The following is a 279,539-nucleotide window of genomic DNA, read 5'->3' on the forward strand; positions in this document are numbered from 1 at the left end:
ATGTTGAAAATGAACCACTACTACATATTTCATATGTAGTTGTTCAGGCCAGGATATTACAGTATATGTCGACACGGATTCCAACGCCGGGTTTAACTTCCGGAATGATGTCACTTCGAGCAAATGTAACGAATTCACTCGGGGATATAAGTTACTATTGTTACGCATATGTGTCCAAGAGCGAATTCATGTTCCGTCGATATGGTGGATATGACGAGCAATAATACATCGAGGTGAAATAAGGTTTGGACAAATGCTCTTCCTTTTCTGTGTCTGCGGATTCATTTCCGGTGTGGTAAAACGTAGCCGTAAGCGAATAGAAAGTAAATGCAATTCCATGTAAATTGGCCGGAGATGTGTTTGACAGGATGTGGAGGACAGATAAGTCCATATTGACGTAATAATCAGTATAAAATCTAGTAAGGGAACGGTTATTGTCAAGCGGCCATTGATCCGTACAGATAACATCGAATAACTGTCAGCTCTGCTGGAAGATCGATCAGTGCCGTCATTTCGATATTTGTATTTCATTTTGATTCTCACAGAGCGTCACTGTAAAATCTTCATCAATATTTCTAAACTGATGCTGTCTTCTCTTATAGAATTATTTGCTTATAGAGACAGACGCGGGGTAAAAGGTACTTTGCAGATCACTGGTGGAAAAATCAATTATTACAAAGATTGCATATAGGAAAAAAGGATATACATATATTTGTTTATTTCAGGTAAATTATTGACTCCGGGATGGTGCGACTAATTGGATATTCCATTTTGCCATAAATATGGTAGCATATGTATTTAGTAGTTCAGCTCTACTCTTGCCATCAGCTATGACTGTCTAGTGAGAACATTGAGGCCTTTATACCTAACAGAAGTTTAAGTAAACACACACAAAAAAAATCTCAAAATGTATTTAACAAAGCAATTTATTAAAATTCAAATGCCAATTGATTATAGTATTACACAGGGTTTGTGTGGCTTTATGATATAATGTTTACAATGCACTTGAAAATGTAGAATTGTCAAAGGTAATAAAACGATATCTTCATGTTTCAATATTTACATTTGTAAAGCGGAACATTTGAAATCCAGATAATTAGTTTCAATCAACCGATACAAAGAGAAAACAATCTTTATAAATCGTGTTCTACATAACGAATGTCTGGAAGCCATAGATACAATATCGAATAATCCAGTTACCTAGATCATATAAACATCGGTTTATGTCGATTACCAGATTCAGATTCTTTATAACTATCTGGCCATAATTATATGTATTACAAGCGGCCACGAAACAATAAACACGGCAGACATGATAATAGAGTAGAAATACAATGAAGAATACCGAGAGCAAGGCTGGAATTCGGAAATATCAAAACCGTTTTAATGCCGAAATAAATCCGAACATACTGAAAAAGATAATTTGTGATCGCAATTTTTTTCCGGAACCGCATTCAGGACTTTCTAGCGATCCGTCCTGTTACAGGACACAATATACCTAGGTTTACCATCATGTCTTGGCCGGGACCACTTGGAAGGGGATGTCGTCAGGAATTTCAAGTACATTATTGATAAGCTCCTTAACTACATTCTCAGTGTCTTCCGCAGTGTTGTCCGGTATATCAATGTGCAACTATTGAGTTATTTGGATTACATAACAGCAACATTTTTTTATCTGTTTATAGATTATAAATCTTCAATACAATTGTGAATGTGTAGCAACATAACTAGCTGTTCCACGTATCTAAGGAAATGTATTCAAGGCACTTCCGGTAATGAAATTACAAAATATAGTTTGCATAAATGGTTACAAACAACACTGTATTCTCTCTACTTCCGGTATATTTTCAGGTGTTTATAGATATCTAAGTGCGTCTTTCCCTGTAGTGGAAGACACAGGAATAACCTGAAGCAACCACGACTAGTGCGAAAGATCGAGCCTTCTTAGACTCTCCAAGTTTAAAATTCACAGCAAACTTACAAGTTGTTGTATTCATATCACTTTCTGGAAAAGTTTCTGTCGTGCAATATCGAAGTTACATATTCGTTGTACTTCCGGTAAAGAGTCATTACTGTATAAATTGTGATACATATTCAACATACTTCCGGAAAAGCAAATATCATGTAATATCGGAGATATATATTCTCTGTACTTCCGGTAAAGCGTCGTCATTGTATAATGTGTGATGCCTATTCGGTGTACTTCCGGTAAAGTATCGATACTGTATAATTTGTGGTGTATTTTCAGTGTACATCCGACTAATTACCAATACTGTATATATGGCTGCACACAGAAAATACATGATAAATATCATAAAATAGTACAAGGTTTATTGTGGCAAGGGTTGGTAAAGATGATTATGGCTGGAAGATGGCATGCCATTTTCGTTTTTCAGCTCCTTACATTGTACGATATTAAGTGTATTCACATAAAAATGGGAAACACGTGATTTATTACCTGAACTTGCGGCATGAACCTTCCTTGTCGCAAAGGAGAATAATCCTTTTTGAAGGGCATATCTAAATAAAATATAGTAAAACATCTTGTTTATTGTCGTATAGCCTGATTTCACTTATATGTGTATAAAAATATAACGGTTAAATCATTTATTTTCACCATTTCATTAGATACTTTCTACAAATACCACAAACTCTATACTCATCTATATTTACGTTAATAACATATGAACAAAAAAGTTAATGATATTTATTGAAGTCCAGGTTAACTCAAAAGTAATGCAGTCAGAGACGAAACAGACGCATACGATTTGTATTGAATAAGATTTTTTTTAAATTATTGACGAGTATGCGCAAGGCTTATCTGGCTGTTGTTATCGATTAATGACCAGAGTGAATGCGGGATAACTCATCGTACTTCCGGTAAAGTAACAATACTGTTAAATCAGAGCGATAACGGGGTTTTCTGGTACTCGTACCCCTAACCACATTGAAGAAGGGGAATAGCACCTGGTCATATCAATGAATCTAACCTAAACCAGGCCACGTATTTCCGTGTGTTAACTGATACTTGAGGCAGAAGATTAGATCAACCAAAGTTCCTGAATGGAGGCAATATACTAACATGTGGCTAAAAAAATAAATGTCTTAATAACATACACACCAAGTTTACATGTATATGACAACTATGTCTATGTTTGCATATGATACCTTTCCTGCGATAATCATTGTTCCGACGAAATCGGACCAGAGGTCTGTGTAATAGTATATGTAATGGCCATGTTTGAAGGTATGCCAAAATCAAGCGACACGAATTGTGAAAAAACACCGCTTGAAAAACTATACTTAACTCGCAACTCTGTCTTGTAGGAGTCAAATACATGTACATGGCAGTTTAATTAACGTCTGTTAGTCTCAGGTGGGTGCGGATCAAGGATTTATAAATCAGGTGCGGATCAAGGATTTGCCTAGCTTGGATCCATGCTGGTTCTTTGGAATGGAGCGGGTGGCACCAATCCATTTGTCGACAAAAGAAAAAATGTGATATTCAGTTAAGGCTAAAGACACAACAGTATCATAGGGGCCCGAGACCATGTTACTCTATTTTGACCTATACAGACGAGTTTATATCATTTTCATTTTTTGGTGTTATTTACTGGGTTAATATTCCATAGATATAATACCTTTTTTTTTCTACTTTAGACCTTTGATGCGATCAGTATGGGGCAATATCAAACTGGAAGAAAAATATTAATTGGGTCAATGATTAAATTGATTGTATGAATGTAAGAAATAGTTTTATCTTGAAGTTTGCACATGCGCGCAATAATCAATACACGTGTTAATTTTCTGCAATAGAGTACAAAAAAATTAATTCAGAAAAATGCCTTGGTTGGAATATTTTACAATTATTGCACTATTATTGATTCTGGCCTCCGTCGATATTTCCTTTTGTACTCCATAAATTCTCATACTGAATCAACACTAGTGCAGTAATAGTTTTATTACATGTCGTTTGAATTTTTAACCGACCATCTCATATTTAACAAGCTTTACAGAAATCCGGCAGAATCCATTGAACCCTTGAATAGTTATTATGTGTATGACAAACAAAAACATGTGTATTTTACTGCATTTATTGATGGTTTTCTTAGGAGAGTGAAGCAAACCGCTTCATGTTAGCTTCTTCCTTGACATCTTGCCAGCCATCTGCCTCCATGTTTACAATCACAAATGATGGGCGCCGAAGAAATACTTCTTTGACTGGTTAGAATAGATGCGTGACGTAAATAGAAATTCCATTTTATTAAAATTAGAACAAAGCGGTACATATGATAAGTAATCCGGTTTATTGTGCAATATTAAGAAGAATCGTAGAACACGTGACCGTGTCTCGACAAATGGAAATGCAGAATAAAAACAAAAAAAAATGTAATAAAATCAATTATGGACATTTGACGAGGTCAGTTTTGTGTTATATCAACCTAGAAAAATATTAACTAAGGGCAAAATCTATTGACCAGGTGAATAGTTATCTACCTGGTCGATACAACACCATGTTGACCGATATCATAGGTTCAGAATTCTCATCTTACATAGATACCGGTAAGTTGACTATTACCTCGTAATCTTTTATGAAATAGTCGTATCTTTAAATTGAACTTCCATACAAATACATAATAGTCAACGAATTTGTTTATTAAAGAGAACAGAATTAAAAAAAGGGACAATGAAAATGTTTGAATTATAATGTAAATTACACACCTGTATCAAATTCTGGGGTTCATATGTCCCAACTGTCTTGAATTTAGAAACCTAGAGTTAGTATGTTACATATCAACCTGCACATCACGGTCTCTTATCCAAACAGAACAAGGGAAAATCTTGACATGTGATACCAAAAATTATCTTATCATTACACTACAAGAAAACTTATTTCAATTTGATATAAAAACATCACACATAAAGTTTGACACAAACACTCCGCCGGAAGTCTGTTTTATACATTCCATTACCTTCTGTTTTAGAGTCAAAATTCATAGCGTGCTTACAAAGTCGACAGAGTTGTGCCCCTTAGGAAGTCAAGCGTATACGGATAATTTCATTACTTGTTAAAACACTTGCTGAAGTGAATCTAACTGATACTCATTGTTCATCTCTCTCCCCTGGAATACAGTGTATCCAAACTGTTACTAATTTGAAAGTATTGGAACTTTATTTGGATATGTTGACTATTTTTTTTAAATACTCACAAATAAGACCATAACGAATATGTCGCATCATCATCCAAGACCATGAAATCTATATCGATATTGATAACATGTGTCACAGATAATGGGGTAACGTCTTCATACAATATCGCGATAAGCTACATCACATGATGACATGACAATCAAAAGATGTTTCCCTTTTCCTGTACTAATAGAATCTTTCACCCCCTCGGAGGTGAGATAGATGGATCACAGCCCAAAGGAAAAGATGGTTAAGATGGTAAACATCAGACTTGTCGAGTGTTTGCAACTTAGTCATCTTTTCCCGAGAAATGTGAGACATGGAAATTGTAAGAAATCGAGGCCTATTCATCCTGGATATTCCAAGGATTACAATCACTTTTGCCTTGTACAGAAGCGAAAGTAATCGCTATTCCTGGAATATAGAGGATGTGGCGTACTGTGTGTGAACAAAAACATCTGGACGGCATATGAACAGCGACGATCCCTGCGCCTCAGACGTTTTACGCATTGTGATTTAATCTCACACGTTATATAATTTTAGTGTATATGTCAATAAAACGTCCATTAAAATACACTCTTGATAATATACATTGAACTTCAAATAAGTATTATGATAATGGTTATACTAATCTCCTTTCATAACTCTGACGTCATATCTTTGGGTAACAACAACCCATACAAGTTTGTCAGCAGAGTTACAAAAAACAACTATTACCTATATGGATCTCAATTCTCGGAAAAAATCATTAAGTCCCAGAAACTCGGCGATCCTCATACTTGCGAACTTCATAATCTTCACCCTTCGGTCGACATAACCCTATCTCATCCCCAAGGAGTGATAGGTTCTATTAATATTTTCTTCGGCGAAAACAAGATTACCATGTGAAGATTATCGAAACCTTCACTTCTTCGGGTGAGATGGAAATCTTAAGTCAGATGGTAAGATTATCTAAGTTGCTAAACACGAGTTTTTGACGGGTATAGCTAATAATTTTTCTCTTTGGGTTCCGGTCCACTTTTTCAACTCTCATGAAATATATAGTTATTTTTCCCATCCTCTATTATAATTCATTTTTATATATTTATAGTTTGCAAGGTGATCTCAAACTTATTAAGTATTAATTTATACTGTATTCACCGGAGTATAAAGATTCAGTCTAGATTACAATAATTGCATGTGTTTTGGTGCCCTGCTGACCTGCCTTACGTCGAAATTTTGCACAAAGCCTCATATGACGCACTATTGCCGTTCATAAGTTAAATGAATACGATTTTCATGCAGCTTTTTACAATAGTATACTTGTTAAAAAATAACAGTCTGATAAAACCAGAGACGTATATATCACGTGATATATACGTCTCTGGATAAAACAAAATCGATAATATTAAAGAATAATAGCTGAAATGTAAATAACCCTGAAAGGCCTTCACATTATGTTTATTGATTTATGCCATTATGAATACAATTTTTGTGTAGATGAAATAAAGAATATTGATAATCTGACGACCTTTATATTGATGTTACCCCACGTGATCAAAGTATGACACGGTTGATGTGACGCCTTTTCAGCATCGTCGTAACTTCACACATATTATTGCAAGTGAGGTTCCCCGGGGTGATACGAGATAAGGAAATTTCTTACCCACCGGGTGAACTTTCATCTTTCTCCCCATCAAACCCTTAAGGATATGAAATGTCTATTTAGTCTTCACTGTCCCTAGTTTTCGCTAATACGTCGTTAAACTAACCTGTATCGTCTGTATCACTATCATATCACTGAAAGCTGTTCCTGGCATTGTATAACCCGCCAGAGCGATAGAGACAAGACGAGACTAAATCGTCCAAACTTACTGTCATGAAACTGGGCTGGTGAAGACAGTTCCTAATGCAGTGTTGAGTTCTTTAATCTACATCAAGACACTTTGTACTAATTTGTCTCGCGATTTCCTGAACAATTCAAGAAAAAGGCCGCTGTACACTTTAGCTGACGTTTAGATAGTAACAGCTTTTACTCTCATAGTATAATCATTTAATTATCTCCCTGACACAGAGGGCTTGTTATGAGTTACAGTTTTCGAACTTTACATTGTTATTGTAACTTTCCTAAGAAATGTTCATAACCATGACAACTGTTACGTATCTCTTTAGTCATCTCATCGGTATGTCGCCGCTGTGCCAAGAAGTCTGGGGCAGTTTTCTGGCGGGCTAGAAAGCCACGCGTGCGGAACAGTCACGTTTTTATTTATCTATAGGTCTATTTTTATTCATGACAATTCTACCTGAGGTAGACTTATTCATGTGTGTAACCTAGGTAATATATTCTCGGTACATGTGTACTGAGTGCGTAAAGAGTTCCTGGTACACACTAAAAGCCTGATAGCGTACTATAAGGAAACGCGGCGTGGTTCCTAGAATTGGGCAGTTATTCCAGACATAGCAATCGGATGCCATTAACAAATGCCTGCAGCTCAACTTAGATCCAACTAAAGCTTTCGTATTTGTTTAGAACCAGACAAATATCATGTACATATCAGTCATATCACTCATTCAACAACAATGTTACTTCAGCTTTCTTCCAATGCCAAGTTTAGAAAACATGATTATTGTCAGTTCAGAAACAACCGTTAAAAATGGCCAAAAAGTATATCTGAAGAGAGACTTGATCATTGATAAGATTTTCTCTCAATGTTTTTTAAGCACTTGATATTCGAGCGAACGAGAAAGAATAAAATAAATAGAAATATTTACAAAATTATAAATATAATTATATAAGTTATCAAAGATTAACATCAGATGCAGCATAAACATTTGGAAATTTGCTTATCAAAACTCGATGTAGTGAAACTAAAAGACGATGATAATGATATGAATTGGCGCGGACTTCCGGGGAATTGGGTCGTTTCGAATCTAATCGTTCTTTTAATTAATATTTTAAATAATGGTCGAATTTTGTAATACGATATACCGTCAGGAACCTAAAACCATATTTATTCATTCATTTATTATGATAGAAACCCAAGTGTTACATGTTATCGTCCTGATTACGTTACAGGTCACTTATTTATATTAAGTACATGTACTCGAACAACGGAAATTAATCTGGTTATATTTTCTATCTAACACCGGTGGTATGTTAATTAACCAATCTAGCGAAAGAAATAGTTCTACTTGAATTGTATCTAAAAACATAATTCTTGTTTAAGTTGTAATATTGAAACTTTACATCTTTGCAAAATATGACAATTGGGTATAGACCTCAAATAAACGAAACAATAGTAACGTAGCAGACAAACAGTTATATGTAAACATAACATGCCGTGTGCACGTGTTCATGACAGACGTTCCGTTTACACCGGAAGTGGATTGTATGTGTGTATATACCCCAACTCTGGGTTAAAATATAGAACGTTTACGGTAGTTACGCAAGATCTGCAGCCAATTTGACTGCTTTGTATTTGTGTATTTGGAATGGAGAGGAACACTTCTGTTGTTTGACAGTTGCACACACTTTTAAGGTAAGTTTGTTACTTATCTTCGGGTTTACTTTTCTTAACACAGAGGTCTTTCGATCGGTCATTAAAGGGATGAGAGAAATATCGACTGTCGATCTGGCACTATGTATCTGTAGGTATAACCCGGCTAGCTGGAACAATAATAAATTCTACATTGTCAGATCACACACCTTCATGTAAATGAAGAACACAGTACTTAAAATCCTATGTGGGAAGATGAGCAGAATTTTTCAGAAGATCGAATTCAAACACTAAATGTCATATCTGACAGTTGTATTTTCTGATCGGTAATAAGCCAATTGCAAATTTATTTTGATGCCTGTGACAATGCTGTTTTTGTTATCTAGTCTCACTTATACATAGAAGATCAATGGAGTAATTGCGACAGTATTAAAGTAAATTTTCAAGACAATCTCATTATCTGCCCCTCATCAGGACACAAAATATAAGAACATACATATATTCATATATTAAAAAGATAACATCAATAGTTTGCTAACATTTTCATGCCTAAAGGCCATTTCAGGTGAGTGTTCTAATGACATGATAACAACATGATAGCCACTTGGCTTGAAACCTTTAGTGAATGATTGTGTTCAATTTACATTGGCGTCTTGTAATACTAGAACTGATAAAAAAATGCTAGAGGATTACAGTATATTGTGAGATATAGAAAGAGCGGTGCCTTGTAACATCCATGACTTCCCATGGGTGATTAATCTTGTATTCTGTGCTGATTCCTCACATTTTCAAAGTTTGGAATTATTTATGACATATTTGGAATTGTTGAAGTCAGCACAATAACTTTAGATGATAAATTGGTCAACTGGCAGGCTCTTATGTTATAGGAGTATACCAGAACCAGCCCAACTCTTGTGTTAATTCCAGACCAATTTAAAAGGTCACGACAAGTCCTTTTAACATAAAGTGTAATAAGATATTGTAGGCACAAGGAATATATTTTTGGTATATGATTTGTTGTTTGAACAATATTAGAATAAAAAAGATTTTGTATTGAAAAAGTCTTCTTATCCATGCTGAATATTGAGTCCTTTTGAATATTTTGGAGAAATTATATATGTGTTCATTAAGTTTGCATGTGAAGTTAAAAAAAAAAACTGAAATCAAACCCAAATTCCATGATATGAATTAAAGGAAGATTGACATTAATACTCTGAAAAAAATATAAGGGTACCATGTCTTTTGTAAAGGTAAACATCTTCTGTTTCATCAAGGACACCGCCACATAAATCTTGTTCTTTCTAAGTAAGTGAATGTCACCTTCCAAAAGGAGCATGGTTCTCATATTCTGAGTCATGATAATGCAGGACTTTAGAATACTGCTAGTGAATTGTAAAATATGTTTCATGATTTGTTTATTTGTTCATTAGTGTTATTTTGTACAGTACACAAGATCAATAATATTTTGCATATAAATTGATCATGTGCTCATTTATTTTCTGAATACATTAATAAGCAACACCTCCTATAGTATAACTGAGTGTTAATTATGCCATTAAAGATTAGAAATGTTTGATATTTAGTAGTGAATAGATATTTTGTATAATTAAGACTTTAATAAGTTATGCTCTCTCTGAAGAACAACTAAGAGGTTATCTGTATATGTGTACATCCATAGAAACAGTGATGTGAACTTTTTAGTACATACAGCAGGTGGGGATAATAAAGTATTGATTATTCTTGTGTTATGTCTAATGTTGAAAAAGGTAGCAGTAAATTACTTAAATTATTTTACTGAAAAGTCACATGATAAGACAATAAGATCAAACAATTGTAGAACATCCTGTTAGGTGTGCCACACTGAAGAAGATGTGACTCAGCTGTAACAGTTAATATCCTTATACACAGTCAGGGGAATATAGATGCTAAAGGTAGGTCATTTTCTCTGTAGGTTATCTTAATATGTAATGTCCATAAGTGGGTATGTCATTTTATCAGAATCTCAGTAATTTTTGTGACTGGAAATCTTACATCTGTTGAGATCAATCACAACACAACTTACTGTATTATATTTTGTAGTTTGTTGACTGGTTTCGCTCTGTTTAAGATTTCTTTTACATAAAGTTTACATCAACATGATAACAGACTCTGGTAAGGGGTTAGGAGTCTGCATTTCATGATTATAAAAAAAGACTTGTTGTTATTTAGGAAAAAAAGACAGGTGTTTATTTAAACTGTAGGTTACATTTTTGTGGATTATATAGATCAGAATTACAAATAGAGAATATAAATTACACACGTTTTTTTTAAAGATCTTCTTTGCCAGTCAGTCATGACTTGAAAGGTTATATAACCTTGTCCCCACTAGAGAGGTTTTAATAACTATACAATCAGATACAGTATAGAGGTTTTAGGAGGTAAAGAAAGTTGTTCTTAATACAGAGGTTTTAACAAATTAATACAATCCAATCTAACAGAGAGGTATTGGGAGGTATAGAAACTTGTCCTTAATACAGGAGTTTTAATATCTTAATACAATATGATCCAATGAGGAGGTATCAAAACTAGTCCATAATAGAGAGGTTTTAATATCTTAATACCATCTGATGTAACGTGGTGGTTTAAGGAGGTATCAAAACTAGTCCATAATAGAGAGGTTTTAATATCTTAATACCATCTGATGTAACGTGGTGGTTTAAGGAGGTATCAAAACTAGTCCACAATAGAGAGGTTTTAATATCTTAATACCATCTGATGTAACAGGGTGGTTTAAGGAGGTATCAAAACTAGTCCATAATAGAGAGGTTTTAATATCTGAACACAATCTGATGTAACGTGGTGGTTTAAGGAGGTGTAGAGGTATAGAATGAAAGGACATGACTAGCTTTTACAGTTAGGGTAATTGTATAATAACTATGTCAAATGGCTGCCATTGGCTCTGATTGTTGGTGTTAATTAAACAAAATTGTATATCAATGTTGCCATGGTCACTACAGCTACATGTATATTTAAGACACGTTTATAATCCCTAATGGCAGGTAGATATGGAAAGCTGCTGATGATAGTGTCCTCAACAGAACCTTTCACCTATATGTCTTACATATTGTCATCAGTCTCATTAGTAAGAACAAATCTTTTTTTATTTACAGATGTCAGTTTGAGATATAATACAATGTACCATGGTTACAAAAATCTGACGATTTAACTTTCATTTATTACAATTAAAAGGAATTAGACAGAAAATGAGGCACACAGAACAGTTTAGTCCTCCATAACACCATTATATGTTAAACTTGTGAAATGTTTGGATATAATTGGGATAGTATTAGGTTTTGAACAGAGAATATACTGTATGATATCAAGGTATTGGTCATGGTTGATTGAATTGCTAACTTTGTCATGTGATTTCGCTGTACACGGAAGGTCGAAAAATGTACACGTGACATTGTGTAATGTATTTTTTAAGGCTATGTAAAAGTGCAGTATATTGTGTAATAGATTTTAGAGTTTATGTAAATCTATTTCTTTGTGTAATGAAATTTTGCTTTTCATGATTGTATCAATCTGTGGACATCAAATTTTCTCTGCTGGAAATAAAAGAGGAGTTTTATGAAAATTGCAATTTATGTATGTATAATTTATGGAGGGAATGTTAGCTTTTGATATACAACATTCACTTTAAACTTAATATAATCAGCTTATCAAAAGTGTGTGATTCATTCTGTGGTACAAAATAATGACAAAAGGATGACCTGGTTCTGCTTTGTTCCAGCACATTTAAGTGACTTTGTAATTACAAAGCTAAACAAGAATTAAATAAACATACTATGTACATAGGTGATTTGACGATTGCCCATTGAGGGGTAAGTTGCGGTATGATATTTGAAAATCTGTTTAAATTGTTGCAGTTATATTTTCTACTGTGATATGATCACCAAAAGAAATTATTTTGACTTTTCATATTATTTTTTTATTTCCATTTAATTTTGTTTGTAAATTTTCAAAATGTGAAAAAGTATACATACAAAATTTGTTATTATTAGTTTAATACAAATTAATTTGTATTAAACCTTTGCCTTTCTGTATCCACAAATGACAATTCTAAGATATGATAGATATAATAGATAATAACTTGGTAAAGTTAATCAACAGGAATTTGAATGTGCAATGATTCTTGATGCATACCATGAACTGTGGAAAAAAAGAATAATTGCTTGAAATTTTAATTCTTTAATGCTTTTCCGAGACGTCCTTAGTAAACTGGACAATCTGAAACATGGTCAGTTGATGGAAGCGAGCATGAATTGGTGCTGTAATGCGGAAACATGTTTTTGAATCCTTATGTAAAAGATGACAGAGTTGTCCATGGAACATGATTCTTAGATATAAAAGAAATAGAAGTCAATGATCTTAGGTATTTCAATATACACTGTATTTCTAAAGTACACTAATTTGACATGATTGGAATGAACTTTAAATTTAAATTGAAATCATTGGATATAAAAAGTGAATATTCATTAGAATATAAAAAAAACCAAATCGATTCTTAGTAAGGAAAACTTCACAATTTCATTGTAGGTAAATTTGTGGCAACAAATACACTCTCTGATACATGTACACATAAATCAGTGACTAGGCATGTAGAAATACTGACAATATTTGACATGTTGGCATAGTGCTCCATTGGAAATAGTAGAATCAGAATTCCATGAAGTTGATAAATTCTGAGGTAAAAAGGATTGCTATTAAATCAACTGGTGTCCCCTTGCCAGTATGGAAGTTTAAGCAAGACTGTCCTTTATTAAAACCAGCGTTTTTTTCATGGATATGAATAATATATTTATTGACAAACAATTAAGTAACCCAAGGAAACCTTGAGAGGTTTAGACTCGTTGTGATAACACACCATATGTACTTAACTACCTGGTTTATACATTCATTGTAAACTAAATGCGGAAAAAAAACCAGACAGGTTCTACCTACCGGGTACCTACCCACTCTGAACAATCCTTGGTTGGATTACGGCATACTAAGATAATTTAATGGCGGCCTTGTTCTGCAAGAGTCTGATATAATAAAAGATGTATGTATATAATCCCTGTAAAAATAACCTGTATACTATAAAGATATAGAATACAGGTTATTTTTTTATATATTCTTATCAACAGAATATCTTATTTCTGTGGTTATTAATCTTTTCTTTATAATTAGTCCAGACTGTTTTTTGTTCATCTGTCAGACCGGGCAAGTCAATTTATGAAATAATGACCTACCTACTGCTCTGATTTTACTTTCTGAAGAACTTTGACTAAGCCTTTTAAGGCCTAGATAATCAGTTGCAGGTCCATCATGATTTATACCTGAATTGATACATTAAAATGCCAACATAAATCTTTCCGTTTAAAATGGAGGCCGCGTTACACAATGCCAGGGCCATAATTTAGAACATACCTGCTAACATATGTAAGGTATACAGGTACAGGTATATTGATCATACAAGGATGTGTTGACTGATTCATCAAAAAGCTAATTGTGGTAACAGTGCTTGCCAGCTCTGGATCTATGTTTGATTTTGTTAAATAAAGCTTAAAACTTGTTCTTTATTTCACATCAATCAATATAATGCATACTTATTGATTTTAATATAATCGTGATCTGATACAATCAAATGTACCTTGTGGCCTTTTGTCATGGAATGAGTTCACAATAACCTAGCTGGCATGTGTATATAGTACAAGGGTAATAGGAAACAGTGGATAGACCCTTTGTCTTTGACATAAACTGTGCGACATTTTGATTTAGCAAAGTTATAATCTATGTCATTATTTAAGTGACTTCATGATCATGGAGGTTGACATATTTACAATATTTTTAAAACCAACCTATGAAGTTTTAAAGCAGAAGAAAGAACTGTTGGTCATATATCTGAATGGATATTTCACTAGCGAGTAAAGTGTTTATACAAGATGATTTTTTGGGTATCATTTTTTCACATTTTCCAGTATTAAGACCTATCAGGTATCAACTTGATAGTGTGCAAATATTAAAGTACCTGTATACCTTTTAACCACAAACCAACCTGGCAACATTTTTTTTTTTTTTTGTAACTCAACAAAATATAGAAGTGATAAGCACCGTTTCCTCTGACATTTCCTGAAGATTTTGATATTTACTTAAATATTTTAAACTTATGTATGTTTTTTTCTTTTTTTTTCTATTAAAAAAAGAAAATTACAAATGCATTTGTATCTGTAGTGTTTTTAATTGGTTAAAAAACCTGACAAATTGGGAAAGTGGAATAAATTTCAGGTAAGTGGTCAGATGATATGGGTGTCTTGGTAAATTTTTGTAATATAAATTCATAAGAATTTAATATGTTTGACTTACTTCCACAGACATAAAGAGTGAGCATATCAAAGCAGGATGGGGTTTGGGTCGCAGCTGCTGCTGTTGATGTGGAAGAACTATACTCTCCGCAAGAGGCAAAAAGTAAGTGTTTTAAGTTTTATACATAATATGTTTCATTTTCAGCATAAATTATATGAATAATAAATACATAGGGATGGAATCAATTTCTGATAGAGACAATCATCGAATGTAATTAGTGGATAGATAGAATTAATTTATATATTATTGATAACTTAAAGTTTAGCATGAATTATTAATGTTTGAACTCAAACATTTGAAAAGGATAGTCAGGTTCAGATTATCACAATGTTTTTATCTGTGATATAGGAAACTTTAAATGAATTTTAAAATTGAAAATATTTTTCATCAAGTAATTTAAAACAATCCTTCTTTTCCAGGTTCGACTGTTACTTGAAATAATATTTCCATTGACTTTGTTCTTCATCCTTGTAATTGTCCGACAGCGTCCTGATCTCAAAACCAATCATGGCAATTGTAAGTTGTACTACAAGACACACTTGTAAAATCTAACTTAGAAAAAAGAAAAGGTGTAAGATTTTTGGCTGCCCATGACACATCGTTAATATTGACCAATGATAAACTTACATTATGTGTATTATTGATGAAAACTATTGATATTGCACTCAAATACCTATATTACTGGTGTATGTTTATTTGATAATATATCTTGATGTTTCCTGAAATATTTTTTGAACTTGTGGATGTTGTTTTGTAAGTAGAACACTAGTAAGAATAATGCATGTCAAGACAACCATAGTAAATATTCATGAGAGATTTTATTCCACAATCTGTTCTCACACAGGGACAGTAATAACTCAGTAAGGGCAGTGTTGGCCCACACAACCTTTGATGAAGATCCAAGGTGTGTAGTTTGACATTCCTTACCAGTGATGATGTGGTTTCTCGGGAAGCTGAGAAGTGGACAGATTTGTGCTGTCATTGTTCTCCTTGGGCAAGACACTTCACCCAGATTGCTCTGGATGTCATGTAACAGTCCTCCTGATGATTGTTAATAAGGTAGCCTCCTCCTATGTAAAGGAGATCCTGCCTCAAAATGATTATGGGTGATCACTGGGCAGTAAACCATCTAAATCAATACTGTTCTCACATACATTTATATGGATAACATGGATATTTACATGGTCACTTAAATTTGTTGGATTTTATGACAGGTCACTTTGAGGGGAAGCCAATGCCTAGTTCTGGAAATTTACCTTGGCTGCAGGGACTGGTGTGTACTTACAACAACACATGTTATGACACTGTCACTGCTGATGAAATGGCAGGTCAACTGGAAACATTCAACACCTCCCTGTGAGTCTTACCATGCAAACCAAATCTCTTCATCATTTGTTGATATAACTAAAACACATACATACAAAATCTGTAAAGGTAGAAAAAAAATAAAACAAAATCTTTCAGGGTCAGGAAAAAAAAAAAAATTCTGTCAAGGTCAAAAAAAATAAAACAAAATCTGTCAAGGTCAAAAAAAATAAAACAAATTCTGTCAAGGTCAAAACAAATATATACAAAATCTGTCAAGGTCAAAAAAATAAAACAAAGTCTGTCAAGGTCAAAACAAATAAATGAAAATCTGTCAAGGTCAAAACAATAAAACAAAATTTGTCAAGGTCAAAACAAATAAATGAAAATCTGTCAAGGTCAAAACAAATAAATGAAAATCTGTCAAGGTCAAAACATATAAAACAAAATCTGTCAAGGTAAAAAAAAATAAAACAAAATTTGTCAAGGTCAAAACAAATAAAACAAAATCTGTCAAGGTCAAAACAAATAAATGAAAATCTGTCAAGGTCAAAACAAATGAAACAAAATCTATCAAGGCAAAAAAAAAAATTAAACAAAATCAGTCAAGGTCAAAACAAATAAATGAAAATCTGTCAAGGTCAAAACAAATAAATGAAAATCTGTCAAGGTCAAAACAAATAAATGAAAATCTGTCAAGGTCAAAACAAATAAATGAAAATCTGTCAAGGTCAAAACATATAAAACAAAATCTGTCAAGGTCAAAAAAAATAAAACAAAATCTGTCAAGGTAAAAAAAAATAAAACAAAATCTGTCAAGGTCAAAACAAATGCAAGCAAATTCTGTTAAGCCATCAAGCTCAGTCCCTTAAATTGAAACAGTTACAATATTCTTGTGGTTGTTGGAGTAAAAGTAAAAGAGAGAAATTATTCAAAATAATGGTAAGTGGGAGAAAATATCTTGTAAATGATATGTTGAGCTAAGTAATGCCCTCAAATCCAACTGCATTCTCAATATCATTTATATGTGTTGTTCAACTTTATGACACATTTCTGCATTTTTTTTTACTTAGAAGTTGATAACTGATTGTTAAAGTAGTCCAGTATTACTTACTCTAAGTGCCTTGTACAAAGCACTCTGTACTATAACTTCAATATCAAAAGTATAAAAGACATTTATAATATCATAATAAGTAATATGTGTGAAAAGTGAAACTTAAAGAGTTCCTTAGTAATACTGGGACAAAAGTGACAGTTTTTCACTATTCAGTTGTCAATATTGTAACTATTGTTTCCTGGTTTCAGATTAACTGAGATAGTAAGCGACTTGACTCGTATATTAGAAGATCAGAATGCGTTAAATGTGTATCAGGACATTGTATATGACTACTATATACTGAGAGAGGTGATCGGAGGTATACAGAATGGTACTACTACAGGTAGGTTATACAGAGGTAATCAGAGGGATACAGAATGGTATACTACAGGTAGGTTATACAGAGGTGATCTGAGGGATACAGAATGGTACTACTACAGGTAGGTTATACAGAGGTGATCAGAGGGATACAGAATGGTATACTACAGGTAGGTTATACAGAGGTGATCTGAGGGATACAGAATGGTACTACTACAGGTAGGTTATACAGAGGTGATCAGAGGGATACAGAATGGTATACTACAGGTAGGTTATACAGAGGTGATCAGAGGGATACAGAATGGTATACTACAGGTAGGTTATACAGAGGTGATCAGAGGGATACAGAATGGTATACTACAGGTAGGTTATACAGAGGTGATCAGAGGGATACAGAATGGTACTACTACAGGTAGGTTATACAGATGTGATCAGAGGGATACAGTATGGTACTACTACAGGTAGGTTATACAAAGGTGATAAGACTATACAGAATAATGACTAATTATATTAAATTGTAGACTTTAGACTGTAATGGGCCAAATAATGGTGATGATTCATTTATAAATTTTCCTGAAAATTTATCATGATGTTCAGTAATTTTGCTGTCATTGATATTTCTGATGTAAGCACAACTATGAGATGTAATTCATTACTGATTCAGATCAGAAGTGGTGGAAAAAGGAGTAGGCCACTTGCCTGGTGACCATTGATGATTTTTCATGTATATAATAATTTCCTGTAGGTTCGCTGAGTCTTGGGAATTTTGTGGGTAGCAGACAAAATTTGACCGATCAACTTCAACAGCAAAACATTTCCTTGTCACCAGATGTTATTGATATGGTTCTCAACTCCTCCATCAACCTCAACAGGGTAACATTTTCTCTTATAAACAATTTTATCTAGGCTTGTTCTTAATGACAATATCTAACTCCATTTTAATTGTTTCATCAAGTGTATTAGTATAGTTACCATTGTTCCTTTGATATCTTTATAATGGATCTTTAATAAAATGTTGCACATCTGGTAGTAAATTTTACAGCATTGTTGTGAATAGTTGACTAATACTGGTTCGTTAAACAATGTATAGACCATAAATTGAACTCTTCCTTCAACACATGAGAGACTTCGAAGAGGAGGCAACTTTAAAATGTACATTATATCTTTCTCATTGTTTATTGCAGTATGATCTCTCCACTGTCAATGAAATACTGACTGACTTCAGCACCTGTCAGCAGAGTCCTCTTGTGTCTTCAGCTGCTGATTTCCGTACCCTACTGTGTAATACAGGAAATCTCTCTCAGCTGTTGGACTTCCAGAACCCAGGTGATGCTGCATATGTTGCGAGCCAAATCTGTGGCCTGGATGCAAGTGATTTTACAATGGCTTTTGAAATTCTTAGGAACCAGACTGACCCAAATGGGGTGGTAAATGAGGTAAATGTTAAACCACTCCAGCCCTCTGTGTTGTATGTAGATGAGGTAAATGTTAAAACCACTCCAGCCCTCGGTGTTATATGAAGATGAGGTAAATGTTAAAACCACTCCAGCCCTCTGTGTTATATGAAGATGAGGTAAATGTTAAACCACTCCAGCCCTCTGTGTTGTATGAAGATGAGGTAAATGTTAAAACCACTCCAGTCCTCTGTGTTGTATGAAGATGAGGTAAATGTTAAAACCACTCCAGTCCTCTGTGTTGTATGAAGATGAGGTAAATGTTAAAACCACTCCAGCCCTCTGTGTTGTATGTAGATGAGGTAAATGTTAAACCACTCCAGCCCTCTGTGTTGTATGAAGATGAGGTAAATGTTAAAACCACTCCAGCCCTCGGTGTTGTATGTAGATGAGGTAAATGTTAAAACCACTCCAGTCCTCTGTGTTGTATGAAGATGAGGTAAATGTTAAAACCACTCCAGTCCTCTGTGTTGTATATAGATGAGGTAAATGTTAAAACCACTCCAGTCCTCTGTGTTGTATATAGATGAGGTAAATGTTAAACCACTCCAGTCCTCTGTGTTGTATGTAAGGAATGACATTTTATTGCCATGAAATATATCCTCACTGGCTATGTCCTATTATAACTACAAGCTTGAAAAGATTTATTTCTTTTTTTTTAATTTAGAAAATACAAGTACTATTTCTTTGAAAAATAGAAGAAAAAAGAAGATGAGGACCAAAGAAAAAAAGTTTCCTATTTTAAAAAGATTGTTTTTTACACTTGTAGCTGGTGCATTATTTAGTATTTATGGACTTAATGACATACTTCCTGTGTATTGTAGATTGACAACTTCATCACTAATACTACAGGAAGGACGCCAAGAACAAATCCGGCCCAACTAATCTCGATCTTTGAGCAGATTAGTAACACAATTTCTGATGTAAGTTTAGTATTCAGATGACAAAATGTTCTGTTGCTATATATGGGTATCAGGGAAAAGATATTTTTACAATTAAATCTTAAAATATTTACTTGAATTTTTTTCCTCTCATTAATTTTGTTTTTCTTCAAAACTTAAAATCTGAGACAAAGTCTCATGGTGAACTATTGCAATCACCTTTCCTAGTGCCATGTGTCATGCATCTGTAAACAATACAACATTTTCAAAAACCCTGCCCTAAGATAAACCAAGGTAGGGAATTATATAAGGTTCCCAACACACAGGGGCCTAAGGGGCAAGGCCAAAAGAGTCTAGTTGACTGAAATTTAAAAATCTTCTTCTCAACACCCAGATATGGTAGAATCATCAAATGTTTTTCATGGATAGAAACATCTTAAGGTGTTTTACCAAAATTGTGAATTTAAATGGCCCCAGGGTCTCACTATTCCCCTATGGGAAGGGGGTAAATGTTACTATAGTTTCTATAGGAAAAATAGATTTTTGAGCATAATTTGTTTAATTTCCATTGGAAACGTTTCAAACTTAGAATTATTAGCAATGGATGATTGCTTGATGGTATGCATACATTGATTCTGACTGACCCCAAGGGACTGATAGGCGGGGCCATTAGGATTCAAATTGACTCAGATTTCAAAAATCTTCTTCTCAATCCAGATACTGTGGAATCAAATGCTCTTCATGGATGGAAGTATCTTAAGGTGCTTTACCAAAATTGTGAATTTCATGGCTCTAGGGTCTCCTATTTCCTGGTGGGGAGGGGGTAAAATTTACTAGTTATATAGGAAAAACAGATTTTTGAGCAAAATTTGTTTAGTCCTTGTTGGAAATATTTCAAACTTGGTTAGAATTATGAGCAAAAATTAATGGGCTTATGGTATGCCCATATTGATCCTAGCTGACTTCATGGGGCTGATGGGCGGGGTCTAAAGGGGTCAAATTGACTCAGATTTCAAAAATCTTCTGCACAGCATCCAGATATGATAAAATCAAATGCTCTTCATGGATGGAAGTGTCTTATGTTGCTTTATGAAAATTGGAATCGCTTATTTTCATGGGAGGAGGTTAACTTTACTATAATTTTTCATAGAAAAAAATTGCATTTTTGAGCATCTTGTTTCTTTCCCAACGGAAATAACTTTGTAAGAATCATTAGTATAGGATGACAGTTTTGATGGTATGCATGTACTAACACTGGCTTACTATCATCAATGTCGCAATTTCTTTTTCGTGACACTTAAAAGCTACTTACCCATTAACCTTTATATTCAATATTGCTTATTTCAGGTGACTGTCAATATGGCTAGACCTCTTGTTCAAAATGTATTTTGTTTTGAATTGGTAATGCATCAAACCTCTATTAAACTGCTGAAAATTTCTTTCTTACACTTTAGAAAAGGTACAAAGAATAAAGAACTACACATTCTGTATGAAGGATTATCTTTTTCACAGGTTACAAATTTGAGGAACAATGCAGTTAGCCTTGCTCCAATCATGGACCTGTTTCGGGATATTAGCAGTGCGAATTTCTCCGTTTTATCGGTGTCCTCTCTTGGAAGTATGATATGTGGCAGGGAAGGCACATTTTTTGGTGAAGCATTAGATGATAACAGTCTGGGGAACCAAGAAAGACAGTCTAACCAGGGAGATAAGCCAGAAATAACCAGCAGGGCACCCACAGTCACTGCTAGTACTCCATCACCGAGTGATTCTGCCAGGAATACACAAAACAGGTCTTATACTTGTAAGTAGCCAGTGTAAATGCATGTGCAATGTCCACGATATAGTAAAACTTCCAGAAATTGAAGTGTCAGGATCAAGATTTATAAAAATACAAAGTCTCAGGGTGACCTATTCCGATCCCCTTCTGTCCAGTGGCGTGTGTTGTACATTATACACTGTGCATTCTAAAATTTCAGTATTTTCGACTTTTTCTGGAAAATTCCTGAACCAATTCCAAAGAAATTTTACAAAAACCTAATGGTGCACCAAAACTGTAAATGATATTGTTCCACAACCCCAAGGGGCCTGAGGCCCTTGGGCCTCTTGTTTTGTTTGCTTTTAATTTAAAGAACTGGTATGTACTGGAAATAAGAAAGAAAGCAATGTAGAGGCAATGTAAGAACAGTTCATTAGCTTTGTGCTTTATGAGTAGTATTTCTGAAAGTGTTTTGTTGAAACTTGAGGAATCATTTTCTGAGATTTTGTTGCATGTCACAAGGATTGATGGCTGTGTGCATATATATCGGTATACAGTCACTTGGAACAAGTGCCTTTAAATTGATAGAGGCTTCAATGTGTATATAAAGTGTATAGTTTATGATTTGAAGCCTAACTGATAAGAACAGTTAAGTAGTCTTTAAGTAGACAAGTTTGTATTTTGTCCCTCATTCAGATGTTACAGATATCTTGCAATGTTATATTTTCCAGCTGATTTATGTCAGAGCCTTGAGTCGAATATTCCGTCTCAGTACATCTGGAAACTGTTGAAGCCAATTTTACAGGGAGATATTTTATACTATCCTGACACGCCTGATATACAGATAATCATCAAAGAGGTTTGTTATCTCACTGGACACCTACTAACCTGTAGGCTAACATTTAGAAACTGATACACAGAAGATCTTACATAAGTTTCATAACACTTTGAAACTCGGATACATAGAAAATCTTACACAAGTTTCCATTTTACTCAGATCAATGAGGCTATGTAGAGGTAAAATGAAAAGTTCATGATGAGTCTTTTAAATCGATCTGAATTGCAAACAAATGACATATTCTGTTTATCTCTTTCTGTATCTCTTCCTGATGTCATAATTCCATTACCCCCATGAAGTAATGATATCACATGGGAAACAGTGAGAACCTTAAGCCAATCACAGCACTGTTAGGTCATATTACATGTATGTAATAGCAAGCATATATTACTGGGTGTTATTACACTGATAACAATGCACCAGGGTAGTTATGTGATAAAGATAGCTTATGATTGGTTATTGTCATTGAACTTTTAAAACCCATATTTTCATTAAGCTTTTGATATGAGAATATTTTTAGGCTGTAGAAATTTCATGTTCTCAGATGAAGAGTTTCACAATGGTTTTCGGTGAAACACAACAAGTTCAGATCTTATTCATGTGTCATCAGAGAATGAGTATTTAGACTTTGACCACATTTCTTTTCATGGTTCTGGAAAATAAACATCTTTCATTTACCATATTGACCAAAATGAAATTATTGTAATGAGTTCTTTCTGAAATATATTCATTGGAGATGATATTTTTTGTTCTTTTTAGATTGTAAAATAACCTAGTTTTGGACGCCTGATTTTCTTTTTATTTTTGGATATTGTGATTTTATGATTTTGTGTTTTTATTCACCTTTAAGCTGATTATTTCTTTTTTCACTACCTTTAGACCAACAAGACTTTTGAAGACTTGGCTAGATTCAGTGAAGCTGCGATGGTGCTTGATGCTGATACACTAATGCTGGAATCTTCCTTAGATATGCTGACTGTAAGTCACTAGCAGTTTAATATCTCTCAAATATTTTTCAGATATATTTTGTTTAACTTTGACCTTGTGAGGCAATTTCAAATTGACTTTAATGTAAAGCATTGGGTGAATTGGTGGCGCAGTGGTAATGCACTTGCTTTTCACCTAGCCGTCCAGAGTTTGATTCCCGAAACGGATGTGAAAAGGTAAGGGGTCACCTGCTCAACCATGTGGGTCTTCCCCGAGTAATCTGATTTCCTCCCACAAGAAGACCCCTCTCGTGCTTACATCGGGGTCAACAAGAGTGATCAGTATAAGTTTAAATAACTTGTTTTGCAATTGTTGTATAATAAAGAAAGTTTATATTATTGAAAATGAAAATGGAAAAGAGAACTGCTGTAATAATTTCATTTAATGATAAGTTTTAAAGCTACAACTAATGTTAGCAATGATGTATTTGTTGACATGTGCTTCATTTGGTGACAGAATTTCACAGGATCTTGCCTCTGTGAGTTACTGGAAAATGCCACTGCTGGTTTGGACTTGGCTCAACTCATCACATCCGAGCTATCCTTTGTGCCAAGCTTTCTGCGCAATTTTGGGGTACAGGAGGTGGAGAGTTATATCAACAGTAACCAATACTGGATGATGATCAAGAGTTCAAATGAGAGCTTTTGTAAATATCTAAACAATTATCTTGTCAACGGGCAATTAGAAACCAACTTTGACCTTCGAAACACTTTAGGGATGATAGAGCAAGTAGCAGGGATGATATCGGGATACACACAGGTAAGGTCTTTATTTGATGCATTATTACTTTTTTTACAAGGTTAATTGACATATTTTAATACGCCCGGTTTTGATTTTTTCACCTTATTCTGACCTTGAGGTGCCTTGTGAATGTCATTATTTTGATCTTGTTTATCTTGTTTCCACAGTGTATTAAGTTTGATAGATTTCGTGGATTCAACGACTACGAACAATTTGTACAAGCCAGTAAGGCAGGTATTGGAGCAGCCACATTTTTCGGAGGTAAGCGATCTGATGTTTCTAAGGTTTATTGACATAATGTAAAATCTGTGGAGGATCTGCATGACTATCCATTCAAATGATATTTATGAAACAAGTCTTTAAACATTTTTTTTGAAGGCCAAGTGAAATGAAAAAATTTGATACAACTTCCAAAAATCTCAGAAGAAATTCAATTGAATGCAAGATTCTGCTGATTGCATAACATTTATCGTTTTGCATTGTTTGTGAAAATAACATTTTATCAGTCAAAAGATTATGTAATGGGTGTTATAACATTGAAAATGGGGAAGGTATGCATTTACAAATGTTTGTGATAAATGTTTTTTTTTTAATTCTCAAACTTGTCATCTCTTAGTTTTCACTTTACTTAGTTATAACTTCTAACAAGAACAGTAATCAGAAGAAACTTGGCACCACAGTATTCTCCAGCTTCTATCCACTAGTATTTCCAAATAAAACATCATTATGACCATATCCAACATTGTTTTCAGCCCTACAGTTTGATGAAGTGAGGATGGACACTAACAAAAGGCCAACTTTCGTCAACTACAGGATACGTATGGACCCTGATAAAGTTGATAGCACCAAGAGAGTCCAAGACAGGTCAGCATCCGACTATCTTTCTGAGTCTTATGTTAGAAACTTGTACATGTCTCAGTGTCTGGCAGGTTCCACATATTAGAGATTTCTGGAATATTTTACTGCTGCTTGGTGTAGACAGATATATGTTTCTGTAGAAACCAAGGCTTGATGTGACCCTGTTGTGAGTGGTTATATATTAAGAATACAGATATGTTTTAGCTGTTTTCCTCAAGGTAGATAAAGGCAGATTTCTCTTGCACCAGTTAACACAGAGAAACACCTGTATAGTACTAGGGTCAATTTTTTAAAGATTTAATCTGTGTTTGTCATAATGTAATCCTTTATCACGTGAGCAGTCCATATAGGCTTGTGTGACTGTCTGAATACCAATTTCTTCTGGTTTACAGATACTGGCGTCCTGGTCCCAGACGTACACCAGGTATTGATACCAAGTACACGACGTTTGGTTTCTCTTATATCCAGGACATGGTAGACCATGCTATCATTCGTTTACAGACTGACACCAAGCAGGACACTGGCATTGAGCTTCAGATGTTTCCCTATCCATGTTACATAGAGGACAAGTTAGTATCGAATGATAATCTATGGGTCACATGAGCAGAAAATATTTGATTACAATATTTCAGGGATATACAAATGTATGCAGCTTTCATTTCAAATATATGTTTAATGCAAAGATATGCACATAAGGATAAAGTATAACAGGCCTTTTAATAGCCATATTCCTCTTTTATCACACGATATGCATGCTACAATAGAAGTTTTTTTATGATCTATAACATTATAGGTTTGTGTATGCCATCTCACGGTCGCTGCCACTGTTTCTGGTGCTAGCTTGGGTGCTAACTGTTGCCATGATTTGTAAGAATGTGGTGTATGAGAAGGAAAAGCGACTGAAGGAGGTGATGAAGATCATGGGACTGGGTAACCTGGTTCACTGGATTGCCTGGTTTATCAACGCCTTTGTTGTCATGTTTGTAACCATTCTTCTCCTAGTCATCCTTGTCAAGGTCAGTGTGAAGGTCATCACTTGGATTTTAAAAACTAGTTTGATATCAATTGCTATCACCATTAAATCTAATTTTAATTTTGACTGATAATACTGATATATCTTGTACTGGTTATGTAAAATACTGTTAAATATCTGAGATTGAAACAAATACTGCCATTTTGAATCTTGAAAAACAAAATTAAGACCAAAAACAGAGGAAAGGAGAGAAAAGAATGGACAAGATCCAACTTTTAAAGAGGAAATAAAAATCAAATGATGATGGGTGCCAATATCCCTGTTGGATCCCTTGTTAAATGTTACTGACTGGTTTTCACAAGAGGAACGATATTATCAGTAAATTTTCTGTGAGATTTCATTCAGTAATGCTTTAAATGTGATACATGTTCATTTCACAATTAAATTCAATGCAAAATGTGTCCTGATCATATCAAGTGTACTAGTATTTACTATCAGAGTATATTTTTTTCTTTAGGGAGGAAAAGTGCTGGAGTTCTCCGACCCATCTGTACTGATATTTTTCTTCACTGTGTTTGCCATTTCTACCATCATACAATGTTTCCTGATCAGTGTGTTCTTCAGCCGAGCCAATCTGGCTGCCTGTTGTGCAGGCTTCATCTATTTCTTGCTATACCTGCCCTATAACCTGTCTATTCAGTGGGAGGAACAGATGACTGGTGGTCACAAGTTCCTTGGGGTAAGTCATGAAAACAGGTATATACCGATTGTACACTAAGCTTATTGGTTATGTTCTGTTTTGCAATGCATTCACTGGGTATATTTCTCTGGGCATATCATGATTTAGCCTACTTTTACTTGCATGTCATGTTGAAATTTGTAATATTTGATGCAAACAAATGAGATTTATAGAAACGTTTCTTCATTTTTTCTGTTGCTCTGTTTATCAATTCAAGTTTGATATTTATACTACCTAAACCAATATTGACCTTTTTTATTGTAGAATAGACAGCCTGTTGTTCACACTTCGTTTTAACCCTTATTATAAATTAAATTACCAGGTATGACAAAAATGATAAAAATTAAACAAGACTTTCCCATTTTAATACAGAGTCTGTCATCAGGTGTAGCGTTTGGGTTTGGCTGTAGCTACATTGCCCGCTATGAAGAGCAGGCTATAGGCATCCAGTGGTACAATCTGGCAGAAACTCCCTCTGTAGATGATGACTTCAACATGCTTTACTGTATCATAATGATGTTGGTTGACTCTGTCCTGTATGCCATAGCTGTATGGTACATTGAAGCAGTGTTCCCGGGTAAGTTTGAGCCGAAGTTTTAGTGATTGTGTTGTGACAATAGTTGTTAGATTCCCTTTAATAACCACAGTGTCCATCCATCTCTGTGTATGTAGAAACCTATTTTTGATCTATAACTCAACTTGTCAACCAGTGCTGGCTTTTGTATTGAAACTGTCAGTCAGTTATTTCACCTCTGATGTGTTTTTGTAATTGAGATATTAGTTTGCACAGGACAGCTCTTGGTAACATTACAGATTGTGGAAAGGTTTTTAATTTTTTAAAAAACATTATTAAGTTATTAATGAAATTATAAATTGTAATTTAATATAAAGGTCATCTGTTTGAATTGAAATAAAAAAGAAATAACAGACGTGTGATTGTACTTTGGCCAGGTGACTTTGGAATTCCTCGCAAATGGTACTTCCCCTTCCAGAAGTCATACTGGTGTGGTACCCAGGGACATGTGGTTGATGGAATGGCCTACACTATTGGAGAATCTACATTGGAACTCAATGGTTCATGTAAGTAGAAAAACATGTGGACTTATTGTTGATGGGATGACTTATAAATACAGGTTAGAACTGATAGGTTGAAGTGAGTGGGACTATGTGTAGATGTGCTGTTGATGGAATGGTTGGAAACATGGTTCATGGGAAATATATTTACAAGGTGGCATACTTTGTATTTGCTCGGCTTGTTAAAATATACACTAAATCTTGTAAGACAGGTCAGATGTCTGAGAGATTCTTGTACAGAGAATAATTGATCAGTTTGATATCATATACTTCAAAAAGCCATTTGTTTAAAAAAACAAATCTGTTGGGGATGAAATTTGAACATTTAAAGTCTTACTTTACAGTAAATGCAAAGGGCTAACATAACCTTTGATTCAGATTTTTGAGTGGGCTTAGTTGATATTTGTGTCCAACTGAATTAGATATGGATGTTCTTATTGCTTGCTTATTATAAGTAAATATGGTATATGTTGTAAATTGTAATAAGTAAATCTGTTGTAGCTGTAAGAACCATGGAGAAAGAGCCTCAGCACAGACGTCTGGGCGTGGCCATAAGGAACCTCAAGAAAGTTTACAGCCGGGGAAAGAAGGTGGCAGTAGATGGACTGACATTGAATTTCTATGAGGGTCAGATTACCTCCTTCCTTGGCCATAATGGTGCAGGAAAAACCACTACCATGTAAGCCTTCATGTTGGTAGTGTGGTGGAATTGTACATTGTTGGTGCACTATACTGTATGAAGTGAGGTGTTCCTTAGTGGAATAAACATTTTTTTCTTATTTAACTCATAAGGGAAAGAATCAGCAGTGTTGAAATGTGGTAACAGTATACTCAGTTGTAAGGATGTAATGTTGTAATGAAACTTAGTTTTGTTAGAATGGAGACAAATTTTACTTGAAGTGAGAGATAAATTCTCAGTAAATATATCACAGTAAGCTGTGTATACTTGTTTTAAAACTCCTCTTTCGTTGCTCATAAATAGAAAATTTATCTCTTTATTGTTTCCACGATGTTATGACTGTACACAATTTGTTTCCTCAGGTCGATTTTGACCGGACTTTTCCCACCAACAGAAGGCACAGCCTTCATTTATGGGAAGGACATTAGAACAGAAATAGATGAAATCAGAAAGAGCATTGGCATGTGTCCCCAACACAATGTTCTGTTTGACCAGTAAGTGGTATACAATGTAGGTTAGAATATAGCTGACACCAACACGAACTTCAAGAGTCAGGTTACTGAGATACTGATATAAATAGGTTTCTGTGATTACTGTTAACTGTTTCTTGGAAGGAGATATAATTGTCAGTTAAAGTGAAAACAAAAATTATATCTCTCTACTTATGATCTGGAAATTCACTTTATTTTTCAATTTTTAAAATAGAGCATAATGTGTAAAGACTTAAAGTACTGATACAGATAAGCCTTAAAACAACTGACCTAGATTTGTAACCATAGTGGTAGGAATTTTGATACAGACCGAAGATAAACAGAAAAATATTTTCTCGTATCACTCCCAGTAGTGCAGTGCTGCATTGGAAAATGTGTCATCAGCCTAGAACATACATAGTGGCATACATCTTTAAAACTATGTCAATAAAGATAGAGGTTAAAAAGTCCGAACATTTATCTAAATCATTTCTTTAATGAATATTAATTTCCTTCAATAGTTTAACAGTTGAAGAACACTTGTGGTTCTTTGCACGAATGCGAGGATTAAGCCCTGAGAAGGTGAAGAAAGAAATGGAACAGATGATTAAAGATGTAGGCCTACCACACAAACGAAAAGAACTCTCCAACAGCTTATCAGGTGGGTATTTACTTTAATGTAAGTGTAGAATATCCCTTATAACAGAATCAATAAAATATAAAAATTCCCTAAGGTTTTGTTGACCCAGGCAAACTTAAATTGTAAGTTGGTCAGGAAAACATAACCAAAAATCCTCAAAATTCATTGTTTGTTTATGATGTAAGCGAAAAAACATCTTTTAAATTATGACGGTTTGACAATTAAAATATTGATGTTTTTATAATAGGTGGTATGAAGAGGAAGCTCTCAGTTGCCATAGCATTCTGTGGAAATGCCAAAACTGTTATCTTAGACGAACCAACAGCTGGAGTTGATCCTTATGCCAGACGGTCTATTTGGGAACTCCTCTTCAAAGTTAAGAAAAGTAAGTATGGATGCCACCCAGTGGTTATATTTCAGGACCTTTGTGAGATATCCCTCTGAAATAATTTTTATTGAACTATTTTAAGTTTTCAATGCATTAGTATTTATATAGTGGTTTACTTTAATCACTTGTCACTCTATCCTGGATATGGATGTTTATCAATTATCACATAAAAGCTACATATTAAAAGCAATAAAAGTCCTTTATACAGAAATAGGTATGACATTTCAATATGTTTTACCAGATCCTAAGTTAAAAGTCCAAGAAAAAAAGCAGGAAGTTGCATTGATGAGTATTGATACTTGAAGTTGAAATCAGGTCTTAAAAACAGTAATAACCTGCTGTTTCTAAAATCAGTAACCACGAATGAATATGTTTAATATTGACACACATGTGACCATATCTTGACCAATCACAGCTTTTGAAGTATAGCCTTTGTCTACAAAGCATACATATTTATACCACATGCTAAGTGAGATAGGGTGAAGGTGGAAACATCTATACCACATGCTAAGTGAGATAGGGTGATGGTGGAATTATGTCCTTTCTTTTTGTCACCCTTTACCTTTGTGACATGTTGGATAGTATATAACACGAATCAGTCTAATGTGGATGTATTTCAGGAGTGACTCTCAAATAAGTGCTATACCGTAGTTAATTTTGAATGATATTTCTTATGTGCCCAAACGTTCTTTGTAGACCGTACAATTCTGCTGTCCACCCATCACATGGATGAAGCTGATGTCCTTGGAGACAGAATAGCTATCATATCACAGGGCAAGCTCTGCTGCTGTGGCTCCAGTCTCTTTCTCAAGTCCGTTTATGGCAATGGCTATTATCTCACCATGGTGCAATCTAATGGAGATGATCAGGATGATGATTCTGATGATTTAGAGGACAGAAAGGATGCCATTAAACCTTCAGGGAAGTATGACAGATTAAATAGCTTCCAGATGGAAGAGAGACCAATGTCTGGTGGCAGTATCATCTCAGGCAACAGCACCAGGACTATCAAGCAAGTCGAGGTAGGGAAAAACTCTGAAAAACATATTTGATGTATAAATTTAACTTTTTGAGGTAAAGAAAGAGAGCTAACATTGAAGTCTGTACTTTGATTAATCTAGGTGTCCTTTTATCTTCACTGAATGTTTTGATATGAAAATGACTTATGTACTGGTAGCTATATATATTAAGTGTTGTGTTCTTTTAACAGCCTTCCATGTCAGAGACTGCAGATGAGGGTTATGCTGATAGTAACACAGAGAGAAGTGATAGTGACCCCCCTACACCACCTCCAGAATCAGCTACCATGATCCCAGGTCAGAACAACTAACAAAACTGTCCTTGAAATAAAATTTAAAAAAGAGAAGTTATTATTTCATAGTCTGTATCAGTTATATTTAATGCATTGTTTTTATTTGATTACAGGTTTTAGTGTAGAACGTGTGGCAGCATTTGTGAGGAAGTATGTAGCTAAGGCACGGCTTGTAGAAGATAACAATGCTGAGCTGACATTCCAGCTCCCTGAGCAGGCAGCACATGAAGGAAAGTTTCAGAAAATGTTCAAAGCTCTGGAACATTGTCACAAGGACCTTGGCATCTCAAGCTTTGGTATCTCTGACACAAGTCTTGAGGAGGTATGTTATCGAAGGAATAGAAAAAATTATGCTATTTATCACAGTTAGTTATTTGTCATCAAGTTTCCCTGGATGAAAACTAGTGAAGAGGCTTTCATTGAATTATGCAGGAAGCTTTCATGATCCAATGAATTTCAATATTTTATGGGTAAGCAATTTGTGATTTCTGAAAAATTAGGTGATATTGTAAAAATGTTTTATTTGAGGATTTTTATTTTTTGATAACCTATTGGCACTATGGGTAGACTGTAAAATCACCATGGTAACAAGTTGTCAATAAGAAAATTGCAATGTTAAACAATGAAATTAGTATTACTTAATTTTTGAAATATTTGTTCAGAAAAGTGTAATGGTATTCATTGAGAGTAGTGAATATAATATGTATATGTGGTACTTTTAAGACTTAATGAAGTCTGTGCTGGGTGATTTTGTGAAAGTCCATCTATGTAAAATTCTACTTGAAGGTTTTCCTGAAAGTCACAGAGGAACATTCAAAAGACGATGAACTGGATGATGAGTTACTGAGAAACAAACAGGAAGAGACAACAGACAGTAAGTAACAAGCAAGGACTGCCAATGTAAATGTTGATACAGAATGGAGGAAAATTTATTGAATTAATGTGCACACAATTTCCTTAACGAAATATCATAATGTGCTTGAAACTTCCTACTTATCCATCTTATTCAACAATTTTAGCAAAAAGATTTTTTTCTTCAGAGGGACGAATTGCCAAGTCTGTTACACGCCTGAGCTTTAGAAGGAAGAAGAAGAAATCCTTACTCAAGTCTTTAGCACAGGCATCAAAACGAGGAAAAGTTAAGGTGGACACTGATAATCTTTTGTCTGACACAGGTAAGCTGAGTTTTAATTCTGTGTTACTAAAATCTTAAACACAGGCATCAAAACGAGGAAAAGTTAAGGTGGACACTGATAATCTTTTGTCTGACACAGGTAAGCTGAGGTCTAATTCTGTGTTACTGAAATCTTAAACACAGGCATCAAAACGAGGAAAAGTTAAGGTGGACACTGATAATCTTTTGTCTGACACAGGTAAGCTGAGGATTAATTCTGTGTTACTAAAATTTTTAGCACAGGCATCAAAATGAAGGAAAGCTTAGGTGGACACTGATAATGTTTTGTCTGACACAGGTAAGCTGAGGTTTAATTCTGTGTTGTTTAGCTCTGATATTTGTTCATTTTAATAGGCTCTGATATCTGCCCAGTCTGATAGACTTGGGTGTCTCTTCCTTTTGATAGACTGTTATTTGATAAGGCACTGTGAGTTTAATCTTATTGTCCACACAAGATCAAAATAAACGTTCTCAGGACTTGGTTTAGATCTCTCCGTATTCTTAAATTTTTGAAATAAATAAAGACAAAAATTTTTAGATTAGATGATATTTTATCAATGTGAATCCATTTTTAAGTTGTCGGTCAAAATGGGTACGGGGAATTTTTACTGCTTAGAGAAAATTCTTTTGTGTTGTGGAAAAGGAAGTTAGAATGATGTTTGTACAATTCCTACGAATAATTTTTGAAACTAAAAAAAGGTTTTAACTTTATTGATGAACGTTTTCATAAATTTCAATAAATGATGACTTCTGAAAAAAATTCTTGTTCTAGTCACTTTTGCAGTTGGAAAATTGCGATCTGGAGGTAGTGTATAGTAAACAGTGTAAAAAATTGAGGCGATGTGGAATGCTTGTGAATGTTGCTAGTATTCATTTTTTGCAAGAATTACATAATTTGCGAATATGCTATATATTTTAGAGTGAATAGTTAAAACATTGGATTATCTCCAAAAATTATACAAGCATGATTTTGTTTTGAAAAATTTATTTTCAGGATTCTGTGTGTTTGTATAGTTTTAGCGTTAATGATATCTGTGGCTATAATTTTCCTCTGTTACTTTGCACTCCACTCATTGTTGTTGGTTTTTTGTCCATTTTGTTATTCTTTTATCCTGATCATGTGAATGAAGACGATAACACATATATAATTGTCCTGTTTTATATCACAAATCTATGATAATCCTACATTTGTTCTTTCTTCATATTACAACCTATTGTATTACTGACTTCAATGAGTTCTCTCTGTTTGGAATGATCAGGCCTCAAATTAAGTTCAGAATTACATTATTGTTTAATAGGTACATCAGTAAAATCAGACTTGCATAGACAAAATTAAACAAAAGGTTGCTGTTGTAAATATTTTGTGCTTCATAATTATATTTCTTGTATAAAAGAGTTCAACAAGGTGTGTAACAGTTGTAAAATAAAATTGATTCTCCCAACCTAATTGGGTAATAGTGTTCAAGCTATGACAAGAAGCTATAACATATAAGACATATATATATATATATATATATATCATGACAAGTTTTAAGATGATTATTCCTTTGGTCTTGAATTGATTTTATAAATAATTGATATCATCAAGAATTGTTATTGTTTATAATTAATAATATATATAATTGATGTTCTAGATAATTGATGTTATTAATAGTTGATCTTATTAATAATTAATGTTAGAGACTGCCTGGCAGTTTTGATTTGGTCCATACTGTGCTGTGTTATATAACCATAAAAGGCATGATTGCAACATAACAGAACAAACTGGTTATGTTTTAGAAATGTTAATATTTCATGTATAGATAGTAGAGTAATGTCAGTGAAATACTTGTCATACAGGTTTATATATAATTATTTGTTTATACATGTTTATATATAATTATTTGTTTATCATTACCAATAACCTCTTGTATTTGTTAGGCGTAGTGTTGTCTATAGCATATTAGATATTTGTTCAGGAAATATCTATCATTTATTTAAATCTGTATCCTTCACAGAGTCTGTAGTGTCTGAGGCAGTGTCGGAGAAAGGTGATGTTGGCTTTAACCATAAACAGATGTCAAAAATTACCGGGAAATGGCTGATAGTACGACAGTTTATAGCCCTCTTTATTAAGAGGTTCCATCGTGTGAGAAGGAGTAAGAAGGGTTTTCTGTGTGAGGTGAGTGTATATCTGGGGAATGGGTCATGTTTTACCTGGGGTTGATCATACAATGTATATCTGGGGAATGGGTAGTGATTCCCAGGGGTTACTTATACAATGTTTATCTGGGGAATGGGTAGTGATTCCCAGGGGGTTGATCATACAATGTATATCTGGGGAATGGGTAGTTTTTCTCAGGGGTTACTTATACAATGTTTATCTGGGGAATGGGTAGTGATTCCCAGGGGGTTGATTATACAATGTTTATCTAGGGAATGTACCTTATTTTCCAGGGTTGGTTACATGATGTATATCTGGGGAATGTACCTTATTTTCCAGGGTTGGTTACATGATGTCTATCTGGGGAATGTACCATATTTTCCAGGGTTGGTTACATGATGTCTATCTGGGGAATGTACCATATTTTCCAGGGTTGGTTACATGATGTATATCTTGGGAATGTACCTTATTTTCCAGGGTTGGTTACATAATGTATATCTGGGGAATGTACCTTATTTTCCAGGGTTGGTTACATGATGTCTATCTGGGGAATGTACCATATTTTCCAGGGTTGGTTACATGATGTCTATCTGGGGAATGTACCATATTTTCCAGGGTTGGTTACATAATGTATATCTGGGGAATGTACCTTATTTCCCAGGGTTGGTTACATGATGTCTATCTGGGGAATGTACCATATTTTCCAGGGTTGGTAACATGATGTATATCTGGGGAATGTACCATATTTTCCAGGGTTGGTTACATGAGGTATATCTGGGGAATGTACCTTATTTTCCAGGGTTGGTTACATGATGTCTATCTGGGGAATGTACCATATTTTCCAGGGTTGGTTACATGATGTCTATCTGGGGAATGTACCATATTTTCCAGGGTTGGTTACATGATGTATATCTGGGGAATGTACCTTATTTTCCAGGGTTGGTTACATGATGTCTATCTGGGGAATGTACCATATTTTCCAGGGTTGGTTACATAATGTATATCTGGGGAATGTACCTTATTTTCCAGGGTTGGTTACATGATGTCTATCTGGGGAATGTACCATATTTTCCAGGGTTGGTTACATGATGTCTATCTGGGGAATGTACCATATTTTCCAGGGTTGGTTACATGATGTCTATCTGGGGAATGTACCATATTTTCCAGGGTTGGTTACATGATGTCTATCTGGGGAATGTACCATATTTTCCAGGGTTGGTTACATAATGTATATCTGGGGAATGTACCTTATTTCCCAGGGTTGGTTACATGATGTCTATCTGGGGAATGTACCATATTTTCCAGGGTTGGTTACATGATGTATATCTGGGGAATGTACCATATTTTCCAGGGTTGGTTACATGATGTATATCTGGGGAATGTACCTTATTTTCCAGGGTTGGTTACATGATGTATATCTGGGGAATGTACCATATTTTCCAGGGTTGGTTACATGATGTATATCTGGGGAATGTACCTTATTTTCCAGGGTTGGTTACATGATATATATCTGGGGAATGTACCATATTTTCCAGGGTTGGTAACATGATGTATATCTGGGGAATGTACCATATTTTCCAGGGTTGGTAACATGATGTCTATCTGGGGAATGTACCATATTTTCCAGGGTTGGTTACATAATGTATATCTGGGGAATGTACCATATTTTCCAGGGTTGGTAACATGATGTATATCTGGGGAATGTGTCAAGGTTGATTGAAGTTCAATCATAACAATGAATGTTAAAAGACTTGTATCAAGGTTATAATTGTTATCATACCATATTATATAATGTATGTCTGCCTAGTAACATCATAGTATGAGGTGGTTCATGAATATTGTATAAAGTTGATGTTGATAATGTCAAAACCAGTACGTCGTCAACTTGACATAGTTTTTTACTGGTCAAGTATGTCCAGTCATGAGTAAAGTGATTTGGGGTTGAATTCAGATATCTGTGGATGATTGACTTATGGTGTTTTATGTTTCAAATGAAGAGTAATTTTGTTTGGTCACAGATTGTACTTCCTGCCATATTTGTACTGATGGCTATGGTATTTGCGGAGATAGCTCCCCCACTGACTGAGGAACCTCCCCTGGAGTTGCACCCATGGCACTATATCCCTAAACTGGGTGAAAAGAAGCTTTACATGTTTTACAGGTAGGCATTTATCTGTCTCCCTCCCCTTTTCCCCCGTCCCCCACTCTCAGTTAAACATAGGGCTAACATCATAAAACAACTAAGTAGTGTTTTTAGAACATTGTCTGCTGACAGGCTAGAAAAACTCAAAGGCAGTAATAGCGGGCCTGAAACCTCTTACGTGAAGGTTTTGGGCCTGATTTTATAAAGTGTTAAAAATTAGCATCCAAGTATTTTGTAAGTGTGAACAGTATGTAAACATGGATACCCCAATGAAAACCTCACCAGCATGATATTATGACTGACATTTGATTATTTTTTTTGTCCCAATGGTGTTTGATTACTAAGGTGTTTATTTCCTATTCTGCAGTATGGATGGCCTTGGTCCAAAAGGAGAGAGAAACCTGGAGATGCTTGTGAAGAATCCTTGTGTTGGTAATCGATGCATGAACCCCTCTATTCATACCATACCGTAAGTTTATTAAAATAATGCTTATGATGCACATCTCCCCAAACATCTATAAATTAATGATATCTAAAGCTCTTTTGTCTTTTAAAATATTATAATGTGTTACAACTGTACCAAGTGCTGATAGTGTAACAGTTTGATGATGCCTGATAAGAAGATTATGACTAGACATATATATATATATATATTGGTATGTGAGATTAATACTCTGGCACATGAATTTAGATGTTGGACCATAACATACATATTATGTTATAGAGAAATGTTAACATCGTAACATAGATCTTACCATTAATGATAGTTAAATGGTTACAGTGAGTTCCCATGTAGTGACGACTGGAGAAGCAAGGCTATTAGACAGTGGTCCTCACCTACCACGACCAAGGGTAACAACATTCAGTGTTCCTGTGACTCTGGCTGGCAGAGATGTCCTGATGGTCAGTACCTCTATCTCCCCTCAGCAAATATTACACACTCACAACCATGTATCTCCAGTATGATATCATGTCATTGTTTGTTGTAAAGTCTCTGTCATGTAAATGGTTAATTCCGGTCACATTAGTCCTATCTTTTCTTTCCCATTTGTCATTTTTCCTCATCATGATTAGTCTGAAGAGTCAAAATCGAATTTTTTTTTTATTTTTATTTTTTCATCCATGCCTAGTTTAGAGGTTATTGTATACATTTGAGCATAGGTGCTGGAGGTCCAGAACAACCTATTACAGTTATTCTGTACAACATAATAATGTGATATTGTAACTTTGTACACCTTTGACACAGGTGCTGGCGGTCCAGAACAACCTATTACAGTTATTCTGTACAATACAATAATGTGATATCATAACTTTGTACACCTTTAACACAGGTGCTGGCGGTCCAGAACAACCTATTACAGTTATTCTGTACAATACAATAATGTGATATCATAACTTTGTACACCTTTAACACAGGTGCTGGAGGTCCAGAACAACCTAGTACAGTTATTCTGTACAATACAATAATGTGATATTGTAACTTTGTACACCTTTAACACAGGTGCTGGAGGTCCAGAACAACCTAGTACAGTTATTCTGTACAATACAATAATGTGATATTGTAACTTTGTACACCTTTGACACAGGTGCTGGCGGTCCAGAACCACCCTATGTGAATCTACCAACTACAGATACTCTGTACAACATGACAGACCGTAGCATTAGTGATTGGCTCCTCAAAACTCACAAACGTTACATAAAGAGAAGGTAAAGTTTTACTCATCAGATCCAATAGCTTTAAAATGCGAAGTTGTGGAGTGAAGGTTTTCAAAGTTTTAGATGGAGAAAGAAATAATAATAAAACACCAGTAATACTGATGGCTACTCTGGCTAGACAGGTGTATATAGAATGTTAACTACTGTTAGTAGAACATGTAAATATATACAAGATGTAAATGGCAGATGGCCACCTTAGCTAGACAGGTGTAAATACAGAGTAGAAACGCCTAATCAGTCCTTATTTTTTGGTAACCAACATGAAGCAATCAACATGTTAGTACGTACATGACCATTAGAGATATATCTTATCACAGGTTCGGTGGGTTTTCCTTTGGAGATGTAGAGCCTATAGCTGTTGAGCTACAGAAAGCCCTACAGAACATGTCACAAGTTTTCAATACAACCTCAAATGACTGGAACTGGGTTCGCGACCTCTTCTCCGCGGACGTCAACAAGGTAAGTAGATCACTGTTAACAAGACTATCTTTACTCTTCAGATTTTATTAAGCGTTAGCAGATTTTTTAATGAAATTAAATTTAAAAGTTAAAAAGTTGAATAAAGGTGGAAACTCCATGCTTTCAGGATTTATTCAACAGAAAGGAAAATATGTTTTCATTATTGAAATCGTCACAAGGATAAATTAATCTTGTCTCTTGTCATATTCAAGTGAAGGCTGAGATTGAAGTTAATTCTTTTGTATTCTGTAATTAGGTATGGTACAACAACAAGGGCTGGGCAGCCATTGTAGCTTACACGAACGTAATGAACAACTTGATTCTACGGAGCATGGCCCCCAATACTTCAAATCCATCAGACTATGGCATTGTAACATTTAACCATCCTGTGGAATACACAAAGTCTCAACTCACCACCAAACTACTGTAAGTATCTGCAACAAATCCTGTAAAACACGCTCAATATCAGACTTGAATGTCAACAAGCCACCAAAAGTAGATATAACATGTTCCAAAATGTGACTCACCTGACAGCAAACTACCATAAGTCTCTATGACATATCCTCAATATGTGACTCACCTGACAGCAAACTACCATAAGTATCTACGACATCTCAATAGGTGACTCACCTGACAGCAAACTACCATAAGTATCTACGACATCTCCTCAATATGTGACTCACCAGACAGCAAACTACCATAAGTATCTACAACATCTCCTCAATAGGTGACTCACCAGACAGCAAACTACCATAAGTATCTACAACATCTCCTCAATAGGTGACTCACCTGACAGCAAACTACCATAAGTATCTACAACATCTCCTCAATATGTGACTCATGGGACAGCAAACTACCATAAGTATCTATGACATATCCTCAGTAGGTGACTCACCAGACAGCAAACTACCATAAGTATCTACAACATCTCCTCAATATGTGACTCATGGGACAGCAAACTACCATAAGTATCTATGACATATCCTCAATAGGTGACTCACCAGACAGCAAACTACCATAAGTATCTACGACATCTTAATAGGTGACTCACCTGACAGCAAACTACCATAAGTCTCTATGGCATATCCTCAATATGTGACTCACCAGACAGCAAACTACCATAAGTATCTACAACATCTCCTCAATAGGTGACTCACCAGACAGCAAACTACCATAAGTATCCTCAATATGTGACTCATGGGACAGCAAACTACCATAAGTATCTACGACATCTCAATAGGTGACTCACCAGACAGTAAAATGCTATAAGTATCTAAGACATGCTCTCTGTGTATGCCAACAGCCTGCCTTGTTGGTTACAGAAATTATTTTATCCTGACAGGCCTGACAACAGTAGTGAATACACAAACCAGTCTCTAATATTTCAATTTGATTTTACAATATTTTGATACTGTTTGTGACAGGCAAGACAATGGATTTGACATTTTTTGCAGTTTGTGACAGAAGAGTCAATGGAGTAGACATTGGGTAGTGTTGTGTGTGACAGGCAAGGCAATGCTGTAGATATTTGTATATTGTTGTGTGTGACAGGCAAGGCAATGCTGTAGATATTTGTATATTGTTGTGTGTGACAGGCAAGGCAATGCTGTAGATATTTGTATATTGTTGTTTGTGACAAGCAAGGCAGTGGTGTAGACTTTTATATATTGTTATTTATAAAAGGCAAGTCAACAGAGCAGACTTTTATATATACAGTGGTGTAGACTTTTATATATTTCTGTTATGTAACAGGCGAGCCAGTGGTGTAGACTTTTATATATTTCTGTTATATAACAGGCGAGCCAGTGGTGTAGACTTTTATATATTTCTGTTATGTAACAGGCGAGCCAGTGGTGTAGACTTTTATATATTTCTGTTATGTAACAGGCGAGCCAGTGGTGTAGACTTTTATATATTTCTGTTATGTAACAGGCGAGCCAGTGGTGTAGACTTTTATATATTTCTGTTATGTAACAGGCGAGCCAGTGGTGTAGACTTTTATATATTTCTGTTATGTGACAGGCGAGCCAGGGGTGTAGACTTTTATATATTTCTGTTATGTAACAGGCGAGCCAGTGGTGTAGACTTTTATATATTTCTGTTATATAACAGGCGAGCCAGTGGTGTAGACTTTTATATATTTCTGTTATGTAACAGGCGAGCCTGTGGTGTAGACTTTTATATATTTCTGTTATGTGACAGGCGAGCCAGGGGTGTAGACTTTTATATATTTCTGTTATGTGACAGGCGAGCCAGTGGTGTAGACATTTTTATATTTCTGTTATGTAACAGGCGAGCCAGTGGTGTAGACATTTGCATATTTCTGTTATGTGACAAGCGAGCCAGTGGTGTAGACTTTTATATATTTCTGTTATGTGACAAGCGAGCCAGTGGTGTAGACATTTGCATATTTCTGTTATGTGACAAGCGAGCCAGTGGTGTAGACTTTTATATATTTCTGTTATGTGACAAGCGAGCCAGTGGTGTAGACATTTGTATATTTCTGTTATGTGACAAGTGAGCCAGTGGTGTAGACATTTGTATATTTCTGTTAAGTAACAGGCGAGCCAGTGGTGTAGACATTTGCATATTTCTGTTATGTGACAAACGAGCCAGTGGTGTACTTTTATATATTTCTGTTATGTGACAGGTGAGCCAGTGGTGTAGACATTTGTATATTTCTGTTATGTAACAGGCGAGCCAGTGGTGTAGACATTTGCATATTTCTGTTATGTGACAGGCAAACCAGTGGTGTAGACATTTGCATATTTCTGTTATGTGACAGGCGAGCCAGTGGTGTAGATATTTGTATATTTCTGTTATGTAACAGGCGAGCCAGTGGCGTGGACCTAGTTATAGCCATCTGTATGATCTTCGCCATGTCCTTCATACCAGCAAGCTTTACTATGGTACTGATAGAGGAACGTGCATCCAACTCAAAGCACCTGCAATTTGTTAGTGGTGTGAACCCTACTGTGTATTGGATATCTAACAGTGCTTGGGACATGGTGAGTATTCCATGGTGTATGGATTTGTAGCTAAGGACACTGTAATTTGATTTTAAGTTCAAATAGAACATTATATTAAATAGAAATTATCAGGATAGTTGAGGAGTTATTTCCCTTCCTTGAATCTTGTGTAGCAGAGTTGAAATGTCTTAAATGTCTTCAAGACTGCAAGATTTAGGGGGGCAAATGACTTAGTGTTGCTGTAGAATATGTGTCAGAAAGTAGAAAAACACGGTATTTAAACTTCTAAAAACATTTTCATAAGGAAAAATGTATCTCAGTGCAGTTAGATGATGAATTATTTCCAAACTGAAGTAAATGAAACAGGTGATCAAATAGTCACTTTGTTGTTTTCCTTAACTTTTCATTAATGAGGGACAATCAGTTTAAATAAATATCTATGGAAACTTTTCTTATTATAGTTGGATACAAATGAAGACAATATGATCATATTAAGGTTGTTGAACAACATCAACCAGTAGTTTGATGATGACTTTGAGATCAGTGAAAAGCACTAACCAGCAGATTGATAACTACATCCGTGCTTGCTTGCATACAGAATTGACCCAATGATGTCTATATTTTCATTTCTGAAGAGTTCTTAATCATGTTGATGGCTACTGATGTACTTCGTTTTTTTATTAGTTTAATAATGAAGTGAAAATTTCATTAAAGTTGGAAAAAACAGCCATTCTGTTCTTATATTTTTTCTGAAATGTCATGTAGGTAAACTGAATATATAGTTGTGTGACTGAATATCACATTTCAGATGAGCTATTTTGTGTCCTGTGTGATGATGTTGTTTATTTTCCTGGCATTTGGACGAGAAGCATATGTTGGTCCAATGAATGGGCCCTGTCTGCTTGCTCTTCTTTTCTTCTATGGGTGAGTTGTTCTTTAGACAAGAATATTTTTGAATTATTAATTAATGTTTCATTATGGATGTTAACTTGTCTACCAGTGAGTGAGTTTGGTGTTCCCACTGAAGAAGGAGAGGAGAAAATCAGGAAAATAAATAATTTAATGAAAAGTATATCCTCTTCAAGATTGATTTTTGGTGATCAAAGCAAAAAAAAAAAAAAAAAAAAACAGAAAACAGAAAAAATAAACCCACACATTTGCAGTATATTGAGGAAAGTGTTCAATATGGCCATCCTGTTGTTTGTGTATAAGCATTGATTCTGACCCGAACACCTATTTTTATCGTGTATACTTTTAGGTGGGCAATGATCCCTTTGATGCATCCATTCAGTCGCCTCTTTAGTATTCCCAGTACTGCCATGGTAACGCTGCAGTCTATCAACATCTTTATTGGCACCACCACTACCATGGCAACCTTCATCCTGGAATTCCTGGAACAGTCTGATGAGGTTTGTAACGGTTGTGATGTGTTGTTGCAGACTTCTATGTATCTGACCAAATATAGACCTACAACAATATCTATTTATGGGTGTTATAATATAGTCAGGATAAACAACCACTTAATATTTCCAATGTCCTTTTACCATTTACTTGTTAAATGGAAATGAGATGGTATACTCTACTATACTTATGTCTGATTTTGCTATTGTACTTGTTAGGAGCTTAAAGACATCAACATCCTACTGAAGAAAGTGTTCCTGGTGTTCCCCCAGTATTGCCTGGGGCGTGGTCTCATGGATATGTCTACAAACCAACTGTATGCAGAGGCTAATGCAGAGTTTGGCAAGTGTCTTTTTGACAAATTTTGCTAAGTCACTTCTCAACTCTTTGAATTTGATTCTCTGATTCATGATCATGATCAAAGACATTTATCACTCTCTTCTTACTGGGAGTTCCCCCCGGGCTTATTGCAGGTGAAAATGGTTTATAACAGCAAAAGAGTAGATATAAATATGCTTCAAAATTGTATCCATTCAAAAGGAGTGTATTGTTTACAACTGACATTTCATTGTAGGTTTCTCATCTGGCGGGCCACCAAGTCCATTTGAGTTTGACCAGGTGGGCAAGAATCTTGTGGCTATGTTCATTGTTGGTGTAGTTTTCTTCACTTTTAATGTACTGCTGGAGTACAACTTCTGTATCAGTCGAGGGAAAAAGTGTTTCTGGCAGAGAAAGCCCACTCACGCCAGCTTGGAGGACGAAGATCCTGATGTAGCCAGAGAAAGGAAGCGTGTTATGGAGAAAAGAAATACTGACGATGATGTGTTGAGATTAGAAGGGCTTACAAAGGTAATTAAACATTGAAGTATCTTAATGGAAACCAATGATTAACCTGATATATAAATAAACTTCTTTATCGTTTGTCATTCTTGATGTTCTTGAAAACGAAGGTTTTGATATTCATCGATTATAGTTTTGTTGTTGTATTATCTAATGTAATACATATTTTCTATTGAAACACATGTAAAATACAGAAAATAATGGTATTCTCCAGGTGTATGGACTACGAGGTAAGAAAGGAAGAAATACTGCCGTTGATAACCTTTGTGTTGGAGTCCCAAAAGGACAGTGCTTTGGACTTTTGGGTGTCAATGGAGCTGGCAAGACCACCACATTTAAGATGCTGACTGGTGATGTCAGTGTTACCGAGGGAAACGCTTTTGTCAATGGCAAAAGGTTAGAAATACAATGAAATGAAATTTATATTTTGTCCGTTATCCTAAAGGACTCTGTAATTTCAAGGGATATCATATATATTCAGCATACTTAGGTGATGGTGGAAGCAGCAGATTCAATTTCAACATGTAGGGTTCTGCTTATTATGGGTTATTATGATGTTTCATTTATAGTTACATACCTGTTAGGTATATTTAATGTGTTAGAGTGCAAATACCAATCAATACACTGACAAGGAGTACATTTCACTCCAGACAAGTTTGGCAGTAATACACATCCATGCCCCACAAATGGAAAGGTTCAGATACTAAGAGGGACAACCCTGTGGTCTTATTTTTTTTTTGTTTTATTATAATTATTGAGTGGTTGGGTGGCAAAGTGGTACCGCACTTGCTTTTCACCTGGCCCTCCAGGGTTCGATTCCCGGAACGGACGTGAAAAGGTCACCTGCCTGATCACATAGGTTTTCCCCGGGTAATCTAGTTTCATCCCACAATAAGACCCTTTGGGCCATCCGGACTAACAGGTGTTTAGTATAAGTTGAAATAACTTGTGATTAGACAAAGAAAGTTTATATCATAACTATTGACTGGGTTTAAGTTATTAAATAATTCTTAAAGTGTATGACATAGAATTCAACTCTATTTTTGGTCAATGATACCGAAAGTGATGCTAAATTTATTTTATGTCTTCAGTATTCTTACTGACATGGTGAGTGTACACAGGAGCATCGGATACTGTCCACAATTTGATGCCTTCGACAATCTTCTCACTGGCAGAGAAATACTGTCATTCTATGCTAGACTCCGTGGTGTTCCTGAAAGGGACATCAAAGAGGTAAGGAGAATACTGAAACTTTCCACTATTGTCAGTACCAGTTGTATACTATCTGCACAGCATTTCAGATTTTCAGTGTAATCTGGATTAAAATATAGAATAGATTTTTAACCTGATAGAAGTCAAAGATTCTGTATTTAAAGAAATTTTCTGATGCTATCTTATATTTCTGATATGTTAGTTACAGAAAGAAATGATTTAATTCAATATATGTGAACTTTTCCTAATAGAATTAGGAAACAATTAATTGTGCATGTCAATGTTTGTATATTTCTGTATAACAGATTAGAGAGGAAAGCTGTAGAAAATTATTGAAAACTTTGCCATACTTCAGTTTGTATTGACTTTTGCACATCAGACTAATGGATGCCGGATAATTTATTACAGGTCGCTGAGTGGGCAGTGAGAAGACTGAACCTGTCACAGTATGCAGACAAAATATCAGAGGGTTACTCTGGAGGGAACAAGCGTAAACTGTCCACAGCTATCTCACTTATTGGGAACCCATCCATAATATTCCTTGTAAGTGTTTATGACAAGCTTTCTCATGGTCCCCCTTAATCATTTTCCTCATAAGTGTTTGTGACAAGCTTTCTCATTGGTCCCTCTCAATCATATTTCTCATAAGTGTTTGTGACAAGCTTCCTCATTGGTCCCTCTCAATCATATTTCTCATAAGTGTTTGTGACAAGCTTTCTCATTGGTCCCTCTCAATCCTATTCCTCATAAGCGTTTGTGACGAGCTTTCTCATTGGTCCCTCTCAATCATATTTCTCATAAGTGTTTATGGCAAGCTTTCTCATTGGTCCCTCTCAATCATATTCCTCATAAGTGTTTGTGACAAGCTTTCTCATTGGTCCCAGTTGTATTCCTTGTAAGCATTTATAACAGCCTTTCTCCCCCTAATCCCTAATATTCCTGTTTACGTTTTTCAACCTGATTCATATTTTATCAACTTCTCTCATTGTTAGTCTTTCCAGCATATTGCTGGTAAATGCTTCAGAAAAAACTACCTTTATATATAAAACCTTTCTGATTTGCTAAATATAACCCACTCCCTGCAACGAAGTTAAGGGAGTTGGTTGGAGGATATACTGGAATTATGTTGTCCGTCTGTCCATTCGTTTCTAGGTGCAACAATGTACTGGGTACTTTTCCTAAACAACTGAATTGATTTCAGTGATACCTGCTGGCTATAATTCTTATACATTGTAGATGTGTATAATATATTTAGGTTGAGCTACCTCCCATTTTTGGGAGGGGAGGGAGGGGGGTGGGGTATGTGTGGGTCCTGGAGGACAGTTCTTGTTTTTATCTACTACAATTAAATTTATGATGTCATGTTTATACAGGATGAACCAACGACTGGCATGGATCCTCGTGCTCGAAGGTTTTTGTGGAATTGTATCAACGCCATTGTGAAAGATGGCCGATCAGTTATACTTACTTCACACAGGTAACAAACTATTGATAATAACATGTACGCAGTCATAAGTGATCTCAGAAACAAGATTATATAATTTAGTCATGGCAATTAACAATCTGGCCATCAGGTCATTCTGTAATTTAGTGACATTGTTGCATACTTAGATAAGTTGATTCCATGCTGAGATGAAACTTTTTTCTGTTACTATGACTACAAGAATGCTCAATAAGTAAACATTCAATACATCTTTCCATAAGCCACCTTGTCTAAAGTCACTGCATTTTTTTTACATTTTGGGTGCAGGAATATTGTGTATTTCAATTTTGACATAAGCCTAAAGTGCAGAAATAAGCCCAGTTTTCATTTTGATATCTAAGGTCGGTTGGAGATAAGATCGCTTGCAGAATCCTTATCTGTGTATAATTCTTTAGCAGTTAGAAGTGATCCTTCCATTTATATCTGAGTTGATGTGGTCATGCATGTTAGTGCTGAAGTCAGATTGTTAAAATGGTCATTGAGTGGCCCAATCACCCCATGATACTGTCTTCCTAATACTTAAGCCGTTGAGAGGATGTAAACTTCACCAGTCCCAGAGGAATCATGGCACCCACCATTGTCACTATCCTTTCCCTTCTTTTTTCTTCTTTTCTTTGTTTTTGCTCTTAATTATATGAAGTTTGAAAATTCCTCTTATGAAATGGTGATATTAATCTTAAACTGCCAAATCCAAGATGATTGCCTGTTAGGTATTTTGTCTTTCTGACCCCAAATCAGAGGAACTTGCCTAAGAAATTTGAGAAAGCTCCCTCCAGTACTTTTTAAGTAGTACTATACTAAACTGTCATAGTGAATATTCAAGACAGCCAGCTGTCAGCCATTTTGTTTTTTGATCAGTGCAAAAAATAAAAAGGCACAACCATGGACAAAGGGGCACCTACATATAAAATTTGAGAAAACAAATTTCATTGTCAAAATCGAAGATTGTCGCCGTTCAGCCATTTTGTTTTTCTATTTCGTCCCAAATATACAAGAAAGATCCATTCAAGATTTTTGATGATGGTGAGCTTGAGATAACATGGAAACAGTGCTTAATAATTTGATAAGGCAGACAGATTTGTCAGGAGAAATTTCATTCAGAAAACAGTGTTACATTAAAGGTATAATGATTGAGCTGTTTATAAATGAATAGGCACAGTAGCTGTGTTATAAGATAAATATGAACCTTTGTTTTGTGTTTTACAGTATGGAGGAGTGTGAGGCCCTCTGTAGTCGCTTAGGCATTATGGTCAATGGAAGGTTTATGTGTATGGGCAGTACCCAGCATCTCAAAAACAGGTATGTCTCGTAGTATTGTAACTGTATCGGTAGATTTCATTTTGTCTTCTGTGGAAACTATCATTAGTTTTGTCATATATATATACAGCCAACTGTTTTAGATAAAAGTGTCAGATTTGAATATTTTTTCATATGAAATAGTTTAAGAATCTTTAATGGATACAATTAAGCTCTCAAAACCCTCTGTATACCTGATCTTTCATCGACGTTTCATTTTTATTGGAATTGAGTGAAGGTAAATAAGTAATAAATCATATACATGGAATTTAGACTAGACGTTTATGAGAGGGAAAACATGGTACAACACAGTGTCTCATTAACATCCCTGTTTATTCTGTAATTATAAAATGAAAAAATGTCTTTTACTTTTGGGTATTTTTTGACATAAACTTTCTGTTTGCATGCACAGGTTTGGCGAGGGATACACAGTGATATTCCGAGTAGCAGGAGAGCGTCCTAATCTTAAAGCAGTACACAGTTTCATCATGCACTCATTTGAAGGCACAGAACTTAAAGAAAAACACTACAACATGGTCCAATACCAGCTCAAGAGTGATGTCAAGCTTTCTGACTTGTTCAGACAAATTGAGGCAGTTAAGGAGGAACTCAATATAGAAGACTATTCTGTGTCCCAGACTACAATGGATCAGGTCAGTTATCCCCACCATGTCCCTTGTGTGTTATTTAACCAAAAGATATCATGTACACACCAATAAACTTATTAAATCTGTCTAGACAACATGTAATTTTACCCCGGCAACAAGGTTAGGTGGGATGATATACTGGAATCTGGTTGTCCATCCATCCATCCATTCCATCATCCACCCGTCCATCTGTTCATCTGTACATTTGTAGATGCTTCTCCTAAACTGTTGAATTGATTGCAACGATACTTGATGATTATAATTGTTATATATTGCAAATTGTGTAATCTTTATCAAGTTATCTCCCCTTTTCGGAAACTTATGCCCCTTTGGGAACTCAGTAATGTACCAGCTACTTCTAAACTACTGAATGGATTATATATATCCCACAATTATTCTCAGAATAATGTTGTTGGAGGCAGGGATATGGTATGAGTAGGCCCCCAGATGACAGTTCTAGTTTGATTTGCCACTTAATATCAATAGACAACTTGTGAGACAAGATGGTAATTAAGAGACCATAATTCTGGTGTGATGTTCAGGATCACATTGTAGTTGTGATGTCATTTTTCCTAGTGTTAAAGAGAAAGCTTAATGTTGATCATTCTTTTGGCTGTTTCTTTAATTGAAAATATGTCTTATCTTATAACCAACTTTTGGCAAAATAAGAAAAAATTGTAGTATGTATTTAACTGTGCTTCGTTCATTCTGTAACAGTGCTAGAATTCTGAACCATTTTGCATACCAATGAAGTGTGTTTATACGTGTTATTCAGTTGTCCTATATCAGGTTATAGTGTTATGCAATGAACAGGATGTGGTTAAATGCTCAAAGGACTTGTGCCATTAGGAATTAAATATTTTTCATAAGGTGCAGGTTCAGAAGATTGGGAATTAATTAAATATCTGGTGTAGATTTTGAGATAACTGCTTCAGGCAAAATTTCTCTTTTTATGATTTTACTCTTTTCACTTCAGTTGTAAACATTGTGTATTTCACTAGGTTTTCATCAACTTTGCCAAACTGCAGACAGACTTGTTGGATGATGTACCAGATCAAAACGCAATGCAAAAAGGTATGTCAAAACATAAGACACACTGGCTTGTGAAAATGTAATAAAGGTGTTTCAAAACATAAGACACAGGGGCTTGTATATGTTGAATAAAGGTGTGTCAAAACCACAGGGGCTTGCATATGTTGAATAAAGGTGTGTTAAAACATAGGACACATAAAGATGTGTTAAAACATAGGACATAGGGGCTGGTAGATATTGAATAAAGGTTTATTAAAATTTAGACATGTGTTTACAAATGACATATTTAATAGTGTTCCATCAAGTTATAAAGCATTATGTTGCTTCATTAATATGATACACATATCATTTAATTGACATTTTCTGTGATACCTGAAAACCTAATGTTAATGTCAGTTTTAAGATGTTCTGATTTCTGTGCAGATATTGAAGAAATCCCTATTGCTGGAGTATCTGGTGAGACCAACGTGGATGAGGAGAGCCTAGCGGGCAGTACTTTGGATCTAATCCCTGGCAGGAACAGAAGTGTATCAGGTGAAATATTAAAACATAAAGCCTTACCACTGGACTTTCAAGAACACTATCCCATGGCATAATTATATGCTATATTGGTGTCAACAGAATGAAAGTTTGATAGAAAATGGATGCTAAACAGTAAATTTTCGAATTGTTATTGGGTGTCAATAGCGTTTTTCTACTGGATTTAAATGTCACGAATCTTTCGAGCATGCAGTCTTAAGAATGTAGATTTATTCAACAGGGACCAAACAGTTAAAGGAAATTGACCGAGAGGAAACTTAAAATTTAAGTAAGAATTATTGAGTTAAAATTCTAGTAAACTAGGTTGTCAACTGTCAAAGTAGTTCCCAGTAACCTTGTGACCCTTTCATTTCAATACGATCTTTGTCTTTACAGATGCCGACTCGCGCCTTAACATGAAAGAGATTAACAGTCGGTTTGATTATACTGATGAGGAGAGTTTGGCTGGCAGTACTGTTGATCTCATTCGACCCGGCAGTGCTCGCAGCAGTCAACGCAGCACACACAACCCTGATTATTTCCCGAATGTGGAAATATTCTAGTTTTATCGTTGTTGATCGTGTTATGTATCCAAACAGACTGTATATTGGAGATCATGATGATATTGATTTAATGTATATTTGTATTTTAATGTATTGCTGATTTCAGAACTTTATATGTCAGATATTTTTTATCTCGGACCTCTTGTCACGGACTTTCGCTGTATTTTTAAGTGCTATAATTGTGGATCAATGATATTTTTACTGTGAACAACAAATATATAGTCTCAGTATTTACATATTTATCAAAGACATCCAGTAAATCCATCTATTACCTAGTATATGTGTTGTTGGCACAACATTCTGTAGGTCTTACTTTTCCTGATATTAAATAGAAAGATGATGCTGTGATTTAAATAATGCTCATTGTCCTGAGATTTTAACAAAGCAATTGCGATGACAACTTATGTATCTAACACAAACTACATACATCTTGTAAGCAATATTATTTTAATTTTCTTGTATCTCTATATTCATCTGTCTTGAAGAGACCCCATGAAAAGTGTTTGGTCATCTTCTTCACTTTTTCACATTTTAAAATGCTCCATAAAGTATTTTTTACCTTTTACCTCAACAGTGCATGTGCCTAGAGGCCATTGTTCTAAATATGAACAATATTCTGTGAATTACTCAAGACTTTATCTTTTTTGATATTAATATATTTATGACAGTCGAGGAGTGCACTTATTGATATTCTTATAATGTGTTTGTTGGCAAAACTAAATCAACATCTCAAGAATGCATACCTGTTGGCTATTGTTTAATGTACAGGTAAAAGGAAATAAGATAAAATCATGAAAATAAAAGAATAATTCTTGATTATGCAGAAAGAGTTTTCCGTCCTGATGATTGAATCAACTGCTGGACAGGTTATAATGATTTTTATCTACTGTTCATTAAATTGCATTATTTAAACATTCAATATGTGTTATTTGGTGGGTTGAACTAAGTAATCATGATATGAGTTATTTTAATACTTCTTTGTATGATGATTGATTAAACATGGCTCTATCGGGTGGTTATTGATTAAACATGACTCAATCGAGTGATTATTGATTAAACACGACTCAATCGAGTGATTATTGATTAAACATGACTCAATCGAGTGATTATTGATTAAACATGGCTCTATCGGGTGGTTATTGATTAAACATGGCTCTATCGGGTGGTTATTGATTAAACATGGCTCTATCGGGTGGTTATTGATTAAACATGGCTCTATCGGGTGGTTATTGATTAAACATGGCTCTATCGGGTGGTTATTGATTAAACATGGCTCTATCGGGTGGTTATTGATTAAACATGGCTCTATCGGGTGGTTATTGATTAAACATGGCTCTATCGGGTGGTTATTGATTAAACATGACTCAATCGAATGATTATTGATTAAACATGGCTCTATCGGGTGGTTATTGATTAAACATGGCTCTATCGGGTGGTTATTGATTAAACATGGCTCTATCGGGTGGTTATTGATTAAACATGACTCAATCGAGTGATTATTGATTAAACATGACTCACTCGAGTGATGATTGATTAAACATGACTCAATCGAGTGATTATTGATTAAACATGGCTGTTTCAAGTGATTATTGATTAAACATGGCTGTTTCAAGTGATTATTGATTAAACATGGCTGTTTCAAGTGATTATTGATTAAACATGGCTGTTTCAAGTGATTATTGATTAAACATGACTCAATTGAGTGATGATTGATTAAACATGACTCAATCGAGTGATTATTGATTAAACATGATTATTGATTAAACATGACTCAATCGAGTGATTATTGATTAAACATGACTCAATCGAGTGATTATTGATTAAACATGGCTTTATTGAGGCATTATTGACAAAACATGATTACATATTTCCTTGTGATTCAACTCGCCTTCATGATCTTCAGTGAGAACGAAATGTTTGTTGGAAACATGTTACGAAGGAGTATTATTATTACAATAAGTATTGTTTTCATTGTATACTCGGTAAAAAGATTTACTATGTTTGGAAGTTAATATCAATATAGGGGTGGTATATCATGTGATAAGTGATTGTGTATGATGTGACAGAATTGTATGTCAAATATTTAAGATATGATAAAAGATGGTGTCATGTGACAGGTGATGGTTTGTCATGTGATGTTGTCATGTGATTTTGTATTATGTGGCATTGGATGATGTAATTTCTGTCATCTGGTAGCGTAAGAAGTGAAGGTGTGATCTGATAGTTTTGTGTGAGATATGATGGTCAGTCATCTGACCTGTTGTATTTATTGTGGCTGGTGACATGAGGTGGTGTCAAGTGATGGCTGTCCTCATCCTATTACAGGGATGCTATATCTTGTAACATGAGGTTTGGTCATTACCGGGAGGATGTTTCTTCTGATTAAAGTTGTCTTATAATAGTTAAATGAAAATACGACTTAATGAGAAGAAACTCACAAATATATCAAAGTGAAAATTACTTCTGTTTTTCTGAAGTACAGGTATTGGTTCTGTTTGTCTATTAAAATCTTTTAAATCTATTCTGTTAAACGTTGAATTTAGAATCTATGATTAGGGGTACACATTTCAAGGATTTTTATTTTATTTTTCCTTCTAAAATAATAATGATTATTTGTGGAGCAAAAATCTTAGGAAATTTAATGACCAGTTATAACTGAATTTTGTAATTTCTACATAAATGAATGTAAAATACTCTAAAACATAATGAAAAAATATGTTTCTTTAAAATCGTCATTATTTTTGTATTTTCCTTAGTTGGATTTTCATAACATTAGTGTTGTTAACTAATATGCAACGCCATAGAATCAAACAGAATTAAGAAATCATTGTATGATTTATGTTTAAAGTTGATTCATGTATTCTGTGTCAGGTTATTGGCAGTTATTCAGCTATCTAAATTGATTTCCAAAAACAAGACATCATTTATGGTTTTTGAAATTTCTTTGTCATGCATTTTTGTTTATTGTGTTGTAGATGTTTTAATTGTGATGCGTTTCTCTATAAATTGCATAGTACATTGTCACCATGCCTGTGTGGATAGTTCACTTGCCTTGTTGTTTAAGTTTAGTTTTCATTCATGACATTCCATCATTTAATGTCTAAAATGACTTTGAGAGATTGTTTTTCTTATTTTGTCACTAGATTGAATTTTTAGATCCAATTCTTTTGTAATGCTTGTTTTTAATCATATGTTCTATCAAATATTTGATGTCTTGGACTAATTTGTAATCACCACTTGAATTTTTCAGACACTTACTGTTATTCATTGCACTGTATGTAGATATGTTTAATGTATTGATATGACATTGTATGTGTAGTGTGTGTTGATGTGTAGTACATGTACTGTGTATTGATGTGTAGTACATGTACTGTGTGTTGATGTGTAGTACATGTACTGTGTGTTGATGTGTAGTACATGTACTGTGTGTTGATGTGTAGTACATGTATGTGTGATGTGTAGTACATGTACTGTGTGTTGATGTGTAGTACATGTACTGTGTGTTGATGTGTAGTACATGTACTGTGTGTTGATGTGTAGTACATGTACTGTGTGTTGATGTGTGTACATGTACTGTGTGTTGATGTGTAGTACATGTACTGTGTATTGATGTGTAGTACATGTACTGTGTGTTGATGTGTAGTACATGTACTGTGTGTTGATGTGTAGTACATGTACTGTGTGTTGATGTGTAGTACATGTACTGTGTATTGATGTGTTGTACATGTACTGTATATTGATGTGTAGTACATGTACTGTGTGTTGATGTGTAGTACATGTACCGTGTATTGATGTGTAGTACATGTACTGTATTGATGTGTAGTACATGTACTGTGTATTGATGTGTAGTACATGTACTGTGTATTGATGTGTAGTACATGTACTGTATTGATGTGTAGTACATGTACTGTGTATTGATGTGTAGTACATGTACTGTGTGTTGATGTGTAGTACATGTACTGTGTATTGATGTGTAGTACATGTACTGTGTGTTGATGTGTAGTACATGTACTGTGTGTTGATGTGTAGTACATGTACTGTGTGTTGATGTGTAGTACATGTACTGTGTATTGATGTGTAGTACATGTACTGTGTGTTGATGTGTAGTACATGTACTGTGTATTGATGTGTAGTACATGTACTGTGTGTTGATGTGTATATGTGCATTGAAATTTACAATGTTCAATACAATATGATATTTAAATGTAAATGTAGCCTGCTATCTGCTACATACTGTTATATATGTGTTATTTAATCAGAAATCTATGTGTATAACACAATTTATGTGTCCCTGTGATGAAATGATTCATTATTATGATGCATGTCTTTCAACTTTTTAGAACAAACTGAAATATGTGTAAGAATCTCGACATTATGTGTAGTTTTAGGCCCTTCTTTAAAGTTCTCAGCAACTTTTACCAGTTATATATTATATATATACCTGAGTCTTTCACATAATTTTTGCAATTCTTGTTTGGCATATTGTCCCATTATCGTTGGCATGTCATGTTTTTCTTCATTCATTGGTATAGTTATATTTACATGTTCTTTAAAGCAAAATGTTGATTAAGCATTGGAATACAAATTTATGATAATCATTATGAGGGCAAGTAAAAATAGCATGATTATAATGATTGTGATTTTGATACTCTTATGAACCAAATAAAATGTCTGAGTTTTGAGTGTAAAAGATTCATATAAAATTTCATCTGTATTTAGGTGTCATAGTTAATTACTTAAATAATTATTTCCAAGTTTTACAGTGTGATTACTTTGTATTTACATTTTATTAAAAATAAATGTTATACGGTGTTGAACTCACGTCTTCAGTCGTTATTTATAACATGGTAAAGTCCATACTGTGTAAACCATTTTATCTTTGTTCGCTGATGTCAGACTTCATGAGTATACTAGATTGGGGGAACTGGTGAAGTTACTGCTGTCTCACAGGTCTGTTCAATGAGGGACAATCAAAATTATTCCACATGCTGCAGTTTGTTTATTTGTGGAAATTCCTGCCAAATGTATATGTACCTGCATGAAAAACACAGAAGACAAGTGGAGTGTATAGTTTTGTCCATTATGTATACATGACTTTCCCTGGACATTAACAGTACCATGAAGATAGCTTAAGTTTATAGTGATTCCTTGTCCAGTTCTAATTTTCACACAAACTTCTGTCTTCTGAAATTGAGGCTGTTTCTATAGCTTTTTACCAAGGTAATAAGCATTTGAATTTTTGAATATGTCAAGGTAACTGACACAAGTAAACTTTAGTACACCAGGTTCAAAGTAATTTGTAAATGAAATACCATTAAATTGGTTCCTGTGAGACACAAGTTTATTTCTAGATTTTCACCGCTGCTAACCTTCCTGCCTAAGCCCACTTGGCCCAGCAGGGGTCGTAGGTTAATATTTTGGTCCATGTGACATTGAAAGTCGGTCAAGGTCATGCATTTGAAGAAACTATTCCTACGACTCTTTTACAGGTATATATTAACAAATTAGCTTTGACATATGTCTCCTAGAGTAGTATTGATAAGGTATTAACATATACAACACATGCGAAAAATAAGCTCCATACAAAGTCTAATTTATTTTGAAAGAAAAATATTAAAGACTAAGAAAGGCTTGACATGACACCAGGAACTTTATATGTGGGCACTTCTTTTCTCAGGTAACACCGGCTATCGCGTAAGAATATCTTACGGCATTTAAATGGATAATTTTTTTTACATAAATGTTAAATATGGAATAAATCAAGAATTAAGTCGAAAAATATTTTTACTTCAAATCCAATGAATATATAGTGTTGTTCATTTTGCATGTATAATACGTGTCAATGCGACAAACACTAGACCAGTTTACGGTAATGAAACGGTCTGCGAGCACGTGAAGATCATCATGAACCGTTCCCGGCCGAGTTCCTTTCGTCGATATTTGTTTGCTTGAGTTATTTTGTCGCTTGAATTTAAGAATGGACAAAATGCTTAATTTGCCGATTTTCTGTTTTTTCATAAGCAAATATTTAATGTAATGTACGTGATAATTATGCAACCAAGCTGACTAAAATTATGGTTCCCTAAGTTTTGAAGGGCACTGTGAAAGTTATTCCTCTGAACTTAACTTAACAAGACCTAATACTGACGGAAAGGATGTCATCTGTTTTGAATAAGTTGTTCACGAAGTATTTGTTCGTGACAAACACTCTGGCAACAGGAGGGCTATTAGCCCTCGGAGACTGTATTACACAGAAGATGGAGACCGCATATGCCAGACAGCAGGACCAAGATCTAGTCCCTGGAAAATATACTCACAACTGGGGACGGACTGGTACGTGCGGAAATGAATAAATATAACCAGTTTACAGAAAACGCATATTGTTTGTACCAAAGATGTTGTAAAAAGGAGAGATGGTATAATAACATTGAAATTTCACAATTAATTCAAAGGCGTCTCACTTAGTATTTATTGCACAAGAAAAAAAAGAACATTTCTCTTCAAACTTGCATGTAGTCTTCATCAACCAACATCTCTATAAACCCCAAGTTGTAAAATTTCCATCTGCTGTCTACCTCTGTTACAGAAAATGTGATGTTTAGAACAAGTCAGGCTGCAGGGAATGTTACAGTTTAGAAATAGAAGATGTATGAAAGGAAAATATAAGAATCATATATGCTTATCATATATTCTGGGAAAAAGCTTCCCCTGTTGGCTGTATATTACCTGGTAGTTAGTTTAAAGGTAATTACATAAGCAACTAACATGTCTGTTGAGAGTAATTAGTGAGTACTTGAATTTAAAATCAATCTCTTTTCCTTTATTTCATGTTCTTGAGTCAGTAGAGACAACAAGTGAAAAGCATCTTGTAAATGTTTTGGAAAGATTCCAATGAGACTTTTAAAGTAATGTTAAATGATTGAAAAAAGTTGGCATGAGCACAGATTTCATGAAAAAAAAATAGCTGAAAGAAGGGCATGGGTACCTGGTCTTCTCCAAAGAGTTATAAACCGATAGTTTGTTTTAAGGTCTTATCAGCCAGGAAATTTATCAATCACAAGCTTTCAGTATTGTAATCCATATATATATGTATTTTTTATCTTTATTTGACATTTGTTTTTCACAAAATGAGAACTTCGATGAATATCATCCTTTAGCTTGGATTTAGTGGTATAGTGTGGTAATTCAAATGTTTTTGTAGTATAAAACTGACATTTTCAGGAGCAAATGTCTAACATTGGTGAAAAGCTCTGAGGAGTTCTTCAGAATCCATCTTCCACTAACGGAGTTATTCCGTATACAGACTATAAGGCTTTAACCTTGATTTGATAGTAATGAGTATGGTATAATGATGTTGAACTGAAGTACGATCATACAGCGTCTTATATCTAGTCTAATATTAAGTTTATATTAATAATACATTGTATTGATGTAATTTGACTATTATCCTATTAAATCCTATTAAAATAGTGCAGTAAGAAGTTTTACTAAAGGTTTTTAACAAGTAAATGTTAAAAGTTTTTAACAAGTAATTTGAAACATCTAACATGGCCATAATGTAAATCATTGTTTATATATATGTTTTATTTTTTTGGAATGACTATAGAATATATAGTCTGTCTCATCAATAACTGGTATTCACAAAGATTTATGACTTAAGGTTGATAAGCAGCCATACTGATTTACCAGGATTTTCTCAGTGAAACCCCTGATCCACACCCTAACTCTACAGAAAAAATGTTTGATAATGATTTTTATTGTTTTAAGAAGTATGACATATTAAGTATTGTTTACTCATGATAGTGTGATATTACAGGGAGAATGTTCACCATAGGAGTGATGCTGGGGCCTTTCAACCATTTGTGGTACACTAAGATAATTGAGAAGATTGTAAAGACAGGAGGAAAACAGGGGGCAGTAAAGCGAATTCTAGCTGATCAGGCAATAGCTGGACCATTCTTTTGTTTCTCATTCTTCTTTGGTAAGTTTTAAAATCAAATAAAATAGTGTATACTTGTATCAAAGTTATCTGGCAGTAATCCCATGCGTTGTAGTAAGTCCACATGTTCAGAAAAAATACCAACCAATGTTATATCATTGTCCTGTTATAAGTCCACCCCCTTTGAGTAAGAAATGATGTATTGTTTCCCTGGATTTATTGAAGGATGGACACATAAGGGTTCATAAACTCAGTATGTAAGGTACTTGAATCTTGTAAATAATGTAGCTGATATTTTTTTCCAAGTTTAAGTATTTGCGGACATCTAAGTTTAAGTATTTGCGGACATCTAAGTTTAAGTATTTGCGGACATCTAAATTTAAGTATATATAGACATCTAAGTTTAAGTATTTGCAGACATCTAAGTTAAAGTATTTGCAGACATCTAAGTTGAAGTATATATAGACATTTAAGTTTAAGTATTTGCAGACATCTAAGTTTAAGTATTTGTGGACATCTATGTTGAAGTATTTGCGGACATCTAAGTTGAAGTATATGTGGACATCTTTCGTCCTTACAAAGATTTCCTCTAATACCTTAATATACATGTAGGAAATTGTTGTGTGCTTTCAGGTATGGGAATGATGGAGGGTCGTGGTGTGGATGGAGCACTACAAGAGGTCAAGGACAAGTTTCTTACTGTATATGTGGTAAGTCAAGGTCTTTAAACACAGAGATCACTGAAATTTTACAGTTTCTGTTGAATTGATCTCTTAACCATCATGATGATGATGTATTTGCTTGATTTTTTTTTCAAACTCTTCTTCACAATGTTTACCTTTGTAGTTTATAGTAATGAACTATTTTGAAACAGACTATATACATATAAATAGATGTATTGTAATTGTTTATTATTCTGGTCATAATTCACAGCAATGAACTTCCTGAATTTGATCAGATCATGAAATGCACTTAAGTAAATCACATGTCATAGAAATAATTTTACAACGAGTACAATAAGCTTATTAAACTATTTAAAGTGTAAGTGTAGTATATGGACTTGTACACAAACTTTTTGACATAACGATGACAATCACATGAATTGATATACATTTATAGTACACATACTTAATTTGTTGATCATCATGGTGCGTAATATGTTAAAGTTTTTTTTTTACAACCCATGGTATAATTGTAATGAAAAGATTAACATGTCTACCATTAAAACTTCTTTCATAATTAGTAGTTGTTATCGTCCATTAAGACAAACATTCGCGATTCCATTTGAAGTCTCCTGATATGAGCTTCCCTACTCTATCTCCCAATCATATCGCTGAAAAATTAGGTAATTTTCTTATTTCAGGAATCTTGGTCACAACTAAGTTTGCTAAATGTGGAATAAAAACAGCAAACATTTTCTCCAGATATATTGAGGTTTTATTTACAACATTTCTTTGTTATTCCTTACAGATTGACTGGTTTGTGTGGCCACCAGCTCAATTCATCAACTTCTATTTCCTTCCAAAAAAATTCAGAGTGGTGTATGTGTCTTGTCTAACACTGATTTGGAACACATTCTTGTCCTGGTACAAACACAGGGTGAGTATTTGTGTTTGGTAACACTGTAAGTATGCGATTCTCCTTAAAGAAAGGATGATGATATATTTTCTGGTAGAGATTTGTTTTTTTCGTGTTGATTATCTGTCATCTATAGGAAAAAGCAATTGATCTTCTGAAAGAGGAAACCTAACAATTGGCAGAGTCAATGTGAATGTGGTAAACCAGCAACATATCAAAAATGTCTTTAAATGCTTTTGGTGACAGTGTTTCATTCATTTGAGTCCATTGACTACAGAACAGCTGTGTTTTATAGTTAGTGACTGATAATTGTCTTTATTTACAGGAGATAGCACATAAACATGAAGTATGAACCTGGGACAGAATCGGACACTTGCGGGCATTAACATGAATTATGAACCATGGATGGAATCTGACAATGAGCACATAAACATGAAGTATGAACCAGGGACAGAATCGGACACTTGCGGGCATCAACATGAAATATGAACCATGGACGGCATCGGACACAGAGGGCATCAGCATGAAATATGAACCATGGACGGCATCGGACACAGAGGGCATCAACATGAAATATGAACCATGGACGGCATCAGCATGAAATATGAACCATGGACGGCATCGGACACAGAGGGCATCAACATGAAATATGAACCATGGACGGCATCGGACACAGAGGGCATCAGCATGAAATATGAACCATGGACAGAATTTGAAAATGAGCAAATAAACAGAAAGCATGAACCTGGGACAGAATTAGACACTTGAGGGCATCAACATGAAGTATGAACCAGCGAATGAATCTGACAGTGAGCTCATCAATATGAAGCATGACCTTGATCAATGAACAAGGGACTGAATCAGACAATGAGCATTATCAATATGAAGCATGAACCACGGACTGGATCTGACACTGAGAACATCGACATGGAGTGTGAATAGGGACTGAATCAGAGACTGAACATATGAGTAGGTATCTTTCCAAGAAAGAGGAATGAAATCTAATCATTTCAGATTTCAGTGAATCAGAGAGACAAATATTTAAGGAGATTGGTGCTATCATAAAATTAGTAGTGTTCGTAATGGTGCTGAAAGACTTACCAGTAACAATTGAATGATTATTGATATAGTGCTGTCATCAAATGCAGATGGGAAGCATATTTATAATTCTTAAACATAGGGATATAAGCATCTCTGATATTATGAAACATTTTCTTCATATAAAGGTTTTATATCACAATCAACTAGAGATGTCTGTTTCAATGGCTACTCTATTGTCACCTTCAGCAGATGAATGACAACTGAAAACTTGCTAGCACTGTAGTGATGGTAATGCCTAAACAGGATATTTGGCATTATACAGTAATATTTACAGTAATACTAGGGTGGAAAATTGTGTGATGAAAGGTTGGTGAAGATGAATCAAAAACAGGTCAAATTAGTGATCGTTCATACATACATTGAAGAGTAACAGTGTACCAAGCAAAGCAAGTCAGTTTGTTTTTGCTTGTTATAGACATTTGAAAGTTTCAATTTTTTTGATGTCATTTAGATAAAGAGTTCTCCTCAGAACTGGGCACTAGCCAAAGATCCAGTAAACAGTCCCATAATTGACTAAAATGCTCATTAATGTTATTTTACCTCAGATTATCTATATATATATTTTAATTGTAGTCAGACTTTTAACTGTTGACCATCAAAGAATCTCTTGATGATAATTACAGGTATATGGATTTTATATCTAACTTATTGCTGTTATCTTTTCTTTTTTAAGTTGGTTGTTGACTTATTTTTATTTCTATATTCAAGCACAAAGAGATGTTATTTTGAGCAGTTTAATTCACAAATTATAATTTAAAGGAAAATTTTCCAACTGGTTTTCTGTTTATTTGTTCATATGGAGTGCATTGTTTACTGGGAATTGTATTTGTTAATTAGATTATTATAATCTATCTTATAAAGACTACAGTATCATTACAATGAGTCATTGTTCTGTAACATAACCTCAGAGCAACATTTCATATAAGTATCTCTCTGGACTTTCTGCTTCATTTGGAGGCTCCCTACTGAGAATATATACAGTGAAATTAAGTTATATCATCATAATCTTCAGAATCCGGAATATCTACAGTTATGGCTCCATAATCTTATAGCAAATAAATCAGCATAGTTATTAATATATAACAATTTATATATATATATATAGATATATATATTTCTCAATTAAAATAGATTATTGGATTGAAATATCAGCTTAACCAGCTAATCAAAAGCTACATAAACAACGATGTCATGTTTTATCCTATTGAACAACATCATGAAAATTCATCCAGTAGAAATGCTTGTTACAAGTGGGATTAAATTTCACACAATCGTTTCTTATTGAAGAGAACTAAAGTTACTTTTGTGTTGAATCAAATTCGTATTCAGAAAAAAATTAAGTTTTACTTATTGTCATTGACAACACATTTTTATGGTGTTTCCGAACTGATGGTTTTGTTCATATTGAACAAATAAGGAAAGGAAACAAAGGTAACCCCTTATACCTAAAATATATGTATATGTAAGGAATGTGATATCTTAATGAGACTATTTATATTAATAAATTGTTTTAATTTTTCTATGTGTTTTATTTTCATTAGGATGAATATGTTTTTTATATATTTTTGTATTGCTGTATTAAACTTTAAGGAACGATCCTGAATTGTCATAATTTAACTGAGAGTCTGTCAAATTATTGTTTAGAGAAATTTAAAAGAAATGCTGTAATTTTGTTGAGCAATCAACAATGCTCCAGGGTCTGCAACACATGTAGTGGGATGTCTCCACAAGACTGACAGTTGTACTGGTATGGGTCACTAAAGCTGACCTCATTCTGACATTAGTATATCACAGAGTATAGACCTGACCTGTGATGTGGAATATGCTGTTGGTACACCATTCATGCTCTTCTTACTCATAAAGACAAATTCATGAATAGCGAAAGAAATTCATCAATAAGCTAATATTTTATGTAAAGAAAATTCAGGTGTTGGTTAAATGATGACAGGATTGGTCAGTCTGTAACTTGATGTATAGTTTTTTGATATGTGTAAGTACATGTGTCAATACCAAATAATGCCCACAGGGCAGGGAATATTTCTGGGATGACGTCCACCACTGTGCAAGATGTACTATGTGTTTTTCTATATGAAGTGCCAAATTCTTAAACCTGGACATACGTTATAAATAGAGTTGATTGAGTCTACAGAAAAAGCTATTTAATATGAATATAGAAGTTGGTTAAAACAAGTCCAGCTGGTACAATGCAGTATAGTTTGTTTATCTTAATTGGTATTTTGATTATTTCCTGCCAGTGTGTAGTGTCAAATGAAATAGTACACATACATTATTTTATGAAACCATTAAGTTTTAAAAAGTTCGACTTTAGGTTATTAAATACCACTGTATGACTATAACTGATAATAACTGAATGACATGACATGTGATTATTTTCTAGTCTAGGGAGAAATGAAGATAAATTGTCACAAATATTACAAATTAAAAGAATTTTTGAAGAACTGCATTAATGATAGTATTTTGTCAATTAAATAGATAAGTGAAGTGCCACCAATATATCTATATTGTGAGCAGTTCAAGATTACCAGAGGCAATGTTTGTAAGTAATCTGGAGATTTAGGGGTAGATAAGGATAGCAGTGTCATAAACAAACTGTCACACCCACAGGCCTATTTACATATCACCTCAGTGTTAAAGGATGATTTCAGGAATTAGGGCTGATTCATGTCTACTAGCTCTGTGTACAAGTACAAGAAGGCAGAGGTAATACTAAAAACAATCTGTTTTCATTAACAATGTTTCACCACAAAAAAAATTTAAAAAAATAAAAACGTGAAGAAAACCAGAAATAAAGGAAAAATTCATTCTGATATTCAATTTCTTGCTGTTAAAGTGTTAAATTCCTTTAAGAATATCTTGACTTACATTGAAATGTCTGAAAATGAAATACAAAATAGTTAAATTAGGTCAAATCTATGTGATAAAGATATATTGAATTACAGGATCAAGTTATATTTTATAAAGAAGAAACATATACAATATACATGTATATATAATCACTGATTTCTGAAAAATTAGCTTATATCACCAATTAAAAGAAAAATACTATTTTAATGTATTTTAACATTTACCAAAATTACCAGTAATGTCACCTAGGTGTTTTATGATCTGTGGAATGTTTCCTTTAATGTTGTACCTAGGTTAATCACGGACCAAACTAATTTCAGGTCTTTGGATTAAACTTTGATATTCTCGTGATTATTCCTTCTTTGAAAATTGGAAAGAAACAGGTCATCCATTGTATTTACTTTCTTCAATATCACAGTAAAAAAAACCCTTTCTGGATTTGTTCCTGTGGAGATGATGTAAGAGATTGACTGCAGGGGTATATTGATGAGACAGTACTTGCCTGCCTGAGGTGTAACCTGTGATGTTACAACAAGGAAGTGGTTTGGGTGTATGTCAACAGGTACCTGTCCTACAACAGGTAAATCATCTACTGCGACCAAACATCGTAACCATCACCGGCCCATACCATACTACAGCCTGCCTCTCACCGAGGTTTTTATCATCTTCCATGGGACTTAATTTGTGAATTATAGAATTGGAGAAGCAGTTTCCTATAATTATTGTCAAACACAAATGTGTAGATGAGTGTTTAGTTAACAGCTTTTTTTCCATGGATGTTGGAAAAGATTGTGGATGCGAAGCATACTCTGTGAATCATTATGAAATTTTTTTGATAAATGTGGATGTTAGAAATATGGAAGCTATTTTCTGTTTAAAGTCATCAGCTCTTTGTCAGGGTAATGACATCAATTAATTGAAATTGAGCTGAAGCAACACTCGAAATCATCCCTGGTAGGTGAATTTTTTATTTCTTTTTCGTGAAAATGTGATATTTGATTTTCAAGTTCCAATTTTTATTTTTGTTATCGTATACAAATGTTACTTTTCCTTTTTTCAGGGCTTTTTGTTATCAGTACCAATAGAATACTAACAGAATGGGATATGGGAATCAACTGTCTCTGCTTCTGTGGAAAAACTTTACATTGAGATGGCGCCAGAAGGTAAGTTTGTCTGTATCATACTGTGATTTTATATTTTGATTTAACTGATTAAGAAAATAAAACAAGCAGATTGCCATGTGATAGCTAGTACTTTTGTAGGTCAATCTTCCAAGGTGTCCCGTCCTTGTTCTCAAACATCATTCATAAAAAGTCCAATATACCTACATATATATAGTTGCCAAAGTCAGCATAGATAAACAGACTGTTGTCCTGTTCAATCATATCATATTATCAATTTTTTAATTTTTCTTTTTATTTATACTTTACAAAGTGTCTTACTGAAAAACCACAAGTATTTATGCTAATCCAGTGGCAAACCTGCCACACCTTTCACAATTACACGAAGTTTCGGGGAACTGGACACTTAATCCTGTTATTTCTATCTCATCACTCTACTTCTTTTGATTACTATTATAAGCCATATTACAACTGAGATTACTTCTGGAAGAAAAATGGCATCTATAGACAGGTGGCCATGTTAGAGAGGTCCATTTAATATAATTGATTTAAATTGGGACCCCCGAATTCTTAGCAATTTTGAACACACAATGTCATCTACTTCTGATAATGATGCCCCTAGCCACTCTTTTCCGTCTTAATTGCAGTACCTTTAAATATGTTATTTTTATGCCACAGTGTCATCTGCTAGTGCAAATGTGTCCCCCCTCCTCCCTGCCACCCGACTCCATCTTCTCATCTCACCATTCTGATCTTAATTGCTATATCAATAGTTATAATAATTTTGCACCACAGTGTCGCCTGCTAGTGGAAGTGGTATCTCCTCTCATCTTAGTCTTTGTACTTGTGGGAGTACGCACACGACCTGACCTCAAGTGGAACCACCCGGAATGTATGTAAATCTGTTTATTTCTTCTCTCTTTAATGTTACCGAGTATTATATTATTTGATTATTTTAATACTATATTTTGAAAATTTTGATATTTCTTATTGTATAGAGTTGAACAAAAATTCAGATGAAAATAAAGTTTCTTGAACATAAGAAACTTTATATTGTATGTACCTAAAAAAAAAAAATTTGATGGAAGTCAAGTGTCTGTCTATCTGACACAATAGGATTCACCAGCATATAGTAAATGACACATACTTGATTGAACAGTCATATTTAAACACATTATTACTACTGATGTACACTTTACCTTATAAGGTCACTTTGATGGAAAGTCCTTGCCAAGTGTGGGTATTGTGCCTTTTCTCCAGTCCTTTTTCTGTACCTTCAACAACACCTGTTATGAGACAGTCACACCAAATGAAATGCCAGGAAACACTGCTGACTACAAGGATTCTTTGTAAGTGTTTTGTTCCACTTGATGCTGCATCTTTAAAACAAAACCAATTAATTTTTCGAAAATATTGTTTTTTACATCAGGACTCTTCGAAATTAAAACATTTTTTGATGTTCCAATGTACCCTAAAAAAGGAGCTCATAATATTTTGTAAATATTGTATATTTTTTAGTCAACACTTGACCAAATTGTAATACGAGTCATTGACTCAAATTTGTGATCAAGTATAAACAAAGACTATTATTATTATTATTATTATTATGATACATTGTCATCCATAATTATACTGAAAGTTTGTCATTATTTATATTTTTTCAATGCTTTGCTGATAGAATGACAAAGCTGGTTGAAGATGTCACAGACGTCCTCAACAATAACATGGACAGGAAGCTGATCATGGACCTAATTGGAACGTGGGACATCATTAGTTCTCTGTCTGCCAAGATCCTCAACGGTTCAACCAAAGGTGGTGTCAAGGTTTCTCAGCAGAACCAATATTATGCTATTTAACTGCAATATTATTATTATTATCACATTTTTAAAAAGCAGAACAAGAAAAACATAAGTCCAATTTGTTGCCAAGTTTTAATACTGTTATGCTTGAAAACAAGGCATAAATATTGGATTTTTGATCACAAGTCTTGTGATTGTTAAAAATTGTCATCCTTTATGTAAAAGTAAATGCCAGAGATGACGTACCTAAGATGTCAAAGAACCACATGTTCTTCTGTTGCTTCTTTCGTATTTGAAATTTTATCATTTGTAACGCAGCGAGTAGGAAATTCTATCCAAATTGACGTTGATGTTTTTGTGCTATTATAAGTGTAAATATGATATGTATTTCTCTTGCCTCAAAAACAGAACAGCATATCATTTGATTTGTGACAATACCTCAGTCATTGGATGAAAATGAAATTCTCCTTTGCGAACTAATCAATATTTCTCTTAAATTTTCTATTAAAGTTGATAATTCATATCTAACCAGTTTATAAATGTGTTCATTTCAGGCCATGTCAAAGTGTTGAGCCTTTTTAAAAATCCCAGAGAACTTGTTCAGGAAATTGTGAACAATAGCATTACACTGACAGAAATGTCCTTAGTCAACCTACTGAATGCTTCTATAGACTTTACTCAGGTAAGAATCACTTCATTGTCTTACGACAGGAGTCAGGAAATACAGATTACATACAATGATACGTTTTCTGAACCTGCTTGAATTTTTTCCTCCGTTGGATGTAGTTTTTCCTAAATTTTTAACTGCCTTCTCAGTACATTCATATGTGTAGTTCAGTCATGAATATCTTTGTCCACACAAATGAAATTAGTTACAAATGTGCTGTGAATGAAGTCTCAAAAAGTAAAAGGACAACATAGGAAATATAAATCCACATTAATAGAATGATTGTAAAGTTCCCTGACCTTGTTGGTGGTATTTGCTCAAATTCCCAACACTCCATGTAAGGCTTTTTCAAATTAGGTAATGACACATGCTAGTCTCTACCAAGTACTCTAAAAAGGCATTTTTCAGAGAATTTTGTGTATTGCTATTTTCAAGGATAAAAAAATATCTCAAAAGACACATTGAAAATCCTGTCTGATGCAAATATTTGGTAAAAATCCTCCAAGTTTTGCAGTAATTATTGATATTCATTTGATAACTGAAATCACACGTTTGCTCAGCTGTTTAGGTTACCTCAATTTAAATTAGCAAGTTTCCATTAGTTCTTATCAGCAAATCATTACCTTTTTCAGTTTAATCGTCCCCACCTGAGTGATGTTTTACAGGACTTTGAAGTTTGTCCCAGGATTGGTAGGACTGTTGGGGCTAAGAAGTCTGCAGCGGAAGTCCGTGACTTTGTGTGTTCTTCAGATTCCATGTTAGAGTCATTTAAGTTCAAGACCATGGCTGCACGGCGAACAGTCCAGGCTGAGCTTTGTCGCATACCTGAAGCACACCTTGTCAAGTTGTATGAACTTTTTAAAAACAAATACAGCATTCAACATTTCATCTTTCAGGTAAGTGAGTCATACTACTGTGGCAGATAGTCTTTACTTGATGAATATATGTAAATTCATTAAAAATGTTGTTAAAAATAAAGTTAAAATCAAAATGCAGACCAAGCAATTTAGAGATCACATTTCAATTTGAAGAATCTTTCATCATAAATGTGAAAAAAGATGAGTAATAATTTTTAATTGTTGTCTGTATTTTAGTAATTTTTCTGTAAAATAGTTTGGAAGCTTTAACCTCCCCAGTAATTGATAATACGTTCTAAAGATAACTTTGAAATTTACTAAGTTAATTGCCAACATTTCACCAAAGATATAATACTTTGTAGATTGAATGTGTGATAATTGGGAAAATTTATGATAGAGATTGTTATTTAGGAACCCAGCACTATCATACAGATCCGTATTTAAATTCCTATCTAAAGTGTGTCTTCTATAATCTAATTTTCAGGTTTTGAGGTTTGTCTTTTTAAATACTGGAAAAATACCAAATGTCACTAAAATCTATGGGAAGTTGAAAGAGCTGTTCAATGATGTAAGTAATTTGAAATATCTCCTTCAAAGAGCTATCAACCAAAACATGAACTCTATCAGTGTTCCTTCATCACCCCTGTGTGAGGTTATGAAACCCCTAAATGGACGAAATTCAAGACTTGTACCTGCGATTTTCAAGCACTCTCCTTTATTGATACCTTGTTAAGTATTAATGTATATTGTATTCCTAATTTCAAAATACACATGGGAACACTGCTATATATAGGCTTATATAGTATGTTAATTTGATGTCTTTAAACATATGTTCTTGTGTTTTCCTTTGATCATAGACATCCTAGTATACATAAGTTAGGTTTTTCTGTTTGACAAATGAACAAAACTGATAGTCAGACACATGAGATTGTAGTATATGTGTATTTTACTAAGTAAAAAAGTAAAAAATCAATACAAAGTATTTTACTTTGATCAATATGGAATACTTCAAACTCACTTCCTTTAGGGATACGTTCCTAATTTCTGCATCACAATAAGTTCAAAGCAAGTAATTTTCACAAAACAGACAATATTGTACTGTACAATTCATGACAATTTTTTTCAAATTAGTTTTTATTGAAAAATTTGCAGACAAAACTCTGTATGCTAAAGACAGCTTGTTTACAGAACTTGATAATGAAGACACTGAATGCTAACTAATTTCTATTTACATATTTGAAAGGTGAAATCTTGACACCTGAAAATGATATATAAAAAACACTCTAGTATGCTGTGGTACTGATGATGTTGCAGGTGAAAGATCTTGACTCTACAGATGCAGCCACATTTGAAAAGCCAATTAAAGACTTGATAGCCTTTTTTTCAAAAACAGGCAAACCTAGTCCCGAAGTTATCGTGGAACAGTTAGGGAAATTTGTTTGCGGGAGAAATTCTTTCATGCAAATGCAGTCTTCTAAGTCCTTGGATATTTTAGATCGATTTAACTCCTTCAAACGGCCGGACATCAAGGATGACAAAAACAAAGGAAAGAATGACTATGGACCTAATTGTAAGTGATTGAGTTAACACTGATATTGAGTTTTCACACTGATTTTGAAACATTAGAATTTCTCACCAATACCAAAACATGTCTACTATACACAAACAACAATGGTGATGGACAAAAATACCCTAAGAGCCGTTGTCCCATAAGTTCATGTGTATGTTGCAATTCATCTACTCAGTTTTTAGGGGTACACCTAGTGGTAGGCAGAGCCTAACTAGTGAATAAATCAAATTAAGCTATTTAACACCAAAGTATACATAATGGACACAATCTTTTTAATTGTTTCAAAACTCTATTTTTGTCTATAAAAATCCTATATTTAGCAATTGAAAGTCATGTAGGTATTTCTAACAAAAACTGTAAAATCATATATTTTTGTGGGGTCCAATTTTTGTGGTTTATCAAAAAATCACTATTTTGTGGGCATTTAATTTCATGGATTAATATAGTTCAAGAAAATGTAAGAAATTGTATACTTAATGTTGACAATAGATTGCTATTCTGACACTACATACATTGGCAGCACCTGTGTGTATGGAGTTGGTGGAGTTGATGAATGCCAATGTGAACACACAAATTCTTTGGAAAAATCTACGGCCTGTTGTCCTGGGAAAGATTCCATATGCACCGGACACTCCTGCTGTCAGAGAAATCATCAAGGGGGTAGGCGTATACCTGTACTGATTAAAAAATTGTGTGAATTCATTTATTTGAATATGTCTGTTATAGGTTGTTAGGTGTATTTTAAAATTGTGTCATTGTTTATGAAAGGAAAACTCATCATTGGTTACAGTTTTATCCTTCCATATATGAAATGAAAATTTCATACTCACACTTAAAGAAATGTGTATGGTAGGATACTCAATATTTTAGATCAATTGATAAGGGTTCTGTAGACCATTTCTACATTAGAATATTGCATAAATTGGTTTGATTTTGAGAAGACAACAGTGGACTTTGTTTAACAAAAACATACAGAGGTACTCACTCATCTGTATTGAATCTCTGGTGTTTATGTTTAAGATATCTTTGTTGATATAGAATATAGTCTTCAAAAATACAACCACTTCAAAACAGATTAAAAATATGGTATAGATGAGTACAAATTATTATTGTGTGTATTGTAGGCGAACCAGACATTTGAAGACCTGGCTAAGATGGTGAAGCTAGCAGAAGACTGGGAGGATTATGCTTTGTACCTGGAGACATATCTGAAAACCAGTCCCACCATGGATATGATCAGGGTATACTCTATCTCACAGTAAAAACATTGAAGTAATGACATACTGTATAGTGTTTTGTTGTAAAATTTATCTTGTTTTAATTAAATATAAATTAATGATAATAGGCAAACCTTTCTGATGACGGATCGCTTGGATCCAAACGTGTTAACAACTCTCGGCACGAATAAATCGTGGATTGGACCGGAACTGCTTCGTGTTATGCCTACTCCTGACATCTATCCTACTTATTTATAGTGGGTTCATGGTATCCTTTTGGATCCACGGCTGTTCCCGGAAGGAATTTCCTGATTTCAGTGTTTGCGGGACGTTGTGTCTCCATTGTGGACATTGGCCAAATTCTGACCAAAATACAGATGAAATTGAATCTATGAGAAATGCTTGGTGCAATGGTTATCTTGGCAAAAAAACAGATACTAGTTATATTCATCTCAATATCTTGTATTCTTGCTTTTCATCAGAATCCAGATTTCTGTCCCATATAGCTTATTCCTAAAGTTATCTATGTTTTGTAGGCATTTTCTACGTCTTGTTTGTGTGATCTGTTGGAGAGTAAGACAATGAATCTTATCAAGTCAAAGGCAAGTTCTGAACAAAGTACATCCAAAAGCGTCTGCCAGTTCCTACAGACCTACTTCAGCAAGGATCCCAAGGCAGACGGCAATTTTGACTGGGAGAAAACTCTCCATTACACTAAGATATTTGCGCGGGTGGTGGCTGAATATGGCAAGGTAATCTTCCAATTTAAGTTTTTATTGATTTAGGAATATTTTAATCCCAAACTACATATATTTCCAAATATCAATATAGATATTTGTATCATCAGGATTTTCACTTTTTGATTTTAATGTATGGTCCATGTTAGTGGTTTCTTACAGAGCCTGTTAACTGACATGCTCCATACTTATAACGATAAAACGAAATAATATTTCTAAAAAACGAATTATTATTTTGAAAAAACGAATTGATATTTTGTTTAAATGAAATAATATTTCTAAAAAACGAATTATTATTTCGAAAAAAACAAAATAACATTTCAAAAAAACGAAATAAAATAAGTATGGAGCATGTCAGTTAACGGGCTCAGTAGTTTCTGGCATATAAAAGTGGAACAATATGACACAAAATGCCTCCAAGCATTTAATTTCTTGTATATGTTGTGATTTCTTATATTAACCAATCTGCTTGCATCATTCTATCAGATGGTAAACTGAAGAATAAACAGACTCACATGATGTATAATCAGAATTAATATTCATGTATTCAACAGTGTTTTCAGTTCAACAAGTTTGTTGGCTACTCGTCAGAGGAAGAGCTCATTGAGAACAGCCTTGACATGATTGAGGCTGACAATTTCTGGGGAGGTCAGTGGCAGATAATTCATTGTGTTTATTGATTGTTTGATTTTATTATCGATACAATTTAAATTCTAGGTCATAATGATAATTAATTATACACTTTAAGTGATTGAGAAAAGCCTGCTTTACGCACTACTAGTACCGATTGTTTTCCTTCAAATGAGGTACATATACATACTTATACCAAGGATTTTTCTAGGACAGAAAACTGATACATGAACTCTTGATTATTTCCCTGGAAGATTTCAAAAAGTTTGAAGTACATTTTTGTTATGAAATTTGAATTAAATAGAGGTTTGTTGAAAAATTCAAAGTGGAGGAAGTATAAATTTAGTGAAATATTTGTCTTACCAAACATACTACTTTTCTCATATCTCTTTCATAGGAGGGCATTAGACATTCATTTCATTATGATCAAATATTGAAAAAAGATGAGAAATGTGTCCAAGATGTTTTGTATTACCTGATAGTACAACCATTTGATTTACAGCCCTTGTCTTTGATGTGGAGCCAGGTGCTGTCCAGCTCCCTTCTCATCTTTCTTACAAGATCAGGATGGACACCACCAAAGTGGACGACACCAAACGTGTCACTGACAAGTAAGATTTTAATCATGCCCTAATCACAGTTTATCATCTTTCCATTTAATTTCCCCCTTGGTAAAATAAGGTACAATCCTGAAGTAACTTTTTTATGATATAACAGTCTTGAGTTGTAGTGCGTCATGTGTGATGTTATAGGTATTGGCGTCCTGGCCCAAGAAGACGTGCAGGAACGGAGACAAAATATCTGACGTATGGCTTCGCCTACCTACAGGACATGGTAGACCATGCTATCATTAAGTTACAGACTGGACGTGAAGATGACACAGGCGTTATCCTCCAACAGTTCCCCTACCCCTGCTACACTGAGGACTCGTAAGTCATCTGTCAGCTTCTATACAGAGTCAGGGTCTGGAGAAAGTTTGATGATCTCACATGGAAGATTGTAAATTAGCAGTTTCCCATTGTTATCATGCCTAAAACCTTGATGTATCCTTTAACAGGACAATTAACTGCTGCCAAAAGATAATACTGAAAGCTAGTCTCATACTTAAAGAGCATGCCTGGAGATAATGGTACTATTTTTACTGAAATGTTTTAGCTCAGGAAATACGCTATTTCTACTAAACTTTTTGTTACAGGTTTATGGAAGTGATCTCCAAGACATTGCCACTTTTCCTTATCCTGGCCTGGGTTTTCCCTGTGGCGTTACTGTGTAAGAACATTGTGTATGAGAAGGAAAAGCGCCTGAAGGAAATGATGAAGATCATGGGACTTGGGAACGGCGTCCATTGGATGGCCTGGTTCATCAATGCCTTCGCCTCTATGTTCGTCACAGTCTGTTTGCTGGTTGTCATTTGTAAGGTAAGTCAGATAGAGTGATTGTCTGTCTCAGTACTGTGGAAAAGTGAAAAAATGAAAATGTATAAAGATAAATAGATAGTTTATTTCATTATCAAATTTTCATTTACAATTTACCCAAACATCACCAGTTAGTGGGTTATTTGTTTCACCTCAAAGGGTTGAGGCTTCATTTCGTTATAGAAAATATTACAACACTTGTTTATTGGCAGGTTGTCATTTGTAAGGTAAGCTAGATAGAGTGGTTATCATATTGAGTTTTATTTTCTGGGGAAGTATTCATGTCTTTCCTGATTCACAATTAGAAGATGACCTTTACTGTTTCAGTACGGAAAGATCATACAGCAGTCAGACCCTTTCATACTGTTAGTGTTCTTCACCTCCTTCTGTGTCGCTACAATCAGCATGGTGTTTATGATCAGCGTGTTTTTCTCCCAGGCCAATCTGGCTGCCTGCTCAGCTGGCTTCATCTATTTCCTCATGTATCAGCCATACAGCTTTGCCAAACGCTGGGAAGATGTCCTCAGTGGATTGCATAAGATGGGCGTGGTAAGTATTTATGATACTGAATCTTTGTAAATATAGGTAGTTTGTGTCCCAGTAGGTCCAAATTCCTCTGTTTTCCTGATATCTATTTCATTTGGTTTGTATGTCATTCTGTTTTCAGTGTTTTTCGTCAAATGTGGCATTTGGGTTTGGCTGTACCTACATTGCACGGTATGAAGAACAGAACATTGGGATACAGTGGAGTAATATTGCCCAGAGCCCCCTAGTGGATGATGAGTTCAGCATGCTTTACTGCATCCTCATGCTGTGGTTGGATTCATTGATATATGGACTTATCACTTGGTACATAGAGGCTGTCTTTCCAGGTACATAACACCAATGTCATACATCTGATATTTTCTAACAAAGTCAAGTATAAACTTAAACATTACAATGTTTGGATGTATGTTACTATAGAAATTGCACCTTAATTCATCTAAATCTTATGAACTTTTAAAACACAATGTTCTCATATCTTCGATATCTGTATCCAAATTCTAGTGAAATACTGAAATGATCACTAACTTATCTTCTTTATATATGATGAATTCAGGTATTTGATGAAAATCAAGGTATTGATGATGACACTTCATGTACTCAAGTTGAACAAACTTTTTATTCAGGGCAGTATGGGATTCCACGGCCATTTTATTTCTTTTTCCTGAAGTCTTATTGGTGTGGTACTGTAAAGAAAACGGCCAAAGGTGAAACTGAGGAAGGGGAAGTCAATCCATATGAAGCTGAAGTGGTAACTGGTAATAACTTTATATGTTCACCACCATATGATAGGATATGTAGACTTGTGATTTCCTTCATAGCAAGTCCATAAGTGTCTAATGTAACGTGTTATTAAAGATCCAACAATACATCAAAGCCTGGCAAAAAGCCCACCCATACCTATTGCTGTTCTGTAAAAACAATACCAACAAAAGCTGTTTCAAATGAGCCAAATGAATCAGAGGTACATGTAATAAGCCCACTCCTGGCTTTGAGTCAGAGGTAATGTGTTGGTACCCCCTGGGCTTATTGCAGTATAAATAATTTTGTCCTCTCTCATATATGAACTAGTGCCTTGATATTCAGTCAAGCTGTATTGATATAATTTAATCGTTTAAACTTTCATGAAAAGAAAAAATTACCTTTATGATATATTTCTTTTATGTAATGGAAATATATCAAGTAATAAAGAATCTCATTGTTGCTTTTTGAAAATTATAATCCCTGTTTGTGGTAAATGATTAATTGAGGTTTCCCACAGGAACCAACATGGAGGAGGAACCTGTAAGCCGTCCTCTTGGAGTTTCCATCAGAAATCTCAGGAAAGTATATGGCAAAAAGGTGGCTGTTGATGGACTCAACATTAACTTTTATGAAGGCCAGATTACATCTTTTCTTGGTCACAACGGTGCTGGTAAAACCACTACAATGTAAGTCTGAAACTAGAATTCAAGATTTTCCTTTATCAAGGCATTGTCAAGGTTAGAGAGAATCCACTGTAAAAACTGGTTAAATGCAAATTTATTAGGTAATCAGTGTCCAGAGTGGAATTCTCAGTTTGTATTAATGACTTTGTATCCAAAACCACTATTTAGTGATGTTCTTCATAATCATTGTCAAGGTAATGAAGATTCTACATGAGGTAGAAAGGAAATGATTATGTATGTATATGTAATTCATTGCTTCCTTCTGTTTTATCTGTGTGATTGTAGGTCGATTCTGACAGGATTGTTCCCTCCCAGTAAGGGTACAGCCTACGTCTACGGACAGGACATCACTACCCAGATGGAGGACATTCGCTCTAGTCTGGGACTCTGTCCTCAGTACAACGCCCTCTTCCCTTAGTAAGTAATCCTAATCAGTGACATTAACATTCAAAGTATTTCACTGTTCAGTATCTGCCACTGCAATGTTTCTTGTTTGTCTTCTACTCTAGAAGGTTAGAAATAATCACTGGTGTTTTTGTATGTTTCAGTTTGACCTTAAAGGAACATTTGTGGTTTTATGCACGATTGAAGGGACTAACCAACGACCAGGCCAAAGCTGAAACTAAACAGTTAATACAAGACATCAAACTAGCCCACAAGAAACATGCTGTTCCCAAAATGCTTTCAGGTTAGGTTGTCATCCATTTGATTTTTAAAAATATTGCTAAATTTTGTATCTGTTAGATAGTGATTTCTGATGTTAGTTATAATTTCAATTTGCTTGGTAAAAGCAATTTTAAAGGGAAATATGAATATCAGTCATGTTTTTGTGTTAGAAGGAAATCAGACTAATTACTTTAATCTCCGAATAATCTGTTAACTTATTGCAGTGGTTAGTTTACTGATGACAACTTATTTATATAATCTTGCCAAAATCAAAGTTACATAAACTTGTGATGCAAGCATTCATATTTTTTCATCATCTATTTATCAGGTGGTATGAAGCGAAAGCTGTCTGTTGCCATAGCATTTGTTGGAAATGCTAAAACAGTAATCCTTGACGAGCCAACAGCTGGGGTGGATCCTTATTCCAGACGGTCTATCTGGGAACTTCTCCTCAAGTTCAAAGAAAGTATGTCTGAATGAGCAGTTGTTATCTGAACGAACATTTATAGTCCAATGTCTGTAAATATGTATATTTTATGTAGGGACATTTTGTAATCTAGATAAGGGCTAAGTATTATCCCTTGTAAAATAAGACACAATTATAAATGCTATTTCCTTGTACTCTCTATGATATGATATATCTTTTAAAGAATTTGTTACTTGTATCATAATTCTGATGAAGAACTTTGAATACCATGTATCACACCTACCTACTGTAAATATCCTCTCCAAGCCCCAAACAAAATTCTGAAGAGTTATTTCTAAGGGAGGTAATCCTTATATCATCGCTTTTGTGTGTAGACCGTACAATTTTGCTGTCCACTCACCACATGGATGAAGCTGATGTCCTTGGAGACAGAATAGCTATCATATCACAGGGCAAGCTCTGCTGCTGTGGCTCCAGTCTCTTTCTCAAGTCACACTATGGCAACGGTTACTACATGACACTGGTACGAGAAGGTGCTGAAGAAGTAGACGAAGACAATGATGAGTATGAGATGATATATGAAAATGTTCTGCCGATATTGAAGCCCAAGCGGAGAGAGGTATTGAACACTTTTGATAAACAGTATGTTTAATACATTTATCGAAAAATAGTTTCCATGTTGACCCTGAATTAGCCCATACTTACCACAAACTCTTATACATTGCAGCAGTTAATGAAGTTTACCTGTTTAGACTCAAATATAATTGATATCAATATTTTACAGTTATAATGAAGAGGATATCATTCCATATATAGCCATTTGTTCAGTTTCAAGATGTGATTGGTTTTGTGAAGGATTAGTTTAGAGAAGTTGCACTGTATATATCACTGTATGTAATAATTCTCCCCTAGCACTATCTCTGGTTAGGCTTCTTGAACTTATTACAAGCAAAAAATATATATTTCTGACTGTAATTCAATGAAAACAAATATTCTATTATTGTTTTCAATTTTCTTCTTTAGGCTCGTTTAGATGTGGACGAAGGATTTGCTGAAAGGTCAAATGACAATGACATCTCTTTTCTGATGCCAACTCCTCCACCTGATGGAGACCTTAAGCCAGGTGTGGATATAATTCAATGTTTAAATCCATATAGATGCACCTAAAAATAAACAAACAAACCATTTCTCATAACAGACTTATCTGAGGGTAGTCTGCTAATTTCTTTGTTATCATGCTTTATGTGACAAAGTTAGAATTTTCAATTTTGCTGTATTGTTGCTCTCTTTATAAAGACAAACAGGAATGAATTGGCACAGGACTTATTATAATAAATGTCCTGTTTTTCAGTTCCACGGTATCATGTAGTATTTTGTTGTTTGACAATAGCTATTGTTTCCTATCACACTTAAGTTTAATCATACACACATCTGTAATCATCTTCATGTTCCTTGTATCATGTTGCTTTCAGCATTTTCTGAGAAGCGGTTGACAGCCTTTATAAAAAAGTTTGTGATCGAGGCAAAGCTTGTGGAAAGCAACAAATCTGAGCTGACGTATCAGTTACCAGACTATGGCACCCAGACAGGCGAGTTTGTATTTATGTTTGAGGAACTAGAACGCTGTCATAAGGAGATGGGGATTTCTAGCTTCGGAATCTCTGACACAAGTCTGGAAGAGGTGAGTGACTGGATGACCAAGAATGAAATGCAGCTTTGTGTTCTGAATGTTGGTTAGACTGTAAGTCTATATCATCTCGTTATCTCTTTGACTGAGCTATATCTCTTTAACTCTTTCATCAATGTAATTATCCAATTAAGTATTCAAGAAGCTCTTAGGACAGAGAAGTGTTGCATTCTAAATTCAATGCTTGTATCCCAGTTTATACGGAGTTAAGGCCCTTTGTTTCCAATTTTCATTTTCTCATATGAATATCTTATACACTGTGTACTTTGTCCTTAATATTATTTTGTTTTTTATTTAAAAGGTGTTCCTGAAAGTAGCAGAAACTGTTAATGAGAAAGACAAGGAGATAATTAAAAGTCCGACTGATGAGGTCAAAAGGAAGAGGTTAGAGGAAGTTTCTGATGGTAAGTCTCCACACACTAATGATGTGACCTTTTGCTTTTATATATTTGTTGTATTTCCATTTTCATTGGTGCATGTCTTTCAAAATCTGATAGATCAGTGTGTTACAGGTTTACTGTGTTGTGGTAATCTATTTGCATAATACTAAGGGGCAAAAATAGACCATGGATATTAGAAGTGATTTGCTATAAATGTGTTCATTCTTAGTGTATACATATTTAACCTATCTGTGATGTTGTAGGTGGTCGAGTTCCCAGACCAGTCACTCAAATGAGCTTCCGTAGAAACAAGCGCCAGTCTTTCTTGAGAGTGACCCCAAGGCAACAATTACAGGAAATACAGGAACAGCAAGCTCAGGAACAGATAGAGGACACTGGAGAAGCCAGGGAGGAGGTGGTATATCTGGGTAGGTATTAGTCTGTATATCATGGTGGATGGGAGTTAGGAGAGCTAGGGAGGAGGTGGTATATCTGGGTAGGTATTAGTCTGTGTGTCAAGGTGGATAGGAGATAGGAGAAGGTAGGGAGGAGGTGGTATATCTGGGTAGGTATTAGTGTGTATGTCATGGTGGATGGGTGTTAGGAGAAGCCAGGGAGGAGGTGGTATATCTGGGTAGGTATTAGTCTGTATATCATGGTGGATGGGAGTTAGGAGAGCTAGGGAGGAGGTGGTATATCTGGGTAGGTATTAGTCTGTGTGTCAAGGTGGATAGGAGATAGAAGGTAGGGAGGAGGTGGTATATCTGGGTAGGTATTAGTGTGTGTCATGGTGGATGAGTGGATGAGGTGGTATATCTGGGTAGGTATTAGCTGTGTGTCAAGGTGGATAGGAGATAGGAGAAGGTAGGGAGGAGGTGGTATACCTGGATAGGTAATAGTCTGTATATCATGGTGGATGGGAGTTAGGAGAGTCTGTGTGTCAAGGTGGAGGAGTGGTATATACCTGGGTAGGTATTAGTCTGTGTGTCATGGTGGATGGGAGTTAGGAGAAGGTAGGGAGGAGGTGGTATATGTGGGTAGGTATTAGTGTGTATATCATGGTGGATGGGAGTTAGGAGAAGCTAGGGAGGAGGTGGTATATCTGGGTAGGTATTAGTCTGTGTGTCAAGGTGGATAGGAGATAGGAGAAGGTAGGGAGGAGGTGGTATATCTGGGTAGGTATTAGTGTGTGTGTCATGGTGGATGGGAGTTAGGAGAAGCTAGGGAGGAGGTGGTATACCTGGGTAGGTATTAGTCTGTGTGTCATGGTGGATGGGAGTTAGGAGAAGCTAGGGAGGAGGTGGTATACCTGGGTAGATATTAGTCTGTGTTTCATGGTGGATGGGGGTTAGGAGAAGCTAGGGAGGAGGTGGTATATCTGGGTAGGTGGATAAGATTTTTGAGAAATTCACTCAAATGCAACAATGTTAAATATACCTTATAAGTATATTTTGTATCAGTCAATTTTAAAACAAGGTCTACTTGGCACTAGAAAGAACAGATAAAACAGACAACAGATACAATTGTCAGCCTTTGATTCACAAGTGTTCCTTACCATAAGACTATCACTTGATGTAAGGCTCTTGTTAGGAAAGTGTTTGTTAAATTTAAGGCTGATGTCCTTCTCTTCTTAAATTTATGTTACCATTAATAATGGTCATATATGGAAAAAATGAAGATTAGGAAAACAGTATTCATAAAATGCAGGGGCCAGTTTGTCAATCATTAGTCTGTTTCCAACACTTATAGCTGGTTAAATGTGCATTGTGTGTTTAAACATTTTGAATCATAGTAGAATATGCTTGTGTCTTGTTACAGAACCTATGACAGTCATTAAACGAGAGGTCGGATTTAACCACAAAGAGCAGGTAAAACTGGAGGGAAAACACCTACTATGGCACCAATTCCTTGCTATCTTTATCAGGAGATTCCATCATTTCAAACGCAGCAAGAAAGGATTTGTTTGTGAGGTGAGTTGCTGTATATAAATTCAGTTTTATTTTATAGACTTTTCTTGATACCCTTTTCTAATTGAACTGTTTTATCTGTCATTGTGTAAATGTTTTCACCGATGTATGCAGGGAGAAAGGTCACAAACCAAACATAGCTCACCACAGCATGTCTATTGATCTTTGCCCCTAAAGAATATAATGGTTTAAGATTTAACTGAAAATAAAATGGGTTTGATATTTAGCTCCAATCTGTTAGAAGCATAGTAGGTGTTTCCTTAAATCCATTTAAATAGATTCTGTAATTTGGTCCCTCTCCTGATCAATATTGACTGTAAATGTTGATGTTTTACATTGTTTAGCTTGTGATGCCAGCCTTCTTCGTGCTGCTAGCCATGGTGTTTGCTGAGATTGATCCCCCTCTCACTGACTCCCCGCCCTTGGAACTCCATCCATGGAAACTCCTACCTCCCAGAGGAAATTCACATCTTAATATGTTTTACAGGTAAAATTTAAAGATAGATTATGTTTAAATTTACACAAAAATTGATGATCAATAATTGCAACAAGGTGTACCCAAAGGAAAAGAATATCTGTACAGTTGAGAGGAAGTTAGACAAGGTGTGAAAATCTTTTGTTTTTATTTTGCAGTAATGATGCTAGAGGAACCAAATTTACTGAAGAGTCTGTGAATATATTGTTGTCCAAATATGGAGTGGGGAACCGATGCCTTAATCCAGATGTCTACACAATAGAGTAAGTCCTTTTTATTATGATGTAGTTTACTAATATGTATGCGGTTCATCTTCAAGTCAGTAGTAATATATGTGTCAAGTCTTTAAGTCAGTAATGATGTATTCAAAATTAGCTCATGGGATATTTGTGTTGAAGGGTTTCACCTATTGCTCGGTGAAGTCTCATCTATGTTAGGCGAGGGGTTAGTTATCCTGTCTCTTGTGATGGAGCTCATTTGCTGTGAGGTTATTGTAAAACCTGATGATACTGGATTGTTGTAGTGGTTTTCCTTGTGAAGAGTCGAATACTGAATCTAAATGGACAGAGGCAGAAAACTGGGACGAAGCAGACAACATTGACTGTTCCTGTTCTACAGGTGTCCAGCAGTGTCCAGCAGGTAAGGGTGATATGTATCCCTGCATCGGTGTCCAGCAGGTAAGGGTGATATGTATCCCTGCATTGGTGTCCAGCAGGTAAGGGTGATATGTATCCCTGCATTGGTGTCCAACAGGTAAGGGTGATATGTATCCCTGCATTGGTGTCCAGCAGGTAAGGGTGATGTGTATCCCTCCATTGGTGTCCAGCAGGTAAGGGTGATATGTATCCCCCTATTGGTGTCCAGCAGGTAAGGAAGATATGTGTCCCTGCAGGTGTCACTGATGTCCAGCAGGTAAGAGTGATGTGTGTTCCTGCAGGTATCACTGATGTCCAGCAGGTAAAGGTGATGTGTGTTCCAGCAGATAAAGCTCTGGTGTTGTTAGAAATTATATGAGTGTAGGACATATATTGCTTGTATTGCAGTGCCACAGACCAGTACATGTATATGGTATGGTTTAATTGCATCACAGGCGTCAGCAGCCAGTTTATGATATATTTTACTTGTATTGCAGGAGCTGGTGGACCAGTGCCAAGGAAACGTCTACTACCCACATCAGACTTCCTGTACGATTTGACAGACAGAAACATCACTGATTGGCTGGTGAAGACTGTGCAGAGTTACCGTAAACGCAGGTATATATTCCTTATCATTAACTATAAACACATGTAGTTGATCTTTGTTACTTTAACATGTATCTCATGCTTAACTTAGGTTTCAGTTTTGTTTTAGTGGCATCAGTAATATTTGATATTCATTCATTGAACATTTTAGTAATCTTCCTGTTGGGTATGAAATAAAAATCATCACTATAGAAATGTACTTGTTTGTAGGTATGGTGGTCTGTCATTTGGAATGAAGTCCAAGTGGGCCCAGTTTAACACCGACCATATCAAACAGATCTTCAACACATTACGAGAGGCCAGCACAGAGTCCAACAGGAGCTTTCAGAATGTCCTTGGTGGTATCAACTCTATCATGGGTCGTGTGGCAGTACACAACATATCTAAGGTAGGGAATCAAATAAACAGCATACCCGGGTACATAAGATAGGCCAGAGCAAATCACGTAAAAGAAAATCAAAGTTTATAGAATGACATGCGTCCCTCTCATTACTGCAGGGATTTAGGGGACTCAGATATTTGAGTCCTGGAATCATGTTCTTCCTATGAGACTCACTAAAGTTTTAAAAAACCCACTGTATATCTTAGTATTGGGACTCATTAAACTTCTGGAATTGGTGTTCTGGACTCGCCTGGAAAAATTCTACAAAAAATACTGATAACTGAGAGGGGTACACACAGTGATTAATGATAGTGGTACTACATAATTATGTAAAGCTCTTTATGTTTAACACCTATGCAGGTGTGGTATGTAAAGGTATTTATGTTTATCACCTATACAGGTGTGGTATGTAAAGGTATTTATGTTTATCACCTATACAGGTGTGGTATGTAAAGGTATTTATGTTTAACACCTATACAGGTGTGGTATCTAAAGCTGTTTATGTTTAACAGCTATACAGGTGTGGTATATAAAGCTGTTTATGTTTAACACCTATACAGGTGTGGTATAACAACAAGGGATGGCCAGCAGTGGTTATCTACATGAATGTGATGAACAACATTATTCTGAGAAGCAAGCTGCAGTCCCACCAGGACCCTGACAAATATGGTATCTCAACTATAAATCACCCCATGAATCTTACCATGAAACAGTCACGTGATGGAGCCTCGTAAGTACCACAGTATCACATTTACATGAAAGTAACATAACCAGATTTCCATTTCTCTTTTACTTTAAAACAAAAGTTCCATTAATACATATTGTATAATTTCAGTCTTTATAGATTGGCGTACTTTTATACTAACAATGTTTTACCTCTCCTCAGGGCTACTAGTAAGACTGACATTATCATCTCCACTTGTGTCATCTTTGCAATGTCCTTTGTACCAGCAAGCTTTGTCATGATCCTGATTGAGGAGCGAGTGTCGGACTCAAAACATCTCCAGTTTGTGAGTGGTATCCACCCCTCCATTTACTGGCTTGGAAACTTCACCTGGGACATGGTAAGTACATCAGTGTCAATTACACTGACACTGTGATTTGTTATTATACAAGCTTTGAGTTAAAATATTGTTGGAATAGAGCTGTGTTGCATACACTCATTAATGTGATAGAGTTGCATTAACAGAAGGATAAAACATTGGTTTACTGTGCTTTATAATGGTTTTATCGTGTGTTAGATTCATGCTTTAGAATAATTAGACACTAGATAATTGTTGCCAGGTCTATCCAACTCTCCTAGTTATTGATGTACAAGATTACAATGATATGTTTTGTGTTTCAGTTAAATTACCTTGTGTCAGCCTCTTTGAGTATATGTATATTTGTGGCATTTCAACGCGAGGCATATGTTGGAAAAACAAACTTCCCAGCACTTTTACTTCTTTTAGTATTGTATGGGTAAGTACAAAGCTCTCAAAGATCTTCAATACACACAAGTGAGGTGTACGTTTACAATAATGATAATTATTTTGGCTAATTCCTGTTTGAACAGATTTTGATACCATATTATGTCTAATTTTGTTAAAACAAAAATGGTAGAAATAGCATTTCCTGAGTGTTGAGAGTACTTATGTTACACATATATAAACTATCCTCAGACACTTTGATTATTTCCTTGATGCTCTGACAGTTGGGCCATGATTCCTGTGATGTATCCATTTTCCCGCCTGTTCCGAGTGTCCAGCACTGCCATGGTGACGCTCAAGTCTGTAAATATCTTCCTTGGTACCACCTCGACCCTGGCCACCTTTATCCTGGAGTTCCTGGCTGATGATGACCCCGTAAGTGTGTAGGCTGTCATTCCAGTCGAATAAACAAAACTGTGTCATTGTCATTGTGTTGTTTCCATGTCTGATTGGACATTGCCAAAATAATGAATTTTAATAACATACATTTATTTCATTTCCGAACATAAAGTTTCTAGTCAAGAGAATGGTAGGTGACTAGAATGCTTGTTATGTCAGACACTAAAATAAAGTATACTATAGGTCATTGATTATAAAATACTTTAAAAAGTAACAACAGGTGAAGTCAATTACTGATGGTGTTTTAAAAACACTGTGATGTAACATGTATTTTGTGCCGCAGTAAAAATGATGTTACTTATTTGTAGACACTTGGAGAAGTGAATGACATCCTGAAACAGGTGTTGCTTGTCCTCCCCCAGTTCTGTCTCGGCCAGGGCCTACTTGAACTCTCTCGGTCACAAGTATACACCACTGCATTCAAAAAGTTTGGTAAGTTACTTCTGGGTGAAAGGCGAATGCATTACCACAGCACTACCAGACTCGAATACTATTTATCAACAAAATAAATTGTATAAACAAAAAAGTAACTTCATGGAAAACCGTGAAATTTGAGCCACACAAAAATATATACCTGTGTGTAATTTCATATATCTTCAGTTATAGGCTGTGTAAATAGAACACTAACTTGTAGGATTATTTTGGCATATCAACTGTACACTGACACCACGTTTTACTTATGTTTCAGATCTAGATGGTATTGTAACTCCCCTAGTGTGGGGACAGGTTGGCAGAAACCTCTTCTCGATGTTTCTGTGTGGGCTTGTCTTTTTCCTGCTTAACCTTCTCATAGAACATAACTTCTTTATTCGTAAAAAGTAAGTACTGTCATGATGGTTCTAGTCCAAATACAATGTGTATAAAGTTGTCATAGTGTACTACATACATGTATATATAAAAGGTAATGCTGATTTCTGATAATTATTGTTAACAGCCATTATGAATCAATATTAGAACTACTTACAAATATACATCAGATGATAAAACAAAACTTGCTAGAAAGAAAGATTCTGTTAAATGATATGAAGGATTCTTAACGGACAATAATGTATTGTTGTTTACTGTTGGTTGAGCTTGTTCAATGTCTTACTGGCGACGTTCCCTCACACAGGGTTGGTGCCACTCCCGAGGAGGAAGTGGAAGATGAAGATGAAGATGTGGCACGAGAGAGGATGCGTGTTCTATCAGAAGATGGAGCTGATGACATTATCAGGATTGACAATCTTACCAAGGTGAATACTGGATTAACAAATTTCAAGTGTCATAAATTACAATTTTTTGTGGTGACTTTTCCAGACTGTTTCCTTACTAACATCTCTGTAATACTGTTTTATACCTTTTTATTTCAAACATATGTGAGACAATAATGAAGTCTACTTTATTACAAACGATTGTGAGGAGCTTTTCTTCAATCCTTTTTATTTCAAATGTTTGAGACATGTGTTCACCCTAAACTTTGTGAGTTTCTATCGAATGCTCAGATGCTTATTTTATATTGTTACAGGTATATAAGGTGCCAGGCGGAAAGGGACGCCATGTTGCTGTAGACAGACTTTGCCTCGGTGTGCCAAAAGGACAGTGCTTTGGACTGTTGGGCGTTAATGGAGCAGGCAAGACGACAACATTCAAAATGTTGACAGGCTACCTGAATATGACACATGGGAATGCTTACATCAATGGATTTAGGTAAATGTCCATATTGCAAGAAAAAGCATGAGTTGACCAAGGAAAACGAACATTACATTGAGTGCTTGTCGGAAGCTGCATTATAAGCATGATGAAAGTTGATTCTAGTGACATCATGAACTCTATGTGACTCAATAGAGTATTGGTAGGATCAACTTGTGAGTAGTTAAATCCCCAAGGAAGTGTTAATAAGTAACCACTGGATAACCTTATAGTGTCCTCTGGGTGACCTCTGGGTGTCCTCTACTGTCCCTGATTTAAGAGACACTAAGGACCTGTTATCCCTTCACGGACTGACATAGTTCAGTACAGCCTAGATGTAATGGAGTTCTAATTACAGGTCATTTAATTACATCGTATAACGAGCAAACCTATTTGAATGTTTATCTATTTTACTAAGAAAAGTGCTGAAACAAAATAGGTATGGCCAAATTTTATTTTGTTGATACATTGTACCTTAATGATTTGAACTGATTAGAGTTTAATAAATGTATGACATTGTTGTTTTATTAATCGCTTTCAAAATATCAGTTTCAATATTCCCACACATCATTCATGGTTATGTAAGGAAGTGTTTTGATATTTGGATGTAGTGTTATTTGTGTAATCATATGTAATAGAAAATTGAATTGTTACACTATAATCATAGAAGGTAGCAAAGTCAGCAGCCACTGACATTACACCATATTACACCACTGTAGGGCTCATATTACATCACCATAGGGCCACCACACTAAGGGTATGGAGAGACACATCAAGATGGCATTTAACATATCATTTTCTGACTAGACAGAAAACTCAAGAATCTATTTTTTGTTGAAGATATAGATATGTTTACTTTTGTCACAATGCCAGACTTCCTCTTATGTAAATACTTACATTTGTCTCAAAGCCAGACTTCCTCTTACTTATGTAAATATTTACTTTTGTCACAAAGCCAGACTTCCTCTTACTTATGTAAATACTTACTTTTGTCACAAAGCCAGACTTCCTCTTACTTATGTAAATACTTACTTTTGTCACAAAGCCAGACTTCCTCTTACTTATGTAAATACTTACGTTTGTCACAAAGCTACTTATGTAAATATTTACTTTTGTCACAAAGCTAGACTTCCTCTTACTTATGTAAATATTTACGTTTGTCACAAAGCTAGACTTCCTCTCTTATGTAAATACTTACTTTTGTCACAAAGCCAGCTACTTATGTAAATATCTAATAAAATGTTTACTTTAAATATACTAAAAGCCATACTTATGTAAATGTTTACTTTTTGTTTCAAAACTATGCTTCCTCTAAAATGAATTCTTACTTTCCTCACAAAGCCAGACTTCCTCTTACTTATGTAAATACTTACTTTTGTCTCAAAGCCAGACTTCCTCTTACTTATGTAAATACTTACGTTTGTCACAAAGCTAGACTTGCTCTTACTTATGTAAATACTTACGTTTGTCACAAAGCTAGACTTGCTCTTAGGTAGATATTTACTTTTGTTTCAAAGCTACTCTTATCTAATTAAATGTTTACTTTCATCTAAAAGCCATACTAAAATGAATTCTTACTTTCCTTTTTGTGATAGCCTCAGGGTTCTCATTTTTGATAGAAATATTTATAAAGGCATAACCTTCTTTTTGTGATAGCCTCATGATAAACTGAAACATTTATCTTAACAGTATTTTGACAGCAGTAAAGGAGGTTCGACGCAGCATTGGGTACTGCCCCCAATTTGATGCATTTGATCCACTGATGACTGCTAGGGAAGTGCTCTGTTTCTTTGCCAGGATTAAGGGTATCCCATCCTCTGATATCAAAGATGTAAGTAAGATACTCTGTGGTACACTTACTCGGCAGCTACCCTGAAAATAATTTTATATACCATAAACAACCCTACATGTTTGTCTTGTTTGAAAATCAATATTTTATCTCCGTAATATAACAAAGAAACTGAAAACATGATCTTTAATTACTGTTTTGGGGAAAAAAAATTAAAGCTGAAGATATCCTTGATTTAAAGTTTTTTTAATACACAATGCTTTAGACTGATCATCACAACTCTTGATTTGTAAAATGTTACAGGTGGTAGACTGGGCCATTACAAAGTTAGGACTGACACAGTATGCTGACAAACCTGCCGGAACTTACTCAGGAGGAAATCGTCGCAAACTCTCCACAGCCATAGCTCTTATAGGCAATCCTTCTGTGATATTTCTGGTAAGTGTGCCCAATATACATCCTTGTCTTATTAAACAAAACATCTTAACTGATGGTAGGATTTATTGGGTTGAAAAAATTTTAGAATTGAAATCAACAGAATTCAGACCTCATGATTAGGCATCTGAAATTTGGAAGATCTGTGATACTCAGGTTAATTTGCTATGTTGTTGCTTGTCTTCGACAGGATGAACCAACAGCTGGCATGGACCCAGTAGCCCGACGATTTCTGTGGAATTGTATCAACAATATTGTCAAAGATGGTCGCTCTGTCATCCTTACTTCACACAGGTAAACAGATTTTGTTTTCAACATGTTATAAAAGTTTTAAAACAAAATAAAGGTATTATTTGGGTATCCATTACTTTTTTCATTAGTATGACATTATTAATAGGGATGATGATGAAAGACATTTGAATCTCTCTTATTTTATTGTTGTAATTACATTATGGATGAGTGAGGACATTGGGGGACATTTGAAACTCTCTTAAACTGTCATATTTACATTACTGATGAGAGTAGTCCCAATTATTCTGTTTTTCTATCAATTTTTATGCAAATGTCTGGAGTTGATTCCAGACCGATGAAAAAAAAGGTTTATATAACATCAGAATGATTGAGACTATGATAGGAGATACTGGTAATAAGGGTAACATTTGAGCCTGTCTTACTTTATTGTTATATTTACAGTATGGAGGAATGTGAAGCACTGTGTAACAGACTGGCCATAATGGTGAATGGACGATTCAGGGGAATTGGTAGTATACAGCATCTTAAAACCAGGTACGGAGGAAGCGGTATTTACAAATTTTTTTATGCAATGAATTAGTGGATCAGAAAAAATTACCTTGAGTATTTGTCAAATCAAGTATAATGTTTATATAATACATTTCATTTTTGTTTTCGTGAATTGTGCTTTGGTGTACTTCTTTGAAAGAAATTTTCTTTTAAAGAGAACCCTTTAAGTGACAATATTTAGACTTTCACCCGAGCCGTTTCATCAGTTACATGTTATATATACTAGTAGCGAGTTCATAGTATTATCTTTTATGATTTAGTATTGCTTTAACTAAGTCTTATTCAAATTATTAATGTAATTGGCCTGTTAGCTTATAAGACATAAACACACATGGACAACTTCCTCGGCCAGGCAATACAGTACAATCACAGTGGACATTGGAATTTACAGCTATATTTTTGTAATTAGGTTTGGAGATGGATATATTGTGATAGTACGGATAGCAGGAGACCATCCTGACCTGGACATTGTGGACGCCTTTATCCAGGAAACTTTTCCGTCCGCCTACCTTCGGGAGAGGCATCACAACATGCTTCAGTACCAACTAGGATCTGACGTGCCGTTGTCTCACATCTTCTCGGAAATAGAGGCTGTCAGGGAGGGTTTCAATATAGAGGACTACTCAGTCTCCCAGACCACACTGGACCAGGTAAGTCTCTTAAACACATTAAAGTGGTCACTGATCTCATAATGCTGGAGATGTGTAGTAATACTCATCTTATTTACACTCCAACCTATACTTTAGAATTGGCATAAAGCTTTCTTTATCTGATTATCTTCTGCCTACCTTTCCATCCCAAACTTCATTGAGATATTTATTATGACCCGGCAGTGTGCCATAACACATATTTGGGTCTGGTCCCTGAAGGTTAAGGTCACACTTCATTCACTAGATCACAATGCACCTTGCATTATCCTGTTTTCTTCGTTCTGGAGAAAAACCCAGACAAGCAACATTTCAAATCATTGAAAAATATATAACTTAGTTGTACCTGAGTAGTGCTCATTAGGTTAAGATTTTGTTTGCTTGTCATCTTCTTATTCCGTTTGATAATTTGGTTTTCTAACATTGTTTTGGAGGGAATTTTTTACAAAAACAAAATATTAAAGACCAGTTAGTAGTTGATTGGTAATTGATGTGCTCTGTTATACATTAATTTGTTACACATGTTATATTGGCTATATAAATATTCTGTTTGTAGGTTTTCATAAACTTTGCTAAAATGCAGACTGATTCTTTGGACAATGACACAACTACTGTAGAATCGGAGAACACTACAGGTATTGTGTAAAATTTATTTTGACATCTTCATTGTAGTCATTTAAATGTTTGCTGACTTTTACAAGATTCTTTCTGATGTAATTTGATTTGAACTTTGAACTATTTACCATGATATACTGTTTGAATTATCCATCGTTTCCTCTTTTCATTACTATCCTGAACACTTTAATGTATATATCTTATGTACAGGAATTGCTTGAATGAGTCTGTAATGACCATTTGTTTGTCTGGGGTGGCAAAGTTTTCAACTATTGAACTTTTTACAAACTGTTAAAAGTGGGACAGCAGAATGTGATTGGGTCTTGTACCATATTAAATTCATTGCCATTCCAACATAGAATACATTAGCTGAATATTTTGTTGACAGATGGACAACTGCAGGACAATGCAAGTCTTGGAACAAGTATGACAACTGTGAACACAGAGCGAAGGACAAGTACATCCACACTAGGTGGTGCTGGTAGTACTGAGAGGGTGGGCGATGGTTACTCCACCATAGGAGCTGTACCACCAAGGGAGAGAACCAATAGTGAGGGCTACTCCACTATAAGGGAGATCAGTCCAGTTAAGTATGCAGCACCTGCTCCGCGTCTCAAACGTAAACCAAGGGTCCTGGAATCTCACAATGATAGCAATGGGCAAGTTGGATTTCATATATAGATTGTGTATTACCACAAGAATCTCAACAGGAAACATGTTGTGTGTTAAAGGCTAAGAACTACAGTGAGACACAACAAGTCTCTTCTACATGTGAACAATGAATGACCAGAAAATGTTCAGTGACAGCCTGATGGGTTACAGGGTTAGAAATCATTACCATTTATACAGGATTAGAACAGATCACCTTGTATACAGGATTATATCAGTTCACCTAGTGTACAGGATTAGAACAGATCACCTTGTATACAGGATTAGAACAGATCACCTTGCATAAGAATGGATTTCCTTGTGTAAAGGAAAATAATGAATTGCTTCTAGTACTCGATGAGTGTGAAGTCTGTGAAAAAATATATTGCTTTGAAAAGGTGATAGAAGTGGATGCTGAAATACAGAATGAAAATTGATTCTTTTGAAACTTAGAGATAAAAGAGATGAAAAGGACAGTATGGAGTGGTTTGTTGTCTTCGGTAAGATTACCTGTGTCCATAAGATTGGAGGTTTCCAGGTGTATAAGAATATATTACCTGGAGGTATAGGATAAAAATGGATTATTTTGAGAAGTAGATAACAACAGATGAACTGGTGAACAGGATGTAGTATTAAGAGTGCTGTTGAGAAAACAAATGGAGAACATTGTGGTTCACATGATTAACTAATTACTCAGCAATGTACAGGAAGGAATGGTGTACTGTGTAAACAGGATCATATTGGATCAAGAACTTTAGTGTTTTTTCTGGATTAGAATGAATAAGTTAGCAATGTGACTTTCTTAAGACTGGATTAGCTTGTGATGTAAATTTACAAGAATGGACAACCTTGTGATGAATTTTGTAGAACTGGATTGCCGTTAAGTTTAAATTTACAAGAATGAATAACCTTATGGTGGTTTTTGAAGACTAGATTGCCGTTAAGTTTAAATTCACAAGAATGGATAACCTTGTGGAGATTTTTGAAGACTGGATTGCCGTTCAGTTTAAATTCACAAGAATGGATAACCTTATGGTGATTTTTGAAGACTAGATTGCCGTTCAGTTTAAATTCACAAGAATGGATAACCTTATGGTGATTTTTGAAGACTGGATTGCCGTTAAGTTTAAATTCACAAGAATGGATAACCTTATGGTGATTTTTGAAGACTGGATTGCCGTTAAGTTTAAATTCACAAGAATGGATAACCTTATGGTGATTTTTGAAGACTGGATTGCCGTTAAGTTTAAATTCACAAGAATGGATAACCTTATGGTGATTTTTGAAGACTGGATTGCCGTTAAGTTTAAATTCACAAGAATGGATAACCTTATGGTGATTTTTGTAAAGCTTGATAAACATGTAATGTATGAAATGGATTAATGATTTATTTACCACTGATTTGGACTAAGAGGATTGAACATGTCATCGCATGTGGATCCTGATGACACAGGATACAGGACAGTGTTAAGTTTCTGTTTGTGATATTGTTTAAAAATACTCCTACATATACTGTTGAATCCATTGACTATTAAATTATATGGAAACATATACATGTACTTTTAAAAATGATCAAAATTCTCCAAATTGTGATATAGACACTAATTATTATGAATGTTTTATCTGTTCCTGGTGTCCAGTAATTTTCAGGTATGTACATGGTCACTTACACTGGAGACCAGTTTCATTTGTTAAGAATTATTAACATTATTACTATATGTGCTAGTAAAAAAGACAGTTTTTTATATTAATAATAATGATGGTCAGTTTCATAATACATGTACTGTGAAATCAATAGTTACTGTGAAATGGTTAATTTTTGTGGGGAGTTTGGTTTTGGTCATTTCGTAGGTAGTCTAAATCAGTGAATTCATGTCCATGAACTGTTAAAATTAGATTGAGATATATTTATCCCTTAAAAACAAGTGTTCATGAAATAGTTACTTCTCCAAGAACCACAAAAATTGAGCCCTATGAAAATATGATATTATACATGTGAATTAATTACAGTGATGGACTGTTTATGTAAATATTAGTAACAGAGACTGTTTTGTATGTAATACAGATGTTATTGTATGCTTGTATGTTTTGTATGTAAATTCAATGTAGTGCTTGTTCATGAAACATGAACCATATTTTGTAATAAACATTTAAAAAGTAAACTTTTGTTACTTACAATCTAGTTAGATTCTGTATTCTTTGGGGAGCGTATAGTTACTGATTTGTCCGTCCGTCCGTCCTTTCTGCCAACTGTTGATCAAACTAAGACGATGTACAGTGCATCAAATCCAGGGAACTTGGTTATATATTGGTCATATTTAAGACAAGATGCATTGTACCAAGCCATGATGACCAACAAGTTATTTCATTGACAACAAAGGAAAATCTTTCTTTTTTTCTGGGTAAAACATTTATTTCAACGTAAAACTATAATGCAACAAAGACATGTCATAAAATGTATAAATACAGTAACTAAAACTCCCATTCCATAGTAGATAAAGTCCTGCTCGCTAACACACTGCTTCAGCTTTCCCAGGTGTGGATACAATATCTTACAGTGTGTTGCAATACAGTCATGTAAAGGCAAAATTTTCCCGAAGTTTAATCAAGAAGAATGAGTTCACCTTCAGAGCATACAGTGTCAGTCACATGTATTTTGTAAAGGTATGTGTATGAGGTTTTTGAGTGTAGAAATATGGAGATGGAAAGAGAAGTAATGGCAAACAGAAATTTGTGATGAAATGACCATGGCTCCTTGGTAGTCATTATGTTTGGAAAACACCTCATGATGTATAAGGAATTCATGTTTTCATAAAAAATGTGGCTTACAAATCTCAATAGTCATTGCATCTCATTTATTTAATCAGTCTGTTTCATTCTGTATACAATGATATTGTAAGTCTCAGTAGATTCAAAATAGGATGAGACATTCCCTAACCATACATACATATACAACACAGTTATAGAAGGAATTGCACATCCCAACATAGTCGTTGTCAATAGTTACTACACTGATGTCATTACAATCAATGACCTTGTCAGTAATACTTTTTACAGTCAAATGAGCATTCAGCTGTCATCAAGATCTAGAAGACACACAGCTTCAAACTATAATCTAAACAAAGCTGAAAACTGACTTATAATTTACAGATTTATTTTCTTCAGTTTGAGTTACACATTATTCCTTTTCATCCAGATCTTGTCAACAATAAAAACTTTAATTTAATTTAAAATTTAATTTGTATTCTTCACTGATCATGAGAACATAAATTTCCCAGCATGTATTCTCCAGAGAGCTTCCAGTTTCTGTCATTATTCACAACTTGTATTCTCCATTGAAAGTGACAAGTTTGTGCAATTTTTCACAGCTTGTATTCTCCACTGAGAGTGTCCAGTTTCTGTCATTATTCCCAGCTTGTATTCTCCATTGAAAGCGTCCAGTTTGTGCAATTTTTCACAGCTTGTATTCTCCACTGAGAGTGTCCAGTTTCTGTCATTATTCCCAGCTTGTATTCTCCATTGAAAGCGTCCAGTTTGTGCAATTATTCACAGCTTGTATTCTCCACTGAGAGCGTCCAGTTTCTGCAGAAGAATCTGTGCTCCTTTGAAGGTCATTTTCTTTAGTGCCTTTCTGATACCGGTCAGTTGTGTGATCACTCTGTCTGTAATGTCTGGGTGGTCAAGTTCCAACAGACTAAAGAGAGAAAAAAATTATCAGACTTAATATTAAAATCAAATACTGGATGGAACAACACTCTAACTGAATTGATAATGACAGATATGGGCAAACATATTCCTGTCTGGCCACATGAAGAGTATCTTTCAGTTGAGCAAGCTTTGATGAAGGAATTGAATTAAACTTGTTGTCAAAAAAACCCCAAAAAAACAAAATATAGAAATTAAAGGAATAATTTGTGCTACAAATAGATGTCAATGCACTTGTATTTTATCCACAACTTATTCTGCAATTACAATAGATCAAAATGATATGTCACAATATTCAGATTAACACCACACAACTAAAACATGTGAAGGATCAAGATTTGACAGCCAATAGGATGAGGAAAGGTCAGATCATTTACAAGGAATTCAAATTAAAATACAGATATAAAGTTTCAAATTTTGAACAATCCTGCATCCAAATATCATTTGCATCCTATCAAAATTTACAACTCGATGTCAATAAGGAGTGATCTTCAAAGAGTAAAGCCCAATGATAAACTAACTTAATACAATACTTACAATATGAGCATGAAGCATCCCCTGTTACACGCAGCCCAGGACTTGAGAGAACCTTCTGCCAGGGTATCCAGGAGCACTTGGGAGAATAGCACTGTAAAGCAGACCACATTTCGTATGTCATTTTCTTCTGTCTTCTACTCTGGAGATAATGTCTTGTGAATAGATATCAGTATCTAATATCTTCATTTGTTACAAACATATTTTCTTCTCGACTCACAAAATATCAGATCTTGTTGGGATTCTACCTTTGATGCTTTTAACATCATCAAGGTTAAAAGATTCTACACAAAGTGCCACTGGCAACCTTAGTCAAAACTCAACCTGTGGATATGAAAAGTTTTAATCCTCTGTTTCCTATATAACTCTTAATTATGAATCCAGTAAACATTACCTTTCTTTTCACAAAGCAACTGGGATAAAACTAATTCCATTACGATTTCTAAAGATCTGTGTGCCATGTCTTTACCATCCATTACAATCACTCATAATGAGTATAAGTAGTCATACTTTTTCATCAACATAACACTACACCTTATTTTTCTCTTGCATCAAAAGGACTGCTAATCCCTTGTTACTACCAAGACCATTCACAGCTCATGTGTATGACTGAAAGCCTCACAACTGTAAATTCACTCTAAATCTTTTGGAAAGATTTTTGTTAGTAGACTAGCTGTTAATCTGTAACCATAAGGTGATACTTGTAACCTCACAAATTATATGTGACCTCACAAGTAATCTGTGACCTCAAGGTGGTGCTAGTGAGCCTTTGGTTAATTTGTGACCTCGAGGCCAGAATTGTGACCTGGTTTTCAATCTGTGACCACAAGGTAAGACTGTAACCTTGAGGTAAGTCTTGCGATCAATCTGTAACCTCAAGGTGAGACTGTGACCTTGTGGTAAAAGGTGACCCTTAGGTAAGTCTTGTGGTAATCTGTGACCTTGAGGTAAGTCTTGCAGTCAATCTATAACCTCAAGGTGAGACTGTGACCTTTGAGTTAATCTGTAACCTTGTGGTAAGTTTTAATTGACTTGTGAGCAAGTCCTGTGAACAAAAGGGCAGACATACTATCATACAGAAAAGAAGTCTTATGTCCCAATCAAAATCATATGACTTAAGCTGGCGTTCAAGACTCATTACCATACTGTCTGTCATCATTTTGGTTCTGTGACCTCACAGATAAGTAGTTGGGACCTGAATCATAGAGCCACAGTGCTGACAACAGCTACAGGAGGTACAAAACTGACCTGTGTGCCCTGCCTGAATACGGTCACGATCATTCTGTATTAGCCTTTTTAGTGTCATGTGACCTGCGGAATGCTCCACTATGTGCATGTTGTCCAAACTTCCAGCTACAAATGGTTCAGCTGCTATCTTGGCCATAGCCTTCATGGCTGCTGAGGGATCACCTGAAAAGAAAGATAATAAAATCTGATATTGTTAAACTTCACAGCAAGTTAAAGGATTCAATGTGTAATTCATTTTAATTTTTCACAACTGCACCACAGGACTTTGTAATCATATTATTTTCTGAAACAAAACTTTAATTCCAGCTTGTTATAAAACATTTTCAATAAAAAATATATATCTAAAAAAGTATAAGCTTTTGATAGTATTTTCACATTCAAACATTTCCATTTAAGCCTGAAATTAAATGATGTGAAAAAATGTTTAATTCACACTGGATTGAATAAACCCTTAACTGTTAAACAGCTGAAATAAAAGAAATGATATGCCTGTATTTCTAATCTGTGTTACTGAAGCGCATTAGGTGCTACTTACCGATAGCATGGGTGAGAATGGCCAAGAGGAGAAGCATTGAGGCATTGTCCAGGACCATATCACGTGTGTTGTCCACAATGTACTGGAGCAGTTCAGACGACACAAACTCTAATAACTCCTTGTGTCGTAATGACTTGTCCTTCTTGCTGTAACAGAGCAGAAAAATACATTACTACCGAGAAATATCAGCTGATTTACAAATTTTTCAATCTACATATACATACATACCTTTTGCTTAAAAAAAGAAAAAAAAAATCCACACAACCCAGAATCATGAAAAAGGCAGCTTCTTAAATTCTTTGTTATTTACACATCTTTAACATAATTATGAAATGTTCTATATAAGTCTATCAGGCTACCTACCTGTGTGGGTTCTTGTCTCCCTCCAGAAGTACACGTACAATGTCTGGGTGAAAGTGATGGGGGTCCCTAGGGCTGAGTAAGTAGAGTAATACCTTCCTGCCTTGTTGGTCTGTGGCCACTTCATTTAAAGATTTCAACATTTCCTGTTGGATGACAAGGAAGTTACACAATATATAAACATCCTGTTTGATTACAATTTAATACAAAGTATATATAATCAATGTATTACTATAACAGTTCACACAGAACCCTATCAGCTATTCCATACATATTGGCGGTATGGTATCACCATCTTTTTCATTTTTGTGTTTGATTTATCAAATTATGTAAAAAGTTTGATTTTTGTACACATGAAGAAAATTTTCTTTACCTCAAGGATTGCTTTCTGTACAATCTTGGTGTCATCTACCACATCAAACATGGCTAATAGTACCATGTGACTGTGCTCCTCCTTACAAATCTTTACCACGTGTGTCTTAAATGTCTTGATTATCACCTTTCTGTCCTGTAATATACAAAGTTAATCATGTGACAGTATTATTTACATGTAGATTAATATCAGGAGAAAACAGAGCAATTTCCACAATGCAAAGAATTAAGTATTTAACCTCACAATTAATCAGATGTAATCTTTCACAAACAATTTTGATTTTAATTTTCAGGAAAATTCTTCTTCAGAAAAATGCAAAGATAAATCAAGTATACAATTGTCATGTGAAACTGCTACACCATCATACACCCAGGGAAAGCTCCAAGAAACCACTTTAGTTTTGATGATCAATTATTATCTATCATGATGCACTATGGCTTCCTGAATATACATGTTTAACAGCAGCTGCATTAAGACAGAGTTGAGTTTGTATCAATGAACTTCAATGCATATTAGGGATGTCAACAAATATTTCAATATTTGTTCAGTAGGGTGGGAAGTGATATTCAAATATTTGTTTGCACAATTTTTAGATATTAAACATCTGTACAATTCATCATCACACTAATTAGCCTATGGTTAGAGGGCTTGAAGTCACCCTTATCCAGGCCAATTTCGCATTGTGCTTGCATTCTTAAAACAGAGTTAATAAGCTAGACAAATAGGCCTTGAAATTGAAAAGCATGGAGTCACTGTAGATACTGTTCTGTTCCATACTGATAAATGATTTACCGGTAGAGTAGTGTGTAATGACTGCAATCTTAAAGTTGCGTACCATTTGGAATTGACATGAATGCAAATATTTGAATACTGAATCAGACAAATATCTTAACAGGATTTCTATTGAGTTGACATTCTATCATATAAATGTGTAATTTTAATATTTCTGTGGTAGTAAAAGATGTGTACCTACCTTTGCTGTACCATACCAGAGACAGTACATAGCCACCCTGGACCCATCTCGTGTGTGCATCATGTGGATCACACAGTCTCTCAGAGATTCCACCATGTCCTGTAACAAACCATGTTATATATATAAACAGTGATCGGAGAACTCTGATTTTATCTTTTATATTGTCAAACAAGTACATATCTCACTCACCTATCTATACAAAATAATACCAGTATATATCTGCCCAGGTATCTACTAGACAAATTTTTTTCTTTAACTCTCCTATAATTTACTCACTGAATTTACTGAAATCTTTATTTTCTAATCCTATAAAAATTTATAAATGCCTTTGATTATACAAAAATTGCAACGAATTTTTCAAATCCGATATATTTTTAAAAACACCTCCACCCATAAAACACTACTTTGAGATAGCTAATATTAGTATCATTATTTCTATGCATGTCATTACCATCAAATATGACAAATCATATATGTCATTTTTCAATCAATTAACATATCACTATTATACTTTTCCACATCACTTAGCATATCATTGATGACAGATGTATAAGTACAATAACAAACTCTATAATAGTTGCAATCTTATCCAGGTATACAAGTTTCTGTGTGTGGAGTGTGTATGCTTATGTGTTGTTAACTATACTTGTAAAAAAGGCTTAAAAATAAAAAATTACAAAAAAAAAAAAAATTCTATAATAGGTCACTTACAGTCCTCATCTTGTCTGATGCGTAGACAAAGAACTCAAAGAACACCCTATGGACCATTGTGTGTTTCAGCACTTCCCTATTAAAACAAAAACAATTAAATACATTAAAATAATTCATGATGTTGAATACAATGAAGAATTAGTCTGCAAATCATTAAAATATCCCAGAATCATTTAATGATAACAACAGGTTACTATAACTACCCTGTAAGGAATCCAAGGACATTTCTTCAGACATTCGGAGTTAAGGGTGGGCTTATTACAAGACAATTAAATAGCATTTACAGTTAATTCTATGGAACAACACACAGATATGGGTAAGTATATTATCAAACATAGTCTTACTGAAACACAAATAGGTGAAATACAGAACACAATACAAAGAACTAGAAGAAGCTTACTTGTTTAAGAGATGGAGAAGGGCCTCAATTAAACTGTTCTGATACATTTTTATGTATACAGTATATAGGCCTCATAGAGAGTGACTTACTTGTCTATGAGAGGAAGAAGGGCCTCTTTCATATTACTTAGAATCATGTCTCTCTTGTCTGGCTGTACTAGTAACATCTGGTCCAGGGACTTTACGTCTGGGGTCTAAAAGCAAAAATATTGGATGATGGCTTCAACATGTCAAAAATTGAATCAAAATGTAAATAAATGATACATCAAACAAGTGAATTAATTTACAGTGAATCAGCAACACAAACTGTGTTATATCAAAAAATAATTTCTATAACATGATCTAATTTTGTAATGGACAAAATGATATAACAAAATAGAATATCATAAAATGAAAAAATAGATTTACTAAAATTCATGTAATGTGTACATCTATGTTAACCGAATTCTTACCTTGAAAAGCATAAAACTTGGACCATAAAACTCTTCTAGTAATGATAATCTCTGTGATGCGATGGCATATTCATTGTAGGCAAACTCCACGACATCAGATGCTTCCTGGAGAGTATAAAACACTGATATATACAACTTGGTATCGCGAAGAAACAGAAACATTTAACACAGACGCCAATATATTCAAGAGTATTCGTTATCAGTGGCCATTTAAATTTTGAAAACGTGCCAAAAACAAATGTTTAAATGAGAGATCATCAATAAATTAGAATGTTCGATGTCGATAAAAATTAATCTGTGTCTATTTTCCATATTTTGAGGATATATATAGATGGATCTTTGATAACGGTATAATGTTTATGTCATACAGGTGAGACTATTCAGTGACATTTTTGGGTAGATGATACCAAATGTCGTTACCTCCTGAAAATTTGATACGGCACTCTCGTAATTTACAAATGTACTTACTTTGTGACGAACCAGTTTCCTAACACTGCCTTTGAAACCTTTTATGACTGCGTTTCGATGTACTTTTGTCCTGGAAAATAATAAGTATTCCGTTATGTAACATGAATTAAAGTACAAGAAAGAGCTGATATTAAAATTGAAATATAAATATGTCATATTCCTAATTTCTATACTAAATATGAGAATCATACTTTGTAACCATCCAATAAGAAGTTAAAATATTTTCTCCATCGAAGCTTATTTTTCCTACAGTTCAACATCCTACAGTTCAACATCCTTACAGTTCAACATCCTACAGTTCAACATCCTACAGTTCAACATCCTACAGTTCAACAGCAGTGGATATGTTGCTTGCACAGTAAGATATCACTTTTCTTTCACAGGCAACACAAACAGTAAGATTAAAATCTAAAATACTACCTATAAGTATATATACAATTGTCCTATGTTTTCAAGAGACAAAAGTGAAAAAAACAAACATTTATGGCACTTAATTTGATCATAAAACATGTGTTTGCATTTCATTTACTTACCCATACACTAAAAACTTCTTCACAATAAATTTGGCGTACTTGGACTTTGCCATCATGCACATCTGATCTGTAAAACAGAATGTTTACATAATTGTACATTTTTATATATTCATGACATTATGTAGTTCAAACAGGAGAGGTCAACATCTTGATGTTTTTGTAATGGATTAGTCCTCATCCATCTTATTTATTTCTGACATGACACCTAATTTATGTTAGGAATTTACCCACTTTAGTGTATCTATCAACAGAATTGTTGCTGATGTTGGTACTGACTTGTTTTCATTACTTTCATATACACATTTTATTCATAAAAAAATTGTTCAAGATTTTCATTTGAAATGACACAACATCATTGAAAATGAGGAGACTCTGTGCCAGTCTCTATTTGCTGAAAATGCAATAGCAGTAATTTGGAAATTGCTACATACAGACCAAAAATATTCATCAAAAAGATTGAAAGACTCCATAACCAGGAATTCCATAGAAGTGGAACCTACAGTCATCAGTGGAATTATAAAAACAAAAATGGATCTTAATAAATCCTTATATATTAACATTTCACCTTTTGACTGGAGAACAAGTATCCTGTGAGTAAGCACTGTCCGAGACTAATCTGTATATGGCACATAAACAATGTGCTGAAACTAATTTTCTAGCTAGAGTAAGTGATATTGGTTTCCACAAATCATATACACACGAAAGCAAGAGTTTCAATAGAGAAGCATTGCATGATGTTTAAATATCATCGGTCAACAGCAGCTCATTAATTCAGACAATGTTGCCATGACAACTTGCAGACAAAAGAAGCTTTTGTATTGCCTTACAATCAACCATTACATGCACCTACCTTTCAGTTCACTGAAGACTTCTTCCCTTTTATCTGGTGTACCATACTGGACTAAACACTGCAGCACTCGTGCTGTGTCGTGGGCAAAGGCAAGCTGTCACAAAGAATTGTTATTGTTTAACATTGTAAATGACAAATTCATACACGACAGATTTTGAAATATATTGTGCCACAAAAATTTTAATAAAAAGATTACTTTTTTATTTACACTGCATATAACTGTAAAAAGTACAACTTAAAAATGTATGTGTATCCATCCCATCTGATATAATAACTTAGATTGGTTTGTACTTTATAGATGATCATGTCACTCAATTTTACAATGGAAAGAAGATAATCATATGAATCTAAATGAATGAAGCAAAGATTTTGTTGTATTTCTTTCGGCTTAAAATAAAAAGAAGAGAAATAAAACTTTTAACTTTGTTTTAGTCATTAGTTGATTTATTAACACTAAACTCACCTCCTTCATGTTGCCCTTGACCATGGTCATTAGTTCTGAGCATAACTCTGACCTCCTCTTCTCTTTCACATCATGTCTTCATTAAAAAAGAAAACCCAATCATTAACGAATCATGCTTCATTATGGAAATTCAAAAGATGTAAAAAAAGAGGTTGAAGTCAAGGTGGTTACATTAAATCAATCGAAGCCAACATTGAGATGTAGATATATTGGCAATCTAATTAAGTTTCAATCTGTCCTTTATTTCCACTTGAAATATTTTAGTAGCACTAGTAGCAGTAATGTAACCAGATACTAATTCTGATAATCTATAGACTTGTTTTTCTGACACAACACGGTAAGATTATCATCAGATCAAATATTGGTGTTGATATAGGAATCTAACCTTCTCAATTCATCCCAGATTTGTTTGGACCGCTGTATCATGCTGAAGTTATTCTTCAACATTTTCCTCACTTTCCTCCTGTCCTTGAAAGGAAGCTCCTTCAGTTTGGTTTTCTTGGATTCTGTTAATAAGCAGTGAGGAAAAGTCAATGCCTGTCTAAACTTTAAAACATTCAATCAATTCCTGAACATTTTAATCAAATAATTTGTCTTAAAGCCATATCGTAAAACACAAAGCTGAATATTTTCATAAAATCTATTTTTTACAATTTTTTCAACTTTACTAGACATGTACCATGATGTTGTTTAGAACAAACTTTTTGAAAGCTATTCAGCTGAAGCACCATTTACACATACCATCTGTTTCTACTGCCTGCGACTCTTCCAGTCTCCTCTTCCCAGCATTAAGCCCCGTCCGACTGTCATTCAGGTTTTTCTTTGCCTTCAGTCCTTTCAGTTTGCCCGCTGCATTGTTTGCAACTTTGGAAATCTTCACCTATGGAAAAAATTACATCTCGAGTGAAATATTTCTGAGTGAAAGGAATTTTCATGTCAATTAGTGTGATAATGTACAAAACAATACTAATTATTATTTATTAACTTGTACCAATAGATTTACTTACTCGTATGGATTTCCTGCGTTCCATTGGCTGTGGGGCAGCTGGAGGTGGCATCAGATTACCCGAGTCTCCCTCACTGCGGTTGGAACTTGTGTCTGTTACACCCTCAGCGGACTCTCTCACCTCCTCTATTGTGGGGTACCTTTGTACGCCTTTGCTGGCCATCCTATGGAAAGATTTTTCTGCTCCGTCAGGCTGTCCACGTGCACGCTGTACAGCTCTTTCCATTGTCACATCAGCTCGTCCTATTGGCTTTTGCATGCGTGAGAATGTTGTCTGCATGGACATATCTGACACTGGGTTGATGGCACTAATCATACTAAGTGAATCGGGTGTATCTGTCTGGTCCAGTGTAGACAGATCTGTGTCACTGTACATTGTGTCTTTCTTAGAGTGATATTTCTGTGTGGCTTTTGCTAGTTGTTTCTGGTTTCTAAACACCTTTCGTTTCTTTGGAGGACTAGACATTGTCCCAAATGAAGAATTCAGAGAGTCATTGTCACTGTTAGGGGGTGCTGTTAGCTTAGGTTGGTCCTCCTGTAAAATGCTATTTCCCTCTGGATTGCCACGAGTTGAATAATTGTATGTAGTCATCTTTCTTCGTTTAGTTTTCGGAGCATGTGCCTCTTCAAATGAAGAATCTTCAATTCCAAGGCGCATCTGCAAGTAGAATGTATAACTTCAAATTGTGCTGATTCTAATTCATAACTCAAACATACACTATAGATCATCTCGATCGTAAGAAATACATAACCAATGGTATTAAATTTACCACTTAAACATTCAAAAAGGTCTTTGTACACATTAAAACTGATTTACATTACACATATACTAAATAAATATAATAATCACAACACATTTTCAATAGACATTCTAAAATTTAAAAACTTAAAAAATCTAATATTGATTGGCCTAGGATTAATTTCTTCCTTTTTCACTTAAATGATCACATAACATTCATTCATACAAGACATTTACAACAAAATTATTTCAGACATATCCTAACATTACAATAATAAAATTTCAATACTATAGTTTAATTTCTTAATATTTGTAAATCAGTTTAGAGCCTTATTTAGTTATCATCAAAACACAGTAGAATTTCTAAATAAATTTTCCAATCATTCACTTTAACAAGAATCATTAGGACATTTCTTACCCATCCAAAATACTTTGAGAAATTGTTTGATGTTGTCACTTTACTTAGACAAGATGAAATGAATATTTTGGTGAGATACTCCTTGGGTGTTTAAGTATAGCAAGTGACTGGACAACTGAATAGATTTCAGAATGTCATTTGTCAGGGCTGATGTTCTGACAAGCCAATAATTACATATACAACATAGAAGAAAACTCAACCAGTTCTATTGTGATAGTGTTAAACAATAAAATTGGCTACAACAACAGGCCCATCCTACCTGTGACACTTACCAGCCTCAGGGAGAGACATGATGTAATAAAAACATTACTAATTGGTCACGTATTGTTGTAGCAATCAATATAAATGTATCAGTACTCAAGTTCAATGAAGCATGACTGAATGCTTTCATGATTATGTCACTTGTGTGACAAGCAAAAAAATAATAATGGACAATGGTATTGGCCATGGAGAGTATAACATGATGGAAAACTATAGCTACCGGACATTGTTGTAATCATGTATGGTCAGCTAGCTGTAAGTGTTGAATGTATGCATACATCTATCTATCACAAAAAGAGCCATAATAACCGATATCAAAATGTAAGTTTACTGTTGTTGTATAAGATTTTCTAACTAAGAATATTTCAATATGCTTCTATATGTTTAACAAATATTTTTTTAATGTATTATAATTATCAGTTTAAAGATTCTCAGTTCAAGGGGCACTTTTTTAGCATCAATACTGCAAATACTGTTTGTTTCTGAAATTTCATAATTGAAATAGAGGTTACTTATAAACTTACAAACAAAACAGTACATGCCTCAATAATGATGGAAAACACACACACAATTATTCATAAAAACTAGAAAAAATGTTGGAATCTTTCATATTAAGACTGATCCATGACCTGACCACTAATCATATTTCATCACCTTAAGGAAAATTTTTCTCATGAGTTAATGAAATTTGAAATCACTTTGTTTCAAGTTTGGGCTGAATTAATTGGATAGCGAGTTTCTCCTTTCAAATTGAAAAAAACTTCGGAGCCAATGACACATTTCCTTTTCATTAGATAAAGCAGCTGTAGAGTACTATCTTGCAAATGGTGGATGCTATGAAAATCCCAGAAATTTAGTTTGAAGCACTATCTTCAACATTCAAGCTAGCTATTAAAAAACGTTGGGTTTCCCATAAAAGCCGGTTGCCAGCCAATTTGACCGGCTACTTAAATCATTTTGCCGCCTACACCAATGATATAGGAATGGAAATCAAGTCCTAGGGGAGGCTTTAATTCTTTGACGTTTGCTTTTGTGTTAGCTAACTGAGTGTTGAAGTAATTGAAATCCCTCTCCTCAGTTATTCAATGATGCCCCATTTACTTCTATGCAGTAGTTTGTAGTGATTGGCCTAACAAGAGCCATTTTGTTAGCATGTGATAAGTGAATGTTATTCTACTGGCGTTGCAAAATATATGTATACTTATATATCAAAGTGATATATCATGAAAATTGCATGGGTGTAAAGGAAAACAGCTCTGCTAATTTTGAAATGGTTATTTTGAAAAGATTAGTTATGTACTTTTAGTTAAGACCCAGCAAGGTTAGTTAAGAAGGTAACCTGAATTTATTTTGAAAAGAAATTGAGACAGCCCTATCTCTCATTTGTGTGCCCCTGTATAAAATGCTGGTGAGTGTATTGTTGCATTTTTCATATACAATGTAAATGTTAGATATTTTATTAGTTTCACATGTTCTTGTGGGCTCAATTTAGATAACACTTGAAACTGCGAAATCACACAATAGCCTTATAGAAACTCATTTTTATAGGACTATTGTGTGGTTTATTTTTTTTCTAATGAAACCGAGTCCACAATTACCGATCTATCAGTCTAGATCTAGTAGAAGTCTAAAACTTAATTTTGATTTTTGAAAATATGTAATTATACTGATGACTCTTCCAAAGAATATACATTATACAATAAAAGCTTTCTGTCCGAAACTTGCTAAGGTATACAGACAACGTAGACTATATATTGTTAGTTATCGCCTGATTGTACGCTTTTCTTTACTCGTGGAAACATTAACAAAGGACCGAATACTTTCGAACTCATTTAACATAGGTTAGATATGAGATTTTCTGTAAAGTTAACGATCATAGATTGTAAACATTGTCAGTCTTACATTTGTGACGTTCTTCAGCGTACAGCTTGTAATGTAGCCCTTTTCATTCACATGTGTTTTGAAATAGACTCGTGCGTTAACGTACCGTAAATGGGAAAGTGTGGTTTACGACATGTGTAAAGACAACTAAAGTTAATATTATTAAATCAATTTAGGTGTATGAAATAAATTTAGTTTTGCTTTTAGTAGTCAGAAATATTTCTAAATATTCGACTGGGAAAAGTTTATATATATTTTACGACTTCTCGACATTCAGCTAGCACCTGTCATTTCCGGTCCAGGTGTCAAGAATTAATCAACGCAAATTATAAATTAAGACGTTCCCTTTTAATCATTTATGTTAATGACAGTTCTCACCAATTAGTTGTTTGAAATTAATGAATGTTTTTGTTTACGCATGCGTGATAACATTTTTAATATCATTGCTTAGTATCGAGTTAACTATGATCTCAAAAGTGCTAAGAGCAATTATTATGGGACCACCAGGGTCTGGCAAAGGTACAATCTCGACTCGCATAATAAAGGATTTCAACATGAAACATCTATCCAGTGGAGACTTACTGAGGGCCCAGGTTATAAACCAAACTAGTAAGATCATTGAGCTAACTGTACAGAGTTCAACTACTTAAACAGTACAATACTTGTGTCTGAATGGTTCTGACAATCTGCGATTTATTTATTTTTTCCTTTTGTCTTTCAGCGACTTAGTTAGGGATACTTTTGCATGCTTTGCGGTGCGGGAAGCGCTAGCTCGCTGCTCATGGTACAGGGACAAAGCCTCGACCCCGGGGGAGGGATAGTATACAGTCCCCCTCTCAGACTACCATTTTATGTGCGGAAATAATCAAGCCCAAGTTAATATGTATTCATGCTGTTTGAAGTGAATTACAAGTTAAACCAGCGAGGAAGGAAGTATTGTAAACATCTAAACTTATGGTGAACGTTATAATAATTGACCATCAAAAAACCATGTGGATATTTGAGCATGCACGAAAGCTATGCAATTGTCTTTGAATTAGAAAGTGCTGTAGTGGTTTGATATCTACCATTAAAATATGCTGATAGATAGCTACCAAACCTTTCAAACTTATGTGGAATATTTATGTTGAGAATTCCATATGGTGTCTGGACAGCCATGTTAACTATTATGAAGCATATTTTGACATTTGCAATCAAGCATGATCTTCAAGCCACTTTCCTCTAGAACATGGGTTTAAGATTGACTGTCTGCTTTTGATGGTGTCCGCTGGGTTGATATTTTAAAGTAATATGTGATGCCCGTAGTATGCTACTTCATGAAAAACCATGGTGGAGTGTCATTTAGACTGAATATTGACCCCTCCCCCACCAATATGTAAAATTGTTACAAATGCATCTAGATAGGTCCAAATACACTTGTGACAAAATCTAAGGCACTGATTTTCTTGGTTTTGTTCCATTCTTGTGAAAAGTTAAGACTACTGGTTGATAGAATTTCTCTTTAACCTTGTGGTAAATTGTTTGGTTTGAGAACGAAAAGTTCCTACTTTGAGCCCAAGCATGTGATGATGTATTTTTTATTACTACCTTATATTGTGAGAAGCCATGGAAAAAAAATGTTTGATGTTTTGTTACTCATGGAGAGAAAAAGTTTCTGAATCAGGAGCACATATCTGCATGTAACACTGATTTATTCACAAGAAGTGACATTATATTTTATAGGTGCTGGTATGACTGCAAAACAGTTCATTGACAAAGGTCAACTTGTACCAGATGATGTGATGGTTAAATTGATTTTAAATGAATTGAACAAATTGGAAGAAGATAGCTGGATGTTGGATGGTAAGGAAAGCATCGAGATAGATATTTTGACATTTAAAAAGATAGGAGATGTAAGGATTTCAAAATGTTCATGTAATTCAGTTCATAACATGAAATTACACATTGGTTTTTGATACATTACAACTGAAGGACATCAGATAAACCTCAAAAGTTTTCATTTCCAGTGTTTCTAAAACAAGTCATAAGTGACTCTTTGGCTTGACTTTACAGCGAACCACCTATTGCTGTATTTCATGAAAAAGTATTAGATAAATGTACCAGCATTAGTTTAGGTAATATACCCTGATATCAGTGTGAGACAGATCTATGTCAGCACATCTGCTGCTTCTAGTAACAAAATGTAACATCACAACTGTGCATTCATAGATGATAGATATATTCTGTATCGCTGTCACACATTGAATACCCATACCCTGAACCCAATGACATGGAAGATCAGTTTATTTATTTGAGCCAGACTCATTTACCATCTTTGTGGCTAGGTTTTCCTCGGACAGTACCACAAGCTAAAGCCCTGTACAGAGAGAAGCCAGTGGATCTTGTACTGAATCTCAACGTTCCATTTGAAGTAATCATTGATAGAATCAAAGGTCGATGGACACATGCACCAAGTGGAAGAATCTACCACACAGAATTCAATCCTCCAAAAGTTGTGGTGAGTGTAATCATCAGCAGTCAGCTTTATATAAGTCATGGTGGTTGTGGTGGGTGTGATTATTTCTCATGTAGTCCGTGTGAGTGAGTTCAGTCATCCCAGGATCGTTGTGAATGATGAGTACAGTCCACTAAAACCAGTAGTGTTATGAATGTATACTAGACTGTTGATTGTAAATTCATTTTCTTTTGTATGAAAAAAAACCCCAGTCATCTGTGACTGTAACCTTCAAATTATAATGAAGAATAAAACTAAATTATAGACATTAATTTCTATCAATCATTGTATTATCTAGCATGGATGCTTTCTTTGAATACTTTGATAATTTACTTAATCTATGATTGTATGAGAGAACAATACATTTTGATACCTGTATGCAGAATTAAGGCAATACAAACTGATTATATTGGTATGTATTGTGAAATTAGAATAAGGTGTTGGTAAACCTGCATTTCTCCAATGGTTAACTCCAAGAGACAGAGGATTGAATGTTGTGTTGAGTTTGTATATACCTGTAATGATTATTAAGTCACTTTTGAGGCTGTTTGTAGACTCCTGGGAGATGAATGAACTGAATTCTATATTTCAGGGAAAAGATGATGTTACAGGTGAGACATTGATACAGCGAGATGATGACAAAGAGGAAACTGTGCGGAAAAGGCTGCAGATATATCAAAATCAAACTGAGCCAGTTCTCAAATTTTATAGGTATGTAGGTGTGGTGGACAAGTCTTCCTTCTATCATTCAGATATTACTCAATATTAATTGCTTGTACTTCTTCACATGAATTTTTCTGTGTTAAGTATATTATGAAGGATAGCAAAATCTGAAGTGAACATTTCTTGGTAATGCTGTTCATTTACCTCCTACTTTACTACATCATCTTTCACAATGTCTTCTCTTCTTACCATTTCTTTATTAAACCTCCTTCAGCATCATCAATGGTTCTATAATACATCACAAGACATACATATTTACATGTTTACAGCTGAATTTTTGTGTTGTTTGCTCAAAAATATGATTGGTAACAAAGTAAATTTTTATGTATACTCCACTAAGTATGAATTAATATTATACATAATGGTGTTTTACTATATTTATATGACTAGAAATTGTTTTGTGAGGGGTTATCATATATAAGGGAAATTCAGAGACAGAACGGCTGATGAAGTAAATGCAGGCAGTGTATTATTTGGTCGTTAAAAATTTTTGAAAATCAGGGTACGGAGCTACCAAATTGCCAAGCAGAGATTAAATGAAATAATCTACTGGTATCCCAGTATCAGTTTGTTGAAAATTGGTCATTCATTTTATTTATATTTGTATGGCTGTTCACCTGTTTCAAATTTTCTGAAAGTAAGAGAATGAAGACATTCCTTCAGTTTTGGAATGAAGTATAGCAATATACAGAATGGAAAAATGAAACGTTCTTACAAACAAAATACTGATGTTGTCACTAACAATTCCTATTTTTCATGTCTTGATGTTCAGGTTATGTCATCGTCCAATCTTTTAAAAATTCCATAAATTCTGCTAAAGAGATAACATAATGGCACTGTGAAATAGCATAGCTTTAAACACTTTTGTGAATTTGTGTTTCTTGGGTTTGGATTACATACAAAAAAAAAGGGGGAAATGTTAACTCGATGAGTCAGGCCTTGTTGAAAATCTGAGAGTTATTTCAGGAAATGCTTTGTTTCAGCTGTACAAAAGTCATTAGTTTGCTGTTGTCACAACCTGTCACACTGACCTATTTTTTTGTCTCTTTGTAGGAAACATGGTATCCTAACAGAATTCACAGGGAAATATTCCAATGAAATCTGGCCAAAGGTGTACGAGTTCTTGTCTACCAAAAGTGAACCGATACAGTACACACAATATAGCTAATAGATCATTTGACGACAATTTGCGATAATCAAAGGTTGATGTGTTTGTTATGATTATACCTGTATGTAATTGTTATTGATTAAATATGTTAATTTGTTATTTTTTTAATTGATTTTTTAGATCCATCAATCAAAAATGTCTTCAGGTGCTTCATATTATTTTGTTACAACCAAGTAATAATTCCAGGTTGTTCCTAACGCCATATTTTACGGAAGTTGTAGTTGACTAAAAATTGTAGTTATTAACATGCATATTTTTGTAGTCATCAATACATTTATAAACTGAATGACTAGTTGTGGAGTGAGAAACCTGTAGTTAATTGCAGGTTATTGAAGTCAATAAAAGGAATCTTAGTTAACAACAGTTTATAGAAATAAATGAGAGAAATCTGTATTTAATGAAAGGTTATGGAATTGTATGAGAGAGATACATATTAAATGACAGGTTGTGAAAGTTAATGAGAGAATTTTGATGACAAGTTGTGGAAGTTAATGTGAGGAATTTGTACTAAATGAGAGGTTGTGGAAGATAATGTGAGGAATTTGTACTAAATGAGAGGTTGTGGAAGATAATGTGAGGAATTTGTACTAAATGAGAGGTTGTGGAAGATAATGCGAGGAATTTGTACTAAATGAGAGGTTGTGGAAGATAATGTGAGGAATTTGTACTAAATGAGAGGTTGTGGAAGATAATGTGAGGAATTTGTACTAAATGAGAGGTTGTGGAAGATAATGTGAGGAATTTGTACTAAATGAGAGGTTGTGGAAGATAATGAGAGGAAAATGTATTTTATGACTGGCTGTGGAAAATAACTATGTTGTTGCAGTGAGTTTGGCTTTGCCTATTGATCCGTCCCCTACGACCTGTTAAGGAAAATGTTGCTCAGCTGTCCACGTCTGGGAAACTGTAAGCAAAGTGCTACATACATAATACTTGCATTTGTGATACAACTGCAGATGCTGAACTATATTTGCATTAATGGTTCATTGAAGTTCAAAATCTGATTAAGAAGAATTGTGCAGTTTTGATTTGGAAAACTTAAATATCACCATATCCATTCTTGCTTAAGTGATAAAACTACAGATGTTCTACAGAGTACATGTTACAGATGCTGGATTTCACCTACTTGTCATGCTTCAGTGACAGATCACTCTCTGCTTAAACAGATGTGGTCAGCTCATTATGGTAAAATGTGGTCAGCATTTGTTCAGAGATAAACTAAACAATGATTTATTAAATAACAAAGGAATCTCTATCTTTTAATAACAATATAATGGGACCTTACATTCTCACCCAAAGTCAGAGGGAACTGACTGCGGTATGACTTGTTATTATAAACAATATGTTGTCCTTTGTGAAGCAATGGTAAACAAAAACAGACGTTGTAATAGGAAATCAGTAATGGAAAGATTTCAAACAATAAAACAGTTGGCATAGAAATGAGGTAATGCTTATAGCACAGATAATTCAAAGTGAACAAGTAAGTGTAAAGATGGCTCCAAAGGGGGAAACTGTGATGGTGAAATGATAAATATGTCAATACATATATAATGAATAAAGATTAAGCTGCTGTAAACAATCTGCAACATTTGTTAGAAAATCACACTTTGAAAAGAGTTTTATAATACCTCAAATGAAATGAAAACATTTAGATAGCTTCTTCTCTGTGATTTAGAAAAGTTACATTTTGATTGGTTCAAATTCAAAATGTGGAGTACAAAATCAAATGGAGGCATTGTATGCCATTTTCAATTCACGTTGATTTCTGACTGGTGCAGCAAATAATGAATGCTGCGAGGTATATAAGACTTAGAATATATACTCTAGTGTAACCATGGAAATCCTTTTTTTTGGGGGGGGGTAATTTCGGAATTTCTTTGGGTAAACTGTATACATAGGGGTTATTTTTGCGGTAAATTTTCATTTTATTTTGTTTATGAAATTAAAGCACATCACAAAATATTATGTGCAAGGGAAATTTTTCACGATCTAATGACCTTTGCGTACTTAATGTAAATTTCACCTTATATTTTGACTTTCTGTTTGTAACTTAAAGCTGATGTTTAAGCAGCTTTGGGAACAGGATTTTATCCAACTCTTCTTTCCTATCTGTCCAGTTAAAAATCTCTAACATATGATCTATGTACATATTTATTACATATATATATAGATCTTCAACTGAAAATCATAGATATAATTACTTATGGAGAATAAATGTGAAAAGAAGGAACATTGGCAACTGTCACAAATCTTATTTTTAAAGTTGTTAACAGGTTTTTATGTTGCACAGAAAGAATATTCCTGTATAGCTATTGATTTATCAATGTTTTAATTGATAATAATCGTATTTGATAATTTCTAATAAATGAAGATTGAACATACATATTTGTTCAGTATTTTTATAGTATGGTCTTATAAAACAAGAAGCCTAACCTAATGGTTCTAAGATGTTGTGTGCTTGAGGGTTTTAACATATCAAGGTAATTTTTTTGCAAGTATTAAAAAGATTCATCCCAGGAAACTTTAAGCCAGATATGATTAAAGGCCTTTTGATTAATCACAACACAAGGACTTAAAAACACTTCTTACTACAACGTACGGGTCACGTATTACCTATCCAACATGTTTTACACCAGTTGAGACGATCTGTGTGAGGGACTTTGTCAGTATTCAGTAAAATTACACCTCTATAGTGTGTATTATAGGGTTTTAACGAATGTGATGTTGAATAGGGTCAGGGTTATTTCTTTTCACAACTAATAACTTATCAATTTAATATGATTCCATGTATTTTGTTTAACCAGAAGTCACTATACCTCAACAAAGTTAGTGGGTATGCTGGAACCATGTCCTTAGAAAAAAATGTCCAGCTGCTCCCAAAATTTTGAACCAATGCCAAAGCATGTTAGGGACCATTTATAGATGTGCTTGCAGGTTCTTCCAGCAGAAAATTTTGGTAGCAAGTAACTATACATAGAATATTACTTGTATTATTACCAAATGCTCATTAGTTCTTCAGGCAATTTTAAAGAATTTTGGTCAATTATTGTAATTTATCAAAGCCTATAAGTTAAAACACCAAAGTGTTTCCACAACCATTACTATGGAAACAAAATGGCAGCTTCTGATGGGTCAAAATTGGGATTGGTCGAAATTTGAATGTTGTCCTATTATGCTGAAAATTAATATGCAAAGGTTTTGTAGAATTGTTATTAATCACAATGGTACTATTTTCCAAAGCATCTGATGTCATTTGGTTGCTGTAGACACAAAAGAAGAGGGACCCTGTCCAAATGTTTAGATATACATGTATATAATTTTATCTGCAAAACATTGAGCTTAAACCTGCACCAGGTAGCTCCATGCTTTAGCACACCTTAGAATTCATGACTAGTTAGGATTTGAGACCTTTTTAAAGCGAATCCGTAACAAAGACATCTTGACCAATAGCGTACTCGGCATCAATTAAAATTTCCATGGGGAAGTAAAGTAACTGGCTGCTAGTTCTGATCAGTTTCAAAACATAGAGTGCAAATGTATTTTTGTCTGATAAAGATCCATTCAGTTGAAATTAAACTTGAACAATGTTCTCAATTCTGATTTAGCTCAAAATATGGAATGAAGAATGGGTTCCATGAGGATTCCGCGCGAGAAATGAAATGTACAGAACAGACGATCTAGGACCAACACAAATCCGAGAAATAGCAATGAAGAACCGTTTATGTAAAAAAATTCAAATGGTAGTTATGTGGTCATTTGTAACATTCGATGCAGCTCAAGATGTAACATTTATATCTGGAGCAAATCAAGACCATCTTAACAAGATGATCATTTGCTTTGCAGTCTGACCGCTATTTATCGTGAGTATTCCGAAGGATGGGTTTCAAAATTCTGACAAAGGGGGAAAAACTATAATCAACACCCGACCGCCATAGAAAGTGCGCTCTGTTCATAGAAGTCTTGGTACGCAACAAGCTGATAGCTTTCTTATTCTAAGATCTTCCTTAAGAATGGAATGTACTCTTTCCTGTGAAATCCCAACTGCACTGGCTGTATACCTCTCTGTAACTCGCCTGTAACCCATAATATCATTGACTTGATTGGTCATTTCTGGGGTTGCAACAGTGGCAGGCCTTCCAGGATAGGCGTCATCCCCAAGACTCTCTCGCTTAAATTCTGTCACCCACGTTTTCATTGTGGGATATGAAGATGCATCGTTCCCTAGTGTTGCTACCATATCAATATGGATATCCTTAGGTGATATACCTTTCTTATGTAAATACTGAATCACTGCTCTTTCAACAATTTTCGACATAAATGGCAAAAACACCAGTGTTCAGGTACAAGGCCTTAAATCGTCAGGGAAAAAGGACCTATCTGCTTAACTTCTTCAATACAAGGCTCACAACTTATCAATCAGCCCTCGTACATTAGTAGATAAGACACCGTGGTTCACTTTTATTCTCTTGTACACATACTTATTACAAACAAATGATAGCCGCATTGACAGTAATTAGATCAATTGGAATAAATACTTTTCCTAGTCCGGTATATAGAATACTGGATTTCAGTGCAGTCGGGATGCACAACTTACTAGTTTATAAATATACAAGTAAGGAAATCCCGCGAACGGGTTTCGTCGGCCTCGCTCTGACTCGCGTTAATGACTAAAACTTCAAGGATATAAAAACCAGAGAAACAAATCTGATTAAATAAAAATCCTGTCAAAGATATTAAATAATGTTTTTTTGAAGGCGTTTAAATCAGTTAGTTAATACTGGGACATAATTCAATGACTTTCTGATAATTCTCAAACCACTCAAAAAATCCCTCGCCTCAAAAATGAATCGGCATCTCAACTGAAGTCCAGATTTTAATTGTACAACCCATGGTATGATTGAATGGAACATGCTCGAACAGTAAATGTTTCCTTACTGACGAATTTGGAACCGTATGGGATCAATGCACCCCAATCTGAAGAGCGTTAACATACGCAACGGTGAAGGTCGGGTGACATGTGATGGACTCCACGCGTCTGAAAAAGACCCAAGCTGCTAATATTAGCACACATTCAACCTGCGTTAGACAACAAAGAGTATACATCATATATCATAAGTTGAGTAACAAATAAGCAAATTACAGTCAAACGTTCAATATCACACAATTATCAACTGACTAGTATATAATAAATCTTGCTATCGTAGACCTTTGCGAGAAAAGAGCAAAGGTCGTCTGTACTTTTCAAAAGCACATTGTTTGTATAAGGTGTGTATAAAACTGCCCCCTCTATGGAGCAAAGGAAAGGGATCTAAATCTTCATTGCTCTCTTGATTTTGGTTGTGAAACAGCTATATGTATCGGTTTAGGCCGAAACATTTTTTTTCTGTGAGAAATTCTAGTAAATTTCAGGAGATTGGCGGAAATTTCTCCGGGAAGTTGCGATAACTACCGGAAACAGCCGAGTTGAAATGAATTTAAGAAACCCCCTATGGAAATATGAACTCGTCCAACAGCATTTAATAAAGATCAATTTTTCATTGGATGAAAATATACCATTCTAAAACAATATATGAAATTAATGTCATGTATTTTTTAGAAATAGTAAAAAAACAAGCAAAATGAAACAAATTTGATTTAAAGTTACTTGTTTAGCGTTAGCTCTACTAATTTCATTTTGGCAAGAACAGAATGGAAAAGTCCGTGACTGTCTTTGAGCTCGAAAAAGTGTTGAAGGTGGTAAATTCAACCAGGATACAATGATGAACTCGAGTGGATCGCAAAGAAAATGGTATTTATTTGCTTACGGTCTCACTGTGTGATGAAATTGACATTGGTGTAGTTAGGCCTCACATAATAAATTTAGTGCTAGTATTTATATTTTGAAGAATTTTATCGAAATCAAAGCAGGTACATATTTACACACCCTACCAGTTACATTTACATGTTATGTATTTGTTACAACTATTACATGTATAGTTGCCATTAATATAACGTAATTAGGTTAATGTTCTGCTTGCTTTTAAGAAAAAAGTACATGTAGGCCGATACAGTTCACATTTTTCTAAAGCAAGGTACAATAGGCCTTAGCTTACTCCGTAAGGGTAAGGGAATGCTTGAATCATGGATTATTAAGCCCCCACTCTGACCGTCATTTTCCTTCATAATCAAAGAAAAAGTTTTCTGACTTCATTTCCTACACAACTTGTCATTGGAACTTCATGCTTGGGGCATGTGTTCACCATGGCGAGGCTTGTGTCCAGTAAGAAGATTACCGACCTACATACTGGCCTTAGACGGTTACATCTTAAAATCGTTTTCTAGCTTATTCTTCTACTGGCACTGCTAGTCACTGGAACTTACTACATAGGTTTACCTTGGTGAGGCTGTGTCCTGTATTGGAAGTTGGTCACTGACCCACACACTGTCTGATCTACATAAAACAAGTTTGTACTCGATCTCCTGCACTTCTTGTCGCTGGTACTTTGGGGCATGGGTTCACTTGCAGTGCATTCCTAGCATATATTTTCACATACAGTTTGGGAACTGTAATTTGCCAAAAGTGTCTTACTGACTATGAGATGAATATTAATTAAGTTGATTTTTGGTTTTAGTCAAGATGAAGAGAAGGATATGGCACAATTTCACAGACCTGAACTGCTGAATTTCACACACAGTGAGGCAATGAATGAAATAGATCGTATGAACAGAGACCTTAACAATCTGAGAGATGTCATGATAAAACATAGTGGTGAGTAAATATCAAGTACTAACTTCAGCTTGTGGATTTCCCACCTCCCACCCCCACCCAAATATTCCATGAACTTAACTTATAAACATAAAACATATATTTTAAAGCCTTTAAGCTTTTCGAAATTATGAAAATTATGACCGATTTCAAAACTGCTGTACAACCTAGTTTGTTTATAATAATTGTGTTGTAAATCTATTGATCAAATAAAAGAATATCATTAATATTTTGACAAACCTGGTTACCATAAACTTGAATGTATGAATGAGGGATGAGCAGATTAGTTCTCAATACTGCATAAATGCAATTCCTTGAAAAAAAAAAAACAAAAATCCAACAAGAGCCCCTCGAGTGATCTAAGCAGCCACCATCACTTTATCTTTATTTGTTCTTTAAAAGTTAGATATTTTCCTTTCTCTCCTCTGTTCTTGCTCTTAATAATATGAAATTTAAGATAAAATTTGAATTAAGATTTAAAACATGGCCTTACCATCATTGAGAAAAACTGATAACAGAAGATTCTAATCTAGAGTCTTTAATTCTACAACCCAGATAGTATAGTTATATCAATTGTAAACCACTAACTCTATAAGAGTTTGGTGACTTCCGCCTAATCTAATAGATCATTACGTCACATTTCTACCATTATCTACGACGTAACCAACTAATGTTGTTGTTATCAATATATGATGATGTAACAATCTGGGACTGTTGTTCTGAAGACGGGTCGCTTGGACATGTAAGCAACTGTTGCACGAATAAATCGTGAATTGGAAAGGAGCTGCTCGTGTTGTCATCACTCTTGACACGCATTGTTCTTTAAAAGTTAGATATTTTCCTTTCTCTCCTCTGTTCTTGCTCTTAATAATATGAAATTTAAGATAAAATTTAGATTAAAATTTATAAGATAGCAATAAATACCTTTTAACTGCCAAACCTAGATAGTTTCTAGCCACTTTTGTTTTTTAAATTAGTTCAAAATTCAAAAGGGCACAACATTAAAAATGAGGAATCTATGAATGATCCATCTGATGCTTCTGAAGAAATTGTGATCAGAAACATTCTTTCTCAAAATCCATGATGACCACTTATCCGCCATTTTGTTTTTCTGATCAAATGATTGTGCATAACTAGGGACCAAGTTAAGAAAGAAAGTACTTCTCAAAAAAATTGTTTACGGGTGAACAGATGACTGACCATGGATGTAAACAAAACATCTGACTTTCCATAAGGACAGCTCACACATGATTTTATCGTTCATAATTGTTAATAGTTTGTGTCATCATTTTATGGAATGTAAGCTCATCGTAAATTGAATTGATGGCATCAACTTAGATGGATTTTGTGGACTAGCTGTTTGTCTGTGTGGTGTATTCAGTTCACCATAGTGACTGGCAGTATTCAACAATAGATAAGGGCGGAAGAAAATAATTGATCACCTCTGTGAGATATAAACAGAAATATAGTTCCTTTGAAGAATTTTTAAATCAGAGGGGTAAAAGATTCTTGACTTCAGACCAGCAATATGTAAAAATTTATTTGCTTGTCTTTTTTCAGTGCGCTGTCATATGTTGGAAGTTGACTTGGCTACACAGTTCAGCCCTGACCTTCAAGTGGCTCTTAGATCAACAGAGGAGGACTGCAGTCGATGTAAAGAAGCTCTACTAAGACATGAAAATCAAAAGTCCATGATATTAAATGACAGTGAGGACCAAATACATTTGACAGATCAGTGAATTAGTGAATATTTTCAAAATTTTTTTTTCTGTAATGATGAACTTTCTTTAAAAAATGTTATCGCAAGTGAAATATGTCGATATCTTATAAAAACAGTTGGTAATGTTATATTTTAAATAAATATGAAAGAATTGTTAAACAAATGTTGTTCTTAGTGTCATATACAACCAGTAACCAGTTAAGGTAATCCGGACAATCTATTGTGACATCCATTCTTTTGTTTATTGCAACAACAATCCTCTTTTTACTTTTATACACAAACTGTTAGATTTTAAAGAAACTTTAGCCAATTTTAGGAACCAGAAACTACTCAAAACTACATTCCTGATGACTGAAGGTATTATGTGTATACCTTGTTTGTCTTAATTAAACCATCTGTCAGATTTTAATCGATCATTTTAGTAATTATTGGTTTGGCGAAGAAAGAATGATTGTAGCCATCAATCAAGAAAAACAATGACCAATACAGTATCACTCTTTATTTCTTTAGTAATTTGTCCAACTTATTACAAAGAGAATACCTCATATGATTTCATGTTTCAGGGATTTCAGGCCACTGTTACTATCTATAGAAATTGTAGACCAATTTAGAAACATTCCAGTGTATTCATTATGTAAGGGAACCTGATCAACCTGAAACATCACAATAAGCTGAGATGAGCTGTAGTTTCATGGTTCTAAGGTCATGATTCCCCTCCCAAATTAAAGTCAGTGTTCTAGACACTCATTTCTTAAAAAAACTTCGATCAAACTGTCCATAGTTTAAAGTAGGATATAGATATCCCTTTAGCTCTTATGTCAAGGTCAACATTACTTAACAATAATTAATATAAAGGACTGAATACTTTTAAAAAATGATGTTTTCTCATTTCATGTAAAAACCCATGCCTGTTGAATAGTAGAGAAAAAGCAAACCTTCTCAGAATTGTTTTCCTCACTAAATTGTCCACATTTGAATGCTAGAATATCCATCAAACTCTTTGGAATAGGCAAAGTTTCTATTTTTGGCACAATATTCCCAGAAATAAGATTTCGAATTCTGACACAGGCTATGTGCTGAAGTGATCTAGGGTTGCTGCCAGTCTCTATCAATAATTCACAAAGAGCTGGTAGTTTTTGGACTACAAATGGAAATTGTTTTTCCCGAATCCATTTTTCCTTGCTAAAATCATAACCTGACTCAAGGAGAAGATAGACCAACTTCACATTCATACGTGCTGCTGCCAGGTACAAAGGTGACTGACCATTACAGTCAAAGGTCTGGATGTCTACTCCATGTTTAATTAGCAATTTACAAGCATTAATCTTACTGTGATAAAACGCAAGATGGAATGGTGTAAAACCCTGCATGTTTCTCCTGTTTAAGTCCAGATCTTGTGTTAAGAGGATTTCCATCACACTCAGGTATCCACTACTTGCTGCTACATGTAAAGTTGTATTCTGATCCAAAGTTACAGCTTTGACAGAAGAGTGTTTTTCTAGAAGTAGTTCCACAACATGTGGCTGGCCATAGCACACAGCAGTGTGAAGAGCAGTCCAACCCTCTGCATCAACCCTATTCACATCTGCACCATTATCAATTAGTATCTCACACACATTAAGATGACCAAGGCAAGTGGCTGCATGCAGAGGTGTGAAACCATCAGTTTGTGTCACATTCACCACCGCTCCCTTTTGGAGCAGAAGTTGTGTTGTGTCAGTACGCCCGTAAGTTGCTGCCCAGTGAAGAGGTGTTCGGTGGTCTGAGTCCTTGCTGTTGATGTCCACTCCACACTCAATGAGACGGCCTACAATGTTTGAGTAGCCCTTAGACGCAGCCAGGTGTATAGGGTGTCGTAACCACATCGTGTCCTTCTGACACGACATGGTCAGGGAACTGTGGTTTGATATGAGAAGCTCTAACATATCTTCTTGTCCAAGGCAGACGACCCTACAAATTGGACTTGTTCCCCTGCGTTCAAAATTTGGCGAGACACCTTTGATTTGAAGGAGATTCTGTGCGGTGGCCAGATCATGTTGCTCGATAGCTTGCAGTAAAGAATCCTCATCAGTCATATCAGCTTGTGACTCCGAATCTGCTTGATTAAACCAAAAAATATCCATATCGGCAGAAGATTCAGCCATGGTTAGTCCAGTTGAATGTCACCATGCAGTTGTAGGATGGAAAAGACTTGATCTTTCGCTGTACCAAACATAAACCTGTGCAATGCAATCACATAGATCCAGTTAGCACCAGTGCAATTTGATTATGTAACACTTAATTTGAAATTTGTTATGTGTATCATTAAAGACCTAATATTTTACAGTTCTAACTAAATAAAATATTGACACAACTATATAGTTAGATCTTCTTAAATTCGTTGTTGAAATGGTTGCCCCAATTTCACATATTGTGGGAATTTTTACAATGTTAATTTAATGCATATGTACACTGTACAGTACTGTTTTTCTTATTTTTTTTAATTTCACACAAGAATTCAGCAAAAATATTGAAACATGTATCAATTTGAGTTTGCACTAGCTAATATTTATCTGACATAAGAATTCATATTCAACAAAAACAACTGAAGACAAGTTAGGTATTAGTACCTTATGACCAGGCCAAGATTAGCCCAATGTCACATATGACCTGGAGTTATACTCTAAAAGATACTCGTTTGAAATTATAAATACTCACAGAGTCACACGTAATTAACAAAGGACAAAAACTCCATCTTGCAAAAATCTAGACATTCTCGTCTTCAGGCTAAGCGAGAACTTACAGTTACGAGCCCTGTTACTAAGTGAATTTACCAACAGGATTCCCTGTTGAAATGTCTTGCTTCCAAAAAGCACACTTAACCACATTAAATCTGATAGATGCCATCACGAAAAATACGTACCTTCACCTTTTAATTCGATATCGTTACGAGTGACAGGACTGAGACGTTTTTACACTCTTTCTGCATAACAGCTGTCAAGTTTACTAGTACGTCATTCTTTTTCCGGTGTTGGAGAGGTTCACAAACAAGAGTTATCTTTCTTGTGTCACATAACAGATTTATTGCTTCTCTCTTGGATTACTCATGGGTATAACACCAGTGAGAAACCAAGAGAGTGTAGTGAGGTGTCTCATTAATTAATGGTTTTCAGCAATGCGGGTATATTTGCTGTTATTGTCTTACTCTTGTCGATGTTGTTATGATAATAAAATTTCACGGGGAAGTCTCTCAAGTGAGTATTTAAAGAGTTTTTAAAAAAGTTTAGTTACAACTTCCGTTTTCTGTGGTGATTTCTTGTTGGTACATGAGTGGATTCTGTGAATAATTTATCCCTCGTTTTCACTCTTTTGTATTCAATTGTTTGAGACAGTAATCACTGAAAAAATGAAACAGGAACTTCTCTATCATCACAAATCAACAATTAAATATTAGACATCAATGCACATGCATGTCGGATAGAATGATATGAAAAATGTATTCATTTATTTATTAATTTCGAGTCTGGTATAGAGGACTTAGATAGACCGGAACCGACAGAGACAAACGTACATGCACCACGCCCAAATCGTCTAAAACATTAAGATAAGCTTATTTTTGCCGGTTCAGGACTATCAGAATCTTAAATAGCTTCAAACGTGAGCAATTTAGTGAGGAAAACAATTCTGAGAAGGATGCATTTTTCTCTACTATTCAACAAGCATTGGTTTATACATGAAATGAGAAAACATCAGTTTTAAATATACTCAATCCAATATATTAATTATTGTTTGATATTATCATATACAAAGTAATGTTAACCTTGACTTAGCTCAAATTAACTACTCTACCATGAACTAAATTTACTTTACAATGATACAGACTGAATTGAAAACCACCAATTAAAGATTAACATATATATGTCTGAGTTAATGGTCTTGTCTCCTGTTACTTACAGAAAAACTCTGTGTGCTATTTCTTCAACAGTAATTAAAGCTATTTGTCTTATAAATTATTATTGTAAACAGATAAAGTTTAGTTTGCACTCATTGGTGAAATAATTATTTTATTTTTGAATATCAATACTTTATGATATGGACATGATAAAACACGTTAATAGGTTTTTACTATGTATACTATCCTATAATTCAATGCAGCTATAGAATTTGCTCACCATGTGTTATATAACGATGATTTAATCTGTGCTCCGTCACGTTCCCGATTTGAAATGCTTTGTAATGAGAGCCCTTATTGGAGAGTGTGAATAGTATTATGTTTCATGGCGTAGTACAGTTTACTGGGTAACAGTAAATTCCACTTTATTATATAAAAACTGCTCATGATCTGTATTACAGTAGAATTGTATTCTTCTCTAACCACGCTGCCCTAAACACATAGTCTGTACTTTGTAGATAACATCTATTAATAACATAAAGGGGTAATTTTTTATCATTGCACACCTGAAAACATTGCTACGGTATCTAAGGGAACGGCAGGAAAACGTCTCATTAATGATTCACAACTATTGTTTCAGTAATAATCCGTACAGGTATCGATGACCCAGGTACGGTTTAGTAAGCCTGAACAGTGAACTACCCGTCCACTCCACGTAACCCTCCCGTTATAAATAGCTCTGATTATCGATTGAGGTGCCACAACGCTAACGAAAACAAGGAAGTGGTCGGACGGATTAACTATACCTACATACACCTAGAAACTCTGTTCACAGTCTTAACGGGTGAGTGATAATTAATTTATTTCATGCAACGATTGTACAGTCTTAGATAAAAAAAACGAGCATACAAGTACTTAGTATAATCATTCAAGCGGGTAGTGAGAAGGAAGGAAACTAGTATCTGTCGAACATTTACACGCAAGTAAATCGCGTCGGTGGGCCGCGTGGAAGGCGTTTGTGATAGAGCTTCTTAAAAACACTTATCAATGGTATGGTACATATGATGTCCAAGATCAGTGGTGTAGACTTGTTTGTAAATATACAAAACATTTTCTGTGTGTCAACAACACGATTGTGATAGACCTGCTATCTGATGTAAACAACGATATCCAGTTCACCGTACGTAGTCACCCTCTTTATATTCTAGGTTTTTATGCGGTATAGAAGTGGCATATTTTCACTAAAACTGGTGGCGTTGTGATATCTAACCATATAGTATTACTTTTAATTATGTCATTGTTGTAAGGCTTGAATTGAAAGCAGTATCAGAATTAGCATAATTATCAGGATATTGTTTCAAATTCTTAAAAAAATGTACGTTTTACTATAACAATTAGAATGAAAGAATCTAGCCATTGATATCGACAATTGTTATCGGTGATATGTGATGGAACTGTCATGTCTTGAACTATTAAAACGACTCTCAAATAACAAGTGCTCTTTGACTGAATTACCTGTCTAAAATCAGTCCAACATGTGTCTTTACTGTTTCATGGATCCTATATGTTTATATAAAATACACAGAGATAGTTTGTTGCAGCTAGCGCTGCTATTCGTGTTTATTGATACATTTTACAGTTCAGTGAACAAAATATTAATTTCACACTTCATTGATGTTCCGATCCGTCACTGACATCGTTACCTTGACCAGTAAAATAGATAACACTGGGTATACCAGTAAGTGTATACACTATGGATACGGAGAGACAGTGACATATATCAACCCCATCCTGTTACTAGGGCAGAATTTTATAGCTGGCTACAAAAACAGCCTATTGTAAAGCTTAGAATATTCAGTGACATATACACCAAGGATACCGAAACTCACTTAAGAAACGTATAAAGCCACGAGGTTGAAAGACACTTACATACCAAGGTAGGCTGAAAGTCTTTTAAGAAACGTATATAAACACGAGGCTGAAAACCAACCAGAAACTTATATACAAGTGAGACTAAAAGTCACCTAGAAACCTATATATCAAGGAAGACTGAAAGTCACCTAGAAACCTATATACCAAGGAAGACAGAAAGTCACCTACGAAACGTACATACCCACGAGACTGAAAGTCACTTACGAAACGTACATACCCACGAGACTGAAAGTCACTTGAGAAACTTCTTAAGGAGGCTAAAGTCACTTAAGAAGAACTGGCGTATGAATCCAAAAGATAATTAAAATTTTTAAATGTCATGAGAAAACTGAGTGACAAAACCATTAATGTTGATAATGGTCATCTGTAGATATAGATACTGGAATGTCTGACGAAATCTTTAGTTGTAGAAATGTCAGATTTTCTGAAACAATAACAAACGTGGCGGTGTTGGCTTACACATTTTCGTAATCTTTAAAAAAAATATTGATGAATTCTTTTCTGTATAGAGACAAATTTATCGGGCTGAAAAAAAAACCCATTTAGCGATTTTTAAACCGTAAACTATTCTCAAACTCTGCTAAACATCTGGCTGTTGGTTTACTGCTTTCCCGAGATGTGTCATGTTTGATGTTTATTTTATAATCAACCACTTGGAACACACTAAAATGCGTCTTTACGAAATAAAAATCTTGACATTGTGCCTTTATTGAACGAATACTGTCGTAAAAACAAGTGTGTATTATTTATTGTTATACTATTTATAGGCCTGATCAAAACCAGCTACACTAGAATTGCTTATATTATACGTGTAAGTCTTGCACGAACCTGCATTTTCTCGGTAATGATTAGGAAGTTGGTAATAATGTTATCTGTATTTTTTGTAGTTTATATCTGTAAACAAGTGATATATTTCAGTTTATGTTGATATCATTGTTTATACATAGACTACCTGTTTGATTTTTTCCCTATTAAGAGATCTTTATTACAAAGTACCTATTCCATGTTGAATATTTGATAAGTTAGCTGTCGTTGCTAATGTAAGCAGCTCTCGTACATATCAAAATATATCAGATACTGCGTGTGAATTAATCTCCGAAAGTGGAGATTCTTGTACTCTGTTTTAACAGATAAAGTAGTCGTATTTTCATGTAAAAGGAGAAGAAGCTGTAACGCCCGTTTCTATGATAATACATTACAAGTTGTTGGTAAAATTATTCATTTAGGTATCCTTTTGAACAATAAACAGAAAGAACGAAATTAGCTTGTAGCGAAAGAAAAAGTGGTACTATGACCATTTTACGCTACAGTGCACACCAATGTGCTTCGAACTCATAAAACAATTTCCATGATTTTAAAAATTAAAGTTTTCCCTTCTGAATTGTACGGATAGAAACTTTGGATGGTTCCGAATACTGAACAATTAATGCTGGAGAAGATCCATCATTTTATTGTTGAATATATCCAGGATCTAGGTAAGGGAACAAGAACTTATATGTACACCTCTTTACTTGGATGGAAGACTTTGGAAGCTTATATAGATATCGAAAAAACCTGTTGTTTCAACGCAGGTTATGTAATATGAATGAAATTCTTTAACATGCAGGATTTTTATTCTAAGATTTTTTTTTACAGTTTATGAATGTACCAAAAAGTTCATATCGTCAGGATTTTTAAAAAGTATACTTTATTTGAACATATCTAACTATTTCTAAATGATGGTACTTTCCCAGATATAGCGTATTGGAAGTCATTAGTGTGTAAATCTGTAAGTGATTACGAGACAGACGCTTGGTAACAAAGAACATCTAACGACGCTGACTTCTCACGATTTTTGTTGTTATACAAAGGTTTGAATCCACAGTATCCATGAGGCTTAGCTCTGTGTCATCCAACTTATCTGGACAATGTTTGGTATATAATCATAATAATGGTATCTGTACGGGTCTCGAATACACAGTTTTTGTGTCACAATTGTGTTTGCTTCTATACAGATATAGTAAGTCAAGTTATTTTACATTGTTTTGAAACAGAAAACATCCGTGATGATCTGTGGTGTGTAATCACCTTTGTTCAAATATTGAATCTAGTTTATACATTTATTTACATTCTTTTCCAGAATTTACAATAACTTGCATTTTATTGGAAGGTCATCTTACCTACCAATTAAACAAATTTGATTTGAAACAAACAACCGTTGGCTGAACTCAATACATACTATAAAAAATGTTTGACTTGTATATATAATTTAAAATTAAAGTTGATTTTAGTAGAATAAATTATGAATGATCTGTTATAAACCTTTGTGTTTATATTTGGTTTCTTTATACATATTTACACACAGGTACATTGGTATTCTGTTCAAACATATTTACGTTAAGAACATGAAATATATGTACCACGTATTTATATAATAATTATAACATTAGACTTTTGAAAACAAATTTGAAATCTGTATGTAATTGAATTTCTTCTAAGTATAACTTGATACTTACTACTGATTTTGTATATATAACTGTTTATGTGAGCATGTGTTTAACTGTTGACAGCGCAAATTCCTTTGCACTCATCATTTTTGAGGTAGTAAAGTAAATAATGATAATAACTGTTACTTACTTGAGACAGAGAGATGACGAGTATGATATATCTGTTGTTACTTACAGGATAGAGAGAGATGACGAGTATGATATATCTATTGTTACAGGGTAAAGAGAGATGACGAGTATGATATATCTGTTGTTACTTACAGGGTAAAGAGAGATGACGAGTATGATATATCTATTGTTACTTACAGGGTAAAGAGAGATGACGAGTATGATATATCTATTGTTACTTACAGGGTAAAGAGAGATGACGAGTATGATATATCTATTGTTACTTACAGGGTAAAGAGAGATGACGAGTATGATATGTCTATTGTTACTTACAGGGTAAAGAGAGATGACGAGTATGATATATCTATTGTTACTTACAGGGTAAAGAGAGATGACGAGTATGATATATCTATTGTTACTTACAAGCTAAAGAGAGATGACGAGTATGATATATCTATTGTTACTTACAGGGTAAAGAGAGATGACGAGTATGATATATCTATTGTTACTTACAGGGTAAAGAGAGATGACGAGTATGATATATCTATTGTTACTTACAAGGTAAAGAGAGATGACGAGTATGATATATCTATTGTTACTTACAGGGTAAAGAGAGATGACGAGTATGATATATCTATTGTTACTTACAGGGTAAAGAGAGATGACGAGTATGATATATCTATTGTTACTTACAGGGTAGAGAGAGATGACGAGTATGATATATCTATTGTTACTTACAGGGTAAAGAGAGATGACGAGTATGATATATCTATTGTTACTTACAGGGTAGAGAGAGATGACGAGTATGATACATCTATTGTTACTTACAGGGTAAAGAGAGATGACGAGTATGATATATCTATTGTTACTTACAGGGTAAAGAGAGATGACGAGTATGATATATCTATTGTTACTTACAGGGTAAAGAGAGATGACGAGTATGATATATCTATTGTTACTTACAGGGTAAAGAGAGATGACGAGTATGATATATCTATTGTTACTTACTATTGTTACTTACAAGGGTAAAGAGAGATGACGAGTATGATATATCTATTGTTACTTACAGGGTAAAGAGAGATGACGAGTATGTTATGTAACATACGTTTTGTTCAATTCCATGGATCGTTTATTTTGACGAGCCTACGTTTAATACGAGATAAATGAGACGGGGATACATAATTTACATTCTAGAGGACGTCTGGAGTACAAAATCAATTTTCTGATGAGTTTCATAATTCACATATTAGAGGAAACCATTATAATATGTAATAATTATATAAGTTTATTTCGATGATAATATAATTTTTGTCACAAGTATTACATATATATTTACCAATGTTACAGACCTACATAGTCAAGAAATAACTCGATGTATTCACAAACCGTTAAGAAAATATTTGTATGTACTTTATGTCAAAAGTAAAGTTTTGTCAATGTATTTAGATAAATAGAAGTATAGAACTTAATCTTCAACTCTAAACTAATTGATATACAGGTTGTACAAACACTTTATACTAGTCGTTTATACAGCCCAGTGGGTGTTGTACTACACAGTCGGTTTGCTCGAAAACTGAACACGTGCTTAGACAGAAGACGTGAACGGGGTATGTGTGCGATACAAGCATTTTAACATAGTTATCTTGATATTTATTGATTGGCGAAAAATCTTTATAACGTTAGAAATAATAATATAATAATAATTGGATCGTCTTTTATTATCACATATTATTTACGCGCTAATGAAGCGATTTAGTTTTAGACAAGTCCCATGCACACCGTATAAAGTTTTAGCATGTTGCCTTAAAGTAAAAGGTTACAGGCTGTTATGTGACCTTTGTGTACAGTCAGTGTATCCGATCACCCGCACAGACCCTCTTTAGAACCGTATGACCAAATTAAATAGTAATGTAATTCTCGACTCCCGTACTGGGAACAATACAGTTTACTTTAATACATATGTATTAAAAAAGACTGTTATTTTACAGAGCGGACTTTAATCCAAATCCCCTGACTGCACAATAGAGCCAGTCTTTGTTGTAAACGTCATGCGTTACCTACCTAAACAATTGTGTAGGTATATTGATTGTGTGTAGTTCCCCCGATACTTGTACACGGTAGTGTGGCCGTGAAAATGTGTCCGTCGGTTTGATAACAGTCTGTGTTAATTTCAGGACATATCGGAATGCTGACCATGTGAGGTGCTCTCCTTCCGGGCCTAATTTCTATGCAACACAGGAGCACTGAGGTAAGTTTGCTGCCTCCTGGAAACATACATGTTCTTTATATCATATTAATGTAAGTAAATGGGTGACGATTGCGTTGATATGTACATTTTATGTTATACAAGTTTAAACGTATATGTTCGATAACCCGACAAGTCTCGTCCCTGATAAAATTAACCCATACCCCACATCACATACCTCCATATTTAAGTAACTCAATCCATACCCCCATCTCATTCCTGGTTTACCGTTCTACGTCCCTCCCTCGTTACCCAGACCTCACTCTCACCCTGGTCTCATTAGCTGTACTTTATTCGACATTATTTACCATATCATCGGTAATTGAACAAATGTTAAAAGGTAGGTCATCTTAAAAGAAAACAAAACTTGATAGAAGTTTAACTGTATACCTTGGAATACATATTTATCATGATTACCAAACTTCGATGAAGATTTCGTTCTATTTACTAGAACACTTTCAAATTTTGATTTCAGTGTCATCGTTGCTACTTGTTTGCATACAATATATATACCCGAGTTAAATATGTTCCCTTTGGAAATTCTTACGATCTTCTGTAAAGTGAAATAATTTGGACGTTACCACCAAAACCTGCCAGTGGGAAGAAAATAGACTGCAGCGTACTTCTCTGTCGTTTAATTATTTATGTAATTTGTGTAAGAATGAAGCTTAACTGGCATATGTCCTGTGTTAGATTATACTTAATATGGTTACAATACAGGATAATTATAACACCATGTACATGTGTGTATACCTGTACATTTATTCTATAAAATATGTCACAATTGCATTTGCAGTTATATGCAGTTAATTGGCAAGTCTGCAAATGGCTCGAAGTTTCATATCCTTCTTTTAGATAGGAATGAAGATAACGCTAGCTGACAACAAGCAGACAGATAGGGTGTATTTAAAATACATGTAGTATATATTATATAGTTAATATCATGGCGAAAAATCAAGACAAAACCACGTGATTGTTTAGTTATCGTATTTTTAATTCTACATTTGATAGTATGTAATTTAGTATACATGGAGGTTATATTAAGATAAAAAATATAACCAATTAAACAATAATTTTTTTTTATCTATGTTTCAACCCTTATAAACAGGACAGTTAAACTTGTAAAAATATGACAGGAAAACTTTAACGTTTAAATAGTCACATAATATACACGGCCGGAAAAACTAAACTTGACCAGTAAAAATAAGCTTCTGTCCTAATGGTGTAAATAGAAACAGATCAAACTAACATGGCGTTGCTACAGTTGTACCTTTCTAGCACGGCTGAATGGACTGTTTCTTTACAATAATGTCCATATTTACAGATATACAACCAGTCATAAACATGTAACACTGGTGTTACATATACTGATTAATATCAACACAAACACAATAATGGCACAAAGAAAACTCACGCTGTTATCTCGTTTACAAATTTAAAACGAATAACGTAAAATGAAATACAACAATCAAAATTCTATCGCCTTCCAGTGTAAAGTCAATATGTCACGACTTTTCACAGATTTAGAACAAATACACGTGTCCTGGATATTCAATTACACAGTATTACCTGATGGTTATAGGGTTTGAAATGAATTGTATATTTGTTTACAGTGTGATATATATTGCTGGTTGATTAAACTTGGTGTTTACTTTTAACCCTTGACAGACAGTCATAATTTGAATAATTACGAATGTAAACATGGGGATGTCAACTTGTCATGAATGCTAATTACATAGACCCAAATATTTCATGTCTAATTTTCGGTGTCAGTGTTGAGATAAAGGGAAACTATCATTGTCAAACTTTAATTTGTGTCCGAAGGGTGACCATTCATAGTGAAACACGCTAATCAGTCACGAAATGCGATGATTGCCAGATAAGCATTGTAATTTCTCCTCTCGACAGTTCAGAAGGCGGTCACGTGTACAATATTTTTTAATTTAAACCCCGGGCTAATTGTTCAACCATATCATTATTAATCTGTTAAAAATAAAACCAAAGCGAGGGACACACGACAATAGCCTATGGTGTCATTGATATGGAACCTCCGTTTTCTTATAAGGCATGACCAATCGACATCGAAGAACAAATAAACTTGCATTGTATGCCTTTTCCTCGTTTACAACCATCAAAATCATTACGCCCTATTTATTTTTAATCAGTTTTATTTTGTCTTTCTTGACGTTTATTTAATCATTGTTCTGCACGTGTGTATGAAAGATGAAAATGTGCAGTCTCTTTCACGCTTAAATTACAATGAAACTTTCATTTTTGCCAATGGAATGGACTAAAGTTTCAGCCTTTTTAAACAAGCTTTCCTCTATGACATAGACTTATATAGTATTTACACATTTGTACTGATAACGCATTGAATCCAGATAGTTTTGTATTTTTATCGGATCTTTGATATATATACAAATTCAAGATAGATATAAATACCTGCACGAAAATATATGTCAGAAATTGATTTGTATATAACACACGTCTAAGGACTGCACAACAAACCGCTTCCAGAGTAAACATATAAAGACCCATGTACCAAACTGGACCCATACTACGTCAGTGGCGTGCGTCCTGTTGTATCAAGGGAACATTAAAAAAAGAGAAAATTACGCCACCTTTATGTTACACTTAAACAAAATGGTTTAAGCTACACGACGCGTATTCTCGAAATCCCGGGGGTTAAGGTCACACCTACAGAGAGTGTCAAAGATGAAACTCGCAATGACAATTAGACAGCTGACTTAGTCGCGCTGGTAATAAGCTGTACATTCTTTACTAGTTACTACCGCGTGGGGCGCACAGTGTCTGTGAAATAGGAAGATATTCCAAAACATAATTAGGTTTCAATGTTACGGAAATTGTAATAATAAACATTATACACCTGACTGCCTCGATAGAAATATGAATCTATAGTCTACTACATGGGTTTATTGTCAGTAATAAAATCAATCCTACGACAATGAAATAGACGCATTTAAAAAGATAAAATTTGGATGGGCTTTGAGTTAATTATCACATCAAAAACAGAACTGTTTGGCATATCGACCCATTGTGTTGTTTAGAAATAATAGTCGTAAAAAATTTCGCTAGCAGTGTTGAACATAATACGATAACATATATGCATAAAACTATGCAGGGGCTATAATGAGAATGAATCTTTTATAACTTAGAGACAAAGTGTTAAACAAAATAACGATAATATTGTAATGTGATACAATACGTACAGGAAACATGATACCATTTACAAACACTTGTACATGTTTTAGAACAAACTTAGTCTGAACGGTTCTGGCTAGACGTGATTTTATCTTGTTTTGGTAGCGGACTCATAGTCAGAGTTTCTCTCTGCATTAAAACGGCAAATTCTAGCGACCCCAGCAAGGTTCAGCACTCAGTCAATGTATAATAGTTTTCAACATTTGCGATAGTTATAAATAATACATTGATGGAACATTTTTTTTACCAACTTGCATATGGGTCCAAGCAATAAAATAACCAAGTATTTCCAATAATTTCCCTCGACAATGTTACTTTCCAGCATATGTCAGCCATTATTCGGAATTTTTTCTCTAATTCTTCAGCTTGCCTTGTCACAGGCTTGATAAAGTAGAAAACATCCCCGTTTCATAAATCTGGAAAGAAATTTTATCTCAAGTAGGACCCCTTTTCCCTTTTCACCACTCATTCAATCGTACATGTATCACACTAGATAGGTGGCAAGTCTGTTGTCGTAGTGATGTGACAGGCTGGATATATCATAGACAAATAGTGTAGGTCTGTTTTTATATTGTCATAACATTCATAGTGTGTCCAGATTCTGAACGGAATGTCCCGTCATCAGTAGACCTGGTCACCCTATGGCCTTATCGGCGGCTGTTGCTAAGAAGTGAAACAAACACAAAACAACAATATAATTAACAATATGTTAGGTGACATCTCTCTACGACTGAATGAAATCGTTTGAGATAATTGCACAATCGATATACATTATCCTGTATATATATACAGCGTGGCTGTCGGGCAATGGCGCATCGTTGCGCAGAATACGACAATACTTAACTTCATCCTCTAGAGATTAACTGTATGAAGTAGTGGAAGATCTTTTTATATAAACTCGTTCGAGCTTTTACAACAAAAAACCGGAGCTGACCGTGACCCAGGATAATCGCAGCAGATAAATTCTCTTGCCAAAAACAGATAAAAAACTTCTCATAACTTCAAGGAAATAATCCATTTGTCATATCAGGACGATCCTTTGCTTTTCATCGTTGTATTTACGTATGTTAAGTAATATCTGTCATTACGTATGCTGACATTTGTCATAAATCGAAAGGACTAATCTGATATCACACGCGCATGAAATTGAACTCTGATTTAAAGACGATTAACAAAACCAACGTTTGGTTGAAGAGAGACAAATGGCGGAATCAATCGCACCTGTCACACGGACAGATAAACTCAATAGAGATAGATGTGACGTGCACGGGGATCACTAACTAATCTTATCACCTGTGTGTTTACATTGCCACCCTTTGAGAAATGTGTACATGTTTTGGTCAAATGACCGTAGGTCCTTTCGAGTCTTTGTCTATCCCGTTTTGTAATTGAAATGAGTACAACGACATTAACATCGACATGTAACCAAAAATAAATCGAGCGTGTCACTCAATTCGATAAAACGAGGGCAAATTATGAACAAAGAAAGAATTACAGGAAAAATATGAAGAGTACGCGGAGAATAAAATGAAATGTTTCTGAAACTTGTTTTCTGCTCCATCTATTGAAAAATGGGACGACTCCTGACCGAAAAAGAGGCTTTCTAAGCATTAGCTATAGGCAAGATAATTTTTGATTGTTTAGGTGTTTCGTTCCTGGTAAAATAAAGATTATTTGAAAATCATACGTAAAATATCTATCTGGGTCAGTCTAAAGAATGAATATAAAACGATTAAAAGGATTCCTTTGTGGTCAAGGATTTCAGATCTTAGATTTCAGAAAACTATATGATAATTGGATAAAGAACGCGGATTAAGATATGTATTGATGATTGACATTTTGTTAAAGGGTCTTCTGCATAATTTTTTATATAGTTTATAGGAAGCGAGACCAGGGACCTTAAAAATTACCAAATATAATAATACTGAAATAAAAATGGCAACTAGTTAACATATGTGAGCGCGCTATGTCGAAACTGATAATAATTTATCACTTTATCACTGTAAAATATTTTAGTGTTATTACCCGACATTAAATACTCGAAAGTGCCTTGAGTGCTACCTAAATTTTGGACGAGTATGATAAATCAGGATTTAAAAGGTGTCATAGAATTTTGAAGTTCTTCCATTCCAATTAGAAGATAAAAGCCATAACTTTATCTTGTAAATCTTAAAATCAATCAGGAACGCTATACATTTACATTGAATATATCGAACACCTGTTTCCAAATCATGTCGCAAAATATGATGACTATAGGATTTTAATCCTCATACATTCGTTTTAAATTCAGGCTCTTGGTCGGTCCAAAAGTAACCAATCTTTGTTGGAAGCTTTCCTATAAATGATATAGTTTGGTAAATGTGATAGAGATCGAATGGTTTGTGTAACGGTACGAGAGAGATAGGGGATTAGTACAGAGACAGATGAAGAAGAAAACCTGTATTTATCTCTGTACAGCTAAATGTTAGCCACACACCAGATATTTCCACCAACACAAAGAATTCATGCTTTACCCGTTTTTCTATGTTTTACATTTACAGCATAACGTTAGAATGTCAGATGTAAACACGCTGGTAGTCCCTGTTAAAGCATTTCGGTTGGAAGACTAAATAGAACTGTTTCTATCTCCTTCATCATCAGAGTATCCCGGTAATAGCACAATTACTGTGGAACATATTGGAAGGTGACAATGACACACGGTAGTTAATGGTAAACCTTTTAGTCACTTAGACTCCGTTTATATAACTAGATAAAGCAAATAGTCTTATTGGTGTTTCAGCATTTAAATTGTTATCTTGGTAATTACAAATGTTTATCATTACTTTGCTAATGTAATGGAGAAACACGAACTATATAGGTAAGTGATTTCATATACAATGTATACGTTTTTTTTTCTGATGTAGATTTAGACTAAGATTAAATATTGAAAATTGGTTTCATTTGGTGATCTGTGTTTAGGACTTCTGTAATGTACAGTAAAACACCTGTACGATATAGAAACTTAGATTACAGACAATCTACTTAACAGGAAGATCAATGTTCTGAATGGACAAAATGTAATACCATGTAACGATATTACTGGCAAGTTAAATGTCATAAGAACAAAGAGGCAATCATTCTTTAGAATAAGTTACACAATGATTTGAAACAGTACACGTCTGAAGCGATAAAACAATTGCATGTGCTGGTGTATGGATTGATCTTTTAATAAGATGTTCTTCAGTTTTCAGTAAAATGTTCAAACACATCATTTTTTGTGAAAGCAAGTCCAGAGTTGAGAGCCCTCAATTAATTTGTTTTCGGACAGGTCTCTCACCCTCTTTCTCTCTTGCACTCTCTAGTTTCTTTTTTCTCTTTCGGTCAATCATTGCATCTGTCTCTCTCGTACAATCGATGTGAGATTTGGAAAGGTATGCATATAGATATATACACTTCTGAGTATATATATCACATAATGTTCTGTAGAGTAGCACCTAGCTTTCACACTTACACTTCACCGGTGTTATAGATTACATGTCTGTCTAGGCGTGTTACGCTTATATAATCATATATATTCAGGCTATAATTAGCACAATCTAAAGAGCCAGCCTATCATTGATTTTGTTTTGAGTAAATATGCGAACAATGACAAATTCCTTTCCTGTTTATTGGCAAGTTTGTTGACCTCGAATACATACACAGACGGGTGTTTCGATTTTGTCCCCATTCACCAACAAAAAATATGTAGCATACCTTCTCGGTTTACTTGTCGGCTCTAATTTTATGATATGTATCGGTTAAAAGTCTGATGTATTATCAAAGATAGCTATATGTAAACGGTGTAATATGAACGACAGGTAGAAGTCACGTGCTAAGTGAACGTAGGTACCAGCTAAGCGATAGACCCTTAATGCATTTTCACAATTTTGGCACAAAGCTTCACGAGACATGACTGTCAAAACAACCTTATCAGTTATCCACGTCTCTGCAACAACTTTTTCAATGTGGTGCGTCATGTCCCATGTCTCGAGGCGATAGCGTTTCAATATCGAACCCTGAGCGTGCAAAACATCAGAATGATTTTCTGTTTATGTCTTACACTGATCATTAATGACGGTGTCAAAATTGCTCACTGTTTCACTGATCATGAATGACGGTGTCAAAATTGCTCACTGTTTCACTGATCATGAATGACGGTGTCAAAATTGCTCACTGTTTCACTGTTCGTTAGTGACGAAGTCAATATTGTTAACTGCTTCACTGTTCGTTAGTGACGAAGTCAGTATTGTTCACTGTTCGTTAGTGACGAAGTCAGGATTGTTCACTGGTCGTTAGTGACGAAGTTAGTATTGTTTACTGTTTCACTGTTCGTGTGAGACTAAGTCAGTATTGTTCACTGTTTCACTGTTCGTGTGAGACGAAGTCAGTATTGTTCACTGTTCGTTAGTGACGAAGTCAGGATTGTTCACTGTTTCACTGTTCGTTAGTGACGAAGTCAGTATTGTTCACTGTTCGTTAGTGACGAAGTCAGTATTGTTCACTGTTTCACTGTTCGTGTGAGACGAAGTCAGTATTGTTCACTGTTCGTTAGTGACGAAGCAGTATTGTTCACTGTTACACTGTTCGTTAGTGACGAAGTCAGTATTGTTCACTGTTCGTTAGTGACGAAGTCAGTATTGTTCACTGTTCGTTAGTGACGAAGTCAGTATTGTTCACTGTTACACTGTTCGTCGACAACCAAGTCAGTAGATCAAACATGTAAAATTTACACGAGACAAATGATGCCCATAATGGAATGAGTGAGAGTAAGTTGACATGTTCATTTTAGTTTCTCTCTCCAATAATCCATTATCATATTTAGTCGCCCCATTGTTTGACAGCAAACAGCAATGCTTGGTATGTGAACTAATGCATAAGCAATTTGCTATTTGTCCTAATGTGGACATAGTCCCTTTGTTTACACTGTTTCTACAGACTCGCGCCAAACAAAGCTATCTCGATCACGTGTGAAAGATAAGTATTTCTGTAAATTGACAGGCAGAACAATATACTCGATAACTGTTTTCACATTTTTTCCCTTTTGATATGCTTACATTTATGGAATGAGTTTGGGAAAAGTTACGTCTTCTACCAACAATCCTGCACAAGCATAACATGACCGAGTGCATACGCTTTCAACACTTTATGGAATGATTTTCGTATAGTAAAAAGTTATGTAGAATGAATGACTGAGGGAATTGCCAGTCACATTAATATTATAGATGGTCTGTAAAGGTAAGTTAGCGTGAAAGTATGCATACTGATGATGGAAAACGTAACCGTGCAAAACATTCGTATGACTACAAACGGACTAGTGTATTTAGCGCTAACATATCAATACGCCATTTAAATGTACTAGGGAAACTTAAAAGTATAAAATCCAGGATGTATGTCTATATTTAGATATCAAAGACATGAGCTAACTGGTCTGAAGTATCGGCATTCTGTAAACAGTGGGCGTCAATGGAGTACATATACATACCATTTAATAAACATCAGGTCCTGTATCGTATGAACAATTTAAACCCCAGCGTGATTGTGCGATCTGTGAAGTCAACTCCACGTCACAAATTATCTATTACCTGGACCCTTTCTAGATGAAATACAATTATCCGTATTTCTAGACGGCATATCTGTTCAGCTGAAAAGGAAAACTTCAGTGGAAAATATTTTCTTGTATGAATTAGAGAGGAACAAAACATTTGACTTAATTCACGCACACACTAACGGTATGTGTATATGTAAAACTTTTGTGCACAGAGAACGTCATTGACCGATTTAGAAAAGAATATCATAATTGGATATAACTGACTTTATTCGAAATATTCATTTAAGTTAATTTTCTTCTCATTTTCAGAACAGGAAGTGATGTAACACGATCTGGACGTAGTCAGAAATTATGGGATCAGGAAGCAGCTCAGCGACAAAAGCAGAGCAGCGCCCCGCCACCTCCCCAAATGTAGGCAAGACGGCACTAAACGGCTCGGCTGCAGCCCCAACCGTAGCTCGCACGCCTCGGTCTGCTATGCCCGTGAGTTCTTCCGCTTTACAGTTTCAGTCTCCCCTCAGGGATGTTCGCACCTGTAGATACTGACGAGGTACGACCACTACACGCATGGCGACCAGTGCTCGTGCTTGTCGAGAATTGGCGTTAAGTGTAGCTTAGTACTTCGTCGGTGTTTTACAGGTCTATTGAGATCAGACGACAGTTAAATTATGACTGACAAATCATCAATATATCGAACCTAATTAATATATTAACAGTTTCGTTGAACATTGTGCTCCAGTCATTTCAGCGTTAAGATATCTGTGTCGTAGTTACTGTTACACCGTCTAATGAATAATGACGAATCCCGAACACACGAGTAGACAATTATGTGCATAGAATGTTTTATCAAGATTCACGTATGATGCGCCAATGGTAATTGCTATTTCTTTGTTCGCGTACCGCAAGCAAAACATCATGATACAAAGCATTTTCTATAGAAAAATCCGATCGATTACCACTTTCTTAGGTATATAACACAACTTTATTGAATTCTTTTGTATCTTAGTTGAATTATTATGGAAGCCCTGAGAGAAACTTTTGGAAGAACTCATGTACATATATCATGAACACACCTGCTTTCTTCTGTCAATGGTGTAGCATGGAATGCGCATGTGTATATATTTTAGTTTAAATGTTGTGTAATTAGTCACTATAAACGTTTAGATGCACCCAAACTTTTTTATTTGTTCTATCCTGATATGAGCATGAATCCTTAAGTTCTAAATATTCATAGTCAATATCAAAATTCCTAGAAACAGGAGCAAATTATTTTTTTCCTCATTAAGCTTAAAATTATATATATATATACTCAGAAGTATCTATAGTGTTGATGATCGAGTTCACGTCAAAGAAGTGTAAATACAAGATCAGAGTGAGTACCTGACAGGGAAAGTGGTATTATTTGCATTGGTTAATGTATTTGGTGAGGTGAATTTATTACAATTACCAAACAGTAATCGGCTCAAAATTCTATTTTCAAATTTCCTGTTCATGCTGCAGAATATGAAATACACAAAATACCAACTTAATTTACAAGCTTTCTCTACACTTCGTTTTTATTTTGTGCAAATCTATTCATGGATATGACACAATGAGCAATTTTTGTAAAAAATGTAGTTATGTTCCTATATTGGAAGACATTTATTTAGCAACTTAACTCCATTGTGTATATACCTCTAAATGACAGGCTGCGAATCGGGACGAGGAGGATCAGAAGGTAAGACCTACTACAGTGTTTACTAAATAGAAACACATATTGACAAAAGCTGACACATGTGATATCTCTAGAATACTAGACTTTAAAAATGATAGACAAATCATAACCTTTTTTCTATGTATGCACGAAGATTATATAAAAATAACAGATTTTAATATCAAGCATGATTAAGGATTTATTTTTTGTATTCTGGTGTCTTGTGTAACAAAATGCACGGATGAAAAATTTCAAAAATTATTAACATGTAATTTCAAATACGCACCATGTGTAGAATGAATTGTGAAGAGGTAGCATTTGTTTTTCGTTACTCCCAAACCTCTGTACTACCCAGTTCACTGTATATATATGTATCTTAAACACTTTCAGAAGTCTTTTTCTCCATTTATTTCAGCCCTTCACACCGCCGTGAACTGACTCTTCCCCATGACAGTAGCTCCTTTTCCTTGCCCCTATCCCACACTATTTAAACAGATAGTGACCAGTGTACAGACACTCTGTGTTGAGACATTCTATTGTGCTTCATTTTCCGTGTTTAGTCCATTTCCCCTCAAATAAACGTACAACGTATCAACATCCCATACATATTACCTTGGTATTATTTCTGTATCTGTAAGAACTAATGCTACCTTTTCTTCACCACATATAGAATTACTCTCACCTTTAACGAATTTATTTACAGGCTCCTATATTATTTATGATATACAGTATTTTCAATAAAAGTCAGTATTTGATATGTGATATATTAGCTAGATTGTAGCAATATAGAAGCCAGTATATGATATGTACATAAACCAGTTTGTATTTCTTTTACAAACCAGTGTGTAATATGTGTATAACTGAGTAATTGTTTGACATTAACGAAATGGTCTTACATATGTTGTGTATCCAATTCAATACCAGCATCTTAAGTGCTCCAGACTTTTTCTTATCTGAAGACGCTCTAAATGTCATTGATAATACAGATAATAAACATACACTCAGGACATGTTTAGCGATAGTAGAGGCATATGATATTTCAAACTTAAGATTAAGAACATGCTTGTCTAGGAGCAGTAAGCAATTAAAAAAAATACCTGATATGTTACATCAACAAATCTACATTTTATCCAATTATGTTTCTAGTCTTCGTAAATCAGGCGGAACTTTAAATCACAATTTATATTGCTAAGATATATGTATCCCATTCAAGGCGACATGTCGAAACCGGACAGACTATTTAAGTCAATCATGTGTAAACCGGACAGATTGTGTAAATCACTCTTTAGTAAACTCACTGATTTACGATTTCTCATTCACCGAATATTTACACAGACAGAAAATATTTGTATGCCAGTTTAAAATGTTTATTATTATAAAAATGTTCCTATAAAAACATGAACCCTTAGCGGTACTGTCTTTTATGTCATTATAACGTCATGGTTGACGTTCTGTTTAGGATTGCTACTAAATCAAACATCCATTACGCCTTTGTAATTATATTAACCAAGCAATAGAACCGACAACATATAGGAGTCGAGGTCATGTCTGTATGAACACAGTTGTTATTATTTATGTGAACTCCTGTAACAATAACGCTACCCTTGGCGTGATAGTCACGGTTCATTGGACACGGAATTTGCTGCCGATATAAAACCAGTCAGTTTATACGATTTACCAAGCCGTACCATTTAACGTGTATATCTTTTCCTAAAGAGGCTATTTTATTTTATTGAAATAATTACATTTGAACTTAACATAAAACTGTTTTTTTTTAATATTAGAACCATATGCTTATTTACCATGATATAAGCCCTTATCAATGTTTCGTATTTTAATGTGTGTAAGTATTGATCAGTTCCACCTGAATTATTTCTATATAACTTCCGGTGATTTAGGTGTATTAAGTTATACGTAGGGTTTTAAAGATAACTTGTTTAAACTGACTGATCACGTTTCAGTTCCACGAATTTCCTCTGTTTTTCATAGAATTCCCCTAACGCCCATTTTCTGTTTCTGATCATTAGGACATCAATACGTATATATATATATATATATGCATATATTTCTGTGTACGTTATTGTAATTCGGACATTTTTTCCGGTATGACATTGTTTGTTACCATACCTTAAGTTACGACAAGTTTTGACAATAATTCTATGAATAACCAAGTAAAATCTACACACCTGATGATTTAATGGTTTATCCGTCAAACATTGTGCTTCTTGCCCTAGAATGGCCGTATGTGAAGTGTACCATTGTCGAATCATTATGCAGAATATTTTTGAAAATGAACATATTTGTATTCCCATTTTAATGACCGGCGATTTGTATTCACAGGTGCATATTGTTTTCTTGTTTACTAGTACTTGTTGAATGAAAACCAATCTGAAGAATTCATTCTTTTTATTGACCGATTGATTTTCCACCTTATACAACATGTTTGTCCTGTTATTGCCATTTAGACCGGTCAGCACCTTTGTCTGATAGGTTGCTTGCAGAGTTTGGATATCTGAACAATTGCTATACATGATTAGGTAAATGGCCAAATGCCTTGGATGTATGGTTGGCGAGGATTTAGGTTGCTGGTTTCCAAGGAAGTTCTATTAATCCGTGTATCTTCACCGAGCTGTGCCTATTGTCCTCTCTCTTATCATACTATTGATCACCGTAAATAATCTCTGCAATATGTTAATAAGTATTGATTAGTTTGATATTATTTCTAAGGCCTTAAGGTTTCTGGACAATCTTGTGTCATACCGCCCTCCAAAAGCCACGTTTTCAGTGCCATAAAAATTCCTATATTGACTTTAGAAATATTGTGTTACATAGGAGCTAATCCTGTATTTAACCTTGGCAATGTCTGATACGGTAAGTAAGACACAATACTTCGTTAGATATCCGAATAGGATATATTATATCTAGCCATACTGATACCAGCAAAAACATGTGATTTGAACGTTATAGAAACATGTATGGCACATTTACGTGTTATTGACTGTTGCAGTTGAATTTTTTAATTATGTTATAATTAGTAGAACATGTCAAAATAGGTATTACTCATAACAAGTTACTATTCAGTTTAACGCATTTAAATATTTACTGAAGATATGGTCTAAAGAACTCTTTCATTTCTAACCTGTTTCTCGGTTATCTGTGACATTTTTATTACTTAAATGTCTTCTCATGCGGGAGAATGATATTACAAAACTACACACCAAATCATTTGATTAATAGTGTATAGAAAGATAATTTTATGCTTTAAATATTTCGCCAATCAATGACGAGATCGTACACTTGACTGAAGTTTTTTTATCCTTATCATTGGTAACTGTCAGCTGTGTAAGGAGAACAAGCTAAAACGGAGGTAATAAAAAAAATATGATATCTTCATGAAATTTAGAATGAAATATTTATGGTATGCTTAAAAAGTATAAATAACATAATATTGAAATATATGACTGTTGTTTATCTTAAGTATGTAAAACAAGATATTAAATATACACTACACTCACATATATCAAATTAACTACTTCTTTATATACATTGTATATTCAACAGACAAATTATAAATAGTGATATTGAATAAATGTCAAAATATAGATCCTGTTTGTTTGATTTATGAGATTGGCCATTTAAATCAGTTTAAAATTACTCTCGTTGAGACATTGGTCCATACAAATATGAGATTTAATGGAAAACTTATGTTTCGAATATCGACCTGTGCTCATGGTAATGCAAAGCTTTTCAAAAAAATCATTATTCGTCGACTATGGCGTCGGCATTACAGATTCATTTAACACACACTATCGATACAGAGAGATATGTAACTATCTCCCTAGAGCATGATAGGTGACAGGATGGGCGATAAACAAGAGACGACTACTCCTACCGGGGAAACTGAGGTACTCTATGTATATGTAAAATAAACAACATTCTTTTTAACTATTATGTTGTACATGTATAAACATACATTGTTTTGTGAATATCAATGCTGATTTTGCTTCTGATGTTCCTTACGTCCTTTCTGAATATCACGTCATACATGATATATCTAGTTATTAGAGTATACTGAGTTGTCCAAAATCATATTTCAGACTTTCATCCAACGGCATATATCAGAATTGGGAAATTTTTGCAAAGTTAGTTATAACATGTGTAGCAGATTTATTTAAGACATTCTGTTATAAAGTTTAAGTAAATGATACATTCTGATTTGTTTCCCTGATCGGGGACCGCTGATTTTTCGTTTTGTATCGTTTTTTCTTATATTGATGTCTGGTGTTATTACGCCAATGTGTTTTCGTTGTATTACCGATACCTTTGACTGTCATTATGAAATGATTTTATCGTATTACCATAGTTACCTGTCTTTCCGACGACCAGATTTCAATTTTGAGTCAGTATAATAATTAGTCTTGATACTTTTATTTTGTCCTTGAGCATTTTGGTTCTTAACATTATCTAAAACTTAATCCAGTTATGATCCAGTTTACTCTTACCGTTAAGCACACCAGGATTCAGTCATTTTATCTTTTCTTGTTGATTTTTGACTTCAGATAAAATTAGGTCTTTTTAGTTAAATATCATTCTGAATATACTATATATCTAAAACATCTATTGCTAAACTAATAAAAATTTGCCGTTTCACTGTGGTATCTTTATAATTCTTTAAGATTATTGAGTATTTACCTGGAACACTTTAGTTATGGTGGTAACTCCTGCGTGTTATGTTTGAAATATAACAAATACTGTAGAATATACACAGGTGCTGGATTCTCCTTTGGAACTGCTCAATGACACACTTTTACCAAATTTATAAATGTATGAAGTAAGTTCACATATTCTGACGGGTTTCGTTTTGCTAACTGACTTTCTAGAATTCTTTTGGTTATTGGCATAATTGATGATTCTTCGAAGACAAAAAACTGTATTACGTACGTATGTGTCACAAATATACGTATAAATTACTTAAGTCGTTTTGGATGTGTGTTTTGTTTAGTTCATTGTGTATTGACTGATACTTTATCGTTTGTGTTGACTTGTCTTCCTTTCGGTTGATGTTGTCTTTAATTAATGCTCCTTCGACGTCTTCTGTCAATGTGTTATGATCTTCCGACTTCTGTCGTTATGTAATGTCCTTTTGGCTTATTCTGTCCTTGAATAATGTTTCTTCGGCTTATTCGGTCTTTGTGTAATGTCCTTCTGACTTATTCTGTTATTTCGCAATGTTTCTGCGACTTACTCTGTCCTTTTGTAATGATCTTCTTACTTTGTTTAGTAATGTTGCCTCGACTGTTTTTTTATTGTTGTTTAATGTTCTTTCGACTTATTCTTTTTTGTAACGTTTTTTCATGACTGTTTTTATCATTGTGAAATGTTTTTTCTTCTTACTTTGCCTTTGCGTTATGTTCATTAGACTAATTTGGTCTTTGTGTGTCGCTGCTATCTGTGAAGACGTCATGCTATATTTCTCTCTATATGTTGACGATATAACACATTTTGTATATGAACTGAATACGTAGTTTCTGTTTATGGCGTTTATTCGAAGCTATATTATTCTATATTATTTCATATTATTTTATGGGTTGATGCGAAGGTTTATTTTTCTGTGTTGGTGTGAAGAAACTCTAGTCGGTACGTGCTAATGTTCATAGAGATTTTCTTTGTTGATGAAAATGTGGGTTTCCTCGCTTTGCGTTGATTTGTGATTTTTGGTTTGTATATGTTGAAGCTTATGTTGGTTCTGTCTGTATTTGTTGATGCTGAAGCTGATGTAGAATTTTTCAGTAGGTTTTGTTGCTGATGTAGGTCTTGTCAGTAGGTGTTGGTGCTGTTGTAGGTGTTGTCAGTAGATGTTGATGCTGATGTAGGTGTTGTCAGTAGGTGTTGATGCTGTTGTAGGTGTTGTCAGTAGATGTTGATGCTGATGAAGATTTGTCAGTAGATGTTGATGCTGTTATAGGTGTTGTCAGTAGGTGTTGATGCTGTTGAAGGTTTTGTCAGTAGATATTGGTGCTGATGCAGGATTTGGTAGTAGGTGTTGATGCTGTGTAGGTTTTGTCAGAAGGTGTCGAGGCTGATATAGGTTTTGTCAGTAGATGTTGATGCTGATGAAGGTTTGTCAGATGTAGAGGCTGATGTAAGTTTTGTCAGTAGGGTTGATGCTGATGAAGGTTTTGTCAGATGTTGAGGCTGATATAAGTTTTGTAAGTAGGGTTGATGCTGATGCAGGTTTTGTCAGATGTTGATGCTGTGTAGGTTTTTTCAGTAAGTGTCGAGGCTGATGTAGGTTTTGTCAGTAGGGTTGATGCTGATGAAGGTTTTGTCAGATGTTGATGCTGATGTAGGTTTTGCCAGTAGATGTTGATGCTGATGTTGTCTATGAGTATTTATGTATGTAAGTAAGACCAAGATAAAGTGAAACTAAAGTTTCGCGAATATTACAAATTAGACAGTATACCATATTTAGAGAAAGACTTAGATTATTATTAATTGACTCGCGTGTGTCGTTTGTACAATCTATGGACTAAGTGGATAACATATCTTTGAAAACTCGTGTTAAATTCCGATCTCAACGTGATCACATGGTTAATCTCACCATAACGCTACTTAACGTGTGGCGAAAGGATGATACGTTTTGTTGGAGATTTGTTTTGGTTACATTGTCCGCTGGTATGTAGGGATACTAGTACTTGTCAGCGATTGCTTATCTTAACCTCAAATGTATTGATTGAGCATTTATTAACCTGCCAGTGTTGGAGATGACAGCTTAACAAATCGATAGCCGTATCTCCCAAGCACATGCCCCGACAAACTTTCGATCAACCCCACGTGATAACGTGAAGGCCGTTTGGTCTAATGGCGACCAGGTATTATTCCGTGAAGCAAACCGTATTGACTTCAAACGACACTAAAATTGACCACAATTTAAACTCCAAAGAGAATCTTCCATTTGTTCTCATACGGTACGCATACGGTAGGATTCAGACGTCACATGATTGTGAGTTAAAAGGGCCCAAAGTTTGCACAAACTTTCTAGATTGTGTACAGCTGTAAGTAAACGGCATTAATCTAACGGCCACTGATGCATTCAGATAAAGTACTCGATGGAAGTGAAGATTGTTATGGATTATTCGTATAAAACAAAAGATGACTTCTAATATCTAGATTAAGATAAAAACTTCTTCAATAAAAGGATTAGATCCTTGTTAAACACTTCAGGAGACATCTCCCCCTGTGGTGTAATTTTACTGGTGCTTGTTAGAGTCGATATCAACACTTGTGTGTTGTTCAGCGCCATATCAGCACATTAATAATTGGCTTAACCAGAATGACTCAGGTAAATCTATATATCACTCAGAACTACACAAGCAGATCATTTATAAACAATTTCCTGGTGGGATTGTGTTAAACATTTAAGATTAAGTGTTTGTTTAGATTCCATTCATCAAGCACATAAATGTACATAGCAATGTGCTAAAGACCTAGGATTTAAGGATCTTTTCTGTTACGTCATGAGTAAAACCCACGATTTTATATGGCCGGAAAAGACACCTGTCATTGTTTGCCTTTTTTAACTACTTAGTTATGCTTAGGGCAGACTAAATATAGGGGACAATTACCTTCTCGTTCTCATTTTTGTTTCTTTTTTCTCTAAATTTCATTGTCGACTATACTTTTACGGGACGATATACACTAGTTGAATTACCGATTTCCTATTAAAAGAGAGGTATAAAAAATCCGTTTATATTTTTGTTCAATTTCGCCAAAAAGGTTTTGTGGGTATGGCTTTCTTCATTAAGGGTTAAATGATTTTAATTTCACCTTGTTTGTTGACAAATCAGTCATTTGACAAAAATAAATTTGAAATGTTTTGTTCGACTGTATGCCATTTAAATCTTGATGCCATTTTATATACTGTTAAAAGACGATGTACAGGAATAATCCAAAACCATATTGTTATAATATTCATCTCACCAGTATTTTCAAATATTGGGAAACCAGGATATTGAAATGCATAAAATTTAGGTATTCGAATCACGATGATTCCATCGTCTTTACTGTTTATTAAAATTGTTCAAAGATTTTATTACGAATATTTTGTGATATTGAAATTTTTTGTATCCATATATATGCTGCTTCACGTTAGTTTATCTGTACACTGACCTGACCAGATAACAACACTGGACCATTTTCATACGGTCTTGGGTGTAATTGCACATTCTATATTCCCTTAGCGGCACCAAAAATAGTATTTACGTAACTGCACTTTTCTTCGTTGACAAATACTTATCGAACGAATAAAACAAGTATCCAAATACAATGTATTCCTAACCAAAATTCTTTCATAGATGAAGTTGTTATTTCATATCTAATCGAATTGTAACAACAAGAATAGTGAACATCCATGTATATATTCATTTATGATTTTCATGATGGGTAATTTCTTGACAATTAATACATGCGTTCGATTTTAGGGGTCAAGGACAGCAGCCGCTGGTAAAGATGATGATCACACAAAGAAAACTAAGTTACCTCCCCCTTTGCCATCCACGAAGACCAAGGATGAGTTGTACTTGATTGAGGATTATAGTTATGTCGAGGACTTCGTGCTTAATGTAGGTGCAGATTTCTGATTGCTTATCAAATAACTTTTTTTTAACCTTTGTTTTGATTTCATTAACATATTTCCATTTCCCATATCAACACATCTTTAGTTGTTTTTCCTGTTTTGTTGATATTAGAAAAAAATCTCCTCTCGAAAACCGGATCAGAACAATGTTTCGGAAAATTCAAATATTATTTATCAATGAAGTCAATGAATGACTTGAGTCTTGAAGCTGATGAACTGTGAAACACGTGGTTCTTTGCAGGCACCAACTAGTTTGCTGATTGGCACATTCAAGGAGCTCATCAAATACCTTACATCTAATGAGAAATGGGACGATGTCGCCAAAGCCAGAGCAATCTTTCGATGGGTGACGTCAATAAATGTGTTTGAGCTTGTGGTAGAGGATGAACCTCCGGTACATTCTCCACTCGAATACTTTCTCAAGATCCAGAATAATCTGGGAAACCATGCTCATCTTGTTTCCGGTCTCTGTCAGTAAGTATAAAATGAAAGTGGTGTTGTAAGTTTTACAGCGCCAACTAGCATACAATGACACAAGAACAAACTTTACCCTGTCCTGCGAACAGTACTGTATCACACATACAATTCGTGCGTAAAGGGATGGTAACGGCCCGGAATGTTCCGGACGTGACATATATGTGTGATGTTTACAGGTGTATCATATTTATGTGTGCAGAGTAAAGAGAAAACATTTCGACAAATTAAACAGTACTGATATGGAAACTTTGCTTCCTGAACACATCATAATTTCTACGTACAGTTATAAATTTCATATAAAAAACAAAATTGTTAAAACCCAAAGTATGTTTGGAAATCCACAGACTTACCACATTACCTGCTAATACATTTAAATATGTAGAAAATTTAGAAATAAGGTATGTTCAAATCGACATTAAGTTTGCTAATACCTATTTTTTTGACAGAATGGCGGGAATTCCTTGTGTGATAATAAGTGGCATGAACAAAAGCGCGGCTTTTGAAGTCGGCGGAAAAGTAGATCGAAAAAGCATGGGGGCTCAGTGGAATGCTGTCTTTGTAAAAGGGGAATGGCGATTCATAGATGCCTTCTGGGCCTCTGCTTGTGTAGTAGGCAAGAAGTCTGGGGAATGGACGCTGATAGACTCGGATGGAAACATAACTCAGGACGAAGATCAGACGTCGGATGGGGAAACACAACACCGTATCAACGAATTTTACTTCTTACCCAACCCAGACCAGTTCATATGGACACATTTTCCGGATGAATCGCAGTGGCAGTTGTTGGAAAAACAAGTTACGCTGAAGGAATTTGAATCTCATGTGTACATTAGAGAACGGTTCTACTATCTTGGAATGTCTTTCAGCAAAGAGAGTGAGCAGCAGTGCTTACTAACTGCAAATGATGGGGCTGTTGTATTATCATTCAATTTACCCTTCCGTGATAGCGAGCACTTCCGGTACAAGTATATGTTGTACCAAGCCAGATCAGGCGGTGGTGACCAGAATTCGGATATGGTGTTGGACAGATTTGTAATGTATGAACATACAGCCGAAAATCTTCGATTTGCATTACGTTTTCCGATGAAAGGAAAGTTCAAAATGGACATTTTCGGACTGGATGTTCGTGACTCAGACATTTTTGACCTAACGTGTACATATGTGATCAATTGTTCAACTCCACAAAAGAACTGCCAACCTCTTCCTGACTGCCCCGCAATTGGTTGGGGTCCAGGAGCTGACGCAAAGAAGGCGGGACTGACAGCAAAGACTCACGAAGGTGCCGTGATCACAACGGAAGACGGCGTAGTGGATATCAAATTGGGATCGCACAAAGATGTACAGTTACACCAGCTCCTTAAAAACACAGTGGTTGACGAGGCAACGTTAAGTAAGTATGCTCTGGTTCGAGAAGAGAATGGCGAATTCATAGTCAGCGTTCGTCTACCACAGACAGGCGAGTATGCTATGAAACTATACTGTAGTGACGAAGGCGAGGAAGGTGACGCGGAAAACGTCCTTAATTATCTCATACAAAGTCTAAGCAATGACATTAATAATAAACCTTTTCCAAACGTCATTGACGGAAGACTGGGGAAGAAACCATTGGCAGACATTATGGGGGTGAAGGCGATGAGTCATACTGACTCCAAGATTGATTCAAAAGATGGAAAGTTGAAAATGAATTTTATTGCCAAGAACAATTTGGATCTTCTATGTGAGCTCCATACAATTGACACTGAAGCAGCGAAACATATGAGCATGGTTGTACGGGAAGTAAATGGCAAATGGACGTTTGACTGCGACTTACCGGTCGCTGGGGAGTATTCTATAAATGTGTTCGCCAGAGTGAAGAATGGAGGGCCGAGGGTATACAATACTCACAGCTATCTGATAACATCTGTCGGACATATAGCAGGCCAGGAAAAAGGAGACGACTCTAAGAGTGTGTCGAGTGACACCGAAGAGAACAAAATCATCACGGAGACAGTTCAAACATCAGATAGCGAGGTCCTGATACCTATTCCCCATGGGTACGACGAGGTCTTGGCATCGTATCAACGACGGCATGCAAATGACCTTCCAAACGAAGACGAACTCAAGGTTGTAAAACAGGACTTGATGAAGTTCTTCAGTGCGAAAATGTTCGAATACGGCGAGTACTTACTAGATCTATACCAAAGAGAATCTGGTAGTAGAATTATCAGACATATAGCTAAGTATCAGGTGGACAGGAAACCGGCTTCAGAGTTGTTTGAAGACAACGCAAAACTGCTAATGTCTAATCTTGGTATGGTACCAGAAGAGGACACAGCCTCGTATGGCGAAACAGACGAGGAAAAAAACAGACGGACAGCCAAGAAGATGATACAAAGAGCTATGGAATTAAAGGATATCGAGTTGTTATCACGTGGTCTATTCGCATATGAATCTACAGAGCCTCCGGACATGGACAAGGACCCCTTCATCAGAAAGGCCAAGAGACTACTGGAACTTTTGCAAGCCAAACAGGGTGAGATTTGTTTCTTCATCTTTCCAACCGCACCACATGTACGCACATACACTCACAAACACACATCTACTCTTACACACAGACACATACATACCTTGCTGTCTATGCCTATCTATTTTTTACATAATTGTCAGCATGTTTTGGAAACTGATAAATTTTGGATATATGAAAGACTGTCCCGTATCATTGCTGGTATGTTCCTGTTTTAAAACATATGAAAGTCGAGTAGTACAGTATACATCGTCATCGTCTTTGCTACACTATTGCCTGCAATATATTTGTTTTACTTTTTAGAACTGAACAGTGCCTCGTCCAAGAGGGATCTTAAAGCTCTCGAAAGTGCTATAGAACGTGCCAAGGAAGCAAATTATGACCATCTGCTCGACCTCCAAATTGCAATGGCTTCACGTCTTAAGGATCAGTTATTAAGAATAGAAAAACTACGCCACTCGGTGCTTAATATGGACCAGAAAGCTGTCTCTGAGATCAGAACGTATGCCAATCCTCCAGACGGTGTACATCAGTCCCTCATGGCGACATTCTTACTGCTCGGGCATCCTAGGAAAGACGTGAAAGTCAGTATCAAAAATAAAACTTCAATTAAACAAAAAAAAAAAAAAAATGACATGTACCTACCTCCCTACTCGACTACATGGTCTTATTTATATTGTACTGTCAGGTGTCTTCATGAAAATCTTTCTTTTGTTTATATTTTGTCCTTGTTTCATCGAACTTTTAATTAAGATACTTTTGACATGTGGGTGTATTTATTTGTTGTTTCTATAAAATCTTTGAGTCTCTATATTCATAAGCAGATGGTTGTTACGTCTAATTTAAATGCTAATTTACATACCCGGAACGACAACCGGCGCGGATCACACAACATTTTGTTTAAATAACAACATATAACGTGATTTGTTTTATATTTAACCATTTACAAATTTTGTTGAATTATTGCAAAGAAGATAAATTTTAAGTTTGATGCGTACATAACATAGGCTTGTTCTGCATATAACAGATCTGGAAGAATTGCCAGGCGATCCTGGGTAAAACCGGCAAGGAGTCGGTGATGAGGAAGATATCGCAGTTTGATCCAAAGGACTGTTTTCTTGATGTGGCTCTTGCAGCACGAAAAGTCTTAGAACCTTACACTTTGGAGGTAATTCGTGACGTCAGCGCTGGAGCTGCCACTTTTTATGTATGGGTAAGTGTTAATCTATCTATCAGTCTTTGAGAAACTTCGTGTGTATTTACATGGTAAAAACAATAATACAATACCATTAATATGAAAAGCATGGTTTACGATACATAAGCGTTCGAGATATAAATGATTACATGTATACGTAAATTAGCTTCATATATTTTTCAAAATAAATTTAAAACTGTACAATAGAACCCAAATTGCAATATATTAAAGTACATTGCAAATCATGGCTTTAAATGAAATGAAATAAGTCCAATGAGTGCTTTACGACAAGAGTAGGTTTCAATGGGGGTAATAAGGATTTCATCTACTGGATGTTGTAATTTCAGTCGAAAGGAATGATTGATGTGGTCGAGAACACGGGAGGGGCGCAGGCCAAGGATGGAATGGCTGGGGGCGGGTCAAAGAACACAAAGTCAGTAGCGAAAAAGAAGCGATAGAGTCATCAAAAGCCAGCACAAGATCACGACGACTGAGCTAATATCCGGACTCACAAGACACGTGTTCACGACGTCTTGTATACCCCAGCTAGTATCAGTTAAGATAATTAAGGTTTCAGTACAGTAAACCATAATTTGGTCACTGATTTTTCATGTCTTTTATCTAGCAATTCGTTTTCAAAGCCATAAGATATCAGCTTGGGGTATGCAAACACTGGTTACTAAATAGAATTCACCCTGTATTTTATAGATTTGCATAGCATTCAACCTTTCTTTGACTTCTCCGAGTTGTTATTCGTATGCATTAAAATAGATAATGAATGCAAGAGTTGATTCCATTGAGACTTCATATTAACTCGGAAGGGTCAGGAAGGGAAACATTGATACGTCATATATCCGGAGTATTGTTTTTGGTTCTATAACACTCCTCGATGAAATGGATGTAACATTGTTTTAGTAGTTATACCAATGAAACTTTGCACTGAGATGGTGTTGTATTTCATTGTTATTCATGTTTATCACATGAGATGTAGATTTTCTGTTACCTTTTGTTAAGTAACACAAATATTATGTCCATCAAAATGTTGATATTTTTGTGTATTGTACCAGAATGCCGGAATACCTGCTGTTGCCCGTTGGGAAACTAAACTTACGTTATTGTTTATCTTGTAGAGTACGATTCTTTAATGAGCGACTCGGTTTAAAAAGGTAGAATGCAGACAAAGGAAAATATTAACGTTAGTTTGATCGAATATGACGTACCAATGTCGCTACCGTTACATATATAACTACACCACTGCAAACGTTGTATTTTCACTCATCATAATTTCACAGTATTCTTGACTTAACAAAACAAGCACATTTTAAATTTCTAGCGTCAACACACTGACGTTACAAATTATATTGAAATAATCAGTTACCAGAGCATTCTACCTTAATAAACCGTTGTTGTTGATTAAGTTACACTAACAAATAGTTTGTCTCGCGAATTCTTTGATATCAGTTTGAAATTATTTAAATTTAATATTTTTACCTGTTATCGTTTTGTTATTGTACCAATCAAATGTCATGTATATGCCTCTATGGTGCAAAGCTGCGAGGACAAAACGGAGAATGCTTTATGTTGTAAGTGATATATGTAAACATGATGTCTTGCTGAACATACTCTTTTTCACATGTCAATCTTACTTTCATTACTGTTTATTGATTGACTAAAAGTGAAGACTCATATTCTCCTTGCTTGGCACGATATTTCAGTCCTTTGGGTCCCGGTCATTTTACCTGGAGGGATTTCAACATATCAGATGTCGGGAAACCGATGTTCCTCTCGGATATAATGATGGACTTCCTCAAAGACTTTGGTCCACCTAAGGATTTGGGCCTAGACAGACATCACGCGCTTAAACACATGCACTTTCAGTTTGTTCGTCCGGCGTCAGCGATGTCTAAATATGGAAGTTTGTCAATGTTACCAGACTCAAGAACCGGAAGTTTCCGATCGACGAGATCACTGCGTTCTGTTCGGTCAACAAGGTCAAGGTCAAGGGGGAGGGCTAAATCAGCCTCAGTGAGGTATAGGTGATCGGAATACAATGCATTCATTACTAAACGCAAATTTGTCATCATCTGTAGTAGTGTTTTTAATAAGAATATTCTAAGTCTTCTCCCGCATCAATATATTTATAGACGTTCATGTTTTGTTCGTTGACACTTGCTTATTCTTTGATATTCTTATAGTGTTATTTTTCACACTCCATTTTCGAATTATATCATCGATATATTATTGGTTTTGAGTAATCAAAATAAAAGAAAATTACTCGGTCAAGTGTATAATGTTTCCTGTAGAATATACTTTTATTTGTTTGGTATCTATTTAGATTTTTAAAGATTATCAAAAATTGAACGAATACAACAGTCTGTGCCAGAGTTTTGATTTGTTGAAATAAATATGTTATCCGTCCAAAATCAATTAAACTTCATTTCATGTTGTAATTGTTTGCCATACGTTCTTCCGCTACGTTGTTTTATAAAACTTTTTTCTGTATTCAATTCTTTCTTCTAAATCTGAAAGATCTGTTACTATATTGTCCATATAAAATACTAAAACATTTTTTTTTGGTTTGTCATTTGTATTGTTTGGATTCCACATAAAAAAACTGGCAGGATGGCTTCATTATCTATGACAAATAATGTGGTAATAAGACGGCTGAACAGTTTAACGATCACAGACAATGATTCAGGTGATCAGATGGCTGAGGGGTTTAATTATCACAGACAGTGATCCTGGTGATCAGTCGGCTGAGGGGTTTAATTATCACAGGCAGTGATCCTGGTGATCAGTCGGCTGAGGGATTTAATTATCACAGACAGTGATCCTGGTGATCAGACGGCTGACGGGTTTAATTATCACAGGCAGTGATCCTGGTGATCAGACGGCTGAGGGGTTTAATTATCACAGACAGTGATCCTGGTGATCAGTCAGCTGAGGGGTTTAATTATCACAGACAGTGATCCTGGTGATCAGCTGACGGGTTTAGTTATCACAGACAATGATTCAGGTGATCAGATGGCTGAGGGGTTTAATTATCACAGACAGTGATCCTGGTGATCAGTCAGCTGAGGGATTTAATTATCACAGACAGTGATCCTGGTGATCAGACGGCTTGGGTGTTTAATTATCACAGACAGTGATCCTGGTGATCAGACGGCTGAGGGGTTTAATTATCACAGACAGTGATTCAGGTGATCAGATGGCTGAGGGGTTTAATTATCACAGACAGTGATCCTGGTGATCAGTCAGCTGAGGGATTTAATTATCACAGACAGTGATCCTGGTGATCAGACGGCTGAGGGGTTTAATTATCACAGACAGTGATCCTGGTGATCAGACGGCTGAGGGGTTTAATTATCACAGACAGTGATCGTGGTGATCAGTCAGCTGAGGGATTTAATTATCACAGACAGTGATCCTGGTGATCAGCTGACGGGTTTAGTTATCACAGGCAGTGATCCTGGTGATCAGACGGCTGAGGGGTTTAATTATCACAGACAGTGATCCTGGTGATCAGACGGCTGAGGGGTTTAATTATCACAGACAGTGATCCTGGTGATCAGACGGCTGAGGGGTTTAATTATCACAGACAGTGATCCTGGTGATCAGCTGACGGGTTTAGTTATCACAGGCAGTGATCCTGGTGATCAGACGACTGAGGGGTTTAGTTATCACAGACAGTGATCCTGGTGATCAGTCAGCTGAGGGGTTTAATTATCACAGACAGTGATCCTGGTGATCAGTCAGCTGAGGGGTTTAATTATCACAGACAGTGATCCTGGTGATCAGCTGACGGGTTTAGTTATCACAGACAGTGATCCTGGTGATCAGTCAGCTGAGGGGTTTAATTATCACAGGCAGTGATCCTGGTGACCAGACGGCTGAGAGGTTTAACGATCACAGACAATGATTCAGGTGATCAGATGGCTGAGGGGTTTAATTATCACAGACAGTGATCCTGGTGATCAGTCAGCTGAGGGATTTAATTATCACAGACAGTGATCCTGGTGATCAGACGGCTTGGGGGTTTAATTATCACAGACAGTGATCCTGGTGATCAGACGGCTGAGGGGTTTAATTATCACAGACAGTGATCGTGGTGATCAGTCGGCTGAGGGATTTAATTATCACAGACAGTGATCCTGGTGATCAGCTGACGGGTTTAGTTATCACAGGCAGTGATCCTGGTGATCAGACGACTGAGGGGTTTAATTATCACAGACAGTGATCCTGGTGATCAGACTGCTGAGGGGTTTAATTATCACAGACAGTCATCCTGGTGATCAGTCAGCTGAGGGGTTTAATTATCACAGGCAATGATCCTGGTGATCAGACGGATGAGAGGTTTAATTATCACAGGCAGTGATCCTGGTGATCAGACGGCTGAGGGGTTTAATTATCACTGACAGTGATCCTGGTGATCAGATAGCTGATGAAAATGTTCCAATATATTAAACAGATACTGTCATTGTGTGTTCTTTTCATGACGTAACATCATTGTTTATTACATGACATTAAAGCTAATTTCTGACTGGCGCAGATAATGAAAAAAATGTTCCATGGTATAATACACTAACAGAATGTGATATCAGTTGGACAAATTCATTGGATAACAACGGGATAATTAGATGAAAGGATATGTAATTTCTTCTCTGGCATTTAGGATAAGCCAAACGAAAGCGAACAATCATGAAAGCAATTGTGATATTACCTTCAGATCGTTACTAATTCAGCCATTCCTCAGATACAGCTAGTGGACACAATCATATTAATTAAACGCATAGCAAAGTCGTACTTGCTCATATCGTTTTTATAACTATGGAAGACAGTTGTCAAAATACATCAAAAAACGTGTTCAGAATTAACTTAGTAATATCTGTAGACAGTATACACATATATTTGTACCGCTGAAAACGTGCTAATTTAACAGAGGGGCGTGAATAATTACTGTCCAAAACTACCGAAAAATGGCAGCTACTTGTCCACCATACCATCGGAATATTCTCCAGTTCATTGCTGCTGGAACATTTGATCTAATTCAGAGGATTACATTGTGACGTCACAGTGATAGTAACGGCGCCATTAATCAGAAGAAAAATGACGTCTATCACGGCCAGGACATTCGTTCTTTTTTGTCGTGTTACCATGGAACTCGTTTGTAATATCTAACAATTTTATTAATCATCACTGTGTTATGCAGGCACAGAAATCACAAGAACCAGGACGAAAGTTTGATGCTCATCAGAAATGGTGCTTAACCACGTGTAGAAATCTGTCTGTCTTTATTACCTCAAGGTGATGTATTCTCATGTTCGACCATATTGTACATTTGACACACGGTACTGTGAGATCCGATATTGATAGGTAAGAGAATATTCGACCATATTGTACATTTGACACACGGTGATGTGAGATCCGATATTGATATGTAAGAGAATATTAGACCATATTGTACATATGACACATGGTACTGCGAGATTCGATATTGATATGTATGAGAATATCAGACCATATTGTACATATGACACATGGTACTGTGAGATTCTATATTGATATGTAAGAGAATATTAGACCATATTGTACAATTGACACATGGTACTGTGAGATTCTATATTGATATGTAAGAGAATATTAGACCATACTGTACATTTGACACATGGTACTGTGAGATTCTATATTGATATGTAAGAGAATATTAGACCATATTGTACATTTGACACATGGTACTGTGAGATTCTATATTGATATGTAAGAGAATATTAGACCATATTGTACATTTGACACATGGTAATGTGAGATTCTATATTGATATGTAAGAGAATATTCGACCGCACTGTACATTTGACACGGTGATGTGAGATTCTATATTGATATGTAAGAGAATATTCGACCGCACTGTACATTTGACACATGGTACTGTGAGATTCTATATTGATATGTAAGAGAATATTCGACCATACTGAACATTTGACACACGATACTGCGAGATTCGATATTGATAGGTAACAGATAAATGTGTAAACCTTGTATATTTACTAAGGAAAAGAAATCTCAAAATTATTCGCTACGCACAGTTAGTAAACCTTCATCATTTGTCTAACGATGACTATCAGAATTTTATATTATACAGAGTGGTTTACAGGGCACAAGCGAATCGTTAAAGTAGTTTAGTGAACCGACAAATCTTGCCCTTCCCTCCCCCTCTAAGGTCATGTATGAAATGTATCTTGAAAATTAGATTTGTTGAATAAATAAATAAATAAAAAGTGAAAAGAAAATTAAAAAAATAAAGACGAATAAATTTTTTTCTACATATTTTAGTTTATAATTTGATATTTCAGTGAAGGTAACATTGAAACAGATTCACTTGTTTAGATAGGCGATAAAACTATATACCTGAGTACCTCTTGTTAATGCTGTTGATCTTTGAACCACTGACACAAATATTATTTCAGTTACGTATAGTCCACGGCAAATTGAAAACTTATCCACAATGGGTATAAATACGTCGTTAATCTATGTAATAATAAGGCTTTAACGTAATCTCCTTTCTGAGTACCTCAGTTCAAATAAAAACAATGGTAACGCTTGACGGAATGAAATCCAGCCATCCTGAGCGAGTTAAATCGATTAGCCGACTAAACCGAAATGCATTGAATGTTTTACGTTTTAAGGCTTTACAATAGTAGCTAACCTTATGGAGTTACAATAGGAAGTAAATCTCGTGTTAATTATACATGGTTATTGTATCTAATTCGGTATTTAAAACTGACGTATCGAACTGATGGGTTATAACACATTGGGAAGCTGTTGATAATTATAAATGATATCTTTTTCGCTATTGTCGAAGAATGTGACATGGATTTGTCTTAATAACTAGTAAGTTTTAAGAAGTGTAAGTATGATATCAACTTTACAACGATGTGGCTCTGGACTTTTATGCTTAACCACTTAAAAGTATATCTTTATACAATGTGTTGCTAAATGTGGCAGTGAAACGGTGTCAACAGCGAGTGACATTCCGGAGCTTCGATCAGCTAACAAACCATGACAGTAATGGTGCCGACCCACAGGAGTTCAACACAATCCCAGATATTTGGTGTTTAGATTGTGAAATGCCGTGCAATTTAAACAAGTAACCTCCTCCGATAGTATTTAAGTGCATATAACATGGGATCGAGTTCATCCAAGGGAAGCCGTTCGTCATCGGTGGCATCAGCTGTTACCAAAACAGTACAAAAAGCGGTAAAGTATATAGTTAATCAGCATGGGAGAGCGAATTCATCTCATTATCTATGACAGAGACACGTATTTTATAATCCCTGCAGGTATTCATTTCATTATTAATGAAACAGATATGTTTTTTTATATTCCATGGAGGTCGCCATTTTATAATTTTAGAAAGATATATGTATTTCATAATTCTTCCTGGTAGCCATTTCATTATCAGTTTCACACAATAGCTATTGGTCATCAAGCGCTTACTGTGACATATCAATTTCATCACTTATTTTAAGCTTTTTGAAAGAAGACAATAGCGTCGATCTCATTTTATTTTGACCCTTGCTTCTGAACATGATTAGAAGTAAGAAATGAACATTTGTCAGACATCGTCGCTTTTCCATTTCTCCTGCGGACCAATTTCGTCATAATGTTTTCAAAAATTAGAATATTGAAGAATGTTGGTGTTAAACGAATAATCTTATGCAACGTAAACATACCGGGTAGAATATTACAATGTTTTTGGAATATCGGTTAACTGGCAAAAGGCTTTATCAGTTCTAAATTACTTCACAACTTTTAATTAACCCTATTAAAACTGAACAAACCCAGATAAAAGGTAACATTATTCTCCCGCAATCCTTTTAAAGTGATAGATTGATATTCTACCTCTCCAGTTATGCAGTATTCTACCAGAAATGTTAAAATGAAATACTCTTTTGCTAACTTTGGTAAAATGGTATTGTTATCTACCAGTCCTCTTATAGTGACAAAATATTTAACCAATTATGGTAGAATGATGCATTCTACTAAACCAGGTCAAGTGATAAAGTATTCTACTACTTCTCTTCGAATGAAGTGACATAAAGTTGTTCCTCCCTGTGAAAATGATGACGTATTCTACCAATCCTGATAAATTGTTAAGATATTGTAAAAATCCTCACAAAATTCTGCCAGTCCTCTCAAATCAATATAATATTTTAAAAGTCCTCTTTAAATTATACAATATTCTACCAGGTCTGATAAAATAACACAATATTTAACCAGTTCCGATAAAACAGCACAATATTCTACCAGGTCTGATAAAACAGCACAATATTCTACCAGGTCTGATAAAACAGCACAATATTCTACCAGGTCTGATAAAACAGCACAATATTCTACCAGGTCTGATAAAACAGCACAATATTCTACCAGGTCTGATAAAACAGCACAATATTCTACCAGGTCTGATAAAACAGCACAATACAATATTTAAAAACCAATATTCTACCAGGTCTGATAAAATAACACAATATTCTACCAGGTCTGATAAAACAGCACAATATTCTACCAGGTCTGATAAAACAGCACAATATTCTACCAGGTCTGATAAAACAGCACAATATTCTACCAGGTCTGATAAAACAGCACAATATTCTACCAGGTCTGATAAAATACAAATGTGTTATACCAATCTAAGTAAAATGATACAATATTCTAACAATTGTGAAAAAGGATACAATTTTCTGTCAATCCTCTACGAATTATCTACAATATGATAATGATACAGTATTCAACCAGTCTTGATAAAATGATAAAGTGTAGTTGAAATCCTAGTAAAATGATACAATATTCTTCCAATCGTGATAAAATGATATTGAAACCAATCGTGATAAAATGATACAATATTGTAGATAAAATGATAAATCCTCGTGATAAAATGATACAATATTCTTCCAATCGTGATAAAATGATATTGAATTCTACCAATCGTGATAAAATGATACAATATTCTACCAATCGTGATAAAATGATATTGAATTCTACCAATCGTGATAAAATGATATTGAATTCTACCAATCGTGATAAAATTATATGAAATTCTACCATAAGTTACATAGCACTTTATTCTAATGGTAAGTATTTCAACTTGCAGGTTTTGAGAAAGCCAAAGAAACCACCAGCAGGCACAATCGCAGCGGATGGAACACCAATACCAGTCCCTCCCGTCAATGATAAAGCTGTTATATTGCAAGGCATCAACTTTGATGTGCTGGATGAGATAGCACTGCATGTAGGTGTAATTGTTATATTCATATCGAAATATATGAATTAATATAACATTGAAAATATTGATATTATTATATATCCTTGTGCACAAGAACATACTTTGAAGATACATGTATATTGCCTCACGTGTTTCTTCATGGAAACCAAAGGGAATAACCTGATTTGCCGTAAATAAAACAATATAAGACTGGCATGTAATATATGCCCGATGTCCCAATCCTCATGTCTTTTTGACAATGCACGTGCCATTCTATGATCTCTGATTGGTATAGATATAGATTTCATTGAAATTTTTATCGGATGTTTTTGTAGCACTGCTGTTATATAAATAGAAAAAAGGATGTTATGTAAAATATGCACCGTTGTTTTCTTATGCTCAAGCAACATTGGTGAATATGAAAATTTGACATCGTGAAAAACGACTGTTCGATTCACCGAACGGCGGCAGAAGGTCATCTACTCGGTCACAAAGGTTTCTTTGCGTGCTTTAGTTTTCTCCCGCAGTACGACATCTCGCGTGCTTCCTTCAAGGACAACGATAGTGATTGGTATAAGCTGAGATGACTTATTTTGCAATATTTGTAAAATATATTACATTAACTTACACTTATAGATGAACCATTTTAATTGAATGTTTTGCTTTCTCTCTTCGCTATTATGTTTATTTTGTTCCATTACAGGCCCCTCTCGATATATTACTGGGGACATTCTGGGACGTTGTGGAATATCTTGTGATAACACCAGAAGGAGAAGTATTGGATGATTTATCAAAGGCAAGAATGTTTTTCCGTTGGATAACGTCGTTTGATGTTTACACAATTGACACGGAAATTATCCCCCCTGAGGAGTCACCTCTTGAATACTTTATGAAGATCCAGTACGACCTTGGTGACCACGCGCATATGTTTTACAGTCTATGCAAGTACGTCACGTGATGTAACAGTTTGTATTTCATTTAATTAAAAATTTTGATATTGTGCAATTAATAGGATATTTGTTAAATATTTATGTTTGTGATACGGTAGCTTAATTATTCAAGTAACGTCTATAGGCCATAAATAAAGCGGCCTTAACTTCTACATTGAGGTAATCATGAAAGTGAAAGGTAGTACACTATATTAATACATATATTAGGGTAAATATTGTTGTCTTTCCTCAAATAAATAAACTTATTGATTATAGAATGGCTGATATTCCATGTGTGGTCATAGATGGGATGAGTAAAGGAGGAGGCTACGAAATAGGCGAGGCAGTGGACAGGGACAAAATGCAGGGCAAATGGAATGCGGTCTTGGTGTCAGGAGAATGGCGACTTATCGACACGTTCTGGGCAAAAGTAGCAGCACCGCAACAGTCTTCAGGAATCATATATGTCGATTCTAAAGGCAAGGTTACCCGGGAGACAGAGGACAAGAACTTGGAATTTTCTGTGAACGAATTCTTTTTTTTGTGTGACCCTGATCATATGATTTACACGCATTTCCCGGATAACAAAGACTGGCAATTGCTGGATGAACCCATAGATGCGAGTGAATTTGAACGGAATGCTTATGTAAGGGAACAATACCATAATTTGGGGTTGATCATTCCGCAAGATTCCATACAAAAGAACTGTGTTATCAAAACTCAAGATGATGCGATAAAAATAGTGCTTAACATTCCGGAAGAAAATGCTCATAGCGTAAAATTCAAATACGCTTTGTTGCAAACAAGGAAACAAGTTGAAACAGAAAAGGAAGTTGATATAGTTTTTGAACGATTTGTCCGAATGGACCATAGAACTAACATGTTGAAATTAAAATTGCGATTCCCAATTACTGGCAGGTTCATGTTTGACATTTACGCAGCTGACTCGTGGATTTCATCCAGGTATGAACTAGTTTGTACATACATCATTCACGTTTCGAAGAAAACGAAGAATCATCAACCTTTCCCTGATTGCCCTTTGCTCGGTTGGGGTCCAAATCCATTTTCTGGTACAGCTGGCCTGGTGCCTTTGATACCAGAAGAAACCTCTATTCGAACCGCTGACGGAATTTGTCAAATCTGTGTTTCTCGGCGGGGTATCCTTGATATCAATCATGCTTTGAGGAATATTCTTATGGACGAGGCGGTACTCACTAAGCATGCAATAGGAATACTTGAGGAAGATAAATATGTTGTAGATCTAATTTTACCAGAAGAAGGTGAATATGCATTAAAAGTATTTGCATCAACACAGCGTGAATTACCGATACAAACAACGGATTTGCTAACATTTCTCATCAAGTATCAAGTTCCATCCGGAAAACGAGCAAAGAACTCACCATTTCCAATCATCGCAAGTGCTCATCTTGGTAAAAAGAGTGGTTACACTGAGTTCGGAGTCAAGGCATTGACATATCAATGTGATAATGTCGACGTACTGGAAGGAGAGGGAAGTTTTGTGTTCAAAGCGGACGAAAAGGTGCAACTTCTCTGTGAACTAGCTTGTGCTACAAAAGAAGGTCAAAGCAGATTATCTGTACACACTAAGCAGGAAGGAGATAGGTGGATATTTGTAGCAGACATGCCGATCGCCGGAGAGTACTCGCTTAATATCTTTGCAATTGCGAAAAGCGATCCATTGACCCTCCATGAAGTACAAACTTATAGAGTGAAGTCAAAAGGACGACCAATTAAAGAGGTCAAATTCACTGATGACTTTGGTCCAGATGATGTCGTCGTTGAAACAATAAAGACATCGGAAGACAAAATTGTGATATCCGTGCCTAATCCAGTAGATGGAGAGGTACTCTATGCAAACATATCCAGGAGAGATGCAAAGAAAAACGAAGGTATAAATCTCGCAACGGTACTTATACAGAGAGACAGTTTAGAAATAAATTTGAAAAGTGATGGGGAATATTTACTAGAAATATACGAAAAGGAACAAGAAAACGTCGTTACCACAATAGCGCGGTTCACGATTAGCAAAAGTCCATCATTTAAGACATATACAAGTGATATAGATGCTCTGGTAAAAATGCTCAAACCGCAAGAAAAGACCCGTCAATTCAAAAATGCCCTTGAACAAAAAAGACATAAAAAAGCATTAGCAAAAAAGAAAAAACAAGAGGAGTTGCTTAAAAAGGAAAAAGAAGAGCAAAGACGAAAAGAGGAGGAGGAAAAGAAAAAACGCCAAAAAGAGAAACAAGGAAAAAAGCATAAAACTCCCAAGTCTGAAGATAACAATGAAGAAGACATAAACGTAGGAGATCGTAGTATTAGCCCAGATACGTTAGCAGCGGCGTTAGAAATAGCTAAAGCGGCAGAACAAGAAGAAAGGGAAAAGAAGAGGAAAACCACAGCTACACATAAACACCATACAGACTCATCTAGTGGAATAGAGCGGTCTGTAAGTAATGTAAGTGCTGAAAGGTTGGCAGCTGCAGTTGCTTTAATTACAACGTCCCAAATAAATGAAAACACACATGAACAGGATAGGGATTCAGGAGTGAATGAAAGGTTGGATAAAGACGATGGAACTAACCATAAAACTAATGAAAATAGACAAAATCTTGATCGGCACACCTTGGATGCTGCACTGTCTATCATTGCACTCGTCGAATCTAAATCTGACGATAAAAATACACCAATTGTTGATAGTGAAACAATGACAGCAGCAAGAAACATAATAGCATTGGCTGAAGAAGAAGGAATGACAGGGGATATTCAGAAAGACTTTAAAAGATCATCAACAAAAAACAGTGAGCCACAAACTGATATTGAAGCAATAACTACAGCAACTGCAATCGTAAAAGCAGCAGGAACGAATCATGTGGGAGGAGTTGAAAAACAGGATAAAAATTCCGGAGATTGGTCTCACAAAGAAAAAACAGTAAGTCAGGAGACATTAGATGCTGCATTTGCTATCGTGGCAGTAGCAAAACAAAACATGAAACTGCGATATCCTGATAAAAAATCGCCAGGAAGAGAGGCAGAGGGTAACGACATCTTACAGAAATATGGTTCTTCTGAATCCATGAGCTCAGAGGTGATTGCCGCAGCACTTTCTATTGTAGAGACAGTCCCATCAAACCCGCAAATTACAGACAGTGGAGTTGAATTACACAGGACAAAAGTTATGACAAACAGTGCAACTAGTGAAGAAAATATTGACCCGGAAACGTTAGCTGCTGCAGTTGCTTTGGTAGTGGCATCGAAAAAACACGATGAAACAAAAAATAGGAAAAAACGAAATAGCTCAAAAACAAAACCAAAACAACAGAATACACACGCGTCAAGAAAAGCTACAAAAGCTGATGCACAGACTGACATGTATTCGAAGGACTCAATCGAAAATTTAAATTACACTAGCGATGCATCTGCTATGACTACTCAAAGAGTAGATCCCAAAGCGGTAGCTACAACCACCACAATGCTAAAACCTTCTACAAATGAACAACGCATACCAAACGATGGCACAAATAATTCTACTCAGAAAGACTCGAAAAAGAACACAAAAAATGACCACGAAACAAAAACTAATGGCAATGCCGATAACGAGACGAACTCAAGCAATATTAACAATGAACCCAACAGCATAGAATCAGGTAAAGCAAAATTATCATCAGAACGGATAGATCCTAGTACACTGGCAGCAGCAACTGCAATTGTTAAAGCAGCAGGACGTAAACAAGGAACCTCCGATCAGAAAGGGGAATCGGAACACGACGTTCGAGATATTGATCCTGAAACACTTAAAGCAGCAGCCGTCATTGTTGCAGCTGCTTCGCGTGATATCAAGGGAAATGATAAAACGATTTCAAGGGATCGGAAGGACAGCAATGAAAAGGCCTCCGATAGCAAAAATAAAAAGAAAAGCAAAAATGACAAGAAACTTGAAGAAAGGCGTGACTTTACGAAGATGGCTACATTAAGTCCTGCTGCCCTATCTGAGGCTTCTAAAACCATTGCTGCTTCGATAAGCAAAATGGATGTCACAATGTCTAAAGCGGTGAATAATGGCGAAACCACATCCAATTTTCAAAATGGCAAACCGATGGGGACTTCATCTGACAAAGAGATGCAAAGAAGCTTTAGTCCAAATACCGTTGCGGCAGCTCATGCAATCGTTGCTACCTCAAAGCGAAACAATAGAAACCAAACTACTACAGCTAAAACTGGCACTTCTGGAACATCAAATAACACAGATTCTAATAGAGTACCTTTGAACCAAAACACGTGTGTAAGTCCAACTACCTTGGATTCTGCTTTGTTGATCATTTCATCAACTGAAAATTATTCAAACATCGACAATGAAAACGACAATCCTACAACAGGTGAAAGAGCACTGAAGAAAGAAACACGGGAACCATTGAAGAAAAAAGGAAATAAGAAAGTAAATGTTGTCTCAGGTAGAATAAATATGAACGGCGCTAAAGGAAGGAAAGTTTCGACTACCACAACACCAAGATTTAATCAAAATGGCAAAAAAGGACCAATTCAACATAAAGCAGTAAGCGAAGACATTGACATGAACGATGGTGATTATCATAGCGAGTCTACTATTCATTCCAGTGATTTCGATTCCTTGTCAGACAGCGAATACGACAGCGAAGAGGAGAGAATAGCGGAAGGTAGGTATATCACTAAAGTTATATTATACTATTACAATAAGAGAAACACAATCTGACGGTTCACGCCCTCAAAACTTCGAAATCATCAATAATTTGAATTGTATCAGACGGGACTGTGTCTTCATCGGTTGCGTAATTTACGCCATTCTGAAGTGTAGGGGTGTGAAGAAAGTCGTCCCATTGATAATGAGATGATATTCAGAAGTGTATAAACAAAGGGAATCATGTTTTATGAACTTCATTTATATCATTGTATTTATACATTTGTAGTAAGAGAAAGAAAAAAGAGTGTTGCACAAGCAATGAAGAAAAAAGATTTAAAGGACCTTGTATATCAACTGCAAGAATTTAAGAAAACAAAGGACCCTCTGGATACAGTACTGGTTGAAGAAGCTTCAAGAATGGTTTCCCAGCTTCGAGCGAAAGAGGGTAGGTAACTGGAACCATTTTTTTAAAAAAAATATTATTTCAAAGTAAAGATTCATTCAATATTTATATAATTATATTTCTACATGAATGATATTTGTCAGGAACATTCGATATGGTTGTGTTTGAATAAACCGAATGTCTTTTTCAGGTATAACTGTTTGTAATATTGTTTATTTTGTAGGTATGCCAGATGATATCTTAAATTTTGAATAATGTTGTAATTCTTACAGATTTGAAAATGGCATGCAACATTCGGGAGGTTCCTGCTTTAGAGAGGGCTATCCGTAAAGCAAAGAAAGTAAACCATGGCAAGGCGATCGACATCCAGATAATCTTAGCCTCTCAACTTCTCAAACGCCTAAATCGCATCGAGCGTTTGTCGCAGACTGTACTTCAAATAAACCAGAACGCTCTGGTGGAAATGAAGAAGTATATTACCCCACCACCCGGTGTTCACGAATCATTACATGCCACTTTTCTTATCTTAGGGGAAGAACCCACTTTGTTGAAGGTATACGTTCATTAATGATTACATCAAGTACTGTTTTAATTGTTTGATGAATTAAAAAAAAAACATGTTGATTTATTGATTCAAGTGTATTTTTAATCTGATTTGCTAAATGGGACAAATGTTTGTGAATTAAAACAATGTTACATACAAATCGAAACGATTGAAATATGTTCTACAGCGTTATTTTCAAGATCTATTGATTTTGTGTTCTACATGTAAAGAAGTATTTGTATCGCACATTACAGACTTGGAAATCATGCCAATCACTTTTGTTTAAAACCGGAAAAGAAAATATAATGAGACGCATATCCGGTTTTAATCCGAAGCTCATATCCAAAGACGTCGCTGCTACTTCAAAAAGAATCATTGCACCATACTCAGTGGTACAGATCCGTGACGCCAGCCTCGGGGCTTCAGCGTTCTATGTATGGGTAGGTCTTTATTTAGGTTGTATATCTAGTCAGATTGTATTTATTTTAGGTTAAATGTAGATTCCACGAGACAAGATGACAATTGACTTAAAATGATTTCAAGATAGATAACTCATGAAATGTGACACTAAGGCATAACGTCCATCGTTTTGGTAATGTTAAATGAGACATCAATAACGCTGATATATTTATTTATGATATTTTAATGATATATTAATGAAGAATATTCGTTTTCTTCTAGGCTAAGGGGATGATTGGCGAGATAGAAACAATGGGAAGGAGTGGTTCTAGGCCTGACAAGGCACGTTCAACTCATCAGCTGCCTCCTCGCTCTGCTGTTCTACAGGATGATACCTTAGATAGGTCGGACACAATTGTCATGATGATTTAGAAGCATTTCGAACATTTACACCTAACTAGTTCAAACATAAATACACACCATAACATAAGTAGTGGAGGCTTATTGTTTCTTCTCTTCATAATTGGTTTTTACCCCTGTACTTAAAAATAGTTCCTTACAAATTTGATATTATGCTAGTTAAATACGTTCTTCATGATACGTGTATGATATTCCGTATTACAGTCTTTCAAGTGTCTATTTCTTGTTCTTTGAGAGTTCACGAGGAATTTTACGTATGTGTAAGGCTGAATCACATTGCAGTGATACCTCGCTCCATGTTTCGATATAATTTTCCTATTGGATACATGAGATATCCATTTTTCAAGCTGTTTATCAACAATTTTCACATTTCGTTTTTATGTTTTTTTTTCGTAATGAAATTTTGGAAGATTTCAGTAAGGAATTTCATTAATTGACTTATGGTAAAACTGTTGGCGTATATTATCAAGCTGTTTATCAACAATTTTCACATTTCGTTTTTTTTTTTTTTTTCGTAATGAAATTTTGGAAGATTTCAGTACGGAATTTCATTAATTGACCTATGGTAAAACTGTTGGTGTATATGACCAATCAGTAGAAATACACTGCTTACACATAGTCATACATACCTGTTCAGAATTTTATTTGTTTTTGTATTAGTCGATTAACATTATTTGATTTTAGCGACATCCTGAATACCGGAGTTTCTATCGTCATAGCGAATTTTGTCAGTAGAATACTTTAATGTATTTTTATTATTTGCTAAAGTTGTGTGTTGTAAATCAAAAGACTGTCCTCACCTGCACATGGTTACACGTGAGGAAGTAACACTTAACGATACAGTAACATTTCATTTAGAAGTAATCCATCAGAATACACTTAAATTGTAATGAAATAACAAAGATTGACTTAAAAAAAAATAAGACGGTTTATGATAAATTTTAAGGCATAACGTATCAATGTCTCTGGTAAAATTCCCTAAAACCATCATTTTTGTCTACGTCATTTCCATCAACTAACACCAACAATTAAGGGATACGTTTTACTTATGATGAAGGCAGATTACCAAACTATTTTTATTATAGTCCTCGTCTTGTTGATACTTAGAATGTTAGATGTGGTTTTTCAATATTAACCTATTTTCATTAGTATATAATAATTGTAAGGTATGTCGTAAATAAGTAACACTATTTCTTTACTTCAATTTTCGCCCGGATATTTTCATTAGTTGTATAACAATTATATGTATATTGTATTTTTTTTCTTTTTCACTATTGTATTATGAACACTTGGACATAATCCTGAGCATATTTTTATTCATTGATTTTACATAATTTCTTTACAGAATTTCATTTATCCATATTTGGTGATACGTCCATATTTCGTGATACGTCCATATTTGGTGATATCCATATTTGGAGATACGTCCATATTTGGTGATACATCCATATTTAGTGATCCATTCATATTATGATCTTTACATGTGTCGTTGATTGATTAGGATTCCTTGAACCTGTTAATTTGTTGCTATGTGTGTTCATTATGTTCCTTAAGACGTCTTTGTACCTTTTGTAACATCATGACAATGATATGTAATATATTTACAACATTACCAGTATTATGTCACTCCTAGCTGGAATTCCTTATTTTAGGAACAACCGTGCTTACATATATCACGAGAATGACCGTAAAACAAACAGTATCAATCTTTCTAAGACAAATACTGACTACAATTCATATCTAATATGGCTGTGGGCGTATACTAAGACATAGTGTTGGCCTCGACCTGAGGATGTGTTTAAACTGAAATTCTATGTTACAGAAATTCTGTGTCACACATGTCCTGTGTGAAATTTAAAATTTGATGAATATGTACATGTGAGCAGTATAACGATCACTTGTTTTCAAATGAAATGTTTTGTGACATCAGAAAGGTAGATATAGTCATAACATTATATTGCTTTGTAATGATTATAAGGGAGAGAACTCTTACAGAATTGACATAGGGAGGTGCACGAGGTATGACATCGGCAAACAATTAAAAAGGGATTAAGTCTGTGTCTTTTTAAATATAGAAGGACGGAAATACGGGTAATGCCTGATTGAATATGAGAAGTTGAATAGAACTATTGGTTAAGATTTTAATTATTAATTTTAGATGGTTAAAGTAATTTCAATTAGATTGATGAGGGCTTATACTTATAAACATCAGAAAACCATACCATAAAAGGGGATGTAGATATACGATACATATCACATCTGTTGGCGTGAAACAAAAAGATGGACTTTTAGTACTCTTGGTTATGTGTATTATACTTATAATGCTATTTCAACATTATTAATTATAGTTATCAAAATGGAGTATTTGCCGAAATGCGTGTGTATATTGAAATTAATCTTAAAGATACTTTGTAAAATAAAACCTGAAGTTGTTTTACAAAAATACCCCAATACTATTATATGATGTATGTATAATTTAAATTTTATAATATATAATATAATATAGTTTAATGTCGAATTCCTGTTACACATTAACCTGCAGTAGTTTGTGTCGTGTTAAATGTAAACAGAACACAAATTGTTGAAGTATTGTGGGATGCTAAAATTGAATGCCACTAATTTAGGTAATTTTCATAAGCATATCTATGTATACTTCGGCAATAGTTTGTCATTAAATGTCAATAAATGTAAAACGATTTTAAATCACGTGTCTGTGGTTTGCTTCCTTTGAGGTGACATGCTATTATTTATTACTTTCATTCTAATCAATCTAAAGGACTGTTTTAATCAAAATCTCTCGTATTTTAATACTTCGAGATTGTTTGGTCGAATACCAAGTAACATATATATCACACAATAGAGGCGCTGCGTCTCGGCATTGTGAACTGAACGACCTTGTGTTGTACTAAGGACTTTGTAAAATAATCATTGTTGCTAGATTTTGCTTTGGTATGTCGACGATATATTAGATTCGTTGTCATAGTGATTCAGAATTTCCATTGCGAATCTTGCACACATACATATATTACTTCATTACAATTTCTACTAAAATATCACGAATGCTCGATTTGATAACTAAACTTTTTTTATTCGATTAGTAAAATTTACAGCTATCATTTTAATTGACTATTACTTTTTCACTATCATGATCATGATACACCGATTATCATACCGGAATTCTTCCTCTCGCGTGTAGTGACCCGCGGAACGTTATTGTATAACTATTATTGGCTTGAATTTCGCCCGTTTTAAAATTTCTATGCAAAATAAAGTCTGTTTGAAATATGGCCCTTATGTCAATCTTTGTGAAACGTTTGAGGATTTTCTTCTACGGAATAGAATAAAAGTTGGAATTTTGTTTTTAGCAAATGATATATGAATTGATAGGAAATATTACAGATTTGATGTTCATTTTGTTGGTGTGGTAAAGGCCGGCAAATCGAAGATTTTTGCTATTTTTGTGTCTATAATCTTATCGAAATTGGTAAAACGAAAATGTCTTTAATGGTTGAAGTATAAACTTTCTGAATTTGTTACCGGGGAAAACTACAATGCAACCCGAATAAATTAAAGTATTAAAGTATGTCAAATTTACCCGAGTGCAGTTGTAATTTTCCCTGGTAACCTAAATTGAATTGAGACTTGAACGTTAAAGGAGAAAATGACAGTTACAAAGAATTCATTTTGCGATAAAAAAATCCATTTCCAAATGGATGTATCGGACACTTCAGTCTAAGTTTGCTTTAACGGTGATCTCATGGTTTAAAAGACCGGCAACCTGTCAAACGAAGCAAACTTAGATGAATATATTTACCAAACGATACCAGCTGCACTTGTGTTGTAACAGTATGTATATCTATGATACTGTCTCTCTATCCTACGTTGAAGATCCAGGCTAAGATTGTTTTACTTAATTGAAAACGCATACTAGATAAATTGATTACATCAAGATTTGAAAACGTAATAACGGATAGCTTGTAATGAAAATTAGATACGTACTTTTTAATGATACTATTCTTCATATCGTATTACCGTAGCGATTATACAAATAACTGATATGAATACATAATGAGTAAGCTGTATTATCTGACCACACGGACACATTTTACAAAGTTTACTTGCCGAAATGTTCGTTGTTTAATATCCAGTTGACGTTGTCTGGTTCCTTCCATCACGATTTTGACTCATAGGATTCGGCAGTAATGCTAGGTGCCTAAATTAAGAAACCTGTGACGACTGAGGGAAAATGATCGAAACAAAATGTCAGAATCAAGATGAGGAGGTGCGCTAGGCCCATAATTCCATTGATTTCTTAATTTGCATTCATTTTGTATCGTGCCACTATTAGAATGCATCAACAGGGATTGGAAAGTCCGCCAGCAATCAAGATTCTAAACGAGTACACACTTTAAAAACTGAACAGCGCGAAAGTTAATCATTGAAGGTACACATTGCGATATCTGTAAGTACATATACCTACTCAAAGGAGACACATGCTTTATGTTGAAAGTTTCTGATACTACAATTAAACGTGTTTCAGAATCGTATTTTGAAATTCAGAATTCATTTCTATACGAAATCTATTTGTCGGAAGTTGATATCACCCATTTCTCGCTCTAATGAGAATAAAACAATTGTATCTACTTTTTCGGCCGTAACAATCGAAATTTAAATAACAACGTATTTGACTTTAAAGAAAATACCTATAAAAGAATACATTCCACTAAAACCGATTCTGAGTATCGAAAAAAACTTTGGTAGTTCTAGTGCATGAGTAAAGGAAGAAAAGAAGCAAACAAAATATTGATACGACGGATAATTACTAAAGGCGATAATATATATTGTTAGGTATTTGCTTGTTGTCCAAATAAATACAGTTAAAAAGACGATATCTTATCAGTTAAATAAACACGGGAATTACACCTTTCTATTACGTTTATATTCACTTCATATTAACGTTGACCCTAATGCTATCTCCTTAATGCTTTCTAAATAAAAAAACCCACCTGTTAAATAATATAACATATTACAGAGGTAAACTCCTTTCTTTTAAACCCGTTAACGGTACAATGAAGGACGGATAACTCCGACCATCGAGAAGTCAACATAGACATACAGTGGTAGTTACACTATTGTGTAGTCTACCATCCAAGTGATAACACAATTGTGTACAATTATTAATTACTGTATATTATGTCGCCTTTGTAAGCACTGATATATTTTCAAACGTTACCATGGGGAGTGTGCCGTCTAAGGAAGAGGACATCGAGGTAAAAAACATCAATTTTTTTCTTCATTATGCGAAAAGTTTAAAAGTTAAAAACAAAATGTGGTATTTCTGTTATTTTGATAGTTTTAGAAATATACTCATCACAAAACAAGTAAAGTTGTCGCTAGGAAAAAACGAAGTCGTTGTAAATATTCAGTGATATTTATTTCTGTTTCGGATGAAGTAGGATGGCAAATAAAGATGTATTAAGGGGTTAAAAAATTCTTCTTAAGATTCTTTCATGTATTAGGAAACTGACATTTTTTAAAGTCAACGAATGTTTTATTCTATCGATATAATACATAAACTGTGTACATATTACTGTAATATTAGATACATTAAACTGATATATCTACAAGGTGTCCGAGCTAGCCACAGATGAGGGCACAATAACAGAGGAAAATTATCCACCAGCGGTACCACCAACAACAACCAAGCTCCAGGTTACCAAAGGTGTCAACTTCAAAAGCATCGACAAGTTTGCGTGCAATGTAAGTTCACATCCAGTTTGTTAAAAAGTGTCCTACGGATGACACAATTTGTTAAAGAAGAGAAAAAATAAATATTACACTGGACGCTGCCAGCTCGGTATTCATGATTACATGCATTGTATCAAGATACAATGTACTTTCAAAAATGGCATACATTTCCTACTGATAATGGTTTTGAAGCATTACTAAAAAGTCATTGTTTAATATTACAATGCTTACTGTCGATCACAGGTACCGCCGACACTTTTATTTGGATCTTTTTGGGATTTGATAGAACACTTAGTGATGGCCATTAACTTTGATGTCCTGGACGACATGTATCGTGCCAGGGCCTTGTTCAGTTGGATGACTTCTTACAACGTTAATAATATTGACACAGATATCATTCCTCCAGAAAACTCACCACTGGACTACTTTACTAAAATTAGATGGGATTTTGGCGACCACGCCCATTTATTATATGCCTTATGCCTGTGAGTATTTGGTGAACAACAATTTAATCAACATGATGATCTATAAAGATATATACAAGCTATAAAGTAAGAAAAACATCGATAATGTATATTGAATAAAATTTAAATGAATAAAACAGAAAATTTCCTTTTCTTGTTCATTCTTTACAGAATGGCTAAGCTACCATGTGTTATTATCAACGGAGTAACCAAGCATGGTGGATACAACATAGGAGATACCATCGACAAGAAACTACACGGCGCAAGATGGAACGCTGTGTTGATAAACGGCGAGTGGCGTCTTATCGACGTGTACTGGGCGATTTCTACTGTGGATGATGGAGGAAAGCATGACAAGATCTACGTCGATATTGAGGGAAACATCAGTGTTCACTCCAATGTCAGCAAAGAAGACGGAAATGAGCAGCAAAAAAACGAAGCTTTCTTCCTGGCTGATCCCGAGAGTCTGATTTACACGCATTTCCCCGATGACCCACAGTGGCAGCTGCTATCGCAGCCCATCACTCTGAAGCAATTCGAACGGCAAACATATATTCGAGAACGATTTTTTGAAATGGGATTAACTTTGCCTAAAAAGCTGCAAAATAAACCCTGTATACTGCTTTCCGATGGGAAACCTCTGCGGATACCACTTGATCTTCCGGAAAAAAGGAGTAAGGATTTCAGATTCAAATACACGCTTGTGCAAACAAGAGGCCTACAGTCTGATGTCAATAGAACAGGAACAGCACTAGAACGACACGTGATGATGCAACATGCACTCGACAGAGTTCAATTTACTCTTAATTTTCCACGTGAAGGTATGTTTCGGTTTGATATATATGGTACGGATGTCACCAGAGATGAACCGTATAGTTTACTTGTTTCGTATGCCATTAAGTGTAAAGCAGCGACACCAAATTGTCAGATCCTGCCAGATATCCCTTTGTTGGGATGGGGTCCCAACCCAGTAGCGTCAGCACTTGGGCTTACTCCAGCTACGCCTATTGGAGCAATTATCAGCACTGACACAGGTGCAGTTGATATCAAGTTGAAAACGAAAGGAGTAGCAAAACTTACTCACACAATGAAAAGTATGCATGTGGATGAGGCGACACTTAGCCGATATACAGTGTCTGAGGTCGGCAAAGATACCTGCACAATCAGCGTCAGAATTCCAAAAAGCGGCGAATATGGAATTAACATATTTGCAACAACAAAGGAAAAAGCCAAGAATAAAAACAAGAACAGAAATATTCTAAGTTTCCTGTTAAAATGCGAAATGCAGCATGAATCTCAAATATCACCTTTTCCGAACGTGTTAGGAAACCAAACGGGGATCAAATCAGGTGCTGCTGAACTCGGTATAGTACAACATGGAGATACTCGGGATAGAAAAGTGGCAGTCAACGGCAAAATTACACTGCAATTTGCCGTGGCAGAAAATGTCAACCTACATTTTGAGCTCCACAACAACAATCCACACGGTAAAAACACAATGACAGGAGAAGAAAAAAGAGAAGATAACATGTGTTACTATGCTTTGGAGCTACCTATTGCTGGGATGTATGCAGTGAATGTTTTTGGGACACGAAATGAGACAAACGCTACCGTGATGGAGGTATATAGCTGCATAATTCAATCAGAAGGAAATGGTAGTGCCGGTGTCATCAAGAGCACTGGAAATAGTAAATCACTTGATAGCAGTCAGAACGCATTTAATAAGACAATATCCACAACAACGGGCTCGGTTAAGGTACCAATGCCTGTCATCTCTGGGGAGGTGTTTCCATCTCTGAGACGAAATGATGCGACTGACGAAGGGAACACATCCACAGCTACGGTCCTTGTTGCCAATGACAATACCCTGGAGATCAGAATGAAGACATCAGGTGATTACTTATTGGATCTTTTTTCAAAGGAAAGAAACGGGAATATAAAAACACTCGGTAGGTACACCATCTCTTATGACTCCGAATTTGACCATGAAGAAAAATCAGAAGATACTACCAATGACGACGAACAAGTTCTTCCATCTGGAGCGCTGCTGAAAATGGGCGACACGGATCAGTTGGATGATATAACGGCCCCAGTGTCCGAGAAGAAACCGGAGAAAAAATCAAAGGAAGGTAATACGTATGATACTATTTCAATTTATTTCTAACTTCAATGAAATTTTAGATTATTCTTTTCGCATCCTAGCACTGTATACAGGGAAATTTTCGCCCCTGGTTATAGTCACCCTTCAGAAACACAAAACATATTCGTCCCCCTCCTTTTTTTTTTTTTTTTTTTTTAAATTTCGCTCTGTGGTCAATGTCCTTTCGGACACACACAGTCACACATACATACATGCGCGCGCACACACACACCCCCATACCCCCCCCCCCCCACACACACGCACAACTACACACACACACACACACACACCCTCACACACACACACACACACACACACCTTTATAGAAGATTTTCTTTAAGAATTTATTTTTGATATTGTGTATGTTTTCGTCGAAATGCTCGAATATAACATACATGATGTGTACATATTGGGATATCTGAAGGACAGTTTTCCACATTTCATTACTGTATTTCTATCTGTATTCTAGCCCCACCAAAGGTCGAGTCCGTGAGGAAACCGGTTGTGAAAAAGGATTTGGATGACTTAGTGAAATGTCTAGATCGCCAATACAAGACGAAGCCAATCCCTGATGACATTGGCCTCGATGCCTGGTTTGACGCCAAAGACAAGGACAAAGCTATGGAAGGTTAGTAATATCAACACGCTCAAAGACTTCGAAAAGTACGGCGATCGATATTAGTGGTGAAAAAAAGGAGTGTGGTAGATGTAGGAGTGTAATCAATGATACTGTAGTTATTTATACATTGTTTGGGAAAACATCTTAAATGTTTCTAAGTCCATGATTTTACACAAAACAATTATTCATATGTGTTACCAGCTGATGCTTTAACTCACGAATATGACAGCATATTTATATTTGTTACCGGTACAAAGTAAGCGAAACAGATTTGATTTTTAACGAGAGAAACATAAGATAAACCTAAACACATGTGATATTAGCATGTTGTTTTACGTCGGACAGTTTGACGTAACGCTTGACAAAAAGAACGACCCAGTTTGACCCGCTTTAGGTAGTATTTAAAATTCTTTGTTGTTATTTGTGAAAATCGCTCACAAAATTGTTTCTAAATATCAAATTTTAAAAGCTCTAAATGTACAGAAAAAAGCACAGAGAACCAATTTATTGAACCTATGTCTTGTTTTGCGTCCGAACAGGTAGATTCAAATGTTTATCAATACTACAAAAGTTAAGTCACCACTGGTAAAAATATATCATCACTTGTGATTCTCAGGTTATATACATAAAGTATAGCCTCCCTTTTTTGTCTTTGACCCTGACGTATCCTTTACAATCACATATCCATATGTTTTGTTAGACTCTATGAATGAATTGATGACACGTGTTTTTATGTTGTATTGTTCTAAATCTCTACTTTGTAGAAATAACGAAAGCTTGTAGCTTCCGGAAACCTGTGATGCTAGAAGAGGCAATAGAACGAGCTGTAGAGGTCCAGGCAGTCTGTGGGAAAACAAAATTCTTGGACCCGCAGATACGGATGGCAGCTAGGGTCCTTAAGACAGTGACGAGGGTGGAGAAGAATTTGGTAGAGTTCTATGGCCTGCATTTGAAATCGATGACAGAAATAAAGCGTTACCAGTCACCTCCCCTCGGTGTACATCACGTGGTCGCTGCCACATTTCTCCTGCTAGGGGAAGATATTGAAGACCTGAAAGTGAGTTTGGGCATTTATAAACTAATTGTTTCTAGATGTTGTATAATTATTTGTATGATAATAGAAGTAAGTGAATATTTGTTTGGAAGTTTGGTAAGGAGGGTCCAACAATGTGAGCTGTGAAATTATTTTGTTTATATATTGTACTAGCATTGATACACTAATTAATTTACTGAAGTACCCAGAAGGTTCTTCATGTTAGGTTTTCAAAATTAAGTGTCAGTTGTTCAGTGAAGCATAGATAGCGGTGTATAGTGTTATATTTAAGTGCTCTTTTATGATTTTTATAAGAAATGGTCCCTGTGTAGACGAATGCTCTCCCAGATGGGGAATCAGTTTGTGTTCAGAAGGATGGCCGACCTTGACCCCGCATCAGTGCCATCTTTAGTGATTGAGACTGTCATTCGCATTCTGAAGCCTTTCACTGCCGTGAAAATCAGAGAAGCGAGTATGGAGGCGGCCACTCTCCATGCATGGGTAAGAATGCAACTGCAAAAGAGTTCCGTACAAATTTTCCCTCATTTGATTTTCTGTATCTGTTCATAATACTTTTAAATCTTAAATGTTGAAACACCACCGGTACAGTTATCATGTAGACCCCAGTGTTCTGTTTGTGTATCATCCGTCATACAGTAGCTAGTAGCGATAGATGAAGTTATCGGTTGAATAAAAGCGTTGTTATGCAATAGAGATGACAATATGAACATTTCCTAAATTCAGGTTTATCAATTATCACACATTATGCTGTAAAACACAGGCCCACATTCTTCATTTTTCTGACTTCAGATAATGAAAGTGGTGAGAGAAAATAAGAACAAAGAAGAGCAGAGTCCTTCACGCCTTTCTCATGTCCCACCCAGATCTTCCGTTATGCCAGAATACATATCCGAGCAAACAGAATACCTGCAATAGGAATTACAGGAAAGAAACATCGGACATATAAGTCTCTTGTTACAATATCAACTTTGACCACTTAGTAAATAGCCTTTTTGGATTTACAGTGTGAGAACCAGATGTAATATATTGTTTGTAAAATTGTAGAACTAGTTATTCAGGTACTTGGTTGATAAATAAGAAAAAACAAAATAGAACTTTCACATTTTCTAAAACATATATATTAAACTATCATCATTTCTTCAAATGCATTTTTACAGAAATTATGCTAAGTCTAGATAAGATTTTTGTCACTGATAAGTAAGTAGGTTTTTTGGCTAGAAATAAACTAATTTAGACAGGTGTCCTTCTCTAAACAAATCAAAAGTATTTTTTTCACCATTTTTTTTTTATTAAAATGTACATGTAGCTCATTAGTGAATAAATCAAATCACAACGAAACTCTGTAATGTAAATAGTTTTTATTTTGAAGAAACTTCGTGTCAAGTCATTTAAGTGAAGGATTAAGATTTTTAGTACACATCTCCCTGCATTACTAATAGCCAAATTTCTAGTTCCGTACTGGCAATGAAGTATCTTACGCCACGTGTTATAATCCAGCCTATGTACAGTTTGACGTAGAACATATGATTGGTTGATGAGAGTGAGGCTGCGATAACCAAGTCCATACAGTCTCGGCTTTTGCAATTTATGCTATTCCTTCCCAGGTTAATCTGTGTTTCTAAGGAAGCTGAGTTCATAGACCGCCATATGCTTTTGTGGTTGTGTAAGAGGACACTTGCACTTGCTATTCTAATTTCTGCCTCCTCAGTCGGCCTTACCCTGGCCAATCTAATTACCGCCCCCAATGTCGGACATGCACTGACTGTTCTAACCATTGCCACTTCAGTCGGATTCCCCCCCCCCCCCCCCCTTTTTTTTTAAACCACTGCTTCCTCTGTAGAATGTACCCTGGCTGTTTCGTCAACATCTTCAATATCGGACTTCCCCTGCCTTTTAAAATTATTGCCTCTTCTGTAGCCTTAATTTTTTTTTAAAAAATCACCATCTGCACTGTTATTGTCAAATTTTAAAGCATAGTTGGCGATAACGTTGACTATATCAGCTGAACATAAAAGGCATTCTATCGTGCAAAACGTTGTTAATACAACAGATGGCCTTACAGTTATTCTTATTTCCCCCACAATGAAATGGTCATTATCTTATCCATTGATGAGACCTGAAGTACAAACACTAAAACGTAAAACTATATACAATTAAAACAACACATCCCTCATGTCATCCCGTTGTTGTTCTCGAATTACTTACCTATTATCTACATACACACATCAACACGTGCACACTTCTGATTCTATTAATTTATCACAGCTATATGTTTGAGAATATCACAGACATAATGAAAACAACGTTAGCACGAGTAAAGTGTAGGACTTGTGCATCCAATATTAATATGACGTATGTGTTTAAATGGTGCTGAATATACGCGCCTGTAAATCACCAGAAAGACATTTAATTGAACGTGTAATAAACGCTATCCAATGAGTGACCATTATGAAGTCACAAGTGTTGGAACAGAGACGTAGTCTGTACATCATCAAAATGGCCGTTTCATTGGAGGAATACGATGATGGTGATGAGTAATTTATGACATAACTAGTGTAAGACGGACAATACGGCATGCAATTTTATAATGAAACAATGTCAACAATAACAGAACTACAAGCAATGTAATGAGCATTAAACATGCCGGACTTCATATCGTACACACAAATAGAATAGTCCCATTGATATCTTCATGACGACCGTAAAACGTCTCCATAACCTTCGTCCGTCTGTATTTCTCGAAACTCTTTTTTTTTTGCTTTAGTCTGTCATTTCAAAAAAAAAAAAAAAAATCGTGAGATCCGAAACAATTGTTTGACCATCGAATCAACTTAACCATAAGTTGAGGATGCAGAAATTGCTGATTTCAAAATATACCATCACGATGATAAAATATTTACAATTGTTCAAACGATTGGTAAATTCAAGTGTCAGTTGATACATCAGGTCATTGGCGAAATGATATGTCAGTAACGTTGGGAGGTAACTTGTTAACAAAAACACACGTGCAATGTATTATGATAGCTTTCACAAGGAACGAAAATACTCACACTCGAGGTACTATAGGGTCGAATGGGAGGAAATTGATTAAAACATTTTTTTTTATATTTTAAACACCATCTTCCATATTACAACTTAAGATATTTCTATTCTCTTATAAAGGGTCTTCGGCGTCCATCGGCCGAAGGGACTATCGATAAAGTTAAAGTTACACCACCGCTCTCGATATAACTTTATAACTTTGTATTTGCTTTAGGTTTTATACATGTGATGTAATTTAGGTAATATTTGTGTCTTAATAAAAGGGCAGATTGCCTCGAAAATTTGACAATATATATGTGTGTGTGTGTGTGTGTGTGTGTGTGTGTGTGAGGGTGTGTGTGTGTGTGTATGTGGATACATGGTACTACAGCTTAAAGCGATTTCATATATAAAAACGGTTTCTTTTCGCCTGATAAAGAACGTACATATCACAGTAGACGCTTTGGTTTATGTTCCATCAGAACAGACTATCGTGAGTATTTTAGATATTCCAATCCTGTACTCGGAATCACCATGTCCGTGACATCAAGAATAATATATATTCACATTTCAAGCAGGATATGCGCGCTTTCAGTTCTAAAACATTCAGAGTACTCCCCCGGGTCCATCATTTCCTTTGGATGTCTTTCTTAAAGGTTCGATTCCCGATCGGTGCCACGGTAAAACTCTTCAGAGGACATTCGTGAGGCGTTTGCCATATTCCGCCGTGTTTTAGGACGCCTGACGAGCGGTGGTGGAAAGTCCTTGGCGTCAACGACGCAATCTCTGTCCGTGTACGATTCTAACAGGGATTTCCAAACAGCATCGCACCTCAGAAGATTTTTGTTCCCTTAAATTAATGAAAAGTGGTATGAACATCTAGGTGTAAAGTTACTAGGGCAACGTTTTATTTGAAATTAGCATTTTCAATCACCCTTGTACTGATATTAAAGGAATACGTTTTTCGTTGTGTAACAAATATAGATATCATTGCTTGAAAATAAACCGGAATACTGAATATTACTGAATATTAGATAATGTGCGACATCAATCAAAACAGGGTAAACTATTCAAGGATTGTTTCTTAATTGTTATATGTGCATCGAAGTGTATTTACGTCTGGTTAACTACCTGTATACATTAATTGTTGTAAAACGAACGGTGACCCTGTTGTGAAGCAATAAAATAAATAGCAATCCTTATATCTACATTTGATATCCACAGATTTTAATAAAACATTACAAGTAAATCGCCTGATATACATTGTTGAGTTAATGTGAACTGCCATATCACACCAAAAGCAGTAAGAAGCGCCCCTACCGACGCAATGACAACGAACAAATGATAAAATTGATATTTTCATTTATTTTTCGCAATTGTCCACGTCATTAAACATTACATTTAGAAGTCTTTTATGTCTCTTCACATTTGACCACGTTTATATCAAATTTAGGGATAGAAGCACACATCGCGTATATACAACTTTACTGAAGTACGTTAAAGTACTGGTAGAGGTGGAAGTACGTCACAGCACGTGAGAGTACTTTACCCAAGTGCGTTAAAGTACTGATAAAGGAGGAAGTACGTGACAGCCCGTGAGAGTACTTTACTCAAATACGTTAAAGTACTGATAGAATAGGAAGTACGTCACAACACGTGAGAGTACTTTACTCAAGTACGTTAAAGTACTGATAGAGGAGGAAGTACGTCACAACATGTGAGAGTACTTTACTGAAGTACGTTGAAGTATTGGTAGCGGGGGAGGTACACTACAGTACATAAATATACTTTACTGAAGTACGTTAAAGTATTGGTAGCGGGGGAGGTACACTACAGTACATAAATATACTTTACGGAAGTACGTTAAAGTATTGGTAGCGGGGGAGGTACACTACAGTACATAAATATACTTTACTGAGGTATTTTAAAGTATTGGTAGCTGAGGAGGTACACTACAGTACATAAATATACTTTACGTTAAAGTATTGGTAGCTGAGGAGGTACACTACAGTACATAAATATACTTTACGTTAAAGTATTGGTAGCGGAGGAGGTACACTACAGTATATAAATCTACTTTACTGAGGTATTTTAAAGTATTGGTAGAGGGGGAGGTACACTACAGTACATAAATATACTTTACTGAAGTACGTTAAAGTATTGGTAGCGGGGGAGGTACACTACAGTACATAAATATACTTTACGTTAAAGTATTGGTAGCGGAGGAGGTACACTACAGTATATAAATCTACTTTACTGAGGTATTTTAAAGTATTGGTAGAGGGGGAGGTACACTACAGTACATAAATATACTTTACGTTAAAGTATTGGTAGCTGAGGAGGTACACTACAGTACATAAATATACTTTACGTTAAAGTATTGGTAGCGGGGGAGGTACACTACAGTACATAAATCTACTTTACTGAGGTACCTTAAAGTATTGGTAGAGGGGGAGGTACACTACAGTATATAAATCTACTTTACTGAGGTACCTTAAAGTACGCCGCAGTGTGTTTTTTCAATGTTTTACAAGCTACTGTGAATAAAACCAATGGGAAGTTACGACAGTAAGTACGTTAACGTAAGTCAAGGTAAGTAAAATTACGTTGAAGTAAATTAGTTGTGAGTATGTTAAGCTAGATATTTAACGCATGTGACCAAGACAGAAGAAAGACAGCACTTGAGTTAGACCACTAGAATCTGTTATCAGGGATTGTTGATGGTGTAGTGGATACATCCCTATAATTTATATCAAACCTGGTCACTTACTATAAAGCAGAACGTAAAAGTCCGCTCACTACGAAACACAAATGAAACTAACAGTTTATTGTATCTAAAGATACCGTCATTTTTGTCCACGTGTGTTGACAAGAACTTTTGTTTTATCAGCCTATGATGACACATTTGATTGACGTCTACGTAATAGCAAATCCGGCGTAATTGTGAACGGCAAGAACATTGCTGCAAGTACCAAGGAAGACAACACGTTTGCTGTAATTGCAAACACATGGAAATACAGACTGTGTTGGCATGACATTTATCGTACTTACCTATAATGACGAGTCCTTTGCGGGCTCTAGAAAGGGCAACGTTGATCTGGTGTTCGTCACTGATGAATCCCAAATTCTGTTTACACCAACCAATGGTTGGGTTTGGTTCAATTCTATAGTCAGGTAATGATCTTACGGTACTGAAAATGACGTAATCCCATTCTCCACCTATACGAGAAATGACAGCGTTATTATAGGCTGTAATCAAATTAATCTTGTGGGATAATTACTTTATAAACATTTCATTTATAATTTCGTCCTGAACTGGCCTAACGACAGTAACAGAGAAGAAAGTACATATGTACTTACCCTGGCTGGCGACAACTGTGTGAACGTTACAGTTAATGTAGCCGGTATTCACCAAGGCCGACCGTATGGCGTGGCACTGGGCATTGTACTGAGATATAATGTTGACATACAGCGGTTTCACTCCCTCTTTGGTTACAATGCGTTTGAACACTTCCAGCTGACAGCAGACATACCAAATATGGGTTATAAAAATGTTATTTCACAAGCCAATTGCTCGAGTAAATATTTATCAATATTGAAATAAAGAATAGAAAATATTGAGATATTTTTCGTTTCTTCAAACTAGGACATAAAAATTTAAGTCAACCGAAAATGAGACAAAAATAATTGCAAATAGAACAACTCAGTAACGAAAAAAAAAATCATAAATCTAATGAAGCTCCTGACCACTTTTTCCACCTCTGCTTTATTGCTGCAGGATTGTTCATTTCCCTCGTTACTGGATACTGCCAGATATTCTTCCACTCCATCCACGTGACAGAAGATGTGTGGAACAGCTGGGTGTTTCCACAAAGCCAGAGGATTTGGTTCTTCCCATGCAAACGATGGTGCTGTCTGGAGTTGTTTGTTATAAAACTGAGCAGAAATGAAGTCACATAGCCGTGGATTCTGTGTTAAACAAAAGTGAATCATGAAGATACGTTGAGTGCTAAAATGTTCAGAACACTTTAGCATGTTTAGGTTGTTGTTTTAACAAGTACACACACAACAGTCGTATCAGTAGCGATAGTTGCCGAACTTTCGTCAGACATATTAAAGAACACTAGCGGTTCTATACTTTCAACACAACCGTAAGTAGACATATGACATAGTTTAAGTTAATGTATTTCAAGACTTGGGGAAAAATGTCAAAAAACAAAAAAAAAAAAAAAAAAAGTAAAAATTTGATATAGAACAACTAGTTTTTCCCATTTTCTTCCATTCCTACTCAGCTGATTCTTTAGCACTATCCCCGGTACTAATTGCTATATATTTATAAACATTATAATGCTTTTCTATTGTGTTTGTGCATTTATATTCAAGGAGCTATGAAGACCACGTCTGGTAGATGTACTGTTTTATAATGAAGAGTATTTCATTATCAATCCTTCTGTTTTTTTTTACAATTTGTGTTAGAAATCAAATAAGATTGAAATTAAAGGGAATAACATGTGCGTCTAATAAAATTAAAAATTATGAAGAAGATTCTGAACCTCTCGGCATTTCCATAAAATATTTATAATAGTTTCAGTCTCAGAATTACAAAGTATACACAGAGCAGATATAAATAAACGAGTTTTGAAGAAGGAATTTGTAGACAGAATGTGATATTTACCTTAAACTGAAACCATTGAAGTGTTTTTAAAGATAGCAAAGGGGAGTTTAAAGATATGATGCCAAATGGAATTGCTTAAATTAAATAATTCATTCCATTTTTCTGTCCCGTTGGTGCTATTTTAGTTTTAATAAGAATGTTATAGAAGTGTTTCGAACCTGTAGACTTTCTCAAAAATAGGGTATGCATTTTTTTATTCGGAAAAACTGCATTAGGATTTGATTTATTTACTGCAGAAAGAACACGATAGCGGAGAAAATTGGTTTCTATTTGACATGCTTAATTAGCTTAATTGAAAGCATGGAATGTACCAGAATGGTAATCAAAACACATTTCAACATTAACGTATTCGACAGAGAAGTTGCCTACCATTCGATACTGTGTTGAAAGGAGGATTGCCGTATTTGACCTTCGCTCAAAGAGGGATTTCTCCAGTCCAAGTCTTGCAGCATGTTGACACATGACTACCGGTCTGAGTTGTTTGTGATCCCCGATCAGAACCACTTGTTCCGCTCTGGTGGCGATGATGGTAGCTAGAGTTTCCGGTTCTGTGCACATTCCGCTCTCGTCAATAATGCACTGAAAGATTCTGTTTTTGGTGGAGCGAATAAATTTGGAATTTGTTGTCATAGTTGTTGTGCAGAAGATTACATCATAATTCTGTAATTCTTTCTGTTCAGCCTCTGTGAGCAAAGAGTTGTACTTTTTGATTTTGCTTTTAAACTCCTCACCTTGACCTTCATGTATAATTGACGAAAGATTACTGATTTGCTGAAAGTATTTGTCAAATTCTCTGATCTTAGTAGCGTATGGTTTTCCTTCTTGTCGAATCAGATGGTGTAGAGCCATGTCATGTAGACTTGCATCTGGTCGGTTTTCTACCTTTCTCGACTTAGATGAGAACAGCTTACCCGGGATAGGGTAGTCCATGCATTCGTGTGAAGCGCCATACATTCTGATCATTCGCGGAGCTAACTCACCGAGTTTTTTTCTTGTCCACTCTGTAAGCAAACATTTTGCTCTATCAAATGCGTAATTACTGCTACCACCAATGCATCCCGCGTTAGAAATTTATTTGGAGTAATTAGTCACCAGAGATTGTGATACTGTATCACGCATCCCGATGTTAATTGAAGTCACAGTCTAAAGTATACTTAATGAATCGTTAATGCACTACAACACATTTGATGCACACCACTGTCCGTATAAATGTGTTATAGATATTATAATGCACCTTACACTGTTAATACATTGAAAAAAACACGTTTATCTTACAGTGGAGCTTTGGCTGGGAATAAATACTTAATTTAGCGTGAACAACTATTTGTACTTGAATTCATCATGTACTTTTTCTAATGATCAAATTTAAATTTAAACCGAAGTCATCAAGTTATCTAAAACATGCAACAACTTTATATTCGACATGATTTTTTACTTTAATGTAATTAAAAATAAATTTATTTAGACACGATCGATGTTATCACTAAGCTATGTATACACTCACTTGAGACACGATCGATGTTATTACTAAGCTGTGTATACACTCACTTGAGACACGATCGATGTTATCACTAAGCTATGTATACACTCACCTGAGACACGATCGATGTTATCACTAAGCTATGTATACACTCACCTGAGACACGATCGATGTTATCACTAAGCTATGTATACACTCACCTGAGACACGATCGATGTTATCACTAAGCTGTGTATACACTCACCTGAGACACGATCGATGTTATCACTAAGCTATGTATACACTGAGACACTCGATGTTATCACAGCTGTGTATACACTCATCGATCGATGTTATCACTAAGCTATGTATACACTCACTTGAGACACGATCGATGTTATCACTAAGCTATGTATACACTCACCTGAGACACGATCGATGTTATCACTAAGCTATGTATACACTCACCTGAGACACGATCGATGTTATCACTAAGCTGTGTATACACTCACTTGAGACACGATCGATGTTATCACTAAGCTATGTATACATTTACTTGAGACACGATCGATGTTATCACTAAGCTATGTATACACTCACCTGAGACACGATCGATGTTATCACTAAGCTATGTATACATTTACTTGAGACACGATCGATGTTATCACTAAGCTATGTATACATTTACTTGAGACACGATCGATGTTATCACTAAGCTATGTATACAATCACCTGAGACACGATCGATGTTATCACTAAGCTGTGTATACACTCACTTGAGACACGATCGATGTTATCACTAAGCTGTGTATACACTCACTTGAGACACGATCGATGTTATCACTAAGCTATGTATACATTTACTTGAGACACGATCGATGTTATCACTAAGCTATGTATACACTCACCTGTATGTTATCACAAAGCTATGTATACATTTACTTGAGACACGATCGATGTTATCACTAAGCTATGTATACACTCACTTGAGACACGATCGATGTTATCACTAAGCTGTGTATACACTCACTTGAGACACGATCGATGTTATCACTAAGCTATGTATACAATCACCTGAGACACGATCGATGTTATCACTAAGCTGTGTATACACTCACTTGAGACACGATCGATGTTATCACTAAGCTATGCTCGATGTTATCACTAAGCTGTGTATACACTCACTTGAGACACGATCGATGTTATCACTAAGCTATGTATACATTTACTTGAGACACGATCGATGTTATCACTAAGCTGTGTATACACTCACTTGAGACACGATCGATGTTATCACTAAGCTATGTATACAATCACCTGAGACACGATCGATGTTATCACTAAGCTGTGTATACACTCACTTGAGACACGATCGATGTTATCACTAAGCTGTGTATACACTCACTTGAGACACGATCGATGTTATCACTAAGCTATGTATACATTTACTTGAGACACGATCGATGTTATCACTAAGCTGTGTATACATTTACTTGAGACACGATCGATGTTATCACTAAGCTATGTATACAATCACCTGAGACACGATCGATGTTATCACTAAGCTGTGTATACACTCACTTGATACACGATCGATGTTATCACTAAGCTGTGTATACACTCACTTGAGACACGATCGATGTTATCACTAAGCTGTGTATACACTCACTTGATACACGATCGATGTTATCACTAAGCTGTGTATACACTCACTTGATACACGATCGATGTTATCACTAAGCTGTGTATACACTCACTTGAGACACGATCGATGTTATCACTAAGCTGTGTATACACTCACTTGATACACGATCGATGTTATCACTAAGCTGTGTATACACTCACTTGAGACACGATCGATGTTATCACTAAGCTGTGTATACACTCACTTGATACACGATCGATGTTATCACTAAGCTGTGTATACACTCACTTGATACACGATCGATGTTATCACTAAGCCCTATAAACATTTCCTTGGTATAAGATTGATGTGATCAGTAGCACGTACACTTACGTGCGACAGGATCAATGTGATCAATAAGTTCTATATACACATGAGACATGATCATTGTGTTCATTAAGTGCTATATGTATTACTTGCGTCTGGATCAAAATGAACGTTAGCTCTAAATGCACTTACTTGAGACATGATGGATATATACTAAGTTGAGACTGGATCAATGTAACCACTAGGTGATCATTAAGCAATACACTTAAGTGAGGCAAGATCGTTTGGATCACTTAGATGAATATACACTTACTTGAGACATAATTGTTGTGATCACTAAGCTATACACTTACTTGAAACAAGACCGTTGTGATCACTAAGCTATACACTTGCTTGAAACAAAACCGTTGTGATCACTAAGCTATACGCTTGCTTGAAACAAGACCGTTGTGATCACTAAGCTATACGCTTGCTTGAAACAAAACCGTTGTGATCACTAAGCTAAAAACTTATTTGAGATATGATCGATATGATCACTAAGCGAAACACTTAATTGAAACAAGATCGATTAAGTCATTACGATGTATATACACTTACTTGCTACGAGATCTATAGATTTGTTGGATGGGCCGCAGAACACAACTTGTTTAAAAGGATGTCCTTCTCGGTACCAAAGTCGATTTAACTTTGTGAACAGGTACAGCAATTTAATGCCAGTGTAGGTCTTTCCAGTTCCTTGGTAAAGAGACACAATTAGTGCCAAATATTAATAAAATGTATTTAGATATATACTGATATAATGTAGACTCTATAAGCACCAAGAGTCATTTACAAGTGCAAACTTTTAAAGTATTTTTGTTTAGAATTAAAATGATTTTCTACAATCAGGAACTGTATTTTAAAAATACAGTGTTTAAAACATTGTTATAAACATAATTTTTAAATATATGTGGCAAAAATGTTACTTAAAATTTGTAATTACCTGGGGGTCCTTGAATGAACGTGAGTCTATTACAAAGGGCTGTGCGTATTGCAAGACGTTGCTTTGGATTGTTGATTGCCAGGCCCTTCACGTTCACCTCTGTTTCCATATCCTTCGCTAATTCTAAGTAGCTTTTGCCTGTAATGTAAGCGATATATTTGACAACAAACGATTCAAAATACAGTCACCAAAAGAAACATTTCCAATAATAAACATCAGATAAGGAATTAAAAAAAAAAAAATAAAATAAACAATAAAATGTTCTCAAGTCAAATGGAATCAAATTAGGATTTGTTGCCATGACCATCTTCAAATTTTGTTATGTTACGTCGTCACTACGAAATTCTACCATCTGTTTTCAGTTAAAGTTTTTCTTTCTTTCCCTTTTTCTTTTTTATTGGTATATATGTTGACATAATTTACTTAAGATTGCACAAACCTAGAGGTTTGATCTTTTGTCCGAGGGCAGCTGCTCTCGCTACATCCTTTGCTTTTGCTAGACACAACATGGCTGCAGCTGTTCTTCTATAAGAAATGATAAACAGAGGTTTCATTTTTAAGTTTGCGTTCTGAAAGAATAACCCTTAAACATAGAAAAAAAAACATGATATATAAAATACAAAAATATTATTACGATATTATCAGGGACGTATAATAGAAGGAACAGAAGACTGTCTCTCTTTACAGCTTTAGTACACCCTTGTGTTTGTATACCAATTTTCTTCAAAAATATCTCGCTAATATCTTTTTAAATCAACTGAAGAGGAGAGTTGAATACTTTTGATTAGACATGCTTACTTTTGTGACATTCGAGTTCCATAACCTTTATATATGTGTAAAGGAAACGAATGTTTAAGTTATCTACAGTTTGTTACCAGCTAAAATATCATCCTACAATATAAACTACTTTTAGACCCAAATATGAAGAAATAGTTTTAACCACATTTACATGTAAATGATGTTAATCAATAACTTTAAATTTAACACATATAATTTCTAAATTAATCAATTCTAATTTATTATTCTAATATATAACTGGTAGTGCCTACCTGTCAGACTCGGGTTTTGTGAGGATTTCAACACTGCAAGTCTGAGAATTGGAACTAGTCAGCAAGTTTGGTGGTGGTCTCGGGCTTGTGCTATGAAGCTTAAAATGAACCTGGATTGTCTCCTTTGTACTCTCAATCTCCTCAACATTACCGTGCACAAGCCAAATTCGTTTTGTTTCAGGAATGCCCCCGCAGATTTTGTAGGTAGATGGATACGGGCATTTGATACACAAGTAATCTAGGCATGGGACGTATTTTTGTGCATCTCTTGATTTATCATCGTTGTCGTTGTACAAAAGATAGTCCAATGATTTCATATTATAGAGAATGTTTCTTGTATCACAGAAATTCTTTTGCAATATAAATGATCCATCGTTTTCATAGAATGTTACCGGAAGATCATTTATTGTAACCGAATCTTCTCTTGCGGCTAACGTCGTGTTTTCCATTTGCTGTAATGGTAACCATGTTTTAAGGTATTCATCTACAGACTTATAATGGGCAGAATGCACAGCTTTTGTTGCGTATGCAGCCAAGTATTTCACGGGATCCTGCATATGCTGCAGACAACATTTAACATTGTCTGTTAGGTCCAACAACTGCGGGTACGGCAAGAGAATGCCTTTATGGGGTTCTGAGCCGATCTGCACTGACATTACCTGTGCATGGTTGAAGGACATGCTAAATTCACATAAATGCCTGGTGATTACACCTTCCCTGACTTCTGAACTCACGTCTTTAACAGTCGATGTACAAGCCGGGACAAATGATCTCAACTGGTCTGCTTCTAAGAAATCGGCGTGTGGAGACAACGTATTTCTCAGCAATTCAGTGTCCCCTGTTACCAAAGTTTTAAGGACATCTGTCCAACGGGAATATTGCAGAAATGTAGTCCTTTGATGTGGATCGATACGTGTTTCGGTACAACCTCTAGAATGTCCGATACTAAATGAAGCAAAGCCTTTGTGGGAGTACAATCTTTTTTGCCAAGTCATGGTAAGGATGTTAAATGGTCTATCATTGTCTTTGTCCTTCATCATAGTTGGTTGACATGATGCATTCAGTAAATTAAGTGCAACTTCTCTACACCGACCAGGCAAAAGACGCATCCCTGGCACATGGAAAGTAAAACCTTGATCGGACATGTCATCAATGAAACAGTTGAATTTTAGGGGATTGTCTTTCAGAAATTGACCGTGTTGTAGAATTTTACATTCTTTTCCATAAATCTTTGCTCGTCTTGAAACATCATTGATTTTACTGCATATTTCAGCGATATCAGAAGTTGTGTATGGTGAAACCTGTTTGTCAAGTGCTGCATGCGTCAAGCGATGAGTAACCAAATCACCATATCTTCGGATAGGGGATGTGAATTGTGTGTAGGGAGATATGCCAAGAGAAAAGTGAAATAACTTCTGCTGGCTCTGCACTTCCCCAGAACACCTGTATTCTGCTTTTTCCTGGAACTGTATCCACTCTGACCAAGCCAAAGCCTGTTCTGGGTGCAGTTCATCGCTACCAATGAGTTTCCAAGCATCCCGATAATGTCCTTCTCTAACTTTCTCTTCTAAAAGTTTCCAAAGCCATGCCTGTAGACCAATCACCATTTTATGTGTCGCTGAAGGCGCATTTTCGATTTTCAATTGTCTACTCGGACTTGGTTTGATGTTCTGTAGTTTCAGTATAATGTCAGCAATGCGTGGAAATTGTTTCAGCCATTGATTTATTTTTTCTGGTGGTGGTGCATCTTGACATCTCAATATTGCACAGTTTTTGTAAGTTTTACACACGAACTCTGCCACTGTTTTGTTTGACAAAATCATGAATTCTTCAACCAGATAGTGTGCTTCTGGTGATTCAAAAAGGGAATCGCTGTCTATATTCCCGGATAGGTCAAAGTCTGTTGGAAGTGAATGTATGGCTTCACCAAGTCTACTGCAGCGAATTCTTCTTGCTATGCTAAATAACATTTTGATGTCCTCTGAAAACGTTTCGTCTTTTGTACGATCTAGTATTATATCTTGTACCTCGGCATATGTGAACTGGCGTCTTGATTTCACAACCGTTTTTTTGATAACATGGCTTTCGATATTTAACTTCCTGTTAATTGAGAACCGGAAAAATATGGACAAAGCAAGTCTCTTCTTATTTGGAAGCAAGCTGCAACAGTCCTCACTAAGAGGCGCTGGGAGCATATGATGTGGACGTTTTCCATTACCAGGGTAATAAGTTGTAGCTCTTTGCCTTGCTTCGTTGTCTATTTTGTCACCCTTTCGCACAAAGCTTGCCACGTCTGCTATATGGATACCGACCTCAACATACCCGTTCTCAATTCTTCGCAAACTGAGAGCATCGTCGAGATCTTTTGAACCTTCAGGATCGATCGTGAATACAGACAGTGAGTCTGTCAAATCTTCTCTGCCTTCTAACAGGGACGGAGGTAATTCAGATGTTCTGGTTATATCGCGAACAGCCTGCAAGGTGGCCTTGCCATATGAAGTGGGTATTTGATACTGAATCTCCAGAATTTTTAAACCACTGTTAATATCTCCATCAGATCTCATGATTTTTATCACAGCTCCAAGAAGATAGATTGCATCCCAACGTATATAAACAACAAGGAATACATAACGGTCTTTTTTGGCTGGGTTGATATCGACCACTTCTCTAAAAGTCAAGTCTTTTGTCTTTGAGTTGTACTGGTACGTTTCAACTTGGAATTTTCCTTTGACATTTTTTTTTGAAAACATGTATCTTTGGAACTGTTTTATCCAGTGGTCTCATGAGATGGTAGTCGACGTCATCCAATTCGCAAAGAAGGACTGGGTGATCTATATTTCGAAATTGTTTTGAGGTGAGTTTTCCAACGATTTTGCCAAATGCCTTGAAATCACTATCCGGTTCCGAGTGACTGCTGTTCTTGTTGTGATCAAGATTTAAGATTTCCACAACTACTTCATCTCCTGAAAAGTATTTTCCACATTTTGATCGACCGCTGATTTCGATTGTGGTAAGATTTACCTCTGGTTTTAATAATGTGCATGTGGATGCGTGAGCTGATTCAATTTGAAGGGTACAAGCTTTGAATCGTTTCGAATTCTTTTGTAGTAGCGTGTGTAGTGCGTCAATAGGAAGACCAGCAGTATAATAATTGTTCGTATCCCGAAAGGCACATCTGCCAACAAAGTTAGTTGACAAAGCTGCCCCATGCATTATCATTTGTTGTTCAATTTCCTGGATTCCCTCTTCTACATCCTCTGCAGAAATGTCGTGTACTTCTTCAGCAAATAAGTATTCCACATGAGAAATAGTCGGGGAATCGTCATCTGAATGTTCATTTATGTCTATTTTCTCTTCAGAATGATTTTCAGTTATCAGAATTTTGCCTTTTTCTTCATCTGAGTCTGACCTTTGTATAGGTATTTTATCGCATGTGTCTCGTTTTGGGTCGTTTGAGGAACGCAATCGACTCCGTGATTTTGCTAAAAAAGAATAAAACAATAAATCGATTAGACATGCTGAATTCATACACATTAAGACCAATTAAGTTTAAAAAGTACATTCGTATGCCATATTTCTTTGCTAAGACAGACCGTGACGAGTAATATTATTTTGAGAATTAAACCAATTTTAGTGACCGCATATCGTCTATAGATTATATACTTACACCTCCTTCTCACTTTTTTGATGTGCGTCCGCTTTATCTTCTCAATGCGGCGACTGTTCTGAAAAAAACTGATTTATGTATACTTACATGATAATTACGTATTCTCATGTTTATTGGGGAATAATAAATCCGTCTCTCCTTAGTGTAAAGACAAGTAAAAGTAGGGTCGCGTCATCAATTAAAAAAAAAAAAAAAAAACCTGTCACAATTGTATAAAACCATCAATATCGAAACATGTTTAATGGACCATGAAGATGGCACGATGCATGTAGTACATGGCAACTACTTCTAATACCTTGGGAAAGGAAATTGTTGGAGGAAAATAAATCATCACCTCTCGGTGATGCGTAAGTAGATAACTTTCTTTGCCGGCTCATGACGACCTTGTCGGACAGTGACACTATCTCGGGGACAAAATGAGTCACACTTATCAAGAAAAGATTGCGGTATCTATAATATTCGAGATATCACTAAAGGTGAGGTACTGATCTCTGTTATATATATATATGTTGTATATTGCGTTATCTGAAGATTCAGTATAAAAGCTATCAAGTAAATCTGGTGGGTATCAAATTGTTTGAAACAAATTGAATAAAATAATTTATAAAGATTGAATATTTCTCGTTAATAACGAGTAGTTTATTCATTACTGAGTTATGTGATAGAGAATGCTCAATTCAATTAAAACTGTATGTAGACTGCGTCAGGAAATCGCATTCATTTGTGAAAAGTCATTGTTGTGATGTACCGTACACTTAAGTAGTGTACACATTATGTTTCATAAAGAATTTCTTACCTAACATCTGTCACGTTCCGCTACCGTACACAGTATGATTACTATCACGCTACCAGACATACCATCTACCAGTCACTTCATGGTCACTTACTCTCTACCAATCACTTTATGGTCACTTACCTTCTACCAGTCATGCTATGGTCACTTACTCTCTACCAATCACTTATTGTCACTTACCCTCTACCAGTCATGTTATGGTCACTTACTCTCTACCAGTCACTTTATGGTCACTTACCCTCTACCAGTCACTTTATGGTCACTTACCCTCTACCAGTCACTTTATGGTCACTTACCCTCTACCAAACACTTTATGGTCACTTACCCTCTACCAGTCATGTTATGGTCACTTACTCTCTACCAGTCATTTTATAGTCACTTACCCTCTGCCAGTCACTTCTTGGTAACTTACTCTCCACCAGTCACTTCATGGCCACTTACCCTCTACTAGTCACTCCATGGTCACTTACTCTCTACCAGTCACTTCATGGTCACTTACTCTCTACCAGTCACTTCATGGTCACTTACCCTCTTCCAGTCACTTCATGGTCACTTTCCTTCTACCAGTCACTTCATGGTCACTTACTCTCTACCAGTCAATTTATGGTCACTTACCCTCTACCAGTCACTTCATGGTCACCTTCCTTCTACCAGTCACTTCATGGTCACATACCCTCTACCAGTCACTTCATGGTCACTTACTCTCTACCAATCACTTTATGGTCACTTACCCTCTACCAGTCACTTTATGGTCACTTACCCTCAACCAGTCATTTAATGGTCACTTACCATCTACCAATTATTCTATGGTCACTTACTCTCTACCAGTCACATAATGGTTACTTACCCTCTACCAATCATTCTATGGTCACTTACACTCTACCAGTCACATTATGGTCACTTACTCTCTACCAATCACTTTATGGTCACTTACCCTCTACCAGTCACTTCATGGTCACTTACTCTCTACCAGTCACATAATGGTCATTTACCCTCTACCAATCATTCTATGGTCACTTACTCTCTACCAATCACTTTATGGTCACTTACCCTCCACCAGTCACATTATGGTCACTTACACTCTACCAGTCATTTTATGGTCTCTCACCCTCTACTAGACACAGTATGGTCACTCACACGCTACTAGACACAATATGGTAAATTAGATTTTACTAGACAGTCTATGGTCTCTTATCCGCCCCCAAACACAGTATGATAACTCACTCTCTACCAGAATCATTATTGCCACTTACCCTTTACCAGACACATAATGGTCACTCACCCGCTCTCAGACACTTGTTTGTAACCCACTCTCTACCAGACACAGTATGGTCACTCACCCGCTCTCAGACACTTGTTTGTAACCCACTCTCTACCAGACACAGTATGGTCACTCACCCGCTCTCAGACACTTGTTTGTAACCCACTCTCTACCAGACACAGTATGGTCACTCACCCGCTCTCAGACACTTGTTTGTAACCCACTCTCTACCAGACACAGTATGGTCACTCACCCGCTATCGGACACTTTATGGTCACTCACCCTCTGTGGTACTTTGACATTTGTATCCTCTAGCCAGGACTCGTCCACACCTGATTTCCCATTGTCATACTCGCAATTGCTCACTGCTGTTCCCATGATGTCTTCCCTTTACGCTGGACTTTTGTTTTTAGACGTCTACATAGTTTCTCCTTGTCTAAATACAATATTGCTGAAATACGTCATTTCCTCGAATAAACACTGAGGATTTTCAGAACCTTTAGGATAAACCTTGCCCTCATGTGACTACTGCAATACATTTCGTAGTACACCTGTTTTACTTTCACTTTCATAATTAAATAAAAATATAGTGAAACTAAGATTTCAAATTGGAAAAAGCTAATCGGCGCACGATTACTATTGGCGATACATCTGCGAAATTTACATGTTGTTAGACAATGTGTCATATCAACAGGGACAACTATGATATATTGTCAGGTGTTCCCGCCATCAAAATGCCACGGCAACTGTAAAGAGTTCTATTGCCATCGTGTTGCTTTGTCAAATCGGTCTCTCGTTTAAAATATGCTGTTGACTCACCATATTAACAGGTTAATATGATCATGCAATGGCATAAACCCAGTGCAAGGTGAAAAAAAATAGGGTCGGTTGGTCTCGATTTGAAAAAAAAAAGTTTGCTTATGTCACTGACTTTTAAAGTCCTGCATATTGATTAGATATTGATTTACACCTATGTGTCAGGAATGTATACATGTAAATGTCGCATGTGTGTAGCATGCGGTGTTTATCTAGTCCGATAGGTTCAGACAATCTATCCACGAATTTATTTTTGGTCGGCATTCAGGCGTTGTTTTATACAGTTTACAACAGAGCGATTGTTATGAATAATACGTCGATAGAAAGATAATTTTTTTTCCTGCTGACTTGCGCGTGTGCCAAAACAGTTAAACGAGTATAGCTAATCTTAACAATATTTTTGAGATCGGTTGTGCACTGTTACATTCTATTTTTGTATTTGTGTACATCGGGAAAATCTCACATTACCATATTAACAACAACCCCCCCCCCTCCCCCCCCCATTAGTACCATAAGTAGGTACTCGGAGACCCGTACAGACATGAATATATAGGTTTGTGTTGTAGCCTACACAGAGGTTATAAATCATAACACGTAGGACTTATTTCGCATTTGAATCCGTGATAGAATATTTATCCCTATTTAAAATCACAAACAAACAATAACCACCTTCAGTGATTATTATAATAATCAGAGTGTAACAATTCAGTTCACAATATTTGTTGAATAAAAACAATATTTATAATATGAGTGCAAACGGTCAGTTATTTCAAAGGATGCGCCAGTAAAACCCCAACGAAGAACCCCTGTGGTTTACCTGGAAAAGTGTGAACTATAGCCATCTCTTGAACGGGCTAATTTCTCATCGTCCGATTCAATTTAGATCAATTCTATTCTGTAAGCTTTTTCAATAACATTTTACAAATGGCATACAACATCGCATATATTCATGCTCGTTCGTGCTTATTACATTATCATTAACTTGTTGAAAACATACAATTTTACAAATGATATTACACAGTTTGCATTCTAGAACAGTTGTGCTTATATCATCATAGTCTTCTAATGTAAACATACAGTTATCAAATGGCATGACATAATAAGTGCATCATCATCATCATCATCATCATCATCATCATCATCATCATCACCAAATACAGTCTTATTAACGTAACAAGAAATTATATTCGTCATTGTTTATTATTTACTCAAGGGATAAACAAACGCAGGGTGACATTATTTGCAATATCTTGCGAAAGCGTTGTTAAAAAAAACAATGAAATTCGTCGAGCAACTCTCTATGTTCTAATATACTGATCCTGTATCGAATGTTGCATTATATTGGGAAGGAATCTGACATGGAGTTAAATCACCATTGGTTGTGGTAGCGGGTAATTTAACTGCCGCTAGGTATAGAGATAATATCCTCTGGTCCCATGTTGTCAAATTATTGCAGCAAAACAACCTCACATTCCAGCAGGATAATGTTCGGCCCCATGTAGCGAGGATCTGTCGCGACTTTCTCTCTAACAACAATATCCACCCACTGGACTGGCCGCCATACAGCCCCGACCTATCCCCCTATGGAGCACATGTGGGACCAGCTGGATAGACATGTTCGACGACGCCAGCCTCTCTCTGTTACCCTGACCCAATTGAGAACAACCCTCTTGGAAGAATGGGCCACCATCCCAATGAGGAGGATAAACTTACTCATGAATTCCATTCCTAGTAGAATCAGGGCGATAGCGAATGGGGGACATACCCGGTATTGACTAACCAGCTCCCACAATCAGTCGATTTCAGATTACAGAATTCTCTTTCAATTCCATTCAATTACTACTTATTCACTTACCACATACAAATCGTGGATTTTGCTGTTTGTTCTGTATGGATTAATCTTCATTATTACTTAAAAATATTGAACATTATTATCGACGTCTTGCCTGGAATTATCTTCAAAATTTACCCTGCGTTTCTTTATCCCTTTAACATAATTTACACACTGACGAGTTGATACAGTTATTAGCTATGATAATTATTATATCAGTTATGGTCGTACTTTATTGGCTTCAAATATATGTCTAGCTAGGAAGGAATGATATATTTCATTCTTAAATTTCGGTAATTCCTATTTTTGAAAATTAAAACGATACTCATCTTCGGTGTCTAAATTACAACTTGGAAAAAGTCTTTGTTTAGATATACAATCCAATTTTGCATAGGAATATACTTCGTTAAATTGTATTGTAGAGCAGAATTATATGCAAAGTGCTAATATAAAGCACATTTAGATGAGGACTTCAGTAATCCTCTCAGATGTTGCTTATTTTGGTAAAAAGCTCTTCGTTTTATCAATACAAAATACTTTTACAATTATAAGCATAGTGATTTGTCCATATATCTCCGAAGTCGAGAGAAAAAAAGCCAATGTTTAACATGCTTTACCAGTGAAAATAATAACCTATATTACTACTATTTAAAAAGAAATACACAGTATCAGTTTTAACCAGTACTTCATCAATTATTTGAATGAGATGCAGACAAGGTCATTTTATAATTTTGTCAATAGAAAATTAAAAGGTAATATGTAAATCTGCAGTTCTTTATGCTCTTATCACTCGCAAATTAAAAAAAAACTAACCTTTCTAGTCCTTTTCAAATACTTTTTATAATACGTAGTTTCTGATCAAGCGTAGACCGGAAATATCGGGTAAATCCAATTTGCATATTAAAATAAACTCATTTAAATATGTTGTTAAATTTGGATATAATGACGTTTAAAAGTGCCCTTTTGAGACACAGAAGCTCCCACCTTCCTCTTCAGGTGTATTTCTCATACTGGTTTCCTGGAATCGCGTGTGTGGGTGTAGAGTCATTAACATACATGCTGTTTCACTTAAACGTCAATGCAACAAACAAAGCAACCTATAATTGTTGAATTAACCAAACGTAACACTATTTTCGCAACGAATTAAAAGGGGAGGGGGAAAGCTGAAATATGGGGAGATTTTGAAGGTGATGGGTTGTGGTGTAGCAGATCTGTTTAACATGCGTTCAATATACAATGACATCATCTAAAATAATTAAAAGCAATTAGTTAAACAGGTATGGAAACCAATTTTGATCTCACAATTTACAAAATGTAACGCCCGACCTTACTCTGCTGTCTGATTTCGTTGGTATTCTTACAGTAGTGTATCTTGAAATAACGCATTAAAGATTTTTTCTTGTTGTATATATAGATTACAAAATGATTTCATTACGACTTCAAACCGACGTCAAGTGTAATTTTCGTGGCAAGACTAGGTTGATGCATAAACAAAGCTCCCGATAATAGTGTTCTTTTGATCCCTCTATTCCTCATCGATTTTAAGCATTTGGAAGTTACGGTCTGCAGAGTTTCGATACGGTCTTGAGATTTCTCGTTTAAGCATGTGAACTCTTTAGTCTATGGTATTCATCAATTTATTTCCATTGTTTTCCGATATTAATCTATTTTTGTGATTCTTTTAATCCATTGATGGCATTTTCAGTTAGTTTGCGTACATTGCATCCTGTCGATATGTGGTATGATCTAGGGACAATAAGTATGAAAGTCAGGATTATGTCATCCACATCTGTTTATAAAGACACATTTAATATAATATCGAGAAATTGGCAGTGGTCATGACAGGACATGTATTTGTTTTCGGCTAACAACATAGATTTCTCAAACGTTGGAAGAAATTCGGTATGGATCCAGTTCCGAACAAACGGTCTTAAAACATTCTTTTGATTTTGATTATAACATATTTTATTACAAATAAATATTTACAAAATAACTGGACACAAGTACAAGATTTTACAAAACTTATCACAGTACTTTTCTCTAAAAGACGTGAATAGAAGCAATGAACCGATAAGGCAAATTCAGGTAATCTAAGATAAATGGTATCTTGTATATATATATGAGCGAGCGAGACAGAGAGAGAGAGAGAGAGAGAGAGAGAGAGAGAGAGAGAGAGAGAGAGAGAGAGAGAGAGAGAGAGAGAGAGAGAGAGAGAGAGAGAGAGAGAGAGAGAGAGAGAGAGAGAGAGAGAGAGAGAGATTCCTCATTCAGGTCTATTATGTAATGATCACAGGTAATTGTATAAACCATTTCTGTCAAAGAAGAACTCCACGTCTAATATCAAGTGCGATACATATGGTTCTAGTGAGTTCATGTTCATAGGCACAATGATATTTCCCATGCAATCTCTATGGTTGTTTCATAATAAAAGAATATATCAATATACATTTCTCAAGGTGGATCATTGTTTTCTGAATGGTAGGTAATAAGTACAAAAATACCGAATATGTTAGTCGTTATTATATTTGTGTAATGCTATAGAAAACAAAATTCCAATGGAATCTCTCCTAATACAGAAGGTGTTCACCTTGTATATTAATTATCAATCTGAACAACATACATTAACATTTTACATGGACAATTCTATCTAGTCTCGAATTGAAACATATACATTTATGTTTTAAAAAGACAATAACTAGAAACAGTTTAAGCATAGACTAAATAAATATTTTGGTGATTTATAGAAATTAATGAAAGCATAAAATTCTTTATAACAATATCACAGCCGAATATCACAAGTGAATACTAGACTCCTGCATCAATCAATTGCTTTCCTATACCTGATGTCTAGGTAAGTTGATCGATGAATCAATTTCTCTAGTACAAGATTACATCTGAATATATTGTAATACAGATACATGAGATTACTAGAGTCTTGTATTAACTCAGTAAAATTTCAATATCTGATATCTAGGTAAATTGATAGATGAATCAATTTCTCTATTACAAGATTACATCTGAATATATTGTAATATAGATACATGCGATTACTAGTGTCTTGTATTAACTCAGTAAAATTTTCAATATCTGATATCTAGGTAAATTGATAGATGAATCAATTTCTCTAGTACAAGATTACATCTGAATATATTGTAATATAGATACATGCGATTACTAGAGTCTTGTATTAACTCAGTAGAATTTCAATATCTGATATCTAGGTAAATTGATCGATGAATCAATTTCTCTAGTACAAGATTACATCTGAATATATTGTAATATAGATACATGCGATTACTAGAGTCTTGTATTAACTCAGTAAAATTTCAATATCTAATATCTAGGTAAATTGATCGATGAATCAATTTCTCTATTAGAAGATTACATCTGAATATATTGTAATATAGACACATGCGATTACTAGTGTCTTGTATTAAATTAGTAAAATTTCAATATCTGATATCTACGACCATTGATCAAATGAATAATTTTCTCAATTATACTATTACATCGAACTATCTTGTAATGATATACAAGAGTTGTGAACAAACAACAACATGTTGCTTAACATTAACTCAGCAAGACTTCTTGTACGTAATTCATTACAATAGCATTACATATAAACTGCCATATATAGCCTTGACACATTATCTTAACTTGTTAACATGTAATTTATAAGCTCATGAGAAAATGGACATGGTAGAGATTTCTAGATCATAGTTTTATTTATCAGTGAGAATTGGTATCTTGTAAAACCCTACCTATTTGAGGTAACGATGAGGATCAAGGATGGCGCCCATGATAAAAAAATACAACACATGTTTACCAATACAAAACAAGAAGAGGTACATAATAATGTAAAATGTTATTTGAAGATTTTTATCTTTCAATAATCTAATCAGTATAATTATTTGTTATCAAAGGAGCATTAAATATCAAACTGCGAAATCAGACATAACTGTTCTTTAAAATAGTAGTCTCGAAAGCGTCAAAATATTATACATGACAAAGATGCATACCAACAAATCTAACAATACATAACTTAGAAATTATTCCATGGCATTTGAATAACAAAATAGATAATATGAAAATTAATATTTCCAATACTTGAAAATGTTCCAAAACATCCAATACTGGAACCTATTCCACAGCATAAAATACTGGACCTTTTCCGCAACATTCAATACTAGAACCTACTCCACAACATTCAATACTGGAACCTACTCCACAACATTCAATACTAGAACCTATTCCACAACATTCAATACTGGAATCTATTCCACAACATCCAATACTGGAACCTATTCCACAGCATGCAATACTGGACCTTTTCCGCAACATTCAATACTAGAACCTACTCCACAACATTCAATACTAGAACCTACTTCAAAACATTCAATACTGGAACCTATTCCACAGCATGCAATACTGGAACCTATTCCACAGCATCCAATACTGGAACCTATTCCACAGCATCCAATACTTGAACCTATTCCACAGCATTCAATACTGGAACCTATTCCACAACATTCAATACTGGAACCTATTCCACAACATTCAATACTAGAACCTATTCCACAGCATCCAATACTTGAACCTATTCCACAACATTCAATACTAGAACCTATTCCACAACATTCAATACTGGAACCTATTCCACAACATTCAATACTGGAACCTATTCCACAGCATCCAATACTGGAACCTATTCCACAACATTCAATACTAGAACCTATTCCACAACATTCAATACTGGAATCTATTCCACAGCATCCAATACTGGAACCTATTCCACAACATTCAATACTAGAACCTATTCCACAACATCCAATACTGGAACCTACTTCACAACATTCAATACTGGAACCTATTCCACAACATTCAATACTGGAATCTATTCCACAGCATGCAATACTGGAACCTATTCCACAGCATCCAATACTAGAACATATTCCACAGCATTCAATACTAGAACATATTCCACAACATTTGAAGGGTTTGTAATATATCTCGTGATAACATAGATAACATTAAAATTAATATTTCCAATGTTGGAAACTATTCCACAATATTGAAACGATATTATATATGTATCGTATCAAAATTTAAATAACATGCAATTAAATTATATTAGAAAATGACATTTTATTTAATTGCGATACAAATAACATGATGCTGAATATTTCCAGTATGGAAAACGATTCCACAGTATAGAAAAAAATTTAAATATATTTTCTGATAGAATATAAATAAAATAAAAAAATGACAAACCTATATTGGAATATATTCCACAGCATCATTGAATGATTTTATATATTTATTCAACACAGATTATATGAGTGAATATGATCATTGGGTTTTCATTATTTTTTTTAAAGACAATTATAAGCATGAGATACTTAGTAACAAGTCAGATATGTGTATAGATGTACAGTGCAACAGATTATGCGTAGTTTTGAATTATTAAAAAAAAAATGTGAGATCAATTGTATCACATGCTATCTTACATGTATGACTTCAGATAAGAGATGTTATCTTACATGTATGACTTTAGATAAGAGATGCCATATCACATTTGTGACTGTAGATAAGGAATGTTATCATACATGTATGACTTAAGATAAGGGAAATTATCTTACATAACATGAATAATAGTCAATACACATGCCTACTAAACTTATACCCTAAAATGAATATATAAGTATCTTTATAGCACAACGTTTGCCGTGTTGACTTCATCATTCATTTATATATACATATATACTTATATATCGTAAAAATATGTTTAAAAATATAATTAATTTGTATTCTTTACTATCAAGCATTTCTGTTTGTGTTTATGGCAGAATAAATGACAAATATGCAACAAATTATACAAATATATATCTACACACTACAAGTAATAAACTTTTCTTGTAATTCTTCTATTGACCTCTTACCCGGTGACTGTAACCGCAACACATCCAGTTAATTCAGCTACTGGCGTCATTAACAAAACAGGAAACAACTGTAGCAAAATCGGGACGGACACGAACAAACTAAGTCAGACTCATCAGAAATATTTCCAACATCCTGTATATAAGCCTATATACGATACACCAGTCCTTAAATGTTGACGCCCTGTGTAAGCTGCAGTTGTCATTTAATGTCGACGTCCTGTTTTAGTTACAGTTAGACTAAATGACGCATCCATTTTTCTCAAAAATTTTAAGAAGTTTTCCCCAGACCTTATTTACTTTCAAAAGGTTTTTGTTTCCTATTAAAAGAAAAAAATTATACTCGTAGTTTATTTGAGGGATAAATACTAGCAACAAAGTATACCTATATATGTAGTGTATAACTGAAGATTATATGCTTACACTATAGTGTAAAGATTGTACAAAAGACACACAAGTGAACAGGACCAATTCATAGGTTAGAGTGAGATACAGTTGAGCAAAACAATAAATTAAACTGTATCATACAGCTGTTTCGTCCTTCTAGGATTCGAAAGTGATGCTAAGGTCCTAAAATTTGAAGCCTAGGAGGCGACTAAGGAAAATCCAAAGTGATCAAAAGAAAAGTCAGAATCTAGACGGGGAGGTACAGTAGCCCCTTAATTATGTATATTTCGTAATTTTCATACATAAGACAATTTTAGAATGGCGTCAGAACAGGTGTTTTTTTCTGAACCATACTACTATTCGAATGAATTTAAACGTGACAAGCAAGTTATGGCAAACCTCGGGGACTTAAAGTCCACAAGCAGCGTCTACCACCTGCTATCTTAAAGATTGTACCAAAGTGAATAACACCATTTCATAATTTCAATAACTTCTGTAGATATCTCTTAGAATTGTTTCAAAGGAAATATTCAGACAACGTTTTAATTGTCGCATTTTCACAACTCATGTTTGATGATATTCAATAACACAAAACCCCATTTAGTCTTTCTATTTGTAAGCATATGGAAATATCGCAGACATGTCCCACGACTGTCGTTGTATTCACTGAATATATAGATTTAATATTTTGCGTATTACTACATGAAATCATTTGTTAGGTTACAATAGACACCGTGGATAAAGACCGAGAAAACTTGAATGAAGTGAGCACGGAAAAGTGCATTTTTTGTGACATAAGAGCCTACATGAGTTACCATTTAATGTGTAATATATGTTAAATTCTAAGGACACCCGCTTGCTAACAATATCTTGCCTCATTCTTTAATGTCCCTGGTGTCTTATTCATATCAGTTGGTAGTTGCACATGTATGAGGTTTCTGTAGAGACGAGATGTTGTGTCTTTGTGGCCAATCAGAGCTCTTTTCACAACGTTTTAGGTATTTCCAGTCAACAATAAATGAACTGCTCTGTTTCCTCGTTAGTTATATTCTCTGCATTCGTTACGCAATTAAAAATCAAACATTTGAAGGACGATAACAAGTTTCAGTATCACGAAATGCTGTTGTATCCGTGCAGAAAGCGTATTGGGACCTAATTAAACTAACAATGAATAGATCGGGAAAGTGAACGTTATCAAGTTGTTCAAACCTGTCTGCTAATAGTTTTTATTAAATTGGCGATTATAGTTTTGAATGTCAGTAAATATTCAGAAGAATGCACTTGATAACATAGCTTTTGCAACCGTAAAAACAGGGAATCAAAAGCGATAACAACTCAATTTCAGTATATAAACTACACTCCTACATAAAAAAAAGATCAACGCTTAACTGTACCTGTTGTCAATTAATCCAAAAGAAACATGACATATTCTGACCTCAAAAAAAGGCAAACATGCGACAGAGGATTAAATAATGACATTATCGTCCTAGAGAATGATGTAAATATGGCATAAAAGAAGGTGCTGAAGAAGTGGAGTTTTGAGACGCTGCTCTTCTCGCGAAATAAAATTAAACACACCAATGGCGGGACTTCATCAGTATGTACAATTTATGTCTGATGATAATGTCTTTCAAAATGACGAAAGCATCGGTATATATGTCCAGAATATGAACAAGAACTTGTTAACAAAATCTTATTTCAAACACAAATTCGGATACTCTAGAGCTCTCAAAAATACCAAGATATCAATACCACCAATAAGCCAAACTCATATTCAATTAAGCTAGGGCAAAATATGAACAAAGGAAATTCTTATACGGAGAGTAGAGTTGGTTGTAACTTTCGATTCATTCGAAGTTCGAAGTTGCACGATTCAGCACATGTTCTTGACATTCTGTTGAAATCATTTAATGTCTAATATGATTAATTTTGTTGAATTTGCAGATACGAACACCCCTAAATCTGGTTTTTGACTTTCATGTCGTCCAATCTGGTTTATCCTCAGTTGCCTTCGAGGTCTCAACAAATCAGAGACTTGGTATTGTCCTAGTAGGACGAAACAGCTATATAACGTAGTTTACATGTATGGCTTTCTGGCTTTTCTTTATTTGATTATATTGAAGGCGTTTTTAGGTTGCATGCCATTTGTACAGTTTGTTTTCTAGAGATTGCAGGGGGAAAATAATTGTAATATATTTTAAACAATGAGATACCAAATTCTTAACTAGTTGTGATAGATGATATTCACTTATATGTCTTTCATTCAATTTTCAATGAAGACACATTTGTACCTTAATATTCTTTGTTTGTCTTTGGCTTTTGCCATATTTTAAAACTATGTATGATGAAACAATACCGACCTATGATGACCAGTCCTTTGCGGGCCCTAGAGAGTGCCACGTTAATCTGATGTTCATCACTGATAAAGCCCAGATTCTTTATTTGCCAGCCGAGGGTCGGTTTGGGTTCAATCTTAAAGTCTGGTAACGATCTTGTAGTGCTGAAAATGACGTAATCCCATTCTCCACCTACAATACAATGTATCTTTTTGTTGATATATATGGAAAACGTAAAAAAAAAAAAAAAAAAAAAATCAATCAATCAATAAATAGAACTTATATTTCTGCAAAACGTGGAGTTAAGATTCTCCAAGTACAAACATTCTTAGCTGTAAAATATGTCATTCTTTGGTTTAAATTGTTTGTTATCATTACACATGTCATTTTTGTCAACATCATATTTGTATCTTATCAATATATTGCTTATCTAGTAGTTACGTTGTTTCTTAACTTGTTATCATTGGATCAAGTGGTATTAGTTACTTAGAATGATTGATATTTCAGGTGTCGTAGATAAATCATGTTTCCTTTCGGAACACCTTGTTTTATTCTCCGTGTAATTTTTTTCTTTTGTTCATATATTCTGTTGGTATGCCGAAAACTTCTGTGTTGCTTTTGAAAATAATGTCATAACACAATAGACACACTATCACAGTACCGATTAACGTGAATATGCCAAAAGGGTTTTCTACTGATAAACTTTATACAAATGTTTTTTTTTTCTTTTTGAGACTTGAATTTAACAGTACGGAGATATATAAAGAGGCTATTTTTAGATTGCACCCCTTTGGATATATGGATGATTATTTCATTGTCTTTCTAAAAGAAAAGCTAAAGTCATCAATGTCATTAAAGCTTACCTTGACTTGACACTACAGTGTTCACGTTGAAGTTCAAAATTCTGCTTTTCTCCAAAGACTTTTTGATAGTGTTACACTGGGCTCTGTATTGGGACATGATGTTGATGTCGTCTGGAGGCACCCTCTCACTCTTCACCATTTGATTAAAAATATATACCTGGCAGATGATGGGAACATAATTAAGTCCAAAAATATCAGGCTGTTCATAACATTGATAAATCAAAACACTACTAGAGTCATGTCAGTGGAGAAGATACTATTGCTATTTGGTGCTTTAAATCTTAACTAACTTTGTTACCTGAGCAGGGACTATAGTAACGATTACCTCCTTATAACAAATGTGTCAGAGTGTAGAATATGATAATTTGTAATTACATCAATTTTCTCCATCATAGGAAGACTTTCTTGAGCCAAACTGAAAGCTTTGACGAATGTGACAGCTGGGATTGATTTAAATATTCTTAAAATCATCCGTGATTCCTATGTCCATATGAATGTCAGGTTATAATACTCAATTGAGGACCGCCGTTCTATAATTGTTGGATTTTTTCGTAACGTGAGATATCAGAAGTTCAAGGGTAGACACATATAGCTGTATCTACTGAAGTCAGTAAGTACGTACCACCTTCTCAACCTCCATCTGATTCCGACAGGAGTTTTCGTTCCCTTCCTCTGTCGAGACAGAAAGGTATTCTTCCTCACCCTCTACATGCAAAAATATGTAAGGATATTGTGGGTCTTTCCACAATCGTAGCGAAGGTTGCACTTTCCGTTCGGATGGCAGAACGGTCTCTAAATCTCCTCCATAAAACTGAGACGATACCAACTCGCATATTGAAGGATGCTGAAATGAAGTTCAAAAAATATTATTGTGCGTGCTTCTTTCATGCCATACTAAACATCGACACAAAGATGGAACAAATGAACAGAAAGAAAAAAATCGGAGACTTTTGAAAGAATAGGAAAATAAGACTAAATGTTCTAGAAGAATGCAGTCTGCTTCATCTACGACACCTATACATGTTCAGACTAGCGACTCTAAAACATACTAATACTCTTTATTAATAATTGGTATAGAGACATCTGGAATAATTACTGTCCTTAATGACACATTCTTTAATCAAAGGCTTTCGCTTTCGTGTACAATGTAAGTTGTAGCAATATGATATAGTGATTTTATACAAACCATTCGGTATTGTCGGTTGAGAATGATTGCTTCTTTTGCATATCGCTCAAAGAGAGATTTCTCAAGGCCAAGGATTGCGTCGTTACACATGATCACAGGTCTGAGTTGTTTGTGGTCTCCGATAAGAACCACTTGCTGTGGTTGTGTAGTTATAATGGCAGCAAGACAATCCGGTTCCGTACACATTGCGCTTTCGTCAATGATACATTGTCTTATATTGTTCTTTGTTGCGCGGATGAATGTTGGATTTGTCGTCATGGCAGTTGTACAAAAAATGACTTCACATTGTCGGATTTCTTCAACTTTAGCGTGGTTTTTCAGTGCTTTAAATTCCTTCATTTTCGCTTTAAACTCTACAGCCTCTTTTGCATTTTTGATTGTCGATAAATCACGGACTTTACGACAATATGCGTCAAATTCTCTGATCTTCTTAGCAGACGGCTTGTCGTTGTTTCGGATCAGGTGATGGAGCGATATACCTTTCAGGCTTTTATCTGGTTGTTTATCTTGTCCAGTTGAATGTGCTTTACCCGGAATGGCGTAATCGCAACATTCAAATGCCGAAGCATACATCCTGATTAATTTTGGCCTCTTTTCACCAAGTTTCTCTATTGTCATCTCTGCAAAACAATGCGACAGGTCATGATGTTTTTTCATGATAGGAATTCTTTGTAGAAATTAAGGCCTCTAATGAAGTTATAACTAAGGTCATTCTATAAAATTTCATAAATTTACAGGAGGATTTATCTAAGTTGATTCACGTACTATATAATACGCTTACAAATCAAATAAAGTTCTCTATATACCATTATATACCATTACCAGGTGAATTTTCAAAAGATATATATATATGAACCTTCAGACACATTGAAAGCATACCTCAAAGTCAGCTAGATAACTTAATTACTATAGAGGTGAAATTGAATTGTGGGGCGCATGGACCTCGAAAGTTAGGTTTTGACATTTTCTTTATTCATTTGATTTTCCCCAGTTTGTTTAATTGTTTGGGTTTACTGTATCTAATTTTAATGAGAGGTGACATTCTTGAGGGTATTTTTTGTGCAGTTTCAGAGAAGTTGCTAGTCATATCTTATGCTAAATAGTATTGACCTTTACATTCACCTCATGATCATAGGAAAACAATAAAAGGAAGTAAGATTTCAGGTTATTTAAAATCAGTTAGATATTTCGTTGTTACTGCTGCTATAATTCTTGACAAAGATTAAATATAGTAGCATAAAAATTACAATGTTCTATTTCATGGATCAAAAATTGTATATAACGAAGTTATGTTGACGCTTCAACCGTATCCGTAAAGGACTTGATAAGATATTCTGTGTAAAATGTAAGCGATGATTTGATTATCGGATGTTCTTATGTATGCTGTAGAACGTTTGCTTACTGGCAATGTGATCCACAGATTTGTTAGAAGGACCGCAGACGACTATTTGTTTCAAGGCGTTGCTTTCGTGTGTGTTCTTTCTGTTGATTTGTGTGAAGAGATATAACAGCTTCACGCACGTGTTCGTCTTGCCCGTCCCTGTAACAAATAGTTTGACTTTTCAATGTTACTGAGATACGGACATTTTCAGTGGAGAACTTCGATTAACCCGAATTTCGACAAAATTTCGAATTTTCGGTGGTAAAACGATAAGTGAAAGACACACAAATAAAAAATATTTTAATACGAATTTAAAGACAGACATAGAGTGATGTTAAGGGTCATAATAGAAGACATAGATAATGAAAATTGTAAACGAATATTATAAATATTTAACAATAAAAATTTATTTTGGACATGTAATTGAAATATAACGGGTGAATTTTTGATATATTTATTAATGTGAATTAAGTGCAAATAGGTTACCTGGAGGACCCTGTATTAGGGTGAACTGTTGGGATAGAGAGGCCAATATCGCCTTATTTTGCTGTTCGTTGTTTAGTGCAAGACCATCAACTTCGACATCTGTTGACTTCATTTGTTCATCATCTGTTCAATAAAAATTGCAATTAGCATTCGATTTTCGTTTTGCACTGTATCGATGGTTGTTCCCTATTTTGATTCGCTACTTTAATGCTGTTGGGTTGTAACCTAATTTAATGCCGTCATAACGTGCTGGATATTGATCAACTTATTTTCGACATCATTCCTAGATATTGTAAAATTTCAAAATGTTTACTTGAGTATCACTTGCAAGACAAAACAAAATAAAAATACACATTTGATACCAAAACAAAATTACACTCACTTAAAGGCGGAATGTCTTTTCCAAGCGCTATTTCCTTTGCCAAACTATTTGCGGTTTTGAGACACTGCAGGACCTCTTCTTGTCGTCTAGGAAAAAAGAGTTGGTGCAATTGATGTGATCACAATGATGAATTAAATCTAACTATAAAGCGGTAGTGTTATCCAACACTGCTCTGTAGTACACAGCCTGTTTTTTCATCAATATGATTTTTAATTACAGAAAGATTACAAAACTTACCTGATTGACACAGGATTAGTCAGTATCTCAACATTGCAGTTTGGCTTATCCCTGGCATTTCTTATGTGTCGTGGCGGCCGAGAACTTGATGGATGTAGCTGAAAACGAATCTCTAATATATCATGTTCCTTGATTTTGCGTACGGTTTCAACGTGACCATGCGCTATCCATATCCGTCGCCTTTCAGGGTGTCCTTTCGGAAATGGTGTGGAAACATCATACGAACATTTGAAACAAAGGAAATCTGAGCTTGCGAAAAATTCTTTATGGGCGTTAGAATTTTCTCTACTTTCTTCATTTAAAAGATTTTCAATCACTGACGCATTGCTGAATTCGATATGCCTATCTTCACAGAAGGCAATGGACAAATTGAATGTCCCACCATCATCATGCAGTTCGATTGGAACGTCAGTGATTGTTGTGGAGTCAGTTCTTACTGCTGTTGTTACAGCTTCCATCCTGAGTAAAGGCAGCCATGTTTCACAGTAAGCTTCAACAGTGTCGCATTTACGTCTGTCAGCGGCTTTTGTTGCATATTCAGCAAGGTATTTCACAGGATCTTTGGTATGCATCAGACAAAATTTCACATTGTTTGTGAGTTCTAGAATTTGTGGAGAAGGTTCGAGAACACCTTTATTTGTATCTGCTCCAAACTGTACCGTCAAAATTTGAGCATGACTAAATGACATGCTGAATTTACAAGAGTTTGATAGAAGTGCTCCTTCCATGTTTTCGCAACTAACGTCACTTTCAGTTTTGGTACAAGTCGGAACAGATTTTCTAATTTTCTCATTCTTATTATAACAAGCATTTACAGACATTTTGTTCTCAAATTTATTTGAATCCTGGTCGACGCAGGCTTTAAGGACATCTCTCCACCGGGAAAGCTGTTGAAAAGACACCCTTTGATGAGGATCAATGCGGCGGACATCTCTGCTATTGATGATTAACCGCTCCACCTCTTTTTGGGAATATATTCGTTTATGCCAAGTCAATGATAGGATATCGTTTCTTATCTCAGGTTGGCATGATACTCTAAGCAGCTTGAGATGAATTTCTTTGTTCCTTTCTGTCATGGACTTTTTCTCGGGGAAAAATAGTGTTATTTTGTCAGTTGCTGTTTCTTCTATATAGCCATTGCAGACTGTGGGATTTTTCCGAAGTGAATGGCCATCAATCAAAGCTTTGCATTGCTGTTCAAAAAGATTTTTTCGTTTGGATACCTGGTTGAGGTGAAGACAAATGTCTTCTATTTCAGACCTTTTGTAAGGTGGGTCTTTCTCATTGTCAAGAGCAGCATGGACAAAACGATGGTTCACAAGATCTGCATATCGACGGATCGGTGATGTGAAATGTATATAATCCGGTATGCGCAAGGCAAAATGATACGATTTCCCTCTATTCTTCGATGCTTCATGACACTTGTACTTGGCTTCCTCTTGAAATGACTTCCACTCGCGCAAAGCAAGAGCTTGTTCCGGATGAAGGTCGTCGCATCCAGCGATCTCACATGCTTTTCGAAAGTTTTTTTCATTTGCGCACTGTTCAAGAAACGACCATACCCATTGTTGGATTTTGATTGGTGTATTCAGATCCTTTTTCTTAATGCTTAACATTCCTAGTGTTTGCTGCAGATTCGGGATTTCAGTATTTTGAAGCCGCATGATCAAATTTGATATCAGTGGATATTTACGTAACCATTTTTGTACCCTCTCCTTTGTAGGAACATCATGGCATCTTAAAATTGCAAAATTGGGAAATTTTGAACACACAAATTGAGCGACCGTTTTGTTGGTGAGAATCATAAATTCTTCAACAAGATTGTGTGCTTCTTGGTCGTCAAATGCTGAATCAAGGTCCTTGTCATCAACGCGAACAAAATCTTTGCTGATCTTGGAATCACCTAGACGACTGCTTCTAAGATTTTTTGATATTTTATGTAACGTTCTAATTTCAGAAGAAAAAATGTTACAATCGTTGTCATTTCTCAACACATGGTGAACGTCCTCGTATGTAAATCTTCGCCCTGATTTCACCCAGGTTTTCTTTATATTTGGGGGTCCATCTTTCAGAACTCCATCAGGACTGAAACGAAAAAAAGTTGATAATGCGCGCCTGTGTTCATCCGGTAGCAAGCTACAATGATTTTGACTGAGGGGTTCCGGTAACATGTGGTATGACTGTTTACCTTGTCCCTGGTAGAATGACATAGCTCTGATGCGTGCCTCTTCGTCTATGCTATCCCCTTTGCGAACGTAGTTGGCGACATCTGATATATGAATTCCAACTTCAAATTCTCCAGTTTGTAGCGTTTCAACACTGAGTGCATCGTCCAAATCTTTTGAATGTTCAGGATCAATGGTGAACACGTGTATTGATGCTGATCCTTCGTCTTTAAGCTCCACTTTCCCCTGTTTTTTCTCTTCTATCAAACATTGAACATCTTTTACTGTATTAGGCCTGTACTTGGTTGGAACCTGGTGCTTTATCTCTAGAAGGTGTAAGCCACTGCTTAATTTACTGTCTGTTTCAATAACTTTGATTACTGCTCCAAGTGGGTATACATCGTCCCAGCTTAGGTAAACCACCAGGAATGCGTAACTCAGCTTTTTCGCAGGGTTGATTTCAAAAGATTTCTTGAATTGTAAATTCTTACTTTTCGCATCATAGTTAAAAACGTCAATTTGGAACAAGTTTTCTTCTCTGCGATTTTTCCGGTTATTTTTATAAAGATGAATTTTCGGCACAACTTTATTTAGAGGTCGCATTTTGTGATATTCGTTATGATCAAGCTCGCAAACTATAACTGGATGTTTAAATTCGGCATACCGATTTCTCTTCAATCTACCAACAACCTGACCGTATGTCGCTGTTTCCTTATGGTCGCTCATTTTGGTTTGCGGTGAGCTATTTGATATGATTTTCACAACTACTTCATCTTCCGTAAAGTTTTTTCCGCACCTTGAACGGCCACTGATTTTAATTTCAGTCAAATTCCGTTCTGGTTTAATCAATGAACAAACCGACTCATGTGCTGATTGTATTTGAAGAGTGCATCGTTTGTACCATTTTGGCTGACTTTTCAGCAAGATTTGCAATTCCTGAATTGGCAAGTTTTCGTTATAAACAGTTTTTCTTTCGTTTCTCTTGATTAGTGATTCAACAAAAGAATCCGATAAATCCATGTCATTTAGAATGAAGTCGTGTTCATTACTTCCTCCTACGGTTTCATTGCAGAGCAATTTCACACTTTCATCAAAGAAAGATTTGACTGGAAGTTCACTGTCGAATTCTTTATCCTCCTCTTCATCGTATTCATTTTCGATTGAAATCTGCTCATCAACCTCTGATGGAACCGAATTTTCAATTACTTGCTTTGACTGTCGTAAACGTCTAGTTTTTCGTCTCTCCTTTTTCTTTCGTTCACTTTTACAATGGAACCAACGTGGTTCTGGAATTGGTTTTGTTCCGGTATCTTTTAACCCCCAGTTCAAATCCTCTATGATTGATGCAATAAGAGGTAACCTTGATTTTGCTGAAATAAGTATCGAAAATCGAAATATACTCATAACATTTATTGCTTTTAAGGAAATAGTACAATTACATTAAAATATTTCAAAATGCTTTTCTAATTTAGGGGTTAAGTATTTTGTTAAGTACACATCTTTGAAATAAATTGATTAAAATTCAGCTTAAAATTCATTGAATATTAAAGATATTTAGATATCAACATGAGTCTGTTAAAATCTGATGTCTTGGAACATGAACGGTATACCATGTAAAGGTTTACGCTTGCTAGATTAACTATCAGTGTTTTAACGTCAAAATTCAAGGGTTAAATCTTATTGCGCTAGGTACAGACCAACCTAAATTTCTTGTTTTAGACTTAAGTAAATAACGAAGAACGGACTTACCTTCATTACTAGTGAAGTATTTCAGTTAAAAACGCTCTTCTGAAGGACATGTCACTACATATCGCCGGTAATTGATAATTGTATTTTCCAAGTAAGAACATTTTATGTGTACGGATAAAAATATCTTAGAATTAATTCTTGACGCTTTATATGTTACCGTTTCAAAACTAGTCCCTAAGTTATAAGGTTAAGACATCTGATCGTCTTTAGCACTAGCCCTCCGTACTTACTTGAAAATAACGACTATAGGCGTCATCCTTTTAATGTGAAGTGTGTTTCTAGTTCAAATACTGTCTTTGCTTTCAATTACCTATGTAAATCCCAGTGTTAATTGAAATCTTGTTAAAAATCTTTCATAAATGGGTTACGATTTTGCAATTTTGTAAATCCTGTCATAAAGTGTCAGATCTTACTATCCCCGATAAAGAAACCTTAACTTACGCCTCCTTCTACTGTGATTAGTATGTGTTCTTTTTATGTCCTCTTTTCTTTTGCTATTCTGAAAAAAAGCAATAAACAAAACCATATTTAATCCCATCATTATGTTATGTTATTCGATTGTTTTCATCATCATACAAGGAATGACAGGTAATTAAAATTCTCTCATAGCTTTTTAACTAAAATGAAAAGCATTTCCACATCCCTTACCCTAATAGGCGTAATTTAAAAGATATTTCACATTAATTTCCCTTATTACCTTTAAATACTTTATGTTATGTTAAGAATGAGTTAAGTGACCTTCCTTGTAATGGTTTTCGTGATATGTTCAAAGTTTAAGCGACCTGCCTTGGAAGGTTCATTAATGTTTGTTCCATACAGCCATTCGGGGTCCGGTGAACTATTTTCTTGCTTTTCCGTTCTCTGTTGTAATGCATCAGTTATGGATAACTCTAGCTGATCCAGTGAATGTCTTTGAGATTGATTCTTGAAAAGGAAAACTGGTAAGTATCGTGCATTTTTTTTTTCAATTTTTCAATACAGAAAATGTCATCATGATAATATGGGCAAAATAAGTCATCTAAAAAGATGATATTATGCGTTATTGAAATTTCTTTTTCGGAAAAGTAAAGGCAGATAGATTTGACGAATTGACCAATGTATTTGACTGACTAACTGAATGCACTGACGAACGGGTTTGACCGACGGATTGAATTGGCCAAAAGATTTGACCGACAGACTGAGAGTACTGACCGATAGATTTGACGATTTGACCGACGAATTGAATGTATTGATAGATGGATTTGATGAACTCAACAGCAGGTTGACTGTTCTAACCAAAGGACAAGGGGTACAAGATATACCCTTAATGTTGGGAGCATTTAAAAGTTATTTGTTGTACCTATAATTGACATATTGTCATCCGCAAAGATTGCTTTGAAGATATCAAAAGGAACGGTATAGGTGACATACCTTAACAAATGACATTGCATCTTTCGTCTTCTTTAGCGCGGCATCCAGCTTTCCCTCCCTTTTCAGAGCCATAGCCCAGGTTTCCAACACTGGCACACTTTCAGGATTACTTCTGTCCTCTATATAAGCATTAACATAATTAGCTAAAATATTTCAGTAACTTTACGGGATTATCTGGAGAATTCATCAATCATATTTTCTTTTCATATCATGATACAAGACAGCAGAAAAGATACAAGTGAAAATCACCATATCCAATAGTGCCAAATAATGCATGATAAAACTACGTGTTTCTACGCTTCGAAAGCGATACTAAAGAACTTAATTTTCAAACTTTTGAAATAAAAATCAGTTGGAAGATTTGTCAAAATCTAGATGTGGATGTAATATAACCCAACAATTAAATTATTTTCTTTATAACTGATACTTAATGCCGTTCGATACAGAGACCAGATCCTCCAACCACATGTCATTCCACTTCTTAGACATCATAACAATTTTCCAGCAAGACAATGCTCCACTGCATGTTGCCAGAGTCTGTCGTTATTTCCTACGGCAAACAACGTTCAGCCTCTTGGATAGCCCCCATATAGCCCCGACTTTGCTCCCATTGAATATCAGTGGGATGAACTGAACAGGCGTATTAGGAAAAAAAAAACCCAAACAAACAAACAAACAAACAAAACTGACCGCACCCAGTTGATCGCAGCATTTACACTTCCTTAAGGCGAATTAATGTTCTCATGAAATCAATGCATAGGTGAATCCGTGCCGCGATTCTTGCAAGAGGTGCCCACACTAGCTACTGAAATGGGATTTTATTTTTTACGTGTATCCCACTTTGTGTAGCTAATGACGACACGAGTGACACCACACAGACTTTTTCCTACAGTACTGTTAAGGGTAGACTTGTTCCTTCACATTGATATAAAATTTTGTACAAATTTTCCAGAATATCATAAGCTAATTGAATGCATAATTTAATAGTGTTTTTAACTGTGTTGAATGTATATCTACATCGTGCATCAATACAATGTGTTTACATACCTATTTTGCACTTCTCCGAAACGGATGATGCATCACCCTTGAAATGAAGAAGGTTCAATATTAAATATTGCTTTGATGCATTAAAGCCAAATAATGAATTATACAACAGTTTTGTCCTTCTAGGACTCGCCAGTGATACTAGGATCGACAAAATAAAGAAGTGAAAGTGCACTAGTCCACTGATTGAATAAAATTGGTAATTTTCATTATTAGAAAATTGTCATGTAAATATATATATTCTGATCCGTGCCATTGTCTAAATGAACTTAATTTGATTTGAGCGGTGTTGCCAAAATATGTTTGTTGAATATCTAATACATTGTGATATATCTTAATTCATTCCGGCGACCCGGATCTATACATAGTGTTCTCATTAATTAATTCATACACACATAATTGTATTGCTGGCTTGTCTAGTAAGTCAACCAAACCATTTTAAAAGCTTGTGATTTATCCATTTTTGGATACCACCAACCCCTGCATCCCCAGCTTGTGGTATTTTCATGTTGGCAATGTATTTGGTAATAAAAGCCGTGTTACTTATATCACGATTTTTGTGCAAGTGACATATAACTTGCACCACAGGGTTTCGAAAGACACAGACTGATAAAAATAAGAGACATTTTACGGTCGTCATAATGTTATCATCGGGAAATATTCTGTTTCCTTGTGCGATATGTGCGTATTCGCTGCTGGTTAGAACGCCTGGAGGTTCTGCTATTGTTAGCGAGACATTACTATCTTGAAACGTAAACGGAACGCCTGGTCTTCTTCCCCCAGAAGTTTCCAGTAGTCACTCATAATGTAATCGATTTGTGTTCAATTTTGCCCTAGTGTCTTCGGAATGAAGTTTGAACAATTAACATTTCAGAATTATCTATGTTTTATATCTCAATCAATACTAAACGTTATGAATACCATAACATAAACACGTGACACACTCACATGAAATATATTGTATCTCCACAATACTATAACTGATCTCAACCATCTATCCCGGAGGTTACGGGTTGCTTGGTGATTCTGAAGTAGTGTTTGGAATGTTTCCAGCAGGCTTCTGTGAATACACACGTAGGCTAGGTTATATTCACTGCCACCTGTTTTCTGTTGATGAAGATCTGCCATTATTTGTATCCTTACTGCCTCCTTTGAAATATCCTGTTAACAAATCATAGATGCAATGTTAAGAATAAAAATTAGTTTCATCGCTGACGTTTTTGTTTCCATATTTTATTCATCCTCATTAACCGACAATCAGGAATAAAACGTAAAGGTTCTGTTTTGTTTTTGCGATTTCGAATTTGTTTCAGTTATTTCTAATTATGGTTTTGACAGCGAACGGATTTATATAATCATTTTTCCATGGAAACAATGATTGTAAGAAAATGAAACAATTCTTTAAATGAACTACGTATTTTTTGAGCATGGACTTTTCCATTGTAGCTTATTATATTCACACACCTCTATTGTAAGACTCGATGAGAAAAGGTCTTCCCAAAGGATCCTAGCTGTTAGCATGTGATCCATAATATCGGATTCGCAACAAAACTGTTTATGTATGCAAGCTGAAAATGTAAAAATTGTTTTAATGAAGGAATTATGAAAATACAGTTGAAATCAAAGAACATTAGGAAAGATGATAAACACATTTACATCTATGTAGGAATTTCACTTTGAGTATAAACAGATAATGAAACCAATAAAAAATCTTTTTTAAAATTATGTAAATTCAAAAAAGATGTCGAGAAAATGATCGTGCTTTGTGCTTAATAAGTATCAGATACTATTGATAGTTGTCTCATTTTATTTTGCTATAATCGTAAGATAAAAAATCGATATCAAAAGTATTATCTTGAAAATATATTAAAAAGCAGGTCACAATAGCTTACTTTATGAGTAGTCTATTTTTAACATAGTTTTGAAGGTTACCTTAAAAATCAAGTAACATTTCTCTTAAAATAACTTGAAAGCAATGATTACCATGACAGGGAATAATAGATCTATATTTGACAAACGATTGATCTCACAGTACTCGGCAAATTGATGAACAAAGAGGAGCCTGGTGGGCAGGACCATATTTCACATTATAACGTACAGAACCAAATGTAATAATTTTCCAACATCATAATAATAACTCATCTTTATGAAATGATCTCAAAATATTGTTAAAAATCAGAACATCATTAGATTTAATTTTCGGCTTATTTTAATTAAGTAAAAACCGATATAATAACTTTGTGTGGTTTGGCTTTTGGTTAGTCTACAGTATATGGCGTATTAATTGATGCGCTTAGATATTTAGCATATGGGTTATTATATGATGTAATGAAGACTGGCTAATCTGTAGTACACAGTATAATACCTGGTATAGTTGAATTTTAAGTAGGTCTTTAGCATGTAGAGTATAACCTGATATATTTAAAATTTGAACAAATCTGTATTATATAACGTTTTTTCTGACATAGTTAAAATTTTAGCAAGTCTATTGTATAACGTATATGATATGGATACATTTTTAGTAAGTTTGTAGTATATGTCATATGTAATATCTGATGCAATTAAAATTTTAGCTAATCAGTAGTATAATGCCTGATATAGTATTTAGCGTGTTACCTGTATAGTATGCTTCCAACGCCATTGAATGATTAGAAACCTGGAACAATATATGAAATAGATTTTCAAGGAGTAATGTCTTCAATTAAATACATTATATATAATGATTACATAAGTTTGCTCATTCGAGAAATTTGATGAAATGAAGTAATTATTTCATAGTGCGATGCACTTTACAGTATAAGCAAATTCAAAATTTCACAATTGAAAAACAACAGTCAGATTTTATATGACATCTATTCATCTGGTAAAATATTCTACATAAAAGGACGAAGATTGTTTCAGAAGAAAATACGTATTTAATAATTTGAAGTTTTGATGCAAAAAACCCCATTAAATGACTTTACTGACCTCTCTAAACTTCTTCGAGCAGAGTTCCAGATAGTAAGAGTAATCAAGGTATTGCCTATCATTTTCGGAATTGTAGGAACTCTTCAAACGTTCATAGGTGTCCAGTGTACGCTTATTTGCCTCATCTTGCTTGTTTTCTTCAATCAATTCACAAATTGTGTTTATGATACCATCTAGCTCAGGCGATCGACGTTGTACATTTTCATCTTCTCCAGAGCTGCTGAACTCATCCGCACTGTCGCTTTCAGAAGATTCTTCGTCTATTTTTTCAGCCATCTATATTACGATGTGTCAAAATACTTTCTCAATAGAATAATCTCTTGGTAAGGAAGTATATGTCATCATCAAATATCTTAGTGGGCTTCTTTTATATCTCCATAAAACTTACCGTCGTTAAAAGAGAAACGAGAAGAGAGGTCTATGGTGCTAATTATTCACTGAAAAACAATACGAGACGAAGCAGTGAATTTATTTTTACTCTGCTAGCTTTGTAAGCTAAGATTAATAACAAGGAATTAACAAATTCTATTGAAAAACCTTCAGAAGTTCAAAAAAAAAAAAAATTTCGTACTGGCTTCAATACAAGGAAGTTTATATTTTCTGAAAACGCAAACAGTGGAAATTTTACTGGTCTATATACACAACTAGCTACCTGCTTGTGAAAATCCATGATAAAGGAAGTTTAAAACACCTAATCTAACAATACCGTATATAGATTATCTTGTATCTATATATTGATTAAAAAGGATCAAAGTTCGTATTTTTTTCTTTAGTCGTTCTTCATTTTTTTTCAAAAGACACAGAAGTGAACAGCATCTTTCTCTTAAAAATATATTTAGATTCAGCAGAGCCAACAAAGTTAATTAAACTGCGTCATATAGCTGTTTCGGTCTTCTTGGACTCGTTTGTGAAGCTAAGGGCCTAAATCTTGAAGCCGAGGAAGCGACTGAAGAAAATCAAAAGTGATCGACAGAAAAGTCAAAATCTAGACGGGGAGGCGCGCTTGCTTAGTAATTAAATAGTTTGCATTGTTTATATATCAGATCATTTCAGAACAATGTCAAGTACATGCATGTATTCTAAACCGTGTCACTGTTCTAATGAATTAAAACGGCAGGATGGTAGTCTAGCTCTTCACTTTACTATAATTACTTTCTTTGGTGACAAGACCTTCTAACAGTACACGCGCACACTTTCGGGAAGAAATTATGCCCTCCTTTTCGTTGTCTTGTTTGTGTCATCACTGTCTCATCAAAACAGGTCAAGAGGACCATTGCAAGTCCTTCACTTTCTCTTTCAGATATATTGATGATGTCCTGAGAACAAGAAATTTATTGACCCTGTCTATCGTACATACCTACAAGATTAGGGAATCAAAGAGACGATACACTCCTTTTTCGCTTAACTCGGGGCTTAACCAGGTAGCCCCAACCTTTAGAGGCTTTGCTCCCAATATCATGGTTTTTTGTTATGCTGACAGTTCGAGAGATGCATATTGATGAATAACAAGGGTAACTGACGATTGGCATAAGGATCTTGTTGGAAAATATTGATGTTAATTTTCTAAAGCTGTTTACTTTGTTTTCCTGATTGGAACGTGCCATTGTTTAATTAGATTGTCTAAGATTAACATGGCAGATGTATAACGTATATAAATTGTAATGACCTTACCTGTCAAAAGTGTCGAAGCTTTAACTAAATATTGAATACAGGATGTATAGTGTACATTTGGTGTGGACTCATTGTATATTCTATACTTATATAACATTGAATCTAAGAATAGATTGGTTGGTAATCCAGTTTGGGTGTATGATGTCAGCTTGTTAAAATACAATGAACCACATTTTCTGAAAACGTTTGATCAATGGTTTCCTTGTAAAAAACTGAAAACACATATATTTTTAACTATCCGGGACAGGTTTGTTGTTAGTACTATCAGCGAGTCTGTGATGTTTAGAAGGCTGAACAAAAACAATGCGAAATAGTTCTGTTAAGTATTCAGTCATTCTGTTGTAACGATGCTGTAAATGAATGTTCTTTTAGTATATATGAAATGGTTTAGTTCAAGTTATGTTTAGCCCTTAAACATCAGGAAGATAGACCAAAAGAGTACTATACTCCCTTTTGTAGCACTCAGTGGTCGGTCTAAGATTCGACAATATAGGAATAAAAAATCTAATTTTACTCACCTCTCTCAGGTATATACAACGATACTTGATACGGATTTTGTGCGGGCTCATTCTTTGTTCTCAGCTTTTAAAGTATGTGTGGGTATGAAAATAGATTGAAATGAATTATGTCATACATTATAAATACACAGAACATCCACGTTATCGGAAACATACCACACGTTGCTTTCGTTTCTGTGTTTTTCCAGGAAATCGACTTTCGGCTTTCGCTTTGAACCTGCGTATCCCAATGCACGTTTTATGCAATTTTGATATATCATTAATATTTATATGATATATATTGTATGTAAATAACAAGTATGTCACCTTAAAGATAGGAGATATTTTATACAATATAAAGGATACATTACGCAATCATATTTGATGTAGCTTACTTATTTTACAACATTTTATTTCAACTTAGATAACCACTTCTCTTGTCCCCAATGGGAGGGCGCGAGGAATCTTACTGTGGAAGAACATGCAGTACCCGGAAGAAACCTACGTAGTCGGGCAGGTACCCCTATAGCTTGTCAAATCTGATAGGGGAATCGAACCCGATCGCCACACGACCACTCAGGTGTGAGAATTGTACTACATTTTCAGAATATATGTGTTTATTTTGACATTTCAAGGTTTTGTGATATTCTGTGTCCAACATGTAAAGATTATAATTGTTGGACTGATAAACGTATATTAAGAGTTTATCAGGCTCTTGTTTTGTTGTTATTACATCACATCTATTTAGAGGTTGTGTTATCAGTGGATCATTATCACACTGAAAGCAATATATTGATATATGTGCATGGCATCCTATGTTATCGCATGGCGATTGTTAACCTAATGATGATGTTCTATTAATCAATTGAACGATTGAATAGACATTGTCCATGGGCTGATAAATGAAACCAAAGATAAAGAATATCATTTTTTTTGTCTGTACAGTTACAAAGATCGTTTGAGTTCAACGAGTATATATACTTTCGACCGGACTAGATAATATATGAACTGCCCTTACTTAATTGAACTGTATGTTCTATATGTGATCAGTAAACATTTAAAGAAACTCCTTTAGTGAACATTAAGCCTGTATAAACTTTTCACAGTAGGAATGATTTGGCATATTCCTAATTAACGGCATTTAAGAGAGGGTCTTAGAATTTCCATCGACGGAATAACGAGAAAATCGAGTCTAGTAGGTATATTCATTTCATTCATGGAACTCTTCGCCTCGGTTCAGTTCATTTTCATTTATTGTTCCAGTTTGCTTCAAATACCTTTGTAAAACATCGCCGCAGCATATCGGATATCCAAACTTAAAGAACAGAACTACAGTATATCACAGTATGTTGTAAATATATGTAGGAAAGGGGAAAGATCTATATATCACAGATTGTTATCAATATATATAGGTGGTGGTGGTGGGGGGGGGGGGGACAGAAAGGTCTATATATCACAGATTGTTGTAAATATATGTAGGAAAGGGGACAGAAAGATCTATATATCACAGATTGTTGTAAATATATGTAGGAGGGGGGACAGAAAGATCTTCTATATATCACAGATTGTTATGAATATATGTAGGAGGGGGGAAAGAAAGATCTATATATCACAGATTGTTATGAATATATATAGGAGAGGGGAAAGAAAGATCTATATATCACAGATTGTTATCAATATATATAGGTGGTGGGGGGGGGACAGAAAGGTCTATATATCACAGATTGTTATGAATATATGTAGGAGGGGGGACAGAAAGATCTTCTATATATCACAGATTGTTATCAATATATATAGGTGGGGGACAGAAATTTTTTTTATATATCACAGATTGTCATCAATATATATAGGAGGGAGGGGGGCAGAAAGATCTATATATCACAGATTGTTGTAAATATATGTAGGAGGGGGGACAGAAAGATCTTCTATATATCACAGATTGTTATCAATATATATAGGTGGGGGACAGAAATTTTTTTATATATCACAGATTGTCATCAATATATATAGGAGGGAGGGGGGCAGAAAGATCTATATATCACAGATTGTTGTAAATATATGTAGGAGGGGGTACAGAAAGATCTTCTATATATCACAGATTGTTATTAATATATGTAGGAAAGGGGACAGAAAGATCTTCTAAATATCACAGATTGTTATACATATATATAGGAGAGGGGACAGAAAGATCTTCTATATATCACAGATTGTTGTAAATATATGTAGGAGAGGGGGACAGAAAGATCCATATATCACAGTTTGTTGTCAATATATATAGGTGTGGGGAAAGAAAGATCTTCTAAATATCACAGATTGTTATACATATATATAGGTGGGGGACAGAAAGATCTATATATCACAGATTGTTGTAAATATATGTAGGAGGGGGTACAGAAAGATCTTCTATATATCACAGATTGTTATTAATATATGTAGGAAAGGGGACAGAAAGATCTTCTAAATATCACAGATTGTTATACATATATATAGGAGAGGGGACAGAAAGATCTTCTATATATCACAGATTGTTGTAAATATATGTAGGAGAGGGGGACAGAAAGATCCATATATCACAGATTGTTGTAAATATATATAGGTGGGGGACAGAAAAATTTCTATAAATCACAGACTGTTATAAATATATATAGGTGGGGGACAGAAAGATCTATATATCACAGATTGTTATAAATATATGTAGGAGAGGGGGACAGAAAGATCCATATATCACAGATTGTTGTAAATATATATAGGTGGGGGGACAGAAAAATTTCTATAAATCACAGACTGTTATAAATATATATAGGTGGGGGACAGAAAGATCTATATATCACAGATTTATATCAATATATATAGGAGTTGGGACAGTAAGATCTTCTATATATCACAGATTGTTATAAATATATATAGGAGAGGAGACAGAAAGATCTTCTATATATCACAGATTGTTATAAATATATATAGGAGAGGAGACAGAAAGATCTTCTATATATCACAGATTGTTATTAATATATATAGGAGGGGGACAGAAAGATCTATATATCACAGATTGTTATAAATATATATAGGAGGTGGGACAGTAAGATCTCCTATATATCACAGATTGTTATAAATATATATAGGAGGGGGGAAAGAAAGATCTTCTAAATATCACAGATTGTTATACATATATATAGGAGTGGGGAAAGAAAGATCTATATATCACAGATTGTTATAAATATATGTAGGAGGGGGGACAGAAAGATCTTCTAAATATCACAGATTGTTATACATATATATAGGAGTGGGGAAAGAAAGATCTATATATCACAGATTGTTATAAATATATGTAGGAAAGGGGACAGAAAGATCTTCTATATATCACAGATTGTTATACATATATATAGGAGGGGGGAAAGAAAGATCTTCTAAATATCACAGATTGTTATACATATATATAGGAGTGGGGAAAGAAAGATCTATATATCACAGATTGTTGTAAATATATGTAGGAAAGGGGACAGAAAGATCTTCTATATATCACAGATTGTTATAAATATATATAGGAGGGGGGAAAGAAAGATCTTCTAAATATCACAGATTGTTATACATATATATAGGAGTGGGGAAAGAAAGATCTATATATCACAGATTGTTGTAAATATATGTAGGAAAGGGGACAGAAAGATCTTCTATATATCACAGATTGTTATAAATATATATAGGAGGGGGTTATAAATATATAAGAAAAAGATCTTCTAAATATCACAGATTGTTATACATATATATAGGAGTGGGGAAAGAAAGATCTATATATCACAGATTGTTGTAAATATATGTAGGAGGGGGGAAAGAAAGATCTTCTAAATATCACAGATTGTTATACATATATATAGGAGGGGGGAAAGAAAGATCTATATATCACAGATTGTTATAAATATATATAGGAGGGGGGACAGAAAGATCTTCTATATATCAAAGATTGTTATAAATATATATAGGAGGGGGGAAAGAAAGATCTTCTATATATCACAGATTGTTACAAATATATATAGGAGGGGGGACAGAAAGATCTTCTATATATCAAAGATTGTTATAAATATATATAGGAGGGGGGGACAGAAAGATCTTCTAAATATCACAGATTGTTACAAATATATATAGGAGGGGGGACAGAAAGATCTTCTATATATCGGAGATTGTTATAAATTTATATAGGAAAGGGGGAAGACAGATTTATATATCAAAGAGTGTTGTAAATATATATAGGAGAGGAGACAGAAAGATCTATATATCAAAGATTGTTATAAATATATATAGGAGGGGGACAGAAAGATCTGCTATATATCACAAATTTATAAATATATATAGGAAAGGGGAAAGAAAGATCTATATATCACAGATTGTTATAAATATATATAGGAAAGGGGGAAGACAAATCTATATATCAAAGAGTGTTGTTAATATATATAGGAGTGGGGACAGAAATATCTATATATCACAGATTGTGTGAAAGATATATAGGTGGGGGACAGAAATGTCTTCTATATATCACCGATTGTTATAAATATATATAGGATCGGGGACAGAAAGATCTTCTATATATCACAGATTGTTATAAATATATATAGGCGGTGGGGGGGGGGGGGGGACAGAAAGATTTATATAAAACAGATTGTTATAAATATATATAGGAGGGGGAAAGAAAGATCTATATATCACAGATTGTGTTAAAGATATATAGGTGGGGGACAGAAAGATCTTCTATATATCACAGATTGTTATAAATATATATAGGAAAGGGGGAAGACAAATCTATATATCAAAGAGTGTTGTTAATATATATAGGAGTGGGGACAGAAATATCTATATATCACAGATTGTGTAAATATATATAGGAAAGGGGAAAGACAGATCTATATATCACAGATTGTTATAAATATATATAGGAAAGGGGAAGACAAATCTATATATCAAAGAGTGTTGTTAATATATATAGGAGTGGGGACAGAAATATCTATATATCACAGATTGTTATATATATATATATATATATATATATATATATATATATATATATGTGTGTGTGTATATAGAAATGTGGGAGTGAGGAAGTCTTCTATATATCACCGTGGGAGAGAGATTGTTATAAATATATATAGGACGGGGACAGAAAATGCTTTCTATATCTTCTATATATCACAGATTGTTATAAATATATATAGGAGGGGGGACAGAAAGATCTTCTATATATCACAGATTGTTATAAATATATATAGGAGGGGGGAAAGAAAGATCTATATATCACAGATTGTGTTAAAGATATATAGGTGGGGGACAGAAAGATCTTCTATATATCACAGATTGTTATAAATATATATAGGAAATGGGGAAGACAGATTTATATATCAAAGAGTGTTGTAAATATATATAGGAGAGGAGACAGAAAGATCTATATATCACAGATTGTTGTAAATATATATAGGAAAGGGGAAAGACAGAACTATATATCACAGATTGTTGTAAATATATATATAGGAGAGGGGACAGAAAGATCTATATATCACAGATTTATATGAATATATATAGGAGGGGGGATAGAAAGATCTTCTATATATCACAGATTGTTATATATATATATATATATATATATATATATATATATATATATGTGTGTGTGTGTGTGTGTTTCTCAATGCATGTTTTGAACATGTGAAGGGGAGGGATAAGAATACATCTACTATATCTCACGTTATGCTGTAAACACGCGTGGGAGAGAGAAATAAAACGTCTTTTGTTTCTGAATGAATGAAGAACTGTGTTTCACGGTATGTTGTAGACCTAGCTAGAAACAGGGGAAGAAAATGCTTTCTATATCTCGCTTTATGCTGTCAACACAGGAAGAAGAGAAGATTATGTATGGTTGATTTAAGTCTGTGCCTGCCTCCATTTAAATAGACCTTTTGACTTAGTCTTGACACTACTACAATAGATAAATGATAACTGATGGTAGTGTTTCCTTTTCTTAACTTACCTATTTTCTAAAACTATATTCTTAGTTTCTGTCTTAGTGTTCCCACTGACAGACAACTCCTGTATCCCACTGTGGTGTAAACACTGAAGGGGACGGAACAGAAAACTCCTGTATCCCACTGTGGTGTAAACACTGAAGGGGACGGAACAGACAACTCCTGTATCCCACTGTGGTGTAAACACTGAAGGGGACGTGACAGACAACTCCTGTATCCCACTGTGGTGTAAACACTGAAGGGGACGTGACAGACAACTCCTGTATCCCACTGTGGTGTAAACACTGAAGGGGACGGAACAGACAACTCCTGTATCCCACTGTGGTGTAAACACTGAAGGGGACGTGACAGACAACTCCTGTATCCCACTGTGGTGTAAACACTGAAACTCAACTGTATCCCACTGTGGTGTAAACACTGAAGGGGACGGACAGACAACTCCTGTATCCCACTGTGGTGTAAACACTGAAGGGGACGGACAGACAACTCCTGTATCCCACTGTGGGTGTAAACACTGAACTGGGGACGGGACAGACAACTCCTGTATCCTACTGTGGTGTAAACACTGAAGGGGACGGAACAGACAACTCCTGTATCCCACTGTGGTGTAAACACTGAAGGGGACGTGACAGAAAACTCCTTTATTTTACTGTGGTGTAAACACTGAAGGGGACGGGACAGACAACTCCTGTATCCCACTGTGGTGTAAACACTGAAGGGGACGTGACAGACAACTCCTGTATCCCACTGTGGTGTAAACACTGAAGGGGACGGGACAGACAACTCCTGTATCCCACTGTGGTGTTAACACTGAAGGGGACGGAACAGAAAACTCCTGTATCCCACTGTGGTGTAAACACTGAAAAGGACGGAACAGAAAACTCCTGTATCCCACTGTGGTGTAAACACTGAAAAGGACGGAACAGAAAACTCCTGTATCCCACTGTGGTGTAAACACTGAAGGGGACGGGACCGACAACTCCTGTATCCCACTGTGGTGTAAACACTGAACTGTGGGTAAACACTGAAGGGGACGGGACAGACAACTCCTGTATCCCACTGTGGTGTAAACAATGAAGGGGACGGGACAGACAACTCCTGTATCCCACTGTGGTGCAAACAGTGAAGGGGACGGGACAGACAACTCCTGTATCCCACTGTGGTGTAAACACTGAAGGGGACGTGACAGACAACTCCTGTATCCCACTGTGGTGTAAACACTGAAGGGGACGGAACAGACAACTCCTGTATCCCACTGTGGTGTAAACACTGAAAGGGACGGGACAGACAACTCCTGTATCCAAATGTGGTGTTAACACTGAAGGGGACTCCTGTATCCCACTGTGGTGTAAACACTGAAGGGGGACAACTCCTGTATCCCACTGTGGTGTAAACACTGAAGGGGACGGACAGACAACTCCTGTATCCCACTGTGGTGTAAACACTGAAGGGGACGGAACAGACAACTCCTGTATCCCACTGTGGTGTAAACACTGAAAGGGGACTGTATCCCACTGTGGTGTAAACAATGAAGGGGACGGGACAGACAACTCCTGTATCCCACTGTGGTGCAAACAGTGAAGGGGACGGGACAGACAACTCCTGTATCCCACTGTGGTGTAAACACTGAAGGGGACGGGACAGAAAACTCCTGTATCCTACTGTGGTGTAAACACTGAAGGGGACGAGACCGACAACTCCTGTATCCCACTGTGGTGTAAACACTGAAGGGGACGGGACAGACAACTCCTGTATCCCACTGTGGTGTAAACACTGAAGGGGACGGGACAGAAAACTCCTGTATCCCACTGTGGTGTAAACACTGAAGGGGACGGAACAGACAACTCCTGTATCCCACTGTGGTGTAAACACTGAAGGGGACGAGACCGACAACTCCTGTATCCCACTGTGGTGTAAACACTGAAGGGGACGGGACCGACAACTCCTGTATCCCACTGTGGTGTAAACACTGAAGGGGACGGGACCGACAACTCCTGTATCCCACTGTGGTGTTAACACTGAAGGGGACGGGACAGAAAACTCCCGTATCCCACTGTGGTGTTAACACTGAAGGGGACGGGATAGAAAACTCCTGTATTTCACTGTGGTGTAAACACTGAAGGGGACGGAACAGAAAACTCCTGTATCCCACTGTGGTGTAAACACTGAAAAGGACGGAACAGAAAACTCCTGTATCCTACTGTGGTGTAAACACTGAAGGGGACGAGACCGACAACTCCTGTATCCCACTGTGGTTTTAACACTGAAGGGGACGGAACAGAAAACGCCTCTATCCTACTGTGGTGTAAACACTGAAGGGGACGGAACAGACAACTCCTGTATCCCACTGTGGTGTAAACACTGAAGGGGACGGAACAGAAAACTCCTGTATCCCACTGTGGTGTAAACACTGAAGGGGACGGAACAGAAAACTCCTGTATCCCACTGTGGTGTAAACACTGAAGGGGACGGGACAGACAACTCCTGTATCCCACTGTGGTGTAAACACTGAAGGGGACGGGACAGACAACTCCTGTATCCCACTGTGGTGTAAACACTGAAGGGGACGAGACCGACAACTCCTGTATCCCACTGTGGTGTAAACACTGAAAAGGACGGAACAGAAAACTCCTGTATCCCACTGTGGTGTAAACACTGAAGGGGACGGGACCGACAACTCCTGTATCCCACTGTGGTGTTAACACTGAAGGGGACGGGACAGAAAACTCCTTTATTTTACTGTGGTGTAAACACTGAAGGGGACGGAACAGAAAACGCCTCTATCCCACTGTGGTGTAAACACTGAAGGGGATGGGACAGACAACTCCTGTATCCCACTGTGGTGTAAACACTGAAGGGGACGGGACAGACAACTCCTGTATCCCACTGTGGTGTAAACACTGAAGGGGACGGGAAAGGAAACTCCCGTATTTCACTGTGGTGTAAACACTGAAGGGGACGGACAGACAACTCCTGTATCCCACTGTGGTGTTAACACTGAAGGGGACGAGACCGACAACTCCTGTATCCCACTGTGGTGTAAACACTGAAGGGGACGTGACAGACAACTCCTGTATCCCACTGTGGTGTAAACACTGAAGGGGACGGAACAGAAAACGCCTGTATTTCACTGTGGTGTAAACACTGAAGGGGACGGGACAGAAAACTCCTGTATTTCACTGTGGTGTAAACACTGAAGGGGACGGGACAGAAAACTCCTGTATTTCACTGTGGTGTAAACACTGAAGGGGACGGGACAGACAACACCTGTATTTCACTATCTTGTAAACATTGCAAGAGACGGGACAGAAAACTTCTTCTGTATTTTACTGTGTTGTAAACACTTTAGGAGACATGACAGAAAAATCATTTTGCATTTCACTGTGTTGTAAACACTGTAGGATACGGGACAGAAAACCCTTTCTTCATTTCAGAAAATATCGTATGGATTGTCCTGATATAACACATCGTATATGGAAAATAGATTGTCCCGTGTATAAGTTATAAAAGTACTCAATGTACACAATGCATATACTTTAGGCTTTAAGTAAAATGAACGGTGAGTTGGGAAGAGATTCTGAAGATGTGTTCGGAAGTATCTCAGTGTCTGGTCAGCTATGGTGACTCCCTGTCTTTATCCAGCAGTAATGATGTCATCCAGGCCTACCCTTTCTATTCATGTATAGAAGCCATTTTCTGCTCTGAATGTCGGCTTTTACATTTTTACATACGCCTCTTACAACTAAGCTAGATAAAATTGTTTTCGTATACAGGACAGGAATTGTGTAGATTTATAGGTTTTTAATATTACAACTATAATTCATTGAAAATTATTTTATTGATGTTATTTCATGTTTTAGATTCAGAAAAATAACTCATAAATCTATTTGGTAAAATAATTCAAATGTCACTATTTTGGTGGTCATTTTCCTTCCTAACTGTAGTTCTCTTGTAGTGAGTGTTAAAGAATGAAGTACTCCGTGAATAAATAATAGTTTTGCTTACTTTACGGCACCGAGAGGACTGACATTTTACGGCCCCGCGGGGACTGACATTTTACGGCCCCGAGGAGACAGACATCTTACGGTCCTGAGGGGACAGACATTTTACGGCCCCGAGGGGACTGGCATTGTACGGCACCGAGGGGACTGACATCTTACGGCCCCGAGGGGAATGGTATATTACGGCCCCGAGGGGACTGACATTTTACGGCCCCGAGGGGACTGGCATCTTACGGCCCCGAGGGGACAGACATCTTACGGTCCTGAGGGAACTGACATTTTACGGCCCCGAGGGGACTGGCATCTTACGCCTCGAGGGGACTGACATCTTACGGCCCCGAGGGGACTGACATCTTACGGTCCTGAGGGGACTGACATTTTACGGCCCCGAGGGGACTGGCATATTACGACCTCGAGGGGACTGACATCTTACGGCCCTGAGGGGACTGGCATTGTACGGCACCGAGAGGACTGACATCTTACCGCCTTGAGGGGACCGACATCGGCCCCGAGGGAATTTTCATTTTAAGGCCCTCAAGGGACCGACATGTTACGGTCTATAGGGGACTGATATCTTATAGTCCCGAAGGGACTGATATCGTATGGCCTTCAAGGATACTGACATTCTCCGGCTTCGAGGGGACTGATAGCTTACGGTCACGAGGGGACTGACAAATAACGGTCCAGTCGAGGCCGACACATCAGTTACGTTAAACTGAGGTTTTTGTCACTCTTCTCGGTTCTGCTTCGATTTTGAGAATTAACAGATTGCAAATGGATGTAAACTGACTTTGGATAAGTGAAAACATATTCCATTCTATTACATAGTGCGATATGTTATAAACGATAAATCAGACAGTAAGGGACAATGGGTAGGTACTTTAGATTTTAAACAAAAAAAAAAAACAAAAACAAAAACAAAAAACAGAAAACAAAAAAACAAACAAACAAACAAACAAAAAACAAAAAAATCAAACGTCTTAGTGCCATGATTTCTGGAAATTGATGAGACTTAATTTCACTCCTGTTCAGTGGTTGTAGAGCTCCATTAGGGAAAAGGTAAAGTAAATTTGTAGGGATGTCTATTGAGATTTCATGTTTGATCAATATTGTAACTGTTACAGCTTTGTTTGATTTGCTTGATTAGAATGGTAAACATTTACCTTGTCTGTTGATGACCTCAGTATCAAGACGTAAAATCGCAATACTTATTTGCATTATAGCATAATCTAAGTGTAGAACTAAACATCGTATTAAAGCTAATTAATGCTCATTATTTTTGATGAAAATTATTTTAACTTTAAATACCATCCCGACATTTCTTCGTTTTATTTGTTCAAAACTACACTTTGTCCAGTAAATCAAGTACACTGTAAAACAGAGCTCTTAAAGCCTTTCTTGGTCTGAATAATTTGGTGTTAGTATGCCGTCGTGCCAGATATCATGTGTGTTCTCCTTGTTTGTTACATTGCTACGTTTGATTCGATTCATAAGGTAAAATGTTTGGCATTGATTATTTTATTTATATCATTACATCGACGATTAGTGTATGAAAGAATAAAGCTTAGAACTTGCACATATTTGTTGCATCCAAATGATATTTCATCAATTAAAACTGTACTTACAAACTTGAAAATGAGATCAATAAGATACCGTATAGCCTCTTATTTTCGCGGTGATGATATTTTCGCTGTTTCGCGGTACATTTACGTGATTGTGAAAATAAAATCTGTGAAATGATGAGTCACAAGTGTATATAGATGTCATTTTACATCAAGATAGCGGATTTTGTTTTCGTTAAAATATTTTTGATCGTTTGAAAAGAAAATAATGAAAATTTTGACCAATGAAAATACCAGCTTTACGGTATATCAGAGATAAAAGTATACAATGGCATTTCATCCAAGCCAAAACATTGCTAAAAGGTATGTTTTATGTGCTAATATAAGAAAAATATGATGTTTAAAACACGAAATATTTGATAAGTTAAAAAATTGAAAGTAACATTAATACAGTTACTTAGTCTAGTTTACGAATTTTACATTCAAAATCAAATCAAATTGAATACAGGTAATGCATATAAAAGCAAAAGGCATAATAGAGTTTTTTTTTACTACACAACAAAACGTCATCATGCTAAAGTAGATATAGAAATTAAAGATAATAATGAAACACCAACATTGCATTATACTTTTGCATATAAAGATTGGCACATTGTGAGTTTTGATAGAAAAAAAAGATATTTCTTCAAAATTGATATAGAGCACACTAGCTCCGACATGATGTGCTTATTAATATGAGAGCATTAAGACTTCATTAAGATTATACAAAACATACTATACAAAACCGTTTACAGAAATATGACTGCAAGCCAGTAAATTCAGATACAATTATAAATGAAATAGAGATTTGAAAAAGATACCTTTAGCTGCACGCGATTAATGAAAAATTCAAGGATTTACTTTATCTTCGGGAAGTTGTTTTATACCATTATTTAAAACACAATGAGTGACTCGGTCTACAGAAATACCGAATGTCTTGTGTACAAATATGTATTATGTTGTCGCTTATGATCAGACAATTGCGTCTGGACTTCCAAGATGTGCGCTTATTATACATAATGATATAAAACGGTTGAAAAGGCTATGTTTTATCTACAATTAGATAAGAATTTCAAATTTTGAAAATACATTTCTGCGTTATGATTAAATAAGTGAATCCACACCATAAAGGTAAAGTAAAGACCGGGTGTCTATAGCTACCAAATGTTTGTTTCAATAGAGCCCCAAGAAAGTTCCAGCTCTTTATTCTATATACAATAATATTTAATCAATATCGACTATCCACTTATTTGGTATACAACTGTCCTATCATACACAAACAGCAGGGAAACATCAACGTGTTAACAAAATTCTATTATCTAAACTCTATTAAAACGAAGGCCATTCATGGACAGATGAATGAGGTACACTAGAAATGAAACCAGATATTCCAGAAGGATTAACTTCGATTACTTCATCGGCGCAAGTGAATAGAAATTACAACAACCAAATCACTCCACATACTAATGAGGATTAAACACATGTAACTATGCATTACACGAGAAAATAATATTTTCTCTTCGAGATCAGAGTGATGACAATAAACCCTCCCGGTGGTTTTCAGGAACATATAGACTGTTATGTTAAAGTTAGAAAAAGAATCAAATAAATGACGAATGTAACATTTACATTTGATTTTCTCGTCAAAAAAGTAAAACAATCATTCGAGATATAAAACAATCATTCGAGATATTAAAGAAGCATTCGAGATATTAAAGAAGCATTCGAGATATAAAACAACAGAACAATTAGTTCGCTACAAATTGATACAAATGATTGTGTTGAGTTAGGTACAAAATGTGGACGGAGATTACGTGTAATCAACATAAATAGAAGTATGTAAGTACATCAACTATTTTTTTTGTGAATTATACATGTTTAAATAGACATTTATGATCATCTAATATGCACGACTTAATTTTATACAAAGGGCAACATATATCATATATAACGCTATTATCAGATAAGACGTGATTACGAGTTCAGGGAACATCGATCATGAAATACTACAAAACTAACAACATTACATTCCTATTTTGATTGACTAGTTCAATATGTTAACGATGTTAGCTGCACTCAAAACAGCGCTACGCATGATTTAATACTGCTTTTGTCCCCTAGTTTAAAATGTATATACAGCTAATAATATGTCATATAACCGAAGTACATGTTTACCAGTCATATAACCGTAGTACATGTTTAACATAGTCATATAACCGTAGTACATGTTTAACATAGTCATATTACCATAGTACATGTTTAACGTGTATGTAATATTTATAGTGAAGACAAATACAAACGGAATGTTCATTTCAGTGAAAATCATACAATTTCATGCACGTAAAATGCTACCTAATGATATCATATAAAATCGATTCTGTTAGAGAACATATAAATCATTCTCCTAAAGCACAATATCTAGCGTCGTGGTGGAGTATACAATGTGAAATTTCATTACTCAAATATACTCTCTGACCAAAACCTCTAGTATCACAAATTTATCCGCACCCAGAACAGATCTGTAGAAATTATTTTCTAGTATCACACAGTAACCTTTCACTTTTACCCGCACCCAGAATAGATCCTGAAGAACTCATCTTCTAGTATCATACACCGGCCTTTCATTATAACCTAAATCCAGAACACTTCCAGTAGAAATTATTTTCTAGTATTACACAGTGGCCCTTCACTATTACCCACTCTTCTAGTATCATACACCGGCCTTTCATTATAACCTAAATCCAGAACACTTCCAGTAGAACTTTTCTTCCAGTAACATACCACACTGAATGGTCAATGAGTGCAGGCATCACTCACTATTATTCAATGTTGCCTGCACCAGAACCGAGTTGTTTACATTTCATACACTTATAAAGCATTAACATATCGCATGCCCTCAATGTATCAGCGAATATGTGAATATGATTATCAAAGTTAAACATATTATGAAGTGGTACATACATATTTAGTAGCATGTGATGATATCATTCAAGCAAAATTTCAACAAAATTTATTATTCTAATGAATGAAAAAGAATATTGCAAACAATATGACGTAATTGATCATCTTTTAGATTTATAATCGTACATCTTCTGTATCATGTATTAAGTTGTCCTTCGAAACACATCAGAAAGGAATATAAAGAATGAAAAAGTTAGTAGAGCCAAATATATGACATCTGTACAATGGTGATACTGGCATGTTTTTTCCGGCCTCAGAGCTTATTCGTTTTAGTAGACATAGAACCATAGATGTGCTCAGGCTAAGTCAGTGCCGTTATAGAACTCTACAGAGGTCTGACGTGAAGCTTTTTTGCCAGCTTTCCTCTTCTTTTGGCGAGGTGGATATTCCCCGGCGTCAACAACACATCCTCTTTTTGCATAGTGGTCAAGTAGCCTTTTCCAAACTTTGTCACATTTCAACAGGTTTTTGTTTCCTGTAAATGTATCATTCATATAAACATGTATTTAATGCGCTGAATTAAACCGACGATAACAGTCGGTCAAAGGTTGATCAGAGTGAGTTCCTCCTTAGATCGAAAAAAAAAATGTATTGCTTATGTTTTTATTTTGCATATTCTCGTTGGCTTAATTAACAAAATATTATTTTTATGATATATTATTTTTTCTGTTTAATTTCCTTTCTAAATGTTTAAATATTCATTATATTAATGTCACCATCCTTAGTTTACTTATTTTTCAGTGCAGATATCCAATAACAAAGTACAGGATATCAAATTTTGTATATTCATCCGCCGATCAATTTCTACTGAATATGATACAGAGACACAGAGCTGTACCTACCAATGATGATGAGGCCTTTGCGAGCTCTCGACAAAGCTACATTTATCTGGTGTTCATCAGTGATGAAGCCAAGATTCTGTTTACACCAACCAAGAGTAGGTGTATCTTCGATTTTGTAATGCGGTAGCGATCTTGCAGTAGTGAATATGACGTAGTCCCATTCTCCACCTGCGAATTGAAGCAGAAAGATAAAAATGAAAAGAGAAAAAAAAAACTTACAGTATTAGTTAAGTAATTCTTTCAAGAACGAAATTTGAGAAGATTATTGAAAAAAATACTTTCATATACCTGATATTGAAATATGTCAAAACGTCAGTGTTTCGTCCTGAATACTTTGGGTCGCTTCGAAAGGTTTACATTGATTTATCAAATTAACATAGCAAGTTCCATTAAATACGTCAACTATTCCACAACACATGCTCATAGTTTCTCTGTAGTTTTTTTCCCCAATGATATTAATATAGATCTCCCATTTATTCATATTTTTTCTAAAATTTTATCGAATCTGAGACAGAATGAGAAGTCCTTTAAAAACCAGTATTCACTACATACTGTTACTAGAAGTATATCAAAGACTAGTGGATAGAAAAGCATGTACCTTGACTTGACACGACAGTGTGTACATTACAGTTGATATACCCTGCTTGTAATAAGCCTTCCTTTATGGCGTGACACTGTGCGTTGTACTGAGATATGATGTTGATGTACCGAGGATCCACTGTTTTGACCAGACGTCGAAAGACCTCCAACTGCAAGGGAGGCGAAACAATTATATATCTTTATGGTAATTGGAAAACTTGTGACACTTGCAACATAAATACTTCCACATCAATTTAGAATGAATATTGTCCTGTGAAAAAAAGAGGCCGACTTAGCCTGCATTTCTCATATCATATCTCACTTCCGAATATGAGCATGTTATTACCTGTACGTTGTACTTTAATGATAAAAGTATTATCCTCTATATGTTATTAAGATAATACACGATATGGATAACCAAAACACGGTATAACAGAACGGGCAAATAACTCCACACTCACCACTTTTTCAATCTCTGCCTTATTACTACAAGACTGTTCGTTTCCCTCCTCTGTTGATACAGTTAAATATTCTTCTTCTCCTTCCACATGGCAGAATATATGCGGTACCTCACTGTATTTCCAGATACTGAGGGGGTTGTCCTCCTTCCACACACGTGAAGGAGCAGTTTCAAGTTTGTTGTCATAAAACTGTGACGACACAAAATCGCATATCCGCGGATGCTGAAATACATTGATGAATAGATGGATTATTTACTTGTAGAGAGATAATCAAATTAGTAATGCACTGTAAATCTTGTAAGTAAAAATGACTTACTGTGTAATGGAGTTATCGTTGATTAACTGCCAAAACACTTTATCGTGTTGATGTTTCATAAATAATACATTTTTGATAAAATTTTTTACATAATATTTTCTTACATGTTTGCCAGTGAAATATAGAGAAAAATCTTATTGATTAAAGAGTTATTTTTCACTCGTCCAAAAATAACATTTTACAGACCAATGAAAAGAGAACAAAAATCATTTTAGAAAATTGACAAATCATAAATCCCAGTAAAGAGAAAAACCAGAAACCTTAAAGGGTTGTTATAAAGTAACACGACTCAAATGCCTTATCAGAGGTCAAACCGAAAACCCAACCAAACGTCTTGAAAATGGAGCTAGACATTTCAAGAGGATTCACGCAATTTTTAGCCTCTTAACTGTCACAGATTAAACTATTTCTGAACGTTTTACAGCACATGTCTGTTAGTGACATGGATAAGTAAAGTAAAAACTTTGTGGATATAAAAATAAATTCACATTGAATTCTCTTTTCGTGTCGACACTGGCTATTTGGCTTGTGAAATATAATAAATGAAACATTTAATAGTGTTTTCAGTAATAACAAATATATTTTAATCGTGTATCTATATTTTTGTTTCTGTGCACCCGTGAAGGATACTAAAATATTAGACACACTTGTGAAATTTATTGATTGCAGAGGACGCTATTAGATATCCTATATATATCAAATCATAATATAATTATGGTTTCAATTAACAGTGTAAACAACGAAGACCTTACCATTCGATATTGCGTTGACAAAAATATTGCCTTTTCAGAAAATCTTTCGAAGAGGGATTTCTCTAGTCCGAGATTTGCAGCGTGCTGACACATGACTACAGGTCTGAGTTGTTTGTGGTCTCCGATCAGAACTACCTGCTCAGCTTTTGTAGAGATAATCGTAGCAAGAGTTTCTGGTTCAGTGCACATTCCGCTTTCGTCAATGATACACTGAAAAATTTTGTTTTTTGTACCGCGGATGAATTTTGGGTTAGTAGTAATAGCAGTTGTACAGAAAATGACATCATAGTGTTGAAGTTCTTCCTGTCCTGCCTTACTTAAGAGAGACTTGTACTCTTTAAGTTTCTCCTTAAACTCATTTGCTTCATCAGTGTCTCCTAAGGACGGACAATCTCGGAATCGCTGGAAATATTTGTCAAAGACTGATATTTCATCGGCGTGAGGCTTCCCTTCTTGTCGGATCAGACGATGTAAAGCGATGTCTTGAAGATCTTTAGCTGGCATGTTTTCAGCTCTACGTGATTTCGCAGACCATAGATTCCCCGGAATAGGGAAGTCCATACATTCATGAGAAGAACCATACATTCTGATCATTCTTGGTGCTAATTCACCAAGTTTTTTCCTAGTCCACCCTGCAAATCAAACGAAACAAGTACGATAAACTCTCTATATAAAACAAAGAATAAGATCCCATACCAGCTCTGAGAAATGGTCGGAAATTGTCATAATCTGAACCACAAGTTGATCGAAACCAAAGAACTGGACATCCATTTTCTCTTAATCCAACCTCAACGTCCAATTTTAGTTCAATCAGCTCGGAGTTCATGAGCGGAAACTGATAATGTCTTGAAATGAAATGTGTTCTAAGGCTATGACTTCAGACCTTGACCTGAATCTTTCCAACCGGAAATCAAATTATTATGGAGAGATATTTAGGAACAACGATGTGTACCTTAGCCATTTCATGAGTCGGACGTAATTCTTAACTCGGTATACTCCAAAGGTTATATACTGTCAGGGATATTTCCAGAACGTATGGACATCCCAATTTCATACAAAAGTATGATTAATCATGCATAAAGTATTGAAATAATCGGGTTGTTAAATAAATTCTGTTGTTCAGTTGAAGTAGCTTAGCTTCAAAATATGTTTAGCAACGTTTGGAGCGATATTTGTTTCCATGATATGAATTTTACGTGAACAATTAAAACATTATTGCCCTTCATTTACCTTTTATAAGAATATATGTTCAAAGCCAGTAAGCTGCCAGTGAAATGTACCTACTTGCAACAAGGTCAACGGACTTGTTCGACGGACCACAAAAGACCACCTGTTTAAGTGGATTGCCTTCTTGATGCCAAACTCTGTTTAGTTTCGTAAACAGATACAAAAGTTTGATCCCAGTGAAAGTTTTCCCTGTACCTGAAATAAAATAGTATATTTGTACAATAATTAGAAATAGTCCCGTTATGTAATTGTGATTGCAGTGTGTTAATGAAATGTTTGATGTAAAAGACTTGTGCGTGCTTTAACGGTTACCTTTGCTCCGCGTTAATTTTCCAAAAGCAGTACAAACGCATTTATGTGTTATATTCCTGAATCAATGGAATCAATATTTTATCAGAAAGAAATTATAAACAATATCTATATATATTAATGATAATGAATGAGTAACAAGCTGTTGCAGAAAAACATAGATCGCTTCAGAACTGTTTGTCAATTACAAATGAAATAGATATAGTTTGGCATTCGTTTACACTCTATTAATAAAACATCGATGTTTAATCACTTGAAGTTTTTCTTCGTTACCAGAAATCAATTAGTCAGTCTCTTGGCAGGGAATTATAAGCCTTACAAGAGTCCTACTTCCAAATATAAGTACCTATGTGTTATGTAAAAAGTATGTACTCATGTTTTTCCATACTTGAAACAAAATCTTTATAACATTGTATCATACACAAAAAGTTCATTGTAAAAAACCTGTCAACAACAGATTTTGCCCCAAAAATACTTTTACTCAACTAGAGACCCTCTAGACCGGCTAGACATTGTTAGTCTTTCTTTCCTTTTCTTCAAAGAGGCGAGTTCAAGAGTAATCAAATATACGTGCTTTCTTACATGAGATTTGGAAACAATGACACAAATGTAATACCTGGTGGACCTTGAATGAGCGTAAATCTATTGGTCAAGGCTTTTTGTATAGCCGCGTACTGTTTGGAGTTGTTTCGTGCTAGTCCAACCACGTCCACCTCTAACTCCATTCTTCTTGCTAACGCCAAGTGATTTTTGTCTAAAAATAAAAATGTAGTGATAAATACAAAATATGATAGTCAAACAGTAAAATATTTGTAACAATACATTGTGGAATAAAACTTGAGTTCAGAACTTACATTTTCCGTTATCTTATTCAATTTTCTATTAACGAAAGCGGTTAGTTGAAACGTTTTTAATCAAAATACAAAATATGTATAACTCAAACACAAACGTGTGTCCAAACGAATATATAGAATATTGATTATTGGATGAAACAAGTTGACATTTAACGAAGTCTGATCTATATGATACAAACCTAAAGCTGGAATTTTTTTCCCCAAAGCAATTGCTTGTGCCAAACCGTTTGCCTTATCCAAGCATAGCAATGCTGCCTCAGTTCTCCTAAAAATGTAATATAAATGAGGTTATATTTCAATATCATAACATTTAGCTATTACTCAGGTAAGTATATATTAATCTTATTTTGATATCTTGCAAAAGTCGGTTATACATTGTTACGTAATATCAGATGAAGATAATTGATTTGAAATATCTGTCTTTTATAATGAAGCCCCGTTAAAATAAAAAAAATGTCAGAATCCATAGGGTTCAACATACCTGTTAGATTCTGGTTTAGCCATGATCTCAACACTACATCTGGGTTTCTTTTCGGAATGGAGAAGCTGCGGAGGTAGGATCTGGCTCGAAGGATGAAGCAAAAAGTGTACTTCAATTCTTCCTTTCTTCTTCATTTTCTTTATTTTATCCACTTGACCGTGCGCTAGCCATATTCGTTTTCCTCCTGGAGATCCTTTCAAACTTCTGTATGTAATTTCATCGACATCATAACAGCACTTCAGACAAAGGTAGTCGGAACTAGGAACGTACTTGTCTTCGTCCTTCTTGTCCTCATCTTCGTTTCCGTGCAGAATGAAATCCATTGACATGCTGCTGAACTCAATGTTTCTTTCTTCACAGAATTCTATGGTCATGGAAAATGTTCCATCCGTTTCATTCAATTTTACAGGGAGGTCATTGACGTTGACTGAGTCATCGTGGCCCGCCATAGTAGCAGCTTCCATACGTACCAACGACAGCCATACTTCGAGATATTCGGCTACAGACCTATAGTTTTGAGGATGCGCTTTTGTCGTCGCATATTTGGCCAAGTATTTGACAGGGTCACTCGGGTGCTGCAAGCATAGCTTGAAATTATTTGTAAGATCCAATATTTGGGGTATTGGTACGAGCACCCCCTTCTGTGGTTCTGCGCCTATTTGCAGTGACAGAATTTGTGCATGATTGAAAGACATACTGAACTCACAAAAATGCTTTGTAATGGCCCCTTGCCTGACCTCAGAGCTAACGTCTGAGACAGTTGATGTACAAGCTGGAACATATGATCTCAGTTGATCGCCTTCTTGATAATCTGCATTTTCTGAAAAAATCTTCTTTAGCGATGTAGTGTTATGACTAAACAAAGCTTTCAGAACATCCATCCAACGTTTATATTGTTGAAAGACGGCCTTCTGATGTGGATCAACTCGGAGCTCGGCAAGACCTCTAGTTGAGGGAGCATAGCCTCTGTGAGAGTACAGTCTCTTTTGCCAGGCTAAGGTTAATATGTCGAAAGGTCGATCATCATCTCGGTCTTCTTGTACTTTTGGTTTACGTGACACATTAAGAAGGTTGAGTGGGACTTCTCTACATGCAAGTGGTAGACCTCGCATCCCTGGGATTAGGAGCTGGATGCTTTTATCAGAAACTGATTCAATGAGGCCGTTGAACATAACAGGGTTATGTCTCAGGACATGACCGAAATGTAAAGCCTTACACTGCTTCTCGTATTTCTTTGCTCTTTTTGAAACCTCATTGATATGGTAGCATATATCGTCAATTTCTTCCTTTGTGTAGGGTGCATTTTGCTTGTTCAGGACAGCATGGACAAGACGATGTGTCACAATATCTGCATATCGCCGGATCGGTGACGTAAAATGTGCGTATGGTGAAATATTTAATGTGAAATGACATCTTTCTTTACGGTTATTTACGGAACCGAGACATCTGTACTCTGCATGTTCTTGGAAACAAATCCATTCATTCCATGCAACAGCCTGTTCAGGATGAAATTCGTCACTTCCGATCAGTTTCCATGCATCCCTATAATTTCCGTCTTTGACATTTTGTTCCAAGCAAGACCAAATCCATTTTTGAAGTTCGATCACAACTCGATACCTCGCTTTCGGTGCGTTTGATATTTTCAGTTGTCTTTGTGAAGTTGGCTTCATGTTCTGCAGTTTCAGAATAATGTCGGCGATTCTTGGATAATCGGACAACCACTTATTAACTTTGTCATTTGGTGGAGCATCTTGGCACCTCAAAAGAGCACAGTTTCTCAAGCTGCTAGAGCACACAAATGTCGCAGCAGCGGTGTTTGCTAATATCATAAATTCCTCAACTAAGTAATGTGCTTCTAAAGTGTCGAATAAAGATTCATATTCTCTACCATTAAGCAAGTCCACCTCTGTTGGGAGTGAATGCATGGCGTCTCCAAGTCTTCTCCTTCGACAATTTTTTGCAATTTGGAACAAAGCAATGATATCAGCACGCAGTACCATTTCTTCTTCCGTTTGCTCGAGGATTATGTCTTGTACTTCCTGATAGCTAAATTGTCTTTTCGATTTGACTACGGTCTTTTCAATGTTGTGATGGTGTAAATGTCCGTCATCTTTGAAGTACAAAAATACAGACAAAGCGAGCCTCTTTTTGTTTGGGAGTAAGCTGCAAAGATTTTGGCTCAGTGGTGCAGGCAACATATGGTAAGCTTGTCTACCTTGCCCTGGGTAGAATGTCGTAGCCCTTATTCTTGCCTCTTCGTCAACAGCTTTTCCTTTCTGAACAAAACTGGTTACATCTGCTATGTGAACTCCGACCTCTATTGTAGTGTCCGGAAGCTTTCGGATGCTCAGTCCATCATCAAGGTCTTTGGAGTTCTTCGGATCAATAGTAAAAACAGATAATGTTTCCGAAAGGTCAACTCTGCCTTCTGTCAGATCTGGAGCAGGTTCTTCTGGCATTCTGCATATGATGCTTTGAACACTTTGGACTGTATCATAGTTGTAGTTAGTTGGCACTTGATGCTGGAGCTCGAGGATTTTCAAGCCACTGTTTATTCCACCATCAGACCGCATAACTTTGATCACTGCTCCAAGAGGATAAACTGCATCCCAGCGTATGAATACAACCAGAAATACGTAACTATGTTTTAAAGCAGGTTTAATGTTAACGACTTTGTTGTATTTCAATTCACAAGAACTTGAGTCATAGTCGTAAATCTCGACCTGGAAACCGTTAGTAACATGCCTGTTGAATATATGTAACTTTGGTACAGTTTTATCGAGCGGTCGCATCAAATGGTATTCAAGTTCATCCAGTCCACAGACAAAAACAGGATGTTCTATATCTCGAAATCGGTTTCGATTTAATCTACCAACAACTTTTCCATATGTCTTTTGTTTTTCAGAGGTCTTCAGAGTTTTGTTTAAGCGAGGAATAACATCAGACTGTTTGATATCATTGCTTAGAATCTCTACCACTACTTCATCATCCATGAAGTTTTTCCCGCTTTTAGATCTGCCACTGATCTCTATTTCCTTCAGATCACCTTCCGGTTGTAATAACTCACACGTCGCCTTATGAGCTGATTCTATCTTGAGAATACATTTCTTGAAACGGTCTGGGTGTTTTCTTGTTAAGGAATTTAGCTCGTTCATCGACAGGCTATTGGTGTAGTAGTTTCTTTTGTCATCAAAACCACAACTGTCTACAAACCTAGGAGAGAGATCTGCTCCATGTATAATCAAGTGCTGATCATCTTCTCTTATGCCCTCCTCTGCGCTTTCTGTGTCGACATCAACACTTTGATCAAACATCGTTTCCATGTAAGCATTTCTTATTTCATCTGCGTCGGAGGAGTCACTTTCGTCTGCTTTCCCCAACTCCAGATCAAATATGCTCGATCTCAGCATTTCGGAAACGCTGAATTCCTCATCGCTTTCTATTGAGTGGTCGTCGCCGTCTTCTAAACTCGCGGTGTATTCTTTGTCATCCATCAAATCACTTGCTATGAATTTTCCATTCCCAGTAGACGAGATATCGGACCCTGCTGTATTACGCCGTCGTCGCTTCTTCTTAATATGACCATCACCATAAGGCGACGCTGACTTCGAACGTGCGGTTTCCTGCTGTCTCTCCGTTTCGGTCCAATTTGGAGAGTGCATGCTAAACCGCCTAGCTTTGGCTGAAATTAGGAAATATGATTAATTTGATTGTCATTGTAAAACAATCAAGTAAATGCACGTAAATAATGTAATATAGAAATGCTCTAAAAATATTGTAACATGACAGTGGAGTCAGAAGGGAAAACATAAAATATGAAACAGAATAGAACGCATCAGTACATCGTATGTAATCATATGCAAAGCCTGTTTTAAAACATCTGCAATGCTTAGGATTAACTTTGAAGATAAGTCTGAAATCTTAAAAACTGTAAAAATGGTCATCGATTTTTCCGATAAAGAACAAAAATGAAAAATGTATTACTTTTTGAACCCTGATAACTACGATGTCGGTGCCTCATTTTAGCCTGAAGAGTTTTTTTTCTGTATGATGATAGTGATGCGTTAGATATTTTGTTCTTATAACGACAATGATGATGATAGTGAAACGTTAGATATCTTGTTCTTATAACGACAATGATGATGATAGTGAAACGTTAGATATCTTGTTCTTATAACGACAATGATGCGTTAGATATCTTGTTCTTATAATGACAATGATGATGATAGTGAAACGTTAGATATCTTGTTCTTATAATGACAATGATGATGATAGTGAAACGTTAGATATCTAGTTCTTATAACGACAATGATTCCGTGATAGACAAGTATGTAAATAACTCCAAAATGTTGCTCTTTGTCAATCGCTGAAATAGAATTGATCATTGACAATTTTTTTCTTCAAACTACAAGTGATGCACTTCTTTGAAAGATTTACATGACTTTGTTTATATCAAAGAATCATTTTGGTGTTAGTATGCCCCGTATGAATTAACTTTTGCAGGAGGAGTCTACTCGATATCTTAGTCATGTTCCCGTCTGTCATAATAGATCAGTCAATACTCACGTCTGCGATGCGGTTTCTTAACATGTTTTTCCTTTAATTCCTCGACACGTGGACTGTTCTATAAGATATAGAGAAAACCGAATGATTTTAAAAGGAAGAATAAGGAATATTGCTGTTATCTTTTTCTATATGCATGTTGTTTTCTAAGCTAGATTCCGTTCACACAAGAACGAATATTACGTCTTAATATTACTGATTTACAACAAATATGAAACTCACCCTGTAAGGTTCCATGAAATTGCTTCCTTCTAACCACGCTCTGATAGGTGTCTTTGACTCTGTTGCACTTATCTGTTTCATTTCAGCGGAAGTAATATCCCTTTTTAAAGCCTCCAGTGTTGATCTATGCTTTGGATTCTAAAAAAGCAATGGATATTTTAGACAAAGTCGTTTATTCACGTATCATACTGTCATACGAAGCATATTACAGTATCCAATAAACATGTTAGTAGATAAAATAAGAATACCAACATGTCAACATAATCATAATGCAAACCCGAATAAAACACAAGAACAAAAGAATTATTTACACGGAGACTTCTGAAAAAGTACGAGAGGAAGCAGCGTCTTCATAAATGTAAATCCAAGTAAGTGATGTCAGGATTTGAAATGAGAACAAGGTATAAAAAAAACAACGCAACCAACAGGCCAACTATCGAGTCCAAACACATTCAGCTTCATATCGCACAAAGAAATAGAATATTTATCAATAAGATCACTATGACGACTTAAAATTTCGTAAAAAATATCTCTATGGATATTAGCATACTTGTTTTATGCTTAAGATCTAAGAATATGTTAAGAAATTAATGTATACTATATACAAAAGATATCACGAATCATCTCACCTTCACGTAGAGAAGTGCTTGTTCGGTCTTCTTCAGAGCCAGATCAAGCCTCCCCATATGCTGTAGGGCTCGGGCCCATATTTCAAGGATCGAACCGTTGTCCGGGTACTCCTTTAATACTGATAGAAAGAGCTCAGTTGATAGTGTGTTATTTTGAATACTTAACAGGGGACTGAATTTGTGTTTTCCTAAGTTATAAGTACACCATTTTTCTCCAGGAAAAAATACAGTTTTCAAATTAAATTTGCGACACTTTCTTTGCTAATTACAAGGCATTCAAACATTATGTTAAAGTGATATTTCACGTTGTTTAAGTTTTATGATACAATGCTTCAGATCGTAAAACTTACCATGGTTTTATTCTCCTTGTGTGTATCAGTGCAAATTTGGAGCTAGAACAATATCATTGTTTACATATATCTATCCCGCTGTTTTATTTCTTTACAAGTAGACACATTCATATGAGAAAGAAACGAAGATTGCTTAAAATTTTAGAGGGTATGAATTTCTATGTATATGGTTCATCAGCCATTTATCAAGAATTTCACTTACCTATTTTACAGACTCCTGCTACCTGTTGTGGTACTTTCCCCTTTAAAAGAAAATAGGGTTTACATTGAGTAGTTTACACATTGGCATAGACATGAAGATATGAGTTCCTTAATCGTGTAATATTCTGCAAAAGCTTCAGTTATACGGGTGTAACAAGTAAATTCAAAGGCCATAAGGTAACAAATCCAACAGAACTGAACATGTTCCTGGAAATCACTTACATCCATAAGGAGGCATTTTAACCATTGAAGCAATGCCTTCAGTTTTCCCTCCGAAACGCCAGGGTACAAGACGTGCTTCATCTGGAGGGTTTTGTAGATCAGTAAAAGGTCATTGTAAACACACATCGGGATAACGACCGCTCGTCCCAAACACTGTTCTAGCTTGCTGTCAGCAAGAACCTGTATCTCATAGGCGATAGTCAGGATTTCCTGATAAATCAAACGTCACCAAAACTGCAATTAATACTTCTAACAAATATCTGTTTATAGCATCAATGAATTAAATTTTCTGTAGAGACATGTCTTTTGAATCAGAGCTTGTGCGACTGTTTCCGATATATTTTGTAGGGTTGGTTTTGTTTTCAGATTTTTTAAAATGTCTACATAAAATTTTGGGATAATCTAAATAGTTTATATGGATAATAGAATTTCACCATTAATAATGATAAAACAAAACTTGTAGTCTTTTCTTTACCCTTTTAAAATTTGAATAACATTTCAACTTCAAAAGCTACGCCGCTGTGACATGAATGAATCATTTGACATTATTTTTTCCTGCACATTATATGTCACATTGTAGAATGATTACAAGAAAAATACCTGTAAAGATGCGCCGGAGTCCATAGTCTCTTTCCAAAGTGTTGTAGATATTTGAAGGTGATCCAGAAACAGGGTATCATCCTGGTACAACACTCCTGGAACATAATGATGATTGTGGCTGGCCGTAATACAATATTAAGTATGTAACCAGCTGGAGTCATGTGATCAATTAAATCTGATGTGTGAACATTGTGTATTAAATTACATTAAATATTCTAATTGAATGCGTAGATGACGTCGAAACAATTTGACTCGGATTCAAGCGAGATTAAAATATGATGGACTTGGAGTGTACATGTTGAAGACAATGATGTGATCAATAATGCTGATTACATTTATCAGTTCTTCACTCATTTATTAATGAAGGATTTTGACAAATATAGTGATTAACATGAATGCCGAAATCTTTTTAACATATATGTATGAAACGGCATTTTTCGACGTAGGTAAGTATAGACATGAGACCAGATGTCACGATACTCCAAACACGACATACCTCTGTAGAACATCTTCAGAGCATGGTTGGGATCACCTACCTGTAATAAAATTAAAATGTGATAAGAATTTTAAAAAATCGATAATAAATTGAAATTAAATTGATCAAGGAACACGTACATCAGGTACCTACATGACAACTGATTCAGAATGAAAAAAAAATGTTTGAAATATGAAAATATCAATTTGAATGTGAAATACATACGTATGGGTATTCAACATATAATATTACTATATAAAATTTATTTGTCTGTTGAAATACTTACCAATCGGTACAGATCGGCACAGTCGTGATAGTAACGACTGTAGTCGAGGTATTGTCGGTCTCCGTCATTTTTATAAGACCTTTGAAGTCTCTCACATATCGCAGTGATAATCCTTTTGGCTCTCTCTGGTTCTTTATTCGTGATCAAATTGTTCGCTTCAATAATTAGTTCATCCAACTCAAACGACCTCGAAGTTTCTAGATCATATTCGATGTCGTCTTCGGGAGTGGAACGTCCGCACGTGCTGACATCGTTGTCAGTGGAGTTGAGTTCCATGCTTACTGGACCTGAACTTGTCAGACTTTCTCTTCTTGTTAAGTTATTGTCACGTTGGTAGATAATTTCACATCCAGTTAGGTCATCTTTTGACTTTTCACTAGATTTTTGCTCTTTGAGATTGTCACGTTGACCTCTGATTTGACCTCCAGTTTGACCGTTCTTTGTAATGTCCTGAGATTCGTCCTCCAGATCGTGCTGAATTGGTTCAGTGGTTCCGATGACTTGAGTAGTCGACCCTGTTGATACAGGTGGTAAATGGTCGGGCGGTTCCTCCTCCAATGACGAACCGGTGAATTGATTGGATAAATGTGTTCCCATCGTTAGATGTCTAACATACTGCCATCACCTAGTCTCACGTGACTGATTGTTGAATTCATCGAATACTAAAATAATCAAATGTATAGTATCAATAACGATCGAACTGAAATGAAGGTGTTGCTTTAAAAAATGTATGTATGTCAAACATCGAACATCATATACAGAGTTACTCTTTTACTATTGGATGCGCGTATTTTGTAGTCACATATATACAACAGTTATTTCATAATCTTCTTTAAATAGCAGTGATTTCACTTTAACAAGAAAATAAATGATATTAAAGCTGGTTTCACTTTCGCTTTCACATGCTTCACTTCTTAACACACTACTTCCGTTTTCGATATGTTTAAACTCACTAATGTACTCAGTAAACTGTATATTAACATTAAAGTCTATTTAGTCTTCTGGTTTCGTTTTCTTACCTACATATTATGATGATAACTGATTAAATCTAAATCTCTATGTGCTGCATATCACAAAGACATATAAAAGAGGATCTCAGACTTGTGTTCTTGGAACTCATTGATTTTTTTGGAAATTTTCACGTTTGTTGTACAATTGATAAACAAATTTATCAAATTTAACGGTAACTGATTAGGAGAGAGAGTCCTGTCTGATAAATCGAGAAACACCTTCAAATCGTTTTCTTTGCGTCTCGGCTATATACAGCTACCGGGGCTGATTTGATTTCGCAAAAAATAAATAAATGTGTATATCTCGAAAATTGATCAACCCAATCAAATTATAAATCATCCTTTTAATGCACGTAACATATTTTTATGTTTGTATTTCCTTTGGGGTCGGGCTGGGGTTAATGTAAATTCCCCTTCTCGTATTGTATAAGGGAACTGATAAAATGTATAATACTATAAAACCAGTTATATTACAGACTTAGATATCTAAACGTCCGTGGTGATATGTCTCGCACAATTTTTCCAAACATGACAGTGTATAGGCTCTTGGTTTGTTGTGGACAGTAAGCGTCTAGATAAGCCAGTGGCCTAACATTGTCAACATTGTGTTGGGAAAACTTCCTGGTCACGTATACGTGGAAGGTTTGATACACATCCATTACGCTACACTGTATGGCCTTATAATGATAGTTTCAGATTACAAATGATCTTTGTCACCACTTACATCACAATACGCGTACCATATAACCGGCATCAATTCTCCTGTGTTTTTTATTTGGTGTCCTCACCATATGTTGCTCCTTTAACAACCCAGGTTACATACATATTGTTGTTTTTATTAGTACACATATTATAAATACAAATCTACCTGCTGAAAGGTCGTATTAAAAGACGTAAATTCTGTTTCTTAAGACAATATTTCCATCCCTACAAAGCACATATACAGGAGATATGAAAGCAGGCCATACGAACTATTACATTGTACGTGTGGGTTTCCCAATGCAGTATAGCGACACAATCTTGGTGTGGTGTTTCACAAGTACAGAAGTAGATTTTAGGATCACCATAAAGATAAATTAGTAGAAAATTCATAAAAATGTTATTTTGATAATGTTTCCATAGCAGAGACAGGGTGCCCGTGATCATTGTTATCGTCACGTGACAAGGCTTCTGTAACAGTTTGACACTATAAACAAACGGTCAGCCCACTACACTTGTTCGTTTACAACAACGCACGTTACTTTACCTGAATAGATCGATCAGTTGGCATATAATGGATTATGACAGTGAAGTACCATATACATGCACATTTAAGTCGACTCCGAATGGGAATGTCAGTAAATATAGCAGTATTCAGTATGGCCTCATATTTCCGCCATCTTATGCAAATGATTACATCATACAACACACATAATACATTTGCGTAATGATCGTAAACACAGGATTGCAGCGATGTCGGTATATTTAACGCGCCGGTACAAGCACAGTGTTTAGATTACTTACCTCACACTTATTCCGACGTAGAATGGGACAGTTGATGTCGTCATTCCAGGTCTCCTTTGTCTGACATCCGTCTGTTGCTGGATCCTATGTGAACTTTGTTTATATATATGAGATTCCTGAATGATGGGGAATTCCCTGATGTGTTTACTATTCCGAGAAATTATTCTATTTTTAGATCGACATTACATTAATATGTCTTCAGCAATAATCTGCACAGCAGGTAATGCACAACGATGTATGAATATATTTTTGCAACCAATTATAATTCACTATACTGCATATGGATCACTGACTTACCACGCTGATAAGATAACTATTTCCGCTGAATGTCTATACTAATCAGTGTGACGTGGGTAGCTCGGTGTTTCTATATTTATTTTTAGAACATAGGCGATTTTTTGGAAACACAGAGAGCCTTCAGAGCTCTGCTGCATTGCAGACTCTGAAAGGAAAATTAAGTGAATCTTGGGATGATCAAAATAGCATTAATTGTTTGTAGTGTGAAGATAAATTAAAATTGACATGATATAGCAGAGAGTTTGAGTTGCTGATAAGTTCCTTCCATTTACAAACATGGTATATCTTGTATAACGATATTTTGCTTTACTTATTGTCAAATTTTCATTATTTTTAAACATAAGAATATTTCTCTTTTAAATCATGTGACGTTTATTTTTTCTGATACAAAAACACCATTCGACCCGTTATTAGTATTTTGAACGAGAACTACGTCTCCGATTTACACAATAGTGCTGTTAAATACACTGGTGACAATGGACATGACATCAGTTCTATTCTTATACATTTATAAACGGATGTTCTTCAAATAAAATCAAATCATCCTGGCAGTTATCCAAACCAGATAGTAGATATCTACATATATGTGCACTGTTTTATCATAAATAATGTGAACAGTCCCGAGCTCTAGATAACATACAGGTTATACTGAGTACACGAACTATTTACATGATAGATATTCGTCCTGTTGGGAAACAAGAATAATTATGACGTTTGGATGTTTGAACTTTAAAACTTTAAAAGTGTAAATGTGAATAAATGATCTATTGTGAGTGACAATCAACCCATAATGACCGTAAGTGTATGACTGCGACTGAATTGACGATATTCTTTAAAAACAAACAAATACTTCTGACAAAAAGAGATATTCCCGATCTTATGAGCAAGACTGAAAATAACACTGCTATGGGTATTCGGCATTCAGCAAATAAACCTACCGAAAATGTATATATTATAAGGTTACTTTTTGGTAGAATTATATGATATATACATATTAGAGAAAAATATTGATTAATGGAGTTAGTACACTTAACCATCTAGAAATTTTGATATTCCTTTCGATCAGTGGAATATCAAGTTTTAAATTGAGTCCTTTTAATGGCGCCACAGGCGAGTCTCAGAAGGACGGAAGTGCTGTACGGCGCAGGTGATTTCATCACTTGGCCAAACGTGGTGCTATTCAGTACCTAATGCTATATTGACAGTTGTTATCTCCTTTTTATGAGTGTCTTTTGAACAATCGCCAATATATTGTCATTTTGTGAGTTTATTTGTCTTGTCGTACAAACATTGAAATGACGTAGTAAAAAATGTACGTGGGTGGCTTTAGTCTAACATATTTACGACATTACATATAAAATAAGGCGCACGTTAAATCTTCCTGTCGGCACGGAGGCACGTGTGACCCATTAATGCACTTCAACAAAGGGACTGCAGATGAGATACACGGGTCAAGTAGGTCTCAGATTCATGTCATGTTGACAAGTCAAACAATGTTGATTTTTTTCTGTTTGTGGGGATACATTTTATTATTGATTTAATTTAATTTAATTTTAATTTAAATTAGCATCGATAATGATTAAGATGTTATTTATTTATGATAGCATTTAAATATCAATCTAACTTCGTTGTACTGATAATAGTCGAGTTTTGATTCAAATAAACAAAGCGGATACATGATTTCATTGTCATGTCGTTTTATTTATAAAACGAATCTCTCAAAACAAAGTGACCTTTGTGACAGATGTTCATTACAAAGGCAATAACAGCTCAATAGAAAGATAACTCGTTACACTAAATACATTTTTTATAATACAATAATTACTCGTACAGTGTAAATGACATCCATGTGATACAATGTATAGTATACACGACTTAAATATATTCATTGACATATTGATGGAAAGTTAATTTTCTTTAAATCATTTTACTTCTTATAATAAAGCAATTTAATAATTTATTCTATAAAAAAAACTATTACCCATTGTTTAAAAAAGATATACATGTACACTGAAAACGTATCTGAATTAAAATACCCTATCTACATGACTTCAGACACTATCTAAAACAAAATGAGCACATAGTAATAGCTGATATAAGAAAATATATATAACTAGCTGAATCGAAACCGATCTCTCTTCTTAAAAATGAAAATTGGATGTAAATTCATCATTAATCATTATAGATAAAACTTTTGTAACCTCTGTAGTACAAACAGTTATTACTGAGAGATTGGGCAAGGTTCAAACGTTTATCACGTCCTCAACTATACAAAAGGCATAATAGAAAGGTAACGGTTTCAACCTCATTTACACTACAGTACAAACAAAGCCAGTGTTAATCGAATCGAGGTTACCTGTCCCGTTTTGGTCGGTGCATCGATCACGTTATGTGTGGTTCTGGGATCAAATCTTTTAAAAACTTTCTTGACGTTATTGGTTTGTTATCGTTAACTATCAACTGATGAATATTTAATTTAACACATCATCACCTATACCACTGAAGAGCCTATTTCATCTCCACTAAGCCATCACGTGGAAGTAGAAATAACATCAATGAGTTTACCTAGACTGCATCCTGTAACATTCTGTACATGTACAATGCATATTTAACGCATTTAAGTATACATCTTTGAACAGTCACGTTTTTTTTTTGTTTTTTTTTTGGGGGGTAAATGTTGCCATTATTCAAGTGTATATTTCATATACGTGTATTGATTTAAGTTCTTTGCCAGTATGTTTAAACAATTATAAAAAAAAACTTTTTATAAATATAATGAGGGTTTGAAAACGAAAATCGGCTTAACGTATAATTAAAGATTTAACTGTGGTTGTATTGTATGAATAAGCTGCATTGATATTCTATCATACAAGGGAAATACCCGGGGTCTTTAACTAAACGCACAATTACATGTAGTTATATCCAACATATTATCGGTCGGTGTATTTTTAATGATGTAATCTACCTACATTTATGATGGGAGGAAAAAATAAAGCCACGTTCATGAATATGTATGAATTAAAATGTCTCATTATTATGGCTGGACATATTTTGCGTGTGTATTTCATTATGTAAACTGATGTAATATATGTGTGACGCTTTAATTAAATATTTCATTCTTTGTATTTATTATTATGTATATTTGCACAAATTGATCTCAATGGCCCTCAAATCAGAAAGATAATAGGTTATTTGCCGAAAAGCAGACTATAGCCTTTCCTCCATTTAGTGCATATACCTATTGTTCCTATCTGGTAACAACACTACCTGTGTCCTGTACTACATAAGCATGCAAGACAAAATTCCTTGAATTCTTAAATAACGCATTATGAAACGAACAAACGACAGTCATCACAGACTCAGTAAAACAAATGAACAAACGACAATCACCACAGACTCAGTAAAACAGAAAACAAACAAACGACAGCCACCACAGACTCAGTAAAACAGAAAACAAGCAATCGACAGTCATCACAGATTCAGTAAAACAAACAAACGAACAAACGACAGTCACCACAGACTCAGTAAAACAAACAAACGACAGTCATCACAGACTCAGTGAAACAATCAAACGAACAGACGACAGTCATCACAGACTCAATAAAACAAACGAACAAACGACAGTCACCACAGACCTAATTAAACAAAAATCAATAGACAGTCACCACAGACTCAGTAAAACAAACAAACGAACAAACGACAGTCACCACAGACTCAGTAAAACAAACAAACGACAGTCATCACAGACTCAGTAAAACAAACGAACAAACGACAGTCACCACAGACTCAGTAAAACAAACAAACAAACGACAGTCACCACAGACTCAGTAAAACAAACGAACAAACGACAGTCACCACAGACTCAGTAAAACAAACGAACAATTGGCAACCACCACAGACTCAGTAAAACAAACAAACAAACGACAGTCATCACAGACTCAGTAAAACAAACAAACGAACAAACGACAGTCACCACAGACTCAGTAAAACAGAAAATAAACAAACGACAGTCACCACAGACTCAGTAAAACAGAAAACAAACAAACGACAGTCACCACAGACTCAGTAAAACAAACAAACAAACAAACGACAGTCACCACAGACTCAGTAAAACAGAAAACAAACAAACGACAGTCACCACAGACTCAGTAAAACAGAAAACAAACAAACGTTAGTCACCACAGACTCAGTAAAACAAACAAACGAACAAACGACAGTCACCACAGACTCAGTAAAACAGAAAACAAACAAACGACAGACACCACAGACTCAGTAAAAAAACAAAACAAACGACAGTCACCACAGACTCAGTAAAACAAACGAACAAACGACAGTCACCACAGACTCAGTAAAACAAACAAACAAAAACAAACGTAAAACAGTCACAGTCACAGACTCAGTAAAACAAACAAACAAACAAACGACAGTCACCACAGACTCAGTAAAACAAAGAAAACAAACAAACGACAGTCACCACAGACTCAGTAAAACAAAAAAACACAACAGTAAAACAAACAAAACGACAGTCACCACAGACTCAGTAAAACAAACAAACGACAGTCACCACAGACTCAGTAAAACAGAAAACAAACAAACAACAGTCACCACAGACTCAGTAAAACAGAAACCAAACAAACGACAGTCACCACAGACTCAGTAAAACCAACAAATGACAGTCATCACAGACTCAGTAAAACAAACGAACAAACGACAGTCACCACAGACTCAGTCAAACAAACGAACAAACGACAGTCACCACAGACTCAGTAAAACAGAAAACAAACAAACGTTAGTCACCATAGACTCTGTAAAACAAACAAACGAACAAACGACAGTCACCACAGACTCAGTAAAACAAACAAATGACAGTCATCACAGACTCAGTAAAACAAACGAACAAACGACAGTCACCACAGACTCAGTGAAACAAACAAACGAACAAACGACAGTCACCACAGACTCAGTAAAACAGAAAACAAACAAACGACATTCATCACAGACCGAACAAACGACAGTCACCACAGACTCAGTAAAACAAACGAACAATTGGCAATCACCACAGACTCAGTAAAAGAAACGAACAAGCGACAGTTACCACACACTCAGTAAAACAAAGAAACGAACAAACGACAGTCACCACAGACTCAGTAAAACAGGAAACAAACGACAGTCACCACAGACTCAGTAAAACAAACGAACAAACGGCAGTCATCACAGACTCAGTAAAACAGAAAACAAACAAACGACAGTCACCACAGACTCAATAAAACAAAGAAACGAACAAACGACAGTCACCACAGACTCAGTAAAACAAACGAACAATTGGCAATCACCACAGACTCAGTAAAAAAAAAACTACCAAACGGCAGTAATCACAGACTCAGTAAAAAAGAAAACAAACAAACGACAGTCACCACAGACTCAATAAAACAAAGAAACGAACAAACGACAGTCACCACAGACTCAGTAAAACAAACAAACGACAGTCACCACAGACTCAGTAAAACAAAAAACAAACAAACGACAGTCACCACAGACTCAGTAAAACAAACAAACGAACAAACGACAGTCACCACAGACTCAGTAAAACAAACGAACAAACGACAGTCACCACAGACTCAGTAAAACAGAAAACAAACAAACGACAGTCATCACAGACTCAGTGAAACAATCAAACGAACAGACGACAGTCATCAAAACAAACAAAAACAAACGACAGTCACCACAGACTCAGTAAAACAAACGAACAAACGACAGTCACCACAGACTCAGTAAAACAGAAAACAAACGACAGTCACCACAGACTCAGTAAAACAAACGAACAAACGACAGTCACCACAGACTCAGTAAAACCAACAAATAAGCTACAGTTACCACAGACTCAGTAAAACAGAAAACAAACAAACGACAGTCACCACAGACTCAGTAAAACAGAAAACAAACAAACGACAGTCACCACAGACTCAGTAAAACAGAAAACAAACAAACGACAGTCACCACAGACTCAGAAAAACAAACAAACAGAACAAACGACAGTCACCACACACTCAGTAAAACACAAAAAAAAACGACAGTCACCACAGACTCAGTAAAAAAAAAAACAAACAAACGACAGTCACCACAGACTCATTAAAACAGAAAACAAACAAACGACAGTCACCACAGACTAATTAAAACAAACTAACAAACGACAGTCACCACAGACTCAGTAAAACAGAAAACAATCAAACGACATTCATCACAGACCGAACAAACGACAGTCACCACAGACTCAGTAAAACAAACAAACAAACGACAGTCACCACAGACTCAGTAAAACAGAAAACAAACAAACGAGAGTCATCACAGACTCAGTAAAACAGAAAACAAACAAACTACATTCATCACAGACCGAACACACGACAGTCACCACAGACTCAGTAAAACAAACAAACAAACGACAGTCACCATAGACTCAGTAAAACAGAAAACAAACAAACGACAGTCATCACAGACTCAGTAAAACAAACAAACACAGTCACCACAGACTCGTAAAACAAACTAACAAACGACAGTCACCACAGACTCAGTAAAACAAACGAACAAACGACAGTCACCACAGACTCAGTAAAACAGTAAACAAACGACAGTCACCACAGACTCATTAAAACAAACCAACAAACGACAGTCACCACAGACTCAGTAAAACAAACAAACAAACGACAGTCACCACAGACTCAGTAAAACAAACAAACAAACAAACGACAAACGACAGTCACCACAGACTCAGTAAAACAAACAAACAAACGACAGTCACCACAGACTCAGTAAAACAGAAAACAAAAAAACGACATTCATCACAGACCGAACAAACGACAGTCACCACAGACTCAGTAAAACATAAAACAAACAAACGACAGTCACCACAGACTCAGTAAAACAGAAACCAAACAAACGACAGTCACCACAGACTCAGTAAAACAGAAAAAAAACAAACGACAGTCACCACAGACTCAGTAAAAAAAAAAACAAACGACAGTCACCACAGACTCAGTAAAACAAACGAACAAACGACAGTCACCACAGACTCAGTAAAACAAACGAACAAACGACAGTCACCACAGACTCAGTAAAACAAACAAACAAACAAACGACAGTCACCACATACTCATTAAAAACAAAACAAACAAACGACAGTCACCACAGACTCATTAAAAAAAACAAATGACAGTAATCACAGACTCATTAAAAAAAACAAACAAACGACAGTCACCACAGACTCAGTAAAACAGAAAACAAACAAACAAACAAACGTTAGTCACCACAGACTCAGTAAAACAAACAAACAAACGACAGTCATCACAGACTCAGTAAAACAAACAAACAAACGACAGTCACCACAGACTCAGTAAAACAAACAAACAAACGACAGTCACCACAGACTCAGTAAAACAAACGAACAAAACAAAAAAACGACAGTCACCACAGACTCAGTAAAACAAACAAACGACAAACGACAGTCACCACAGACTCAGTAAAACAAACAAACGAACAAACGACAGTCATCACAGACTCAGTAAAACAGAAAACAAACAAACGACAGTCACCACAGACTCAGTAAAACAAACAAACGAACAAACGACAGTCACCACAGACTCAGTAAAACAAAGTCACCACAGACGAACAAAAAAAGTCACCACAGACTCAGTAAAACAGAAAACAAACAAACGACAGTCACCACAGAGTCAGTAAAACAGAAAACAAACAAACGACAGTCACCACAGACTCAGTAAAACAGAAAACAAACAAACGACAGTCACCACAGACTCATTAAAAAAAAACAAACAAACGACAGTCACCACAGACTCAGTAAAACAGAAAACAAACAAACGACAGTCACCACAGACTCAGTAAAACAAAAAACAAACAAACGACAGTCACCACAGACTCAGTAAAACAGAAAACAAACAAACGACAGTCACCACAGACTCAGTAAAACAGAAAACAAACAAACGACAGTCACCACTGACTCAGTAAAACAAACAAACGAACAAACGACAGTCACCACAGACTCAGTAAAACAAACAAACGACAGTCATCACAGACTCAGTGAAACAATCAAACGAACAGACGACAGTCATCACAGACTCAGTAAAACAAACGAACAAACGACAATCATCACAGACTCAGTAAAACAAACGAACAAACAAACGACAGTCATCACAGACTCAGTAAAACAGAAAACAAACAATCGACAGTCACCATAGACCCAATTAAACAAAAATCAATAGACAGTCACCACAGACTCAGTAAAACAAACAAACGACAGTCACCACAGACTCAGTAAAACAAACGAACAAACGACAGTCACCACAGACTCAGTAAAACAAACGAACAAACGACAGTCACCACAGACTCAGTAAAACAAACCAACAAACGACAGTCACCACAGACTCAGTAAAACAAACAAACAAACGACAGTCACCACAGACTCAGTAAAACAAACAAACAAACGACAGTCACCACAGACTCAGTAAAACAGAAAACAAACAAACGACAGTCATCACAGACTCAGTAAAACAAACAAACAAACGACAGTCACCACAGACTCAGTAAAACAAACGAACAATTGGCAATCACCACAGACTCAGTAAAAGAAACGAACAAGCGACAGTTACCACACACTCAGTAAAACAGAAAACAAACAAACGACAGTCACCACAGACTCAGTAAAACAGAAAACAAACAAACGTTAGTCACCACAGACTCAGTAAAACAAACAAACAAACGACAGTCATCACAGACTCAGTAAAACAAACAAACGAACAAACGACAGTCACCACAGACTCAGTAAAACAGAAAACAAACGACAGTCACCACAGACTCAGTAAAACAAACGAACAAACGACAGTCACCACAGACTCAGTAAAACAAACGAATAAGCTACAGTTACCAGAGACTCAGTAAAACAGAAAACAAACAAACGACAGTCACCACAGACTCAGTAAAACAGAAAACAAACAAACGACAGTCACCACAGACTCAGTAAAACAAACGAACAATTGGCAACCACCACAGACTCAGTAAAAGAAACGAACAAGCGACAGTTACCACACACTCAGTAAAACAAAGAAACGAACAAACGACAGTCAACATAGACTCAGTAAAACAAAGAAACGAACAAACGTTAGTCACCACAGACTCAGTAAAACAAACAAACAAACGACAGTCACCACAGACTCAGTAAAACAGAAAACAAACAAACAACAGTCACCACAGACTCAGTAAAACAGAAACCAGAAAACGACAACAGTAAAACCAACAAACAAACAAACGACAGTCACCAGACTCAGAAAAAAACCAACAAATGACAGTCATCACAGACTCAGTAAAACAAACGAACAAACGACAGTCACCACAGACTCAGTGAAACAAACAAACGAACAAACGACAGTCACCACAGACTCAGTAAATCAGAAAACAAACAAACGTTAGTCACCATAGACTCTGTAAAACAAACAAACGAACAAACGACAGTCACCACAGACTCAGTAAAACAAACAAATGACAGTCATCACAGACTCAGTAAAACAAACGAACAAACGACAGTCACCACAGACTCAGTAAAACAGAAAAACAACAAACGACAGTCACCACAGACTCAGTAAAACAGAAAACAAACAAACGACAGTCATCACAGACTCAGTAAAACAAACAAACAAACGACAGTCACCACAGACTCAGTAAAACAAACGAACAATGAAACAATCAAAAGAACAAAACGACAGTCACCACACACTCAGTAAAACAAACAAACGAACAAACAACCGACCGTCACCACAGACTCAGTAAAACAAACCCAACAAACGACAGTCACCACAGACTCAGTAAAACAAACACAAACGACAGTCACCACAGACTCAGTAAAAAAAACTAACAACCGGCAGTCATCAACAGTCATCACAGACTCAGTAAAACACAAAACAAACAAACGACAGTCACCACAGACTCAATAAAACAAAGAAACGAACAAACGACAGTCACCATAGACTCAGTAAAACAAACAAACGAACAAACGACAGTCACCACAGACTCAGTAAAACAGAAAACAAACGACAGTCATCACAGACTCAGTAAAACAGAAAACAAACAAACAATAAAACCAAAACAAAACAGTCACCACAGACTCAGTAAAACAAACGAACAAACGACAGTCACCACAGACTCAGTAAAACAGAAAACAAACGACAGTCACCACAGACTCAGTCAAACAAACGAACAAACGACAGTCACCACAGACTCAGTAAAACAAACGAACAAACGACAGTCACCACAGACTCAGTAAAACAAACAAACAAACGACAGTCACCACAGACTCAGTAAAACAGAAAACAAACAAACGACAGTCACCACAGAGTCAGTAAAACAGAAAACAAACAAACGACAGTCACCACAGACTCAGTAAAACAGAAAACAAACAAACGACAGTCATCACAGACTCAGTAAAACAAACAAACAAACGACAGTCACCACAGACTCAGTAAAACAGAAAACAAACAAACGACAGTCACCACAGACTCAGTAAAACAGAAAACAAACAAACGACAGTCATCACAGACTCAGTAAAACAGAAAACAAACAAACGACAGTCACCACAGACTCAGTCAAACAGAAAACAAACAAACGACAGTCACCACTGACTCAGTAAAACAAACAAACGAACAAACGACAGTCATCACAGACTCAGTAAAACAGAAAACAAACAAACGACAGTCACCACAGACTCAGTAAAACAAAAAACAAACGACAGTCACCACAGACTAATTAAAACTGGAAACAAACGACAGTCACCACAGACTCAGTAAAACAAACAAACAAACGACAGTCACCACAGACTCAGTAAAACAAACAAACAAACGACAGTCACCACAGACACAGTAAAACAAACAAACAAACGACAGTCACCACAGACTCATAAAACAAACAAACAAACAAACAAACGACAGTCACCACAGACTCAGTAAAACAGAAAACAAACAAACGACAGTCACCACAGACTCAGTAAAACAGAAAACAAACAAACGACAGTCACCACAGACTCAGTAAAACAGAAAACAAACAAACGACAGTCACCACAGACTCAGTAAAACAGAAAACAAACAAACGACAGTCACCACAGACTCAGTAAAACAAACAAACAAACGACAGTCACCACAGACTCAGAACAAAAGACAGTCACCACAGACTCAGTAAAACAATCAACCGACAGTCACCAGAGACTCAGTAAAACAGAAAACAAACAAACGACAGTCACCACAGACTCAGTAAAACAGAAAACAAACGACAGTCACCACAGAATCAGTAAAACAAACGAACAAACGACAGTCACCACAGACTCAGTAAAACAAACGAACAAACGACAGTCACCACAGACTCAGTAAAACAGAAAACAAACAAACGACAGTCACCACAGACTCAGTAAAACAGAAAACAAACAAACAGTAAAACAGTCACCACAGACAGTAAAACAAAAACAAAACGACAGTCACCACAGACTCAGTAAAACAAACCAAAAAACGACAGTCACCACAGACTCAGTAAAACAGAAAACAAACAAACGACAGTTACCACAGACTTAGTAAAACAGAAAACAAACAAACGACAGTCACCACAGACTCAGTAAAACAGAAAACAAACAAACTACAGTCACCACAGACTCAGTAAAACAAACAAACAAACGACAGTCACCACAGACTCAGTAAAACAGAAAACAAACAAACGACAGTCACCACAGACTCAGTAAAACAGAAAACAAACAAACGACAAACAAACAAACGACAGTCACCACAGACTCAGTAAAACAAACAAACAAACAAACGACAGTCACCACAGACTCAGTAAAACAGAAAACAAACAAACGACAGTCACCACAGACTCAGTAAAACAAACGAATAAACGACAGTCACCACAGACTCAGTAAAACAGAAAACAAACAAACGACAGTCACCACAGACTCAGTAAAACAGAAAACAAACAAACGACAGTCACCACAGACTCAGTAAAACAGAAAACAAACAAAAAAAAAAAAAACAAACGACAGTCACCACAGACTCAGTAAAACAGAAAACAAACAAACGACAGTCACCACAGACTCAGTAAAACAGAAAACAAACAAACGACAGTCACCACAGACTCAGTAAAACAGAAAACAAACAAACGACAGTCACCACAGACTCAGTAAAACAGAAAACAAACAAACGACAGTCACCACAGACTCAGTAAAACAAACAAACAAACGACAGTCATCACAGACTCAGTAAAACAAACAAACAAACGACAGTCACCACAGACTCAGTAAAACAATCGAACAAGCTACAGTTACCACAGACTCAGTAAAACAAACAAACAAACGACAGTCACCACAGACTCAGTAAAACAAACAAACAAACGACAGTCACCACAGACTCAGTAAAACAGAAAACAAACAAACGACAGTCACCACAGACTCAGTAAAACAAACAAACAAACGACAGTCACCACAGACTCAGTAAAACAGAAAACAAACAAACGACAGTCACCATAGACCCAATTAAACAAAAATCAATAGACAGTCACCACAGACTCAGTAAAACAAACAAACAAACAAACGACAGTCACCACAGACTCAGTAAAACAAACAAACAAACGACAGTCACCACAGACTCAGTAAAACAGAAAACAAACAAACGACAGTCATCACAGACTCAGTAAAACAGAAAACAAACAAACGACAGTCACCACAGACTCAGTAAAACAAACAAACGAACAAACGACAGTCACCACAGACTCAGTAAAACAAACAAACGACAGTCACCACAGACCCACTTAAACAAAAATGAAGATACAGTCACAACAGACTCAGTACAAACAAACTAACGAACAAACGACAGTCACCACAGACTCAGTAAAACAGAAAACAAACAAACGACAGTCACCACAGACTCAGTAAAACAAACAAACAAACGACAGTCACCACAGACTCAGTAAAACAAACAAACGAACAAACGACAGTCATCACAGACTCAGTAAAACAGAAAACAAACAAACGACAGTCACCACAGACTCAGTAAAACAGAAAACAAACAAACGACAGTCACCATAGACTCAGTAAAACAAACAAACGAACAAACGACAGTCACCACAGACTCAGTAAAACAAACAAACGACAGTCACCACAGACCCACTTAAACAAAAATGAAGATACAGTCACAACAGACTCAGTACAAACAAACTAACGAACAAACGACAGTCACCACAGACTCAGAAAAACAAACGAACCCTTCACATCACCCCCCCCCTTATCCCCCCTACCCCTCTACCCCCCCCCCTTATCCCCCCTACCCCCTCTACCCCCCTCTCTCTCTCCACTTAAGATAATATAATATGATATAAATTGCATTTTTATATTTTGTTCCAAAATGGATACATACCGACTTTCTTCCACTGTTCGAGAAGTCTATTTGTATTAGATGAAAACACAGTACCTATCATGATCACCTATTTCTCGAGGTTATATCAAACTTGTCTATATAGACCGATCTGAGTTATATAACCTTGACATTCATACTCAAACACCCAAGAGCATACGTTATATCGGCAGGATGCAATTTACAACAAATGATAAAAAATTAAATAAACGAATTAAAGACACAACTTCTTGGAATCAAGCATTTTCATATAGATAAACTTTTGCACAGAAAATAACGGAAATTCATTCATAAATACCATAAAATAAAGACACGGTTAACGTGTGCTGACAAGAAACCATAACAGTGTTCAAAACCTCAGTATAACGTAATGCACATGGCACGACCACATTTATAGAAGCGATTAGGAATGGGCACAAGCGGATCACTCTTTCAGGGAGCTTTGTTCATGTGACAACCTTTTTTTTTTTTTTTTGTTTCATAAATTTTATTCAGAATTTACAGGTTTGAAAACGTCATAGGACAGGCCCTAATGACGCCAGCAACGGATGGACATCTGGTAGCATCGGTAAGGTGTAATTATCCCTGACAACTACGATGGACAATATCTGTACTGATTTAATTACTCTAAACTAAAACATGATTGTAAACCCGTAACAATAGCTATAGGAAGACACAAAATAGAAAGGAATACGATAATCATACAATTGAAACCAGGTGACGATGATCAATTATTAAAGGGCTAGATTAATACAAGAATGAGGTAAAGCATTAAAGTTACATGGCTAAAGGAAGATTTATTACTAACTCCTCGTCTAGATAAGATAAGATAAGATAAGATAAGATAAGATAAGAGTGGAAAAGCCAAAGAGCCGAATCAGTGGGGACCTTATTCTCTGAGATCTGGTGTACCCAGGAATTAACTAATGATACTAGAGGCTGGATAAATGAACATTTAAAAAAAAGGTGAGAAAAGGTCTCAAATCCATCACAAAATGTACAGCGCCCTGAAGCCTCAACACCAAATTTATACATACGAAAGTTAACAGGTAAAATTTCATGGACAATCTTAAAAACAACATCCCGGGATCGGGTATCCAAAAATTTGTTGGAAACATTGAGGAAGACTTGGCGGAAATCTATAGTGGGATAGACCCTTACAATACGTGCTGTCTTAATGACACTAGATAACAATGTATCATAAAACTCTTTGGTTACAGATAACTCAAAATTGGACTACGGAAAGTCCTTCTTGTACGTCTGAAAAACCTTACGAATTTTCGAATAAAAAACAGGGCACAAATCACTGTGAGGAGAGTTATTATCAAACCGTGTAAAATATTCACGAAATTCTAGAGAGAGCCAGTACAAAGTAAAACACCGCCACTTGGCCTCTGTATCTTTGAACACATAATCCTGACAATGCTTCAAGTAAAAGGCTTGAAGTTTAGTTTTAATATCAACAATACCAAGTCCAACACTAGTTGGAGGCCCATAAGCTGCGGTGCGCGCAATTGGCTCCGATTTTGAGTTCCATAAAAACCTGAACAATGTTCTCTGGAAAAGGTCCAAATAATGCCGTGGCATTAAGAGAATAGTACCAATATAATATATTTTGCTACAGGCAAGGACATTTTTGATAATAGATTTTTGAGTTAGAGATAAATTTCGCATTTTCAACATATCTAAGGTCCTTGAAAATTTCCGATAGACCGGCTGCCAAATATCGTCGGGGAAATGTTATTCCCAACCAAAATACCACAAATCTTTTTTTCAACCCAACTAATGCCAAAAGGATGATCAGAACGAGATTTCCATTTCCCAAGCCAAATACCCGTAGTTTTCTGCCTATTCAATTTAGCCCCTGACGCTTTGCCGTATAAATCACACCAGTAAAACAGTTTTTGAATGGACGGATCTGTGCAGCAAATACCAGTACTATCATCAGCATAAAGGGAAATTTTAGCTGACTGAGAGGAACCCGGAAGCTTAACACCAATTATTTCGGGGTCATCACGGACTTTTTTAGCAAAACCAAAACATATAGAAAGGGGAGATAAACTACAGCCTTGCCTTACACCACGAGTGATGGGGAAAGGGTCAGATATAAACCCGTTAACAATAACAGAAGACATAACATCCTTACATAAGATACTGACCCACTTAACAAACTCAGGGCCAAAGTTATAAGCTTTAAGCACTTTAAATAAAAAATTATAATTTACTCTGTCAAAAGCTTTTTCTTGATCAAGCGATACAAAGGCACATTTCAAGTTTTTCTGATCAACATAATCAACAACATTACGCAATAAGTGACAATTTTCAAATATAGATCGCTCCTTAATAGCACACGTTTGATCAGTATGGACAATATTGCCAGTTACCTTACTTAACCTATTAGTAATAACTTTTGACAGAATCTTGTAATCGATATTCAAAAGTGATATCGGCCGCCAGTTCTTCATATTAGTTGATTTACTGGGGTAAAGAAATATATGACATTTTCTGAGTATAACACAACTCACCTCTTTCAAATATTGCATTATGTAACGAGACCAATTGATCTCCTAATATATTAAAAAATGTAAAATAGAACTCTCTCGTAAGACCGTCACTACCAGGAGCTTTATTATTTTTCATATGTTTTATAGCAAACAATACTTCCTCTTTTCTAATTGGTCCTTCACACAAAATACTGTCTAATTCACTTAATTTTGGAAGGTCTTCATAAAAGGAGTTAGCTAAGTCAGAATCAGTATCCTCCTTAGAAAAAAGTTTAGAATAAAAATCCCTAAAGGCAGCTAAAATACTACGGTTATCCGAAATTGAAGAAGACTCATTTAAATCAATTTTCTCTATAAATCTTTTCTTACTTCTATCATTCTGCATTTTAAAAAAAATATCTGGAAGGTTTTTCTGAAAAATCTAAAAACATGGCTCTTGATCTTATCATAGATCCTCGATAACTATCAAGATGAAAGTGATTTATTTGATTTTTAACAGAGTTAATCTGGTCTATAAAATCACCCGGTGATTGTTTCTCTAAGACATGTAATTCATTAAACCTGTATTGTAAGGATTTTAACACACTGCGCCTGACCTTGGCCTTCTTTTTACAATATTCAATAATGAAAAATTTAACAACAGATTTTAAGTCATCCCAATTATCTAATAATACAGGAGTATCTTTAACTAAATCAAGCCAAAAATCCTTAAAAGATATTTGAAAGACCTGTCTTGCAATACACTATTATTTAATTTCCAGTAAGAAGGACCAAACTTAGCTTCTGAAAATAATTCAATTTTTAAAAATATAAAATCATGATCGGAGAAACCGGACGGAAAAACCTCATTCTTCAATAAATGTTGCTTTAAACAACGCGAAATATAAAAACGATCTAATCGACATGAAACACCATTTCCATGCCACGTGGTTGAAAGTACATTTGGGAACATTGACCGGATTACCACCTAGTTTGTCAAGAGAACTATTTTCAATACAATTTAAGTCGCCCGCAAAATTAACCGGCCTTCTACAGGAAAACAGATGAATAGTGCCTTCAAAATATGATTTCCGTTCTTCTTCAATATTCGAGGTATACACATCAATAATTCTATATTCACTATCAAAATATCTAAAATCCACCAACACGACTCTACCATCTTTTTTTTTTCAAACATTTTATTGACTAAGACGAGACATACATAAGATTACAAATGTGTCCTCACACAGGAGGGCTCTCATACTTTCACACATTATTCAGACTTCTCATATTCCAGACTATGAAATACATGCACACACACCTAAACACATACTGTTAGTCTTAAATGTTCATACTAACATTCCTTACATTCAACATTACGACTGCTAACAATAAGCTAAATCTAAACATAACTGTACACCTCTCACCATTCTCACTGTTACCACATGTACACAATTCACATTTACATAATTCCCCCCACCCCTCCCCCAAGAAAAAAGAGTGACATTGTGTGCAAAAGGGTACCCCGGGGCATTGTAAGAGGGCCTAACCCAACTGAAACATCACTCTTGATATGTGTTTTGTTACTAATGATCTTACAATATAAAAAGGGGAATATATATAAGCAACGTTAAGTATTTTTATATGTCCAACGCATTTTCAAAACATCCCCATTTTTGTTGAAATTCCGCTAATCTATTATTCTTTATACTAACCCACTTTTCAGTTTTCATTGTCTTTTTGAATAAAATTTTACAAATTTCAAAGTTAGGTATGCACTCTTTAACTCGACAAGAGTAAATGTGCTGTTTTAACAATATGATTCAAACAGAGTCCGAATTCAGGTTTTCCAAACAAAATATCTACTTCTCTAAACGATGTATATATATGTAGATTATTGTACTGTACATACCAGGCAGTAAATTCCTCAATTAGTCGGATTGTGAAATAACACTGGGTGAAGATGTGTTCCACTGTTTCTGGTTCTCTTTCACAGAAAGTACAAAGTTCAGTGGATGCTATTTTCATTTTGAATAAGATATAGTTTGTGGGAAGTATTCTGTGACAAATTTTATATTGAAATGCTTGAAGTTTGGTCTCTTTTGTACATTTAAAACAACTAGTGTATACATCACCCCAACTAATATTTTCGTTAAAATTAATTTTTGTTGCCCATTTTACTTGACATCTTAATGGCTTAATAACTATCTTTTCAATGAACATTTTATACACACACTTTAAATTCTTTTCAATCATAATTGAAGAAATGATGTCCTTTCCTTTAATAGGAGTGATAGTGTTAGCATTTTCTACTTCTTGTCTTAATTCTAACTTCCACTTTCTTTCCAACTTATTAACTAAAGACAAATGCTCAATAAAATCAAACGATGGTACATCAGAGAATTCAACGTAGTTTTTAAGTACCCCATTTTCATAAAGATCACTAATGCTTTTCAGCCCATGCTGACTCCAGAGAACAGCCTTTTTTATTTTCTTGTATGGAACTAAATTTATCAAACTCTTGCCCAAATATTCCTGAATAGTTGATGCTTCAAATTGAATTTCAGATAATGCAAAACATACATCCTGCCAAAATTTTTTTTTTTTTTTTTTTTTTTTTTTACATTTTTTCCAATTTCTCTCAGATTTACTCTGTCAAGATCAAATAAGATATCAATATCAACAGGAAAGATTTCATTAAGTAGTGATTTCCATGATGCATTGAATTCTCCATAAACTCTTTTTATCCATTTAACCTTTAAATATTTAATAAAAGAAACCAAATGTGTTATATTCAGTCCTCCATCTTCTACGCTAGCAATTAACATATCTCGTTTGATCTTTTCACTTTTATAATTCCATACAAAATTGTAAATACTCTGATTGAGTTCATTTATGAACAGGCTAGAAGGGTTTGGTAAACAGATGAATAAGTGTACAAATTTTGGTATAATAAGAGTCTTTGCAATAGTTATTCGACCTATTAAGGTGAGATCACGACATGACCAGTCTGAAAATTTTATTTATTTGGTGCAATTTACTATCAAAATTTATCCTTTCCATATCCTGAATATTAAGAGAAAAAGTTTACACTTAGTAACTTAAATTTGTCTGTTGACCATTTCAAATTCAATTCTGGGCATATTCTGTCTTCTGAAAATTTCTTACTACCAATCCAATATAAGCTTGACTTTTGTAAATTAACCTTTAACCCTGATAAAATAGCAAAATCTTCTAAAATGTGTACAGCAGTAGAAAGAGAATGGCTGGATCCATCTAAGAGGAGATAAGCATCATCTGCGTATTGCCCAAGTAAAAAATCTTTCCCAGATATTACCAAACCTTTGATACCATTGTCTGATTTCAATGATCGTGCTAATAGTTCAACAACAATAATAAAAATATACGGTGATAATGGGTCCCCTTAGCGGCAGCCACGTTCGAGACTGAAGAAAGGCGATATATGACCGTTATTAATAATACAATTTTTTGAATCATTATACAAAGTCTTGAACCATTTACGTAAAGATAAACCAAAGTTAAAAGATTCCAAAGCTTTATCAATAAAATTCCATTCTACAGAATCGAAAGCTTTCTCAAAGTCCAAAAGATACAATAACCCAGGCTGATCTTTTTCATCTAGAAATTGCATTACATCATACAATAGCCTAGTATTATCTCCAATAAATCTACCTTTAATAAAACCAGTTTGAGATTCACTAATAATATTCGGAAGTACTTGTTTGATTCTATTTGCTATTGCTGCAGACGCTATTTTGTAATCAATGTTCAAGAGTGATATTGGTCTCCAATTTTTCAAATATCGTCTATCTTTTTCTGTGTTTGGAATACATGTGATAACTCCTTGACTCTGAAATTCGGAAAGGTGACCAGTACTGTATGCATAATTAATTGACCTGCATAAAAATATTCCTATATCTTTCCAGAAAAATTTATAAAATTCTGCACCAAAACCATCGAACCTGGACTCTTGTCATTTTTCATATTTTTAAAGCTTTTGACAATTCATCTATAGTTATAATTCCTTCACAGCTATCCCTATCAGTTTGATTTAATTTAATTTCATGTTTTAAAAAATAAGAATTATCAACATGAGTATTGTCTACTTGTCTAGAACTTTAAAGTTTTTTGAAAAAATCAACTTCAGTCTGAATTATCTCCCTTGGACTGTCAAGAATTCTACCGTCATCTGCAATAAGCTCTACTATATATTTATTTACAAAGTTTCTTTTTTCTAAGACTCTACCATCTTCATCAAAATCAAATTTCTGTAATTCTACATCTATAAAAAAAACAAGACTGCAGTACCCCTACTTTGAGAAGTCCCAAAATTCCAAAAAGCTTTACATTTTAAAAATCTTTCAATATTCTTAGCAACTGACAAGTTAGAGACATGAGTCTCTTTAAGTAAAACAACATCTATTTTATAGTTATGGACAAAATCACTCAATTCATACTGTTTTGTTTAAGATAAAAACCCATTACAATTCCAAGTAATTATGTTCATCGTATTACTATTAGTACTCTCCATTTTATTGTATATTTTAGGGAATCCGACAAGGTACTGAACGAGAAAAACAACCATATCTATAAAAACAGGACAGGTAAGTATACATCGGAAAAGGTGAGTGTATAAACGGCCGGAAATAGCGAGGCAATAAATGTGACAAAACACAGGTAAAAGGAAGCATGCGCGCGTACACGTAGCCGCGAGCTATAACAAGCGTGATACCACTGAACACCAGCACGGGTAAATGGCGCTCAGGTAAATGTAGTGTTAGCTTTATGTAAAGTATTTGAATGAATTTAGAAAAAACCATTACGAAACATTCTGAAATAAAAAATCCCAAACAATACAATATTGAAATAATTCATATATGCAGGCACGGTGAAATGTAAAAACATAATAGTTATGTTAAAATACGCTTGCATAACTAACAAATGTGACATGATGAAGCTAACAATACT

The 279,539-nt window shown here is 35.3% G+C and overlaps 14 protein-coding genes across 14 annotated transcripts; 8 read left to right on the forward strand and 6 right to left on the reverse strand.

Annotated features, from left to right (window-relative positions):
* Positions 1-15,089: 15,089 nt before the first annotated feature.
* On the forward strand, positions 15,090-52,730 carry LOC132561604 (phospholipid-transporting ATPase ABCA1-like). The gene is made up of 49 exons (XM_060226306.1): positions 15,090-15,155; positions 15,473-15,569; positions 16,268-16,409; positions 17,664-17,797; positions 18,518-18,645; positions 18,957-19,208; positions 20,051-20,149; positions 21,620-21,911; positions 22,598-22,725; positions 23,584-23,682; positions 24,148-24,450; positions 24,600-24,693; positions 25,185-25,296; positions 25,683-25,859; positions 26,084-26,306; positions 26,781-27,002; positions 27,375-27,579; positions 27,954-28,082; positions 28,578-28,755; positions 29,118-29,249; positions 29,747-29,886; positions 30,113-30,250; positions 30,950-31,275; positions 31,464-31,569; positions 31,679-31,887; positions 32,352-32,439; positions 32,606-32,740; positions 33,512-33,544; positions 34,737-34,900; positions 36,901-37,043; positions 37,393-37,494; positions 37,807-37,928; positions 38,612-38,732; positions 39,059-39,200; positions 39,457-39,626; positions 42,031-42,208; positions 42,978-43,093; positions 43,428-43,578; positions 43,789-43,912; positions 44,145-44,419; positions 44,625-44,806; positions 45,502-45,643; positions 46,031-46,165; positions 46,996-47,099; positions 48,312-48,404; positions 48,814-49,054; positions 50,050-50,122; positions 50,504-50,614; positions 50,996-52,730. Exons 1-49 carry the CDS (start codon positions 15,090-15,092, stop codon positions 51,160-51,162), a joined length of 7,443 nt encoding a protein of 2,480 aa, XP_060082289.1. The 3' UTR covers positions 51,163-52,730.
* A 4,357-nt stretch (positions 52,731-57,087) lies between these two features.
* On the forward strand, positions 57,088-61,267 carry LOC132561826 (mpv17-like protein 2). Its single transcript, XM_060226530.1, has 5 exons — positions 57,088-57,495; positions 58,979-59,143; positions 59,735-59,811; positions 60,572-60,700; positions 61,005-61,267. The coding sequence occupies exons 1-5, from the start codon at positions 57,318-57,320 to the stop codon at positions 61,029-61,031; spliced, it is 576 nt and encodes a 191-aa protein (XP_060082513.1). The 5' UTR covers positions 57,088-57,317; the 3' UTR covers positions 61,032-61,267.
* A 4,475-nt stretch (positions 61,268-65,742) lies between these two features.
* LOC132561613 (ATP-binding cassette sub-family A member 7-like) lies at positions 65,743-92,493 on the forward strand. The gene is made up of 48 exons (XM_060226315.1): positions 65,743-65,808; positions 66,562-66,658; positions 66,974-67,115; positions 67,445-67,578; positions 68,120-68,247; positions 68,865-69,128; positions 69,574-69,657; positions 70,404-70,659; positions 71,180-71,319; positions 71,784-71,900; positions 72,413-72,628; positions 73,168-73,261; positions 73,746-73,854; positions 73,996-74,172; positions 74,439-74,661; positions 74,986-75,207; positions 75,326-75,530; positions 75,828-75,959; positions 76,463-76,631; positions 76,914-77,045; positions 77,177-77,316; positions 77,623-77,760; positions 78,096-78,340; positions 78,745-78,844; positions 79,194-79,402; positions 79,710-79,812; positions 80,052-80,216; positions 81,607-81,758; positions 82,100-82,242; positions 82,389-82,493; positions 82,754-82,869; positions 83,363-83,483; positions 83,682-83,859; positions 84,414-84,583; positions 84,740-84,917; positions 85,199-85,314; positions 85,547-85,697; positions 86,030-86,153; positions 86,410-86,539; positions 86,833-86,953; positions 87,226-87,407; positions 89,079-89,220; positions 89,482-89,616; positions 89,804-89,907; positions 90,307-90,399; positions 90,824-91,064; positions 91,618-91,696; positions 92,065-92,493. Exons 1-48 carry the CDS (start codon positions 65,743-65,745, stop codon positions 92,355-92,357), a joined length of 7,281 nt encoding a protein of 2,426 aa, XP_060082298.1. The 3' UTR covers positions 92,358-92,493.
* A 2,671-nt stretch (positions 92,494-95,164) lies between these two features.
* LOC132561673 (pumilio homolog 3-like) lies at positions 95,165-108,294 on the reverse strand. The gene is made up of 18 exons (XM_060226378.1): positions 108,255-108,294; positions 104,936-105,592; positions 104,670-104,808; positions 104,314-104,434; positions 103,929-104,004; positions 103,466-103,559; positions 102,616-102,682; positions 102,083-102,152; positions 101,615-101,719; positions 101,253-101,356; positions 100,764-100,839; positions 100,053-100,151; positions 99,080-99,214; positions 98,710-98,852; positions 98,347-98,492; positions 97,812-97,973; positions 96,567-96,657; positions 95,165-96,018 (listed from the first exon to the last, which is right to left on the reverse strand). Exons 2-18 carry the CDS (start codon positions 105,590-105,592, stop codon positions 95,871-95,873), a joined length of 2,433 nt encoding a protein of 810 aa, XP_060082361.1. The 5' UTR covers positions 108,255-108,294; the 3' UTR covers positions 95,165-95,870.
* A 263-nt stretch (positions 108,295-108,557) lies between these two features.
* Positions 108,558-114,999, forward strand: LOC132561784 (GTP:AMP phosphotransferase AK3, mitochondrial-like). Its single transcript, XM_060226487.1, has 5 exons — positions 108,558-108,842; positions 109,956-110,075; positions 110,558-110,730; positions 111,320-111,438; positions 112,504-114,999. The coding sequence occupies exons 1-5, from the start codon at positions 108,632-108,634 to the stop codon at positions 112,616-112,618; spliced, it is 738 nt and encodes a 245-aa protein (XP_060082470.1). The 5' UTR covers positions 108,558-108,631; the 3' UTR covers positions 112,619-114,999.
* Positions 115,000-118,374: 3,375 nt separating this feature from the next.
* LOC132561370 (uncharacterized) lies at positions 118,375-121,102 on the forward strand. Its single transcript, XM_060226099.1, has 3 exons — positions 118,375-118,406; positions 119,230-119,366; positions 120,924-121,102. The coding sequence occupies exons 1-3, from the start codon at positions 118,375-118,377 to the stop codon at positions 121,100-121,102; spliced, it is 348 nt and encodes a 115-aa protein (XP_060082082.1).
* A 465-nt stretch (positions 121,103-121,567) lies between these two features.
* On the reverse strand, positions 121,568-124,067 carry LOC132561723 (serine/threonine-protein phosphatase 6 regulatory ankyrin repeat subunit C-like). The gene is made up of 2 exons (XM_060226428.1): positions 123,986-124,067; positions 121,568-123,302 (listed from the first exon to the last, which is right to left on the reverse strand). Exon 2 carries the CDS (start codon positions 123,225-123,227, stop codon positions 121,974-121,976), a length of 1,254 nt encoding a protein of 417 aa, XP_060082411.1. The 5' UTR covers positions 123,228-123,302; positions 123,986-124,067; the 3' UTR covers positions 121,568-121,973.
* Positions 124,068-140,864: 16,797 nt separating this feature from the next.
* LOC132561948 (uncharacterized) lies at positions 140,865-155,474 on the forward strand. Its single transcript, XM_060226671.1, has 8 exons — positions 140,865-140,996; positions 142,201-142,230; positions 150,687-150,827; positions 151,083-151,315; positions 151,765-153,830; positions 154,125-154,405; positions 154,849-155,034; positions 155,364-155,474. The coding sequence occupies exons 1-8, from the start codon at positions 140,865-140,867 to the stop codon at positions 155,472-155,474; spliced, it is 3,180 nt and encodes a 1,059-aa protein (XP_060082654.1).
* A 6,248-nt stretch (positions 155,475-161,722) lies between these two features.
* LOC132561382 (uncharacterized) lies at positions 161,723-171,660 on the forward strand. Its single transcript, XM_060226110.1, is given in 10 exon segments — positions 161,723-161,765; positions 161,906-161,982; positions 162,178-162,270; positions 164,165-164,302; positions 164,979-165,220; positions 165,481-169,898; positions 170,169-170,327; positions 170,558-170,838; positions 171,084-171,269; positions 171,511-171,660. Coding segments are annotated over 10 exon segments (5,787 nt in total).
* Positions 171,661-176,882: 5,222 nt separating this feature from the next.
* On the forward strand, positions 176,883-182,588 carry LOC132561391 (uncharacterized). The gene is made up of 8 exons (XM_060226119.1): positions 176,883-176,918; positions 177,277-177,408; positions 177,640-177,881; positions 178,032-179,989; positions 180,470-180,628; positions 181,384-181,676; positions 181,968-182,153; positions 182,463-182,588. The coding sequence occupies exons 1-8, from the start codon at positions 176,883-176,885 to the stop codon at positions 182,586-182,588; spliced, it is 3,132 nt and encodes a 1,043-aa protein (XP_060082102.1).
* Positions 182,589-185,344: 2,756 nt separating this feature from the next.
* Positions 185,345-190,332, reverse strand: LOC132561409 (helicase with zinc finger domain 2-like). Its single transcript, XM_060226141.1, has 5 exons — positions 189,739-190,332; positions 188,442-188,663; positions 188,055-188,211; positions 187,746-187,913; positions 185,345-185,544 (listed from the first exon to the last, which is right to left on the reverse strand). Exons 1-5 carry the CDS (start codon positions 190,330-190,332, stop codon positions 185,345-185,347), a joined length of 1,341 nt encoding a protein of 446 aa, XP_060082124.1.
* A 3,412-nt stretch (positions 190,333-193,744) lies between these two features.
* On the reverse strand, positions 193,745-197,374 carry LOC132561419 (helicase with zinc finger domain 2-like). The gene is made up of 3 exons (XM_060226152.1): positions 194,811-197,374; positions 194,201-194,286; positions 193,745-193,899 (listed from the first exon to the last, which is right to left on the reverse strand). The coding sequence occupies exons 1-3, from the start codon at positions 197,372-197,374 to the stop codon at positions 193,745-193,747; spliced, it is 2,805 nt and encodes a 934-aa protein (XP_060082135.1).
* Positions 197,375-209,354: 11,980 nt separating this feature from the next.
* LOC132561430 (helicase with zinc finger domain 2-like) lies at positions 209,355-225,983 on the reverse strand. The gene is made up of 13 exons (XM_060226162.1): positions 225,708-225,983; positions 223,751-223,901; positions 221,697-221,815; positions 220,728-220,785; positions 216,373-219,907; positions 216,136-216,221; positions 215,754-215,876; positions 215,289-215,426; positions 213,887-214,506; positions 213,323-213,544; positions 212,701-212,857; positions 211,862-212,029; positions 209,355-209,434 (listed from the first exon to the last, which is right to left on the reverse strand). The coding sequence occupies exons 1-13, from the start codon at positions 225,981-225,983 to the stop codon at positions 209,355-209,357; spliced, it is 5,733 nt and encodes a 1,910-aa protein (XP_060082145.1).
* Positions 225,984-241,120: 15,137 nt separating this feature from the next.
* LOC132561441 (helicase with zinc finger domain 2-like) lies at positions 241,121-256,409 on the reverse strand. The gene is made up of 17 exons (XM_060226172.1): positions 255,813-256,409; positions 255,548-255,587; positions 255,052-255,146; positions 254,452-254,661; positions 254,231-254,270; positions 253,679-253,797; positions 253,050-253,187; positions 252,831-252,888; positions 248,265-251,946; positions 247,963-248,048; positions 247,546-247,683; positions 246,678-246,815; positions 245,394-246,025; positions 244,326-244,547; positions 243,884-244,034; positions 243,286-243,453; positions 241,121-242,918 (listed from the first exon to the last, which is right to left on the reverse strand). Exons 1-17 carry the CDS (start codon positions 256,407-256,409, stop codon positions 242,740-242,742), a joined length of 6,693 nt encoding a protein of 2,230 aa, XP_060082155.1. The 3' UTR covers positions 241,121-242,739.
* Between the last annotated feature and the right edge of the window lie 23,130 nt (positions 256,410-279,539).

This window comes from Ylistrum balloti, unplaced genomic scaffold, assembly GCF_031769215.1.
Source record: "Ylistrum balloti isolate Yb309-2 unplaced genomic scaffold, AGI_CSIRO_Ybal_v1 Utg369668, whole genome shotgun sequence".
Classification (NCBI taxonomy): Eukaryota; Metazoa; Mollusca; class Bivalvia; order Pectinida; family Pectinidae; genus Ylistrum; species Ylistrum balloti.

Coding starts and splice junctions, on each gene's coding strand:
- LOC132561409 (XM_060226141.1), bottom strand. CDS start 190,332: ATGATCAGAATGTATGGCGCTTCACACGAATGCATGGACTACCCTATC. Junction 188,664..189,738: donor TTTCAACACAGTATCGAATG/GTAGGCAACTTC, acceptor TGTTTAACACAG/AATCCACGGCTATGTGACTT. Junction 185,545..187,745: donor CAAAGGACTCGTCATTATAG/GTAAGTACGATA, acceptor CATTAATTTAAG/GGAACAAAAATCTTCTGAGG.
- LOC132561370 (XM_060226099.1), top strand. CDS start 118,375: ATGATGAACTCGAGTGGATCGCAAAGAAAATG. Junction 118,407..119,229: donor AGTGGATCGCAAAGAAAATG/GTATTTATTTGC, acceptor TTTTGGTTTTAG/TCAAGATGAAGAGAAGGATA. Junction 119,367..120,923: donor TGTCATGATAAAACATAGTG/GTGAGTAAATAT, acceptor GTCTTTTTTCAG/TGCGCTGTCATATGTTGGAA.
- LOC132561430 (XM_060226162.1), bottom strand. CDS start 225,983: ATGGCTGAAAAAATAGACGAAGAATCTTCTGAAAGCGACAGTGCGGAT. Junction 215,877..216,135: donor AAAAGACATTCCGCCTTTAA/GTGAGTGTAATT, acceptor TTTATTGAACAG/ATGATGAACAAATGAAGTCA. Junction 212,858..213,322: donor AGATGGAGGTTGAGAAGGTG/GTACGTACTTAC, acceptor ATCATCTGCCAG/GTATATATTTTTAATCAAAT.
- LOC132561419 (XM_060226152.1), bottom strand. CDS start 197,374: ATGAGATCTGATGGAGATATTAACAGTGGTTTAAAAATTCTGGAGATT. Junction 194,287..194,810: donor ACAAAACCCGAGTCTGACAG/GTAGGCACTACC, acceptor CATTTCTTATAG/AAGAACAGCTGCAGCCATGT. Junction 193,900..194,200: donor ACAAAAGATCAAACCTCTAG/GTTTGTGCAATC, acceptor CTTACATTACAG/GCAAAAGCTACTTAGAATTA.
- LOC132561826 (XM_060226530.1), top strand. CDS start 57,318: ATGTCATCTGTTTTGAATAAGTTGTTCACGAAGTATTTGTTCGTGACA. Junction 57,496..58,978: donor TCACAACTGGGGACGGACTG/GTACGTGCGGAA, acceptor GTGATATTACAG/GGAGAATGTTCACCATAGGA. Junction 59,144..59,734: donor TTGTTTCTCATTCTTCTTTG/GTAAGTTTTAAA, acceptor GTGTGCTTTCAG/GTATGGGAATGATGGAGGGT.
- LOC132561613 (XM_060226315.1), top strand. CDS start 65,743: ATGGGATATGGGAATCAACTGTCTCTGCTTCTGTGGAAAAACTTTACA. Junction 70,660..71,179: donor GAATGACTATGGACCTAATT/GTAAGTGATTGA, acceptor ATACATTGGCAG/CACCTGTGTGTATGGAGTTG. Junction 79,403..79,709: donor CTGACACAAGTCTGGAAGAG/GTGAGTGACTGG, acceptor TTTATTTAAAAG/GTGTTCCTGAAAGTAGCAGA.
- LOC132561948 (XM_060226671.1), top strand. CDS start 140,865: ATGGGATCAGGAAGCAGCTCAGCGACAAAAGCAGAGCAGCGCCCCGCC. Junction 153,831..154,124: donor ACTTTTGCAAGCCAAACAGG/GTGAGATTTGTT, acceptor TTTACTTTTTAG/AACTGAACAGTGCCTCGTCC. Junction 154,406..154,848: donor ATCCTAGGAAAGACGTGAAA/GTCAGTATCAAA, acceptor TGCATATAACAG/ATCTGGAAGAATTGCCAGGC.
- LOC132561391 (XM_060226119.1), top strand. CDS start 176,883: ATGGGGAGTGTGCCGTCTAAGGAAGAGGACATCGAG. Junction 177,409..177,639: donor TCGACAAGTTTGCGTGCAAT/GTAAGTTCACAT, acceptor TGTCGATCACAG/GTACCGCCGACACTTTTATT. Junction 180,629..181,383: donor CAAGGACAAAGCTATGGAAG/GTTAGTAATATC, acceptor TCTACTTTGTAG/AAATAACGAAAGCTTGTAGC.
- LOC132561723 (XM_060226428.1), bottom strand. CDS start 123,227: ATGGCTGAATCTTCTGCCGATATGGATATTTTTTGGTTTAATCAAGCA.
- LOC132561673 (XM_060226378.1), bottom strand. CDS start 105,592: ATGCGCCTTGGAATTGAAGATTCTTCATTTGAAGAGGCACATGCTCCG. Junction 104,809..104,935: donor AACGCAGGAAATCCATACGA/GTAAGTAAATCT, acceptor TTTTTTCCATAG/GTGAAGATTTCCAAAGTTGC. Junction 102,683..103,465: donor AGTCTTCAGTGAACTGAAAG/GTAGGTGCATGT, acceptor TCTGTTTTACAG/ATCAGATGTGCATGATGGCA.
- LOC132561784 (XM_060226487.1), top strand. CDS start 108,632: ATGAATGTTTTTGTTTACGCATGCGTGATAACATTTTTAATATCATTG. Junction 110,731..111,319: donor TCAATCCTCCAAAAGTTGTG/GTGAGTGTAATC, acceptor TCTATATTTCAG/GGAAAAGATGATGTTACAGG. Junction 111,439..112,503: donor CCAGTTCTCAAATTTTATAG/GTATGTAGGTGT, acceptor GTCTCTTTGTAG/GAAACATGGTATCCTAACAG.
- LOC132561441 (XM_060226172.1), bottom strand. CDS start 256,409: ATGGGAACACATTTATCCAATCAATTCACCGGTTCGTCATTGGAGGAG. Junction 253,798..254,230: donor AGCAGGAGTCTGTAAAATAG/GTAAGTGAAATT, acceptor TCTTTCTATCAG/TATTAAAGGAGTACCCGGAC. Junction 246,026..246,677: donor GTCCGTTGACCTTGTTGCAA/GTAGGTACATTT, acceptor TTTGATTTGCAG/GGTGGACTAGGAAAAAACTT.
- LOC132561604 (XM_060226306.1), top strand. CDS start 15,090: ATGGGGTTTGGGTCGCAGCTGCTGCTGTTGATGTGGAAGAACTATACT. Junction 37,495..37,806: donor CCCTCTATTCATACCATACC/GTAAGTTTATTA, acceptor AAATGGTTACAG/TGAGTTCCCATGTAGTGACG. Junction 49,055..50,049: donor CCCAGACTACAATGGATCAG/GTCAGTTATCCC, acceptor GTATTTCACTAG/GTTTTCATCAACTTTGCCAA.